At 39.5% G+C, this 229,164-nt stretch overlaps 5 protein-coding genes across 24 annotated transcripts; 3 read left to right on the forward strand and 2 right to left on the reverse strand.

Annotated features, from left to right (window-relative positions):
* The first annotated feature begins 1,430 nt into the window (after positions 1-1,430).
* JAM3 (junctional adhesion molecule 3) lies at positions 1,431-94,396 on the forward strand. Of its 2 annotated transcripts, XM_082683307.1 has the most exons (10): positions 1,652-1,756; positions 29,672-29,746; positions 80,752-80,817; positions 81,324-81,437; positions 86,870-87,022; positions 87,519-87,721; positions 88,698-88,797; positions 91,148-91,277; positions 91,373-91,427; positions 91,732-94,396. In XM_082683307.1, exons 2-10 carry the CDS (start codon positions 29,686-29,688, stop codon positions 91,765-91,767), a joined length of 918 nt encoding a protein of 305 aa, XP_082539433.1. In that variant the 5' UTR covers positions 1,652-1,756; positions 29,672-29,685; the 3' UTR covers positions 91,768-94,396. The 2 variants fall into 2 exon arrangements, with proteins under 2 accessions (XP_082539432.1, XP_082539433.1); XM_082683306.1 differs by lacking the exon at positions 29,672-29,746 and having other exon boundaries at positions 1,431-1,756.
* A 750-nt stretch (positions 94,397-95,146) lies between these two features.
* NCAPD3 (non-SMC condensin II complex subunit D3) lies at positions 95,147-164,464 on the reverse strand. Its single transcript, XM_082683308.1, has 35 exons — positions 164,326-164,464; positions 161,983-162,137; positions 160,326-160,488; positions 147,667-147,851; positions 146,385-146,549; positions 146,215-146,276; positions 145,951-146,038; positions 143,618-143,751; positions 142,016-142,088; positions 141,097-141,222; positions 140,716-140,968; positions 139,284-139,340; positions 138,947-139,036; positions 132,989-133,062; positions 131,897-132,031; positions 130,733-130,953; positions 124,786-124,977; positions 124,161-124,258; positions 123,950-124,065; positions 119,836-119,943; positions 117,815-117,929; positions 117,614-117,721; positions 115,817-116,055; positions 114,821-114,900; positions 108,935-109,072; positions 108,490-108,623; positions 108,038-108,237; positions 105,698-105,808; positions 103,635-103,772; positions 102,745-102,911; positions 102,381-102,520; positions 101,429-101,506; positions 96,124-96,195; positions 95,985-96,045; positions 95,147-95,894 (listed from the first exon to the last, which is right to left on the reverse strand). The coding sequence occupies exons 1-35, from the start codon at positions 164,387-164,389 to the stop codon at positions 95,786-95,788; spliced, it is 4,449 nt and encodes a 1,482-aa protein (XP_082539434.1). The 5' UTR covers positions 164,390-164,464; the 3' UTR covers positions 95,147-95,785.
* Positions 164,465-165,022: 558 nt separating this feature from the next.
* On the forward strand, positions 165,023-187,890 carry VPS26B (VPS26 retromer complex component B). The gene is made up of 6 exons (XM_082683314.1): positions 165,023-165,768; positions 174,839-174,995; positions 180,155-180,319; positions 183,213-183,388; positions 184,994-185,136; positions 185,545-187,890. Exons 1-6 carry the CDS (start codon positions 165,546-165,548, stop codon positions 185,689-185,691), a joined length of 1,011 nt encoding a protein of 336 aa, XP_082539440.1. The 5' UTR covers positions 165,023-165,545; the 3' UTR covers positions 185,692-187,890.
* Positions 187,891-188,331: 441 nt separating this feature from the next.
* On the reverse strand, positions 188,332-194,075 carry THYN1 (thymocyte nuclear protein 1). Of its 17 annotated transcripts, none has more exons than XM_082683316.1 (9): positions 193,919-194,075; positions 193,066-193,193; positions 191,215-191,396; positions 190,341-190,409; positions 190,126-190,185; positions 189,901-189,993; positions 189,242-189,337; positions 188,855-189,005; positions 188,332-188,526 (listed from the first exon to the last, which is right to left on the reverse strand). In XM_082683316.1, the coding sequence occupies exons 2-9, from the start codon at positions 193,106-193,108 to the stop codon at positions 188,480-188,482; spliced, it is 741 nt and encodes a 246-aa protein (XP_082539442.1). In that variant the 5' UTR covers positions 193,109-193,193; positions 193,919-194,075; the 3' UTR covers positions 188,332-188,479. The 17 variants fall into 17 exon arrangements, with proteins under 17 accessions (XP_082539442.1, XP_082539451.1, XP_082539441.1 ...); XM_082683325.1 differs by lacking the exon at positions 193,919-194,075 and adding an exon at positions 193,387-193,562 and having other exon boundaries at positions 193,066-193,115; XM_082683315.1 differs by lacking the exon at positions 193,919-194,075 and adding an exon at positions 193,387-193,562.
* ACAD8 (acyl-CoA dehydrogenase family member 8) lies at positions 193,554-214,820 on the forward strand. 3 transcript variants are annotated; one of them, XM_082683313.1, is made up of 12 exons: positions 193,639-193,785; positions 194,454-194,541; positions 199,689-199,789; positions 200,226-200,395; positions 201,148-201,257; positions 201,669-201,745; positions 202,147-202,284; positions 204,354-204,489; positions 204,585-204,682; positions 205,018-205,170; positions 205,803-205,947; positions 212,385-214,820. In XM_082683313.1, the coding sequence occupies exons 3-12, from the start codon at positions 199,757-199,759 to the stop codon at positions 212,435-212,437; spliced, it is 1,113 nt and encodes a 370-aa protein (XP_082539439.1). In that variant the 5' UTR covers positions 193,639-193,785; positions 194,454-194,541; positions 199,689-199,756; the 3' UTR covers positions 212,438-214,820. The 3 variants fall into 3 exon arrangements, with proteins under 3 accessions (XP_082539437.1, XP_082539438.1, XP_082539439.1); XM_082683311.1 differs by lacking the exon at positions 194,454-194,541 and having other exon boundaries at positions 193,554-193,785; XM_082683312.1 differs by lacking the exon at positions 194,454-194,541 and having other exon boundaries at positions 193,554-193,785; positions 205,845-205,947.
* Positions 214,821-229,164: the final 14,344 nt, after the last annotated feature.

Here is a 229,164-nt window from a genome sequence, read left to right on the forward strand (position 1 = left end):
GTTCCTTCATTTAGGCAAATAGGCCTAGCTATATATTTGGGAACCAAAGGGAATGATAAAGAAAAGAGAAAGCAAAAGGAAAAAAGTCAGTGGGCCTAAGAAGAATTTTCCCCTTTAAATTTCTGTATGTTGTGTTTGATGAAGGGAGAAAGGCTGCCACTATAATATAATTTTCACATACTTTTACTTGTGACTGGAATATAGTGAACTGGAACAGAAAGATGGGTTAAGAAAGGAAAGATAAAATAATAATAAATTGTTGAGTTATTTTAAATATTTTATTCTGTCTTTATGAGATTTTGAGAATGTAATTAATTCACAATTGCAAAGTTTTGAGCAATTATAAAAATTTATAAAGAAGATCATAAAGTGTGGCAGTTGAAGCATATCCTTGGCAACAACCTCAATCTATTTCATGTTTCCTGGCATTCGTAATTTGGTATATATGGAAACTACAACACACACTCACTGTTCTACTTTGCAAAAAATAAAAATGCTAAAAAATATGTAGGGTGACTGTATGAAAAATGAAGTCCTTAAACATAAAAAAATCAGTTGTTGGAAACTCTGGCATATTTTACTAATAACTACACTCAGAAATCCGTTTTTACCCTATTGTTTTCTGGAGCATTAGGGGTGTATTTTCTTTTTTTAATTTTTTTAAAATTTTATTTATTTATTTGACAGACAGAGAGAAAGATCACAAATAGGCAGAGAGGCAGACAGAGGGGGAGGGGGAAGCAGGCTCTCTGCAGAGCAGAGAGCCTGATGCAGGGCTCGACCCCAGGACCCCGGGGTCATGACCTAAGCTGAGGGCAGAGGCTTTAACCCACTGAGCCACACAGACACCCCAGGGGTGTATTTTCTATATTAGATATAATACAAGCTATATTTTAAGAATTTTCCACAGTATTGACACACAAAACTTCCTGCATCCTTAGAACCAGTTTCCAGTACATTCTATCCTTCATCTTATCCGGTTGTCCTCATAAGATTCTGATCCATTTTCTACCCTAGCCTTACCATTTTCTGAAATTCAGAAATCAGACAAAGAATTATCCTGCTTTTCTGCAGAGGAAGCTATCCTGGTGTTTTTGATCTACCACAGAAACTATAGATTACATTTATTTTAGGAAGACATCAGTTTTATATAGTACCTAATATATGTCTTGCTTTGTGGGGTTTTGTTTGTTTTGTTTTTGTTTTTTGGTCTTGCTTACGTTTTAAATAGATTTCAGTGCTTTTTCCTTCCATCACATTTGGAATCAGGGTTTCAAAAGAGGTTCAGGCAATAATGCTTCAAAGACAATTAGATTGTACCCTTATTTGTGAGGAAACGCTTCATTTCCAAGTTTTAATTGAGTGTTTCTTCTTTGATCTGTAGTGACGGATTCATTTTATAGCTATGGAAAATTTACCCTGCCCCAATCTCGAACAAGCTTCTTTACCTCTTCCCGTCGGATTCTTTGAATGAGACCACATGGGCGCGGGTTCAGAGCATCCCTGCATCCATAGCAACCATATTTCAGCTTCTTTTGTCACCATGGTGACGGCTGTGCCGGGGCCAGGAGGTCGCTATGGTAACTAGGGGCGGGTAGCAGGGGCCCCGGCAGGCAGGGCGCATGCGCGCGGGGAAGCCTAGCTGCGCCGCGAGCCTGCGGCCCCTCAGCTCCCCTCGTCATGGCGCTGAGGCGGCGGCCGGCGGTCCGGCTCTGCGCCCGGCTGCCCGACTTCTTCTTAGTACTGCTTTTCAAGGGTGAGTGTGTTTCTGTCCCTGGGAGGGGAGGATCTGGGGCGGATGGGAGTTGAGCGAGCCCGGAGCGGCTGGAGTCGGTCCAGGCGGGAATAGCGGTCCCGGCTCCGGGAAGGCGGGGGACTCGGCCGGAGGAGCGGCGCGCGCCCGGGTCCCGGCGGGAAGGGGTGCATGCGGGCCCTCCGGGTGGGGGTCTCAGGCGGGTGGGCGCGGGGCTGCGAAGGGCCTGTGCGAGGCCCGGGTAGCTCGCTCCGGGCGGTGGGCCGGTCCCCGGGCGGAGGGCACAGCTCTCTGGAAAGGGGATGGCAGCTTAGGCGTGGGCTCGGAACTTAGGGGAAGACTCTGCGGAGCGAGCGCCTTGCCCAGAAGTGGATAGTGAGGGGCCTGCGAAGTACCAGCGAGGCACGGCTCCGAGGCCTGTCTTCTTGGTCATAGCCTTCTGGGGATCTGCGGTTCATTTCTTCCTTGCTGTAAACAAAGGAACTGATCGGGCAAACCCAGCTTTACTTCGGGGGAAATAAAATGGCACAGATCTCAATCAAGTATCCCTTTTGTCTCCAGCCTGGCCTAGGAGACCCCGCAGACCCTTAACCTGAAATAGCATCTGGGCCATTTTGATGAGGTCACACTGATAAACTTGGGAGTCTTGGCTTTTCCACTGTCCGGAATTCTCTTCGATTTGTGTGTCCCAGAACAGTTGGACAGAATAAAGTAGATTGTATTTCGTGGAAATGAACTGTATACTGGGCACTTCGAAATCTTTATCTCATTTAGTGCTTACAAGAACTGTGTGAGCTGGATTTTATTAATCCATTTTCAGGTAAGAGAACTACGAACCAAGTCAAATCTCCTTTCCAAGACAGTGTTCTGAGTGAGGCATAAACTCACGTTTCCATAAAGCACTACCACACTTCTGTGGTGGGCATCCAGAGGCAACCAGATCCGTAGCACTATCTGCAGACCTTTTCAGTTTTTAGGTCATTTTATTGTTTGAGTTTCTGTTGTCATCCCATGATGTTTTCTAAAATATACAAATTAAAGTACGAAGTGACTGGGAGTGGGGGTGGACAGACTAGGAAGACAAAGCACTCCTGTGTTTGATGCTCATTCTTGGGGAATGTTCATAATGGTGGTAGATAAAAGTAATGGTCCTAGAAACTGTGTAAACAGGATTCTATGATGAGGGATCAGTTTCAGGGTATAGTTTTTGTCCATATACTTTGCCTGAAAGTGATCCAAAAACGTGGCTGGGAGATATAAATGATCAAAGGCTAGCCAGGGGACAAGGGTGTCAGGAATGTCCAGCTCCCAGCTTTGTTGGTCACACTGACACTGTCCTATTCACAGACTGGAACAACTCCCTATTGTTGAAAAGTTCTGTTCACATGGAAGTTTGCAGTTTTTATTGCAGACACATTTGGCAATTTAGTTTAGGAATGAATTTCAACTTGGTATCTTGTTAATAAAACTAGAAGATGCTAAGGACCTCACATATCCTTAACTTTATTTTGCTCTCCGGGAGGTGCAGGTTTTGTGACTTTATTGATATTAAGGGCTGGGATTTACTGGTAGGACATAGGAGGAAGAGTGAAATTTTGCAAAGTAGGGCTGATGACAGTCACTCTGAAGGGATGCAGCTCTCTCTCTTTTCTTTCTTTCTTTCTTTCTTTCTTTCTTTCTTTATTTTTTTAGTACGGAGCTGTTTTTCCTGTTATTTTGTATGTACTGTAAACATACTGTGATACCTTGAAATTTTATTCTTTCATAGGTCATGACACCTGTGTCTTTTTTATTTTTATGGTTATTCTTTTCAATTACTATTATTTTTCAGCATTGTCATTTGAAAAAAAATTTGTTCCCCATATAATATGTTTTTTTATTAGCCTTTGCCAGGCTCTGTTATAACAGTTTAATATTTATTCACTTGAGGTTGATAATAACTCTCAGAGGTTTTTAGTATTATTTTGCCCATTTTGTGGATGAAGAAACAAGTACAGAGAGATTCAGTAACTTGCTCAGGGTGATAAGCCCGTGTGTTCTAAATTTAGAAATCTTGAACTATTTTTGTTAATCTAATTTCTGGTTACTTGTATTGCATTTGACAGTGGATTTCTTGTTATGCATTAGTTTAACAGTTTATCAAATGTTCAAAGCTATGTGGTTTGTATATATAAAATATTCTTTTGTTGTATTGGTGACAGGTGCAATTCAACCTTACTAGTGTTACGCCACATGTCTTTTTTTGAGTGATTATATGGTAATTACTTTTTGGTTTCCAAATCTTTTGACATCCTAGAGAGAAGGGCTTCATTTAGAATTAAAACAGTAGCAGTTCGTATATTGGGATTAGACAATTTGTGTGCTGAAGTTTAGCAAAATCTGAAAATTGAAACTTCCAGGAAAATTTTTTGAAAAATATTCTGAAACATTTTTTAGAATGATGTATTTTATATTGTTTTAATTCTTTTTAAATTATTTGGCAGATATAATTACTATCAGACTTTGGTGTGTGTGTGTGTGTGTGTTCAGAAAAACAAAGAACCACCTGCCCTGTAGCATGCACTTTCTCAAATCAGCTGTTCATTCCCAAATGACTTGTTGATAGGCATTTCTTCTTGAGTGCTTCAGGCTGCCGAGACTGAATGGATAGCTATTAGAGATACTTCATCATAAGTAATTGCAGTATTACATCCAGATAAAATTATCCTACACCCAGCCTCTAAGTTCTATATAACTTGCTCTTAAGGAAGCCCAGTAAGTTAGGCTTAAACCAGTTTCTTTGAAAGAAACCAGATTTGTAATTAAGCACACTTTCTGACATGGACATATACTATAACTGAAGGAGAGATAGATTTAGTATATCCAGCTAGCAGCTGTTAGAGATGTGATATTAGCAGATCACTTCTCCATAAATTCTTTGAATTTTTCCAAAGCACAAGTGGGGTAAAAGAAAAGAAAATATGTGTGTGAATGAAGTTAGGATGTTGAATAAGACACTACTCATGAAGCTGGATTCTTTTTTTTAAGTTAGGTTTAGAATCAGGTGGTGTGTTTGTGATGGTGTTAGGGTTGAATACAGATTTAACCATATATGCAAATAGCTTCACTGGGGTATAAAGAGATCCTGAAAGAAAGTTTTGGTAAGCACATTCTTTTACACCTAGTTTAGCAAAGACAGTATCCACTATGGTACTGTATGTGGAGATCTAAAGCCTTAATTTGCTGCCTCTTTGCCACTTGTGAAATACAGAAAGCTTCCTGAGAATTAGACTTTGTTTCTGATTTAAAGGAATGCTGTAGTATTTTGTGTTGGTGTATTTTCTTTGTTTTTAGGTAGAATCTACTATGTGTTATATATTATATTTCCCATGAATAGTTGGTGTATATTCAACAGGGGTTTCAATGTTAATTGTGTAGAAACCTCAAACTGTTAAATAAATTAAGACTATAATACAAACATTTTTTCTAATGTTATCTTTCATTTTCACAGAATCCCAAAGCTTCTTTGGTTCAGCCTTCTTTCTGTAAACTATTGCCAGAGTCACATTCTGCTATATTCATGCTGCTCCTCTGCTTAACCTAACCTCAGCTCACAGTGACCTTTCTTATTTCCATATAAGCATAGCTCTTAGTTTGTAGTTCAGTTTAGTACAACAGTCATTTACTGAGTATTTGTTATATGCCCAGTACTGTTCTTCATGCTAAGGGTGCAGACATGAATGAAGTATCCCCTGCTCCTGAAGAGCCAGGACAGTTGTTCACTGGGTTTCAGTTATTGGGTATAAATACATTTTATCTTCTCAATGGTATTAAAAATTCATTGGGAACAGAGGCTGAATTTAATTTTTTTTTGTATCTTTCCAGATATGACATAGTAAATATTCTCTTTGTCACTTGCAAGTCGGTTAATTATCTTAAAAACTTCCTGTGTATCTGGGCATTTTTCATGTATCTTAGCTCTAGTGGCCCCAGGAACTTTGGAAATTCTCAGTTTTTACTAAAATACTTTCCGTGAAAGAAAGCAAGTGATATTTCTTGGTTTAATTAAAAATCTTTACCATCTATGCAGTTATACAAGGTTCAGAAAAAAAAAAGGGGGGGAAATGCTTATGGTATAACTTAAGTGACACAAGCTGCAGATGCGACGAGCATATACTATATGATTACAGTTAGGCAAAACTAATCATATGCTTAGGGGGCAGAAAACCCTGAAATATAATGAACCAAAATTTTGAGAGTTGCTTTTTTGAGTGGTAGGTCTTATGGCTGATTGTTTTCCACTCTTCTCTTTTTCTGGCTGATTCTTTTGTCTTTTTTCCAAGTTTTCTTTAGTGAGGATTTTTTAATATAATGGAAAAAATTGCATTTTGTTTTGGCCTCTAATAGATACAGTAGTGGAATTTTAAATTTGACACTAGTAAAGATTTTCTTTTAAAATGGAAAAACTGTTTAGTTCAATGTGATAGCGTGTTGCCTGTGCTTCTTAATTAATGTCAGCCACAGAGAATAAAGGAGGGGCTGACTAGATTCAGTTGCTTGATCATGCATTGTTTGTGACTCATTTGAGAAATTTGCTGTCAGTGGCTTTTGGGTTGGGGAGCCAGCTGTGGCATCCTTAGCAAATGGATAACTGGCAAACTGAAAGAAAGCTGATGAGAAAACCTGTCCCCCCCCCCTTTTTTTTGAACAAACAAACAGAATAAGCTGAGTAGTTGCTGTGGTCTGGTCTGCCTGTTCATAGTCAGCCAGCATTTATTGAACACCTCCTTCGTGCCAGCTGGGCAACTCCTGGAGGACTGTTTCCTTTGTCTTGGGTGAGAGGAACACAGGTCAAATTGACTTCCTTGGAAAATAGACTCTGAAAGATGTTTCCTGAAGTAAGCTGTCGGCTCATGTACCCTTATCACTTCTTCCAGCCCAGCATGGACTTCCTTGTTTGATGTCTTTCTCTAAGGAAAAATACATAATGTCTTTAGAATGAGGTGCAGCTGTCTGGAGGGTTACAAAGAATGCACAAATCCTAAGACAGCTGCCTTTGAGGAGGGGCATGTTTTTGCCCTAGAGTAGCTCTGTCAGGGTGCTAAAACTTAACCAGCCAATCCATATTTATTTGGCAGTCTTGGTTTTCATGGCTGTAAAGCTTTCCATGAGCAAAACAGGGAAATCTAAGAAGAATACCTCTCCAGATGAAAAGAAACATACAGTTTAGATAGTGAACAGAGTAGCATCTTGGGAAATATTTTATTTTTTTAAAGATATTATTTACTTATTTGACACACAGAGAGAGATCACAAGTAGGAAGAGAGGCAGGCAGGGGGGGAGCAGGAAGCAGGCTCCCCTCTGAGCAGAGAGCCCCATGCGGGGCTCTATCCCAGGACCCTGAGACCATGACCTGAGCCAAAGGCAGAGACCTAACCCACTGAGCCACTCAGGCACCCCTTGGGAAGTATTTTAATGTGTTTAGTTAGAAGCAAGAGCACTTACTTGTTATTAGGGGAGAATTTCAAGAAGGAGCTGGACTTTCAGGGATAATTTTGATTTTCCTAGTGCACATATGAGGGAATGGAGGTGTTGAGGGCCAGTAAAATGAATATTATGAGCAAAGGCATGGAGTTAGGAATGCATATGTTATATTTTAGGACCTATGAGTTATAATGAGAAAAATACCATCTACCATTTATTGAAAACTGTGTGCCAGGTGCTGTGCAGATAGCTTTACCTGGGCTATTTTAATTGGTCTCAGAAATCAGTTTTTATTGGTTTTATTTTGCAGATGATGAATCTGAGGTTTAGGCAGGTTAATTATCAGCTTAGGGTTACGCTTAGTAAATTGAAGAGCCAGATCATCCATTGTAAAAACAAACAAACAAACAAACAAACAAACCAACCCCTGGAGAGTAATTAGATTGTAAAGTGCTTCCAATGCCAGGCTAAGAAATTCGGACCTGATTATGTAGGTTCTAGAAATTCATGTGGCAGTTTGAAGCAGGGAAGTGATAAGATCAAAATGATTTTGGAAGTATTAGTCTGATATTAAGAAGATTGGAAAGGGAGGGTTGGTTAGGAAGTTCAAAATCATTTCCAGGGTAGGTCTCTTGATCTTCAATTCACTTAATTGACTCATCTCAATTAAGTGAATTGAAGATCAAGAGACCTACCCTGGAAATGATTAAAAAAAAATTATTTATTTATTCGACAGACAGAGATCGCAAGTAGGCAGAGAGGCAGGCAGAGAGAGACGGAGAAGCAGGCTTCCCACTGAGCAGAGAGCCCGATGTGGGGCTCGATCCCAGGACCCTGGGATCATGACCTGAGCGGAAGGCAGAGGCTTTAACCCACTGAGCCACCCAGGTGCCCCTTCAATTCTCTTTTATGTGTATCTAAAAATATATTTATTTTGTTCTTAAAATATAGATTTGCTTGATGTGGATTTGCTTTGTTAACAGTTATTTTGTCTTGGAGCCTGGAATATGTAACACAGTTGCCATTATTATTATTGTGAAGTCTGCAGTTAGTCATATCCTTAGCCTTTTCTATGTTGGCCCTCTTCTGTCCAGCTACTTTAAAGTTCTTTTCTTTGTCTTTGGTATTCTGAACTGTTACTACAATGTGTCTAGGATGTGTTTCTTTTTAGTTATTTTCCTTGTTAATTTGTTATGCTTTGTGTATCTATGACTTTATATCTTTCTTGAGAATTCTCAGGTATTATCTGTTCAAATACTGTCTACCATCTGGTTCCTTAATTGTTTCCTTCTGAGACTCCTATTTGATATGTATTCAGTCATTTTCTCTTCTAAGACTGTTAACCTTTCTGTCATAATTTTGTATTCTTCCCTCTGTGCTATTCTGGGTTATTTACTTAGCTTTGCTTTACAGCTCTTTCTTTTTTCAGCTGTGTCTAATCCGTTATTTAACCAGTACATAAAGGTTGTTTTTTTTTTTTTCTTCCCCCAGTTATATTGCTCATTTCTGAAATTTTACTTCATTCTTTTTATAATTTTATCTCTTTTCTTTGCTCATTTTTTTAAAAGTCTCTTCAAAAAACCATTTCATGCATCGTTGTTTTATGTTCTTTATCTGATACTTCAAACATCTGTCATTCTTGGATATCTTAATCTAATGTTTATTGTTTCTCATGACTCTTATGGTGATTTTTTTTTTTTTTTTTTTTTACGCAAAAGCTGATATTTGACTGATTGTAAATAGTTCAGGGTCTGACCTGAAGATGCTTTTTGTGAGAGTATGCTTCCACCAGCCAGTGGCCACCTGGGATGGCATTACTCCTTTGAGAGTCCCTGGGATTATTGGAAAATTTCAGGCTCCATTTCTCTGCCTTCCTGCTGGCTCAAGGGCACAGTCTCCCCACTGAAGTGTTAAAAATGAACATTTGTTCTCAGAGTCACATCCCTACCCATCTTTCTGGTTTCAGCCCATAGCAATTTTATTTGCCCTTTTAAAAATCTCCCCACTTTGTGGGAGCCCAGAGATGTATTAAAAACTATGGTTTACAGAGGTGCCTGGGTTACTTAGTCGGTTAAGTGTCTGCCTTTGGCTCGGGTCATGATCTCAGGGTCCTGGGTTTGAACCCTGCATTGGGCTCTCTGCTTTGTGGAGAGTCTTTTCCCTCTTCCTCTGCCTGCTACTCCCCCAGCTTATGTTCTTTCTCTCCCTCTTCATCTCTGTCAAATATATTAAATCTTCAAAACAAAACAAAACAAAAAACAAACCATAGGACCTTGTTGCAGTGGAAAGCCTTTTGTAGTATCTAATCCACTGTACTGCTGGGAAAAGGAATCTCAGTTTTTACTTAACCTATTTCCCCTTTTAATTAATTTTAAGAGTTACATGTCTTTATTTTTTTATTTTCTTAAAAGATTTATGTGTTAGAGACACAGAGAGCATACACACTTGCATGAATGGGAGGGGTAGAGGAAGAGGGAGAGAGAATCTCAAGCAGACTTCACACTGAGCTTGGAGCCTGATGCAGGGTTCTGTCTCATGACCCTGAGGTCATGACCCGAGCCAAAACCAAGAGTCAGATGCTTAACTCTCAGCACCATCCAGGCATCCCTCACATACCTTTTTTTTTTTTTTTTAAGATTTTATTTATTTATTTGATAGAGATTACAAGTAGTCAGAGAGGCAAGCAGAGAGAGAGGAGGAAGCAGGCTCCCTGCTGAGTGGAGAGTCCGATGTGGGGCCTGATCCCACGACCCTGAGACCATGACCTGAGCTGAAGGCAGAGGCTTTAACCCACTGAGCCACCCAGGCACCCTTACCTTTCTTTAAATGTCCATATTGTGAAGGTAATTTTTTGTTTCAGTTTCAAATAGAAAATAAAAGTATTATTTTTGCAGAAGCACATATACCTCCAGACAGGTTATGATATACTTGAAGGGAGGGATTGTATGATTCTTGCTAAGCTTCACTGCTTTAAGCATTGAGATTATATATATATATATATATATATATATATGACTATTTATTTATTTTAAAGAGTGAGACAGTGTGTGTAAGTGAGGGGAGGGGAAGAGGGAGAGAATCTTCTAACAGTCTCCCCACTGAGAGTGGAGCCTGGTGCCAGGCTTGATCCCACTACCCATGAGATCATGTCCTGAGCTGAACCAAAAGTGGGATGCTTAACCACCTGAGCCACCAGACATCCTTAGGGGTATATTATTTTAAAGATATACAGAATTGTACAACTATAATCTCTGTCCTTAGATTCTCTGAGAAGCAACCATCTATCATTTAAGATACAGCAACTTAAAATTTGGAGAATTACAGCTGTTCTGCACTAAACAGGCAAGGTGAAGGTGAAGACATTCAGAGGCAAAATATAAAAGTAAACTTGAGCTTTATAGCTGAAATCTGAATCTGAGATTCAGATTCCTACAGAATAAAATGTTGGTTCTCTGAAAGGCTCAGCCCATGTACAGTGAGGAAGAAAACCACCCACTGTATCTTGGGAAGGCTCCATTGTTTGTAGCCTTTCAGATACTTTTCTGGGTGAAGGAAGGAGCACAGCATCGTGGGTGTTAGGCATTCTGGATTCATTTCCCAGCATTGCATGTGATTCATTTTTGGACCTTGCAGAGATAATACTGGTTTTAATCCAAATCATTTGAAAGTAATTTAAACACCATCCCTTTCACACTACCAGCAAAACATCCACATTTCATTCCCCTTATTAGATGACTCACTTTAGCTATATAAATTTCACATCCAAAGAAGTGATTTTATGGGAATTTAAGAGAATTTTTAATTGATTAGTTGAATTAGTTTGTTTTTTAATTGAAAGTTTATTAGAAGGTTTTGAAAACCTAGTTTTTAGAAACCTCTTTTTCTTCTCAAAGTTTAGAAGTGTATTAGGGCCAGGTGAACTTTGTTTGATCTCCAAGAGGTTGGGAGCATTCATATTTCAGAGCCTCAGGTTTTTGTTTGTTTGTTTTTGTTTTTTTAAGACTACTACAGCCTTACTACATCTAATGTTTTAAGAGTTTCTGTGTTTGTTTACCCAAATTAAAAACTAAGAACTATTTGGTTGGGTTGCTGTTCTTAATTCAGTGTGATTTCTTTGTATCAGATATGAAGTCTCACTCACCAAAAGTCTACTGGTAATAAAGAACAGGTTTAGAACTTTAGTTGTGAATCTTTAGAACACTGATTCAGTAGGAACAAATATTGAAGTATCTTTAATTTACCAGGCAATTGTTTTCATACCATTAGGGTACATTGATAAAGTACCTTATGTTATGAACACTTTATAGGAACTAATGAAACCTGTAGACAGACTCTTTCCTCCAAAGAGTATTCTTAAGTACATATATAAATCTTTTATATACTATTTTTGGGGGTTTGCAGCCCCCAGAAAATTATTCATGCACCTTAGGTTGAGAAGCCTGCTCTAGGGCTCAGGATGGGGGACAAATCCTTAGAATGAATGTTTTTTGAAATAGATGCTGACTGCGAGTAGAGTTCAGGAGGATTACAAAAATATTATTTTATTCTTGTTATTTCTTCTTTCCCTTAATTCTGTTATAGCCTAACTTTTCTGTTAGACTATGTATGGATAATGACTGTTAGTGTCAAACATCTGGTTATGGGCACCTAGGTGGCTCAGTTAAGCATCTGCCTTTGGCTCCGGTCATAATCCCAGAGTCCTGCGATTGAGTCCCACATTGGGCTCCCTACTTAGCAGGGAATCTGCTTCTCCCTCTTCCTCTGCGCCTCCCCCGCTTGTGATCACTCACTCTCTCTCGCTTTCTCACTTTCTTAAATAATAAATAAAATCTTTAAAAAAACCCCATCTGGTCATATTCTTTATGTATTTTCAATTTAAATTACTTTGTAGATAAGTCAGAGAATGAAGACTTCGATGTAAATGAAAAATAATATACATGTAACTTTCAAAATGCTTAATTCTATAATTTTTACAGTGTTTTATCATGTTAGTACAGCTTTAGGAGGTGTGCAGGGTTAAGCCAATGAATAACAGAATGAAATGTCGAGATGAAATTATTGCTGGAATTCCTCTTCCATCTACCTCTGGTTTCTGTTTATAGCAACTCCCTCTCTGTGTCTGTCTTTGCCTCCCTGGCTCACTCTCTCTTTCTTTTTCTTAGGCATTAGTGATGAGAGAAGAATCCCAAAGACATTTAGTAACATTGAATTAGGAATTTGGACTTCATTGAAGCCAGAACAAATATTTTCTCCTTCTAGTACCCTGTGGCTAATATCCCACATGCTGTTTGCAAATTACAGCAAACTATTCCTTCTCAGAGTGAGTTCAGGGTCAGGTAACTTTTTTGACAAAGAGTGTGTTTTTGTGTTTTGTTCTCTCCAACTCACAGATTTTACTTTCTGTTCTCTTCTTGTCAAGTACATTTTCTACATGTAGGATAAATAAAATCTGTTAAAACTTTGGTTGCTTTTGTTCTTACATCTGAGCAGTTCTTTTAGCTTGTATTTTTTTAAAGTTACTTTTAATGAAACCTTGAGGAAGAAAATTTAATTGGAATTTAGAAGCTCCAGTTTTAAGCCTCATAACTTACCTATAGCCCGATGATAATGTGATGTGCTTGGTTGTACAACCTTAGTTTCCTATGGAAATCACTGCTTTCCCTTCAAGAGAAAAACATTAGACTTGGGTTTCCTGATGACAGAGGTAAAGCAGTTCTTTGAATGTCCACATCCACCTTTTCCATTGAGGAGTTGGATTCTAGAGAAATATTGCTTTCCTTTTTTTTTTCTTTTTTAAGATTATGGCTATATAATGGAGGAAAAATTGATAAGACTTACTTTATTCCCTTTTTATTGGGAATCATGATTTGGAGCATGGTGTTTGGCTCTGTAGAATTGTTTTTTCATTGTCTTCTGAGTAACCCTTGTTTTTTCCATTCCTATTTTCTTATCATGGTTCATTTACCCCCAAATATAGAGCATACTATTTTCTTCATTGCTACACATTTCCTAGTATCCAGCTTAGTGTACTTCTCTGTAAAGTCTTGTTTAGAGCTCTAACCTGTAGTGATCTCATCCTCTTCTGAATTCCTATTTATTACGAAGAGCACAAATTAGACCAAGATTTGGATCTCAACTCTGCTATATTACTTGCCAGTAATTTCCTGTTCTATAAAAGAGTAGTGATAATTTGTAAATTTGTAGGATTGTCTTGCAAACCAGTGACTATATATAAAGCTCCTATCAGAGTATCTAAATGGTAACAAATATAACATTAATTAAGGTAGTAAAATTAAAATTAATTACATGATTCATATAAGTGCTCTGCAGAGGGCGTGGCATAATAATAAGCTCATAGTGTTATGTTTGTTTTTTGTTTTGGGGGTTTTTTTGGTCAATAAGTAGTAAATATTTACTTTATTATTAACTGTTGTTGCTACTACTTCTATTACTACTTATCATCTGACTGCAATTCATTTGATCCTTAATTATTAAGAGGCAAATTTAAAGTGAGGTTTATCAGGCTTGGGCATTTGGACTCCTCACTTACAGAGGGATCCCTTTCAAGGCCCTGGATTTCATACTAGCAATGTGTCCTCAGATTTGCATAAGTTAGATGCGTTAGCCATAATCAACTAAGACTGTTCTTTTCTTCCACTTGCTTTCCCTTCTGTCATACTCTTCCTCATGTTGAGTACCGTTGTAATGGTCATAGGCATTTTTTCCAGCTAACAGGAGTTGAGTTGGGAACACATTCAGTTCTGGTTTTAGTGGAATTGTTTATGTGGTCCATAGTCACTGTTATGTACAGTTGTTATTGCTAACCATCTCAGTGTAGGCATGGTTTCCAGGAATATTCTATGATGTTGTTTGACTTACTAGGATGGTGATAAGAAGTTGTAGAGCCCACTGAGAATGCCAATTTTAAGTCCTCTTAATCCTGCTGTAGTGAGTATGTGGTTGAAAAAACCGGGTAATGAGTTTTCTCATGTCAAAGAGTATTTAAGATTTTTCACTGTAAAAGAAAACCTGAAATATCCTGAAGTCTTAGAGCTTAAATGTGAAAGAAACTATATAGTATGTTTTTATTTATTTTTAAATAGAGAGGAGCACCTGGGTGGCTTATTTGGTTAAGTGTCTGCCTTTGGCTCTGGTCATGATCCCAGTGTCCTGGAATTGAGCTGGGCTCCTTGCTGTCAGGCTCCCTGCTTAGTGGGGAGCTTGCTTCTCCCTCCGCCCCTGCTCATGTGCTTTTCCTCACTCAGTTTCTCAAATAAATAAATAAAATCTTTTAAAAAAATAAGTAGAACACCTGCATGAGCAGGGGTGGGGGAAGGTGCCAAGGGAGAGGGAGACAGAGAATCCTAAGCAGGGTTCACATTCAGTGTGGAGCCTGATGTGGGGCTTGATCTCACAACCATAAATCATGACCTGAGCTGATATCAAGAGTTGAACACTATTGACTGAGCCACCCAGGTGTCCCTGAAGGAAACTTTAAACAGAGATTTTCCCAAATTTAACAACAGTACCTTCACTCTTTGCATGATTGCCAATAATGAGTATTTCATTTTCCTGTGATATTACCAGTAATGAATAATGGAGCACCTTAAAGTGTTTGTTTTTTCATTAACCATGCTGAAAGTGGTTTTTTGTTTGTTTGTTTATTTGTTTTTTTGTTCTTTTTTTTTGATTCACTTATTTTTATAGAACATAGTGACATAGTGGCAGGGCTGAGGGAGAGGGATAGGAAGAGAAACTCAAGCAGACTCCCTGCTGAACACAGAGCCTGATGTGGAACTCAGGCCCATGACTCCAAGATCAAGAATTGGATGCTTAATTGACTGAGCCACCCAAGTGGCCCTGAGTTAACTGACTGAGCCAGGCATCCCAAGGCACCCCTGAATTAAAGTCTTGATTATCATTATTATTTTCATAGACAGTATTACAAAATCATTGTCATATCATGATGTGCTCTAAAAATCCTCAGATGTGGGAAAGATTTTAGAGTACCAAGGAGTTAATGAAAATATGATTATATGTCTAGGTTTTGTGATATTTGTGCAGCCATCTTTTTTTTTTTTTTTTTAAGATTTTATTTGACAGGCAGAGATCACAAGAAGGCAGAGAGGCAGGCGGAGAGAGAGGAGGAAGCAGGCTCCCTGCCGAGCAAAGAGCCCGATGTGGGGCTTGATCCCAGGACCCTGGGATCATGACCTGAGCCTAAGGCAGAGGCTTTAACCTACTGAGCCACCCAGGTACCCCAGCCATCTTTTAAAATTTGTATTTTTTTTTTGTGATTTTTGTTCTCATTCTCTTTTAAAAAAGATTTTATTTATTTGAGAGAGAAAATGAGAGAGAGAGAGAGCATGAGAAGGGAGAGGGTCAGAGGGAGAAGAAGACTCCCTGCCGAGCAGGGAGCCCAATGGGGGACTTGATCTTGGAACCTTAGGATCATGACTTGAGCCAAAGGCAGTTGCCTAACCAACTGAGCCACGCAGGCACCCTGTTCTCATTCTTAATAAATTTTCACTTATTACCTAATTTTGTATTCATAATTTTGTATTTGTTCTCCTAATGAGGAACTCAAAATTATATCCACTTTAGACTCCACAAAACTTGGTTTATCCTAATTATAGTCTAATTTGAATCATATCTTTGGTTGTTAGATTGACCTATTAATTTAAATTACCAATGACAGTGTATTTTCCTATTTGTGTGTCTTGACTCTTCAAGTAGTTTGTAGTTTGAGAGTAGACAATTTGTCTTATGCCTAGCATAATTCTTGAAATAGGTATATAGATATACACAGATATTCACTGTTGAGAGAACAATGTGGCATAAGGAAGTGTCTATTCTTTAATTGCAGGTTTGGGAGCTTCACTAGCTATTTTAGATGCGGGCTGATAAATATTTATGTTCAAACATATTATAGCCTGAATAGATGAGAAGCCATGGTCTAATTTGTATGTTTCTTAATATTTATTTTATTTTTAAAGATTTTACTTCTTTATTTGACAGAGAGAGAGAGAGATCACAAGTAGGCAGAGGGAGGGGGGGAAGTAGGCTCCCTGCTGAGCACAGAGGCTGATGTGGGGCTCTATCCCAGGACCCTGAAATCATGACCTGAGCTGAAGGCAGAGGCTTAACCCACTGAGTCATTTCCCAGGCGCCCCTAACCTTATTTTAAAGTAATTCGGAGCTAGAAGACCTGGTTTTCACTTTGATCTCTGATACTTTCAAATTTTAAAGTTATAATAGTCTCCTAATATATTTGAGAATTATTCTCTTAATCTATAGTGAGATCATTATAATACCCATTTTCTAGGACTGTTACATGGATCAGATGAGATCGTGAGTGAAAGTGGTAGTATACATTATAAAGTGCTATACAGATGTAAACAGTTACCATTCTTTGCTTTATTCCCTTTGGGTTCTAGAATTTCATTAGATCTCCAATTCTCCAAAACATTAACAGTACTAATGAGAGGAACATAATTGTATTAAAGCTTCCCTGATGGTTTATTTTGATGAGATAACCAGTTTTTAAATTTATTTTTTTTCTATGTAGGAAACATATTTCAACTAAGGTACAGATGGTGTCCTGAATTTTTCTTAAAAAAAAAAAAAAACCCAAAATAATTTTAAGTTTCAAGAGTAAAGAAGAAAAATTTCTCTTTGACATTCCAGGATTTAAAAAGTGGATCAGTGATATTTGTAGAAAAAGACCTCAGGACACCTGGGTGACTCATTTGTTAAGTGTCTGCCTTCTGCTCAGGTCATGATCTCAGGGTCCTGGGATTGAGTCCCTCATTGGGCTCCCTGCTCAGGGGGGACCCTGCTTCTCCCTCTGCCTGCTGTTCCCCCTGCTTGTGTGCACACACACACACACTCTCTCTGAAAAACAAATAAAAATCTAAAGAAAAGAAAAGAAAAGATTAGACCTCTTATTGGGGAAATTTTCATGTCTGAGCCAGCAAGCTTTGAGTAATACGAAGCGTTGGTGGGAATTTCAGCATATGTTTAAGTAAAGGGGCTGCCAATATAAATCATTCAGTTTACATTAAAAATAAACATCTTATGAGATAAATACCTGGTAAGAATGGATGAGTTTGGGATAATAAAATGCCATATGAATGAATACATGTCCATATTTCATAGGCTGTTCTACCTGAGAGTTTTAGTGTTGCCTTTTCCCCAACAATGAGATAAGGTGACAGAATTTCATGTCCTGAGATCAGTGTGCCATGTAATGTTAGCTACCCTTTACATGAAGGACATTTTTGTTGCTATTGTTGTTTTTTGGTATATGAAGAAAAAGTAGGGGGGCGCCTGGGTGGCTCAGCAGTTTAAGCCTCTGCCTTCAGCTCGGGTTATGATCTCAGGGTCCTGGAATCGAGCCCTGCATTGGGCTCTCTGCTCAGTGGGGGGCCTGCTTCCCCCTCTCTCTCTGCCTGCCTCTCTGCTCTCCGTCTATCAAATAAATAAATAAATAAATCTTTAAAAAAAAAAAAAGAAAAAGTAGGGGAGTGTGAAGAAAAGCATTCTGAAACTCACCAAAATACCTCTGTTTTAAGACCGAAAGAGTATATAGTTTTCAAAAAATGCTATAACAAAGCATATGTTGGGTATTAAACCAGAGCTTTATGGGCATTAAATTCTGGGTCTCCAACTCTCTCATAGATTATATTCATATTCATTTCAAATCATTAATTGAAGTTAGTTGAAATCTGGAAAGTCTGAAAGTGTTAACTGTTCATTCATTGGAGAGCCAAAATTTGGAATCTGTCTCATTACAGACCTATATAGGTAAGATACTTTAAAAAAATTTCCTCTTCTCTTAAATGTTCATGTTGGACTTCTCTGGAAGAGGGAACTATCTTATAGGCCAAATCTAATTGCTCAGTAACTGGACTAGTTATCAGGAGATCCAGATTTTTGTCACTGATGTACATGGTGATCTCAACAACTCATTTAATCATTTTGTATTAAGTTTTCAACCCTCCAAGGTAATATTTACCCCCTCTCAACTTATACAGAGTTGAGCTTATAGAACTTAAGAGTTGAAAGGCATTGTAAGAAATGGTTTCTTAACATTGGCACTATTGACATTTTGAGCGGGATAATCCTATATTATAGTGGGCTGTCCTGCACATTGTAGGATGTTTAGCAGCGTCCCTGGCCTCTAAATGCCAGTAGTAGCACTGCTAGTTATGACAACCAAAAATGATGCCAGAAATTTCCAAATGTTCTTTGGGTGGCAGTGTCTCTCCCAGTTGAAAACCACTGCTGTAAGAGATTATTCAAGACTGAGACAACTGAGGCCTTGAGAAGTTCAGTCACCAGCTTTAGATCACATAAATATTAAGTGATTGAGCTGGAACTAGAACCCATCTTTATTAATATACTCCCAACCCAGTTCCCTGGTTTCCCCCTTAAATTAATTTAGGGTTTTGTTCCATATCAAAAGCAGTGGCATACATTAATTATTGATGCCAAAAGAAATATTGATAAATCTTCTACATTTACCAATTACCAATTATGTTTCACCCACTGACTTCCACCCCACAACTTCCAGAGCTCTACCACACATCCTAAGGAATCCCTGCCTTTCTCCGCTCGTAAACACTTGATAAATGCTTGAGCACCACTTGAGTTCCAGCTATCCCAAAAGGGCACCCGGTCCAGAGAGCTCTGGCCTATGCCTGTTCTATCTCCAGCGATCTCACCAGGGCCTTTGGCACGGAATGCCCTAGACTGTGCCCACTCCAACTCTAGCCATCCTTGTGGGGGTGGCTCCGGTGCGGTGTGTCCTAGGACTACTGACCCATCCTGCTTCAGCTCCAGCTCCAGTTGGCCAGCCAAAACTTCTAGGCACTCACATTCTACACTGAGGATGTTTCTTCATGAAGCTGCTCCTTCAAGACTGGGAGATGTGACTGTTTTCCTTAATTCACAGAAACAAAGAAAACCAAAGAAAATGAGGAGACAAAGAAATACGCTTCAAATAAAAGAACAAGGCAAAACTTAAGGACAGGATGAAATGGAGATAAGCAGTCTTATAAAGATTTCAAAAAGTAAGAGTCATAATGTTACTCACCTGACTTGAGAGAACAGTGGATAAGCTCAGTGAAGACACCAGCAAAGAGAGAGAAAATATAAAAAGAACCAATAAGAGTTTTAGAATACAATAACTGAAGTGAAAAATTCACTAGAGGGAATCAAGCAGATTAGAAGATACAGAAGAATGGATCAGTAATCTGGAAGACAGGATAATGGAAAGCACTCAAACTGAACAGAAAAAAGATAGAGATATTACTATCTATAAACATATATATCTGTTAAAGTTTTTATATATATACAAACTTTATATATGTGTAAAATATAAATGTATATATAAATATATATATAAACATACATATATATAAACATTCTATCCAAAACCAGCAGAATACACATTCTTTTCAAGTATACATTGAACACTTTTCAGGATCACATATTAGGCCACAAAATAAGTCTCAGCAAACTTAATGAAATTGAATTCTTATTAAGCATCTTTTTCATTCACAACACTATGAAACCAGCAATCAGTTACAAGAAGAGGACTGGAAAAGGCCCATAAACATATGGAGGCTAAACAACATGCTCCTAAATAACCAATAGGTCAACAGAAACATCAAAGAAGAACTCAAAAAAATAAGTTTTTTTTTAAAGTTTTTATTTATTTATTTGTTAGAGAGATTGAGAGCACAAATAGGGGCAGCAGCAGGCAGAGGAAGAAGCAGGCTCCCCCTGAGCAAGGAGCCTAGTGTGGGATTTGATTCCAGAACCCTGGTATCATGACCTGAGCTGAAGGCAGATGGTTAACTGACTGAGCCACCCAGGAGTCACACAAAAGAAGTTTTAAGAGTGAAGTTTATAATGATACAGGCCTACGTCAAGAAACAAGGAAGATCTCAATCTAACCTTATACCTAAAGGAATTAGCAAAATAAAAGGCATAGAGTTAGTAGAAGGAAGGAAATAGTAAAGATGAGAGTGGAAATAAATGAAAATGGAAACTACAAAAACAATAGAAAAGATCAGTGGAACTAAGAGCTTGTTCTTTGGAAAGATGAATAAAATTGATAAACCTTTAGCTAAACTTATCAAGAAAAAAAGGACTCAAAAATTAGAAATGAAAGAGAAGAATTAAAACCAACACCATAGAAATACTATGATAATAGGAGACTGCTGTGACCAATTATATGCCATAATTGGACAACCTAGAAGAAATGGATAAATTGGTAGAAATATAGAGTCTTTTAAAATTGAATCAGGAGGAAAGAGAAAACCTGAATAGACCAGTTAACAGTAATGAAATTAGATTGACAATTTAAAAGCTACCAACAAAAAAAGTTTAGGACCAGATGGCTTTACAGGTGAATTGTACTAAACATTTAAAGATTAATGCCTATCCTTTAAAAAATATGACAAAAAAAAATAGAAAAGGGAAAAAATCTTTCCAAATTCATTCTGTGAGGCCAGCATTACACTGAAACCAAAACCAGACTAAGACACTATAAAAAAAGAAAATTACAGACTAATATCCCTGATGAACATAAATGCAAAAGTTTTCAACAAAATATTTGCAAACCAAATTCAACAATACATTAAACAGATTATTTACCATGATCAAGTGGGATTTATTCCAGGGTGCAAACATGGTTCAATATCTGCACATCTATCACTGTTCTAACACATTAACAAGATGAAGGATAAAAACTATATCATTTCAATAAATATAGAAAAACCATTTGACAAAATTCAACATCCATTCATGATAAACTCTAAACAGAGTAGGTTTAGAGGGAACATACCTCTATATATGAAGGCCATATATGACTGACCCATAGCTAACATCATATTGTTGAAAGGCCAAATGCATTTTCTCTAAGATCAAGAACGAACTAGGATATCCACTCTTTCCACTTTTATTCGGCATAGTGCTGAAAGATCCAGCCACAGCAGTCAGACAACAAAAAGAAATAAAAGGCATTCAGATTGGTAAGGAAGAAGTAAAACTTTCACTATTTGCAGATAACATGGTACTATATGTAGAAAACCTGAAAGACTCCACCAAAAGAGTACTAGAACTGATAAATGAATTCAGTAAAGCCATAGGATACAAAATCGATGTGCAGAAATCTTTTGCATTTCTATACACTAATAATAAAGCATCAGAAAGTGAAATTCAGAAAATAATCCCATTTACAATTGCACTGGAGATCACAAGATACCTGGGAATAACTAACTAGACTAAATAACTAACTAAAGAGGTGAAAGACCTGTACTCTGAAAACTGTAGAACATTGTTGAAAGAAATTGAAGATGACACAAAAATGTGGAATGACATTCCATGCTTATGGGTTGCAAGAGCTAATATTGTTAAAATGTCTATACTACTCAAAGCAATCTATACATTTAATGCAATCCTTTTCAAAATAGCAACAGCATTTTTTACAGAAGTAAAACAAACACTAAAATTTGTATGGAAATACAAAACACCCAGGATAGCCAAAGTAATTTTGGAAAAGAAAAGCTGGAGGTGTCATAATTCCAGACATCAAGTGCCAGACTGACAAAACTGTAGTAATCAAAACAGTATGGTACTGTCACAAAAATAGACATATAGGTCAATAGAACAGAATAGAAAACCCAGAGATAAGCCCACAAGTGTATGGTCAATTAATCGCAACAAACAAGAAAAGAATATGCAATGGGGAAAAGAGTCCAGCAAATGATGTTGGGAAAACTGGTTAGCTCTATACAGAAGAGTAAAACCAGACCACTTTCTTATACCATACACAAAAATGGATGCAAAATGGATTAAAGAACAGAGCAGAGGCAGTGATTTCTCTTACATTGGCTGTAGTAATATTTTTCTAGATGTCTCCCGAGGCAAGGGAAATAAAAAATAGATTGTTGGGACTACATCAGAAAGCTTCTGCACAGTGAAAGAAACAGCAAACTAAAAGGCAACCTACTGAATAGGAGAAGATATTTGCAAACTACATACCAATAAAGCGTTAGTACCCAAAATGTCCGAAGAACTTCTACAACTCAACACCCAAAGAACAAATGATTCAGTTTAAAAATGAGCAGAAGAAATGAATAGATATTTCTTCAAAGAAGACATACAGATGACTAACAGACACATGAAAATATGCTCAACATCACTCATCTTTAGGGAAATGCAAATCAAAACTGCAGTGGGAGTTGTCTGGGCGGCTCAGTCAGTTAAGTGTCCAACTCTTGATTTCGGCTCAGGTTCTGATCTCAGGGCCATGGGATCAAGCCCTGTGTGAGATTCCATTCTCAGTGCAAGTCAGCTTGAGATTTTCTCTCTCTCCATCTTCCTCTGTCCCTCCCTCTACTTGTTCTCTCTAAAAATAAATAAAAGCTTAAAAAAAAAACTACAGTGAGATATTATCTTACATCTATCAGAATGGCTAAAATCAAAAACACAGGAAACAACAAGTACTGACAAAGATGTGGAGAAAGGGGAACCCTTTTATACTATTGGTGGGAATGTGAACTGATGTTACCACTGTGGAAACAGTATGGAGGTTCTTCAAAAAGTTAAAAATAGAAATACCCTATGATCCAGTACTACTGAGTATTGACAGAAAAAATACAAAAATACTGATTCAAACAGATACATGCACCCCTCTGTTTATTGCAACCTTATTTATGGTATCCAAATTATGGAAGCAACCGAAGTGCCTATTGATAGATGAATGGATAAAGAAGATGTGGTGTATATTTATAATGGAATATTATTCATCCATATAATAGAAAGAAACTTTGCCATTTGCAACAACATGGATGGAGCTAGAGAGTATATTGCTAAGCAAAATGAGTCAGAGAAAGACAGATACTGTATGATTTCAATCATGTGGAATTTAAGAAATAAAACAAATGAGCAAAGGGAAAGAAAAGAGAGACACAAACCAAGAAGCAAACTCTGAACTATAGAGAATAAACTAATGGTTACCAAAGGGCAAGTGGGTTGGAGGATGGGGGAAATAGGAAATGGAGATTAGGGAGTGTGCTTATCATGATGAGCACTTGGTAATCTATGGAATTGTTGAATCACTGTAATGCACACCTGAAACAAATATAACACTATATGTTAACCATACTGGACCTAAAAATAATTTTAAAAAGCCCTAGAGACTCCATGAAAAAGTTAATTAGAACTGGTAAGTTCAGTAAATTTGTAGGATATAAAAATTAATATACAGAAATCTGTTGCATTTATTTCTCTTTTTTAAAAGATTTTATTTATTTATTTGACAGAGGGCGGGGAGAGAGAGAGAGTGAGAGTGTGTATAAGCAGGCAGAGAAGCAGGCAGAAGGAGAGGGAGAGGTGGGCTCTCCGCTGAGCGGAAAGCCTGGTATGGGGCTTGATCCCAGGACCCTGGGATCATGACGTGAGCCGAAGGCAGATGCTTAACCAACTGAGCCACCCAGATGCCCCAGTCTGTTGCATTTCTTTACAGTAATAGTGAAGTAGCAAAAAGAGGAAGTAAGAAAACAGCCGCATTAACAATTGCACCGAAAAGAGTAAAGTACGTAAGAATACATTTTACCAAGGAGGCGAAACACAAGCCATTGATGAAAGAAATTGATGACACAAATGGGAAGATATTTCATGCTCATGGGTTAGAAAAATTAATATTGTTAAAATGTCCATATTATTGCAGTCTGTAGAGTCAGTGCAATCCATATAAGAATACCATTAGTCATCTTCACAGAATTAGAACAAATAATCCTAAAACTTGTATGGAGCCAAAAAAGACCCAGCATAGCCAAAACAATCTTTTTTCTTTTTTTTTAACTTAACTTCAATTTAGTTAGCATGCAGCGTATTGTTAGTTTCAGGGGTAGTATTTAATGATTCATTACTAGTGCTCATTACATCAAGTGTCCTCCTTAATGCCCATCACCCAGTTAACATCCCTCACCCACCTCCCCTCCAGCAACTCAATTTGTTCCTTATAGTTAAAGAGTCTCTTATGGTTTGCCTTCTTCTGTTTTTATCTTAGTTTTCCTTCCCTTCCCCTATGTTTATCTGTTTTGTTTCTTAAATTCCACACATGAGTGAAATCATGTATTTGTCTTTCTCTGACTGACTTATTTCATGTAGCATAATGCCCTCTAGTTCCATCCACATCATTGCAAATGGCAAGATTTTATTCTTTTTGATGGCTGAGTAATTCCATTATATATATATATACACACACATATATATGGAATTCCATATATATTCATAAACATATAATGGAATTACTCAGCCGTCAAAAAGAATGAAATCTTGCCATATGCATACATATGTATATATGTATGTATTATATATATACAGCACATCTTCTTTACCAATCTATCTGGGTTCTTTCTATATTTTGGCTATTGTGAACATTGCTGCTATAAACACTGGGGTACATGTGCCCTTTTGAGTCACTATTTTTTGTATCCTTTGGATAAATACCCAGTAGTACATTTGCTGGGTCAAAGGCTAGTTCTATTTTTAGCTTTCTGAGGAATCTCTATACTGTTTTCCAGAGTGGCTGTACCAGTTTGCATGCCCACCAGCAGTGTAAAAGGGTTCCTCTTTCTCCACATCTTTGGCAACATCTGTTCATAGCCAAAGCAATCTTAAGAAAGAAGAACAAAAATGGAGATTTCAAACTATACTACAAAAGTATGGTAATCAAAACAGTATACTGGCACTGACACAGAAATAGACACATAGGTCAGTATAGTAGAATAGAGAATAGAATAGAATAGAATAGAATAGAATAGAGAACCCAGAAATAAATCCACTTATTTGGTCAATTAATCTCAGCAAAGAAGGCAAAAAATACACAGTCAGGAAAAGACAGTCTCTTCAATAAATGGTAATAGGAAAACTAGATAGCAAAAGGATGAAACTGGGCTTTTTTTTTTTTAAGATTATTTATTTATTTGACAGAGATCACAAGTAGGCAGAGAGGCAGAGAGAGAGGAAGGAAGCAGGGTCACTGTTGAGCAGAGAGCCTGATGCGTGGCTCGATTCCAGGACCCTGGGATCATGACCTGAGCTGAAGGCAGAGGCTTTAACCCACTGAGCCACACAGGCGCCCTGGGCTACTTTTTTATACCAAGTTTATTAATATTGAGTTCATTTAAGAATACTCAAAATCGGGGCGCCTGGGTGGCTCAGTGGATTAAGCCTCTGCCTTCGGCCCAGGTCATGATCTCAGGGTTCTGGGATCGAGCCCCGCATCGGGCTCTCTGCTTCGCAAGGGAGCCTGCTTCTCCCTCTCTCTCTGCCTGCCTCTCTGCCTACTTGTGATCTCTGCCTGTCAAATAAATAAATAAAATCTTAAAAAAAAAAAAGAATAAACTCAAAATGGATTATAGACCTAAATGTAAGACCTAAACCAAAAACTTTAAAAAAAATTGGGCAGTAAACTCTTAGATATTGGCCTTAGCAATATTTCTCTCATTCTGTCTCTTCAGGAAAGGGAGACAAGAGCAAAATAAAGTATTGGGATTACACCAATATAAAAGACTTTTGCATAGTGAAGGAAACAGTCAGGAAAACAAAAAGCAGCCTAGTAAATGAGAGAAGGTATTTGCAACTGGTATATTTGGTAAGGGATCAATATCCAAAATACATAGAGAGCTCTTAAAACTCAATATCAAAAAACAAATTATCTGATTAAAATGGGCAGAGGACCTGACTAGACATTTTTTCCGAAGAAGAAATAGAGGTGACTAGAAAACAGTTGAAAAGATGTTCAACATCACTAACCATCAGGGAAATGCAAATACTACCATGACGATAGATAACCTCACAATGGTCAGGATAGCTAGTATCAATAAGGCAAGAAATAACAAGTATTGGTAATGGTGTAGAAGAAAGGGAACCCATATGTGCTGTTTGTGGAGGTGTAAATTGGCACATCCACTATGGAGATTCCTCAAAAAATTAAAAATAGAAATGCCACATGGCCAGGGCATGTGGGTGGCTCAGTTAAGTGTCCAACTCTTTATCTCAACTTAGGTCTTGATCTCAGGGTCATGAGTTCAGGCCCCACATTGGGCTCCACACTGGGCATGGAACCTACTTTAAAAAAAATTACCACATGACCTATTAATTCCCCTTCTGGATATTTCACTGAGGAATGGGATAACATAGATGTTCATAGATGAACATCATAGATTAATGGATAAAGAAGATGTTGTGTATATATATTACTCAGCCATAAAAAGGAATGAGATCTTCCATTTGTGACAACCTGCATGGATGTCGGGGGTATTCTGCTAAGTAAAAGAAGTCAGAAAAAGACAAATACTGTATAATTTCACTTACATGCAGAATCTAAAAAAGAAATGGGCAAAACCAGAAACAGACTCTAGAGAACAAACTGCTGATTGCTGGAGTGAAGGGGGTCAGGTGATGGGTGAAATGGGTGAAGATAATAAAGAGGTGCAAATGTCTTGTTCTAAAATAAGTCACAGGTATGAAAGGTACAGCAAGGGTAATATAGTCAACAACATTGTAACAACTTTGGTGACAGATGGTTTACTATACTTATGGTGGTGAGCATTTGGCAATGTATAGAATCTTCAAATTACCATGTTGTACACCTGAACCTAACAAAATGTTGTATGTCAACTATACTTCAGTAAAAAAGTGCTTGAGCAGCATTTAATAAGAACATTTGGAATGGCTGGTATGGAAGGTTTCAGTTTGCATTATAAGTCATATAGATAAGTTTAAGTTGGATATAATGTATTGGATATTGAAAAGTAGTGAATTCTGTTGTAGTGGAGAATCTAGAAGATGTATCTTTGGAATCTAGTGCCTGTGTATCACAGTGAAATCACTGTGATATCTTATGTTTATACTAAATCATTTTGTGTCTTCCATTCTTTATGTACTTCAAAGTTACATGATTTTTAATAAACAGTAAATTTGGAAACATAGTAGCACTTAGTAAATTTTGATTATTTGTTTAAATCCATATCTGATGTTTATCATAATAACTTGGGTTTTCAGTTTATCATAATATCTTGGGGTTTCAGTATATAGAAATTCAGTTTTAGCTTGGGGACACAAGGGGAAAACAAAAGAAGGAGAACCAGATAAGAGAGAGCAAATTGGGTAAAATTCGTTGTCAGAAAAACTGTCAGGTAGGAGAACTTGTAAATATACACTTTCCTTTAAAGTTAGGGTAAATCATCTGAACATTTGAATTCTGGAATTCTCTCAAGCTCTGTGCTGAGGACATCTTTGGATTTCTTATGGTCTCATTAACAGAACCTTTTCTCTGATAGCTGTGCAGCACAGCTGTCTATCTTTTGAAAACTCCAGACCCCTGCAATGTTGAAAACCTCAGACACTAGGCTTTGAAGATGCTTTTTTAATCTATTGAAATCTTTGAACTTAGATACAATTGGGTTGTTATGTAATATTCTGAACATGCATAAATTCACAATATGAAAGTGCTTGAAGTCCAAACTCAGGGGTTTGCAGACTAAGAAACTATAGAGTAAGAGCCAGTAGGCATTAAGTGTAATTATCTGCCATGGTTATATTTACTTGCTGTTTTTCCATTCCTCCCTCTATAAGTACATTATAAACTGTCCTAAGCTAAAGTATTGATTAGATAATAAGATTTTTTAAAAAAGATTTTTATTTATTTATTTGACAGAGAGAGATCACAAGTAGGCAGAGAGGCAGGCAGAGAGAGAGGGGGAAGCAGGCTCCCCTCTGAGCAGAGAGCCCGATGTGGGACTTGATCCCAAGACCATGAGATCATGACCTGAGCCGAAGGCAGCGGCTTAACCCACTGAGCCACCCAGGCACCCCGCTAATAAGATTTTTAAAGATATCATTCTTCTCACTGGGTATCAATATTCTTAGTGGTATTTTCCACTAGAAAATGAACTAACACTAGCCAGTAGGGATTGGCCTAGCACTGAAGGACAGTTAAAAGTGGTCCTTGGGGCGCCTGAGTGGCTCAGTAGGTTAAAGCCTCTGCCTTCGGTTCAGGTCATGGTCTCAAGGTCCTGGGATAGAGCCCCACATATGGCTCTCTGCACAGCGGGTAGCCTGCTTCCTCCTCGCTCTCTGCCTGACTTTCTGCCTACTTGTGATCTCTATCAAATAAATAAATAAATAAATAATCTTAAAAAAAAAAAGTGGTCCTTAAACTTAAGCTTGGATAGTAGGATTGAGGGTCAAAGAATAGGTTTGGGGGGCAGGATGTATCCTATAAGTAAATGTGTGTAGTGATGGAAAGGTTGCATGACGCAAGGGGACAAGGGAGCCACTACCATGTAGTAGTTGGGGAAATGGCCCTTTTTTTTTTTTTTAAACTGTAAGAATGATGGTCAGTAAAACTTGGTAAGTTTAAAAAGTTTACATAAGAAAAATAATTATTCACAATCTTATCAGGGCAGTGTTGCAACAATTTAACATTTTCATATATTTGGTTTTTTTCTCTACATTTTAGAAATAATTGAGTTCATACTTTAAATATCCTTTTGTATTCTGCCCCTTTGCTCACTGTAGTTGGTTTCCTTGGCTTTTATTTTCTCACAGCTGCTCAGAGAGACTGCACATGTTTCCCAGTGCATGTAATATATTTTTGGCCACTTTTTTTGCAGGGTTGAATTTATTTACCCATCAAAGTCGATCCTAAATGTTATTTTCTTAGAGAAGCTTTCCCTAATTCTTGGGATTAGTACCTCCTGTTACATACTTTTGTAGTCCCCTGTACTTTTCTTTATAGCCTTTATTGCAATTACAATTCATAATGTATGCAGAATTAGGATGTTGTATATTAGTTAAGTATGTGTTGTTAGAATGCAAGATTCATGAGAGTAGGAACTGTTCACTCTATCTTTATCTTCTACCCAATACAGAATGTGGTAGGTGCTCAGTAACCTTCAGTATATATTGAATAAATAAATGAATGAACAAACATTATAGGCAGCAGTCTCCCTCCGTCATACATAATACCTTTGTTAAAGTGTATGTTTGGTAGTGGGTGTCTGAAAGTCTAATCCTGGATTCTTTTTTCTAGGAGCTAATAAATATATATATAGATCCCTAAATATGCTTCTTGGAAGCACTGCTCTTTTTGACCAAGGAAAATGAGTTCAGAGTCTACCTTGTTAGGCATCAGGGGTGGGAAGTGACTGCTAAGAATGGCAGTCACCAGCTGCTCCCTACTGATTTGGAATTTTGTAAGTAGAATCAGGAATCTCTTCCTCCACAGGCTCACAGACCCCTTCCCTGATCCTTTTTAGTCCATGTTCCAAGATCAGGCAACCCACAATATTGAAATTTCTGCTTTAGGATGCTCTTGGTAGCATCCTGGGTGGAAAAGGGGAGACAGTGTTCGTTTTTCTTGTCCAGGCAGCAAGATCTGAATGGAGCTTCAGCCATTTGCAGTCCCCAGTCCCACTCACAAAAATCACGATCATCATCCAGGTGGGTCTTTTCACCTGCATTTAAATTCCTGAGATAATAGAAGAGGGAGATGATTAGTGGGGTGAGATTACAAGTATCCCCAGAAAACAAAAAGTCTGACTTCATCATTGAAATGAAGGAGAAAGAAATAGGGGCACCATTGCTGTCAAAATGTTTTCCAGTAACAAAAGCAGCACCTGATAGGAGCACTGTCCTATTTTAATCCTGATTAACTATTTGGATATATGGGTTAGGGCCTTGCTGCTTAGAGTGTGTTCTATAGACCAATAGCTTACAAAAAATGGATGGGCTGGGGGCACCTGGGTGGCTCAGTGTGTTAAAGCCTCAGGTCATGATCCCAGGGTCCTGGGATCGAGCCCCACATTGGGCTCTCTGAGAGGCAGGGAGCCTGCTTCTCTTCCTCTCTCTCTGCCTGCTTGTGATCTATCTCTCTCTCTCAAATAAATAAATAAAATCTTAAAAAAAAAATGGACGGGTTTATAAAAAAAAAAATGTCAGGTTTAATTCCAGAGTAGTGAATCAGAATCTTCATTTAACCAAAGCTGGGTGGCCTGTGTGCATGTTAGCTTTTAAGGCAAGCTGGGTTAGGTTGCTGTAAAATGTACAGACTGAGTGGTTGCAAGTCAAGGACATAAGTATTTGGAAACCTGAATATCTATTTATTTTAAGATTTTATTTTTAAGTAATCTCTGTACCTAATGAGGGGCTCAAACTCACAACCCTGAGATCAAGAGTTGTGTGGTCTACTGGCTGAGCTGCCAGGCACACCAGAAACCTGATTTTTAATCTTAGACCCTGATACTCAAAATATTTGATATACGAGTTTCTTTCTGAGAGAGAAAGAGTAGCCACTCTTTAAATGTATGGCCATGCAGTAAGTTAATGGCAGTCACAACTCAGTATTTCTGTGGTGTTTTAACCTAGACTTGTTTTCTATTTAATTATTTAATTCACTTTGCCTAATATTATATTAGGGCAAAACTTTTAAAGATAGTCTTAGGGTGCCTGGGTGGCTCAGTTAGTTAAGCATCAGACTCTTGATCTCAACCCAATCTCAGGGTTGTCAGTTCAAGCCCAGCCACTGGGCTTCATCCTGGGTGTGGAGCCTACTCAATAAATAAATAAATAAATAGATAGATAGATAAAATAAATAAATAAAATAAAATAAAAATAAAAATAAAAAATAAAATTGTCTTCTTGTACCAACAGAGAAAATAGAGGTTTCCTGTGTTTGTATATACAGAGACATTTAGAAGGTATTCCAAGCAGTATATTTCTCCATTTATATTTGGACTATTTTGTTTGAAAACCTAATTTTAACAAGTGGAAAAACAGGTCAGCTTCTTTTCTCTTTTTCTGTTGGAGTTTTCATCTGTCACATTTGTTCAACATAAGTCTAAAATTTAACACACAGCAAATGAATTATCTTTTCTTTGCTAGACTCAAATGCAGCCATTAACAACATCTGCCGTTAGAAGCCATTTATTTATACAGTGAGCTGCTTTTTGCTGGAGTGAGCTCTGTGTTGAGTATAAATAGGAAAGGATCCTTATTCTCTGATCTTATGGGTCCATTCAGTTCCATCCAGAAGTTCTGGGTTTCTGGGTTGTTAACGGTGGCTTTGTATGTGGAGACAAACCTTAAATGCTTTTACTCTTCTTGTTTTACTTCATATTTCATAGTAAGTATATAGCAGTATTTGGGAATTTCCTCTATTTTAAGATTCTTCTCAAATCCATTGTTTGGTAGAGGTTTACTGGAGACTCCAATCACCTGTTCTTCCCTCTGAGGAAAGGTAGTACGTTTGAAGTCTCAGTTCTGTTATTCAAAAGCTGGCTATGCATTTACCTGCTTCTGGTCTTTCTTACTTCCAGGAGAGGCTGACTCAACATTTCCAGCTACCTTGTGCTTTGAACTGACTTCTTTGGTGTGTTGGGGTACTCAGTTTATCAGAAGTGGACATAATTGGATGCTTCTTTCCTTTGGTAGCTGCTGGCCAGAATTACTTTTTCCCTTTTACCTGCCAATAAAGGACTCTTCAGTTTATGGTTTTACATAATTCACTAAATTTAGTGTATTTAGTTAGGTTTATCATTATAATGTTTGCTGAGTGTTTACATTGTGCCTGACACTTTCCAGAACCGTTTGGGAGAACCATTACTTGGAGAGTACATCTTTGTGTCTTGGGTGTTGTGGGAGAGGGCTGGAATATAACATTGCCCTTTATGGGGTTTATTGTGATATGTAATATAGAAGAACTTTCTTCATGAGCCCCTACACATGTTTTTGCCCACTTTAGGCAGATCTTTTTGAGGTAAAGGGGAATACCTTAAAGGAGGAATAGAAAATGGTGACAATGTCTTAATTCCCCCCTACTGTCCTCTTCCCCCAATAGTTTGAATGTTACTTAGAAACAGTTTCTAAGAGGGAATTTCCTTAAATAAGTATTACGGAAGTTGGCAAATTGTGGAAACAGTTTTAGCATCTGTGGTTGATGTTCTACATTGCAGAACATTTTTGCATATAGGTTTGAGTCTTAGCTGATCACTTTGCCTTCTACATCATGCATGCAGGAACAGGGTACAATAATGACACCTTCATTTTAGACTTAGTGAAGTTTTTAACAAGGATCTCTGGAATCCTTTGATGAACCTCTTTGGAACATTTAGTGACAACATGTCTTTTGCAGAGACGTCTCTTCTTCCATCTCATGAGTCCTTAGCCTGTGCTGGTTTTCAGGAGTAGGCTGGCTTCTAGTTGTATAATCAATTAAATTTTTTCCACTAGTGGCGAAGAAAGACATTATCAGTAATGGAAAATCCAAATTACAAAGTATTAGAAGAAATTTTTTTAGAAGCAATTTAAGGGTATAGTTTAGGGGTGCCTGGATGCTTCAGTCAGTTAAGCATCTGTCTTTGGCTCAGGTCCTGATCCTAGGGTCCTGGGATTGAGCCCCATGTCAGGCTGTCTTCTTGGCGGAGAGCATGCTTCTCCCTCTCCCTCTGCCTGCCATTCCCCCCCCCTCTCTTTTTCTCTGTGTATCAAATAGATAAATAAAATCTTTAAAAAAATAAGATTATATTTTACTTTAAATAATATTTGCTGTATGTCTGACCTAACAGTGTTTATGTCAGGATAATGTTTTCTTGATTATATTATATTTTTTATATTAGAAGATGCCACCTTATCTTCCAAATTACAGAAAGTAGTTTTAAGGCATGATCTTTAGATTTTTAAAATTTTAAAATCTATTCTTAATTTCCTTTTTCAATGTATATGCTTTCTTGGTCCTGTAAGATTAATACTGCCCTCTCAGCAAATCCCTCTTAGAGGAAACATGCCTTAACATAGTAAAAACCATATATGAAAAATCCACAGTTAACATCACACTCAATGGTGAAAAACTGAGAGCTTTTCCTATAACATCAGGAACAAGACAAGGATGCCCACTCTCACCACTTCTGTTCAGCATAGTGGTGGAATTCTTAGCCACAGAATTCAGACAAGAAAAAGAAATAAAAGGCAATGGGGAGGAGCTTAGATGGTGGTAGAAGAGGAGGACCCTAAGCTTGTCTCTTCCCTCAAACACAATTAGATAGCTATCAAATCTAAATACCCCAGAAATCAACCTGAAAACTGACAGAACAAACTCCACAACTAAAGGGAGAGAAGTATCTACATCAAGGAAGCTAGGAAGTACGAAATGTGGTTTAGGGGAGAAACTGGGTGCTTTGGAGGGGAGGGAGCCATGGTTGCAGAGAAAGATAGAGAGAGAGAGAGAGAGGAGAACACCAGAGAATACACAGGGAGACTATTTTCCCAAAACCATTTCCTGGAAAATGAGATGGGCTGATTTTCATGAGTTCTTAAAACCATCGGGACATAAACACTAGAATTTTAAAAGTCAGTGGGCTCAATAGACAAACTATGGAAAGAACCTAGATGTCCATCAACAGATGAATGGATAAAGAAGATGTGGTGTGTGTGTGTGTGTGTGTGTGTGTGTGTGTATACGTACACACACACACACACACACACACACACACACACACTCTGGAATACTATGCAGCCATCAAGAGAAATGAAATCTTGCCATTTGCGACAATGTGGATGGAACTAGAGGGTACTATGCTGAGTGAAATAAGTCAATCAGATAACGACAATTATCATATGATCTCCCTGATAAGAGGAAGTGGAGAGGTAACGTGGGGGGCTTAAGGGGTAGGAAAGGAATAAATGAAACAAGATGGGATTGGGAGGGAGACAAACCATAAGAGACTCTTAATCTCACAAAACAAACTGAGGGTTGCTGGGGGAAGGGGGGTCAGGAGAGGGGGGTGGACTTTGGGGAGGGTATATGCTATGATGAGTGCTGGGAAGTGTGTAAACCTGGCGATTCACAGACCTGTACCCCTGGGGATATCTTTATAAAAAAATTAAAAAATTAAAAAAAATAAATAAAATCTTAAAAAAAGAAAAGTCAGTGGGCTTCGCAGGGTTAGAGCCATGAGAGCACTGCAGTGCTCCTGAAGAGAAGGCAGGCAAACAACCTGGAGGTGTTCAGTATGGAAACAATGATCTGGAAAATGCCTAGGTCACACATGGGGGAGATTATTCACTCCTCCCGGAGTACTCCCCTGAGAGGTGGCAATCAGGGAGATGCCTTTCCAGGGACAAAGGAGCCATCTGCACCATTTCCTCTCCCATGCCTCAGCATAAGAGCCACCTGCAATAATCAATGCAGTGCCAACACTGCCTAACCTACTTATATCAAGTTCTACACCCTTGTGCTCTGGCAGGACTGCCTGTCTTGGTCAAGATTGCCTTAATCCCTATGCAGCAGGCCCCTTCCCCAGAAGACCAGCAGAAACCCCTACCCACATAATGTCCCCCAACCAGAGAGTTCTGCAGGGCTTCAGTTCTAGTTGAAGTAGTATCAGGTCCCATTTAACAAGCAGATCAGAACACATCTAGTTAAAACTGGTGCATTCTGGCCAAGGACCAAACACTGCCCACTGTGGGCAAGGAGACCCTCTGTAAATGACTAAATTGAAAGATAGAGCAGCCAAGACACAACAGTAGAGCTCATGCAGCACATACCAGAGACCTTCCCTAAAGAGCCAGGTCCTGGACATTACATGATCTCTTCTTCATAAAATCATTACTTTCAGGAATAGTAAACATAACAGGCTTTTTTCTAAAAAATAGAAAAAGACAAGGGCTTAGACAAAATATCAAGTTGGAGGAATTAATCCCGAATGAAAGAACAGGATAAGGTCATAGCCAGAGATCTAAGTGAAACAGATCCAAGTAACATGGCCAGTGGAGAATTTAAAGAAACAAACATAAGGATACTCTCTGGGCTTGAGAACAGAATTGATGATTTCAGGGAGACCCTTAAGACAGAGATAAAAGAGATAAAGCAGCAGAAATGAAAAATGCCATAACTGAGATTTGAAATAGGCTTGCTGCAATGAACACAAAGCCAAAAGAAGCAGAAGATTAAGTGATATAGAAGATAAAGTAATGAAAAAAAAAAAAAAGAAAACAAAGTAAGGGAAAATAGTGAAAGTGAACAAAAGAGAGAAAGAAGAATTATGGAACAGGAGAGTAGACTGAGGGAATTCAGTGACTCCATCAAATGTAATAACATGTGTATTATAGGAATCCCAGAAGAGGTTGAGAGAGAAAGGGGGGCAGAAAGTTTATTTGAGGAAATAATATCTGAAAACTTCCAGAATCTGGGGAAGGAAACAAACATCCAGATCTAGGAGGCATAGACAACTCCTGTCAAAATCAACAGAAACAGGCCCACACCAAGACATTGTGATTGAATTTGTAAAATATAATGATAAACAAAAAATCTTAAAAGCAGCAAGGCAAAAGAAGTCTTAACTTACAAGGAAGGCCCATAAGGCTACCTGGAAATTTCTTAACAAAAACTTGGCAAGCCAGAGGAGAGTGGCATGATATAATCAAAGTGCTGAATGTGAAAAAAAATCTATATCCAAGAATACTGTATCCAGCAAGGCTGTTCTTCAGAATAGGAGAGGTAAAGAGTTTCCCAGACAAACAAAAACTGAAGTTTGTGACTACTAAATTAGCCTTGTAAGAAATATTAAAGGGGACTCTGAGTGGAAAGGAAGGACCAAAAGTGACAAAAATAAGAAAGGAACAATGGAAATGAACAGGAACAGCAAAAAAAAACAGGTAGTAAAATGGCAGTAGACACATATCTATCAATAATTACTCTGAATGTAAATGAACTCAATGCTCTAATAAAAATATATAGGGTGTCAGAATGCATAAAAAGATAAGACCCATCTATATACTGCCTATAAAAAACTCATTTTAGATCTAAAGACACCAGCAGATTGAACATGAAGAGCTGGAGAAACCTTTGTCATGCAAATGAATGTAAGAAAGCCACAGTAGCAACGTTTAAATTGGACAAATTAGACTTTAAACCAAAGACTGTAACAAGAGGTGAAGAAGGGCACTATATCATAATACAGGGGACAAATCCACCAAGATCTATCAATTATAAATATTTATGCAGCCAACCTGTGAGCACCCAGATGTATAAAACAATTAATAACAAATATAAAGGGGGGCACCTGAGTGGCTCAGTTAGTTAAGCATTCTGCCTTTAGCTCAGGTCATGATCCCAGGGTTCTGGGATCAAGCCTCATGTTAGGCTCCTTGCTCAGCTGGGAGCTCTCCCTCTACCCCTCCTCTGCTTGTGTTCTCTCTCTCTCAAATAAAAATAAAATAAAAGAACTCATTGATAATAATACAATAATAGTAGGGGACTCAACACTGCATTTATATCAATATACAGATCATCTAAGCAGAAAATCAACAAGGATACAATGGCTTTGAATGGCACACTGTATCAGATAGACTTAAAGATACATTCAGAATATTCCATCTTAAAGCAGCAGAATTACACATTCTTTTCAAGTGCACATGGGACTTTCTCCAGAACAGAGCACATACTAGGTCACAAATCAAGCCTCAGTAAGTACAAAAAGATTGAGATCATACCATTCATATTTTCTGACCACAATGTTATGAAACTTGAAGTCAACCATAAGAAAAAATTTAGAAAGACCACAAATACATTGAAGTTAAAGCACATTCTATTAAAGAATGAATGGGTTAGGCAGGAAATTAAAGAAGTAAAATATATGTGGCAACAAATGAGAATGAAAACACAGTAGTCCAAAACCTTTGCCATGCAGCAAAAGTGGTCCTAAGGGAGAAGTATATGGCAGTAGAGGTCTACCTTGGGAGACAAGAAAAATCTCCAAGAACCTAACCTTATACTTAAAGGATCTAGAAAAAGAACAACAATTGAAGCCTAACACCAGCAGAAAAGGGGAAGTAATAAAGATTAGAGCAGAAATAAATGATATTGAAACAAACAAACACAAAAACCCAGCAGAACAGATCAAGAAAACCAGGAGCTGGTTCTTTGAAAAAATTAATGAAATTGATAAACCCCTTGCCACACTTGTCAAAAAGAAAAGAGAAAGGACCCTAATAAATAAACCACAAGTGAGAGAGGAGAAATAATAACCCAACACCACCGAAATACAGTTATAAGAGAATATTATGGAAAACTATATGCCAACAAATTGGACAACCTGGAAGAAGTGGGTAAATTCCTAGAAACACATAAACTACCAAAACTGAAACACTAAGAAATAGAAAAATTGAACAAATGGAAACCATCAAAGAAATTGAATCAGTAATCAAAAAATCTCCCAACAAATAAAAGTTCAGGGCCAGATGGTTTCATAGGCAAATTCCACCAGACACTGAAGAGTTAATTCCTATTCTCAAACTATTCCAAAAAGTAGAAAAGGAAGGAAAACTTTCAAATTTATTCTATAAGGCCTGATACCAAAACCAGATGAAGACTCCACTAAAAAACCAAAACTACAGGGCACCTTAACCTAAGTGGGGGTTAAGCCTCTGCTTTTGGCTCAGGTCATGATCTCAGGGTCCTGGTATTGAGTCCTGCATCAGGCTTTCTGCTTGGCAGTGAGTCTGCTTCCTTCTCTCTCTCTTTGCCCTCCTCTCTGCCTACTTGTCATCTCTCTCTGTCAGATAAATAAATAAAATCTTTAAAAAAAATCAAAAAACTACAGGCCAATATCCTTGATGAACATGGATGTAAAAATCCTCAATAAAATACTAGCAAACTGAATCCCAGCAGTACATTAAAAGAAACATTCACCATGATCAAATGGGATTTATTCCTGGGCTGCACGGGTACTTTAGTATTCACAAATCCATCAGTGTGATACATCACATTAATAAATGAAAGGATAAGAACCATATGATCCTTTCAATAGACGTAGAAAAAGCATTGACAAAGTACAACATCCATTCATGATAGAAACCCTCAACAAAGTAGGTTTTGAGGGAGCATACCTTAACATATGTACAAAAAACCCGCAGCTAACATCATCCTTAATGGGGTAAAACTAAGCTTTTCCCCTACGGTCAGGAGGAAGACAGGAATGTCCACTTTCCACCACTGTTATTTAACATAGTACTGGAAGTCCTAACCTCAGGAATCAGACAACAAAAAGAAATAAAGGCATCCACATCAGTAAGGAAGAAGTCAAACTCACTATTTGTAGATGATATGATACTCAATGTAGAAAACCAGAAAGAACACCAAAAAATTGCTTGGACTCATACATGAATTCAGTAAAATTGCAGGATACAAAATCAGTGTATTTTGTTGTATTTGCAATTTGTATTTGCAGTGTATTTGTTGCATTTCTCTACACCAATAATGAAGCGGTAGAAAAATAAATCAAGGAGCCTGTCCCATTTACAATTATAGCAAAAACCATAAAATACCTGGGAATAAACCTAACCAAAGACGTGAAAGATCTGTACTCTGAAAACTATAAAATACTGATGAAAGAAGTTGAAGGTGACACAATGAAATGGAAAATCATTCCATGCTCTTGGATTGGAAGAACTAGTATTGTTAAAATGTCTCTGTTACCCAATGTAATCTAAACATTTATGCAATCCCTATCAAAGTATTAACAGCATTTTCACAGAGCTAGAACAAACAATCCTAAAATTTTTATGGAACCACAAAGTAGCTAAAGCAACTTTGAAAAAGAAAAACCTTGAAGCTTCAGAATTCCTGACTTTAAGTTATATTACAAAGTGGTAGTGATCAAGACAGTATGGTACTGTCGCAAAAATAGACATCTCGATCAGTGAAACAGAATAGAAAAAGAATAGAAAACCCAGAAATGAGCCCATAGGCAATTGATCTTTGACAAAGCAAGAAAGAATATCCAATGGAAAAAAGACAGTTTCTTCAACAATGGGTGTTGGGAATACTCAACAGCAACATGCAAAATAATAAAATTGGACCAGTTTCTTACACCATACACAAAAATAATTTCAAAATGGATGAAAGACCTAAATGTGAAACTCAAAACCATAAAAATCTAGAAGAGAACACAGGTAGTAACCTCTTTGACATTGGCTTTAGCAACTTCTTACTAGATATGACTCCTGGGGCAAGGGAAATAAATGCAAAAATGAAGTATTGGGACTACATCAAAGTAAAAGGCTTCTGCACAATGAAGGAAAAATCCACACTAAAAGCCAGCCTATGGAATGGGAGAAGATATTTGCAAATGACATAGCTCATAAGGGATTGATATCTAAAATCTATAATGAACTTTAAAAACTCAACTCCCAAAAAGCAAGTAATCCAATTAAAAAATAGGCAGAAAACACGAATAGACATTTTTTTTTTCAAATAAGACATCCAGATAGTCAACAGACACATGAAAAGATGCTCAGCATAACTCATCATCAGGGAAATGCAAATCAAAACCATAATGCAGTATTACCTCACACTGTCAGAGTAGCTAAAATCAACAACACAAGAAACAATAGGTGTTGTCAAGGAAGTGGAGAAATCTTACACTGTTTATGGAAATACAAACTGGTGCAGCCATTCTGGAAAATGTATGAATGTTCCTCAGAAGGTTCAAAATAGAACTACCTTTTGATCCAGCAATTGTACTACTAGGTTTTTACCCAAAGAATACAAAATACTAACTTGAAGGGGTACATGCTTCTTTGATGTTTATAGTAGCATTATCTACAATAGCTAAATTATGGAAAGAGCCCAAATGTGCATCAACTGATGAATTAATGGGTAACAAAGAAGTGGTATCTCTACAATGGAATATTAGCCATAAAAAGAATGAAATCTTGCTATTTGCAATGGCATGGATGGAGCTAGAGAGAATAATGTTAGGCAAAATAAGTCCGCCAGAGAGAGATAAATACCATATGATTTGACTCAAATGTGGAATTTAAGAAACAAAACAAATGATCTTGGTGGGGGAGGGGAAGAGGAAAATCAAGAAACAGACTCTTTACTATAGCGAACAAACTGATGGTTACCAGAGGGGAGATGGTATAAATTTGTGATGGGGATTAAGGAGTGTACTTGTGATGAGCTGTATATTGTATATAAATTGTACACCTGAACTAATATGACACTGTATGTTAACTAAGTAGGATTTAAATAAAAATTTTAAAAAGAGAGAGAAAAGACATCTAAATTGGTAAGGAGTAAATAAAACTTTGACTCTTTGCAGGTGATATGGTACCATGTATAGAACATTGTACAGTCTCCACCAAAAAACTTTTGAAACTGATAAATGAATTCAGTGAAATTATAGGATACAAAATTAATATACAGAATTCGATTGTATTTCTTTTTAATAATAGTGAAGTAGCAAAGAGAAATGAAGAAAATCCCATTTACAATTGCACTAAAAATAATGAAATTAATAGGAATAAACTTAACCAAGAAGATGAAAAATCTGTACTCTGAGAACTATAAAACACAAATGAAAGAAATTGACACAAACAAGTGGAAGGATATTCCATGCTCACAGATTGGAAGAACCAATATTGTTAAAATAAGTCCATAGTAAACAATCTGCAGATTGGATGCAGTCCATCACAAAATAGCAACAACATTTTCCACAGAAGTAGAACAATAACCCCCAAATTTGTATAGAACCACAAAAAACCTTGAATAGCCAATGTAATTTTGAAAAGGAAGAACAAAGCTAGAAGTACCACAATTCCAGATTTCAAGCCCTACTACAGACCTGTAGTAATGCAACTAGTAAGGTATTACACAAAAAAATAGACACATAAATCAATGGAACAGAATAGAGAGTCCAAAAATAAACCCATGCATATATGGTCAACTAACCTATGAGACTGGGGTCAATAATATACATTTGGCAATAATATACAAAGATAGCCTCTTCAACAGATGGCACTGGGAAAACTGGACAGCAACATGCAAAAATGAAACCAACCACTTGCTTGAAGCATAAACAAAAATATACTCAGAATTGGTTAAAGATTTAAATGGTGAGACATGAAACCATAAAACTCCTAGAAAATAACATAGGCAGTAATTTCTTTGACATTAGTCATAGAAACATTTTTCTAGATATGTCTCCTCAGGCAAGGGAAACAAAAGCAAAGTTAAGGTATTGGGACCACAACAAAATAAACTTTTAAACAGGGAAGGATGCCAGCAACAAAACAAAGCAACCTGTTGAATGGGAGAAGATATTTGCAAATGAGGGTTTTTTTTGGGGGGGGGGAATGCAAGATTCTAGGTTTTATTCAAATATAATATACATACAAGAAAATGCCAGTAATTTCATTGCTCAATGGATTTGTACAATTGAGTATACCGTATAACCAACATTCAACTAAGAAACAGAGTATTACCAGCACCCCAGCACCCAGAAGCTCTTCTTTTGCTCCTTCCAATCACTGTCTCCTTTCCCACTAAGGTTAACCTCTTGCAGTGTGGGTGAATTTACCTTTACTTGTATTTCATGTGAATGGAGTCATAGAGTATATACTCCCTTGTGCTTGCCCCCTTTTCTTCAACATTATGTTTGTGAAGTTCATGCAGGCTGCCTGTATTGTAGTTTCTTTATCCTCAGTGCTTTGTGATATTCTATTTTGTGACAGACCCCAATTTATTTATCCATTCTACTGCTGATGGGCCTTTGAGTAATTTTCAATTTATTTATTTATTTATTTATTTTTTAATTTTTTGTTTTTTTATAAACATATATTTTTATCCCCAGGGGTACAGGTCTGTGAATCACCAGGTTTACACACTTCACAGCACTCACCAAAGCACATACCCTCCCCAATGTCCATAATCCCACCCCCTTCTCCCAAACCCCCTCCCCCCAGCAACCCTCAGTTTGTTTTGTGAGATTAAGAGTCACTTATGGTTTGTCTCCCTCCCAATCCCATCTTGTTTCATTTATTCTTCTCCTACCCACTTAAGCCCCCATGTTGCATCACCACTTCCTCATATCAGGGAGATCATATGATAGTTGTCTTTCTCTGCTTGACTTATTTTGCTAAGCATGATACGCTCTAGTTCCATCCATGTTGTCGCAAATGGCAAGATTTCATTTCTTTTGATGGCTGCATAGTATTCCATTGTGTATATATACCACATCTTCTTGATCCATTCATCTGTTGATGGACATCTAGGTTCTTTCCATAGTTTGGCTATTGTGGACATTGCTGCTATAAACATTCGGGTGCACGTGCCCCTTTGGATCACTACGTTTGTATCTTTAGGGTAAATACCCAATAGTGCAATTGCTGGGTCATAGGGCAGTTCTATTTTCAACATTTTGAGGAACCTCCATGCTGTTTTCCAGAGTGGCTGCACCAGCTTGCATTCCCACCAACAGTGGAGGAGGGTTCCCCTTTCTCCGCATCCTCGCCAGCATCTGTCATTTCCTGACTTGTTGATTTTAGCCATTCTGACTGGTGTGAGGTGATATCTCATTGTGGTTTTGATTTGTATTTCCCTGATGCCGAGTGATATGGAGCACTTTTTCATGTGTCTGTTGGCCATCTGGATGTCTTCTTTGCAGAAATGTCTGTTCATGTCCTCTGCCCACAAATGAGGGGTTTTTATCCAATAAGGGGTTAATATCTAAAATGTATAAATGATTTATATAACTCAGCACCAGAAAGCCAAATAATCCAATTAAAAAATGGGTATAGGATCTGAATAGACACTTTTCAAAAAAAAAAAAAAAGACACAAAGAAGGCCAACAGACACATGAGAAGGTAGATGTTCTACGACACTCATCATCAGGGAAATGCAGTTCACAACCATGATGATATATCACTTCACACCAGTCAGAATGACTAAAGTCAAAGAGAAAAAATAGCAAGTATTGGCTGAGATGTGGAGGAATACAAACCTTGTGCACTGTTGTTGGGAATGTATATTGGTCAGCCACTGTGGAAAACAATATGTAGTTTCCTTGGAAAACTAAAAATAGAATTACCATATGATCCAGTAATTCCACTACTGGGTCTTTACCCAGAGAAAATGAAAACACTAATTCAAAAAGGATATGCATCCTGTGTTTATTGCAGGATTATTTACAATAGCCAAGATATGGAAGCAGCCCAAGTGTCCATGAATAGATGAATGAATAAAGAAGATGTAGTATGTATCTACAATGGAATATCAGTCACAGAAATGAATGAGATCTTGCTATTTACAGCAATATGGATAGACCCAGAAGGTATATGCTCAATTAAATAATTCAGACAGGGAAGGACAAATACAATATGGCTTCACTCATATGTGCAATTTTAGAAACAACAAATGAAGAAAACAGAGAAAACAACTCAGACTTTTAAATACAGAGAACAAACTGGTGGTTGCAAAGAGAAAGTGTGTGCAGTGGTAAGTAAAATAGATTAAAGGGGATTAAGAGTACACTTGTGATGAGCATTGAAAAACTTAGAGAATTCTTGAATACCAGAAATTGTACAACATAAACTAATATTATACAGTATACTTCAATTAAAAAATTTTTTTAAATTTTAAAAATAAAATATTAATCCTATATTTTATGTGAGAAGACAAAGTAAAGAGAATTTGGATTTTCTTAAAAACAAAGCAGTGATACCTGGTAATGATACTCACATGGGGGATGCTGTGTAAAGGCTTATGAATGAATGAGGCCCAGGCTCCTGCACCAAGGGTCAACTCCTTGCTACTGCCCTCAAATGCACTAAGAATCAAAGGTAAAGTAAGACTCAACACCCAAAGAACAAATAATCCAATCAAGAAATGGGCAGAGGACATGAACAGACATTTCTGCAAAGAAGACATCCAGATGGCCAACAGACACATGAAAAAGTGCTCCATATCACTCGGCATCAGGGAAATACAAATCAAAACCACAATGAGATATCACCTCACACCAGTCAGAATGGCTAAAATCAACAAGTCAGGAAATGACAGATGCTGGCGAGGATGCGGAGAAAGGGGAACCCTCCTCCACTGTTGGTGGGAATGCAAGCTGGTGCAGCCACTCTGGAAAACAGCATGGAGGTTCCTCAAAATGTTGAAAATAGAACTGCCCTATGACCCAGCAATTGCACTATTGGGTATTTACCCTAAAGATACAAACGTAGTGATCCAAAGGGGCACGTGCACCCGAATGTTTATAGCAGCAATGTCCACAATAGCCAAACTATGGAAAGAACCTAGATGTCCATCAACAGATGAATGGATCAAGAAGATGTGGTATATATACACAATGGAATACTATGCAGCCATCAAAAGAAATGAAATCTTGCCATTTGCGACAACATGGATGGAACTAGAGCGTATCATGCTTAGCAAAATAAGTCAAGCAGAGAAAGACAACTATCATATGATCTCCCTGATATGAGGAAGTGGTGATGCAACATGGGGGCTTAAGTGGGTAGGAGAAGAATAAATGAAACAAGATGGGATTGGGAGGGAGACAAACCATAAGTGACTCTTAATCTCACAAAACAAACTGAGGGTTGCTGGGGGGAGGGGGTTTGGGAGAAGGGGGTGGGATTATGGACATTGGGGAGGGTATGTGCTTTGGTGAGTGCTGTGAAGTGTGTAAACCTGGTGATTCACAGACCTGTACCCCTGGGGATAAAAATATATGTTTATAAAAAATAAAAAATTAAAAAAAAAAAGGTAAAGTAAGAGGTTTTCAAAAGGACTTGGGGCACAACACCTGTAAACCAGACTTAGAAAGCAGTCAGTTTAATCCCATCCTGCAAACTCTTTGACAGCCAGGTAAGCAGGACATGTATGACTCTGGAAGCCTGCTGTCCTGCCCTGCCCTTTCCTTCTGTCACTCTCTTTTCCCCAGGCTTGCAGGGTCCTTGCTGCATTCTCTAGTTGCTGCTCCCCTGGAGTGTCCTACAGGGCTCAGCCCAGGCCTGACATCCATACCTGTCCCACTTGAACTTCCCAGAATCTGTTCCTTCTGTATTTTATAAGCTGCCTAGATGAACTAACCAGATAAACTAAGTTCTGACTTGAGGTTTGTCTATGTTTCCCACGCTTGGTAAGCTCGACCTGGGAGTAATATCTGTGAGACTGGAGCTAGACATGGCATACCTTCCTATAGCAGCAATATTACTCCAGGATTTGGGAGAAAAATATTATTTGAAAACACATATATTATTGTGGCAAATAGTATAAAATTCACTTGATTTTAAGATAAAACATAAAATATAAAAACATAATACTATTAGTTAAATCACATCTCTAGACACTTCCCCTTCATCCCCATGTCCTATCCCTATTTATAAACCCATTCATTCTCTTCTAGAATTCAGGGCATCTTGAGGGGAAAAAAGATGCTCAGTTCATGCCATTATTAAGGGCTCTAGCCCTTGAGTTATGAAAATTTAGTGCTTGCTCTTTTGTGATGACTGTTAGTTTTTTCTAATCACTTCCAGTCTGTGACAAAGCTATACACCTTACGGGGCACACAGGAAACATCTTCCTCAATATTTTCCACTTCATTCCCCAAAAACCTTGATCGGGTCCATCCCCTGGGTCTAGTGAGCATTTATTGAGTACCTGCTGTACCCGCAGGGCTTAGTGCTAGAGCATGATGAAGGCCCTGTCCTCTAGGAGTAATACTGTAGCTGTAGAAAGGACCAAGCTGCCCACACCATGTATGCATAGAACATGATGCCTATGCAGAAGCTTCAGCTGCATATGGGCTACTTTTTGAGGAGTGTGTGGACACAAAAGTCCACAATTTCAAAGAGGGAAACTAGTAGCAATTCCAAGTTAACAGATTTTAATCTGTTTTGAAAGAGGTCTGTTTATGAACTGAAGCTAGTTCTTACAAAAAGTGCAGTAACCAAAGACAGATAAAACCCATTAGAAGGTTTGTTTGAAATATATGATATTTACAAAATTAGCTCTAATGGGTCAGGACAAACAGTAAACTATTTCTACCTGGGCAAGATTTTGCTTTTCCTGTGTATCTGAAGTTAGAACCAGTCGTCCCTGAGGCTGAAATGCTTCCTCACAGGTAGGCCACATAGACAGATGTGCATTCTCTTTTTAGTTGGGTCAGCCATCTTTCCTATGTGTTAGGGTTACCTCTAATAAGATAGCTAAGGTGGCAGGGAGAGATTCTTTTTTTGCCTAATACCAAGAGCATTGTCAGAATACACTGAACTATGAATTAGGCAAATAGCAACACTTTATCTTTCATTTTTCTCAGCCTGATTTTTTATTTTTATTTTTTAAAAGATTTTATTTATTTATATGAGAGCTGGGGAGAGAACATGGAGAGGGAGAGAGAGAGAGAGAGAGAGAAGCAGGCTCCCTACTGACTTGGGGCTCCGTCTCAGGACCCTGAGATCATGACCTGAGCTGAAAGCAGATGCTTAGCCTCTCAGCCTGATTTTTATGGCATACTGATCTTCCTAACTGATTCTGAGCCAACTTTCTGAGCTGACATGATGGACCTCCCTACCTACTAAAGGATAGCTCAGTAAGTAGTTTCCTTCTCCCAGAATACCTATCCCGTTGATATTTTACCATTAGAGAAATATATCTTTGGGTTCGGTCAGAGTCTCCACAAAGTCTCCAATTAAGTGCACCTATGCTCCACAGGGGAGGAATGAGATGAGGTAAATATAAGGTGTAAGATGAACGAGGCATCTGGCTGGGACAGGTAAGCGCAGGAACAGGTTTCAGAGTTTTATCAATATTTTTATGAGAGTATGTTTCCATTTTCTAGATTTTTTTTTCTTACCCATTCCCTGCTACTTAAAAGAAGATTTGAGGGTGCATACATAATGAGGAGTCTATTTGAATTCTTTTCTCTCTCAAGTTTTTATTCTCTATTCAGTGATAGTTGTGGAGGATGAGACATATTTATCGTTTGTAATGTAATATAACTGATTAAACTGTTCTCAAACTTCTATTTCTGGTTAGAAGAACACTTTGAGATGAATTCCTTTTCCCCCTTTTTCTAGTACCTTTCTCTGAATCGTTAAGGAGTTCATCACTTCTATCTAATCTAGACAAATTTCTGTGACTCTTAATTCTATAGGGCCCTTGTGTCCTCTGAAGAGTGATGCTTTCTGCATAACATCCAGTGTTTTTTGCTGCTTTCCACCCACATAGCATTTCTTGTTGAGGAGGAGGTGTGATGTAGGAAAATTATGAGTGCTTTTCAAACCCATTTGAATTGATGGCCCAGATGGTGAGGAAAATCCCTTGGGGAGCTAAAAATTGAATGGTGATAGCAGAATTTTTAAAAATCGTAATTTTAGGATCATTTTAGAGTTTCCAGTCTTTATTTATGCATCTGAGTTCCACTTCTTAATTGATAGTGATCTCCTTGAGGGCAGTCTTGGTTTGTACACCACTGAAACTCCAACACCTTAGAAAGTAGTTCTTTAATACTATCATAATAATGGCTAACATGGATTGAATGCATTTTATATGTTAAGTTCTGTACTGAGTACCTTACATATGCTACCTTATTTAATTCATACAACCTTAAGAGGGAGGTATTGTAATTTACCCCCATTTTATGGATGAGAAAACAGAAGTTGACTAAGACGCAAGTTACAAGTACCCTGGTAAGCAGCTGGAGAGTATGAACTCTTAACCACCGCATAGTACTACTTCATTATTAAATACTTAGTTTTAAAATAAGTATTTGTTGAGCAAAGGAAGAGTGAACCAAACCTAAAATTAATTTTCTGAAGTCACATAGAGATACTTTACTCTTTAGTATGTACTGCTCAGTGTAAGCAGTAAGCTAGGATGCACAGTGCTGTGCTTGGTGCTACTCAAAATTCAAGAAGATACCACCCCTTTTATAGAGACCCAACATGGAATAAGAGTGTTAACACTGAAATTTCTTCTCTTTTTATCACCTTCAAACAAAAGTTCAACAGTGATACTTGGCTTACAAACTTAACATCTGTTGTGCAACTTGGTAATGGCAAGTTAATGTGGCATTGATGAGGCGGCACTGTCATTTAAGTACAAATTAAAATGTGGGTTTTCATTCCAGTTTTGTATGTATTAAGTAGTGTGCTCTGGGAACCACAGAGTATTCTCAAGGAGGATGGCCATTTAACTCTAAGCAGAACCATTTGATTTATGAAGACCAGAATATTTGTTAAAAGAGGGTAGCAAGAAAGTGACTTGGGTAAAGATACTACTTCATAGTGGAGAGAACACTGGACTGTGAGTCAGGATATCTAGATTTTAATCCTGTCTTCATTTTAAATTTCTCTTGGGTTTAGCTAAAGCATTTCTGCTATTAATACTTTAATATCAGAGAGGTTCGTAACTACACTAGAAAATATGGTCACCTTCTTTGTGTCTTTGTAACAGTACAGTATTCTTTTGGTAGAATTTTCTGTCCACCACCAGCCTTGCTTTTTATCTTCTTAAAAACAAATCTGATCACATTACTCTCTTATTCACTCCTATTTTTATTAAGTGCTTGCTCTGTGCCAGAAATTGCTATAGGTCATTTGTATGTAGTAACTCATTTAATTATCTCAGTTACCTTATGAGGCAGGCTCTGATACCTACATTTCACAGATGAAGAAACTGAAGCACAGTAGTACCAAAAGTAGCGTAATAATTGATGGTGCTAGTATCAGACCCAGACAGTTCAATGCCCAAACTGACACTATGAATTACTACTCTTCACTTCCTGTCAGTAAGACATTTCTTTCTTGAAAATCATCAACAAAAACATTTATGAGCTCCTAATTTATGCCAGTTACTGTTCTAGGCACTGAGGATTCAGAGGTGACCAAAATGTAGGCACTGGGGGCAGGGGGAGGGGCGTGTGGGTGGCTCAGTCAATTAAGCAGCTGCCTTCTGCTCAGCTCATGATCCCAGGATACTTGGTTGAGCCCAGTGTTGGACTGTCTGCTCAGCAGGGAGCCTACTTCTTCCTCTCCCTCTGCCTGCCACTCTGCCTACTTGCGCTATATATCTCTGTTAAATAAATAAATAAAATCTTTTTTTTTTTAAAGATTTTATTTATTTATTTATTTGACAGAGAGAGAGAGAGATCACAAGTAGGCAGAGAGGCAGGCAGAGAGAGAGAGAGAGGGAAGCAAACTCCCTGCTGAGCAGAGAGCCTGATGCGGGACTCGATCCCAGGACCCCTGAGATCATGACCTGAGCCGAAGGCAGGGCCTTAACCCACCGAGCCACCCAGGTGCCCATAAATAAATAAAATCTTAAAAAAAAAAACAAAAACAGGTAGGCCCTGGGGTTCAGATAATCTGTACCTGATTAGAGTGCTTTCCTTGTAAACTTTCTGGTGATTTAATCAAAAATATGGGGCCACTCCAGCCCCCACCCTATTACACAGAAAGCAGAATATTAAACTTTCTCCAAGACTAGTGTGTGGCTTTTGGCCTCAGGCATGATAGATTTTCATCCTTCAGACTTCCCCTTTTCTTATCAAATGTCCATGTCAGCATCCCCTTATTCTATATGTAGACAGGCAAGGGAGTACAGCAGCATAAATAAGAGTAGCACATATCTAGAGCCACAAGCTGGTTCATCTCCCCTGTACCTTATTTTTTTTTAAATAAATGTTTTATTGGAGAAAAATAGAACCATCATGTACACAGGGAAAAGAGCACAAAAATTTAACTGATATAGAACAATGGAAAGTCGTCATTACCCAGTGTTGTTTGCAGTTACTTTTTAGCTTCTTAAATACCTCCCCTCAACTTATTTGTTTTTCTTAAATATTTATTTTAGAGACAGTGTGGGAGGAGGGGCAGCAGGAGAGGGAGAGAGAGAGTCTTAAGCAGACTCTGTGCTGAGTGTGGAGCCTGATGCAGGGCTCAAACTTACTACCCTGAGATCATGATCTGAGCTGAAAGCAAGAGTTGGATGCTTAACCAGCTGAGCCACCCAGGTGCCCCTCAACTTGTTTTTTAATAGTCTTGCCAATTTTTCAGTTGAAATAGCATCAAATTTTCAGAAAATTGAGAGCCTTGGGGGAAGGGACCAGCTTTCAGGATAACAAAAGTGACATCAAGAGTCTCCTCCTAACAGGGACAAATTCTACCTAAACATTCCTTAAGACTAACTATTGAAAAAGTTGTATATCTCAGAGACAATGAGGGATGAGTTAGGACACTGACCTAGATGGTCCAATGTGGAGAGAGGATTAATAGACTAGCTGCATTTCCTTATCAGATGGGCTCATGCAAAGAAGCCAGGGAGAAGCTAAGAAAATAGAGGCAATGGCTTCTCAGAAAGAATTAGAAAGGCATTCTAAATATCAAATATTGTTAACAGTGTGCAAGTTGATGCAGTTAGAAGCAGGCAACTTTTTATAATTGCTGGTCACAGGTCTTAAGAACTCAAGAAAACAAACAGTAGTAGACACAAGAGCCAAAAGTTTCTTCAGTTGACTGTTAAAACCTAAGTATTCTTCCTAATGGCTCCAGTTAGTCAGGGAAATAGAATGTTGCCAGAGGAATCAAAGCAGTTCTGATTTTAAAAAACCCAAAATTTTCTGTTTCTCCTCCAAGATCAGATCTCTTCAATGAAAAAACAAACAAAAGACAAAAACAAAACAAAAACCCACAAAAACAAATGAACAAAAACCTCACTGATGCTAAAGAGCTTTTACTCACATTATCAATCTGAATAAAGTACTTTGCTGTGAGAAGTCTTCAAGAAATTTTGAAAGGCATAAGATCAGCATAATACAGATTTTTAAAATTCCAGATTAGGGAGTATATGGGGAAAATAAAGAAGGACCTTTTTATCTAGGATTTTAGGAAGTTAGAAGATGGATGATAGGAAATGTTTATTTACCAAGAAAACTCTTGGGGTGCCTGGGTGCCTCATTAAGTTGAGTGGCTGCCTTCTGCTCAGGTCATGATCCCAGGGTACTGGGATGGAGCCCTGTATTGGGCTCCCTGCTCAGAGGAGAGCCTGCTTCTCCCTCTCCCTCTGTCTGCCACTCTGTCTGCTTTTTTTTTTTTTATTTTTTATTTTTTATAAACATATATTTTTATCCCCAGGGGTATTTTTTTTTTTTAAAGAAATAAAGAAAAAAGAAAATCCCCATGTACCTTAGTTGCTGTGTGACTTCTCTGCAAGTCTTCTCTTCTGTGATGGGGATAATCACTGGCTCTGCCTCACAGGATCATTGGGAAAAGGAAGTCCAGTGTTTTAGGAACTTGGCACATGGCCCCATTGTTCATAGTGGCAATGGCCACAATTGCCAAACGGTGGAAAGAGCCAGGATGCCCTTCAACAGACGAATGGATAAAGAAGATTTGGTCCATATATACAATGGAATATTATGCCTCCATCAGAAAGGATGAATACCCAACTTTTGTATCAACATGGAGGATATTATGCTGAGTGAAATAAGTCAAGCAGAGAGAGTCAATTATCATATGGTTTCACTTACTTGTGGAGCATAAGGAATAACATGGAGGGCATTAGGAGAAAGAAAGGAAAAGTGAGTTGGGGGAAATGGAGAGGGAGACAAACTACGAGAGACTGTGGACTCTGAGAAACAAACTGAGGGTTTTGGTGGCGGTTTAGGGGAGCCTGGTGGTGGGTACTAAGGAGGACATGTATTGCATGGAGCACTGGGTATGGTACATAAACAATGAATATTGGAAACCTGAAAAAATAAAATTAAATTGAAAAAAAAAGGGACTTGGCACATGGCATGTAGGAAATACTCCTGAAGGTGTTTGCAGAGAGGTGTGTGTGTGTGTGTGTGTGTGTGCGTGCGCACGTGCATGCGCACCCACATGCATACGTGTGTAATGACACACAAACATCTATATGAGCATGTGTAATTTATGTAATGTACATATATATATATATAGTATTCGTTTAGATTATGATTATAATTTGTGTTGAAAGCTATACTTCCATTTCTGACCTTGAATTTATAGCTCATTTTAATTTGCTTTCTTGTAATAAAAATGTTAACCATATGAGATGGTAGTTTTCACATACAAACTATTTTTTCTATTTTTAGAGGCCACTCTCCTCCTTGGTTCTAAAAATGTAATTCATGGGATTATGGAAGTTGTGGTAGGAGGGAGACGCTAGACTCCAGATCGCTGGACTATTTATTTGGGTGTTGTGAGCATTTTGGGGTTCTATAATAACTCTGAAACTTGGTATGTGGGTATCCTATTAATTTATGGATCTACAAAAGTTAAAAATGAAATCTTCCATTTATAGGAATTGTCTAAAAAGAATGTGGATATTTCTGTTTTATTACTTATCTGGATGAGAACACTTTTTTTTCCCTAAGCTTCAGTTTCTTTTTTAATGTGTGATTTTACCATTTCCCTTTTCCCATTCTCTTTCTTACACATTTTAAAGTTCAAAACCGGACCAACAACTCAATTCTGGGTTGTTTGGGGAGGATGATTACATGCTAGAAGAATAATTAAGAGCTCTTTCCTTTTAATACTATGATTTTACTGACCCTGCACCTTTCCCCCTTAGGATCATACAAAGTGAGAGATGAAATTGCTTGATTTTCATTGGTGTCTTTCTGTAGTTAAGTTAAATGATGGCTGTGTGTTGGAGTGGAGTGCAGGCATGTGGTACAGGTATAGAAAATGTATTATAGTAGGGATGAAGAATCATCTTTAAGGAACCATATTGGTCTATATTCTTATACACTATCCTTCTCACAGAAGGAAAAGGTTAGGATGCTTCCATATCTATGTTCAATTTTGGGATTGAGGAATTCTGGTTTAGAGCTACTATATTCATATTCAGCAGATTTCTGTGTCACAGGGCCACACACCAGAGACCTCTTTTACAACTGTGGATGTTTTAGAAAACAGTGAGGTGTAATTAACATACAATAGGCTGCACATATTTAGTGTACAGTTTGATAGGTTTGGCATATCTGTAAACTCTTGAAACTACCACCACAGTTAAGAATTGGACATAATCAGCACTTCCAGAAGTTTTATAGTGCCCCCTTGGAATCCTCTTTTACACCTCCATCCCACCCCATCTGCCCTTTCCCCAAGCAACCATTTATCTGCCTTCCATAATTTCATGCTACTTTGGATTTCCTAGGATTTTTATATAAATGGAGTCATACCATGTATTTTTTTATGTCTGGCTTCTTTCACTCAGCATAATTATTTTGGGATTTATCCATGTGTGAGTATGCATCAATAATTCATTCCTTTTTATTAGTGAATATTAGTATTACGTTGTATGGAAATGCCACAGTTGGTTTTTCTATTCACTGTTCATGGGCATTTGGGTTGCTTCCAGTTTTTAGTTATTACAAATAAAATTACTGTGAACATTTGTGTGCAAGTGCTTATATGATTATATGATTTTATTTTCTTTCATAGGTATCTGGGATTAGAATGATTGAACCATATGACAAGTATATGTTTAAATTTTTAAGAAACTGTTATTTTCCAAAGTGGTGATACCATTTTACATTCCTACCTGTAATAGATGAGAAATCCACTTTTTGAAATTCTTGTTAACACTTGTTATGGTCAGTTTTTAAAATTATAGGTATTATATGAGGTGTGCAGTGGTATCTTATTGGTTTCTTAAAAATTAATTTATTTAAAAGTAATCTCTACATCCAGTATGGGGCTCAAACTCAGCACCCTGAGATCAGGGGTCGCATGTTCAACCAACTGATCCAGTTAGGTCCCCCAAGTATCTTACTGTTTTAATTTGCATTTCAGTAGTGGCTGATGATGTTGAGCATCTTTTCTTGTGTTTAGATCTCTGTCACAGTTGCTCAACTCTGCCATTTTAGAGCGAAACACCTGTATGTTAATGAATGGGTGTAGCTGTGTTCCAGTGAAATTTTACTTACCAAAACAAACAATAGCACAAAAAAACAGAGCAGGGAAAAAATTTAAAAAGCAAGTTGTACATAGACTTGGATTGTAGTTTGCTGACTCCTGTTGTATGAACATGTCATCTGCAAATAAAAACAGATTTATTTCTTCTTTTCCAGTCTGGCTGTATTCAAATATTTCTTTTTCATGCCTGATTGTACTCTCTAAAACGTCCAACACAGTATTGTCTAGAGATGGTGAGAGCAGATATCCTTGTCTTATTCCAGCTCTTAGGGAAAAAACATTCAGTCTTTTATGATTAGTTATATTCTTAACTGTAAGTTTGTTGTGGATACTATTGATCAGGATTAGGAAATTCTCTCTATTGTTAATTTTGGTTTACTTGAACTAGCTTTTGGTTTATTAATTTTCTTCTATTTTTTTCTGTTGTTTATCTCTGGAGGTTCCTTTCTATTCTGAATATTTTCTATCAGGAATGGATGTTGGACTTTGTCAGATGATTTTTCTGCATTTATTAAGAATATCATATAGTTTTTAGCTTTTTATGTGATGAGTTATATTGATTAGTTTTCAAATGTGAAGCCAGTCTTGCATTCCTGGAATAAACCTTAGTTGGTCTTTTTTATATTTTTGGATTTGGTTTGCTAAGGATTTTATTTGGAATTTTTTCTTAAGTTTTTACTTATTTGAGAAGGAGACAGAGAGCACAAGCAGGGGAGAGGGAGAGGCAGAGAAGAGGGAGAAGTAGACCCCAATGTTTAGGTAGCCTGCTGTGGGACTCAGTCCCAAGACCTTGGGATGATGACCTGAGCTGATGGCACTTAACCAACTGAGCCACCTATGTGCCCATTTATTTGGAACTTTTGCATCTGTGCTTATGAGACACATTGATATGTAGTTCTCCTGTAATGGTTTTGGTGTTAAGGTAATGATGGCCTCTTAAATAAGTTGGGAAATACTTCCTTCTCTCTACCTTTTTGGAAGAGTTCAGATTTGGTATTATTTTTTCTTTAAATGTTTGGTAGAATTCACCAGTGAACCTGTCTGGGCTTGGAGGATTTTTTATTGTTGTTTTTTTGTTGTGTGTGTGTGTGTGTGTGTTTTTAATAGACATAATGATACTTCAATTAATTATTTGTTCTTGAGTGAGCTTTGGTAGTTCGCGTCTTCCAAGGAATTTATTTTCTTTAAGTTGTCAAATTTGTATAAACTTGCCTATAATACTGCCTCATTTTAAAAATACCTATACAATTGTAGTGATGTCTCCCTCTCATGCCTGATATTGTGTCTTCTCTCAGTTTTTCCTGTAGTCTAAGTAGAGTTTTATTAATTTTATTGATCTTTGCTCAAAACCACCTTTTGGTTTTATTGGTTTTTGTCTGTTTTTCTGTCTTCTATCTCAGAATTTCTGCTTTGATCTCTATCATTTTCTTTATTCTGATTACTTTGCATATAATTTGCTTCTTTCTTCCTACTTTCATAATGCAGAAGACAAGGTTATTGATTTGAGACCTTCTTTCCCATGGTAGGCCATTAGTGGTGCCAATTTTGCTTTAATTACTGTGTGAGCTGTCTACCACAAATTCTGATATGTCATTTTTCATTTTTGTTCAGTTCAAAATACTTTATTTCCCTTTAGATTTTTTCTTCGATTGAACTGTTATTGAAAAGTGTTTAGTGATTAATTTTCAAATATTAGGGCCTTTCCAGATACCTTTCTGTTACTGATTTCTAATTTAATTTCATTGTGGTTAGAGAACAGACTTTGTATTACTTGAATCTTCTAAATTTTTTGTGATTCATTTTATTGCTCAGAATGGTCTACACGGTAAATGTTCCATGTGCATTTGAGAAGAATGTATTTTGTTGTCTTTGAATGAACTGTTCTATAAATATCAACTAAATCAAGTTGATAGTGCTTTTTGAAGTCTATGTTCTTACTGATTTCATATCTCCTTGTTCAATTATTTATTGAGAGAAGAGAGTTGAAATTTAATAACTGGATTTGTGCATTATCTATTTTGCACCTTTGTTATTAGGTACATGATTGTTTAGGATTCTTATGTCCTCTTGATGAATTGACCCCTTATCATTATGCATGATGTTTTTAATCCCTGGTAATATTCTTTGCTCCAAAGTCTACTTTGTCTTATATTAATATAACCACCCCACTTTTCTTTTGACTAGTGTTAGCATAGCATATCCTTTTATTTCAAACCTATTTGTGTCAATATTTAAAGATGTCTTTCCTTTTTTTAAAAAAATGTATCTGATAGTCTCTGCTTTCTAATTGGGATATTTAGACCATTTAATTTAATGTGATTATTTATGTAGTTAGGTTTAAGTATATTCTTTTGCTGTTTGTTTTATATTTGTCTCACCATTTCTTTTCCTTTTTAAATATTTTTTTTAAATTTTGTTTATTTATTTGACAGACAGATTACATGTAGGCAGAGAGGCAGGCAGAGAGAGAGGAGGAAGCAGGCTCCCTGCTGAGCAGAGAGCCCGATTCGGGGCTCAATCCCAGGACCCTGAGATCATGACCTGAGCCGAAGGCAGAGGCTTAACCCACTGAGCCACCCAGGCGCTCCTGAAGATTTTATTTTTTATATATTTATTTATTTGACACAGAGAAAGAGAGAGAGAGAGATCACAAGTAGGCAGAGAGGCAGGCAGGGTGGGGGGAGAAGCAGGCTCCTTGCTGAGCAGAAAGCCTGATGCAGGGCTTCATCCCAGGACCCTGAGACCATGACCTTGCAAAGGCAGAGGCTTAACCCACTGAGCCACCCAGGTGCTCCATGTCTCATCATTTCTTTATTTTTTCCTCTTTTTTTTTGGCCTTCTTTCAAATTGAGTAGTTCTTATTCTAATTTATCTCCTTTGCTATTAGCTATATTTCATGACCTTGACATATTTAAATAATAGTAGTAGTTGGTTATTTTGTAGAGTGCCACTCATTTTGAGTTTGTCCAGTATTTTCTCATGATTAGACTTGGGGTGTAGTAATATCCTTCTCATCATAGATATGAAAGAGTACGTGGTATTATCATGACATGTTAACTGATGTTACCTGAATCTCTAGGTTCAGGTGGTATCTTCAAGGTGTCTTCACCCTAAAGTTAATGTTTTTCCCTTTTTGAACTCTGTTATTTATAAGAACAGTCTACACTCAATGGGAAGGAATTAGGTTTCTCTTCTTAGATGGAGGAATATCAATTACTCCTCCGCATGTAGACACATAATAAAACCATCACAATAACTAATAAATATTTTGGGGGATCAGATACTATGAAACTATGCAAATACTCAATTTCTCCTTAAAGATTTCCAACAAATTTTGGCAATCATCAGTGGATTTTGCCAAAAACAGTTATTACTCTGGTCCAAAGGTAATTTGTTTATTTAACTAGTTATTTCTACATTGACTAACTGGAATACTTTTTTTTTTTTTTTAAGATTTTATTTATTTATTTGACAGAGAGAGATCACAAGTAGGCAGAGAGGCAGGCAGGGCGGGGGGAAGCAGGCTCCTTGCCGAGCAGAGAGCCTTTTGTGGGGCTCGATCTCGGGACCCAGAGACTGTGACATGAGCCGAAGGCAGAGGCTTAACCCACTGGGCCACCCAGGCACCCTCAGAGTCACTTTTGACATGAGAAAATAGGCAGGTTAGCCAGGGCTGGAGTCATTAAGTTTTACTAGGTTGAAATCTGCAGTAGGGAAAATTAAGCTAAGTTTTGCTTTGTTTTCTTTTTGTTTTAGAATGATGATGGTCTTTGATGTGGCTTTCTGGAGAATATTTTCATCTCCAAATAGGCATCTCTAATTTTCCTATCTGTAGTAGACCAGTTGAAGATGAGTGAATTATAATTAACCAGTTTAAAAAGAAAATCAAAGGTCACTGGTTAGTGATGACTATCCAAAGCCTGCCACTATTAATATTTCAAAATTCTCTGGCACTGTAATGATATAGCTAACTGTTGTTCCATTTTTTCTCTTTTTACACCTTTGCACTTTTTCTCTTTTCCTTTTATGCTCATTCCATGTTCATTTATTCATTGAGCCTTGTATATTTAGTCCTGCCTATCATGTGTCACTAAACTCTATGTTAACCTTTGTACTACTAACTTTATATAAAATTAAAATATTTTTAGCATTAGTTGTATTTATTGAATATATTCTGGTCTTAAAATGTAAATGGATGAAATATTTTATTCTTCATTGAGGTAAAAAAGTAAATTAAGGTGCTTTTTTTTTTATATGATTTGTTTAATCTGTGTATGTATCAGTGGTCATCAAGAGAAAAAGGTATTCCTACCCTTGTATCAAAGTAGAAATACTCGATCATTTATAATCTCTTCTTCTACCTTAGGTGGGATTGCACTAAAACTAATGTGAACATAGGATTTTTTTGTGAAGACCATCCCTTCTATTTCCCCCACCCCCCAATAGCTCAGTCCTCATTGGAATATTTCATAGCATTTAAAAAAAAAAGTTAAACCTAAAGCCCATGTGTTGTAGCTTGAATATGTTTTCTCTTACTGATACATTAGCAGAATAAAACAAAAACAAAAATAACTAACTAGTTCTTGTCTTTTATCCAGTGGTTATTGGCAGGTGAAATTACCATACATGTTTAAGTTTAGAACCCCTGAGATGGCTTACCCAGTCAGCTTCTAAAGTAGGGTGGTAAGCATGTACTGCCTTTCACCTTAACAGCAAAGGCTATATCCGTGCACCTCTGAAGGATACAAAGATGGAGTGAGCTATAGAGATCACAAGTAGGATGAGAAGATTGCAGAGTTTGCAGTTGGAAAGCAGATGTAACTTTGAATTATTTCTCTAGCATGTGAGAGAACACAGTTTTCAGAATGCTCTGATACCAGAAACTGTAATCCATAGGAAACTGTATTTTAGGACTGGGCTCATGCAGAAAGTAGCATCATGCTAAAGTCTTATGCTCAGGGTATGTTTCAGGTAATTTATTCCCAGATGAGATGTTTTACTGAATGAGAGTATGTCTTGATACATATTCTGTATTTAGTTACATGTATTTGTCATGCCTCAGTACCTTTAAGATAGATCTCATTGCAACAGACAGAGAATTTTATGTGTTCATCTGTATTTTAATGCCAAGAATATTTTACAGTTGGTCTGATCGGTCTGCAGTTAGAAAAGTGATGGTGTACCTGGTTCATGTAAAATTGGTGACTGCCTCTCCACCAAGCATTTGTATAACTTCATTTCCTTATTTTAGTTTAGAGCAAAGCTCCTGGTGAGTAAAGGTTTTGTGCAGTTTTGTTTCCATTGCATATAGACTCTTTTTTTTTTTTTTTAATTTATTTTTTATTTTCAGCATAACAGTATTCATTATTTTTCACCACACCCAGTGCTCCATGCAATTCGTGCCCTTTATAATACCCACCACCTAGTACCCCAACCTCCCACCCCCCACCCCTTCAAAACCCTCAGATTGTTTTTCAGAGTCCATAGTCTCTCATGGTTCACCTCCCCTTCCAATTTCCCCCAACTCCCTTCTCCTCTCTAACTCCCCATGTCCTCCATGCTATTTGTTATGCTCCACAAATAAGTGAAACCATATGATAATTGACTCTCTCTGCTTGACTTATTTCACTCAGCATAATAATCTCTTCCAGTCCCGTCCATGTTGCTACAAAAGTTGGGTATTGGTCCTTTCTTTTTTTTTTTTTTTTTTTTTTTTATAAACATATATTTGTATCCCCAGGGGTACAGGTCTGTGAATCACCAGGTTTACACACTTCACAGCACTCACCTCTTCGACCTCTGCCGCAGCAACATCTTCCTAGGAACAACGCAAAAGGCAAGGGAAGCAAGGGAAAAAATGAACTATTGGGATTTCATCAAGATCAAAAGCTTTTGCACAGCAAAGGAAACAGTTAACAAAATCAAAAGACAACTGACAGAATGGGAGAAGATATTTGCAAACGACATATCAGATAAAGGACTAGTGTCCAGAATCTATAAAGAACTTAGCAAACTCAACACCCAAAGAACAAATAATCCAATCAAGAAATGGGCAGAGGACATGAACAGACATTTCTGCAAAGAAGACATCCAGATGGCCAACAGACACATGAAAAAGTGCTCCATATCACTCGGCATCAGGGAAATACAAATCAAAACCACAATGAGATATCACCTCACACCAGTCAGAATGGCTAAAATCAACAAGTCAGGAAATGACAGATGCTGGCGAGGATGTGGAGAAAGGGGAACCCTCCTACACTGTTGGTGGGAATGCAAGCTGGTGCATATAGACTCTTTAAACCGTCGAAAACATTGAGAAATCATTGCCTTGTTATGATAGAAGTAGTGCCATTATTCTAGATAATTCTTTCCTTTCTTCCTCTCTTTTTACTCAGCCTTCGCTCTACCTATTCCGTGCACTTCACTCTTCTCTGCAGCTCATCTTCTTACCTTCACCCTCCTCTCTTCTCCCTTTCTAAATTTTTTCCAACCACTAGTTTAGGAGATTTTATCCTTGTTTTTACTTGGTGGTTTGTTTAAAGGGCATATAAGACCTAGCCGTCTCCCTTTCCCTTTTGGTCTTCTCCCAAAGCTTCCATTCACATGACAGTAATTTCTTACCCTTGGCAATCCTGGACCTCCTACTGAAGCAGCATAAACCTGTCTATTAGACATTGAAGGGGGATGGGGAAAGTCCTTTCAAGGTACTCATTTCTTCAAACACTTCTATCTAAGGTGACTACTAGATGGATTTTCACTCTAGTGTTTATGACTTGGTTAGTCAGACTCATGGTCAAGAAATCTTTGGTTCAGCATAGAAACAACAAATAGTATACTCAAATTAAGAGCATCTCATTTCATTTCATCCTGCTGCCTTAACGTAGGAATACAACATGATACTGTTCTGACTCTGCATTTAGGATTGCCACTGAAGGAGTTCATGAACCATATGTGCAGTGAAATTACAGATTTTTCTTTTAAACTTGGGATTCAAAACAAGAAGCAACATAGCCTAGTGTATTTGTCAAGGTTCTCCAGAGAAATAGAACCAGTGTGTGTGTTTGTGTGTATAGAATAGAATAGAATTTATTTATTATATGTGTGTGTATGTGTATGTATATATATATATTTTTCTTTTTTTCTATATACAAAGAACTTTATTATGAGGAATTGGCTCATGTGATTAAGGAGTCTGGCAGGTTCAAAATTAGCAGGTACCAGCAGGCTAGAGACCCAGGAGAGCTGAAGGTGCAGATGAACTCCAAAGGCAGTCTGCTAGAGAAATTCCCTCTTGCCTGGGAAAGCTTATCTTTTTGATTTATTCATGCCTTTCAGCTGATTGGATGCAGCTCACCATGTTATAGAGGGCAGTGTGCTCACGGAAATTTTGCAAACTTAAATGTTAATCTCATCCAAAAACAGCTCCAAGTTGATATATAAAATGAAACATGACAAATCAGATGTATTTGGAATTCCATGATATTTGGTTTGGTCTTATATTTTTTATGGGTTTCTTTGTATAAACATTTGATTACCAAAGTAGCAATGGGTAGACTTTAACCCGAGATTCAACTGGCTACGTTCTTCTCACAATCCTTTTTTGCTTGATTTACTATATATTCTTAGCTATGCGTATGAGTGAGTGTGTCTGGAAAATATCATTGATTGACATGTACTTTCTTCTGCTCTTGCTCTTAAATTCCTTAAAAAATTGGCTAAGGAATTGAGACAATGTTAAAAAGATGCTATTTTATGAGATATTTTCTTCTCTAAGATGGAGTCTGCTAAGCAAGCACACAGAAGTAGTCTTGAAGAATAAACATGTAAATATCCTCCACTGGAAAGCCTGCATTGCCATTTTAAATTTAGACTTGACCCCAGTAGACCAGTGAGGTCCCACAGTGATGCATGCTGACGTGCACCCACGCTGTTCTAGTCTCAGTCAGGGAAAAGTTTCTTTTGAGCAGGGGAAAAACTGGACAGAATGCCAGAAGTCTAATTATAACTCTTTAGAGAGCCAGACATACATAAACTAGTTCTTAGTGAGCAACACATCTGACTTAAAGTGAAAGCATTTTCTAAAAGAACTTCTTTTCCTTCTTGGTATATAATAATGAGTATAAACCCAAACTAATTTTTTTGTGGTGAGCTTAGACGGCTATTGATTTTTCTCTTTTAGCTCTCTCTGCAGTTAAATGATAATAGCCATTATGAAAGATAGAAGGAAGCTCCTACATCTCCCTGTATCCCAGGCAGTATGCCTGTTCTGCTGCTCAAATTGGTTTTGTTTCCGTAAGTGGAAAAGAGAGGTAGTTTGGAGTTTGAGACGTTGATCTTCCTGGCTGTGGGTTGGATGGTCACTTTTGGAATTTAGTCTTTCCTGGACTCTTCCTCCTCCTCAGGATGCTTGCACTGGTGTGCTAAGGCAGTTTGAAGAATCAATCAAAATAAGCCAGGCTCTACTGAATCAGGGAGTTTGTGGGTTAAGAGTAACATTATCTAAACAACTGTTATGGTTTAAATGTATTTTTTATTATAATATTCTGTGTTGTTATTAGTTTCTTTGCCTGTGGATCTGGAAGCATTTTATAGCCAGTAATTCTTTAGAATAATAAAGGAAAGCAGTCATCATCCTCATGCCCAAGAAAGGGCTGTCCTGTGAACACAACCCTAGATTTCTCATTGGGCCCATTCAGAATGAATGACTTAGTTGCAAGGTTCCATAAAAGGGACTGCACATAAGAGTCACCTGGGAGGCATGGCAAAAACAAACAAACAAACAAAAACAGATCCAGGCTTTTCCCAACCCACTGAATAAGAATTCAGGGTTTGTGTGCTCTAGGGACTGAGGAGGTGTATTGGGGAATAGCATTTCAAACAAGATCCCGAGGGAATTGTCATGCAGCTTGTCTGGCATCAGATACCCAGACTCTGGCAGAATTTCCAAAAGGTCTCTCAAAACCAAAATAAGAAACTGCAGTTGTTGTCCACAGCTGCTAAAACTGTTTCAGATTAGGAAAGGGAAGGGCAAACAAAGAACACAGTAGTTTCAGAGAATAATCTGAGGAGCCTGCATGAACTGGGAAGGCCATTGTGAACCTCAGCGTCAGCATTTCCTCCCCTGCCTTATCATCCCCCCATCTGCCTGCTCCCTTCACTGCCCCTTAATTCAGTTCCACATCTTCCCTAGAAGGAAGAGATGGCTGTGTTGAAGATGCCAGTGCTATCTGCATATTATACCGGAGGCTTTTTTTTTTTTTTTTTAAGGCTACTTCCCCTGCAACCTCACCAGAGAAAGGGTTTTAGTAGAACAATGGGATATAAGTTTAGGCTTCAGGGTCTGAGTCATGTTTCCCTTTTGGTTCCAGATCCTCTTTGCATGTATTTATTGCAATCTCTTTTAGTTCTGGATAGATTTTAATAATACGTTTCTTCTTATATAGGAAAGATTATGAAATAGAGCAAGAAGTGGGGTCTCAGAGTCAGAACTCCTGGCTTCTGGTTTTTACTTTGTGCTTATAGACATTAACCTCTAGGACTTGGTCCCCTAACTGGGAAATGAGTGTAGTCATCCTTACCTACATTGATGGAATGCCGGAGGCCTGATTAGTGTTCCCAATGTGCTGTCAGACAACCTAAACAGTTTTCAGAAGAATGTACAGTTCATTGAATGCCTAACAGCACTATGTACTTACCCTTTAGTTCCCTCCTGCTTTGTTAATTATCAAAATATTGGTGGGAGGAAGTACAGTGTCTGCTCTATTCTATTATCTACTTTATCCATCATGCAGGCTAGGTTGACTCTCCTGTTCAGAGAAAAGTGCCTTAACAAGTCCAGTTTTCTTTTTTAGCAGACTAGTGAACTGAACAACAAGGAGAAGCTTACCATCACATCTGCCACAGTTCAATACAGTACTGCTTGTGAGTCTAAAGGTCTCATTTCTCTGTGTGCTCTTCTTTCTCTGAGCACTGCTGATTGGCTTTTTATAGGTAGAATTTTATGCTCTATATGACCTCCTTTCCCAGCCCACCTTTGACTTCTTAGAAGCATGTATTTTTATTGTAGACCAGTTGCCAGAGATACTTGTAGTTCTTGAGTCCAGTTGCTTAACTAGATTATTCTGGAATTTAGAAATTGACACCAAGTTCCTCTGGCTCTCTGTTCTGTATGTGCTGTGCTCCAGGTCCCTAACCAAATGAGGCAAAGGCTTATGTCAAATGTGGTGACTAATATGTAGATGAATGGCCACAGTGTGCTCCATCCCTGCCATCATCTGTTTGTTTTTCTGCGGAGCCTCGCTGCAGTGCCCTGCAGGTTCATTTATATGCATGTCTCTGGCATCTGTTTCTAAGAGCAGAGAGGGAACCTCCTGACTGGGAAGGGCCTGTGCTCTTTCTTTTAGGGCAGTCCCATATTTCTCCCTTCTCAAGGCAGGATTCCTATCTCATTTACTTCTCTCCATGTAGTGCCTTGTTCCTCTGGCTTTTTCTTCATGTAGTTTAGGCAGGGGCACACAGATGTGGGGGAAGGGACACTTAATCTGGGAACTATGTAGATGGAGATGGGTCAGAAAATCTGTGATAGATCTAGGACAGCAGTCACAGTTTCTAGAAAACTATTGCCATACAACACTATTTATGACATGGTACGTGTGTTTGGAAGTAGATCTGTCCCATGTGTAACCTTTCTTCATCTTGGTTTTGTCTCTTCCTCCTCAAGTCTTGCTGATTCTACCTAACTGTTGGACCTTAAGGATATCACCATGCCTCTAATAATGTATGGTTAGTATCAATATATTGGTGATAACCTGGTCTTCATGCATTGTAGAATAGCATTGCCTTTGGAACCATCTTAGAGCCATTTAGCATTTGGGAAATAACTGGTTAGAAGAATTCTCCAACTCTTTTTTTTTTTTTTAAATCTCTTGCCACATTTCTTGTCAAGTACACCCACAGATGAAACCAACCAAATGTTAATTTCTTCCATGGATTCCGTGGGGAAAAGAAGAGGTGTAGACAATACAGTGTAATGGAAGGAGTGTTCAACTTGGAGTCTGAGGATACAAATTGAGTACTAGCTTCATCAGTTAGCTGTAGACTAGAGGTTAGTCAGTTAGCCACTTCTTTCATAAGTTGGAAATAATTCCACTTACATCAGTATTTTAGAGAGTGATCGAAGGAATAAATTGGAATCTTATTTTCACTTTCCTCCTCACCTCTGGAACTATGACTTCTTTGATGACCTTGGTTTCAAGAATAAGAAATCAAGCCATTATCCTAAGCCACTTCAAAGCTTGATCCCTCTGGAAACCCAGAATTAGTTTCATATTTTTCAAAAAAAGTAAGCCCAGTGGAGAATGGTGTGACCACTGCTGCTCCTAGAATAACATGAAAAGCAGGGGATAAAAAGAGGAGATAAAAAGAAAGAGACAATGTAAGCCTAGGCCATTTTCAGCTGGCCTTCCCATCATCACATCTGTCCTTTCAGAGCTCCTTACTCTCCTCTCTGCCCTTGTGTCCAGGCTGACATGGACCTTATGCTGGGTATGAGGTACCTCCAGGCAGAAAGCATATATTGACTCTCATAGTGAACCAGGCAGTGGTACCTTTTGCTTATTAATAAAAAATCAGAGCCTATGGTTGTTGTTTACAAAAAAAAGAAAGAAAGGAAAAAAGTGGTTTCCTTCTTGGATTTTAGCTTTGGCTTGCCACTGAGCTGGTGTATTTTCATAATTATTATCAGCTTGAGACTAGCCTCAAGTCAAGTCTTTTCCTTAATATAGTTGGAAATGTCATATTGTGTGGCTTTGTAATTCCTTTGTCATCTCTGCTCATCTGCAAAGCAGCCCTCCAGGACTGAACCCCCGTGCCTACATTCTCAGAAATCCTCCATTACCATGCTGGGATTAAATACTTTTGGACTAAAAGACCAAGAAACTTTGCCAGCTATGAATTCAAGCATATTTTGATGCTCAGAAATTAAGATTTTCTGGATTTGGTGTAAAAGGACTTATCATTTTTATATTTTCATTTATTTTACTTCTTCTTCTTGACACCATTTAGTTCTTCTGCCACCTTTCAGTTCTTCTCACCCTCCCTTATCCTACCTCTCCTTCACCTGCCTTGGACCTCATATTGAATTTTCTTGGGATTCTCATTTTTATTATTCTACTCATGGTATTTAGGATTAATATATTTCTGGCTTCAAGTCTAAAGCCATTCAATTTAAAACTTAATGTTCTTGGGCCACTAGAAAGGCATTGATCTCTATATAGCAAATATAATAATGACAATAAGATAATAAGTGTTTCTCTTTCTCTATTTTTATTTAGTTTTATTTATTGGTGAAAGAAGGATAAAGTTTCTAATAGTATTTTATACTTGGGAAAATAGGGTCAGATTTCTTGATAGTAATTTATAGTTTTGGCATATAGAAGAACTTTGAAAATGGAATTTTAAGCACAAGACTGTTTACCTCTATATTAGCATCTGTCATCTAGTTCATCTGGTTGAAAAAACATTTGTCAGTTCTGTTTGAGGCAGTTAAGTCCTAGGAAATCATGGAATCCAAAATGCTAAAAATTTCCTAATTTATACTGAGAGCTACATTGTCAGAAGAAACACTGAAAGAGCAAAGACAGTCCTGGGTTTGAGTCCTGGCTCTTTGGTCATACCCTCCGTGTATTACTGACATGTAGAGCATCATATTTTATTGAAATTGTGTCTCTCCTCCACTTTGTAGTCAATAGCATTTCCAAAACCTTCTTGTATCTCAGGTATGATTGTTGGGAGGTACAAGGATGAATAAAAATGGCTGAGATAACAAATAAAAAATAAAAAGAGCCATAATGCTAGTTTGGAGTGACATCAGCAAGAGCTCTTGTTCTCCCATAGAAACATTGAAAAAACAAACAAACAGAAGTTGAACCAACTTTGTAGGAGCTTTGGAAACCAGTTAAAGTTTTATAGGAACCAAATAAATGCCCAGTAGAGAAAAAAATAATCTTCAAAATGGTAGGGAAGTTTTTTGACATTTTTACTCACTCTTTCCCTACCACAGTCTCTCCCTCTGTCCCCCTCCTCCACTCCCTAAATTGGAGGGAGCAGAACAAACCTTATTTTCAGATCGTTTGATACCTTTATTCTAACTTCTCTGAGCATAACTGAAGGACAGACATCAGGTGCTCATCTTTGTCTCACATAAGTTGGAATGCAGGTGGGAAAAATAGTAGGTACTGCTTGTAAAAGCTACAAGGGGACTATAAACCCACAATTGCTCTAAGTGATTCTGGGTAGAGATAAACAACAGGCCATCTGGGGCTCAGAAGAGAAGCTGTGATAAGACTAGGAAATTAGGACATTCAGAGCAATAGCATAACATCTCAGGTGATCCCTAGACTCAGAACAAACCTAAATAAGAAAGGGGAAAAGGAGTGCCGCTGTACGGAGCCAGTCTGCAAAGATTTGGGAGAGGGGGCTGTTCTCTCGTGTGTGTGTGTGTGTATGTGTGTTTCAGTTCTTGGCATTCAAGGAAGTCTTTATCAGAACAGGAAATGTCTGACAGAACACTAGCTGAAAAGAAGCTAAAGGAATCTCAGTGACCATGTTCAAAAAGGAATAGTGTTTGAGGAAAAAAAAAAAAAAACATTTGGAACTTTCAAAACAGAGAACAACAGTTTTCAACAATAATTAAACACACACACACACACACACACACACACACACACACACACAGCAAACCCTGGGGAAGGAGAATCTGATTTCCTGAATAATAATTTTGTAATAGTGAAATGCCAATTTTCAACAAAACTTGGAAAACATACAAATAAGTAGGAAATGTAGCTTATTCAAAGAAACAAAGTGAATGAAAAGAAACTGTCCCAGAGGAAGACCAGACATTGGATTTAGTAGAAAAAGACATTAAATAATTTATCTTAAATATGCTTAGAGAGCTAAGGGAAAAGGAAATCAGGGAAACATTTTTGAGCGTCAGAGTATCAACAAAGAGAAAGAAGTTGTAAAAAGGAATCAGAAAGAAATTCTGGACCTGAAAAGTACAATAACTGAAAAGAAAAATTCACTGGAGAAGATAAATAGCATATTTGAGCAGGTAAAGGAAAGCATCAGTGAACCAGAAGATAGGGCAATATAAAGTATTATTCAAGTCTGGGGAGCAAAAAGAAAAAAGAATGAAGAGTGGACATAGCTTGTATTATTTTCCTAGGCTGCCATAACAAAATGCCACAGATTGATTGACTTAAACAACCAAAATCTATTTTCTCACAGTTCTGGAGGGTAGAAGTCCAAGATCAAGGTGTCAGCTGGTTTGGTTCCTCTGGAGGCTTCTCCTTGGTGTACATATGGCTGCTGTCTTGCTATGTCCTCACACAGTTTTTCCTCTACATGTACATCATTCTATGTGTCCTAATTTCCTATTTATGTAAGACATAAGCCAGCTTGGATTAGGACTCCTAATAGCCTCAGTTTAACTTACCACCTTTTTAAGGGCTCTGTCTCCACATTTCGTCATATTCTAAGGTACTAGGTGACAGAACTTCAAAATATGAATCTTGGTCAAGGGGAGGTAGGTACACAATTCAGCACATAACAGAGCTTAAGGGACTTGTGGGACACTGTCAACCTGACCAACATGTGCTTTATGGGAGTCCCAGGAGAAGAGAGAGTAAAGGAGGCAGAATGATTATTTGAAGAAGGAAGAAATAATGGCTGAAAACATCCCCAATTTGATGGAACAAATCCAAGAAGCTCAATGAAATCCAAGGAGGATAAATCCAGGGGGACTCATTCTGAGACGCATTATAATCAAACTGTCAAAAGCCAGAGACAAAAAAAATCTTGAAAGCAGCAAGAGAGAAGTGAATTATCACTAGGAATCATCAATAAAATTATCAGCTGATGCCTCACCAGAAGTGTTGGAAGCTAGAAGACCATGGAATGGCATATTTAATGTGTTGAAAGAAAAATACTCTAAACTGAAATTTTTATATCTGGCAAAACTGACCTTCAAACTTGAGGGAGAAATTAAGACATTTTTCAGAAAAGCTGAGGGAGTTCATTATCTGCTCTATATAAAAATGTCAAAGGGAATCCATCAAGTTGAAATGAAGGAACACTAGACAGTAACTCAAATCTATATATCTTCATGGGTGCCTGGGTGGCTCAGTGAGTTAAGCCGGTGCCTTCGGCTCAGGTCATGATCTCAGGGTCCTGGGATCGAGTCCCGCTTCGGGCTCTCTGCTCAGCAGGGAGCCTGCTTCCCTCTCTCTCTCTCTGCCTGCCTCTCTGTCTACTTGTGATCTCTGTCAAATAAATAAATAAAATCTTTTAAAAAAATCTATATATCTTCAGTAGAGATAATTACAAATATAAAAACTAGTCTTATAATTGTGGTATATAAATTCTACAGAATTTAAAAGACAAATGCATAAAGTAATTATATTTTATTGACAAGGCATACAACCTGTAAAGATATACTTTGTGTCAATAATAATATAAGGGGAAGGACAGAGTAGATTTTTTTCATACAGTTGAAGTTAAGTTGGTATCAGTTCAAATTTGTTATAATTTGAGGATGTTATAAACCTTATGATAACTGCAAGGAAAGTATCTATAGAGTTTACAATGAAGAAAATGAGAAGGGAATCATAATTTGTCACTCCCAAAAAACAAAACATTAAAAAAAAGGCCATGGAGGAAATGAGGGACAAAAAATAATACATACAGAAAGCAAGTAGTAAAATAGCAGAAATAAGTTCATTATTAGTTAATTACTTTAAATGTAAGGAACTAAATTCTTCAGCAAAAGACAGAGATTGGCAGAAAGGATAAATAAATAATCCAGCTACATGCTGTCCATAAGACATTCACTTTAGATCTAAACACCAATGATTTGAAAGGATGGGAAAAGATATTCTATGCAAATAGTAACCAAAAGATAAAGCAGACTTTAAGTAAAAAACTATTAAAAAAGACGAAGAATGTCAGTAATAATAATATAATATAATATATAATAATTAGAAACGTGTGCATCAGACATCTGAGCCCCTTAATATATGAAGCAAACTTGACAGGATTAAAGAGAGAACTTGTTCTACAATAATAATTGGAGATTTTAGTGCCCACTTTCAATAATGGATAAACAAGATAGAAAGTCAATAAGGAAATACAGGACTTGAATAACATTATAAACCAATTGGACCTAAAAGACAAATATAGAGCCCTACACTCAGCAACATAGAATACACATTTTTCACAAATACACATAGAACATTCTTTAGGATTGATCATATTTTAAGCCAAATTAAAAAAATTAAACCATATAAAGTATCTTTTCTACTCACAATAGAATGAAACTAGAAATAAATAACTGAAAGAAATTAGAAAATTCACAGATGTGGAAGTCAACACACTCCTAACCAATGGGTCAAAGAAGTTACAAAGGAAATTAGAAAATACCTTGAGACAAGTGAAAACACAATATACCAAATTTATAGGATTCAGAGAAAGTAGTGCTAAGAGCTAAAACACTTAAGATTTCAATAAAGAAAGATCTAAAATCAACAGCAATGTTACGTCATAAGGAACTGGAAAAAGAAAAATAAACTAACCCCCAAACCAGCAGAAGGAAGGAAATGGAAAAGATTAGAGCAGAAATTAACAAAAAAAAAAAAAAAAAAAAGAGAGAGAGAGAGAGAGAGAGAGAGAAAATAGAAAAACAATAGAAAAAAAATCAATGAAAATAAAATTATCTTCTTTGGAAAAAGAAAAAAAAATGGACAGAGTTTAACTAGATTGACTAAGGAAGAAAGAAGGTTTGAATTACTAAAGTCAGAAAAAGAAGGGGAGGTGTAACTACTGATTTTATAGAAGTAAATGGGATTATGAAAGAATGCTGTGAAGAAATAGCCAAACTATTGGAAAGAACCTAGATGTCCATCAACAGATGAATGGATAAAGAAGATATGTGTGTGTATACACACACACACACACACAAAAGCACAATGGAATACTATGCAGCCATCAAAAGAAATGAAATCTTGCCATTTGTGATGATGTGGATGGAACTAGAGGGTATTATGCTGAGCGAAATAAGTCAGTCAGAGAAAGACAATTATCATATGATCTCCCTGATATGAGGAAGTTGAGAGGCAAAGTGGGAGGTTTGAGGGGGAGGGAAGGAAAAATGAAACAAGATGGGATTGGGAGGAAGACGAACCATAAGAGACTCTTAATCTCACAAAACAGGGTTGCTGGGGGGAGGGGGATAGGGAGAGGGTGGTTGGGTTATGGACATTGGGGAAGGTATGTGCTTTGGTGAGTGCTGTGAAGTATGTAAACCTGGCAATTCACAGACCTGTACCCCTGGGGCTAATAATACTTTATATGTTAATAAAATTTAAAAAAAATACTGTGAAGAAGCGTACATCAGCAAATTGACAAATTGCTAGAAACAAGTAATACTAAAACTTAATTGTTAAGAAATAGAAAATCTGGAGATGCCTGGGTGGCTCAGTTGGTGGTTCAGCCCAGGTCATGATCCCAGGGTCCTGGGAGTGAACCCCGCATGGGCTCCTTGCTTAGCTGGTAGCCTGCTTCACTCTCTCATCCCCACTTGTGCTCTCTTCTCGCTATCTCTTTCTCTCTCTGTGTCAAATAAATAAATATTATCTTTAAAAAAAGAGAGAGAACTGGAAAATCTGAATAGATTTTCAACCAGTAAGGAGACTGAATCCATAATCAAAAACAAAGAAAAGCTCTGACCAGATGACTTTACGGTGAATTCTGACTAACATTTAATTTTGTCAAACTTAACTGAAAAATTGAAGAGGGAATACCTTCTTTCTTTCTTTTTTTTTTTTTTTAGGGAATGCCTTCTAACTCATTACCCTGATATGAACAATAGAAAAAGACACTAGACGAAAAGAAAGCTATAGATCAGTATTCCTAATATTGATTAAAAAATGTTACAGAAAATAAAAGCAAACTGAACTACACACCCTGAACAAATGAGATTTGTTTCCAGAATGCAAGAATTATTTAACATATGAAAATTAGTTAAGGTAATAACCAGATTAATAGAATAAAGAACCACATGATCATCTTAGTTGAGGCAGTAAAAGCATTTGACAAAATTAAACTCCCTTCATAATAAAAAGACTCAATAAATTAGGAGTAGAAGGGACTTACTCAATATGATAAAAATAAAACCACATATGAAAAACTCACAGCTAATGTCATAAGTAATGGTGAAAGACTGGTTTCCTCCTAAGATCAGGAACAAGACAAGGATATCTACCTACATTCACCATTTCTGTTCTACATGTTTTTGGAATTTCTCGCCAGAGCAGTTAGGCAACAGAGGAAAAAGTAGAAGTATTCATATTGGAAAGGAAAGAGTAAAATGATACTAGAAAGAAAGAAAGAAAATTATTTCTATTCATAGATAATATGATCTTATGTGTAGGAAACCCTAAAGGTTACACCAAAAGAAGAAAGAAAGGAAGGAAGGAAGGAAGGAAGGAAGGAAGGAAGGAAGAAAGATGGAGAAAGAAAGAAAGGGAGAAAAGTATGTAAGTGTGGAGGTAGCCCAGAGCTAATAACAAGGAAAACAACAAAAAAAGAAACTCCCAACACACAAAAAGTAAGTTGCATTTCGACATATTAACAATGAACAATGAACATAGAGAAAAGGAAAATAAGAAAACAACCCCATTTATAATAGCATCAAAAAGAATAAAAAAATAGGAATAAATTTAATCCAGGAAGTAAAAGACTTGTACCCTAAAAACTGCAAAACTTTGCTGAAATTAAAGAAGACATAAATAAATGGAGTAAATTCTGGGTTTATGGACTAGAATATTTAATATTGTTAACAGTACTCAAAGGGATCTACATTTCAGTGTAGATTGGGATTTCAAAATGCCAAAGGTGTTCTTTTCTGAAATATAAAAATCCATCCTGAAATTTATATGGTATCTCAAGGGGCCCTGAATAGCTGAAGTCCTGTAGAAAAAGAACAAAGTTGGAGGACTCATATTTCCTGATTGCAAAACAAACTATGAAGCTACAGTAATCAAAACAATGTGGTAGTGGAATAATTGCAGACACATGAACCCATGGAGCAGAATAGACCACCCTGAAATAAACCCTTGCATACCTGGTCAAATAATTTTCAACAAGGGTGCTAAGACTATTGAATGAGGAAGAATAGTCTTTTCAAAAAATAATGCTGGGAAAACTAGATATGAACATTCTATATAATGAATTTGGGCTCTTATCATACACAAAAATGACTTAAAATGGATGAAAGACCTAAATATAAATATAAAGCTAAAATTCTTTGAAGAAAACATTGATATTGGATTTGGCAATGGCGTCTTGGGTAGAACACCAAAAGCACAGGCCAACAAAAGAAAAAGATATATTGGACTCCATCAAAATTGAAAACTTCTGGGGCTTCTGGGTAGCTCAGTCATTGAGTGTCTCCCTTTGGCTCAGGTTATGATCCCAGGGTCCTGGGATGAGCCCTGCACTGGGCTCTCTGCTTGACGGGGAGCCTGCTTCTCCCTCTCTCACTCTCCTTGCTTGTGTTCCCTCTCTCACTGTCAAATAAATAAGTAAAATCTTAAAAAAAAAAATTAAAACTTCTGTAAATCAAAGGACACTATCAATAGAATAAAACAGAATGGGAGGAAACACTTGTAAACATATATATATAATAAAGAACTGATATCCAGAATGTATAAGGAACCCCTACAACTCAATAACAACAACAACAACACCTACTTTTAAAAAAAGGCAAAGGACTTGAATAAACATGTCTCCAAAGAAGATATACAAATAACCAATAAGCACATGAAAAGATGTGCAACATCTTCTAGCTTAGGGAAATGCAAATCAAAATCACAATGAGATACAATGAGTAAAAAACAAAAATCAGAAAATTACATATGTTGGTGAGGATATAGAGAAATTGGATATCTCATGGGCATTGCTGATGGGGTCATAAAATGGTGTAGCCACATCAGTGAAGTTTAGCATTTCCTCAAAAAGTTGCACATAGAATTACCATATGATCCAGGAATTAAACTTCTAGGTTTGTACCCAAAATAATTAAAAGCCAGGACTCAAACAGATACGTGTACACTATAGTTCAGCATAATTCACAATAGCCAAAAGGTAGAAACAACCCATCTGTTGATGAATGATGCATGGGTAAACAAGATGTGGTAAATATATACAGTAGGATATTATTCAGCCTTAAAAAAGAGTGAAATTCTGATACATATTACACAGATATACCTTGAAAACATAATGCTGTGTGAAATAAGCCAGACATAAAAGGACAAACATTGTATGATTCCACTTATATGTGGTACCTGAAATAGGCAAATTCATAGAAGGTAGAATGGAGGTTACTGGAGGCTGGAGTTTGGTGGAAATAGGAAGTTACTGTTTAATTGGTATAGATTCTGTTTAGGATGATGAACAAGTTGTGGAAGTGGATAGTGGCAATTGTTGTACAACATCATGAATGTCCTTAATGCCACTGAATTAATTATACATGTAACAGTGGTTAAAATGGTGAATTTTCTATTACGTATGACAGAATAAGAAAAAAAAATTTTTAAATAGTAATGGTGAGAATGTGGGAAAACTGGATCAGTCATAGACTGCACGTAGAAAACACAGTAAGGACATAAGGGGTGGAGCACCATGTCTCACATTCAATTCAGATGTCTTATTGATATAAAAATACCACAGTCAGTAAAGAGAAAATCTTTGTCACTCTGACTGATTTTCTCTATTCACTAACCATCAGTTGGGTAGGAAAAGCAGATACTCTGCCTGCTGCTATGGTTTTTTAGAGAGCCCAAAAGCAAAACCTCAAAACCTTCATGTTCAATGAAATGTCAGAAACATGTAGACTACTGCCAAATTATTCATGATCACGTAAGTGTTTTCACTGCATACTTTGATCATGAATGCAGTTAAGCCAATTGATTTTTTTAACTTATATATTCACTGAAAGAATTCAGGAAAATTTATATAACATTTTTTATTAACTTTAAATAGTTCTTAAGTATCTATTTTTTAAAATATCATAAATATTAATACCTTAAAACTGTTTCTTCACTTTTTTTTACTGTATCCAGTGGATTCCAAATGCCCTGTTATTAAAACAAAACAAACTTTGATCATGGAAGTTTCGAAATTCAGATTGGAATTTTGAAAGCAATGATTTTTTGGTACAGCCAACTCTGGAAAACAGTTTATGAGTTTCTTAAAAAAAAAAAATCTAAAACAAAACTGACCATGCAACAACATACAGTGGGGCACGTGTACTTTTGGGCCTTTATTCCAGAGGAAAGGACACATGTTCATACAAAAACCTGTAAAACATGTTCACAGCAGCTTTATTCGGAATAGCCACAAACTGAGAACAACCCAGCTATCTTTTAATGAGTTAGTAGTTAAACTGTAGTACATCCGTACCATGGAATACTACTCAGCAATGGAAAGAAATGAACTATATATAGTTAAACCGAAGTTAGATGGATATAAAGGGCATTATGCTGAATGAAAAAAGTCATTCTCTGAAGGTCACCTACAGTGTATTTCCATTTATATATATATATTTTTATATGTTTCTAAGTGACAAAATTATGGAGATGGAGAGCAGATTAGTGGTTGCTAGGAGTAATGGATATTAAGGGGGTAGATGTGACTATAAGGGGTAGCATGAGGGCGATCTTTGTGTCGTGGAATAGTTCTGTATCTTTTTTTTTTTTTTTTTAGTAGTTCTTTATATTGCAGTGGTGATTACAGGAATCTTTACATGTAATAAAGTGACATAGAACCATATACATTTTTTTCTACAAAAGTGGAGACATATACATGTCAGTGTTCCAATTTTGATATTGTGCTATAATTATGTAAGGTGTGACCAATGAGGGAAACTGGATGAAAGATTTACTGAATTTTTTAAAAAGTACTTTATTTTAGGGGCATCTAGGTGACTTAGTCCATTAAGTGCCTGCCTTTGGCTCAGGTCATGATCCCAGGGTTCTGGGTTGGAGCCCTGGAGTAGGCCTTCTGATCAATGGGCAGTCTGCTGCTTCATCTCCTGCTTGTGCTCTCTCTCTCTTTCTCTTTACCTGAAAGTGATAGAGAGTGACAGAGAGCACAGAGGGGGAAGAAATGGAGAAGCAGGCTCCCCGATGCAGGGCTCAATCCCAGGACTACAACCTGAGCCGGAGGGAGACTCTCGACTGAGCCACCCAGGTGCCCCCAGGAAAAGATTTTATTTTAGAGAGAGAGAGAGCACGAACGAGCAGGAGAAAGAGCAGAGCAGAGGGAGAGGGATAAGAAGAATCCACGCTGAGCACGTGGAGGTTGATCCCACAACCCTGAGATCATGACCTAAGCCTAAACAAGAGCTGGAAGCTTAACCGACTGAGCGACCCAGGTGCCCCAGATTTACTGAATTTTAATAACTACATACTGAAACCATAATATGCTTAGGACTTAACCACACCTGCCTCTAGAGGGGAGTCTTAAATTTGGTTAAGACGTTTTGAATACAGAGAGACAACTATACGTATCTTAGATCGTTCTAAGTTCAAGACTCAATAATATATTCCTAGGCAGGATGAAGAAGGGAGTGACCACATTATAGCCCTGTGAGAAAACTGAATTCAACCAAATGATTTTTTGGAAAGCTCAAGTCAAGGAAATCCAATATAGAATACAAAAAAATGCACCTTGATTTATTCAGCAACCACTTTCCAAGTACCTACTAAATATCATTCAGTGTTAGAATTGAAGATAGAAAGATGAGTAAACCTAATAATATTTTTTCTTTTATACTAGAATGTAAGCTCGATGAGAACATAGGTCTTTATCTGTTTTATTCACGTCTGTAATGTTCAGGCCAGTATCTGGCATATAATAGGTGCTAAATAAAAATTGCTGAATGACTGGATTCTCCTAAAAAGCCTTGAGTCTGATAAGCCAAGATTGGAAATAGGGACAAGAGCATGTGATAGATGCTATCATAGATATGCTGCCTTTTTCTCCTTCCTTTTCCATCTAAAGTGGTATCTCTTCATGAGTATTCTGATAGTACTGGGTTCAGTGTGTGCACAGTTAAACTTTAGCAGTCACCACTTCAGGGCTGGCTTCTGGACGCCATTTCCCATCTGGTTCTGTCAGAATCTTACCTTCAAGCAGGGGTAGTTACTCCAAGTTCCAGTGAGTTACTTGCGATACCTTTAAGAGTTAGGTTTGTTCCAGGCCTCATAGCACCGTTCTTTTACACAAGCTATTGCTATTCAGTTGACCCTGGGACAGCATGGGGCAAATAGGTGCCGCTTCCCCCACTCCCCGCACAGTTGAAAATCTTGTAACTTTTGACTCCTCTGAAACTTAATTATTAATAATAGCCTACTGTTGACCAGAACCCTTACCTATAACATAAACAGTCGGTAAACTAATATTTTATATGTATTATATCCTGCATTCTTATAATAAAGTAGCCTGGGGGAAAGAAAAATTTTAAATCATAAGAGAAAGTACATTTACAGTACTGTATGGCTATTTATTTTTTAAAGAATCCTCCAGGAGGGGCTGGGACAAGGGGTGGTGGCAGCAGGCCTGGCCCCAGGGGGATGATGTTCTATAGCTGGTGGTCTCTGCTCAGTAGTGGTAGCAGCTGGGCGGCCTGGAAGTTCAGTACAGTTGACCCACCTGCCTGGATCTATACCGCCGGCTATAACCATCAGCAGCTTTGGAGACAGAAGGAAGAGGGACTAGAGGGACTCAGGGCAGCCCAGAGCCTGGCACACAGAGGACCCTCTGGGCATGTTCTTCCTCTTCCTCTTCAGCCCAGGCTCCTGTCTGCCAGCTGTGGGCGCTCAAACCGACCACCCTGTTGGCATATGGGCCACCTGTAGCTCTGTCTGGTACTGAGGCTTCCCTGGGGCTGCTGACGGCTCCCTGCGGGCCTCTCCTCCTGTGTTCTCAGAGGGTAGCAAGTGTGACTTCTGTGCCAGTCACCTTTGATTCTCCTGAGGAGACTGGGGTGGGCAGTTGTAAATAAATACTGTGTGGTTTTTGCTGTCAACCCTTAAAAACCCACCTGTAAGTGGACCTGTGCAACTCAAACCCGTGTTGTTCAGGGTCATCTGTATTTTAAAGTGGGATCTAGGCTATTGGGGAGGGTTAAATGAGGCGTGTAGAATGTTTATAAGTTTAAGACTTGCTTAATAATAATAATAATAATAATAATAATAAAGGCTTATTTAAGAATAGAAGGAGAACTCTGAAGTATAGGACTCTCAGCATGGGCCTCCTCAGCTCAGGCCTGGCTATGGTGAATCCTCATCTGGGCTAGAGTTTCACTTGCTTGTAGTAGTCCTCTGTTGTTTAATCTTCCTGGGACAAACCATCTTTCAGGATTGGCACAGAATTCCAGGATTGCCTATGAAACTTATCTAGGGTAATTGGGCTGGAGAGGGTCTGGCAGAGCCTTCATTAAGGAGTACAGAGCATTCACCTCTTTGCTGCAGAGTAGAGGGATTAAAAGAGGTGATCATTTCCATTATCTGAGGCTGTGTTACCTTAGCTTCTTTTAGATTGTAAGAAGCACATTAGTTTACTTCACTGTAGGGGTTTATTATAAAAAATGTGTCTCAGTTGGCCTTCGTGAAAATTCGACATTGTCGCAGTTACGAGAGTAGCTTTCCTGTTATATCCTCTTTGTTCTCCAGTTCACTTGTTACCAACTATAGTGTTTTAACCATTTTGATAAGTCAGTTAATCCTTCCCTCTACTCTTCTTCCACTCTGTTTCTCTGGTGACTATGAACTCTCTAATGCATTCTTCATTTCTCTTAGCATCATACTTCTTAAAGGAAAGTGGCAGATTGGGTTTGTCTAGTTGTTTATTATCCAGTTATTTGAAGCTCTCATGAGTTACCTCAAAGGCCCCTTAGATGGCCTCTGGGTTGGAAGGTGTTTCCTGGTCATAGTCATTTGTAACTAGAGTTTCAGTGTCTCATCATCTAAATTATAGTGATCTCACTGGAAGAACTGTTTGTGGTCATTTACTTAGAAGGAACCTGTGGGGCCTTGGTAGATACTTGAAGCATCATTTATTAATCTTTCTCAGTGGTCATTGGGAGCTTTTGGATTGAAGGAGAAGTAGAAAGTGCTGCACATACATGGGATATGTTTCTGGTTCCCAAAAGGAGTAGCTCAGGTTAATCAATACAAAATAAAATTATTTTTACTTGTCCTGGTTCACTAACCTTTTGTAGAAGTCAGTGTTCTAGAAATTAATATCAACTCAGGTATATGTATTATATTTCTGATTTTCATCCCTGTTAGTAAATTTTTATGGCTTTTGCTATAATTAATGAAGTCTTACTAAAAAAGAAACAAAGGATCAAGATGTATACTGGGATTGTACATGTCATTGAACCATTAAATAAGACTTAAAAAAGGGAAAGACTGGATTGTTGTGACATGCATCCCACCTAATATACAAGGAGTTAGCTACTCAGGAGTACATGTCTTTCTGCACTTTGTCCTTAGCTGGGATAGTAAGCTAAGATCCAGAGACCTTCATGAGGGTTTTGTATGAAGGCCCTCTTTGGGGAATGCATATTTTCCTAAAGGCCAGGTGGCTGAAGAATGAGATTTTGTGGGTGGTCATTGTACCTTCTATATCTTCTCCAAGAAAATAGGTAAGACGTTAGAGACCATGATAAACTGGTTTTAATGTTTGTTGAAACATGTGGAGAGTCAGATGCTAGTTTTGAAAGGGATTACTGTACAGTTGGCATGTCTTGATTTTATCAGTAGCTTCATTCAATTTCGCTTAATGAAAATTGTTATTATTTTTCTCATTTTACCAAAAACTAGTGAAAAAAAATTTTTTTAAGATTTTATTTATTTATTTATTTTAGAGAGACAGTGCACGTGAGCCAGTGCAGGGAGGTGCGGAGGGAGGGAGACTCCCGCTGAGTGGGTAGCCCTACATGAGACTCGATCCCAGGACTCTGAGATCATGACCTGAGCTGAAATTAAGAGTCAGACATTTAACTGACTGAGCCACCCAGGTGCCCCCAGTGAAAACTTTGTAATGGATGGGAATCACTGGGTTATATGGTTAATAGAGCGAGGTGGTCTCTTTGCTGGTTGATATCTATACCAGAGAATGTTGTGCTATCCTGAGGGGGAACGTACCAGACCATGAGTCTGGGCCATATCAAATCCACCAAGGGTGCCATTGCTGTGTTGGAAGCTTGGAGGAGAGGAGAGAATCTGCAGGATGCAGGAAAGACAAGGCCCAGGTGGGTCTGGTTGAAAGATGTTTACAGGATTAAGAATGGCTCTTCGCAAGAAGGAAATTCTTAGAGCTCTAGCTCCAGGGTGGTTATGCTCTAGATCTAAATTCTCAGAACTCTTCCACTCAGTTCATTCCAGTGAGGTTAGACTAAGAAAGAAAGTTGTCAACTTGCTTTATCTAATAGACTTTGTTTTGAAATATAGTATTTTTCTATACTCTGTGGTTAGTGATTATAGTCTACCTAGAAGGGGAAAATCTGAACTTGATTGGAGGATTCTCTGCTATTTTAGAGTTGCATTGTCTCTAATTTTACTTTATTTATTTTTTCCTTCAGGTTGCTTGATTGGAGCCGTGAATCTCAAATCCAGCAACCGAACCCCAGTGGTACAGGAATTTGAAAGTAAGTACAAGGGAGACTACTAAGAGAATGGGCACCATCTAATGGACATTTGGTAGTCTTGCAGCCTACTCAGGACAAACACAGCACATCCATACAGTGCCCAAGAGATGTTTGGGTGGGTGGCTCTGTAGCAGTGCATTTGATGTGCACATGTGTCAGTGAAGCCCTTTTCAGCAGGCCGACAGGGAACTCTGCAGGTTTTATATTGGCTAGAATCAGATTCCTGCCCTGGTTTTGTACATATATAACAAAGAACTTCCTTATATACAAGCAGAGTATTAAGGCCTTGCTAATCACCTTTAAAAATTTTTCTGGCTAAAATTCATCTTTTCTTAGAGTCATTTGGAACTTGAAGATAGATTTTTTAAATGTACATTTAAGACTTCTTTCAAATTAGAGATAGCTTGCAGGGTCCAGATATACAAGTGATCATAAAATTGTTTCCCATTCTGTAAGAGTTCTTCTTCTTCTTCTTCTCCTTCTTCTTCTTTTTTTTGGCTCATTAGGTGTGGAATTATCTTGTATCATTACGGATTCACAGACAAGTGACCCCAGGATTGAGTGGAAGAAAATTCAAGATGACCAAACCACATATGTGTTTTTTGACAACAGAATTCAGGGTATGATTCTCTAATCCCCTCCTTTGTTCACAGGGCCCAGACATATACTTGTGCCCAGAGACTTTCCTCTGACTGGTCCTGCATCTGTATCCAGGATTGGTTTGTTTTTTGTTTTGTTTTGTTTGTTTCACTTCAGAAAAATTCAAACATGGAAAAGTAATGAGAGTAGTATATTGAATCTCCCTGTCCCTGTTACTCAGCTTCAACAAGTATCACCTCATTAGTTATGATTTAAATCTATCTGTAGCCCATCCTATTGTGCAATGAGAGTGAATGCTGTCCTATGCCATCCTCTTATCATGGTCCCATTCATGATACCAGCTGCATGAGTTAATCAGAAGGATCACAGGGAACAGCAAGGAGATAAGACAGGTATTTGCTGAGCACCTACTGTGTCCCAAGCTTCCTACATTGAGAAAGCATTTGCTAGAACAGACATCAGCATAAGGTATCTCTGATCACATGAAGTAGGAGCAGGGCAGCTGGTGGGGGAAGCTTCCCAGAAGTGGCATCTAGGCTGAGCTGTGAAGCTGGTTATCCAGGCCAGATGGTGATGGGTGGGGTGGAGGAAGGTGTTGGGCAAGAAAGAATGCTCTGCATATAGACGTGGAAGCAAAAGGCAGGTTGGCTTAAGGAAACTGCAAGTTCTCTATCACAGGTGGGATTTAAGGAAGGGAGAGAGGAATATCTCCACACAGCTGGTGAGGCATGCCAAGGCCAGGCAGGAAGTACTGAACACCATGCAAGAATGGACAGCATCTTGAGTTCCGTAAAGATTTTTTTTGGAGGGAAGGGAGATGACTTCATTTTCAGTTTAGAAAGACTTGACTGGGCTGCTTTGTAGAGGAGATTGGGAATGGGGAAAACTCAGAGCAGGGGTGCTAATTTAGATTGTTTTGCAGATGCCAGAAGGGAGCTGCTGATGGCCTGAGCTAAGATTGAGGCATTGTAGAGAGCAATGGGGAGGGCTTGCTAGGAGCTGGCTGTGGCGAGTGAGGGAGGGAGAGAAATTATAGATGACATGCAATGGTACCTTACCTTCATTTTGACAGAGGGATGGGAGGAACATGAGGGACAAATGCAATAGCTTCTAAGGGCTGGCTTTGTTGTTCTCTGAGAAATTGATAGTTGAGGCTTCAGAGAAGAGGAGAGATGTCGAAACAGCTAAATCTCAGTCTTCCTGCTTTGGGTCCCCAATATCATCAGGCTCTTAAAAATCTTTTGGGGACACCTGGGTGGCTCAGTCAGTTAAGCATCTGCCTTCAACTCAGGTCTGATCCCAGGGTCCTGGGATTGAGCCCTGCTGCTCAGCGGGGAGTTTGCTTTTCCTTCTCCCTCCCCACTCCTCCTGCTTGCATGCTCTCTCTCACACACACTCAAATCTTTTTAAATATTTTGTTGTTTTTTTCCTTCACCAGTATATCTCCCACCTTTTAATTTTGAGGAGATGGAAATGTTTTTTCCAGAAAACAAGTCTGGTTTCTCTGGCAGTTTAGGCTGCTGCTGATAAAGCCTGTATGTGCATTTGTGATCATCAGAGAACCTAGGTGGGGAATTTCTTTCTTTCTTTTTTTTTTTTTAGGTGAGAATCTTCTTAAAGAACTTCCTCTTTGTAGGCATCTGGGTAGCTTGGTTGGTTAAATGACTGCCTTTGACTCAGACTATCATCTGGGAGTCACAGGATCAAGTCCCACATTGGGCTCCCTGTTTAGTGGAGAGTCTCCTTCTCTCTGTAACTCTCTCTCTCTCTCTCTCTCTCTCTCTCATTCTCTTTCTCTCTCAAATAAATAGGATCTTAAAAAAGATTCTCTTTCTGGGAATTAAACACCTTACTCTTAGCCAGAGGGATGAGGAGGATATTTATACACAAAATATGAAGGCTGCAGGAAAATTTGAATCTTTCTTGGCCTCATCTCTTGTCTCAATTCAGGACTGTGCCAAAAGCATCCTGATATATTTTTTTAATGCCCCCCCCCTTTTTTAAAGATTTTATTTATTTATTTGACACAGAGAGAGCACAAACAGGGACCAGCAGAGGGAGCTACAGAGGGAGAGGGAAAAGCAGGCTCCCCACTGAGCAGAGAGCCTGATGTGGGGCTGGATCCCAGGACCCTGGGACCCTGGGATCATGCCCTAAATTGAAGGGCATGACATTAACTGGCTGAGCCATCCAGGCACCCCAATCCTGATAGATTTTTTTAAAACTTTATTGTTGAAGTATGGGTGATATACAGTGTTATATTAGGCTCACATATATAACATAGTGATTAGACAAATCGTACTCAATGCTCCCTGCAAGAAGAGTAATCACCATACAACATTATTACAATATCATTGACTCTATTTCCTCTGTCATACTTTTTATCTCCATGACTTACTTATTTTATAACTGGAAGTTTGTTTCTCTTAATTTCCTCTTCACCTATTTTGCCCTGCCACCCACCCACTCCCCTTTGGAAACCACCAGTTTGTTCTCTATATTTAGTAATCTGTCTTTGGCTTTTTTTGTTGTTTGGTTTGTGTTTTAGATCACACATATAAGTGAAATCATATGGTACTTGTCTTTCTGTCTGATCTCTCTTCACTTAGCATATATTCTCTAGGCCTGCTGATGTTATCACAGATGAATAGATCTCATTCTTTTTTATAGTTGAGTAATATTCTCAATTATACACACACACACACACACACACCATATCTTTGATAGATTTGCTTACATGGTAAAAGTCTAATCCTCCACTAACGGCTACTGGATAGCAACCTTCTTATTAGAAAATGCCTTTGCAAGTGTTTATCTTTTGTCCTAAGCATTTTTCTATTTTTATTATATTATGGTGAATCCTTCCTGTTCTTACCACCAGTCATCAGGTTTTAGTAATAATTATTTTCTATTTTTGTGTCCTTTTTTCCCCCCTAATTCCTTCCCTTATTTGTCATTTTTTTTTTTTTTAGGATTTTATTTATTCATTTGACAGAGAGAGCACAAGCAGGGGGAACAGCAGGCAGAGGCAGAGGGAGAAGCAGGCTCCCCACTAAGCAGGGAGCCCAATGCAGGACTTGATCCCAGGACTCTGGGATCACGACCTGAGCTGAAGGCAGAAGCTCAACTGACTAAGCCACCCAGACGCTCCTTTATTTGATATTCTTTAGGTTCTTCATGCTTCTTTGAAAGAGCTACCATCTTTTTATGCTTTAAAAGTTTTAAATATGGAGATATAGTTCATACAGCATAAAACTCACATTTTTTAAAGTGTATACTTCAGCAGTTGTTAGTATATGCAACAAAGATGTGCAACCCTCACTGCTATCAAATTCCAGAACACTTTTATCAACCCCAAAAGAAACTGCATATCCTTTGGCAGTGACTTCCCTTCCCCCGTGTCCCCACCTCCAGGCAACCACTAATCTACTTTGTCTCTATGTATTTGCCTATTCTGGGTGCTTCATATAAGTAGAATCATACAATACGTGGTCCTTGGTGACTGACCTCTTCCACTTAGCATATTATTTTCAAGGTTCATCCACGGTGTGGCATGTATCAGTACTTCATCCCATTTTATATGGGTGCATAATATTTCATTGCACTTAGGCCACTTTTTTTTTAATCCATTTATCAGTTGATGTACACTTGGGTTATTTCCAGTTTTTGGCTGTTATCAATAATGTAGCTATAGATATTCATGTAAGAATAATGTTTTTTGTGTAAACATAACTTTTCATTTGGGGATGGATAAATCACCAAAAGTACAATTGCTAGGTAATATGGTAGTTATATATAAACTATATAGAACCTGTCAAACTATATTCCCAAGTGGCTGCACCATTTTACATTCTTTCAGCAGTGTTTTTTCCTATATCCTCCCTAACATTTGTAATTGTCCATCCTTTTTTTTTTTTTTTTTTTAAGATTTTATTTATTTGTTTGAGAGAGAGAAAGAGAGAGAGAGAGAGAGAGAGAGCATGAGAGTGGGGAGGGTCAGAGAGAAAAAGAGACTCACTGCTGAGCAGGGAGCCTGACTTGGGACTCAGGATCATAACCTAAGCTGAAGGTAGACGCTTAACCAACTGAGCCACCCAGGTACCCCTGTAATTGCCCACCTTTTCAATCTGGCCGTCCTAGTGGGTGTGAAGTGATATTTCATTGTGGTTTTGATTTGCATTTCACTGGTGACTAATGATGCTGAGCATATTTTCATGTTCTTGGGGGCCATTTAATATACTTTCTTTGGAGAAATGTCCACTCAAATCCTTTGTCTATTTTTAATTAGGTTATTTGTCCATTTATTGTTGAGTTGCAAATTCCTTATATACTTGGATACTAGTTCTTTTTCCCAGATACATGATTTGCAGATACTTTCTCCCATTTAGTGGATTGTCTTTTCAAAACTTGAATGTGTTCTTTGAAGCACAGAAGTTTTAAAATTTTTTATGAAAGTCCAGTGTCATTTTTTTTTATGCTTGTGGTCTTGGTGCCATTTCTAAAAAATTATTGCCTAATCCAAGGTCATGGTGATTTTTATCTGTTTTTTCCTGAGAGCCATACTGTTAACTCTTGTTTTAAGTTTTATTTTTTAGAGAGTGAGTGCTTGAGATACAGAGCACAAGCTGCAGGGAGGGACAGAAGTATAGGGACAAGCTAACTCCTCACTGAGCAGTGGGGCTTGATCCCAGGACCCTGGGATCATGGCCTGAGGCATGATGAAGGTCTTAACTGACTTAAGCCACAGCTTAACTGACTGAGCCACTAGGAGCCCCCATATTGTTAACTCTTAGAGGAAAGTCTTTGTTGTATATAGTGTGAGGTAGGAGTCCAGCCTCATTCTTTTGCATGTGGATATCCAGTTGTCCTAGCACCATTTATGAATACTGGTTGTTTTTTTCATGTTGCTTGTTTGATTTTTTTTTTTTTCTCTTTTAATGGGGAGTCCTGGCTAGGAATGAGGAGAACGAAATAAGGTCCATGCTTGCTTGCTTGCTTGCTTATTTATTTATTTATTTATTTATTTATTTATTTATTATTTTAAAAAGATTTTAATTTATTTGTCAGAGAGAAAGCATGAGCAGGTTGCAGGGGAGAAGTGGAGGTAGAAGGAGAAGCAGGCTTCCTGCTGAGCAGGCAGCCCGATGGCAGAACTCGATCCCAGGACGCTGGGATCATGACCTGAGCTGAAGGCAGATGCTTAACTGACTGAGACACCCAGGCGTCCCAAGGTCCCTGCTTTAACAACAGAGACACATGTAATGAGTCCTTTTACACACCAGGTACTATTTTGGTGCTCAGTGTCCTTAGTTTACCTCTCTTTTACAGGAGCAGAAGGAGAAGCCAGTCTGCAGTGTCCTTACTGAGGCATTAAATGCTAGCCCCAGAAGCCTCCTTCTTCACAGGTGACAAAGATGTCTTTAAAGTCTTTTTGTGTTCTTCTTTTCTGTAGGAGATTTGGCAGGTCGTGCAGAACTATTGGGGAAAACCTCTCTAAGAATCTGGAATGTGACCCGGACAGACTCAGCCCTTTATCGCTGTGAGGTAGTTGCTCGAAACGACCGGAAAGAAATTGATGAGATTGTCATTGAGTTAACTGTTCAAGGTAGGAACTCACATGAAGTTAAAAATATGTTCCCCTTTTTAGACCTCATGAATCTGTCTATAAAATAAAAAAGGTTGGGGAGGCGGAAAAATAAATAAAAATTAAAAAAAGAGATTAGCTCTTTCTTTCTTCCCAAAGGTTTATCCCTGGGGGTATTGCAGGCCTTAGGGGGCAGGCTGTTGTAGGAGCTTGGACTGCCTGAGTTGGGATAGAAGGCGAGAAGGGAGGTGGAGCTACGGCCACCCACCCCCAACCAGCTGTAGAAAGTGCTCCTCAGGAGGTGTGGGCATTAGAAATGCACTGTGGGTTATGCATGGGGGTGAGCTGCGTGTGGGGCAGATGCCATGGCAGATCCAAGCCCATGGGCGTGACATGGCTGTGGCAGTGGTGCATCCCCAGGCTGGTTTTCCTTTTTTGTGAGCAGGTTTATTATGGGCTTTCAGAAGAATCAATCCATGTGGCTGATTTGAAACCCCAACTCGAATTTCTTCCACAGTGAAGCCAGTCCCTCCTGTGTGCAGAGTCCCGAAGGCTGTACCTGTAGGCAAGACGGCCACGTTGCACTGCCAGGAGAGTGAGGGCTACCCCCGGCCGTACTACAGCTGGTACCGCAACGATGTGCCGCTGCCCACAGACTCCAGAGCCAATCCTAGATTCCGAAATTCTTCTTTTCTCTTAAACTCTGAAACAGGCACTCTGGTAAGATCTCTTCTTGGACGTGAGGATAGAAGAAAAGTCTTTGTTGAGGAAGGGATACTTATGGTGGGAAGAGCACTTACTAGGAAAAACAATGAACTTTATAAGACAGGAACTAAAAACCTATAATGTTGGGGATTCTGTGGGAAAAATGAACCCTCCTTCCTTTGTATAAGCAAGTAAGTTCTAAGAGGATTAAAATAAAGGAAGGGAAACTTGTAAAATAAAGGTGATTGTGTAGGTCTATTAAAGAAATATAATGGATGAGTGATGTTAGGGTCCTGATGTGAATAACCACCTGTAAAAATCACGAGACAGGGAAACTGGATTACTGGTGGCATATTCGATGTTAAGGAATTGTTCATTGCTTTAGGTACAATAAGGTATTATAGTTATAATCTGAAGAAGTCCTTGTCTTTCAGAGTTGCATGCTGAAGTTTTTATGGATAAAATGTGTCTAGAATTTTCTTCAAAATAACCCAGTGATGGTAGTGGAAAGTGGTTGGGGGGCAAGATGCAGTTACATTGGTCATGTATAGAAGACAGACTGCCCTCCGCAGCAGCATCTCAGCTGGGCTTTCCTACAGCCAGCCCTCCTGATCCTTGGCGTATTTAACTACAGGTAGTAACAAGTTAGGTTATATAAGATCCTCTGTATTTGTATTGCCCAAGTGTTGCTGAGAAACAATTCTTCTTATCTTCACACTGCATTCTGAATGTTGCTTTGATATCTTCAAAAATCTGAGGGGATCTCATTGTTCAGGAGCTCTTGGGCAAGACTGCTGGGGAAGAATATCAGGGAAGAACCTGACAGTGCAGGAAACTGAAAGGAAGCCAAGAGCAAATGAGATATTTTACTGAGCTCTGGACTTAGCACCTTGTTGGGAGGTGGGGGTGGCGGAGCATAGTGATGTCTTCAGTCCACAGAGGTCTGCCCTCGTGATTGGTCTCATAATTTACTTGTAATTTACTGAAATAGGTTTTCAATGCTGTTCACAAGGAGGACTCTGGGCAGTATTACTGCATCGCTTCCAATGATGCAGGCTCAGCCAGATGTGAAGAGCAGGAGATGGAAGTCTGTGAGTTACTTTTTAAAACTATTTCATCTGAAGACTGGCAAGTGGATAGAACATTTTTAATTTAATATTGGACCATCTTTAGACAACTGGTCTCCTTTCTTCTGGAGATGACTAAATTCACCAAAACCCATCCGGGTACATTGAAAGGAAAGATGAGAAAGTTCTGAGTAACAGCTAAGTGACTAATAAGTGGTTACTTGAAATATGTTTATCTCCTCAAAATAGACTTTCTGGAGTCTTCTGGTATTGGGAACATAGCTAATCATGTCACTTTAAACTGAGTTTGTTTTTTTAAAAAAATTTTAAAGATTTTATTTATTTGACAGAGAGAGCAAGCCAGAAGCACAAGTGAGGGGGAAAAGCAGAGGGAGATGGAGAAGCAGGCTCCCCACTGAGAAGGGAGCCTGATGTGGGGTTCTAGGGTACTGGGATTATGACATGAGCTGAAGGCAGCCACTTAACCAACGGAGCCTCCCAGGTGCCCCTTAACTGTGTTTAATAAACTCCACTTCTGGGATGTAAGCATCTGATTCTTGATCTTAGCTCAGGCTTCATCTCAGGGTCATGAGTTCAAGCCCTGTGTTGGGCTCCATGCTGGGCGTGGAGCCTACTTAAAATAAATAAATATATGGATAGATGGAAGAAAGAAAAAATTACTTCATTTCTTTGGTAATTGATAAGATCAAAACATAATGTCATGTAAAGTCTCTAGAAATTTATCCAGTTATAACCATTTTGTGGTAAGCTGACAGTCAGAGGTTTAGCCTCAATAACTTTACCATGCATGTTCTGTGATGATGCGATCTCTAGGGTGCTGGTTCTAAAGGAGAGGTGTTGAAGGCAGGATGGGGCAGATGGAGCATGTCACATTCAGTCACCTGCAGAGCTATCTCAGCCCCTCCCTCCTTCCTGAGCATAACTGACCCCAGAGCAGTGTTTTCCAAGCTTGCCTAATTATGAGAATCCTTTGCACAGTTTCATGTACGGATTCCAAGGCCCCACCCCAGGCTTATGGACTTAGTCCTCAGGGGAGGTCTGGAAATGTCTGTGTGTCAAACACAATTCCAGGGGATTCTTGTTATCTGTCAAATTCAGGAAACTGCTCCAGGGCAGGAGGAAGACTCTTGGACTTTGCCCCAGACCTACTGAATCTCTCTGTAGTGATAGAGCGTGGGAATTGATATTTGAAAAGTTAAAATTCCAATTTTTAAATGCACACTCGCATTTGAAACCCCTGCATTAAGATAAGGGAGAATTTAACAACTTCCAAGTTAGCTGGCTTATGTTGCTATATCGCTTGCATGTTTTCCATTGCATTTTTGTCTGTGTGGAGGAAACAACCCCAGTGCCCCACACTGATGTGGACTGGGGCACCTTTGCCCGGTATAGAGAAATGGGAAGAGAGGGTCAAGGGCCTTCCTCCAAGAGACTTGAAGATATGAGGCCATGCAGCTGAGAGTGAAAGGTCATGTTCCTACCTCATATTTTTTCTTTTCAGTCTTGTGCAACACTAGTTCTTTTCCCCCCAAATAATGCATAGCAAAGGAAATCCGTGGAAATTAGGAATTTTTTCTTTGGGATTCCTGGCTCCTTAATTCTGTCTCTATAAAGTGAAACAATTTTCTCCATTAATAATATTTTTAGGAATTTAGCCAGAAGATTGTAAAGCCTTTTAAAAATGCTAAGCCCCTTTTTTAAAGATTTTTTTAAAAATTTATTTATTTGACAGAGAGAGAGAGATCACAAGTAGGAAGAGAGACAGGCAGGGGGGTGGGAAAGCAGGCTCCCTGCTGAGCAGAGAGCCTGATGTGGGGCTTGATTCCAGGACCCTGAGATCATGACCTGAGTTGAAGGCAGAGGCTTAATCCACTGAGCCACCCAGATGCCCCCTAAGTCCTTTTTAATATCAGATTAAGTATAACAGCATTTGAACTTTGGAGGTCTCAGTACTTTTTACAAGTGAGAGCAGGGGTTTGGGGTCCTGTATGTTCCGGGCTAAAAGTGTTAAAAAGTGGGGACACCTGGATGGCTCAGTGGGTTAAATGGCTGCCTTTGGCTCAGGTCATGATCTCAGGATCCTGGGATTGAGACCACATTGGACTCCTTGCTCAGTAGGAAGGCTGCTTTTTCCCCTCCCAGTCCCCCTGCTTGTGTTCTCTCTCTCTCGCCATGTCTCTCTCTGTCAAATAAATAAATAAAATCTTAAAAAAAAAAAGTTGAAGTGGTCTCACTCTGCTCTTCTGGCTGGAGTAGGCATGACAGGGCAGATGTGGGAAGTGGAAGGATGCAAAAAAGAAGTGGGGTCAAGGACTTTTCTAAGACCAGATCCCTTAATCCCTTTTTTTTCCAGATGACCTGAACATCGGTGGCATTATTGGGGGAATTCTGGTGGTCCTTGCTGTACTGGTCCTGATCACTGTGGGCATCTGCTGTGCGTACAGACGGGGTTACTTCATCAATAATAAGCAGAATGGCGAAAAGTGAGCCTGTCTTCCGTCTTAAGTGACCAAACCAAAGTTTAAGTTGGCATTACATGAAAAATCAGTCATTGAAGCCCTCTCTCCTTCCTTTTCAGTTATAAGAGTCCGGGGAAGTCAGATGGAGTGAACTATATCAGGACAGATGAGGAGGTAAGGAAAGGAGTGAGGCAACAGAGCAGACATTGATTAGGAAACCTAGTAATTGAAGTGTTTCCAGAAAAAATGACATTCGTCCTTGTAAACCTTCCCAATGCAGAGTTTTTACACACTCCTGGCATTCAGTTTGCAGGCTCTAGTAGTAGATGTTACCTTTGAAGAAGGGTTTCATTTGATTTGTTTTGCCATAAGTTTCCTCAGGGAAATGGGGATTAGATCTGGCTTCCAATTTCTCTCTCCCACTTAGGCCCCTAGGTTTGTCAAGGATGGCCGTTTCTAACCTGTTTTGGCCTTGCAGGGCGACTTCAGACACAAATCATCATTTGTGATCTGAAATCTGATGGTGTGACTGACGGAGCACATGCAAATACCTCTACCAGAAACTCCTATCAAGAGCAGCCCAGGAGCCAAGTGCACTTGGACAGAGCTAGACACTTGCGCAAAAGCTTTTTGTTTTGGCCAAAGTTGACCGCTACTCCTTTCTTACTTTTTAACAAGCCACATGAATAAAAGAATTTTCCTCGAGGTGGGCATAGTCATCACAAGGGGGAAGAAAAACCACACAACTGTATTTCACTGAGGCAAATTCCCAGTCTGTTTCTGGCCTGGCTCCCACCTGAGCGTTAAGGTGAGCGGAAAGCTCTTGCTCACAGAGGCCGGGCTGGGCATTGTGGCCTGCGAAGCCAGTTTATTTGCCGCTCACTTACATCAGCCCAGGTGAGTCCCATGTGTGTTCCCATAGACAGCCATGTAGCACCAGCATTGCAGGGCTTGGGAGCACAACCCACTGCAACACCCTACAGCTGCAGAGTTTGAACAGTGAACCCATCTATGTGATGGTCTTGTTTCACAGCTGCCCATAGCCAGCATGGCAGATTCTTCTTGAAGGTTTTGTTGATCAGTATTTTAGTGTCCATCTTGGAAAATCTATTTGGATCAGAATTTTATAAAAACAGCCCAAATCAGGAAGGTAAATTGCTTGTCCATGGGCGGGGGGTAATATTTACATACAAACCTTCATCTTAGGCAAAATCTGAAATGGTACTGAAATAATGCTCTGCTTTTCTATCGGTGTTTATTTTATAAAATTTTACATTCTAAATTTTTGCTAAAGATGTATTTTGGTTATTGAAGGAAAATTTCTATTTAAACTGTAAATATGTTGTCATACAGTGTTAAATACCTATTTTTTTAAAAAAAAAATTTCAACTTAAGGTAGGAGTTCCAAGCTACTAGTGTTAAATTGGAAAATACCAATAATTAAAGAGTATTTTAACCCCAAAAAAATCCTCTCGAGGAAGCTTACTGGAACATTCCTTTTTCCCACATAAGTTTCAGCATTTTTCACAAGAGAACTACATTGTCTATACATCAAACCATTGTTACTTAGGAAACTTTTTTAAAAATCCAATTAAATAATGTCAAAATCTGTTTACATCTCTCCAGAAGAAAATGTAACCTCTAAGGTTGGCTTTGAACAGTGTCTTCCTGGATTACTCAGACTACCTAAGCCCAGAGACACCACCCGTAAGTGCTTGGATGTACCTGTGAAACCATGTTAGCCAACCCCCGGGCTTGAGTCCTGCATCACTCTCTAAGTCGATATTGGCTGTTAACTTTGAAGGCTAGCCAGCATGTGCACTGCCATCTTTATTGGCTTGAGAGTGGCTTTGTGTGCTGATTAGCTTTACAGTTAGTTGTAAGGTGGACATTTCAAGAAGGGTGGGTGTCTTCCCTGTGGTATCCCAGCCTTTGGATCCCCTGTGACAGAGCTCTTTGTGGATGGCTCCTGAAACAAAGCAGCCTCTGCGGTTTGGTTTTAAAATTCATTTTACTTATTTGTGTAGTTCATAAGACTGTCCAGGGCCAAAGGCCGTTCTGAAAACTACAGTAATGTTTTTTAAGAAAATGAATTCCACTCTTCCTCTTTGCCATGAAGAAAGCACAGAGACACCACAGGTTGTGTCTCACTTCACAATAAACCCATTCTGTGGTGGCGGCGAGGCCATCCCTTTGAAGAACATCAGGTATTGTAGCCAGAGCAGAAAGCCTGATGGTGAGGAAAGCGAAATGCCTGAATCAAAGGCCATATTCTGATTTTTTTATTTTAAAGTCTACCCAAGACACTGTTGCTCACTGGGTGTGGGACATTAGAAACATCATTCAAAAGCCTTTGTTCTTCAAGAGCAGATGTTCTTCACCTTAGATACATTCTGTGTTAAACTCATAATGTGAAGCTGTTTGAAGAGGGAGCTTCTCAGAAGAGCGCCTCCAGTCCCAGTGCCTCCAGTGTGCTTCAAGGATGGTTTTTATTCAGAAGGATATAGTCATCTTGAGATTAAACTTCCAGTGTCTTAATTTTTTATACTTGGAGGGTGTTTTTTAATTGAATACTTGAGACTTATGTTGACTTTTCTTTTTTAAGTTCTGTGAATACTCTGCCATGGGCTATTTGGCAGAAGTGGTGGGCAACTCTTCATAATTGCTTAATGGTACCCATCTTCTTTTGCATTTGTGTCTTGAATGCTTAGACTTAAGATATCCCTTCATCTTCACCCCATCTTGGTAGAAAGGGATAGTGTCCCTGTTCTCTAATTGATGGGGAGTAACACTCTAGCTGCCATCTTGGTTGTCCAAGTGATAGGACGGCCTTGTTGACTCCCTTCTTGTGACCACAACACCTCCTATCCTAGTGCCATGTGAACTGGGTCTGACAGAAGTGAGTATGGAGTCTGGGAAGTTGTTGCCTAATTTGTTGTTTACATTACTGTAAAAATGTAAACAGAAAAGGAACATTCATGTGTTTTTAAGATGTGAATGTGATTGAAGACTCGGAGCTTCTATAAGGCTACTGTGGCTTCTGGTGTGGCTGTTGCTGTACATAGACTTTGCAGACTTGTACTAACACACCTATAAGTTGGTATTTGTTAAACCTCATTTATAAAAGCTTTTAAAAAAATCAACTTTGTCTCATTATTTCTCCTCCTTTTGTGCTCTTATGTTGAGTTTACCTCATCTTCCTAGCATTTTGTTAGGAAGGTATACTTAAAATAGCACAATCCCAGGTTTCAAAAGAGGCTGCCATCAATTACCATCTACTTGATTTGGAGATAACTGTCCTTACTCAAGGGCAGCTTTGTGACTCTCTCTGCCAATGACATCTCCATGTGTGTCACCATTCATATATGGGAGGACTGTAGAATAGACACAATGCACAATGACATTCTACCCCTCAAATCCAACTACCACATTTATACTAAAAAAAAAAAACATATCAACACAGTAACCCTGTAATTTTGCTTCTATAGTACTGGGATTAAAAAGGGAACTGAATGAATTTTTTCCCCAGTCACTCTTGGATAAAACATGAGTGTACATGTGTTTTAAGGTTACCTAACGGTATCAGCAGAAGACACCAACACCTTCCCCCTTCATGGGAGCAATCTTTGTGGACTGTTAATACAAACCAGCATTATTGCATGCCACACATAGGTGGAACTTTCAGGAGCCAGCCCATGTTTACATTTGAAGACATATGTGTGCTATTAGGAGGCAGACAGCTTCTGTCAGGGGACAGAAGCAGAGGGACAGATGAGCTGAACCTTAAAGACAAAGGGAGTCATTTTTTTTCCTAAAAGGAAAGTTGGGTTTTATTCTTTTTCTTCCTTTTTTTTTTTTTTTTTTAAACAACACACATTTATTTCTCACAGTTCTTGAGGCAGAGAAGGTTTTATTATTCTTAAACACTTAATGTGAATCTAAATGACTACCAGTAAAAGCTCTAAAAGTAGAAATATTCTATTAAATAACCAGAAGGCTATATTTATGCTTAACCTTTATTATTCCATTTTATAAAGCTGTACACTTTAAAAACCTTCAATTTATAAATAAGAATAAAAAAAATAATTACAATGAAAATTTCATCATTAGATACAGGAAACTACTGTACTATAGGGAATTCTGACCATATAACAAACAGAGCCTTCATTTATATAAAAGAAAGCTGATCTGTTGAGTTCCTTAAAGGCCAGAGTATGCTTTATCAGAATGAACATGATACTTTCAAATGGAGTAAAATTAGAATATTAAATAGCTAAGGCAGTTCTATTATATATATACACATATATATGTATATATATATTTTTTAACCACGTATTGCATAAAGAGAAATGCAAAAGTTTGGCCAGCCACACAGATAAACAGAGTGATGGAGTCACAAGAAAAAACTCTGGTATCACACAGTAAAAGTCTCCCTCACCCTGAGAGTAAGGGAGGTGGACTCTGCCTTTCCACAGGCAGGAGACAACATCTCCTTAGAGCTCTTGCCTCCTGGATACTCCTGAATGACTGTTTCAGTTGGCTGTTTTCAGGGGTGTCTTTCTGAGTGACCTCCTGCTAGGGGCTGGGTTATCTTTATTTCTAGCCGGGGACTTCACATTCCACTGCTGAGGCTGTGGCGGCCTAGGGAAAGGAAAGAGACAATCATTCTGGAACTAAAGATAAAACCCTGACACAAACATTTACCTCAAAAGGAACTCTTGGTAAACTTACGGTTTATCAGGAAGCGATAAACATAAAATGTCATTTCCTTGACACTGGGCTTCAATTTTCTCTGAAAGGGAGTCAGACACAAATTCAGATTTCCCAGAACTCAAAAGCGGCTAATACATCTGACAGGAAAGGAACTTGCCTTTGACTGAAGGTGTCTGTGGTGTACCTATGTAGCTGACTCCTGCTCCAAATGTGACATCATTGATGGTCCCTGGGTAAATACGGGGAAAACAACACCATTAGCGAAAAGCCAGTAGGAGACAGACCTACATAAAGTCACCTGCGCAAGGTCAGTCATGGAGCTTCCGCTCCAGTTTTACTCAGTCACTTGTATCAATCCCTAAGCACTGTCAAATCTAAATCCAGGGGCCCTGTCAGGCCTCAATTTTACCTTTTTTGTGGGACTCAAATGAAGTTGGAGACTCTCATGGATACTCATCCCACCAATGGTCTCCTGGCTCCTTCCACCTCTGACTACTCCCTCAGATGGCTCTGTGGCCCCTGCATTCCCAGTGCCCACTGCCTCTGGCTTCTTGCCCACCCCACATCTCCAGTTACTGCCAACACACCAGTGACTCCATCCAGCTCTAGCCTCTCCCGGAGTCCTACATTTCCTACTGTCCCTCACTGCACTCCCTGAAAACACTTGGCCCACCTCATTACCCCCATTTCTCAGCACATTCCTTCTGAATCTCCTATCAATGGACTGCCCAAGTCAGAACTGTCAGGCATGAGAGGCTCCTTCTCCACACCTAATCAATAACTGGTTACATTTACCTTCCTCCTATCTCCTCCTCCTCCCTTGCCTCCTCTCCTCCTCACTTGATGTCTGCTCCTCTCACCCTGACTTAGCTTAGTGGTTGCTCTCCACCCATGGCCTCCTCTTCTTTCAGTTCTCCTCTAGGAGGCAGGGAGCAGAGTGTAGGAACAGACCTGAATCAGACTTGATCTGAATACTGGCTCAGGGTCTTACTGAATTACTCTAAAAACCTCAAGCTTTTTTTTTCTTAAGATTTTATTTGACACAGAGCAAGATCACAAGTAGGCAGAGAGGCAGGCAGAGAGAGAGAGGGAAGCAGGCTCCCTGCTGAGCAGAAAGCCCGATGTGAGGCTTGATCCTAGGACCCTGAGATCATGACCTGAACTGAAGGCAGAGGCTTAACCCACTGAGCCACCCAGGTGCTCCAAAACCTCAGGTTTCTTTAGCTCCAAAATGGGATACAGATGTACTCACCTCAGGGGAGTTGTAGGGATTAAAGAGATTATTTATGTTAAGTCCTTAACAGAGGAATTGGGACAAGGTAAGTGCTGAATAAAGGTTATTACTATTGTAACTTATTAGCTGTTACTCCCTATGTCACTAGAGTTAAGTTTAAAGATGTAGTGAGGTGACTGCTCCGCCTAAGGGTCTTGCCAGCTCGGTGTTCTAGGGGAAGGCCTAAAATCCAGCCTCTGAGCTGGACAGACCCACCTTTGTGTAAGTTGGCCCCCAGCCACCCTTAGGAACCCATTTGCTGCATTCCCACACTACAGGCCACCATATCCGATCATCACGGTTCTCTTCCTGACCCTGGTCTGAGCGTGCAGTTCTACCTGGAGTGCTTCCCTCATCTCATCTGACTACCATGCCAGTCCTTGGAGACCTGGGAGGCGATGCATCTCCCAGGGACTTGCTCCCTACTTTGTGACCTGTACCGCTCTACATGAGCTATCAGCACATTTGTTAGGAATAGAACAAGGCTCAACTCTGGCCGCTGACTGTTCTGTCAGAGCCCTCATGCCTTCCAAGAACACATGTGCTATGAACCTTCTCCCCTACACTGTGGCCTTGTTAAGAGTACTGATTAGATTTTTCTAGTCTGTTTTAAAGTCCACAGTGCATCTGCAGTGCTGTGTGCCCGTGAACAACTTAAGCTACATTAACTGCTAAGAGATTGTATTTTCATAATATGTGTTGGAGAGGATGTGGAGAAAGGGGAACCCTTTTACACTTTTGGTGGGAATGCAAGTTGGTGCAGCCACTTTGGAAAACAGTGTGGAGATTCCCTAAGAAATTAAAAATAGAACTTCCCTATGACCCTGCAATTGCACTACTGGGTATTTACCCCAAAGATACAGATGTAGTGAAAAGAAGGGCCACCTGTACCCCAATGTTCATAGCAGCAATGGCCACGGTCGCCAAACTGTGGAAAGAACCAAGATGCCCTTCAACAGATGAATGGGTAAGTTAGATTTGGTCCATATACACTATGGAGTATTCTGCCTCCATCAGAAAGGATGATACCCAACTTTTGTAGCAACATGGATGGGACTGGATGAGATTATGCTGAGTGAGATAAGTCAAGCAGAGAGAGTCCATTATATCATATGGTTTCACTTATTTGTGGAGCATAAGAAATAACATGGAGGACATGGAGAGAAGGGAGTTGGGGGAAATTGGAGGCGGAGATGAACCATGAGACTATGGACTCTGAAAAACAATTTGAGGGTTTTGAAGGGGCAGGGGTTGTGAGGTTGGGTAAGCCTGGTGGTGGGTATTATGGAGGGTGCGTATTGCGTGGAACACTGGGTGTGGTACATAAACAATGAAAAGAAATTAAAAACAGAGAGAGAGAGAGAGAGAGAGAGAGAGAGACCAGTATTTTCATCATGCTGCCACTCAAATAGCTCAGTTGTGCTTATTCCTGTTTCTGGGAGGTCTCTCCTTGTGCTGCAGTTCAAACTCCCCTTCCCTATGTATACATTCCTTTTCCGGTTTGGAAGCCTGAGCACATCCAGGCAATAGGTCTCCAAACTTCGCAAAGGCAGCTATGTGGTAGCTCTCAGATCCCCTGTGCACTTTGTAACCAAAGGCAGGAGCATCTCTGCTGCCTGAGTGACAGCAATAAGAGAGACTTACCTGCATGGATTTTCAGTTAAGATCTAGCTCTGAAAAGGATTAATTTACATTTCGCAAAGCCCCTCTGCTCATGCTGAATACCATTGGTGTGCCAGAACAGTGGAACTGGCTAGCATTTTTCCTCCTACCTTCTTAGAGCTGAGACCACTTCCTGACAGTCACCCCACTAAGAGTTGTCAATAGAATGTGTATTTATAAACCACACAGAAAACAGAACTGAGTGTTTTACATGATCTGATAATTCTTCCAGGAAGGAGAGCTAATAGGAGACCCTTCTTCAAGCATTCCTTCCTGGTTCAGAATAAGGAAAGATAGCCATGAATTTTATATTCAAGAGCCTAAAGAGAGAAAAAGTAGTCTGTTGACCTGGGGTCACCTGACAGTCTTATTTTCAGTGCAAACACGGCTCCATGCATGCACATTCAAGCAGTATTAATGCAGCATGCCAGACTTCACAGCTGAGGAACTCAGGCTGCTAGGAAACCAACTAAAGACTGGAATCAGGGACTCCTGGGGATGAACAAAACTAAAATGAGATGCATTCGCCCCATTTCTGCAGCATATGGTTTCTAATGCCAAAATAGAAGCACTCTGAACCAGGAACAAAGAACATACAAAAAAATTTGTCTGTTTCAAAGGGTTGAATTTTTCCACATATATAATATTACACCTATTCAATATAGAGGAACCCCAAATTACAGCTTTTAATGACAAAAGCAGTCATGATTCAGTTGTCATCTAAGGAGATGTGGGGTAGGAATTCTGTTCATCTGTTCATCTCCCTTAAAAGGAGGACTTGATGGGTGCCTGGGTGGCTCAGAGGGTTAAGCCTCTGCCTTCGGCTTAGGTCATGATTTCAGGGTCCTAGGATCAAGCCTCACATCGGGCTTTCTGCTCAGCAGGGAGCCTGCTCCCCGCCCCCCGCCACCCCTCTCTGCCTGCCTCTCTGCCTACTTGTGATCTCTCTGTCAAAAAATAAATAAAATCTTAAAAAAAAAAAAAAAAAGAGGACTTGATGGAAATTCTCTACAACCCAGTATATACTCTAACAGATCACAGCATCACAGGTCATAGAACTGCCCAGCAACTAGCCAGAACACACTAGGTGCTCAATACATTTGTTTGACTGAATGTACAACTAAATGAATGGCTTGCTCCTGGGCTGCACCATAATCAGAAGAACACCTTAACATGTTCTCATCTTGCAGTCATGCCCAAGAGCAGCACTGGGAGAGCAAAGGCTGTAGAAGGACATAGGACTTGCAGTCAGGAGACTTGACTTCAGGTCCCAGTTCTGCCATTTGTCCCATCACTTAACTCATTAACATCTGTTTCACTCCTCTCATGTTCCAGGCCCTGTGGCAGGCACAGTGGGTACAGTGAAGAGTAAAACAGCTTATGAAATGCAAGGACAGGTGAAGCAGTACAGATGACCCTGAACAACGAGGGAGCTGGAGGTGCCAACCCCACCAACAGTCGAAAATCTGTGTATAACTTTTAACTGCCCCCAAAGTTAACTACCAATAGCCTACTGGTGGCCAGAAGGAAGGCTTACCAGTAATATCAATTAATGGTGCTGCACTGTAAACAATTTATGGTGCTGCACTGTAAACAATCCGCGCATAAGTGGACCTGTGCAGTTCAAACCTGTGCTGTTCAAGGGGTCCCCTGTGTCTGGAGGTATGGTGAGTACTGCTGCTGGAGGGTAAAGCAGCGAACACCAGGAAAAGGGAAGTTGTAGATGAGGACATGGTGCATGAACGCCCCGTGGCAAGCAAGAGCAGGAGTACGCAGGCTTTGAGAACCTGGCCCAGGAGTGGTAGACAGAGGAAGGGGGAGGTTAAGAGGGAAGAGGCAGGAGGCACAGTGAGACACGCTGTGGACAGTAAGAAGGTAAAAAATAAGGTAATAGGGAAAAAATCCTCTATACTTCTAACTCACCTTGACTTTGAAATAACAGGAAATAACAGAAGATTAGAAAAACCACCCAATGGGAGTGAGAAGACAGAGAGGTTCTCGACACAGCTGGTGGGGGGGCGTCCTCAATAGGACACTGAACCCGAAGCCTCAGCCTGGCTCTGGAGCTGGCCTCAATGACGTACACGGAGCATGCCAGCATCAACATGTGACAGCTACAAAGCAGGGCTGCCCGAGGCAGGCCAGAGTGCCCAAGTGCTGGCTCTAGATTGGCAAGCATGGCGCTGCCAAGGGAAGTTGTGCCTCAGCCTCCCCGTGTGTCAAACAGGGATCCTCAAAGATGGCTGGGAGTTTAACTGAGTTCAAGGCTGGGAGTTTAACTGAGTTCATGCCTGTGAAATCACTTAGAAGAGCGCTTGACTTACATTCAGCTAGTTCCTGGGCTGTTGAGTTATAATTATCATGAGACACCATGTGACAAGGCACCACAATGTTGTTGACCACAAGAAGTGCCTTCATCTAGTACAAGACCTTTCTTTCAAGAGAAGGAGTCTTACTGCAGCTCCCGCAGACATACAGTGGCTGAGGAGAGACTTAGCAGAAGCTGGCTTGTCACAGGAGTACTTACTCTCAGGAGTACTGATGGCTCGTTTAGTTACGTGGTCCACAGCTCTACTGGACTCCTGCTCCAGGCTGTAGGAGTTTGCTAGGACAAAACAGGGAAATTTTAGCTGTCCAGAAAAACCCCCAACATGATTAGCAAGATCTATGATAAAGTTAATATCCCAAATAAAGTGTTCTTATAATGAAGTAATTCAGAAAGATATAAAAAAATGATAAATATGAGAAACAATGTCCATTTTCACTAGGATTCAAAGAAAAGGAAATTAAAACCATCACCAGTTTGACCTATAAAGCCTGGCAAAGAAGGGAAATTGTTAGACCAATGTTTTGAAGTAGGAAAACAGACACCGGTGCACCACTGGCTCCCATCAATGTACAACCACGGGGAATTACAGAAGGCAACCTGACACTAGCAAAGGCTTTAAAAATATCCACGGCCTTGGAGTGCTGGGAATCAATCCTAAAGATTATATACTTTATTGTGACATTACTTCAAAAACTTGAAAAACACCTATATTTCCAAGAAGAGGGTAACAGTAAATAGGTTTCAGTACTTTCACAAGATAGAATGCCACGAAGCCACAGGAGAAAAGTTAGGAAAGAAAAGTTCACGAGCAAATGTTCACTGTTATTGTATGTGTAGGGAAGTAGATTACAAACCAAAAGTGCGCAGTAAGATTAAAACTTTATAAATAAGGCCAAACGCATGTGTGTGGGAAGTAGAAAGATGGGAAAAATGAACACTAATGGATGAGTTTTCCACTTCACTTCTTTTCCAAATCTCTTCTTACAGAATCCCAAATGCCCAAAATTGTTTGTTTTAAAGATAAGAAAACAGAAATCACTTAGAAAAGGATGAGAGGGAGGCCTGTTCTGTATTTTCATCTGTAACCTCACTGTGTCTGAGGTACAAAACCCAGCACTTCTTTCAGCCCCCGGAGCCACTTGGGGCTTACCACGATTGCACATTTTGTCCAGGCTTTGAGAGCTTAATGGGAATGGCAACGCTCCTGTGCTCCGACTCCGGTGCCTGCTATTGGACTCCACAGCTTTCTTGACAGAATTCAGGATTGCGATGGTGCTCAGGGACATGGGCCTGTAGAGGAAAACATGCCACAGACACGCAGAGAGGAGGAGGGTGAAAATGCTGGAGTCACCACCCTCTGCCTCTCAGGTGCACCCTCAATCACACTCATTGCAAATCTGAAGGAGAGGAGCCTGGAGGAAGTGTTCATGAAACACCCAGTGGGGAAGGCACAGACATCATGGAGAATGTGGTGAGAGGCAGTCTGCCCCATTCCTGATGTACCAGCTCCATACCTGCTTTTGGGTATGAACCTCTTCAATAGCCCAGCCTCAAGGGAAGGAGACAGAGGCGGTGCTTGGCCAGCAGCCGTCCTGGGTGTTGAGGGCTGGGTATCAGTGGCAGGCACAGTGGCACCTTCCTGGCCAGCAGGAGCTGGCATTACTTCCGAACTCGGGGCAACCTGTCAGAGAACAGAAATAAAGACTATTTACCTACTGAAACTTTTTTTTTTTTTAATGGAAACTTTACATGCCCTGAGCAAGTCCAGAAGTAATTTATTTTAAAACCATATCAGCCCTGGTCAAGTAGAACTTTTTCTTCAGAAAGTTATGGCAGATGCTATGGCATTAAAGAGAAAAAGGATTAAGTTAGTTTGCCTTCATCAGTTTTCAATGCAGCAGATCTATCTGGATTTCTCAGAGAAGTGACCACACTTTGTCTGGAAGTGAACAGCAGCTTACTAGAAATAACCCAAGCAACATTTTGTCCTGAACAGGGGCACACGGGGAGCAGGACCACAAACAAACTGAGATACCTAGAGGGATCTAATTAGCGATGATCACTAGAATCACACATTAAATAACCCAACCACCAGCTTGCTTTTTGGGCATTCATACATGGCCCCCAAGTATTACTACGATGACTTTCCAGAAAAATTCACGTAGCCTGGGCATGAGGGAAGGGAAGCCTCTCTGATCAAATAATCTGTGTGGCACACGTGGCAAAGGAACACAAAGCGATCCACAACGGGCAACCCAAAAGGTCTTGTTCCAACCAACCTTGGCTCCTATGTGGGTTTCAAGAAGCACTGGGAAAGCTGGCAGTGGAAGGCAAACTGGAGAGGAGGGTCACATGCTACTGGTGCTCTTTGTGTCCCCCGGGCCCTGTAAGCCACCCCACTCACATCTGCTTGTTCTGCCAGCTCCTGCTCCTGCGCTAGCTGCTCGTTGTACTTCTTGATGTCGTATTCAAGTTCTGATGCCAGCTGCTTGTCTAATGCAAAGAAATCCTTTATTTCATCACGGTAATCCTGCATCACCTCCTAAAACAGACCCAGAGGCATCTTTTAGTGTTTTCTTGAATAAATACATAAGCTCTGCAACACAACCTGATAAATATTAACAGGAATAATAAGATGTGTTTTGTTGAGAGCAGACTTATTTCTAGTAAATCAACCAACAAGTTAAGTAACATGATGGTATTATCCTGGGAAATGCCAACTGCACTCGTATTGACCACAGAAGCCAAGAAGACTTGAGAGATTAACTATCAGTTCTGATCTCTTAGGGAGCGTCCTGTCTAACCACCACTCAACAGGCAGTTTCCCAGGATCCTGATAAGGAAGAAAGAAAACAGAATCACACAATCTGAGCCTCAAGCAGGTTTTATACAAGGGCACAGACTTGCCACTATTAAGCTACCCCCATCTATTCCTGAAAGTAGGGATGGGGATAGTGATGTAGCTAGGTGATCGGGCTTCGCTCTGGGTCACTACCAGTTTAAAGGCTTCTGTAGTGTCACTGAGGCAGGTCCTTTAGCAATTCAAGTCAGAGGTTAGATGGGCAGGTGATATATGGCACTGTCCTGGCTCTGACAGGACCTCTGAAGCAAGTTACAGGAAGCTGTGCAGTCTAAAAGTTGCTCATCTGTCTACACTAGCTTTCTCAGAGGACTGCAACTATAGCTCTAATCCCATCGTTCTGTCTTCCTCTGAAGACAGAACAGAAGAGCTTTCATCATACAAGGCTAAGAACATTCTCAGGCCTTACGGGGAGATGCCAGGGACCAGGCCTCTTTGCTAAGAGGAAGAAACCATTTCATCTAACAGTATCAGAAGGAGAAGATTTATCACAGCCCTACCTGCGAGGGAAGTCCTACAAAAGGTAGGAACTCTATAAACGCTTCCAGGTACCATGAAGAGGGGGCTGAACAGGCTGGGGGAGAGGACGGCTGGAGCTGCTTTCACAGAAGGCTGCCAATGCACGAGCACTGTGCTGCTCAAGTAAGGCAACGGTGTGGCCATCCTCTGGGTGTGTGCTCAGAAATAGGGGAAACTTACTGTTCATAAGCCTTTAAGTAGTTTATTGAAGATCTAAACTCTTTTTTTCCTCTTAGAGCTTTAAAACAGTCAGGGCAGTAAAAGCATAAGAATGACTGAAGTTCTCATTTGGTCCACACAATGAGCCTATCTTTTCTACCTTAACTTAAATTTCCTACCTTAACTCTTTAGTTTAAAGAGCTATTTGAAGAATTTACATTAAATGTAATTTGGTTGTAGCCCTTATGGAAAAAAAATTTTTTTTTAGCATTTCTTGAGGAAGAAAATAGCATCATGTAAACAGAGAAAGGAAAAAAAAAAGTTCCATTTATTTCTGATGGAAAAATTTTACCAGAAAGGTCAGGGGCCTCATTTATGTCTGCATAGCAGTTCTACATATTCTGAGGGCTTAGACCATTTTTCATGGCCTCGGATGCCACCAGTGATGGTGGCCCAGCCCCCATCAGTGTGCCCCCAAACCCACTGTTATTTCCTGATGTGGAGGCAGTGTTAAAGGCAAACATCCCCAAACTGAACATGATGCCCAATTTCACTTTATCCCTCCCCAGAATGACTAAGATTAAGTCTTTGTATTTGACCCCAGTTGAGAAAGCCTTCAAAACTGAATCTCCAAACTGGCATCAAGGACACACAGGCTCAGCACAGTGAGTCAGCCCTTCATAAACTCAACAGCCATGAAAAAGGCAAGAACCAGCTTCTGTGGAACCTATGGTCAAACACTCTCTCTGTTCTCCCAACAGTCAAAGGCCTATTTGGCTGGTCTAATTCTAAAAAAATATAAAGCTGGTTTTGTAGCATTCTGAGTTCCTGTGTTCACTGACCAACTACACCATCATAACTGTGACAGATCCTGAATAATGAACTAGCGGCAGGAGACAGAGTCCACAAAGCACAAAGTCCTCTTTTACCCTGAGATAGGTCATGAGTTCCCGCAAAGCTGGGATCTTATTTTTCTCTAGTACGGTCTTCAGGGAGATGATTATTGGAATAATATTTTCTATAAAATTCTTCTTCTGAACCTGTAGTAACACAAACAAAGGCATGTTTTAGATGGATAAAGTTCTGAGACAAAGACTTCTCCACCTAGCTCCTTCTGCATGGCCGAGCTATATAGTACTACAAAGGCTTCTTGTTTATCTTTTATCATGATGCTGGGAACTCTAGCACCTTTGTCCTAGAGACTTTATAAGCATTACCTCAAAATACTCAGAAGGCTTTGTGAAGTAGGATGGGGGCAAATGCTATTCATATTTTCTAAACAAGAAACAGGAATTAGAAATAGGATGAATAACTTGATAATAAGCTCTCAACCTCTACACAAACCCATCTCGGATCCAGTCAATTCTTCTACTCAGCATCCCCCCTTTGGAATAAAAATGAGTTCACTTCTGGCTACTCAAAAAAGACATTTTATATTCCTGCTGTGAAATGACAAATGGTTGAGAATGTCTAAGCATGAAAGAGTCAGCGTTGTATTTCTCTCTTTTTGTGTGTATAACTTCGCATACATTTAGAAAAGGTTTATGTATTTATACAGTACCTGATTTGACCATGCCTTCATATTCTTACCATGAATCATCACTAACCATAGATATTTTCTAATAAATCTCTTAGAATTAAAAACAATCATTATAGTAGCCAACATATGTAGAAAATTTCTCCTTCTGGATTTGGAAAGTATTCTTTTTCTTCTTATTTAAAGTCACTAGTATATGTTCCTTGCTTGTAAATCACCATTTCTAAAAAGGCTTATCAGTTCCTGAAATAGAAGTTCAATCGGTAGAGAAATAAGCACTTTAATAAAAATGAGTCTGAGCAGATCGTAAGTATAGGGATAGCCTTAAAATGTGGTTTAAATGCATTCAACTCAATAAATATTATCAAATGCCTTCTATGTACCAGACACAAAGTTAACCTCTGGGGATGTAAACATGAAGCCAAGAATTCTTGCCTTCAAGCTACTTCTAGACCAGGCTGTGTGCTATGATGTATGACATGGTGTGACAAGTGGCAGGATGGTGAGCAACTTACACAAGAGGGATGCCTACGTGGGCAGGTGAACCTTTTGAAAAGATGTAGGAATTTGGCAGCAGGAAATGAGGACAGCGTGGGAGAGGTCCTGCGGGGGGTTGGGGGGGGGGGCAGACAGTGTGTGGGAACACACACCTCCCACTTGAGGAACCAACAGGGACCTGGAATGGAGGGGTCAGGGAGGGGAGCATGGAGATGGGAGGCGCAGGGGCAGTATGGACACTCAAGAGTTCCATGTGCCTCGGAGAATAATAAGGATTTTATTCAGAAGGTGATAGGAAGCCACCAAACTACAGACTAAAGGTAGCAGTGGTGAAGTATAAATTATATGCAATAAAATTTACCCATGTTAAGTGAACAGTTTGACGCATCTGACAACAGTATAGAGTGAGTAACCAATACCACAATCTGCTTAATCACCCGTAATCCATCACTCTGAAAGTTCCCTGCTGCCCTCTGCAGCCAATCTTCCTCTAGTCTCTTTTAAGCAGAAGAATAAAATGATCAAATTTGTCCTTAAGAAAAACTGCTGGGGCAGCAAGGTGGTACACAGCCTGAACCAGGAAGAAACTAGCGACACAAAGGGTGTTGAGTGAGGAAACCACTGGGAAAGGCACCAGTTTAAGTAAGTGAAGAATGGGTGAGAGAGATGGGTTTGTGAGATAAAATGGACAGCAACTAGGGACACACTGGATGGCATCAAGGTCTATTATTTTAGGGTCCAAAGCTCTTAGGACTCAAGTGGGAAATACAACCTAGTGATCGAGGCTAGTTTAAGAACTGGACCCTGGTGAGGACTATGGCAATTAAGTGCCATTCTAAATTAGTCTGATCCCAATCTGGATACTCTGGTCAAAGGAAGCATGCACTTGGCATGCCAGACTCCAGACGGAGGTGGTACTGGGTTACAACTTGGTAGATAATGGTTTGTTTCCCCACAATAAAGACAGTGAGAGAAGAGACAAAGAGAAGAAAAGAGGAGTAACTCAGTTTTGACAGAGGAAGTCTGAGATGCCTGTGGCACATCCAAGCAGACAAATGGGATGGGCTCAGGCCATGAGAGAAGGTGGAGCTAGAAACAGAGGCAGAATCATCATCACTAGGGTAAGTGTTAAGGCCATGGGTGAGAATAAAAGTGAGGTAGACCACCAGGACTCAAGGGGTGGACGGAGGAACACAGGAGTATAACCAGGCCCATTTACGGAATGACAACTCACTTGCGAGATGAGCCTCTTTTGGGCTTCCTGCATGACTGCACTGGCCAAGGCTGTGTCATCTTCTTCTAAAAGAAGGTCCTTATCTGCTTTAGATCTCATGGCCAAAAGCTTGATCTCCTTTGAGCTGAGGACCTCAAATGTATCTGAGAGCAATTCACTGGCTTCCATGTCTAGGGGCAGGATGCCGTCAGCAAAGGATGCTGAGAAAAGAGCACAGAAGATCAGCTTCTGAGAAACAGTCCAGCTCCAGGGGGAAGGGTATCCCACAGAGCTAGGAGGGCCCATCTTGGCTTTGAGTGGGGGTCTGCATGGGCACAGCTGATGTCAAAGAAGGAAAAAAACGGGGTCTTCCCATAATATCAGGGTCTCATTTGCTACAGATCTGCTGAGCCATTGGCCACAAGGCATTTCATTTTTAAATATACATTTTATCCCAAACACATCAGGCCTACCCAAAATACTAAGACAGATTTTAGAAGTGATATTGAATCGCTGTTCATCTGTGAAGTGTTCCAGAAGAAATTTGTAGATTTTCATTCGTTTCTGCTTATTTGTCTTTCCCTTCAGTGAAAACAGCCGCTTCTCTCTATGGTGAAACAGGACAATTTTACCACATCACATGGACAAGGATACAAGGGTACAATTTCAACAGCAGTTTGCAGCATCCTAAAAAAATTGTCTACCCAAGGTGTAAGTGCACAGATCAGAGGACTGTGCTTCCTGGAGCACAGTCCCTCAGGACACTATCACAGGGCAAACTGTCTCGGGTCACTTTGCCCAGAGAGGGCAGGCCCGCCACACAGAGTGCTAGGGCCGGGGTCTGTGCCTCATCACCTGTACAAAGCAGATGCCCACCTCCCACTGTTTTGCCTAGCCCTTCCAGAGAGCTCCACTGACCTCTCTGACTGAGGAAATTTGTTATACTTCTCATGCTTCTCGTAGTTATTGAAGTGGAAGATACATTCAATGAAGTGCTGGAAGAACATGACAGGGTTCCTCTTCAGTAACAGATGAGCCAGGCAAAACTCCCCAAAACTATAGAGAAGAGGAGAGAAAAGAGAAAGAAAGAGACCCAATTCCTGTTTGCAGACAGCCTCTAAAATTACACCAAAAGCACGGGGGCCAGGGGAAGCTATGAATAAGGGAAAGGGATACGAAATCCATCCCAATACACAACTTCATTCAGACCAAAAGCAAGATACAAATTCAGCTTCTTTTGTCTGTCCTTGCTCAAGTGCATAAAGGCTTTTTCTACCTAGATTCCTTTCAAAATTCTAACAAGGTGTTATTATTCAGCTATATTTCAAATGCAGGAAAACAACCAACCGACCCGAAACTGCTCTTCAAGTAGAATTCTGTGGTCCTTATAGCTGATGCAACAACTGACTACCACCTGAAAATGAACACTTGGTTTCCTTCCCCCACTTCAACTTGAGGTGTGTTGTCCACAATAATGAACAAAAACCAACTTTCGTAATTGGGACTTCTTTAAGAACTGGGATTAGTTATAAGAGCCTCAAAGTTTGGGTCAGCACAGACAGTGAAGCACTCTCACTGAGCCTTGGACCCATCAGCAAGCCCCAGGCACTCTCCTTTCTCCCGTGGCCCCAAACCTAGAAGAGGCGTCTGACATGCACATACCAGGCCACCCAGTAAGACACAGATGTCACCAACACTGTGCCGATCTGAATGGCAAAACACTAGTGGTTTCCAAAGCCAAATGTATATGGACAAAAGCCAACTGCAGGCCCTAGACAGTTTATCTAGTAGGGGAGAGAAGGCCAAGGCACGAGCATTTGCTCAGAGGTCAGCATGGGGTGGTACAGGGCTGGCTCTTACTCATTTAGACTGTCTAGAGCAATGTTTTAATTTCATTTCAGAGTTAAATCCAATTTTCACCTACACAGGGGCACCAGTTAGCTCTCAAGGAGGGAGAAGCAATGATGAGGATAACCCAAAGTGATTCTTGGCTTTGGGAAGCACAGGACTTGCGGGAGAGTCACCTTCTCCTAACGGTCCTCCTGAGGATAATATTAAAATCACTTTGTATTCAAAGAATACACATTGATTATGACTCAGAGTAGGTAGTTCTGGAAACTTGACTGAAATAAACCTAGGAAAAAGCTCCACTGCAAAAAGCGGCACTCTGACCATTTATCTAGGAGATAAGGGAGCAGCCTAACACAAAACCAGCAAAACTCTAATTCCCTTAGGAGAAGTTCATATAAGGCCAGCTAGATGCCCCTGCTGATCTAGGAGCAATCGGTATGTTCTACACTAACTGCTGTTTTGTAGACCTGGCTGAAGAACAAACAAGGTCACGGCATCAGGTGAAGTTCTTTCTAAACAAGGGTTACTCTGGTAAGCTATCTGTGACCAAGAGTGGAGAAAATCATTAAGTAAACAAAAACCATTTCCCTAGAAACAAGGCTTTACCTCCCTTTATTACAGTTAACCTACAATAGCATAGCAGTTCTTACAACTACCTGCATTTTCTCCTCATATCTGAAATCATTCATGTCAAAATAAGATTAGACAGAATACAACCCTTCTACAAGAAGAGAGGCTACTGTGAGCTTCAATTTTTGAGCTTGGACTTGATCTTCAGTGTTCATCTGCTCAGAATTTAGGTCAAGAATACATACCAGTAAAGGTATCTGATGGGCAAGATACTGCAATCTACTCCCTAGTGAGTAACTGGCTTAACCAAGTATACAGATATATCCAAGAGTAACACAAATTATGCAAAGGATTCACATGCTCAGGGCTGGAAGCAGAGTTAAAGGGCTTTGCATCATGAGAAGCCAGAAACCACAGTCAATGGGTAACATTCAGCACTCGTCTTGCTATTACATTTACTGGGACTAAAAGGACACATTTCAGCATTACACTTACCAATCTTTCTAGCTTGATAAACTGGGAAGAGAGAGAATTGGGGATTTTTTTTTGTCAGCTGAAAAGTTAAAATAAGTGAACAATAGTCTAAGGAATGTTTCCTGGAGCATTCCTTTTAGAGTGGCAGAGGACAACACTTTCCAGATACATAAAACAGGAAACTTTAACTCTTCCAAAGACACCTTCCTAAGAACTCAACTTCCTTTCCCACCTCTTCTCATCCCTCAGGACAACTGAAAGGAACTGGACAATTAAAAGGAACCATACATAATCACACCACCAATTCAGGGATATTGTCTAGACATTTTACACTGCATTAATTACATTACACAGAAAACAAAGAGACGACCAGCTAAATCTGAATCATAATAATCGTTTACAAAACGGTTGTTACTCTCTTACTAAGAATCCAAATCCAGGTTTCAGATAGCCTGAGAGGACAGGAGGGCTAGATTCCTCCACCTGGCCCACATAATAGTACATAGCCTCCTCTACTGAGGATCTGGCTATCTTTTGTCCTTCACTGCTTGGTAACTGCTTCCTAGTTTTCTCCCAACAACACTTCTGTGGTCTGAATGTTTGTGTCCCCACAAACCCCATTCCTATGTTGAGAACCTAGCCCCTAAGGAAACAGTATTAGAAGACTGGGCCTTTGGGATTACTGAATGGGATTAGTGTCCTTATAAAAGATGCCCTGGAAAAATCCCTTGTCCCTTCTGCCATGTGAAGACACAATGAGAAGCCTGCTATCTGGAAGACGACCTTCATTCACCAGAACCCAATCATGCTGGCGACCTGGTTTCAGATTTCTAACTTCTAAACTGTAAGAAAGAAATTTCTGTTGTTTATAAGCTACTCAGTCTGTAGTATTTTTTTAAAAAAATATTTTATTTATTTATTCGACAGAAAAAGAGAGACCACAGCAAAGGGAGCAGGAAGCAGAGGGAGAGAAAGAAGCAGGCTTCCTGGTGAGCTGGGAGCCCGATGTGGGGCTTGATCCCAGGACCCTGGAATCCCAACCAAGCTGAAGGCAGATGCCTAACAGACTGAGCCACCTAGGTACCCCCAGTATTTTGCTATAGCTGCCTGAATGGACTTAGACAATTTCTCAGAGATTCTTCAGTGTCCATACAGATAACCTCAATTAACCCCTAACTTTCTATTTTTCTGATCTCATCAACTCTAGTGACCCTCCCATGCATGTTCTATGTAGCTACTCTGCAGCCCCATCTTGAACCATGTCACTACATCCAGAACACCCGCTTCTGATATAAGATAATCTACGTCATGACCACACACACCTAACCTTCCAGCTTCCCATCCCTTTTGTTCTACAACTTCACTAACCCCTTGACATGCTCAATTACTTCCTCTTCTTCCAACCAGTCCGTCTTCACTTTCTTTACTGACTCAATGACTACTATCTTAGTCACTCTCTTGCCTTGAACCTCTCTGGCCCTGCCTTGTGACACTTCTGTGGCATTTCCCCAGTTAAGCCCAAACAACCCACTTTTTACCTATCACCTCTTGATTGCTATACTACAAGGACACCACCTAGTGGGCAGAGGGAATTTTTTTTTCTTTCCACTGGAGACAGGTTTTATTGAGGTTAATGGTCATAGGAAAGACTCCCAAGGAACCTGGGGAAGGGGTTCCCCAGGTTCCTCAACAGGGGTTCCCTGTTGAGTCAGTCAGCGGATGCACAAGGCCAGGGCACATATGTGGGAGGTTAGGGCACATTCATCTTCTCAGGATTCTGTGGCTCCTTCTTTGGGGAAGGGGGAGAGCATCTTGAGGGAGGAGTAATTCAGAGAGAGCAAGGGAGAGGTTAGGCAAAGTTGAGAGCTCCTAACCTGAGAGAAGGCAACACAATAGGCAGCAACATCTGTGTGGAAAGCTGGATACATCATACATCATACAATTTTGCAGACCCTAAACTTTAGTGGGTGTATATGACCAATTAAAAATGTCACTCAAATTTGCTCATGCAAGAATCTTCAGGAAATCCACCTAGGCCAGAAATAAATGCATCAGGCTGTGCCACTATAGTTTTTAGAAGACTGTATTAGCACACATGTATGGAAAAATTAATGTGTTCATGCAAGCAGATAGGCCTGACCTAAAAATAAGGGAACAGACTAATTTAAATTACAGTAATCATCAGCTTATCAAAGCTGAAAATCAGGGCCCACATTTAAGCCACGTGGTTTAAACAAACACAGAATATGGAGATACAATGGAAAGATTTAAAAGGAAAGTATCAGAATACTGCATTGATAATCTACTATAAATACCTATCTATCCTTTTTTTATTTAAGATTTTATTTATTTACTTGACAGAGATCACAAGTAGGCAGAGAGAGAGGGTGGGGGGAAGCAGGCTCCCTGTTGAGCAGAGAGCCTGATGGGCTCAATCCAGGACCCTAGGACCTGAGCTGAAGGCAGAGGCTTTAACCCACTGAGCCACCCAGGCGCCCTCCTATCTATCCTTCTAATTTCTTTCTGATTCATGCTCTGATCACTTTTTTTTTTTAAGATTTCATTTACTCATTTGACTGAGACAAAGAGAGAGCACAAGCAGGGGGAGCAGCAGGCAGAGGGAGAAGCAGGCTCTCCAGTGAGCAGGGAGCCCAATGTGGGGCTCAAGTCCAGGACCCTGAGATCATGACCTGAGCCAAGGTAGCTGTTTAACCAACTGAGCCACTCAGGTACCCTCTGATCACCTCTATAATGGGTTCTGTGTATGTTACATACTGACCAATGCTCTTGTTCACATACATGTAACGAGGCTGAGAAAAGGGAGTAAACCTAGGAGGGTAGGTCTCACCTCCCCGGCTCATCACATGAAAACCTCTCAACACTTCTAATTATAGTTGCTGCTGGGCTATACATTGTAGAGAGGAGAAAGCCAGGACAGCCAGTCTTATGGTAGCACAGTAAAGGTAAGAAGGCATTACATTGTTATTTTGGTCCTTTCTCAGTTATATAAACAAAAAAAAAGTGATAGTCTCAGCTTTTTTTTTCTGACTCTAGATAGCATTAATTAGAATGTTAACCTTCTACTAGTTTACTATGTGAAATATTCCTCCTTGGAAAATTATACCCAAAGAAAACCAAACAGAAATTCTTCCATGGAAGTCAGAGTAAATCACAGGTGATCATATTTAGAACCACTATTATAAGCTACTTATAGCTAATGAACTCTATAAAGACCTTTTCCCAACTGTGGTAGCTTTTGCCATGGCATTCAACATTCTATTTTCCAGTTGTAGAACTGCTCCAAAAAGAATTATTCATGCAACATAATCAAGGTAAACAAATTCTATTAAGATCATTCCTCAACCTCCTGAAAACAATCCTCAAAAACACAGAATGACAGGAATTAACAATTCTCAAGAAACACCCATTTCCAAGAAGCCTTGTAATTTGTATACTCTCATTTCACATGTGCAATTATCTTAAAATTCCTAGAATATCTTCCTTACAAATTCTGTACTTTTAAAAAGCATGAACTCTATCAAAATTGGCATTTTATTGACCTAGAAATCAACATAAGTCAACAATTAATGGCTACAATTCCGTATAATTTACTATGACAAACTCATATACTGCTCTTCATTACTCCTTTAGGGAGAGTCAACAATGTTAGCAAGTGTAGTCAGTGCTGAGATTATTTAACGGTCAAATTGGATGAGGCATTTTTCTTTTAAACATATGCAAAATAAAGCTTTGTTATATAGCTTACAAATCTGCTAATTCTCTGGCAATTGCCAAAAGCTCACTAAATTCTAAATAACTCAGCTCTAAACCAGCTTTAAAGAAAAGAGCTAAAATACACAAGAAATTAGGTAAATCATTCAGTTTTCTGACATGTGAGGGAAGAGTTACCTGGCAATGTCCGGGTGTGAATCTATCAGAGTGCTGACAAATCTGAAGAACAGAGAGCCCTTCCATTTCACAAATTCTTCCTGTATAAAGAGAAACAGGCTTATTTAAGGATGAATTTTAATATACAAATCCTAAAATCAGTCATAAAACCAACTGTTAACTTTCTTTTGTTTAACATCACACCTGTCAGCTACTTAGTCTGTCTGTGGCACATTAGCACAGTCTGTTAGCACTCACTTCCCGACCATCTTGAAAGCATGTGTATTTGTTAATCACAAAGAGAAGTGGAGGGATATTTGGGTAGAACAGCACCACTATCTACTCTATTAGGAAAATGACTCAAAGCACATAGCTTTAAAAGGGAGAGTGCCAATGGTGCCTTCGTCAGGCATCTAACTATATGAAAAAGTAAGTATATAGAACATACAAGAATAGACATACATCTTAGTTAAATGCCTTCTTTTTAAAGATCAATTATTATTTCTCCTTCACTTTAGACTAAACATATGTTCTTGATAGCAAGAAAAATATTGAGTGCTCTGTTCACTAAGTTTAGAGTTCACCAAGTTCTTTCACATACTAAAATTTCTCATTAGACTCTCAGAGCAACTCTGAGCTAGCCAAGGCAAACATGATCCTCATTTCACAAAAGAAGTTATGTCGAGAAACACTGACTTGTTCAAAGTCAAGGAGAATGACAGAATAGGAACTAGAAGTACTCATCCACTGAGTGTGTTCTTCTCTATATGGAATTTATTCACAAAAATGAAACCTCACACTGGTTGACAAAATATCTGAACAAACACCCAAAATAAACATTAGGAAGTAATCATCTGTTTAAAAGCCTGTACAGAACATCAGAAGAGTGATATTTTAAACTAGAGCCAAGGCTGATTATTTTTGGATTCTACTACAGAGCAGCACATTTCCTATTTACTCAAATATTCCCTGAAATAGTGGAAGGAAAAATATGACAGGTCCTGTTCTAAGACATACCTGCAAGAGATTAGTAAGCAAGATGAGTGTTTGCTTTCGGATAAATGGATTTGAATCCTTTAGACACATGGAGATATTGGGAATGTACTTGTCCACCATGACAGTGTACCGGATACAAAGATCACACATGACGATGACGACATTGTTGCGAACAGCCACATCATCACACACTTCCAGCTCTCGCACAAGGGCCGGGATGCTCTTCTTTGCAAGATCCTCATGCTGTAAGCACAACTTACCTGTCACAGAAGAGATTAAGATTCTTAATTCTAATCCTATGTTTACATTTTCTCCAGATATAGCTTGCTAAAATATATATTTTACTTGATCAAAGTTAAAATATCATGCCAACAATCACAAAAGGTCAAAGGCAGGCAAACTCATACTACTAAATATAAGGAAGTTCAAAACACCTAAAAAAACAATATTCCCCTACCCCTTCCAGGGTTTTATGAGACATAGACTAAGAGATGTTCCTTCATTGGAGCAAAACTATTCTCCTGTTTTTTTTTTTTAAAGATTTTATTTATTTATTTGACACAGAGAGAGAGAGAGAGAGAGAGAGAGAGATCACAAGTAGGCAGAGAGGCAGGCAGAGAGAGAAGGAAGTAGACTCCCCACTGAGCAGAGAGCCCAATGCGGGACTCGATCCCAGGACCCTGAGATCATGACCTGAGCCGAAGGCAGAGGCTTAACCCACTGAGCCACCCAGGCACCCAAACTATTCTCCTTTTAAAGTCAACATATGAATTTCAGAATTATCTACTCATCTGGAAAATGACCAATAAAATCTAAAAGATGATACATTTTATTTTGATTATACACATATTCTACTGAAGCCAAAAAGTTTAATAATGAATTCGAAATCTGAATTAGGTAAATAGGAAAGAATGACCACCTCATTTTATTTCTTGTTCACGGTTAGGAGAAGGAAAGCTGTAAATGAGTTTTGTTTGTATATTTTTTTACAGATTTTTTTTTTTTTTATTTGAGAGAAAGAGCATAGGCAGGCAGAGGGAAAGAGGGGTAAGCAGACTCCCTGCTGAATGGGGAGGGCTCGATCCCAGGACCCTGAGATCACGACCTGGCCAAACTCAGGAGCTTAACTGACTGCACCACCCAGGTGCCCCTGTTTGTATTTTTTTTTTGCAGCCCAGAGAATGTTTTGCTCTTATTCACAATTCTTACATTTCTGAAAAATAACCATTATTACAAAAAACATTCATAAATCTTATCCAGCATAAGATAAACACGCATACTAAAACAAAATTAAAATCACAGCACAGAGGTCAGTCTTTTTGAGATTCACAACAATTTGAGTCTATAGGGAAATATGTTTATTAATTAGCTCATCTGCCAGTCCTGGAAGGTATCAAATAAACTATTTCCTTTCATGAACTGAACTGCAAATTAATTTTTTCATATCCAGCAATCAGTGTAGTACCCGGCATACAGTTCCAGATGAACAGACTTCGTAGTGCCACATTATGAGTATTAAAAAAAATAAAAACAAAAACAGGAACAGGTATAATTGTAATAAATTAACATAAAAACCAAAAGCTCCCTATAGGGGGTGTCTTGAATCTGACTGTCTTGGGCGGCTGCCAACCGAAGGCTCTCATTATCAGCTCTCTGGTATGCCTCTGAGGTGGGAGCACCTATCAAATTCACAAGAGCTAGAGTAAATACGAGTGTAGCATATGTAATACATTACTAAGGCTGCCTTATTTAGAACAAAAAGCTACTCATGGAACTAGACTGCACCAGCAATACTTTCCCCATGTTATTCTTGCTTACCCAAGGTAATGATCGCATGTGCTCTAATCACGGAAGGCATGACACAGCTTCTGACTGGGGAGAGTGGCTGAAAGACTGGGGCTTCACTGCCACCTTGAGAAGATGTTGCTATAAGGAAGGAAAAGAGATCTTACTTATAGTATCTCAGAGGCTAACCGTGCCTTAAGACAGCCATGCAGAAGATAATTTCAAGTGCCTTACGATGATCTGTATCAACAGAAGAAGCTAGAATGGACTGAATCAGAAGGAATGCTCGCTTCTCCACTCGGGCTGGACAAAGCTGGGCTATATCTCCTAAGGTAAAAATGTACTTCACCTGCAAAAAGAATTGGTTTTGCAGTAAAAATAAGGCAAAAGAAAAATTAACTGTAGCTCAAGACATGTCAATTTTTTTGTACCCCAAATTAACTATTTTTTTTCCATAGAAACATATAGCCACTGTAAAAATTCAGTCACTAAATGGCAAAATCACCCAACCATATATATATATAACATAATTATATATGTATAATAAATTTTTAATCACTATATAAGTATGTTAAGAACTACTGATATCATCATAATTTACTTCACTATTAGCAAACATTTACACTATTTCTAATCCTTTACTATTATTTGCTTTCCTTCTGAAGAATACCTTTGTACCTTTAAACACTGTTTTACTTCCTTAGAAGTACCAGAGTTAAAGGGCATAAAACTGTTTTACATTTTAAAACATATTTCCAAACTGTCTGCTTGATCGGTTTACTATTAAGACTCCTATCAAAAACTTGTAACTTCTGTCTTCCTCACAGCTGCTGTGTTTCTGAAGACATTCCACTTGATAATTAATAACACTGCTTTTTTTTCATCCTAAAAATGCAGGGGTGAGGCTAAATAGTAAAATGCAAAAGGTTTTTTTTTTTTTTTTTAAGATTTACTTACTTATTTTAGAGAAAGTGTGTGTGCAAGCAGGGCGAGGGACAGAGGGAGAGAGAGAATGTTAAGCAGACTTTGCCCAGAGCAGAGCCCAACGTGGGGCTTCATCTCATGACCCTGAGATCACGATCTGAACCAAAATCAAAAGTATGTATTTTTAATCTTAGTGATTAAAGGATATTTCAATTCTATTTAAAGAAGAGTGATGTAAACAATATGATACAGGGCAAAACATCTCCATATATATTTTGACTGAAGGGAAGATTTTGATGACATATTTAATAGTTGGAAAAAAATTTAGAGGGAAAAACTCACTGGTCATAATAAGCATTTTTCTTAGTTTGGGCAGTGACTGCTCAGACAAATTAGAAGCGTGAGACCCCCTAGAAACCCTGGGACAGGGCCATATTACACATCAATGCCCTCTGAACTGAAATGTCTAGATTCCTAATGATATTATTTTTATTACTAAAGTTGTATATTAATACCTCGGCACCAATGGTCTCTTCTCACAAATCTAAACATGGTCTTCAGTTTCTAGATACAAGTGTGAGGTGGCAAAGAGGAGAGCTCAGAGGAGAGGTGCTCTACTAATTTTCAAATAGATGAGAAAAATGGCCAATTCTGGTGAAATGCTGGCCTCTACTGAAGGGCATCAAAAAGTTTTCTTTCCCAAGTGTCAGATGTTGGCAGTCAGAATTACTACAGCATGTTTTGTTGATGGTCAGCCACTCAAATCAGGCAACTGGCTCCACATATCCTGGCCCACAGAAATTAACTGCACCAACACAATTTCTAAAGCAGCGTGCCATGTCATACAGTTTTGCTGCTCCAAGGTTACTTGTATCTTCAATTTTTAAACACTCCACTGTATTACAGACAAGGCTTCAGAACTGCTCAGCACTAGTCCCTAGTTCTACAGTCTGATACTCAAACAGCTTAGCAGACACATTATAATTTAAATACACACCAAACAAATAAGCCAAAAGAACAAAGAGCATACTCCCTTTATTACTTTCTTACCTTATTATTTCAAAGCATACTGTGTTTTCCCTGTTGGATCAGGTACCTCACAGGCTCTAGCTGGATGAAGCATATCCCAACCAGTTTTTCCCCAGATAATAAATACATGAGAGAAAAATGAAGAGGCCACCAACACAAAAATTTTTCTAAAAAAAAGTAAGGTCTAGGCTCGGAAAATCCTTTTCTTGCTAATAGGATTAGAAATGCACATTAGAAAGTCATTTTTAGAAAATCCCGCCCAATGTAAAGGAAAGTTATGTCTGAGAAAAGTAATTACTTACAAATAGGTCTTCATCCATATTCCCGGGTCCACTTTGCTTCAGAACTATGTCAGAGAGTGACTGCACACAGGTGGAGAGGATATCCCCACACACCTGTTTCAGTAGTTCCTGTGACAAGTCAAAGGTAATCTCTGAAGGATTCCATATATCTACAAGACTATCCATGAAACAATTTTCTCAGAAGAAACTCTATGGTCTCCAAAGGCATAAACCATGAGAAGTCCTAGCCATCATGCTTTCGAATCTTTGCTCTTTTTAGCAATCTGGCTAGAAGAACTAAGCAGAATTCACAAAGAATAGTATATATAGATAGATAAATAGATAGATAGATGTACACTATATATATATAGATAGATAGATACATATATAGACATCTATATATATATCTCATAGGTGTGTGTATAAACACATATAATACACATACACACACACCTTTCTTTTTCTCTGGGAAGATCTAGTGCCCTGATAAGAAATCTATAATAGCGGTGCTCTTCCATTAATAGAGAAAAACACTGGAAACCTGGGTGGTATACAACCACCCAGTGGGTAGTATACAACACTTCCACGCCAGCTGAGAGAGCTCAGTCACATTCTGTAGCTCTTTGACTACATTTTCTCTAGGCCAGTCCCAAAACACCTAAGTTTAGCTAAGAGGCTCCACTCCAAGATTTCCATGTTATTTCCATGTTTATTTATTTGACAGAGAGCAACTGCTGGTCGGGAGTGGACAGAGGGAAAGGAAGAGGGAGGAGCAGACCCTGCACTGAGTGCAGAGCCCAAGCTGGGGCTTGATCCCACAGCCCTGAGATGGTGACCTGAAATGAAATCAAAAGTTGAGATGCTCAACTGACTGAGCCACCCAGCAGCCCCAGAAATGATTATAGTACATGTTGAAATCACCTGTTTCCATGTGCATTTTCCCTGTTATGTTTTGAGTGCCTTAGGAAGGGACTCTGTTTTAACCATCACCCCAGGGCCCAGCAGCACTACCACAAAACAATGCTCAATGTTTACCAAACTGTAGCCACTATGACTGTGATCCAAATGTTTTTTAGTTTGACATGACCTATAAAACATTGCAAAATGACTGTCTTTATTACTTTTTATGGAATTACTGTACTTATTTTAATAGATTGCACTGGTTGGGCTATAATGCTGTCCAAGAGAACTTTTGAAATCTGTATGCTCTATCCTGGCAAGAAGACAAAGGTCAGCTTGTGTGAGACCTCAAGGCCTAGAACTGGGCTGGATAGTTGGACTAGAACTTCTGTAATCACAGAATCTGGGAGAGAACTGTTATGCCCATCTAATCCTGGGATTCTCTCCACATAGGGAGGGACTCATGTCAAGTTGTCTAGCTTCTCTCTGAACACATCCAATGACTTAGGATGTATTCTGAGGCAAGTCCCTCCATTTTAGGCAGACCTAGTATGTTTTATCTTTAGTTGGCCAACTATTTGTCTCCTTGCAATTTCCTACTCACTGGTCCAAATCAGTTCTCTGTGATGCCAAATAAATCTAATTTTTTTCATTTTAAGGTCCTTCATATATTTGAACTTAGGTAGGCAGTGTATCCCACATAATTCTTCTCTTCATCAGCTAAACACCCAGGTCTCTCAGCTCTTCCTTATACAATGTGCTTTGCAATTGCCTCACCGAATTGCTTTCCCACTGATATATTCAATTTTATCAACATTTCTCTAAGGAGTTGCCACTGAAGTTAAATTAGAACACCCCAACTTAGATTTTACCAATATAAAGAAGAGGACAATCACCCCTCTTACTGTAGACACTGTTTCTATTAATACAGTCCAAAATCTCACAGATTGTTTCTAGTGATAGCCACAAAACACTATAAACCGGTAACAACCTTATAGATAGCAACAATGCCCCAAGACCTATGTCTTTTCATATAGAGTGCTGTTGAGCTTTGGGCAATTTGTTTTTCTCAGTAAAATATAGAATGTTCATTTACAGAGAAAAGAGATGTATGTTTAGGGGACACACCAGATCAAATGAATTTAAAATATCCCAAGATTCTGGAAAATCTCAGGGTGCACTGTTTACTACCAAGGAAATAGTTTTGACAAAGTTACAACCATGGTGGTAGTAACCTCTCTTCTAGTTCTGTTTTTAAATGTGAAAATAACTCTGTTTTCCTCACAGACTCTAATAATGATATAACTTACTGTGCTAACAACTGTGGGCCATTAGTGAGCAGCCAGTGGCTTCATAAGGCCCCAATGCCTCCAGTATTATAGATCACTCTTCCTCCAGCCAGTGCTGGTGAAAAAAAAGTTCCAGAGGCCTTAGTTCCAGGCAGGGCTCTGCCATTAATCAATGGTATGCCATCAAGACATCACAGTTTCATAATCTAAGAAATATACATTTCCCCCCACGTTTTCCTACATCACTCTTTCTTCATGAATAGCTTTTTGTTTTGTTTTGACCTGTTTTCTGCTATTCAGATATGCTCCCTACTCAGGTAATGTTCTCCATTTAAAAGTTTTTCTTGGATGAAGAGATAAACAGTTAGAAAAATCAAACAAAACAAGTATCTCTTTCACCAGATGAGCCAAAAGGTACACTCCAGGAAAACACCAGACACTATTTACATGGAAAGAACAGGGCATTTTTAGTTAAGTACATTTCAACCTGTTTTCAGTCCTAAGGAAAAAAAAGTTATAATATACTTTCTTATTATATCTGTTGCTACAAATAGAAGATGTAACTTATCAAGGAAGGACTTTCTTTAAGGAACTTATATAAGAAAAGGAAGCATAGGAATGTAGCTGAATGAAGCAAAAATATTTTTATTCTGGGAAACTTAAAAATATTCCAGCAGTTATTTAAATTAAATTTTCACTTCTAGAATCATTATTAATAACCTTAGTCCTAAAATTTTTCATTATGATTAGCATTGTCTAGGAGTATATTTGACATATAGAGTGCTGTCATGTCATATAGAGTGCTGTTGAGCTTTGGGCAATTTGTTTTTCTCAGTAAAATATAGAATGTTCATTTACAGAGAAAAGAGATGTATGTTTAGGGGACACACCAGATCAAACGAATTTAAAATATCCCAAGATTCTGGAAAATCTCAGGGTGCACTGTCTACTACCAAGGAGATAGTTTTGACAAAGCTACAACCATGGTGGTAGTAACCTCTCTTCTAGTTCTGTGACAAAAACAGAATACATGGTAATAAAATAACTTACTAGAGAAACTGAATCAAATATTAGAGAAAGGGGCGCCAGGGTGACTCAGTGGGTTAAGCCGTTGCCTTCGGCTCAGGTCATGATCTCATGGTCCTGGGATTGGGTCCCGCATCGGGCTCTCTGCTCAGCAGGGAGCCTGCTTCCCTATCTCTCTCTCTCTCTGGCTGCCTCTCCATCTACTTGTGATTTCTCTCTGTCAAATTAATAAATAAAATCTTAAAAAAAAAAAATTAGAAAAAGTAATGGCTCTGTCTCATGCGAAACCCTGGTTTGGATTTGTGTCTATGTCTACTGAAAACATGAGCTGTAGGCTCTGACCAGCTTTGGGGATGTGACACAGGAATAGATATTACAGTAATAAGGCTTATAGTAATAGAAGAGGTATTTTCCAGGAGTATGACCTCTCAAATGATCAGAAATCATTTCCTAGAAGACACCTGTACCTAGAACCAAAATGGTGACTTCCTGGGGGAACCCTGGGTCATTAGTACCCAAGATCTTCTTGGGGAATGTCAACTGCTTGTCACATAAGAATTTGCTTGGGGGCGCCTGGGTGGCTCAGTGGATTGGACCACTGCCTTCGGCTCAGGTCGTGATCTCGAAGTCCTGGGATCGAGTCCCGAGTGGGGCTCTCTGCTCAGCGGGGGGCCTACTTCCCTTCCTCTCTCTCTGCCTACTTGTGATCTCTCTCTGTCAAATAAACAAAATCTTAAAAAAAAAATTTAAAAAAAAATAAAAAATAAAAAATAAAAAAAAGAATTTCCTTGTAGTATCAGCTGCTGGAGACTACCCATTCCTGTAGGTTCTCCAAAGAGAACACAATTCAAACTTCAAAACAGAGTAATATGTCTAAGTACAAATAAATGACGAACATCCAGGAAGAGTTTGTAGCCTACCTGTTCTTCCATAGGTGTCTCTGCAGATGCTCTACAGAGTCTTTGTAAAGTATCAACAGCTGAGCTGATCAACTCTAGAGACCACTGGAATCCATTCAGCTTACACTTGACCACATCTAAAAGGAATGTCAAAACCTTCCAAATTTAACTGCTTAAAACATATATAAAGTGAGAAGCAAAGCCTTTGCAAGATTTTCCAACAGACACTCACCGGTCACCTTGTCCCGGGTACTCTTAGGAAGATGCTTCGCAATATGCCCAATAACACACAGAATATGTCCTAAGGTGTTTGAATTGGGATTCTGTTGACTAGGAAAATGACATAAAGAACATCAATCTAGAGCCAAAATAAGCTCTGCTGCCAACAAAACAGTCTCTGGATTGTTAATACTGGAGGAACGTAGGGTAGCATAGTTTAGGAGTCAAGTTGTAGGAGCATTAAGGCATTTAAATTACCAGGACAAAGGGTAAACTGAAAGCTTAAAACTTATTCTTATGTTCCTGTTTGTTTTTATTCCAGAATATAAAGACAAGATCTATGTATAAGCATAGCTATCAAATAGCCCACTTCCTTTTTTTCTTTTTAAAGAGTTATTTTTTAGACAGAGAGAGATACAGTGACAGAGAGAATATAAGCAGGGGGCGTGGGCATGGAGAACAGGCTTCCTGCAGAGCAGGGAGCCTGATGTGGGGATCGATCCTAGGAACCCGGGATCATGACCAGAGCTGAAGGCAGACAGATGCTTAGCCACCCAGGCACCCCAAAGAGCCCACTTCCTTAAGACATGAGCTCTGTTTACAAGAACCTTCAGCAACTACAGTATAAGCATGCAAACCTGCTGATTTTCTCCCAAGACTCTATTATTTTGGTGTAGTCCAACTTGGGGGATGAGCAAGCAATCTCGGAGAGCAGCATCCAGGCTGGTGCAGAATGTTCTGTGCCAGTGTAGGATATCACATTGTTTATAAAACTGGATGAGAATTTCTCTTTCTTGGACCAGATATGAAAAGCCTTATTTAAATAGCGGCTGGAAAAAAAGATAGGAATGAACAATTGTAACTGTAAATATACAAAACTGTTCAGAGCAGCCCTCAGTGAAAGTTACCACCTTCTGTTGCTCCAGGACTCCTCTGGTACATCAAACATCTATGCAGAAGTTCCTGGCTAGTGACATATTTGATACCAAATTAGGTATCTTTAAAAAATATTTTTTTTAAATTTTATTTATTTGACAGAGAGAGAGCGAGAGAGAGAGCAAGAGCCCAAGCAGGCAGAGTAGCAGGTAGAGGGAGAGGGGAAGCAGGCTCCCCGCTGAGCAAGGAGTCTGATGTGGGGCTTGATCCCAGGACCCTTGGGATCATGACTGGAGCCAAAGGCAGTCACTTACCCAACTGAGGCACCCAGGCGCCCCTAAAATTTTTATTATACAGGATAAGATATATTTATTTCTCCCCTTATAAAGTATTTATCATTTATTTATTTATTTATTTTAAAGATTTTATTTATTTGACAGACAGAAATCACAAGTAGGCAGAGAGGCAGGCAGAGAGAGAAGGGGAGGCAGGCTCCCTGCCGAGCAGAGAGCCCGATGTGGGGCTCGATCCTAAAACCCTGGTATCATGACCTGAGCCGAAGGCAGAGGCTTTAACCCACTGAGTCATCTAGGCACCCCTGAAGTATTTATTTTTAAAGCAAAGAATAAAATTTCACAATTCATTTGAGACCCTTCTTATCCTCGTTTCCTCCAAAACTACTATACAAACATAAGAGATGAGTTACCAACAACAAGTACATGAGCTTAGAGGGTTTTAGTGACAATAAATGTAGACATTGATTTTTCAATGGAAAGACTGGAGACAAATGACATTCTCGCATTTAAATATGGTGATATTAAACAAGCTAAACTTTGCCATGACCTGCCAATACCACTCAGAAATATATATTTCTAACCCTTTAAAAATAAGACAAAAAATGCTTCTGGTGTATTAAAATGCTGGTGTTATTTTTATATCATTTATCTGACTTCTTCGCATGTACTTCACATGCATGTACTTCACAAGAACATGTGACTGATAAGACGAATGAAGTGTTACCTATCTAAGCAAAGAGAAAAATACACTTCTTCCTCCAATCAATACTTCTTAAAATTCTAGGAACACAAACACACTCACACATACTCATATACCAAGACTTTCTCACTAAATGAAAAAAATTCTCAAAGCATGCAGAAGACAACGGAAACAAAATAAACACACCTACACATAAGCATATCCATATAAATTAATGGTTTTAATAAATTAGCTACTGTTTATCTATCTATAAACACCTAGAATTTTACTGCAGGTAGCTCATACTTTATATCTGATTACAGTCCAAAAGCAACATACATGCAATCAGCAAGTATTTTAAAATTTATTAAGAATCACACAAAATATTAAGTAATATCTACTGTAAGAAATGAACAGAATGGGAAAAAAAAATCCTCTGAACCTCCCTGTTTTGAAACCTCAAATTTGACAACTCACACCCCTTCACATCAGCTGAACAGTTCCCAAAAAGCCTCCCTCAATTAGCTTACCCTTGAGTTAGCCCCACTGTTGATCACAAGTCACTCCTTATGAGGTCAGAATGTTGTCAACAGATACTAACCTGGTTCTTTTGTACAATACCACTGACCTCTATCCTAATATCAAAACCAATGGACTATGTTCAGTCCCCATTTTCCATGATCTCTGCCAGACATTACTGACTACTTTCTCTGCCCTCGTACTCTGGTCTATGGTCTACTTGTTGGATCTCTTTTCTTTTCCCTTCCCTAATCCCTTTTCTTCAAAACACTCTAATGGCTGATTTTGAAAAGTTCTATTCTTAGTTCTCTTCTCTTTCTACAACAGAACCTAGATGATCTCATTCATTACCAAAAGGTTTCCACTTAGACATAACAAAACAATGCAAGCACACATCAAGTTAGTTAACATATAGTGTAGTATTGATTTCAGAAATAAAATTTTGTGATTCATCACTCACACAGAATACCCAGTGCTCATTCCAACAAGTGTCCTTCTTAATACCCATCACCCCACCCACATCACCTCCAACAACCCTGTTTGTTCTCTATACTTGAGTCTCTTATGGTTTGCTTCCCTCTCTGTTTTCATATTTTATTTTTCCTTTCCTTCCCCTTTCCATATTCATGTTTTGTTTCTTAAATTCCACATGAGTGAAATCATATATTTGTCTTTCTCTGACTTATTTTAACATAATATAGTCTAAGTTCCATCCACTTGTTGCAAATGACAAGATTTCATTCTTTTTGATCACAGAGTAATATTCTATTAAATACATACCACCCCTCACATCTTTATCCATTCATAGTTGATGAACATTTGGGCTCTTTCCATAATTTGCCTATTGTTGATACTGCTATAAACACTGTGGTGCATGTGCCCCTTCAAATCAGTATTTTTGTACTATTCGGATAAATATCTCACAGTGCAATTCTGGGTCATAGCACAGCTCTATTTTCAACTTCTTGAGGAATCTCCATACTGTTTTCCAGAGGGGCTGTACCAGCTTGCATTCCCAACAGTGCAAGAGGGTTCCCCTTTCTCCATCATCCTCGCCAACATCTGTTGTTTCCTCACTTGTTAATTTTAGCCATTCTGACAGGTATGACGTAGTATCTCATTATGATTTTGATTTGTATTTCCCTGATGATGTGTGATGTTGAGCATCTTTTAATGTGTCTGTTAGCCCTCTGGATATCGTCTTTGGAAAAGTGTCTATTCATGTCTTCTGCCCATTTCTTAACTGGATTTTTTTTTTTTGGGTGTTGAGTTTGATAAGTTGTTTATAGATTTTAGGTACTAACCCTTTACATGACGTGTCATTTGCAAATATCTTCTCCCATTCCATAGGCTGGCTCTCAGTTTTGTCAATTGTTTGAAGTCCTTTGCTCTGCAGACATTTAAATTGAACTTCCATCTCCTGCCCTCCCTCTGTTAAGAAATCTGCCCTGATTCTGCTTGCCATACCTCAGTGAATGGAAATCCCAATGACAGTTCTTTTGGACAGAATCAGGGAGCCTTCAGGCCTCTATTGCTATTTTTTGTCTGGGAAGTCTCACTATTATGGCTGCCTGGTTAATTCTACTTAGTCTACCGCTGGGAATAATTCAGCTCTTGCCACCATCGATAGGAAGCCAACCGAAGCTAAAACAAAACAAAAAAACCACCAAACTGCTCTATGCCCTTCCTCTTTGCGCCTAAAACTCACTTTCTACCAAAGTTGTGAATTTATTTTGTCTCTTTCCACTAGACTGTGAGCAGCTTAAGAAGAGTGAAAGTGCACTGATTCCTTTCAAATCAAAACTTTACCAATTCTAAACTTCCACTTCTTAAATATACTTCATTCTCTTCACTTCTAATGCCTTCTCCTTGATGCAACCCCTCATCATCTTTAACTTACACTTCAGTGTAAGTTCACTTACATCTTTAACAACACTTCAGTGTTGGCCTGTTTTCTTAGATTCTAGTTTTCTCCTGGTCACCAAGCACAAGTCCCTTTCTGCACTTCTCTGAAACTGAAAGTGGAGCTGAGAAGCCAGCAGGGGGAGCTCTCATGCCTACCACTGGTCATCAATTTCAGACCCAACAGGAAGGGTTAGGACTTATAAGCCCAAGAGGAACAAGCTGACTTGACTATTCCAGCCAAGAGGCAGGATTCCTTCTAGCCTGGTGACAGCCCAGCTAATTGAGAGTATGTCACAATTCAGCCAGTGAGAAACAATCACTACCTTGAATTCTCACTCACTTTTAATGCTTACCTTCGAAGCAGCCCCTCCCAAAGTCCCCCTCTCTCTAAACACTAACAGTTCCTCTCCTTTGATCTCCAGACTTGCCTGTGGTTTGTCATAACTATGCTATTCCTGTATAAACCCATTTTGCTGATAAAATAATTGGGTGTTTTATTTTTAAGGTTAGTATTTCCAAAAATATAAAATCCTGTATTACCCATCCACTTTAAATTCATCAGCAGCCTCCCCCTCCCATTCTGTTTTCTATCTAAAGTCAAACTCCTTGGTATGCTATTTTAAAACTTTGCAGTATGTGGACCCTGCTTAACATCTCCTTTTATTTTATGTAGTCTGACAGGCACCATTTCTCTACCCACAGTGTAATACTATAGCTCCGAACAGGATGCACTGCTTATGCTTCCATGGCTTTACACTGGCTGTTTGTTTCCCCTTCTACCTCCTTATTAGCCTTCAATATTCAAATTCAAATATCCAATATTCATCTGTTCTGTTAAATCTCTCCTCTTGAACATGTCCTAATGTTCTAGCTATTTTCTGTTAATCAGAGAACATGCCAAAAGATTTTGTTTACAAATGTTTATAGAACTCTGTTCCTTCTACCAGCCCATACTTTCCTTAATAATCCTTTCTGAAAAACTGATTCCAAAGCTCAGTGGTTCTCACACTTTTTCATCTTTGGGCACTTTTGAGCTAAAAAAACTATGCACCACCTTGAAGAGCTTTGGTTTATGTGGGCTATATCCTGCTATGCAGAAATTAAAACTGAGAAATTTAAAAATACCTATCTATTAATCTAAAAATAACAATAAGCCAATTATAAGTTAACATAAATGCATTGTTTTACAAAAAAATAATCTTTCTCAAATAATCTTTCTCAAAAAACATAATCTTTGTTTTTAAAATAATCTTTCTCAAAACAAACTTGGTGAGAACAGTGTCATTGCTTTTTTGTAAATCTCTTTATGGTCTGGCTTAAACAGAAGATACGTGGATTATTATAATTGCCTCTGCATTCTATTTGCTTCAAATATTATCATATGGTTCCAGAAAACTCTACTGTACTGTGAAAGAAAAAAAGTGAAAAATGGCACATAACATCTTAATGTAATGATCAAAATAGTCTGAGCTCATGAATCCATCACACTTTGAGGACTGCTGCCCTAAATCATTTTCTATAATGGCTATTCCAAAACTTTTTTACACTTAAGACTCTAATTCTATACTCTCCTTCCTAATTTTGGGCAAACACATTTTTTTTCTTGTGGTAAAATACACATAATAAAATTTATCATTTTAATGATTTTTAGGTGTATAGTTCAGTGGGGTCACACGGTTGTGCCAATCATCCATCCCCAAACTCTGTTATCACCTCACAGTGAAACTTTGTACCCATTTAACAGTAAGTCCCCATTGCTTTCTCCACAGCCCCTGCTAAGCACCATTTTACTGGTGATTTGTCAGAGCTACAGAACAGCATTTTACAATACAAAATCTAGTATGTTTCTACTGTGTGATAATTCCTTCATGACTACATGTAAACAAGTTGGAAGTGTTTCTTACCCGATTAAAAAAAAGTCACTCAAGGTAGGGTAAACACAAGCTAATTGTAAGATTACTACAGGATAGGTAAAATTTAGCAATACAACAGGTGTTAACCCTCACTACAGTATTCACTGCACAGTGTATGCTCAGTAAATGTTATTAAATGGGGAAAAAAATACTGCTGTCATACTAAGTCAATCAATCCAGTAAAATGTCAGGAAAAGTTTAATTTGAAAGAACTAGAAAGTAATCTTTTATAAAAATGAGTATCTGGAAAGGTACTATTAATATATCATGTCCATCAGTACTTTCTATTACATAATAAGACATTAATTTAAACACTCAGAGAAAAGCAAAAGGAGGTAATCAAAAGCTTCACAAAAAACTGTCACTACAAAAATGCTAAGCAATTTGAATTACATACCTCAGTTCCTGGTTTTCTGTACTAAGGAGAGTAAGAAGTGTCCAAGCCAGTACCTGGCTATTGTCTCCAGTATGGAATTTATTGTAATGCTTAATGTTCTGTAATAGGAGCTGGTCAAGGCATTCCAGAGCCTTTTCCTGCACTGTGCTCTCACAGTCCATCACAGCTGGGATGGTCCCTATCAGCCAGGCTTTCTGTATCTGGACACATCCAGGTTGGGCCTTAGGAATTAAACATTATGAAGTCATAAAGAAGTCTGATGTTACCAGAAGTCTAAATACAAATCAGTGAGGCTGTGGTCAATATTGAGACAGATTAAAAATAGTCACTCATACAAGTACAAATAAACCATCAATGTGAAAAAAAAAAAAAATCAACATTTGAAATACATGTTAAAACAAAGTTCAGTCCCCAATTACTGTATTATCAGTGTGTATTGAAATTTTAAACTTAGGAAGTCATTGCAGTATTATTAGGAAATCAGCACTTTTTGGTAATTCAGGATCAAGAACAAAAGATGAATGCTTATTCCAAAGGAACAATTAGAATAGATGCTGACAGAGGAAGTAAATATATGCATTGCCTGTTGCTTTCTATCATGAAGTAAAGAAATAAACATGCTTTTAAAATTCTTCAAAAGCTAATTATTTGGCAAAAGCAAATCACATATCAGATTAGTGGATCTGTTCTTTTGACAATATCATCTAATAGGTTTTAATGTGGAAAAATTAATCTAGGTCTCCGACCTAACAAAATTCATTTTAAAATTCACATTTCTATGGGAGATTTAAGTTAAAGTAAAAAAAAGGGTAATCTGTAGCATTCTCTAGTATTAGTTCATAATTTATATTAATATGAAACATTATTATATGTAATTGAAAGACACCTCTTCCCTTACACTGTATATAGTCCTACAATACACTTGGTAGAATTTCCACTAGTCAACTTAATATTTAGCAAAAGGTAATTATTTATGCTGAATTATTTTTCACGTAAAAATACACTGTTCCTGGGGTTATGGACACTGGGGAGGGTATGTGCTATGTTGAGTGCTGTGAAGTGTGTAAACCTGGCAATTCACAGACCTGTACCCCTGGGGATAAAAATATATTATATATTTATAAAAAATAAAAAATTAAAAAAAAAAAATACACTGTTCCTCACCACAAGAAGTTCCGTAAGAGACTGCAAGGCCTGCTTTCGGACAGATACTGCAGGGTCCCGACACTGGTCTTGCAGAAGTGATAGCTCTTCTTTCATACTGGAGATGTCACAGTGTTTCAAAATACTCACTAGTACCTAGAAGGAACATATGTAACAGGGCTGATAACTTATTGGTAGTAAAAAGACACACTGTAGACAAAAATAAGATTTAAGTCTGTGGTACTTAAAACTTTTGAGGTCATAGATCCATCTCTCCACCCAGTAACATCTCACCTTTTCAGAATCTAATCAAAGCTACGGCCTCTCTCTGGAGAAAATTTGACATACATTTTACATAAACAAGTATTTACAAACAAATTCAGCGGTTACATGCACCCTAACAAAATCCATCCATGGTTCCTAGATTAAGAATCCCTAATCCGGGGCGCCTGGGTGGCTCAGTGGGTTAAGCTGCTGCCTTCGGCTCGGGTCATGATCTCAGGGTCCTGGGATCAAGTCCCGCATCGGGCTCTCTGCTCAGCAGGGAGCCTGCTTCCCTCTCTCTCTCTCTGCCTACCTCTCTGTCTACTTGTGATCTCTCTCTGTCAAATAAATAAATAAAATCTTAAAAAAAAAAAAAAAAGAATCCCTAATCCAAAAACAAAAAAAAAAAGCTAAGGCTATATATATCTGACTTTTTTTTTTTAAAGATTTTTAATTATTTATTAACAGATTGAGATCACAGGTAGGCAGAGAGGCAGGGAGAGAGAGAGAGAGAGGAGGAAGCAGGCTCCCTGCTGAGCAGAGAGCCTGATGCAGGGCTAGATCCCACGACCCTGGGATCATGATCTGAGCCGAAGGCAGAGGCTTTGACCCACTAAGCCACCCAGGAGCCCCTAAATATCTGACTCTTAAAAAGCCAACAACCCACCAGGAAACTTAAAAACAGACAAACCTTTAGATCATCTCTGTAATTTATATATACAACAGTGAACAAATGATAAGTAAAAAAGAAGTTAAATAATGACTATGGCTGGGGTTTTTACAAAATATTTCCAAGTTTTTAGTGCTAAAAAGAGAGCATATTCAAGGATATCTAGAAAAAACTCACACCTGCAGTGCAGACTTCCTGACATTTGTCTTCTCTTCCCTGATTCTCTTTCTCAGCATTGCCATGACACATCTCACTGTTGAGGAAATGCCAAAGAATCATTATGGTCTGAGAAAAACTGTATTTACAGTATCTAACACCTTACTACATAGTACTGAGAAAATACTCTAAAAGATTGACCAATTAGTCAATGTAGAAAAGAAGAAAAGTCAAATAATTAGCTAATCAAAATAACACAAAGGACAGAACAGTATAATTTTTGAAGGGCATAAATTCTGGAATATGAAAAACTCAGTTTTTAATCCTGGCTCTTATGTTTAAAATGCTGAATTATTTAGCTTTTCCATTTTGTTTAGCTATAAAAAAGGAATCTCTAAATCACAATTTTTTTTTTAAAGAATAAATAAAATATAACAGCAGCTTTAAAACTTTTTGATCACAGGCTTCTTTACCCTATTAATTCTCTGAAGACTCCTAAGGGCTTTTTTTGGTAAAAATCTCTAGTAAAAAGATTTAATAGTTCATTTTAAAATAGGAAAATGTATCACTATAAATGGTACATTTTTAAAGGAAAACTAATTTTATTTCCCCCTCAAAAATATTAGTGACAATGGCATTGTTTTACAACTTTGCAAACTCTTTAATACCAGGCTAAATAAAAAAGAGAAAGTTCTCATCTCTGCTTCAAAATCAGAATGCTTTACAGTACAGAGTCTTGGTGTTATTATGAGATCAATATTAACTTCAACGACCTGCTGAAGGAGGCTAAGGGATTCCCAACTACACTCTGAGCTGCTGATGTACAAGAAAATATATTACGAAATGAAACAGAGAATGGAAAACAATAGAAAAAAATCAATGAAATCAAAAGTAGGTTCCTTGAAAAAGATAAAATTAACAAAGTTTTAGCTAGAAAAAAAGAAAGAAGACTTAAACTCTTAAAATCAGGAAAGAAGGAGGAAACATCATTACTATCATTACAGAAATAAAAAAGACTTGCAAAGAAATACTATAAACAATTTTATGTTACAATTTACAATTTTATGTAATCTGGATGAAATGGACAAATTTCTACAAACATAAAAACTATGGAAACTGACCCAATATAACAATAACAAGTAATCAAAAACCTTCCCACAAAAAAAAAAACCAAAACCTCAAATAAAACAAAACAAAAACTTTCCCTCACATGCACAAAATCCCAGGACCAGAGGACTTCAGTGGAGAATTCCATGAAATGTTAAAGCAAAAATGAAAACCAATTCATAAACTCTTTTAAAGAAGAAAACACTTCCTGCTACATTCTAGTAAGCAGTATTACCCTGAGAGTAAAACCAGATAAAAATATCTCAAGAAAACAACAGACCAAAATCCCTTCTGAATACATACACAAAATTTTCAACAAAATATCAGCAAATCAAATCTAGCAAGATACAAAATGGATTATATACCATGCTTGGGATTTACCCCAGGAATGAAATGTAATCAATCAATGTAACTAATATACCTTTATATAATATAATATAACATAAGATATAATTATACATAAATTATATATATAAATTATATATAATTATATATTTCATTACATATATAGTATATAATTATATATAATATATATAATTATATATATAAATATAATATATAATATAATAAAGGAGAAAGACCACATGATTATCTCCACAGATAAGGAAAACATGTGCAAAATCCAACACCCCTTCATAATAAAAACACTCAATAAACTCAGAAGAGAAGGAAACTTCATCACACTGATAAAAGTCATCCTGAAAAAACTCAAAGCTAACATCACACTCAATAGTGAAAGACTGAAAACTAAGTACAAAAGAAAGACAAGGCGGTCTGCTCTCCCCACTTCTTTTCCACATTGTACTAGGGGTTCTCACCAGGGAAAGCAGGCAAGGAAAAGACGGAAAAGACAGAAAAGGCATCCAGATGGAAAAGAAAGAAAAAAAACTCTCTCTGTTCAGAGATGGCATGAGCTTATATAGATATTCTTAAAGAATACACACACACACACACACACACACACACACAGAACACACACACAGAATTAACAAATTTAGCAAGGTTGCAGGACACAACGTCAAACCATCAAATAGCAGTTGTAAAAACTAGCAATGGACATTTAGAATATGAAACTAAGGAAATACTGGAATTTATTATAGCATCAAAAAGAATAATGTATTTAGGAATCAACTTAAAGAGCAAGAGTTGTACACTGAAAACTGAAAAAATATCACTGAAACAAATTAAAGATCTAAATAAATAGAAAGGCATCCCATGTTCATGAACTCAAGGGCTCAATATTACTAAAATTGCTTTTCTCCCTAAAGTCATCTATAGATCAATCCTTACCAAAATTCAAGCTGGCTTTTTTTTTTTCTTTTCCCCAGAAATTGACAGATGATCATAAAATTCATATGGAAATATAAGAGATACAGAATAGGGGCACCTGGGTGGCTCAGTTGGTTAAGCAACTGCCTTTGGCTTAGGTCATAATCCTGGAGTCCCAGAATCAAGTCCCACATTGGGCTCCTTGCCTGGCAGGGAGTCTGTTTCTCCCTCTGACCTCTCCTCTCTCATGCTTTCTTTCTTTCTCTTTCTCTCTCTCAAACCAATTAAAAAACCTTTAAAAAGAGAGAGAGAGAAAATATTTATCTATAAAAACAAGAATTTATCTAGAAAAACAAGAGCAAGGATGCAGAAGCTATACTTCCTGATTTCAAAATTCCTATAAAGCACTAGTAATTAACAGTGTGGTACTGCCATAAAGAGAGACAATGGAATGTCAGTGGAACAGAAATGAAAGTACAGAATAAGCCCATGTGTCTATGGTCAGTTGATTTTTGACAAGGGTGCCAAGAGCATTCAAAGGAGACGAAAGTCTTTTAAACAAACAGTGCTGTGTCAAACTAGTTATCTGCATGCAAAAATTGGACCCCTACCTCAAACCATATGCAAGAATTAACTAAAATTGATTGCAGACCAAAACATAAGAGGTAAAATTACAAAACTCTGAGAGGAAAACATAAAAGCAAATCTTCATAAAAAATTAGGCAGTGGTTTCTTAGCTGTGATACCAAAAGCACAAGGAAAAAAAAGAAAAAGTGGACAGCTAGAATTTATCAAGGCTACAATGTTTTATGCTTCAATGAGCATCATCAAGAAGCTGAGAAACTAAACCCCAGAATGAGAAAAGAAATATTTGCAAATCATATATCTGGTAAGGAATTTGGATCCTGAATACATAAAAAGCTCTTTTGACTCAAAAATAAAGACAAATAACCCATTTTAAAAAATGGGAAAAGAAGCTGAACAGACATTTCTCCAAAGAAGTCATATAAAAGGCCAATAAACACAAGAATATTTGCTTAACACTGTTAGTCATTAGGGAAATATAGATCAAAACTACAGTGAGTAGATATCAATTCACATCCACTAGGATGGCTACAATAAAAATAGATATGACAAGTGTTGGTAAGGATGTGGAAAATTTAAAATTATTACACATGCTAGTGTGTAAATGTAAAAACAGTATGGTCACTCTGGAAAAAGCCCGGCAGTTCTTCAAAACGTTAAACATAGGGATACCACATGACCCAGCAGTTCCACTCCTAGGTATTCACTCCAAAAGGAGTGAATATATTTACATACAAAACTTGCACAAGAATGTTCATAGCAGCATCATTTGTAATAGCCCCAAGATGGAAATGACCCAAAAGCCCATCAACTGATAAGTGAACACACAAAACGTAGTCTTATCCACACAACGAACTATTTTGAAGCTGTAAAAAGTAATGAAATATTGACATGAATATGGATGAAAATATTATGCTAAGTGAAAGAAGCCATCCACAAAAGAACACATATTGTATGCTTGTACCTATGTGGAATAGGTAGAATAGGCAAATACAGAAATAGGCAAATCTGTAGAGACAGAAAGCAAATCAGTGGTTGGCAGAGACTGGGGGAAGGTGAGAATGGGGAGGAACTGCTAATGAGAATGGGGTTTCTTTTTTGGCAAAGGAAATATTCTGAAAATCGATCAGTTTTGTAAAAACAGTAAAAACCACTAAATCATACACTTTATTATTTTTTTAAAAAAGATTTTACTTATTTATTTGACAGAGAGAGACACAGCAAAAGAGGGAACAGAAGCAGGGGGAGTGGGAGAGGGAGAAGTAGGCTTCCTGCCAAGCAGGGAGCATGATGCAGGGCTTGATCCCAGGACTCTGGGATCACGACCTCAGCCAATGTCATATGCTTAACGACTGAGCCAACCAGGTGCTCCAAATCATACACTTTAAATGGTGAATTTTTATGGTATGTGAATTACATCTCAAAAAAAAAAAAAAAAAAAAAAGGATCCCCCTCTGCCTTTGCCAAGAAAACACTTAGCACTCACCTTGTTAAGACTGGAGTCAACACATTCAACACTTTTGGAGAATAAATTTTTTATAATATTTTAGGAAATCAGTTTATATACATATTGAGTTTTTTGCTCTGAATTTGAGTAACACATCCTAATATCTAGTCATATAAATCAAATTCCATGCTGATCTTTCAGGCTAAAATAATAAGTAATTAACTTCATGGCACTTCACATAGACCTCAGCACTTACCTGACAACATTATTCTTTTATATAAACATTTAGGTAAAATTTGTATACATATTTATTACTCCTACTACTCCTCAACACATGGAACTATGTTTTATTAAAGTCTGTATCTACAATCCCTAGCACAGATTACAAGGGGCCAGATAAATGTTAATGGAACAAATTAATAAATCTAATTATATAATTAATTCTCTACACATATAGTCTCTCACTTATCTACCTTGAAAAATCACTTCTCTAAACTTCTTTTCACAGACTTTGACAATGGCCCTCTGTGAAAGACAGGGAGGGTGTTAGACTCAGAAAGTTACAGATTAAGGTGCTGGGTTAGCGCTTAGGCAGCTATTTAGTACCAGAATTAGTACAAGAATTCAGAACACCTCTCATTTCTAAATAGTGTTCCCCATTATTTCATGCTATGTCATCTTACAGATGAAAAAGGCACCCAGAGAAGGAAAGTGACTTTTTCAAGATCACAATGGGTAGACAGACACAGAATCTGGGAGTAGGGTCCAGATCTATCTACTTACTAGTCTAGATTTGTTTTTTTCCCTCCTAAATCACATTAGCACTTAAGCCAACCCAGATTACTCTGGGTTCAGCAAGTCAATGAAAGTGATCAGGCATCACTTGTATTCAGAATCCTTTGCTGGAGGCCATGGAAGAGAGGACTCCACAACCATCCCATACAGTATGTATGGTTTATCTTACTCATCAAGAGAAATTATAATCTAAATTCTGAATTTACTTTTTCAACGTGAGCTTCAATTCACAGTTCCCCATCATTTATTAAAAGCGAATTCTGAGATGCCTGATCAGAGTCAAGATGAAATGGTGAAAAAAGTAATGAAGAATTAAAAGTAGGAACAAGATTGGGTACTTGGGTACAAAGGTATTCTTCATCTTTTCCTTTTTTTTTTTTTTTAAATGATGCCTTTTCTCCAAACACAAATTTATTATGTGCGGCACTTTTTCTAGCAGCTGGTCCCTTTTTAGGTCAGCAATCCCAAGAGTTCACAATGACTGCCTTTAATAAGGAAATAAAGTATTCGCTAATATTCTCTTATGTGTTACAGAAATACTGAGATTCAGGACATAGTCAGTGGAATGTAGCTTTTCTTTACCTTAAGATAAAAGTATAGTGTGAAGATATCAGAGATACAATAAAATAGAAATTATTCCACTTTTAAAAAGAAGAATGTTCCAATTATTAAGGGTGAATTAATCAGAAAAAAAAAATCCAAGGTTTTTAGATTCTACTTACAGTTGTCTGAAATACAATAGTTATCACTCATCTGATAGTAATAAAATCTGACATACCCCCAGATCCATCTGTTTCACCACTGTTGTCTATATTGGTCACCCCTGAGCCTCCAGAAGGGTTAAGTGTTTGCCTCTGACAGGAAAAAGCTTAAAAATAATTAAAAAAAAGATAAGTCATTAAGATAAAAATTTGTTATACCTCTTAGTAATAATAAGCATGGCATTATACACATTTAGATTACTACATCATTATTGAAATGAATTTCAATTTCCTTGATGAATAAAGTTCATTAAAAAGGTAAATATGGAAATAGAAAAAAGCATGTCAAATACCCAGCAAGTCCTTTAAACAAAAGACAATTATTCAATATTGGAAAATATATTCACCCATTACCTGATGAATTTCTCAGTAAGATACCAGGACGGCTCTCTATTCTTGAAATTGCAGTACCTAAAAATAAGCAGATTGAAAAAGAGGGAAAATGTCATAGTATCATCAGCACCAAGTAAATATTCAAAGAATCACCAAAATCAAGATAATTAGGCCTATACACAAAACAGATTCTAAACTGCTGACAATAATGTTCTCTTTGGTATGCATTTGAAATGGTTGGATATTAGGCCCAATATAGCCAATACCCAACAATGCAAAGTAGTGGTACAGGCAGCCAACAATCTTACCTCTAAAACATGAATATCTAAAATACTCTAAAAGGCCTTTCAAATTTGTCAGGCTTGTCTAACAGGTGTACCTTGTTTTATCACACTTTGTTTTACTGCGCTTCATAGATACTGCAGTTTTAACAAATTGAGAATTTGTGGTAACTGCAACAAGCAAATCTATGGGTGCCATTTTTCTAACAGTATTTGCTTGCTTTGTGTCTGCCAGGTTTTGGTAATTTTCAAATACTTCAAACTTCTTCATATTGGTGGTGATCTATGAGCAGTGATCTTTGATGTTACTATTATAATTGTTTTGGAATACTATGAACCATACCCATATAACATAGCAAACCTAATAAATGATATATGTGTTCTGACTGCAGATGTGCAAACATGAAGAGAAGCAGAATTAGAAGCAAAGCCTGGAAATATGACTGAATTGCTGCAATCTCATGACAAAACTTGAACAAATGAAGAGTAGCTTCTTACAGGTGAGCAAAGACAGTGGTTTCCTAGGATGGAATCTACTTGTGGTAAAGAAGCTGTGAGCGTTGGGAATGAACTCCAATTTTGGAAGAAAGTGTCACCTACTACAAAGAAATCATTTGTGAAAAGAAGAGTCGATTGATGTGGCAAACTTCATCACTGTTTTATTTTAAGAAGCCGCCAGAGCCACCCCATCCTTTAGCAACCACCACACTGATTGATTGGTCTGCAGCCATCAACACTGAGGCAAGACCCTCCACTGGCAGAAAGACTGCAACTTGCTGAAAGCTCACATGATACTTAACATTATTAGCAAAAAGTATTTTTTAATTATAGTAAGTACTTTTTTTAGACATAATGCTATTGACAACTAACTGACAACAGTGTATTGTAAACATAACTTTTATATGTACTGGGAAACCAAGAAATTCATTTGACTTATTTTATTGCAGTATTTGCTTTACTGTGGTGGTCTGGAACCAAACTCAAAATCTGCAAGGTATGTCTGTATTTAAAAAGTTATTGAACAAAAAAATGTACTAAAATTGGTTTATGAGGGCAAAAGTATATCATACTGTATCAATTACTTTTGCAACAGCAAAGAATGATTTTCTTTACAGTCCAATTTCTTGAAAAGCACAAGACAGGTTCCATGTCCCAATGGTTACCACACTTACTGTTACTCAGAAGTTCCAGTATGCTCTCCGATGCAGTGGTAACAGATACCTCCAGGCAATGTGCAAAACTGGACAGTGCCTTGCTGCGGACAGTCGGTGACTTGTCTACACAACGGTCAAATATAATTTCCTGTACCAAGAACTTATGCTTTAAGATCTTCTGATGCTCCATCGAGAGAGTGTTATCTACCGCTCTTTCAGGCAGTTCCAAAAGAGCTAAGACAACATCTAGAGTAAAAACCCTGTGTGGGATCTGATAAAGCAAAATCATAAGAATCTCCATCAGACAGGAATAAAAAACAAAGTATCCCTTGTGTATTCAGATCTGTCTGTTAGGAGGTTGCAAGAGCCAGGAATCAAGATTTTATGCATATCTCCTACCTTGGAACTTCGTGAATATCTGTAAAGCCAGGCAATGAATGTAGCATATTCCCTACTGGGAAGTTTGCTGAGCAGCTGGACCAAGGACTGGGCCGCATAGGTCCGATACTCTGATTTATCAGTCACCTGAAATATAAGCATTGAGAGGCTGTCCAGCCCATATCTACCTACAGGACAACTGAAATACATGTTGTGATAGAAGCAGAAAATTAGTGAATGAAACTATTCAGTGAATCTTTAAATGTTATAAAAATTACTAGCAAATTTTAGGTTCCAGACCCCTTTGAAAACTAATCTATAAGCCCTTCCCTCAGAAAGTCAACTTAGCACAAAATTTCGGGAAGTTTATGGAACCCCCCTAGAATCTACTGCATTCAAATTAGGAATCATTTGTCCAAACTGCTATAGAAACTGAAAAGATAATCATAAAAATGTGAACATTAACCAGATATTTGATGATATTGAGGAATTATTGTATATTTTCTTTGGTGTGTTAGTATTTATTGGTTATGTTTTTAGGGTTCTTATCCTCTAGAGATACATATGAAATATTTAAGCATCAATGGATATGGTGGAATTTGCTTAAAAAAAGAAAAACCCAATGTTTACATGTGTTGACGAAATTATACATTATAGGGGTATAAGTGACACAAAATTGTTGAAAGTAGGTGCTTATCACCATATTCTATTTATTCATATGTTTGAAATTTTCCAAAATAAAAAGGATCCCCCCCAAAAAGAACACTGTCAATGGGAACATGTAGTGAAAATATTAAACAAAACTACTTTCCATAATGAATAATAGATTCATTCACAAGAACAAATATACACACAAGCATACACATTTACTTTCACATCTAGTATATATTTTTATCATCATCTTTATCATTCTTACTATTACTATTAAAGCAAATGGTACCTTGGCACAGATGTGCTGGAGTAAGATGCGAAGGACTGGGAATACATTTTCCTTTAGTTCATCCACAAGTGAACTATTTAAAAAAGAAACCACACAAACTGTTTACAATACACCAATTACAAAGAATAGTAATTTTTCAATTCTGTTCTCAAACACCATGACTTCTATGTTTTAAAAGTCCTGAATATTAAAAACTATTTACCCCATATTGTAAGCATTGCTTCAGTGAAGAGAGTAAAATAGTTTCACAGCAGCAGATCATTCACTATGTCCTATGTGTGTTTTTAGAGAGCTGCTGCCAAGCAGACAGCTACAGTCAGGGAAAAGCAAATGCGAAACTTTTTATGACTTTTTGGCTATGTACTAAATTTCATATTGAGACTCTAAAATACATCTTTTTTGGGGTAAATAATAATAAATAAGACATGGCACCACCTTGTGGTAGCTGAGTGAAATGCAACATTTCAACAGCTTTGTTAATAATACGTCTCCAAACTTTAATCCAAAATTATTATTGTGTGTGTTTTTTTTAAGTTTACTTACTTATTTTAGTAACCTCTACCCCCAATGTGGACTCAACCCCATGCCCCAAGATGAAGAGTCACACACTCTTTCAATTGAGCCAGCCAGGTGCCCCAGATTATCATAGTAATGCCCAGATTTGATCCACCTTTAGTGTTTATCTGTACCATTATGTGGATACTACAGCAATTGGAGACATCATGAACTGTTATGGAAGAACCAAAACGGGTGTTTCCACTTAAAGCATCTTAGCTATTTAATGTTTTAAGAAACCCCCCACAAGAGATACTTGCTCAATGATCAGATGACAGCCTATATATATCTGGATTCTACCATCCACACCCCATATCTCCAACTACACTATATTCCATGTATACCTGCAGGCATGTACACACTCATATACTTACCACTTCATTCCACCACCTCCACAGTGCATGCCAAAAATTCAATAAAGGAGGGAAAGAAAAGCCAATGACATAGCAATATGTCTTCCCCAGTAAAGATGAGAAATGGAACTTTTTAGGGGAAGCTATATGATTCATGAAGGGAAAATTGGTCTATCAATTATTGTTAAAGAAGTAAAAATTAACTTAATTCTTCCCTTTAGGAAGTATGGTTGTAGAGGGAAAAGGATAGAAAAGAGAGAAGAAACATGGAAAAAGTGGCAAGGAACAAAAAGAAAGAGACTAAGAGAAGACAGAAATACAAAAAAGAAAAGAAGAGGCAGACTTGAAAGAGAGGCAAACACTGAGCCAAATGATAAAACAGATGAGAAGCAAACTGTCATTCCTCAGAGCCTGACTTTATAGGCTCGTGGGAATCAGGCTGGAGGCCAGTGCTAGTCCATGAATTACAGACTCTGCATCCCTTAGCAATGACCCTGTGCAGAGGCTACCAACAATGAACTCCGGGCCATGTGAACCAGAAGAGCTCGGAAGTGCTTTACTTTGACCCCCAAAACCATAACAGGCCAGAAATCTGTTAGTTTCCATAGGTGTTAGAAATCTTGGCTAGTATAGGGCCCAGGAGGTTTAAGAGAGAGTGATAAAGAGAATGAAAATCTACGCGTGTATGCCTCACCTGATGAACTGGACCGCCTGCTTTCTACCGTTGATAACTGATGTTGTAATACTAAGGGGAGCACGATGGGCTCCTTCACCTGCTTCTAACATTAATATCACATTCAGCATTTGATGGAAAACACAACCTATAACCTGGAAGAGAAGAAAATTTTATTTAAGGATTGATAAAGAATCTAAGGGCCTCAAAGAGAGTGATGCAGACCACAGTAAACCATTTCTTTTTCTTTTCTTTTTAAGAATTTATTTTTTTGAGAGAGAGAAAGAGCACACTTGCACAAGTTGGGAGGTGGGGATCAGAGGAAGAGAGAGAAGCAGGCTCCTCATTGAGACAGGAGCCTGATACAGGGTGCAATCTCGGGACCCTTGGGTCAACCTGAGCTGAAAGCAGACGCTTAACCAACTAAGCCACCCAGGTGCCCTAGAGTAAACCATTTCAAGCTGTGTGAAGATAAGTTGGGTTGACAGAGTTTTTGGATGAACACCAGAAACGTGTTTCTTGGACAATTACCAAGTACTCAATAAACACATGATGGAAACAATGTGAAAACACTGCTTACAGGTAGTGATAGGAATGCCATCTAGTTTTTCTCCCTACCCTTTCAAACTGTAGCCCTGAAATTAGAGTAAATAGAGGATTAATTGTCACTTCTAAATGGCAAAAAAATGCTACTGCTAATCCCTTATACAACAAAGGAAGAATGGTATTTTACACTTGTGTTTTACCTGAAGCTTACAACATGCCTTCCAATGTTTAACACCTCATATAACTTATTCGATTTAACCATTCATTCACCCTGTAAATAAAACATGTGCAGAAAACCACATATGTGGCAGGTATTGTGTTAAGCACATTCATATATATTACTAGATTTAATCTCAAACCTCACAACTGCATAAGTGAGGCATTTCATATATATATATGAAATTTCCACTTTATACCTGATAAAAGAGCCTCCATGACAAAAACCAACATGTCTGACATCTAGTCAACCCTCTCACAATTAAAAAATACTACATCTTGAGAAATGCTGTAGACCTAGGCATATATTTCCCCATCCAGCTAACTTTTACAAATGTTACAAAGACCACAGAAATTGAAAGCACTCAAGTGAATTCTATCCCACCCATATTTTAAACACAGAAAGGAAAATGGTATAATAAATTATAAAACATGGCATGTTTTCTAAACAGGCATGGCACTCAGCATCTGACAAGCATTCTTTCATTTCCTCCTCCTGGCAACGCTGTGGAAAGACTGAGGCTTTGGAAAGGCTGAGTACCTCATACAAGGAGGCACAGCTGTAGGGGTGGAGCCAGAATTCAACCACTGCTGTACACAATCTGGCCCAAAGTCCCGAACCTATTTCTTTTCTTTTTCTTAAGATTTTATTTATTTATAAGAAAGAGAGAGAGAGAGGAAGAGGAGAGGGAAAGGGACGACCAGACTCCATGCTGAATGCCAAGCCCAATGTGGGGCTTGATTCCAAAACCCTGAGATCACAACCTGAGCCAAAAAGAAGAGTCAGTGGAGCTACCCAGGTGCGCCTCAACCTACTTCTTCTTCTTCTTCTTTTTTTTTTGTTCCCCAAAGACTAATTGACTTTATTTTATTTTATTTTTTAAAATTTTTATTGTGTTATGTCACCATCTTTGAACCTACTTCTTAAGTAGGGACTCACTTTCCAGGGACTCACCCTGGAAATTAAGTGTAGCACAGACACCGAAAGTCATAGGACCTTGTTCTATTACATTTCTTGTAAAATCTTGTTTTATTAATCACATCCAAGTCTAGTAATACCATAATGCTTGAACAACCCTGACTCCAAAGTTTAGATAGTGATACTCTCTTAGTGAGGAAAATCCATATACAAATATTGACTAGGAATGATAACCAGTGATATTTCTATAGAATTCTCAACTGAAATGATATAAACACTAATAGAAATACTGAAGCACACATGAAACTTGCCAAGGAAAACTTGAAAATTCCACGACTCTCTGTTCTTTTGAGAACAATCTGGTGACTGTTTTTCTAAAAGTGACATTCTATTCCGTGTTCTTCCTATCTAATTCACACTGGAACCATTTTTTGTATGAAACCTAACAGTAATTTGCCATACCCTGCAAGTATTTGAATACCAGTTTGGTTATGAAAAACAGGTAGCAAACAGAAACAGTGATGCTTTTTTTGCCAAAAATGACGTAAGATCATGAAAATGACTTGGTAAATTAAAATGGCAATTACACCAAATGCTGCCAATGTTTTTCCATTATATGATTCAGATGATTTCAATTCAACTAGTAATTAAATTAAATCTTTTTCTCCTTTACCTTATCTCCTTCTCCATGAATGGGGGAGCATAGCAAATACAATCCATGATATGCTAGTTCTGGTACATATTTTACTTGGTTAAGGTTTCTAAAGAAAAAAGGCAAAAGATTAATTAATGGACACAATATTACTCTGAATCTTCTGTAACCCTGTAATAAACCACATCCAAATGAATAAATTCTTCTTATGTGCCAGTTAGGATAATATGGCATTTATACTTTTGCTAGAGCAAAATTTTAGCATTGGAAGAATTAGTGGCTCACCTGGCCTGGGTCACATGAAATTCATGATGAACTGGTTCAAAATTAGTTAATGCAACAAAGACCTGGAAAACAGATACAAAGAAGACAGCTGATTTTTCCTACTTATTAAGTATTAGCTATCATCTCTGCCCTTTGAGGTTGCCCCAAGGTTTTTTGGAATTCTCACTTACTTCTATGCAATTCTGTATGCACTGTGGCTTTTCTTTCAGAGAAAATTTAGACAGCAGCCTTAAAAAATTCTTCAAAAGGTGAAAGATGGTATTTCGAATTTGACAAAGGTCTCGAGCAGAAAAACAAATACTTTCTTCATCTTCCTGTTCTTCTATTTCATCCACCTAGATTATAAAGATATGTATAGGTGATGCCTGCTTCACCTGCTGCATAGTAATGCCTAACACTTTGTCCCATGGTTTTTAATGTACACAAATCCAAGTCCAGTTACACTCCACGTGATTGCTGAATTGCTGAGGTGATATGACCCTGATCAGGTCCCTTAACTGCTCTGTCTCCAAAGCCAGAAAAATAAATCATTGGACTAGATGACTGCAGAGTAGTTTCTAGCTCTGTATTTTTGTGTCAATGGGAATCCTTTTGTTTCTTATAAGTTTTCATGTCAAAGAACATCCACCGTCCTACCAAGTCATCACACAAGAATTTGGAATTAATATTATTCCATTACACTCTTACGGACATGAGTCCTCAGATACTTCAATCTTCCTCTTTAATGACGGTAAGATAATGTGGCAAATAAACCTGTTGGGATGTTGCCAAGCATACCTGGGAATAAAGCTGGTGAAAAATTATGGGGAGGTTGGAAAGATGACAAGGCAGAAACGTATTCTCAGTAGTATACAAAGCATGAAACAACTTAAGGTCATACTGGAATACTGGATAGCTGATGATACTTTGGGATCATTTGGTTATAATCATGATGCCCAAAACACATATATACATACATACATACATATATGTGTGTGTGTGTGTGTGTGTATATTTTTATTTGACAGAGAGAGTGAGAGCACAAGTAGGCAGAGAGAGAAAGGGAAGTAGGCTCCCTGCTGAGCAGAGAGCTCAATGAGGGGCTTGATCCCAGAAACCTGAGACCATGACCCGAGCTGAACGCAGAGGCTTAACCCTCTGAGCCACCCAGGCGCCCCCCCCAAAACCATATTTTAATATAAAGTTAATCATTGGGGTGCCTGGGTGGCTCAGTGGGTTAAGCCTCTGCGTTCTGCTCAGGTCATGGTCTCAGGGTCCTGGGATTGAGCCCCGCATCTCTGCTCAGCAGGGAGCCTACTTCCCTCCCCCCCACTCTCTGCCTGCCTCCCTGCCTACTTGTGCTCTCTCTCTCTGTCAAATAAATAAATAAAATCTTAAGAAAAAAAAAGTTAATTCTTAAATCACAATCTTGTGTTGATACAGATATGTTTTATTATTACATTTACTTCTTACCTCAATATCTTCTTTCCTAGGTGGCTTTCCTCTTTTCCTATTCCCTCTTGGATTTGCCTCAGAATTCTTAGGCTGTTCTTTCTTTCTTTTCCGATTCAAGTTAGATTCCTGAGGCCAGCTCTTCTTTAGAATCTGAATACATTTGTCAAACATCACTTGGTGGAACACTTGATTGGCTACACTGCCTATTTATAAAGAATAAAGAGTAGATGGGTTAGATTTAATTGTCTTGAGATAGGTCTATAACAACAGATGAAAAATTAATAAGTAAAAATGAACTTATCATTAACTCTAAACAAACAATGACCCTTTAGCAAATAAATACCATTCAACTTCAGCATCAGGAGATGAGAAATCGTGCTGATCAGAAATAAATAAGATATTCACACCTGACCAGGGAGTAATTGGTTTTATACCTGTCGTGCAGCCAAAAACTATGTTAACTGGACAAAAATGTATAAAATAACTATTTTACAGACATGGAGCAATAGGTAGCATAGAAACACAGTGTCTGAGGAAACAAAAACAAATTAGGTAAATCCTAAAATTGCCCCAGTTTTGTGTTTTGAGGTAATTTTTGGACAACAGCAGAAAATGGTGAACCCAAATACATTATGACAGTGTTTCTAAGTTGAGAATACAGAAATTAGAGTCAGGAAGGCAAGGGTAGCTGGAGTTTAAGGAGCAGAGTATTGGAGAAGCAGAAACTACACAGAAAAAGAGCTTCAGAGATCTCCATAGGGCTAAATATAAGCTATGTCCACAGAGGGTAAAATTTTATGAAAGTAAGCAAAGAACAATTTCCAAGGAGCTAGAAGATGAATAGCTTTTCTAACTTATACAGGGTTGAGAAATATTTGAGTTCTGGCCAGCCAGTGCTGGAAACTTAGACACCTAGAGCATTTAGTAGCCTCTTTGTAAAGAAACACACCTTAAGAGTAGGGCTAAACTAGCTCTAGAGTAAAGGCTACCTTATCTCTACTCCAACAAAACTTTAAAACAAGCCTCAAAAGGATCAAGTTAATCCAGGAATAACTGCTTATCAAAATATACTTAAACACTATTTGAAAAGAAACAATAATGTAACAATGTTTCTAAAACCGATTTTTGAATATGACTATGATACTATATACAATAAAAATTTGATAAGGATTCATTCATTAGTGTATAGGGTAGGCTACCCTGAAGTAATCTTTTTTAAAGATTTTATTTTATTCATATATGAAAGACAGAGCATGCATGTGTGCACTCATGAGCAGGAGAGAGGCAGAGAGGAGGGAGAGGGAGAGAAAGAATCTCTCAAGCAGACTCCATGCTGAGCTCAGAGACTCACATGGGGCTTGACCTCACGACCCTCAGACCATGACCTGAGCTGAAACCACAAGTCAGATGCTTAACTGACTGAGACACCCAGGTGTCCCAAGAATACATAATATAATACATAATATAATCAATAACATCAGAAGTGGGTTCTCTGAAATGACCAATACAATTAATAAACCTCTAGACTAAGGAAAACAACAAAAATATACAAATTACCAATCAGACCTGAACGCAAACAACATATCACTATAGATTTTACAAAAAAAATTTTCTCAAAGAAAACTCCAGGCCCAGATGACTTCATTATTGATTCTACCAAAAATTTAAGGCAGAAAAACAATCCTGTCTTCACAAACTTCCAAAATATAAAAAAGGCAAGAACACTACCCAACTCATTCTATGTGTGATAGTATCCTGAAACTCAAACCAGACAAAGGCTTATCAAAAAGAAGAGTATCTCTTGAGGAGGAGGCGGGAAGATGGTGGAGGAGTAGGAGACTAAAATATCATCAGTCCTAGGAGTTCAGCTAGATAGTTATCAAACCATTCTGAATACCTACACACTCAATAGGAGATAGAAGAGAAGAGCAGCAATTCTAGTAACAGAACATAGACCACTTTCCAGAAGGCAGGACACGTGGAGAAGTGAATCCAAAGCAACAAGAAGACAGGTCGCAGGGGGAGGGGCTGGCTCCCAGCAGTGGTAGAGCAGCAGAACACAAAATTGGAACTTTTAGAAGTCTGCTCCACTGAGGGATATTGCTCCAGACGCTAAGTGGGGGGTGGAGCCCTCACTGGGATAGTGTGGTCTCAGGACCCAAGGGGTTACAGAAAGACCAGGGGTGTCTGAGTGTGGCAGAGTTCCTAGGTATTGGAGCAGGAAAGCCAGCTACAGGGACGGAGCTAAGGAGTGCGCTCTCACCTCAGGGTTACCTAAAACCGTGATCCAAGCACAGTTGGGACACTGCTCTTCAAGCAGTGACCCCACAAGTGGCAGACCTGGAGAGACCCCCGCCCCCGCCCTGTTTCCTCCTCCGGGAGGAGCAGTGCAGGAGCACGATGTAGGAACCTGGTGTGTTTGGAAACTCCAAAGGGGGCCGTGTACCAGAGACAGAAACACATGGCCACAGGCTGGGTAAGACAGGAGTGCAGCCAGAGACCAGGGAGACAGGAGGGATTGAATGCTTTTCTGAGGGCACACTGAGGAGTGGGGCCCTGAGCTCTCAGCTCCTACAGGCTGGAGATTTGGAGGACGCCATCCTCATTCCCCTCCTCCAGAGTTGTATGGCAATCATTCAGGAAATAAAAGATACCAACAGTGAACCCAATCAGATTACTTAGCCTGGCCCCTGGCAAGGGTGTTGCAATTCTGCCTCAGGCAAAGACATTTGAGAATCACTGCAACAGGTCCCTCCCCCAGAAGATCAGCAAGAACAACCAACTCAGACCAAGTTCACCAATCAATGAGAACTCTGGAACTCCAGAGCTAGGGGAAAGCAACACATAGAACTCGTGGCTTTTTCCCCATGACCCTTTAGTCTTGCAAAGTTCAACTTTTCAAATGTTATTTTTTTCTTACTCAATTTTTTAAATTTTCCTCTTTCCTGTTTTAACATTTTTAACTATTTTATCAATACTTTTAAAAAAAGCTTTAAAATTGGGACGCCTGGGTGGCTCAGTTGGTTAAGCAGCTGCCTTCGGCTCAGGTCATGATCCCAGTGTCCTGGGATCGAGTCCCATATCGGGCTCCTTGCTCCGCAGGGAGCCTGCTTCCCCGTCTGACTCTGCCTTCCACTCTGTCTGCCTGTGCTCGCTCTCGCTCACTCTCTCTGACAAATAAATAGAATCTTTAAAAAAAAAAAAGCTTTAAAATTTTCATTATTATAGTCATATATTATCCCTTCATTGTATTTAACCTTATTTTTTGTACACATATAGGTTTTTTTTCTTTTTTAAAATTTGGGATACGATTTCTTCTAACAGATGGAAATATACCCTAGAATCTAGCACATGCCTTTGTTCTATTCTCCAGCCTGATCACATTCTCTGCACTTTTTTTTTCCAACCAACTTCTTATCTTATCAATTCTTTTTAGAATCTTTTTAAATTTTCATCTTTACAGTCATATTCCATCCCTTCATCATGTTCACCTTTATTTTTGTATATATATGTTTTTCCTTGTCTAAAATTTGGGGAGGTAGATTCTTCTAAGAGATGAGAATACACCCAAAATCAAGTGGGTGGCTCTGTTCTATTCACCAGTCTAACATATATATATTTTCTTATTATTTATTTTTTCTCCCTTTCTTCTCCCCCCGGTTTTGGGTCTCTTCTGATTTGGTTGGCATATATTTTTCTGGGTCTTTGCCACGCTTTTAGTATTTTGTTCTCTCATTCATTTATTCTTATCTGGATAAAATGACAAGGCAGAAAAACTCAACAGAAGAAAAAGAACAAGAGGCGGTACCAATGGCTAGAGACCTAATCAATATGGACATTAATAATATGTCAGAACTAGAGTTCAGAATGATGATTATCAAGGCTGGGCTTGAAAAAAAGCATGGAAGATATTAGAAAATCCCTTTCTAGAGAAAAAAAAAATCCCTTTCTGGAGAAATAAAAGAACTAAAATGACCAAGTTGAAATAAAAAAAGCTATTAATGATGTGAAACTCAAGAAAGGTCTTAAGTACACAACCTAAAAAATGGAGGCTTTTACTGTTAGGATAAATGAGGCAGAAGAGAGAATTAGTGATATAGAAGACCAAAAGACGAATAAAGAAGCTGAGCAATAGAGAGACAAACAACTACTGGACCACAAGAGGAGAATTTGAGAGATAAGTGATACCATAAGACGAAACAATATTAGAATAACTGGGATTCCAGAAGAAGAAAGAGAGGGGGGCGATGGTATATTGGAGTAAATTATTATATAGAGAATTTCCCAAATATGGCAAAGGGAACAAACATCAAAATCCAAGAGGTGCAGAGAACCCCTCTCCAAACCAGTAAGAATAGGTGCACACCCCATCACCTAATAGTAAAACTTACAAGCATTAGTGACAAAGAGAAAAATCCTGAAAGCAGCTCGGGACAAGAGGTCTGTAACATACAACTGTAGAAATATTAGATTGGCAGCAGACTTATCCTCAGAGACCTGGCAGGCCAGAAAGGACTGGCAGGATATACTCAGAGCACTAAATGAGAAAAATATGCAGCCAAGAATACTATATCCAGTTAGGCTGTAATTTAAATAGAAGGAGGGATAAAAAGCTTGTAAGAGAAACAATAACTAAAATAATTTGCAAACCCCAAACCAGTTCTATAGGAAATATTGAAAGGGGTCCTCTAAGCAAAGAGTCTAAAAGTAACAGACCACAAAGGAACAGAGACAATATACAGTAACAGCCACCTTACAGGCAATACAATGGCACCAAATTCATATCTTTCAATAGCTACCCTGCATGTAAATAGGCTAAATCCCCCAATCAAAAGACACAGGGTATCAGAATGGGGGAAAAAAAAAAAAAAAGACTCACTGATATGCTGTCTCTGAGAAACTAGAGATTTTATTTATTTGATAGCCAGAGATCACAAGTAGGCAGAGAGGCAGGCAGAGAGAGAGGGGGAAGCAGACTCCCTGCTGAGCAGAAAGCCCTATGCGGGGCTCGATCCCAGAACCCTGGGATCATCACCTGAACCAAAGGCAGAGGCTTTAACCCACTGAGCCACCCAGGCACCCCTGAGAAACTCATTTTAGACCCAAAGACACCTCCAAATTTAAAGTGAAGAGGTGGAAAACAATTTACCATGCTAATGCACATCAAAAGAAAGCTGGGCTGGCAATCCTTTTATCAGATAAATTAGATTTTAAGCCAAAGACTATATCAAAGACACTGTATCATACTCAAAGGGTCTGTCCAACAAGAAGATCTAACAATTTTATATATCTATGCCCCTGACATAGGAGCAGCCAACTATATAAACCATTTAAAAACAACATGAAAGAAACACATCAACAATAATGCAATAATAGTAGTGGACTTTAATACTCCCTTCACTGAAATGGACAGATCATCTAAGCAAAAGATCAACAAGGAAATAAAGGCTTTCAATGATACATGGACCAGATGGACATCACAGATATACTTAGAACACTCCATTCCAAAGCAATAGAATACACATTCTTCTCTAGTGCACATGGAACATTCTCCAGAATAGATCACATCCTGGGTCACAAATCAGGTCTCAACCCATACCAAAACACTAGGATTATTCCCTGCATATTTTGAAACTACAATGCTCTGAATGAAACTAGAATTCAATCACAAGAGGAAAGCTGGAAATAATTCAAATACATGGAGGTTAAAGGGCATCCTACTAAAGAATGAATGGGTAAACTAGGAAATTAAAGAAGAATTTTAAAAATTCATGGAACAAATGAAAATGAAAACACAACTGTTCAAAATCCTTGGGACACAGCAAAGGCAGTCCTGAGAAGAAATAATAGAGCAATACAAGACTTTCTCAAGAAACAAGAAAGGTCTCAAGTACACAACTTACCCTACACCTAAAGGAGCTAGAGAAAGAAGAGCAAAGAAAGCCTAAACCCAGCAAGAGAAGAGAAATCACAAAGATCAGAGCAGAAATCAATGAAATAGAAACCAAAAGAACAGTAGTACAAATTAATGAAACTAGAAGCTGGTTCTTTGAAAGAATTAATAAGATTGATAAACCCCTGACCAGACTTATCAAAAAGAAAAAAGAAAGGGCCCAAATTAATATAATCATGAATGAAAGAGGAGAGGTCATAACCAATACCAAAGAAATACAAACAATTATAAGAACATATTACGAGCAACTACACGCCAGCAAATTTGACAATCTGGAAGAAATGGATGCAATCCTAGAGACATATAAACTATCAAAACTGAACCAGGAAGAAATAGAAAACATGAACACACACATAACCAGTAAGGAAATTGAAGGAGTCATCAAAAATGTCCCAACAAGCAAGAGCCCAGGGCCAGATGGCTTCCTGGGAGAATTCTACCAAACATTTAAGGAACGATTAATACCTATTCTCCTGAAACTATTCCAAAAAATAGAAATGGAAGGAAAACTTCCAAACTCATTTTATGAAGCCAGCATTACCTTGATCCCAAAACCAGACACACCATCAAAAAGGAGAATTACAGACCAATATCCCTGATGAACATGGATGCAAAAATTAACACCAAAATACTAGCCAATAGGATCCAACAGTACATTAAAAGTATTATTCAGCACGACCAAGTGGGATTTATTCCTGGGCTGCAAAGTTGGTTCAACATCTGCAAATCAATGAATGTGATACATTAATAAAAGAAAGAAAAAGAACCATATGATACTCAATATATGCTGAAAAGCATTTGACAAAGTACAGCATCTTTTCTTGATCAAAACTCTTCACAGTGTAGGGATAGAGAGTGCATACCTCAATATCATCAAGGCCATCTATGAAAAACCCACAGCAAATATCATGTTCAGTGGGAAAAAACTGAGAGCTTTGCCCCTACGGTCAAGAACATGGCAGGGATGTCTACTATCAGCACTGCTATTCAACATAATACTAGAAGTCCTAGGCTCAGCAATCAGACAAAAAAAAGAAATAAAGGCATCTGAATCGGCAAAGGAGAAGTCAAACTCTCACTCTCTGCAGATGATATGATACTTTATGTGGGAAACCCAAAAGACTCTACTCCAAATCTGCTAGAACCCATACATGAAGTCAGTAAAGTGTCAGGATATAAAATCAATGCACAGAAATCAGTTGCTTTTCTTTACACCAACAATAAGAGAGAAGAAAGAGAAATAAAGGAGTTGATCCCACTTACAATTGTACCCAAAACCATAAGATACCTAGGAATAAACCTAACCAAAGAGGCAAAGTATCTGTACTCAGAAAACTATAAAGTACTCATGAAAGAAACTGAGGAAGACACAAAGAAATGGAAAAATGTTCCATGCTTATGGATTAGAAGAACAAATATTGTGAAAAAACCTATATTACCTAAAGCAATCTACACACTTAATGCAATACCTACCAAAATACCATCAATATTTTTCAGAAAAGGAACAAATAATCTTAAAATCTACATGGAAACAGAAAAGACTCTCCGAATAGCCAGAGGAATGTTGAAAAAGAAAAACAAAACTGGTAGCCTCACAATTCCAGACTTTAAGCTCTATTACAAAGCTGTAATCATCAAGACAGTATGGTACTGGCACAAAAACAGACACATAGATCAGTGGAACAGAACAGAGCCCAGAATCCATCAACTAATCTTCGACAAAGCAGGAAAATTCTTTCTAATTTTTTCCAAAATTTTCTCCAATGGAAAAAAGACAGTCTTTTCAACATGGTGTTGGGAAAACTTGATAGCCACACGCAGAAAAATGAAACTTGACCATTTCTTTACACCATACACAAAAATAGACTCAAAATAGATGAAAGACCTCAATGTGAGAAAGGATTCCATCAAAATCCTGGAGAAGAACACAGGCAGCAACCTCTTCGATGTCAGCTACAGCAACTTCTTCCTAAAAACGTTGCCAAAGGCAAGGGAAGCAAGGGCAAAAATGAACTATTGGAACTGCTTCTAGATCAAAAGTTTTTGCACAGCAAAGGAAACACTCAACAAAACCAAAAGACAACTGACAGAATGGGAGAAGATATTTGCAAATGACATATCAGATAAAGGGCAAGTATCCAACTATCTATAAAGAACTTATCAAACTCAACACCCAAAGATCAAATAATCCAATCAAGAAATGGGCAGAAGACATGAATAGATATTTCTGCAAAGAAGACATCCAGATGGCCAAGAGACACATGAAAAAGTGCTCAACATCACTCGGCATCAGGGAAATACAAACCAAAACCAATTTATACCACCTCACACCAGTCAAAATGGCTAAAATTAACAAGTTAGGAAACTACAGATGTTGGCAAGGATGCAGAAAAAGAGGAACCCTCCTAGACTACTGGCAGGAATGCAAACTGGTGCAACCACTCTGGAAAACAGTAAGGAGGTTCCTCAAAGAATTGAAAATAGAACTACCCTATGACCCAGCTGTTGCACTACTGGATATTTACCCTAAAGATACAAATGTAGTGATCCAAGTGATCCAAAGACACAAATGTAGTGATCGGGCACTTGCACCCAAATGTTTATAGCAGCAATGTCCACAATAGCCAAACTATGGAAAGAACCTAGATGTCCATCAATAGATGAATGGATAAAGATGTGATATACACACACACACACAGATGAATGGATAAAGATGTGATACACACACACACACACACACACACAGAGAAATACTATGCAGCCATCAAAAGAAACAAAATCCTGCCATTTGCAATGACACAGATGGAACTAAAGGGTATTATACTGAGCGAAGTAAGTCAGTCAGAGAATTATGATATGAGGTACTTGAGAGGCAGAGTTGGGGGACTGTGGGCAGTAGGGAAGGAAAAAAATGAAACAAGATGGGATTAGGAGGGAGAAAAACCATAAGAGACTCTTAATCTCACAATACAAACTGAGGGCTGCTGGGGGGGGGGGGGTAGGATAGGGTGGCTGGGTTATGGACATTGGCAGGGTATGTGCTATGATGAGTGCTATGAAATGTGTAGTCTGATGATTCACAGACCTGTACCCCCGGGGCAAATAATACATTATATTTAAAAAAAAAAAAAAAAAGAATATCTCTTATGAATACAGATGCAAAAATCTTCAGTAAAATATTAGTTGTGCCTGCTTCAGCAGCACATATACTAAAATTAGAACAATACAGAGAAGATTAGCATAGCTCTGGGCAAGGATAACACACAAATTCACAAAGTGTTCCATATTTCTAATAAATAAATAAATAAATAAATAAAGCATTAGCTAGCAGAATCTGGCAATACATAAAAAGGAGTATACACTATGATCAAGGAAATGCAAAACTAGTTTAACACGAAAATCAATCATCATAATACCATACTCTATAATTGGAATAAGGATCAAAAATCAGATGAACATCTCATAGATACAGAAAAGCAAATAGTAAGATTCAATACCCTTTCAAAATAAAACACACAACAAAGTAGGAGTAACAATGTCTTAAAGGTGATCCTCAAAACACCCACAGCAAATATCATCCTTAAGAACAAAAGACAAAGTTTTCCTCCTGAGATCAGAAACAAGACAAGATGTGCACCTCCTGCTCAGCACTATACTGGAGGTCCTCATCAGGACAACTAGACAAATTAAAAAAAAAAAAAAAAAAAGAAAAGAAAAGAAATACAAGGAACCTAAACTGAAAAAAAGAAGTAAAATTATGTCTATTCACATAAGATATAATCCTATTAGATAAAGATAAAATAGTAATTGTAGAAATAGAAACAGTAATTAAATTCAGTGAGGTTTCATAGTATAAGATTGGTAATAAAAAAGTCAATTGTAGTCCTTTAATTAAAAAAAGGGCAGAGGACACGAATAGTTTTCCAAAAAAGACATAAACTGTCAACAGGTACTTGAAAAGATGCTCAACATTACTAATCATCAGGGAAACACAAATCAAAACCACAATGATATTACTTCATACCTATCACAATGGCTAAAATTAAAAGACAAGAGGGGCACCTGGGTGGCTCAGTTAAGCATCTGCCTTTGGCTCAAGTCATGGTCCCAGTGTCCATGATGGAGCCCCAAGTCAGGCTCCCTGCTCAGTGGGGAGTCTCCTTCTCCCTTTGTCTCTGCCCCATCCCCTGCTCATGCTCTCTCTCTCTCACAAATAAATAAAGTCTTAAAAGAAAAAGACAAGAAATGACAAATCCAAGGATATGAAGAAAAAGGAACTCTCATGCACTGTTGGTGGGAATGTTGGTACAGCCACTGTGGAAAGAAAATAGCATGGAAGTTCCTAAAAAAATTAAAAACTAAAATACTGTAAGATCCAATAATTCCACTACTGAGTATTTAACCAAAGAAAGCACTAATTAAAAAATTTACATGCACCCCTATGTTTACTGCAGTATTATTTACAATAGTCAATAGATGGACGCAGCCCAAGTGTGCATTGATAGATAAATGGATAAAGATGGGGTACATATATATAAAATGGATTACTCAGGTACAAAACAGAATGAGATCTTGCCATTTGCAACAATACAGACTGACCTAGAGGGTAGTGTGCTAAGTGAAATAAATCAGACAGAGAAAGACAAATATATGATTTCACATATATGTGAAAACTAAAAAAGTAAAACAAACAAAAAAAGCTGAAACAAACCAGTAAATACAAAGAACAAATTGGTAGTTGCTTGAGGGATTGGAGATGGGCAAAATGGGGGAGGGGAAATAGAAGGCTTCCAGTTACAGAATGAATAAGTCATGGGAATGAAAGGCACAGCACAGAAAATATACCCAATGGTACTGTAATAGCATAGAATGGTGACATGATAGCCTCACTTGGAGTGAACATAGCATAAGGTATAGGCTTTTCATATATAGACTTGTTCCATCACTATATTGTATGACTGAAATTAATGTGACATTGTACATCAACTACACTTAAATATTAAGTAAATAAATGTAACTTGTACCTCTACACACTACCAGTAAACAATCTGAAAATGAAACTGAGAAAACAATTTCATCTACAATAGCAAGGAAAAGAATAAAATACTTAGGAATAAATTTTACTGAGTAAGCGCAAGAGTTGTACATTGGAAAGTATAAAATATTGAAACAGATGAGGGAAAACCAAAATAAATGGAAAGATAGCCCATGTTCATGGATTGGAAGACTTAATGTTGTTAAGATGGCAACACTCCCTAAACTGATCTACGGATTCAGTGCACTGTCAAAATCCCAGAAGCCTTTTTTGGGAGAAATTGACATCCACCTCCTCTAATTCACATGGAAATGCAAGGGACCTAGAATAACCAAAACAATCTTGAAAAAGAGCACACTGTGATTAAAAATTGAATAGCAAAAGCATTGCAACCATAATGCAGAAACAATTAAAAACAGAAGATAATTGGCAAGAACACCACTTGCTGGAAAGCTGCAAGTAGCCTATAATGAACAACACTCTTCACTTTGGCATACATTTCCACCTTAATCAGAAGGAATTGGATCTAACAAGTGAAGAAAAGAACAAAAGTGGGTTCCTAAAACCACCACTTTTCTGTAAGACAGCTCAGTTACAACTGAGATACTGTTTAGCAAGAAGAAAGTCTTTAGAAACTCACTTCAGAAGTCATTATTGGGAGCTTTTTTTTTTTTTTTTAAAGATTTTATTTATTTGACAGAGAGAGAGATCACAAGTAGGCAGAGAGGCAGGCAAAAAAAGAAAGGGGGAAGCAGATTCCCTGCTCAGCAGAGAGCCCGATGCGGGGCTCAATCCCAGGGCCCTGAGATCATGACCTGAGCCGAAGGCAGAGGCTTAACCCACTAAACCACCCAGGCGCCCCTTTGAGCTTTAATAATAATACAAATTAATGTCCAAGGCTTTATATGTCTTTTTACCATCCCCCAAATCATATGGGATAATCATCATCCTTTAACAGTTATTATAAATGACAATAAATATAAATAAATATAAACATACAAATGACAATAAATATAAAAAATGACAAGCAGTAACTTTAGGTTCTCCAGCTATATCCCCCTCTATGTACCATCCTCTCTTGCCTTGGGTTTGAGATGGGTAGAAGAGATTCTTACTGCTCACAGGAGGAACAGCCACCTAAGTGTTCTAACAATAAAGGAAGTAAAACAATGCTCATAGACTACTTTCCTGTGCTTTCCTTCATCAAGCATTACTAGCTATTCTCATGCTTTCTTTATTAGAATGGTTTTAAAGTATTTTTTCATATATGCATAGGAAAGAGATTATATATAACACAATGACTCCCCAGTCTTTCTTAGTCTGGACAGGGAGTCAGAAGATGAGCAGGCAGTATCAGTTTTTTATACTAGGTGGGGGTGGGTGGGAATGGAGCTCTTGTATCTTAGAAATAATTCCCCTCCTCAAGCCTTTAACTCTCTCAGATTAATTGCATTAGGTTATAGACACAACATATTAAAAAAAAAAAAAAAAACAAGGGAAAGGTATTTCTTGAACACCTGTAACATGCCATATATTTTATAGACATACTCTCATTTAACCCTCAGAACAACTGTGAGATGGGTTACTATTACTCCGTTTTAGAAGTGAGAAGACAAAATGTAAGGGCTCGAAACAATGTAAAAATTTAAAACAGAATTATATTTATTCTATCATATCAAATATACATACCTGGTACTTCCAGCAGCAGAAAATAAAGCCCAGCAGCATGAAGGCCATATTGTCGATACTGCACGCTGACACTTTTCTTATGAACTGTTTGAACAAAGTGATAGAACAATGCCACCAGTGCCCTGTGAGAAATACTGTTCTCAATGAAGAAGGTCCATATGCTCTGGGGAGAGGGAGAGACATAAAAGCCAAGAATTACAGAAATGGGAAAATCTCTTGTTATTTTTGATTTTACCAAGTATTTAGTATCTCATTAAAAAAAAAAAAGAACAGACCAACCTGGCTCCTAATTATAAATCTTCCAAGGGACTGAAGCAAAAAATTAAAATGTAGTATTCAAAACTACAAAAATAAATTAGTATATAAGAAACATAAATAATCAAATTTTCAAAAATAATTTGGGGATAGGTTTGAAGCATATATATTTCTGAAATTATCATAGTTAAAAATTATACTAAGACCTTTGGGGCACCTTATATTAGTGTTTACTCAAACAAGTTACCCCCTATATTAAAAGTATTCAAAACCATTTATCACTCTAATTACTAACTGAAGAAATCAGAGCCATTTACTTAAAATTTAAATGCTCTATGGGCAGTGGGAACAGGAAAAGAAATACCTGAAAACTTCTCCCTCAGCATATTTCAGAAGTGACCTAGGTTAGAAAAGTAATACACTTGCAACTATAAATCACAATTTTATTAACTGTATCATTCCTCCATGTTTAGCCAATTAAACACATGAAGAGGAACACTTGAGGGTTATTTCTATAAACCAAACACAGCAGCAACTAAATATGGTTTATCCTGGAATACCTTTAAAAAACCTTGGGCCCACGAAAGTTCAAGAAACAGACCTTGTACTTCCTGATTTCCTGAAGACAGGGAAAGTGGGAGGTAATGTCTTGGCTTAGCCACACTGCTTAGCACGTGCCACTTTATAGAAGAGCACATTTAGAATCCTATGAGCAGTCTGCATTTTTTTCACCTGAAACTTTCAGAAGAAATCACCTCCTACTTTTATAGCAGTCACCTCCTCAATCCTAATACCACTTCAGCTGTACTCCACTCACCTGTAACTATGACCCTTCAGGTCACCAATGATGATCCAATCATTTCTGCCCCAACTTCCTTGTGTCAGAACTCTGCCTGCCCATGACTCTACAGCACTTGATGCCTGACTACTCCCTAGTCTTCATATTAACACTCACCACATTCTGACTGCTTGCCTGCACATCACTTTGAACCAGCTTTCTCAGTCCTGTCCTGTCTCTTTTCTTCCCCACTGACCTCATGCATCACTGCACTTCACCTATCCCCTTGATTCAGATGGCTCTTCCTATCTATGTGGCTGAATTTTTACTTCTTTCCTAGTCTTCCAATTCACATTGCCAGTGACCTATTACATCTCCCTAAGAATTTCCTAACAGAATTTCACGTTCAAAAGCCTAAACTTTCTTCCCACTTGACTTAGCTATTAGCCATTACAATTTTATAACAAATGAATCACATTCTCTATGCTATTCTTATCATACTCCATATAAACTGTATACTAAAAAGGCTAAGCCTCAGATTATAATGACTTTCATCTTTCACTTCTGACACCTAAAGACAGCTCGCTTAATTTTTAATTTTATTTATTTATTTATTTACTTTACCTCTGTAGATCCATGTTCTTCAGTAGCAAAGGGGAAAACACTTTCATATAGTTTTGTGAATGCATTCAACCCAGTCTCTAGGATTTCTGCTTCTATGCTGGGATCCAAAGGCTCAGTCTCTGTGAAATCCAGTTCCCATACTGTGTCCACCCATTCTAGTAGGAAAATGCAATTAAATAAAACGTTTTTATAATAAGTAAAACATCAATAACCTTTAGATTTTAAGTATATTTAAAAAGTGAAAACTTGGGTGCCTGGGTGGCTCAGTTGTTAAGGGTCTGCCTTCAGCTCAGGTCATGATCCCAGGTCCTGGGTTTAAGCCCCACATCGGCACCCTGCTCAGTGGGAAGCCTGCTTCTCTGTCTCCCACTCCCTCTGTTTGTGTTCCCTCTCTTGCTGCCTCTCTCTCTCTCTCTCTCTCTCTCTCTGTCAAATAAATACAATCTTTAAAAAAAAAAAAAATGGAGAACTTACTAGTCACAACTCACATTTAAACATACAATACAGGTGGAGCATAATTAAAAGAAAGCAAGAAATGTTAAAAATCTTTTTTAAAATCAGAACTGGCAGCTGGTTATTAGATTGATCATCGCCTAAAAATACCAAGAAAGAAAACACTTTTTAGATATGAATGACACTTCAAAACACTGAACGATATGGCTTTCCCAGAATTCAATCTGGCGAAAAAAGAGAGATTAATAAAAGATTGCCTCAGATGTCCCTTTGTGAAAATCTTACAATCAAGTTAATAAACCCAAAGAAAGTATGCAGCACAAAGGGACATCTGAGGCAATGGTTTAACATGCTTAATTATTCACTCACTCTTTCCTAATCATTCTCCTAACAAATACAATCCTCTTCCTAAAAATATTCTTGCATCTTTTCCTGCTTCTTTTTCTCTCATATTCTCCCATTTAACTAATATGCATATTTTTAAACACATACCAATATTTCAGATCTCATTTCTGGATCACAACTACTCAAGCCCCCACTGAAGAGAAAAGATCTGGTCAGGAAATTAATAAATTGAATAAATGATAGGCACTATCTTTTTTTTACGTTTATTATTTTTTCAGTAGACCAGTGTTAAAACAGTAATTGGTATGTAAAATACAGAGAGCATAGAAGAAAATATTATGGAGGAGGTGGGAAGGATAAAAGAAGTGGGAAAGATGATTCTGCTTCAACTGGACCTAAATGTAGGAGTTTATCAGGGAAAGAAATGCAAAAAAAGTATTCCAGACAGAGAGAATAAAGAGAAAGTAAGAATAGCCTGTTTAAAAATAAACAAAATAGTTATAACACTGAGCCTTTGTGTAAAGGGTGAGAGTCATTATTAGTATTTATTTATGCTATAAGTAAATAGTATTTATTCGGCAGCTACTATGTGCCAGGTACTAAATTAATCTTCACAAAACTCCTGTGAGGTAGATATTATTATAATCCCCATCTGACATGTAAGAAAACTATGGCTTAGCAAGGTTAAGCAACTCACTCCGTGATACAGAGATGCTAAACTCAAGAGCCAACCCACAGTTCTGACTCCAAAGGATCTGCTCTTGGAAAAGAAGTGAGTGGTGAACCCTCCTACAGGGCATGCCAAAGACTTGGTCATTTATTTAAGAAATAAAGGAGAAACATCAAAGGCTTGAAGACTTGATAGGGTCACGTTTGTGTTTTCAAAACTGATCCTGGTAGAGGTGTAGGGAACAGGCTGAAAGAGTTGGCATGAGAAAACGGCTAGGATACAGGCTGGCTATCATGAGGGCTTGCTGCTCGATAGCAGCATCAGGAAAAGGAGCAAGGACGACCTCAGAGACATCTCTGAGGGGAGGACAACCCTGTGGCTGTGAGCAGTAAGGATGAAGAAGGAATGCCATGACTCCCAGGTCTGTGGATTGGCTGGTACCAACAACTGGCTTTGGGAACCCCAGTTTCACGCATGTAACGTCTGAAGTCCCTGTGAGACATCCATTTAAACCAACGAACACGAAGTTCAGGAAATAAGTCTGAACGAAGAACCAAATTTACTATTTTAAAACCAAAGAACTCGATGAGACAGCCAGTGAGGATTTACAGAATAAACAAGGGAAGGCCGAGAAAACATGCAAAAGAACTAAAAGAGATCGGATCATAAAAGCTCTCTTTTTCCTGATCCTTCACTAGGTTGACCCCCTCTTCCACACCCGGCTCGCCACTGTCCTGGAATGCACAGACCTGGAGACCCCAGCTTCTGCTGGGAGCCGAGCGCCCCACCCCCACTCCAGGCCCGGGCAGAGGAACACCGCATTCGCAAAGCACCACAGCCTGGCCTCCCCGAGACTCACGGCCTCGTTTTCTCACCAGGGCTGAGATCCAGCGGACACCAGGGCTGCAGACCGCTCCCAAGGCCCGGCAGCGCCACCATTATCGCTCAGGAACCGGTTAGCCTCCCCGGTGGTCAACTTTCAAAGCTCGCTCCCGCGCGCGCTCCGAGACGTTCCTGTGGACCAATCACAATGTGGGGAATTTCCCACCGACTAATCGTCGCACCCAGCAGTTTTCCCTATATTAACCAATCAGCAGGGACTTCTGCCGCATGCGCAAAGAATGGGGCGGGCCAAGGATTGCTATTGAGCCAACGTTCCACGGGGTGATTTTTTTTAGGTTTCCGTTTAAAGTGGGGTTCAACTATTAAATAAAAGCTTAATAGTCTTTCTTGCCTTATTTTGGGAGGACACTGTAAAGAGAACTCGAGACAGGATCTTTCCTCTTGCTTCCCCGCACCCATCTCTCAAGCGGCATTTCCCGTGCGTGTCAAAGGGCTACCCTTACCCCATCATGCAGCACTCGAACGTTGTATATATTCGAATGTGGATAGTAGTCTAATGTTTACCGAACTAAAACAATAAAGGAAAACAAAGCACCCAGAAAGGATATTTGTAGTTCTTTTAATTTTATGGGACGTCTTGCCCGGGATCCTGGCAAAAGGCTGTAACGGCCATGTCAACTAAGGGAAAGATAGGCCGCGCAGTCTACCAGTGCACATGCGCAATGAGCACACCTCGGTGGGGGGTGGCGAGTGGCGAAAGCTACAGCGGCAGAGGCGAACGCATGCGCGTGGCGTCTCCGAAGCGTTCCGGCTGGAGACTGAGCACCCCCCCCCCCCGCCCCTCCTCACCCCCGCTTAAAGCCGCGGAAGCACCTCCGTGCGTTTCACCGCCAGAGGCCGGGGCTGGCTCGCTGTGCTGCTCGGCGCCGCACCCCACCCGGTGGCCCGGCAGCGGCCACGCATGCCCGGGCTGTGTACTGCCCCCCTCTAATTGCATTGCCGGCCCTAGTCCCTCACTGCAGCCGACGGCTCAGACTCGCCCAGGACTGGCGAGTCGCGGTGCACTGGTACCCACGGCGCTGCAGCGGGCCCTGCCCCCTCCCCGTGGAGCCGGGAGTCGTGCCGTCGCCCCCCGTCTGGCCGAGAGCTGGGTCCGGCGTCCAGCCCTCCGGCCTTCGCTTAGGGCTCCTCCCCCGCAGAGAGGAGAGGTTCTACCCGAGACCGGCCCGGCCTGACCCGGCCCGGCGGTGAAATGAGCTTCTTCGGCTTCGGGCAGAGCGTGGAGGTGGAAATCTTGCTGAACGATGCCGAGAGTAGGAAGCGGGCCGAGCACAAGACGGAGGACGGGAAGAAGGAGAAATATTTCCTCTTCTACGACGGAGAGACGGTGTCCGGGAAGGTTAGCCTCGCACTCAAGAACCCCAATAAGCGGCTGGAGCACCAGGGCATCAAGATCGAGTTCATCGGGCAGATCGGTGAGTAGGCACCCGGGGCCTCCCTCCCCGGCCGCCTCCCCCCGGCCAGAGACCGACTTGGGGACGGGGGAGCGGGCTGGTTCCGGGCCCAGCTCCGGTGAGGCCTGTCGGAACCCCTTGGCCACTGCAGTGTGAGGCCCGCCGGCCGGCGACTGCCCCTGTGTTGACGGCTTCCCTGCCAAAAGTGACAAGCGCATCGCGAGGACGGTGGGGGTGGCCGAGGGCGACGGGGAGCATCCCTGCCACAGCATCATTGTTGTGGGCACCTTGCCCTGGGATACCCTAGTTGTCCCTTAAACATGTTCTCAGCTTTGCTTCCTGCCTCCAGGATTTCCAAGTGAAACGCTCCTGCGGTAGCCTGCAGGTGGATTGGTTAGGGGAAGACCTTTCTCCAGTACTGCTTTTGCCATTGTCTGGACACCCACAGCTGTCGGACCCAAGTTAAGCTGGTCCTCTGAGCCTCACTTAGTTTACTCCCATCCACCCCCTTTTTCTTTCACATGTGATGTGGGAGAGAGCTCACCACCTTTCTGGCCTTAGCTCTGATCTCCTATCCTTGGACCTGTTTTGAGAAAGAAGCCCTGCAGCCTTCTGTCTTTCTGTCTACTTAGCCTGTGTTTCAAGACTTCTTCATTAGAATGCTAGTTTTCAGTTGACTAATTTCCTCCTTACAGACAAAAAAAAAAAAAAAAAATACTTCTCAGTCCAAAATTAAATGATCAAAATTTCTCAATGCTCTAACAATCTTCCAACATAACTGTTAATAATTAAAACTAGACAGTAAAAGGCAGTAAGAATCAGAAAATTTGGGAGCTGCCAGTCAAAATGGAGTTGTCTCTAATTCTAAGACTATTTAAAGTCTTGTGTTTTTAAAAACTCTCAGGTACTTCTGAAATAAATGGTCTTTATCACTGGGTCACACTGTGGATTCAGAGTAAATATTCATGTGGGCTGAAAAAAACTTCTGGCTAAAGATTCATTCCTGTAGCACAGGCTGCCTGTATGACCCTGTTCTTACAGACTTTTTGGGAAAACTAGTTAAATACTCTCATATTCTGAGAGCACAGCAAAGAATCTGTACTCCTCTGTTTTACAGGGGCAGGAAACACTGGCACAGGTAGGAGGAATCCTGGAAAAAGGAGTCTGTGTGGCCAGTGCTCTGGCTGAAGTATTTGCTTCTGATATTTGAGAAAATAAAATTAGGTCAAAGACTGGCTGATCATATAGGAAACTTTTTTGCTATTTTAAATCCAGAATTTGAGTGGCCTTTTATGTATCAGAAAAGGGCTAAAGAGTGAGTTTCATACCCTCTACTCTCCTGCCTGTAGCTTGGATAGGGTTTCTTAACAGCAGTACTGTTTACATTTTGGGCCTTAATAATTCTTTGTTGCCTCAGGATATTTAGCAGGATATTAACATGAGCTGGACCCACCATGTACCAGAAACACCCCCAAATAGCACCCCCAAAGATGTCTTGGGATATTTCCTTATGTCCCTGGAGAGTAAAATCACCCGTAGTAAAGGACTACTGGTAGACGGGATGAATCCGAAGCATTTTGCGCTAAGCATGAGGTATGAGATAGTCGAGAAGTGCTTGCCTGCTTAGCAATGCCATTTTTCAAGAAGTAGTTTTAAAGTTATTGCATGGATTCTTTGGCTCTGTAATATGAATGTAAATAGGCACATTTAATCCATGTCTTATACCATCACTCCAGGGAGTGGTGATACCACATCAGTACGTGAAAGATAACCAGAATGTCTCCTACCCAGCACTGTGAAATGAGCTGTTGGGGGGAATGGAGTCAAAGCCTCCCTCTAGTCTAAGTGAAAGGGAAGCTGAAGGAGCTGCTTGCTGTACCTGCCCTGCCCGGTTTCTTGTCTAACTCCTTGAATCATCATCCCTGCTGGGTTTTCTCCCAGCCTTTTAGCTTCCATAGATAACTCTTCCTGAGCCTCTGAGCACTGTGGGCTATTGTTGACCCTGTGACTTTGAGCAAGCTGTGTGCCTCTCTGAGCCTCAGCTTTCTCACCTGTAATGCAGGGATGGCAAAATCTTGTGAGAAGAATGTTGAGCTGTCAAGGCCTAATGCTTCATGCAGAGTATGGTCTATCTGTGTCAACAGTCTACTGATCTCAGGGCACCAGAGCGAGGCTAGCATTCGCTTTGCCGAGGTTGTGGTTGTGTGGTTTTCTCCTTCGTTGCATTCCTTGACTGTGAATGAAGTGGGTGGAGCTTTGGTCAGGCTCCTAGGTCTGGCTCTGCGAGTGATGATGTACAGTATAGGTCTTGCTATATGAGAGTAAGAAAGTTGATATCATCAGTCTCTGTCCACCTTCCTCACTGAATTCCATTTTAACTTTAAAATGTTCTTATAAACTATCGTCTCTTGGATTTGATTTCTTTTTTCCTTCCCACCTTCCTTCCTTCTGTGGAACAGTTCCACAGCTTGAAAATCAAGTTCTTTATGTAATTAACCTTCTTATCCTTATGATTAATTTCTTTTTCCTCCTGATGAAAGTATATTTGTCCCACTTGTGTATTCATTAGAAAGACAGCCTGGTACATGATTGAGGGTCATGCAGACAGGGTGACTTAAATTAGATAGGGCTCCGTTTATAATAGAACAGTCTTTGCTAGGGTCTTGTGAGGACTAGAGCTAATATATGTGATGTGCAGGTCTTAGCACATATAATAAGGTACTCAGTAAAAGGAAGTTAAGATGATTATTGTCATTTTCTCTTTTCCTATTAAGCTTGACCCATCAAGAGGTTTCCAGGCACTAGACGTTTAAAATATGTCACTGTGTAGTCACCCTGATTCCTGTGCAGGCGGTCCATGGGGAATGTTTGGACCTGGTTAGCCTTCCCTTTGGTCTACTTGTCTGCCTCCCCCCATTGCCTTCCATTGTCAAACGGCATGTTGGCCTAAGTGGAAACCTGTGAAAGGGACTGACTCTACAGAGTCCTTGCAGAGACAACCGTTTAGCTTTTTGTTGCATTGGACCTCTCTGGACCCTTCTCAGAAAAGCTCCTGTTCCAATCTTGGTTTTAGAGGTAGGCAGGAACACGCATAACTTTTGTTTCTTGTCTTTTCTCTGCAAGTTGCTCTGACAGTCTCATCTGCACCCGGAACTTCTGTGTCTTTTTATATTCTGATGACTTCCAACCTCTTTCTTTGTCCTGACCTGAACTCTCTATGGAGTTCCATGCCTGTGTCTCCAACTGCCTCCTAGGCACCTCTCCACCCGAATACCCCACAGATCCCTCAGAAACACATCCAAAACAGAAACCTCTTTCTCTGCTCCAGGTCCAGCCCTGCTTCTTGTCCTGTGTGCTCCATTGTGGCCTATGTCACACTCAGCCTCAAAGATCTAGAAGTCATCTTAGACTAATTCCTCCTCCCACACTCCCAGTCTGCTCTCCCAACAGCTCTCGAATACATCTTCAGTCTGTGCTTCCTCCTCTTGCCAGTGCTGCTGCCTTTATTTTCTCTTTTTTGTGGCTCCCTCCTAACTGGTCTTCCTGCCTTTGCTCTCCTCATCTTTCAGCTCACCTTCTGTAAGAGTGGACGTTCTAAAAAACGGTTCTGACATTGTCAGTTCTCCCCTTAAAATTCTGCTCAACTTCCTATTGGCTACAGGGCGAAATTGTACCTGGCTCCTTCCTGAGCAGCCCTGCTTTTCTCCCCAGCCTCATCTCTCCCTTACCCTGTAACCTTCACCTCTTATAGTTTCATCAAAATATGTTCTTTCTAGAATCTTAGGCATCTTCCCTTTGTATGTGAACATCTTTCTACAAGGTCTGCACTTCCACTCAGGCATTTACCCATTCTTAAAGTGCCTAGCAAACATGTTTGGGGAAGCAAACATGACAGCCTCCCGCAAGTTCCCCAGGCTGACTGAAGCCCTCCCTCCACTCTTCTTCCACAGGTCTCATTAATACCTCTTTTCAAACAGGATATGACAAACTTGAGACTTTTTTTTTTTTTCCTGGTCTGCCTTCCTCACTAAATTCTGAGTCCCTGAAAACCAGGGACTACCTTCAGTCCATCATCAGTAGGTGCTTGATAAATATTTGCTAAGTGGATACCTGGTCAGATCTAGGAATTTACAGAAGCTGTTCTCGATTTTTTTCTCAACTCCTCCTAGATAAACCAAAGTTACTTGAATGAAAAGGGGGAGTATAGGTTTGCTTTGCGGCTTGCTGTGATGAGGGAGGGCTTCCTCTGGCGCTTGTGGTAGAGGCATTGGTAAGCTAGGTGTGGCCATTACTCTAGGCCACTGAGAACTAAGATGACTCACCTACCAGCAGGCACCCGTGCAGCCTCTTCCCTAAGGGAACTAGGGCACAGAAACATTAAAGCTGATGTCAGTTCATTTGCTGTTGCACATTGCTTTGATCACACTTTCTTAGGCCAACCTGAGGCTGATTTCTCCCTGTATATAAGAAAATAAGAGTCATCGGACCATGATTCAGTCAGTTCTACACCAACTACTTGGATGTTGCAGTTTGAATGTTGCTTCTGAGAGTATAGGAAGGTCTTATCTATTCACCTGTATTGTCTATGTTTTCTCTTATCCTTAGTAAGTTTGTGAGCCACCTTGGGTTTCTTCATCTAGTGTGCTTTTTCCCATGGCTTGGTCTGTTGTAACAAAGCTAACAAATGTGTGGGGAGGGCTTCTCCCATGTCACTCTAGCATGGGATGGCCCACATTTTAGAAAAATGCAATGTGGTATATAAGAAGCATGGGGGGGGAATTTTTTAATTGTTAGAAGAGACCATTTTTCAGCTGCACTCATTTGGGGAACTGTAATGCATGATATAAGGCAGAGCTGGGCCATCTTAGAGAGTAATGGGATTAAATAAACCAAAGGTAACTAGAAGGTCAGAGTTACAAAAGAGGGCAGATACTCCTGTCCTCCAAAACCAAATAGATAATATCTGGATTTTTTTTAAAGAAAAAAACTTTTTTAAAGTAATGCCACTGGGGGCGCCTTGGTGGCTCAGTTAGCTAAGCATCTGCCTTTCCCTCATGTCATGATCTTGGAGTCCTGGGATCTGGCCCCATGTCCAGGGCTTCCTGCCCAGCTGGGAGTCTGCTGCTTCTCTCCCTTTGCTCCTCCCCGCCACCACCCGTGCTGGTGCTCGCTTTCTCTCTCAAATGCATAAATAAAATCTTAAGAAAAAAAAAAGTAATGCCATTGTGTGGATCTGAACCCATCAGTACCAATCAAGCCTGTACTTCTAAAGATTTTATTTATTTATTTGAGAGAGAGAGAGCGCACACAAGCTGGGGGGAGAGGGAGAAGCAGACGCCCCACTGATCAGGGAGCCCGATGTAGGGCTTAACCCCAGGACCCTAGGATCATGACTTGAACTGAAGGCAGGTGCTTAACCGACTAAGCCACCCAGGCGCTGCACGCCTGTACTTCTAAAAATTCCAGAGGTTTTCTGTATTTTATTTCATTAACCCATGAAAAGCTATGTAAAAGACACATCGAAATTAAGTGAATTGATTCTGGCCTGTTAGTGAGTTGTTGCAGGGCCTGAGCTGAGCTGTGTCTTGCTGGAGATGGGCAGCCCAGAGGTGTTACTGCTCTAGCAAGTATACTAGGGTACAAGAGATTGGAGTGGATGTGGCCAGCATGGTCTTGATTGGGTTGCCAGTTAGCTGATAGTGGCTGGGAAAATCAGAATGGGGCTCTTTGGAGGTCTTTTTGGCCTTGCTCACTTAATGTTTCTTCTAAGACCTGCATGAAGCTTGGATCAAACATGGTCCCGGCCCAGTAGCAGGTTTCAGGTTGCCTCAAATGATGACCCTGTGATGCAGAGTTGGCTCAATTTCCTTACAAAGTGGCAAATTCATCCCTCAGCCGTTGGTGGCAAGTTTCATCATGAAAACATCCTGACTACAAAATCACTTCTTCCTGTTGGATCAAAAGAGAGGCTCAAGACAGGGAAGTTACCTTAATAAGAAACATGGTCAGTTCCTACTTCTAACTTGAGATGCCTGGTTGCTGAGGGCTTTGGAGGTTGGGGAGAACCAGGGATAACTTGTCATTGCATCTTTGGGATAAAATACAGGCAATTTATAGCCTCTTGATGGCCCAGCCTCTTGCTAAAACAGCCTTGTAGTTTCTGTTCTAATTTATATGAGAGGAAACCAAACTTTCTGGCAAATAGCAAAGTATGGCTGTTATTTCTTCCCCTTTCCACCACAATGTTTGCAAGAGCATTGGAAAGGGCTTATAAATTATAAATTAAAAAGCCCGGTCCAGCTCCACTCAGACTACACACTGCCACTCTTATGTGACATTTAGTGCAGGACCTGATATTAACATGTGTCCAGGAGGAAAAGCACTGGGGAGAACGTGACACTATGCAGGGAAGGACCTCTCGTGCCAAAGGTGGCCACAGCCAGGTGCCCCTGCTAGGTCAGGCATAACATTACTAGGTTTCTCAGGTGCTGGCCATCTGTTCTCTGGGCGCTCTTGGGTCCTTCTCGGTTTTGTTTCTCTTATTGCCTTTGGTATGTGTGATCACAGTTGTATATTTTTCCAACCTTCTCTCTCCCTCTTTTACTCAACTCTGGATTTCTCATTTAAAGTTAATGGACACTGGGGCTCTGCTCTGCCTGCTTCTGTCCCCTGAATCTATGGCCAGAACCCAGTGCTTGGGAGCTAAGATACCAGGCCTACCAGTTAAGGTGTCACTTCCCACACAGGTGTCAGGACCATCAACAAGGACTTCGGTAGCAATGGACCAGTGAGAGTAAGTGAGAGAGCCCTTGTTGCAGTGGTTCTGTTCCTACCTGATCACTGCACTTCCTTACATTACTGGGGGCCACAGTTTTTGGATTTCAAAATAGAAGCAATGGATTGTTCACCTTTTCCTATCCTTTCCCTCTATAGGTTGTAAGTGTGATCTCCCATTTAGTGACTTTGTAGATTATTACTCACTACCCAGAATGTTTCCTGCCACTGATTCCATTAAGTATTTGAAGAGAAGGTGGTTTTTTGCAATATAAAGTGGATTAAAGTGTAACTATATAGGAAATCAGCAATAATTAGAGAATATAGTGTAAGTTCATACTTAAGTGGCCGCACTAGTTTGGGATTAAACCACACTAATGCCGCCTTCCTGACTTGGAAGAATCTTAGCACAGAGCCCACTCTGCTTTGAATGCTTCCCTTTGGGGGTTTAAAAAAAAAAAAAAAAAAAGGGACCCCTGGGTGGCTCAGTTGGTTAAGCAGCTGCCTTCGGCTTAGGTCATGATCCCAGCGTCCTGGGATCGAGTCCCACATCGGGCTCCTTGCTCAGCAGGGAGCCTGCTTCTCCCTCTGCCTCTGCCTGCCATTCTGTCTGCCTGTGCTTGCTCTCTCTCCCTCTCTCTCTCTGATAAATAAAAAAAAAATAAATAAAATAAAGGCTCCCTATGGAATAGGCTTGTCAGGACCAGCTGCTAGGGCAGCAAGGGGTTGATTTTCCACTCAGACTGAAAGCACTATCTGAAACCATTTTCTTGACATGGTTCTCCCCTGGGGCAGGACTGGACACTTCATTTCTTGGGCCTGAAGATGCAGTCCTAATCAGGGTTCAGCCCTTATGCTACCTGAGGCGGACCCACACAAATGCAGCTCTGTCGCACTGCCAGGATGCTCAGTTTGTCCCTGAGAGGGATCGCCTGCTGTGCTCTGGAGATATGGGAACTGGCCTAGTAGGCCATTGTCTCCAGCATTCCTCTCTGTGGACCTGTTTCTTTGTCCCCAAGCAGCCGACAGCAGTAGTACTGAGTGCACTCTACTGGATCTAGTTCTGATCTACCCTGTCGAAGGTTGTACACTCCCATAGGACTGGAGCCCAGAAATGCCCGAGAGGTAGTGCCTTGACTGTTATGTGGCCTTGTATACTCAGAGTCAGTACTAAGTGTTTTCTCTGGACGGCTAGGTACTGAGGGGGTGCCAGGAACTAGGCCTTAACTCTAAAGACCATGCATATAGAAGAGTTAACACTTAAATAGCAGAGTACAAATAGGCATAAAATAATAGAGGATAAATTGATGGCATGAACTTATAATTAAGATTCGAATGCCAGAACTATTTCCAGAGGAGGATAAATTTAGAGCAGTGCTTCTCAAAGTGTGGTCCCTGGGCCAGCAGGACCAACATCACCTGGAGCTTATTAGAAATGCAGAATCTCAGGCCTCACCCCATACAGCAGGACTGAGTAATCTGGTTTTAACAAACCCTCCAATTGATTTTGGTGCTCACTGAAGTTGAGGATCACCCCCCCCTTATTTAGTTGGAGGAAATAACACTAAAATTTCTGCATCATGTAGATTTCTCTTTGAAGGATCACAACAGCTAGCAGCTAATATGTTTTGAGTATTTGCTGTCAACTGGGTACTATTCTGAGTCATTTACCTGCATTACTTCCTCTAATTCTTACAGAACCTTACAAAGTGTAATGTTATTACTCCCTTTGCACCAGGTCATAGAAATAGATTCATTCTAGCAGTAAATCTGCTTTAATCTGAGCCCTGCAGTCAGCAATGATATTCTAAGCCAATCATTTGACCATGGTATGCCTCAGTTTCTTTCTGTTAAATGGGTGCAAGGCCTGTCCTAGCTACTTCAGCTTATTATAAGGATGATATGATTAAAGAACTACGAACATGCATTCAGAAGTTAGAAATATTTTTAGAAATGTTTTTAAAGCAATGTAGTATTTTTGATAGCAGTTCCCCTGATACAGCTCTCACTAAGGCACTGCCGTGATAGGCTGAAGCAGGGTTGTATTGGGTTTTTACTGTGCCACTGGATTTCTCTGGGTAAAACTGGAGTGTTTAGAAAGTGGGGAGGAAAAGAGATCAGTATATGGAGAATGCAGTGAAGAAGCGCAATTAGGTAAATAAAGGGAATCGAAAATAAGGGCTAAGGGGAGTTTGTTTTGCGGGCGGGAGTGGTGGGGGGATGTCTCTCAGAAGAGGGGATCCTGTATCCTGGAGCCTCCTTGCTAAGCCTCATGTAGGTTGGGGTCTGATAGTAGAGGTTGATGCTTTCTCCCCAGAGCTCTACTACGACCGTGGGAACCACCATGAGTTTGTGTCCCTGGTGAAGGATTTGGCCCGGCCCGGAGAAATTAGCCAATCACAGGCCTTCGACTTTGAATTCACCCACGTGGAGAAGCCGTATGAGTCCTATACAGGCCAGAATGTAAAGCTACGGTGAGTTGTGCCTGCTTTTTCCCCCACCTTCCCCTGAAGCTGTCCATGTTTCTGAGGCTTTTTAATGTGGGTCTCAAGAAGAAAGAGAACTGAGTTGTGATGTGCTGGTAAATGGTTAACAATGGGCTCTCTGGGAGGAAAAGCCCTGGTTTGTAGCATTTGTCTCTGTAGTGTAAATATTGCCACCATGGCCAATTTCAAGCTCCCAGCCAGATGTCCCTAATTACAGAGTTGGGGAGAGATGTTCAGTAGCCACCTTGACACAGCTAGATGTAAATTCCCCCAAGAGCAGAGAGAATTGTGAAAGGTAGCAAAATTATTAGGAAGCAGTGAGTTTGTAGTAAGTATTACTTTTGTTTTTCATATAATCTTAATTATAAATTTTTATAATTTAATTTTAAATAATCACTATGTTTAACAACCAGTTTTTGAAAGTCCTGAAGAGTCAACAGTTAGCTTTCATACTGTGATACATGCTGTCCCCAGCATACCCTGTGCTGCACATCAGGACATACAGATCCTCAGTCCAGCTTTGCCATACAACAGCAATGTGATCCTGAGCTCTGTCACTCAGCTTTCTCACTTGAAAAGTAGAATAGATTTGGATTCTAGATCGGTCCTCCATCGTTCGGGGTAATGGGAGTATAAAACATAGCACAGGGTGACGAGCTTTTAAAAAATTAATAAACGCAGTTTAAGTACATTGGACTGTTTTTAGTGTTCCAGGTTCTGCGGATGGAGACTGATTCCAGGGGCTGCTGAGGTTAAAAAAAAATCCAGAGATGTTCTAGACTCTTGGATGTAACCTGAGATTAGGTGATGTCACTGAGATAAAGCAGACTTCTCTGTTACTTTAGACACCTGGTTCGAGATCTTGATGCTATCTTATAAGATCAGCTCGTCTTCATCACCTTAAGGCCTGGTAGTGCAAACTACAGGAAGACATTTCCTCCCCTTCCCTCCCCTTCTCTCCCTTTCTCTTCTCTCCTTGGTCTCTCCTCTTCCATCAGAAGCGTGACTATAGGGGCGCCTGGGTGGCACAGTGGGTTAAGCCGCTGCCTTCAGCTCAGGTCATGATCTCAGGGTCCTGGGATCGAGTCCCACATCGGGCTCTCTGCTCAGCAGGGAGCCTGCTTCCCTGTCTCTCTCTCTGCCTGCCTCTCTATCTACTTGTGATCTCTGTCTGTCAAATAAATAAATAAAATTAAAAAAAAAAAAAAAAAGAAGCGTGACTATAGGCTCTCTTTTTTCAGTCTGTGCAAAGAGGTCTAATCACTAACATCACTCAAACTAGAGACATTGCATTCAGAAAAAGCTTCACAACCATGAGGATTATCTAGTTGTCACCAAAGCTTGGCTGTGGGATTTATTGTTATTTTATTTAATTTTTTTTGAAGATTTTATTTATTTATTTGACAGAGAGAGGCACGAGGAGGCAGAGTGGCAGTCAGAGGGAGAGGTAGAAGCATACACCCTGTTGAGGAGGGAGCCTGGCCTGGGGCCTGACCCAGGACCCTGGGAGCATGACTGGAGCCAAAGGCAGCCGCTTAACCAACTGAGCCACCCAGATGCCCCTATTTAATTTTATTTTTTACAGTGGATTGCTCTTAAATGTTTTTAAGACAGAGAGAAAGGTGTTGAAAAGAGTGCAGTGATTCCCCGGAATAATAAAAATAGAATTACCATATGATCCAGGAATTCTGCTTTTGGGTACAAAGCCAAAAGACGTGAAAGCAAGGAATCAAACACAGGCATATACACTCACACTCATAGCTGCTTATTCACAACAGCCAAAAGGTAGACCAATCTGAGTTCCATCAGCAGATGAAAGGGTGAACAAATGTGGTATATACATAAGTGGGATATTATTCAGCCTTAAAAAGGGAAGGAAATCCTGTGATATGCTACAACATGGATGAACACTGAAAGCGTTATGCCAAGTGAAATTAGCCAGTCATAAAAAGACGACTGCTATTGGTTTCACAACAGCATGAATGTACCTAATGCCACTGAACTGTACACTTAAAAGTAGTTAAAATGTTAAATTCTTATGTGTTGTAGAGAGGAGAAAACTTTTCCTCTATCCATCTTGGGTTTGTAGACTGAGGCCCTACTAATCAGACCGACAGAAGACATGCTAGCAAGAGAAAGGCAGACTGGTTGATTCACATGTATGTTGTGCATATGCATGGAACTCAGGGATTGGTAACAGAAAGGGGTGGTTAGGACTAGGAGCTTATACAAGCATCTTAACAGAAGAATGATAATTTTGCAGAGAAGCAACAGGACATAGGGAAGGGACTTTGAGCTTCTAGGGATAGCAAGTTGTGGGAAGGTAAATATATGGGAGAAACAAATGGAAGGTAAGAATCCTTTAAGCAAGATTTGTTCTGTGGATTTCTCTAGTGCAGTCCCTGGGCTGGTAACAGTTGTCTCTGGTGATTAAGAAGGTCTTGCTCTTCTGGTAGAGAGTGGGGAGGGCAGAGAGTTTTCTTTCCTGTGTCTGCTTCTTGCCTGTTGCTTTATAATATCAGCTTAATAAAACTGTCATGCCAGGGTGGTGTATTTTGGGGTGGTGTACCCTGAACTCCTTTTGTGTTTTACTACAAAGTACATAAATGAATAAAAGAGAAAAAGGTGTTGCTGTCCACGTAGATGAAGACATTAGGATTCATGCTGAGAAAGTGAGGAGGTCAAGAAGGGAAAATTAGTTAAGGGCAGCTTATAGATGTGATTCCAGATGAAGGGCTTGTATATTATTACTTACACAGCGGTGGGGGGAATGAAAAGATCACTCTGAACACCTCTTTCTTTGTTTTTAGGTGGGGCATTGGTTCTTTGGATGGTTAATATAAAGTCAACATGTGCTATTTGATGAAGAGTAGAGTGCAGAGACAAAATTGTTGGAAGGCTAGTACAAGGGCCTGAGCATCTTACCTTAGTGGACACAGCTGGAGCGGGCAGTAAATGAGGAATTTAATGGACAACCACAGAAATGACCAGTGAATGTAGGTGCAGGTAGATGGCTATTAGGAGGAAGGGATGACTCGTAGTGAAGATGGTTCATCCAAATTTAAAGTCTAAGGCACTGACAAAATACAGAGGTATGAAAGTTCACTAGACAATTAGAAATGCAAGCCTGGCACTCAGGACAGAGAAATACATTGTTGGGAGTCCTCTGCTCAGTGCTAAAAGCTGGTATATTTTTCAAGGGTGTGAGTTGAGGAAGAGAAGAGCCCAGGCAGGACCTGTTAGAGGGATAGGAAAGTGGGGTTGGGGGAGGGCAGGAGGTAAAGCAGGTAAAGCCCTCCTGTGGAACCACAGGAAGAGCATTTCAAAGAGAAGGAAATGTTTTACTCTCCAGTGTCAAAACTGAGGCTGAAAAGCAAGGCCACTGGGTTTGGCAATAGGGAAGAAGCTGCAATAGTTAGAACAGGACCCATCTGTGACCACTGTCCTGATGAATGGGCAGGAGCACAAAGCCTGGAGATTGTTTGGGGGATTGAGGAGTTTGGACCTTTGTATAAACTCAAAAGAGGAAGTCTTTACTGGAGAGATTCGATAGATTGAGAAAATTGGAAAACTTGAGGGATCGTGATGCCAGGTAGTAGTTCTCTACCAAAGCTCCCATATTAGAATCACTTGGGAGGCTTCAAAAAATGTTGATGCCTGTGTGCCTCTGCAGAACAGTTAAATGTCAGCTCTGCCTAGGCATCTGGATTTTGGAAGCCCCTCCTCCCCAGGGTGGTTGTAATGTACACACAGATCAAAAGTCTTTCTACCAGATGGAGAAGGAGAGGGGTCTTGAGAGACAGAGGTGCTGTTAGAAGGAGGAAAGTTTGGGCAAAGATACAGACATGTGTTTAGGACGGAAGTAAGAGACAGTGCAAAGCAGAGAAGTGAGAGAATTATCAATCTTAAATTGGAAGGCTTTCCTCTTCTCAGTAGAGTTAAAGCTGTGTCTTCCACAGATCAGGGGGAGAGGAGACTGGAGAGCCTGAGCAGTTAGAGAAGGGTTAGGAACAAATATGTGTCTTGGAGAATGTGGCAGAAGTTACTGAGATGTATAATGGGTTGCTGAGCATGGTTCAGGTCTACACAGAGGAGAGGAGCCTAAGTGTGTCATTGATCTGGTTGGCAGCATTCTGCAGGCACAGTTGACAGGTGATACAGATCATCTAAGTTTGGGTTAGAAGAAAATATCATTAACGGGTTGTTTTTCTCCCACTGGGTACGAGCATAGAGTAGGTCAAGGGGACAGGGACGCCATGATCGAGCAGCTGACCAGACGGTCAGGCTTGGCATGCTAAGCTCTTCAGGTTCTGTGTCTCTGTGTTCTTCACCACTTGTCCTCTACCACAGCAACATCTCCCAAGGATCCAAGATTTAGCCAGAGACTTCCTTTGTTTAAACCGGGACCTCTCCCATCTCTGCTGCTTTACTTACAAGGTCTGCTCTGCCTGAATGCCCTTTTTGCTCTCCCCATAGACTTGATTCCTCTACCTGAATTAGCACTTGCTGTGTGTTCTAATTTTTCTGTTTATTGACCCACCTTCCCTAGTGGACTGTGAGCTTCCCATGAGACTGTATCTTATTCATCCCATGCCTAGCAGTAAATGTTTGCTGAATGAAGAGCTGACTTACTTTCTCCATTCCCATTTAACTTGAAGGACTTGGAAATTGCTTAATTTATTGAATATTGTTAAGTAGAGACATGGAAATATAAGAGTTTAAGACAGATCCCTGTGCCTGAAGACCCAGGAGTTAGTTGAGGAAAAACCCATACACAAATACATGGTAGGCAATGGTGAGGGGCTTGAAAGTTATTAGGACAACCTGTTGTGGGAGTATAGAGCAGTGAAATCAGTTTTATTTAGGACAGTGCTCTGAGCCCAGAGGATGGGCTCAAAAAGCCATTTGTAGGGAAGGCCTTTGAATTCCATTGTACCAAAATTGCAAAATTTTGTGCGTTAAGTACGTTCATTTTTTTTTTTTTTTTCTGAGAAGAGGGTCCACAGAGGTAAATTTTCGAAGGAATACAAAGCCACAAAGGCTAACCACTATTAGAGCTTCTCTCCAGTGGGTCTGTTTGGTGCATGGATTGAGGCAGCATTGTGGAGGCTGGGAATATTCCTTTATGACACATCCATCTCCTACAGGTATTTCCTTCGAGCCACCATCAGCCGCCGCCTCAATGATGTCGTCAAAGAGATGGACATTGTAGTCCACACACTCAGCACATACCCAGAGCTGAACTCTTCCATCAAGATGGAGGTTGGGATCGAGGACTGCCTGCACATTGAGTTTGAGTATAATAAATCCAAGTAAGTATCTGGGACCCACCGTCGTGGAGAACTATTGAGGGAGGTCAAGAAGGGACCCGATGAGAATCCAAGAGGTTGGTGCCCTGGCCTTGGCTGGCTCATAATGCCGTGCTGGAGGGGAGGCCACTGACCTGGTACTATGAATATTTGTGCCAGGCTGCTGAAAGGTGGACCAGGAAATTAAGCTTCATTTTACTTAAATGGAAATTAAGAAGGTACATTTAAGTTAAATATCCTACATTTTCTTTTAAGGTCAAGCCAAATTAACTTTAAGGCCATTTGTTTTGGGTGTAGATACAGCTCTTTCCTTCTATTGATGAAAATAATCTCAGAATACAATTCCCATTAGCATTTGTATCCTATATACAGTATGTCTCTAGAAATCAATGTGAAGAAGCCACGCAATGGCCGTAGTTTGCTGCTTCCTTCTGAATTAAATGAATTATAGCAAAGAATACCTGATGCCTTTTTATAAAGGTCTTTAAATAATTCTAGCTAGCAAGTTGGGAAGCCATGTATGTTTTATACTGTTTGCTGTCTGAACATGAAGATACTTAAGTGTGGAGCACTGGGGTATCTCAGTTGGTTAAGCAGCTGCCTTTTGCTCGGGTCATGATCCCAGGGTTCTGGGATCAAGCCCTGCATTCTCCATCTACCCCTGCTTCTTCCCCTGCTTGTGCTCTCTCTCTCTCTCTCTCTCCCAAATAAATGAATTTTGAATATCTTTAAAAAAATATCCAAGTGATTATAAATCACAAAACTTACTGACACTTCAAAAATATACCACAAACATATTTCTTTTCAGTATAATGCCTTCCTGAAAATGTTTGAAAATCAGATATGCAAAAGTAAAAGTGTATTCTATTCACAGAAAGCAAAAAAAAGAAATTAGAGTCTCTAGGGTTCTTATTGGGGAGACCCCTATTATCCAGGTAGTGCGGGTTTGGAAGGGCTTTTTTAAAAATTAACAACATATGTGCTTCCTAGAACAGGGGTGAGGGAAAGGCATATATTTCCCTCTGCCCCTGGCCTAGAACCCCTCATGACCCAGAAGAGGCCCTGCTTGGCAAAGCCTAGCCTATGAGACAGGGAGGGGCAAGCTGGGAGGGAGGTTGATCTGGGCTAGGCAGGGACATGTAAGGGAACAGCCTTCCCCTTTCTCTTCAGCCTCAGGGCTCTGTGGGCTTTCTGGAAAGGAGCCACCAAATAGTGCCTACCCACCAGCACTCCAGCTACCTAGTAAAAGAGGTAGCTGGCAGGCAGTACTGCCTTGTAGATCTCAAAATAACTGTCAGTCAGCAAGGTTCAAGACCAAGTGTGGTATGTGAAGGGCACTGTAGAGAGTCTATCCCATGACCTTGGGAACTGGATGTTCACACCTGTCCTGCTTCCTCAGAGTAGGCTGCTGTGTAAGAGCACACTGTCTATATCATGTAGTGCTATTCTGCCATTAGGGATTGCTCTTGGGGTAAGGTAGCTCATACTACCATGTTTGTACCTTGGGAATCTCCTCCGAGAAGTGGAGACAGGTTAGTGGGTTTCAAACACATAAGAAGTGATAAAGTAAAAGAAGAGTGGGGTCCAGGGTTCTAGGCCCTCCACAGGAGTTTCTCGTATATTCATGCTTCTGCATAGGATTTCATTTAGAATAAAGGAATGTTCTGTTTACCAAAGTTTGAAAACCCCTAGAATCTATGATCTCTTAGCATTCCTTCTGAAATGCTGTGAGCAGCCTCCATTCTGACTTTGTAAGTGTCCTTACAAAGTCTACCTTGTAAGACTTTATCTACTGAGAGTATCTACAGTTTTCCCAGTTAGACTGTAAGCAGAAAGGCAGCCTGAAATAGTGGGGAGAACACAAGCCTAGGAATTAGGCACTTGAGTTCACACCCTGTGTCTGTCCCCTACTCAAATCCTTGTTCAAGTATCTGTCTTTGAACTTCCTTTTCTCCACATGTCATATAAGGAGATTAAATTCCTATTTTTTAAGATTTATTTATTTATTTATTTGACAGAGAGAGATCGCAAGTAGGCAGGCAGAGAGAGGTAAGGAAGCAGACTCCCCACTGAGCAGAGAGCCTGATGCGGGGCTCAATCCTGGACCCTGAAATCATGACCTGAGCCAAGGGCAGAGGCTTAAGCCACTGAGCCACCCAGGTGCCCCAAGGAGGTTAAATTCTAAAATCCCTGCCAACACTCCTATTCCATGATTCTGAGCTTCAGGTTTGAAGATTTTCCTTTCTTCCTGTATGCCTGTTACAGGGCAGTGCACACGCAGACGACTGGTATTCCATACTGACTCAAAGAGAAATGCTGGGAAGGGCAGAAAGTGTAATACAGCATGGCCAAGCTCATAACAGCCCACAGAGCACGAGCCATGTGAGTAGGGCCCAGAGAGAAGGTGCTGATGGAGCATAATGCATCGTCTTGCTCCACTGTTCCTGCCTGAGCTGTCACGTCCAGCAGACAAAACTCTTTGCTGCAGGCAATTGAGGTCCAGTTTCCAAAAGACGTTTTGTGAGCTCAGATAGCGAGCAAATCCTGTTTCCTGCATTTGTGGGGTTTGCCTCCCACTCGTCAGGACATCTAAAACAACATAAACACAAAAGGTATAAAAGAAATTAAAGTGCTGAGAAGATAGATCAGATAGGTAAGCATAATACCTATGCAAGAACATCCTGTGAGTTGCTTATGGAAAAATGGGACAGATTCCAATAAAGCACATACTGGGAAATCATTCTGCAAGGGCAGTGGTGGTAAGAACATGGGTGCGTGTGTACTGTGACTCCATCTTCAGCCAACCTGCTTGGCAGTGTCCCCTCCCCTGAAACCCAGGAGACCTGGAAGTATGCAGTTTGGCTGCCATATTCACATCTTGTTTTCTGTTCCCCAGATACCACTTGAAAGATGTCATTGTAGGGAAGATCTACTTCCTCTTGGTGAGAATCAAAATCAAGCACATGGAGATAGATATCATCAAGCGGGAAACAACGGGCACAGGCCCCAATGTGTACCATGAGAACGACACGATAGCCAAGTATGAGATCATGGATGGGGCTCCTGTGAGAGGTGAGCATCCTGGCACCCAGCCCGCAGCTGCCTCACGCATTCGCCTAGGCCCTGCAGAGTTTTAGAGGGGATCAAGAGATTATACTGCTAAATTAAGATTTCCTATTCACCTATAATTTCTCATCTCTAATTGCTCACTGTGGATCCCAATAAAGAGGAAAAGGAGGGCTGGGTATGTGAAACTCCAAGCTCCTTCCCCACCTTCACCCAGAAAAGCCCCACTTTTGGCCTCGTCTACATACCGAGCTTGTACTGGAGATTGCATCTCAAGAGTTATGCCTCTTAAATAACAACAACAACAAAAGCTTGAAAGTACTGGCTTAGCAGATAAAATTATACATTTTGCTACTTTTTCCTATTGGTGTTCTTTGCTGCTCGGAAGCCAGAGATTCATGCAGAATAATCATTTATGTTCCTTAGCTCTAGCTCTGGCAAAATGATTCATTCTCTGAATTCCTTCACCAAGGGTAGATACTTTGGGCAGCACTACCAGGTGCCACAGACCACACTGGGAATGGGACAGAAAACGATACTGCCCTCATCTACCCCCAGAGCGGACATTACATCTGGAATGAATGGAGTTGAAAGCTTTACTTGGGGAATCTGTGATTATTTGGGAGTAGCAATCTTTATGTTCTTCTGGCCCTGCAGCCGCTGATCAGGAAGAATGTACTTTTTCCTTTAGAAGTGCTTGGTTATGCCAAGGTTCTGTTCAGTTTATTCTCACGTGTGTGTTCTGTGGGGAAGGTAGGGACAATGACAGCAGATTCTTGAGTGTCATCATGCTGGGTCCTTAGGGGGATAGGACTGAGCTCTTGACTCTGTATATGCCCTTTTGTTCACCAGCTGTGGAAGTAGAGCCACTTCTCTGAGAAGTAAAACAAAACAGCAGATAATTAATGGTGCATTTTATATTTAGCTTCAGACTACATTATAGGTTTGGCCTTTCTCAGTAGAATTACTGCCCTAATTTCATTTCACTTAAATTAGGAAAGGCAGGGTGTTAGAGCTGGAAGATATAAAAAATACCACGTAGTCTGATTCCACAGTTTTCCACAAGAGAAAATTAAGGTCCAGAGAAAGCAATAGATTAACTCAGAAGTCATACAACTAGTTAATGGATAACTAAGACCAGAATTAGGATTTTCTCTTTTCCAGGCCACTATACCACTGCCAATCCATCTCAAAGTAGAGATGTATTTTGGGGGGCATACACTATGTAGGATGGAGGAAGGTGGCATTGAGATTGCTGGGTGACATGATGAGTTAGCTGAGGTTTGACAGTTGCCTTGTGAAAAACCAACAACTAGACACAATACATATAATCAAAAGATGCTTAATAGTATTGTCCTGTGCTGTTCATACTCATGGGTCTCTGTATTGGGGTGGTTAGAGAAGACACAATGGGACCTGGAGTGGAGCTGCAGTCATGTTTTTGCTTCAGCAGATCACTGAGCCACAGAATGCGAATTCCCACCAGGCAGAAGCATTCCCTTGAGTGTTCCATGACATGCTCAGGTGGCATCTCATGGGCGGAGTGTGACTTGGTGTCAGGTAGGATGGGTCACTTTGCCCTTCACTCTGATACCTGCTTGGCCGTTACAGGAGAGTCCATCCCTATCCGGCTCTTCCTGGCGGGCTACGAGCTCACCCCTACCATGCGGGACATCAACAAGAAGTTCTCCGTGCGCTATTACCTCAACCTGGTGCTGATAGACGAGGAGGAACGGCGCTACTTCAAACAGCAGGTGAGGCCTGGGTACCTCCCCAAGACCCCGGGTGGCCCTAGAGCCACATTAGGAATGGCATCATTCCTGTGAAGATCAGGCTCCATTTCAGACAGATTAAGCAGAACAGTACAGGGGAGAGAGTTCACTAGTCTCTGTGCCACTTGTTGGTTCACCGAGAGGGAGTCGCACAGCAAAAATGAGGGTTCCCAGTTGACACGTGAGTCTGCTTCCTGTGACTGCTCTATGCTTCCTGCCCACACCATCAGAAGAAGCCCTAAGGTAGTACGGATAACTGTTGTCATTGGAGAGAGAGAAGCAGAGGAGGTTTTACTAAGGTGCCTGGGAGAGAGTTGGAGCCTTTGGGAACCCCCACCCCCATGCCTCCCTCTCAAGGTAGCATGTTGCCCCCCTCCCCCAATTCTACAGGAAGTGGTGTTGTGGCGGAAAGGTGACATCGTACGGAAGAGCATGTCCCACCAGGCAGCCATCGCCTCACAGCGCTTCGAGGGCACAACCTCCCTGGGTGAGGTGCGGACCCCCAGCCAGCTGTCTGACAACAACAGCAGGCAGTAGGCCCCCAGGGCCAAGAAGCTGCTGGGCTTCCAACCCAGCACCCCCGTCTACCAAACACCAGCGGCTGGGGGAGGGGGAAGACAGTGTGATGCTCAACTGACCCGTTACTTGCAACCTGAAAACAAATCGTGTTTTGACTTTAATTCTTTTTTCTGAAGAACCTAAGGGGCTTGGGTCGGGAGGCAGTCTCCTTGAGATTCTGCGGCTGACGTGGGAATAGGGATAGGTAGCAGCCCGGTAGCTAGTCTCTGTGGGGTAAGAGCCTTCTGTTGAGGCCTTCCATGTGGGGGTGCCTTGCATTTTACAGGAGAGCAGAGAGCGGGCATCCTTGATTCCTGGGTCTCTGAGCTTCCTGATACAGGATCTGAGCATGTGCCTGGGATTCTGAGCTGCCAGTGGGGCCCGGGGTAGTCACATCTTATTCTCCCCTCTACTATCCCTGCCCTATCCTAAATGGCAGGGGGGAGACTCAAGATCAGGAAGCTACCTCTTTGGGAGTATTGGATGTGGTGCTTTGACGTTTCCACAAGCCAACTCCTTTTGGCCTTTATGTCACTGCTGTGAACGAGACACCTCCCTTCTCCATCTTCTACGGACTCTTATCAGTAACGTCCTGGAACAGAAGCTTGTGGAAGGGCCTTTGGCTGTTGTCCCCTCACCTTGAGAAATTCTGGGCACGGAAACACCCTGGGGTCAGTGCCATGCATGGATGGCAGCATGTTGAACGCAGGAGGCCAAGCAGGCCCACTGAGGAAGAAGCATGGTGACTGTGCGTAGCAGCTGCCTGCCTTCACCCCATGACTGTGCTCCCCAGCCCCTGGGGCTGGATGGTTCTAGGGTATTGCTGTGTGCTACAGCAAGCCTAAACAAGGGCATCTGTTTCCTTTAAGAGATCCCGGGAAGGGGCCTTGATCTCTTTGCTTTCCTACAAATGGATCTTCATCACTCCTTACTCTCCCTCCACTTACTTTGTGGGAATTGGGGCTTGGGAGTTTCTTACTGATGCCCATGTCCCCTCATTCTCTGAGTTTCAGAAGAGAGATGAGAGCTTCAGCAGAAGACCCTGCTACACAACTTCAGAATAATTCTGCTTGCCAAATTATGTTTTCACCTTCACCAGTTGACTGACCAGAGTTTAGGACCATTGATGTTTTGTTTAAAAACTCTCATGGGTATTCTTGTTATCCTAAAGGAGAGGGGGACTTCCCTCTGTTGCACTGTGTGTGGGCCTACTGGAGTAAAGATGTTGACATCCTTTTCTGCCTCATCTGGAAATGATCTAATGGCCTCCCTTCCCTTCAAGCAGACCCCACTGGCCAATAAGTACAGTATTTGGTGGTCTAACTTCTCCATAATTTGGGAAGCAGAGAGGTTGGTTCCTGTGTCATCTTTTAGTGTGGAAAATTCAGACTCTTCTTTTCCTCAGAAATCAGTGCAGTCATGGGCCTCTGGCTGGGCAGGCTCATGGGTCAGGACTGAAACTGGAGGAAAGGATACTAGGATGATACTTGAGGTTGACTGGGGACAGCAGAACCAAGGAAGGTAAGGTGGTTCCCCTTCCCCATCCCCCATGCTAGACCCCAGGTACAGGTGCGACGGACAATCCCGTGGGATCAGGATTACCCATCCAGCTGCCCCTGGATTATCAAAGTTAGGGGCTCAAGTGTATGGGGGAGGCAGGTTCTGTGCTCCTTGCCTTTTCCACAACATGAGATTAGGCTCTGGTGTGCCTCCCATTATAGCTGGTATTCTAACTAGAAAGGACCTGTCAATTCCTCTGCCTCCCAGCTGACAACCCAAATTCATTTTCCAACTTTCCTAACATCTTAGACGTTTCTTCTGGGAGAACTAGAAGGTAGAATTTGATTTTATTCTCTCAGGAGCTGTGCATAAGCCAGGTCTTCTGTTTTCCCTCACTCTGCCCCCATTCACTCCTTGTCCGTGCAACTGTGCAGGTGAGGGGAGGCCCCACCCCCACCTTCACAGGTTCCCATACCTGGGAATGCATAGGTACTAAACCAAGCAGTGCAACTTGTAATTAAGCAGCTGCAGTGTTTACATGTTTCTTAATGTGTCGTCTTTTCAATGGCTGTATTTTAAAAAAAAAAAAAAAAAAAAAAAAAAAGAGCACTTGTTTCAGTTGTCTCTCTCTGATTAAAGGAAGCCCCTGTGGCTTGGGGGCATTGTGCCCATGGTCCACCAGGGTCTGTGATTTCTTGTCTTACACTGTCCCCACTCACACCCAAGGGGAGATAGACTCCCACCTTGATCCAACACAACCCCTGCCCTCACTGTGGCTGTACCCCCTGGTGAACAGTGATGTTTTATGAATGCCCATTTTAGACCAGCACAGGCTGAGAAAGGAATGCCAGCTGTACCCTCATCTGGCAAGCTGTGCTGAAACTGCTGATGGTTTTACCCCCCTGTGGAGCCCAGATGACTTCAGGGGCAGGTGTGGGGCTGGTGTAGAAAAATGAAATTTTGTTTCAGTAGGTGGTAACAGACTGAACCCTGCACCCTGGTATTTGCTACAGTAAAGGAAGATGGTGGAGGTCAGCCTGCATCTTACAGAGGGGCAGAAAGATCTGCAGGGGAGTAGTCTAGTCCAGTGCCATTTTAAAAGAAAAGCTTTCCATCTTTGATATTAATGTTTTATTGGAAAAGGTACATAAAACCATCTACGTACACAACTCCAGGTGAACGTAACACGCAAGCCACCTTCTTTTGTCTTAGAAAAACTTGACTTCTTTGGAGTAATGTCTTGCCCATTCCAGCAACAGTGTCCCAGTTAACTTGGCTCCTTTTCCTCCAGGCTCAAAATAAAATAAAACTCCTCTACCAAAGAAGGGGAAAAAAAAAGAAATGCATTAGGTATGTCTCCTCTTGAATAGAAAAGTTGTGCCAGGCACTTCACATTGTTACTGAGGCAGGTAGTCATTCATTCAAAAACTATTTATGGAGGGTTTTACTGTGTGCCAAGCACTGCTGGGTAATAGGTACGGAGTATTGGGTAACTCCAGACATAGTTCCTCCCTGGGTGTGACAGGTAAGGAGACAGACTCAGAAAAGTTTAATACTGTGCCCAAGTTAAATCACTAGTAAATGTGAGTTCATGGAGTCCTCCTGGTGTGTGGATAATATAAAGCAAAGGGCCTGCTCTTACCTGGGGTCAGGGGTTGAACTGAGAGTCTCTGGCGAGTGAAAAGAGCCATATCTTTTAAGGGGCCTCCAGTGGTTTTGTGAGCTTGGTAATGGGTTTTGAGCTCAGCCAGAGTAATGTAACGCTTCATCATCCGAACAAACTGTACATCCACCTATATAACAGAAAGGAATGTTTAGGCAGTTCCTGTCTACTGTGTTATTTGCTTCTTGTGGGAGGTTCTTAGGGGCAGAGCTGCCAGTGTTCTGTTCTTATCCCCAAAGCCAGGTAACCTCTTTTGGGTGTAAAAGCTGGACTGTACCTTGACCTAAAGACAGCACACACCTTCTTCCTCCCTCTCTTTGTCCATCCTTTTCCTCTCATGAAATAGGAAAAATAAGTACTCTTTACCATGGACCATTTAGGGTTGTCTTCTTTGCTGGATGGGTCATAATAGGGACTGTTTTTCTCAAACTGTGTGTGATCTGGGTAAGCCTCCTTCACAATCTGAAACCAAAACCAAATCTCTAATCATTTGCCTGTACAGTCAACTCCATGGCCAATTTTTAACTCAAGTGCAACTTTCTCTTCTGACCCTGTACATACTCAGCTCTTCTGCCTTGCTATAGAGCCATTATATCTGGAAATAATAATACAGTCTAGAGCAAGCATAGGAAATCAAACCTGTTTTGACAAAAATCTTGAAAGTAGGTTTTAAAACCACGTATTAAAGGTTATTATTGGTACCACTGTTTTTCCACCTATAGTTAATATTATTCTAATAACTTCTGGTTTGAAAGAGCCATCATCAGGCCTGTGTTTGAGTGAAAGACTGAGGCAGAGAATGAAGAGAAGTCTGTACCCGTGGGACTGAACTGAGGCTTCTCTTGTTACAGTCCTTGCTGTACTGGAAAAGGCCAAGGTGGTTTTACCATATTCTTGTGACATCAGGGATGGGAAGGAGAGTATTTCTTTTTTGTTACAGATCTAAGCTGTGTTCCTTTATATCGATATGAGTAAGTCTCCTTGAAGGAAGAGGGATTAAGATTAATGCTTATTGTACAACTAACCTTCACAAGTCCTGCGATGCCTGGCTCTTTGCAGTTGCTATGGTAGAAGAAGGCTTCTTGCTCCAGCTTCATGGCTCGAAGGAAGTTCCGGGCCTATCCCAGGAGAGAATAAACAATAACTATCCTCCTCACCCAGTGGAAAGCACCAATTAGTGGAATCAAGTCTGCTTTATTGGATGAGTTTTTCTCTTTTACAGTTTCTTCCCCATTCAATTCAATACTTGCCTTTGCTGAGACACCCAGACTGGTATGCAGACACTGGCCAGAACACAGGCCATTTGTAAACTGTATGCAGAGGAATTAAGATAGTTTTGAATATACAGTTTGGGATCTTGGAAAAAAACAATGCTGGCCAAGAGATTTTGCTACTGAATAAGTCCTAAAAGGGATTCAGGCATTTCTTTGACCCTGAGTCTCAGGGCTTGCTCTTACCCTCTTACCTGGTAGTTGCGAACACCATCCCAGCATGCTGTCTGCTTGGGCTCTGCTTTAAGATCCTCAATGCTGAACTAGGCAACAGGAAATGAATTCATTCATTAAGCAGTCTTGGGGCCAGTTGGTAGCATATGGAAGTAGAAAGGTTTTTCCCCTATGTTGAGGGTACCACTTGCTGTAGTGGAAGTCTGTAGTTTACTGGGAAGTAGTTACACGAAGCCACTTCTATTGGGCAAATGTAGAGTTAGCATTGCATTATCTTGTTATCCTTGCTAATTCAAAGGATTAGTGGAATAGATAATTTAAATGATAAAATAACCTATTGGTTATTCGTATTTCACTCATTAAACTATTATATATTTCTATTTTCTCCAGGTTGTTACTAAAGCTGATTTATATTAATTCAATGAATATATACTAATTGTTGGCAGAGAGATACATAGGAGTATGGTAAGTGTCAAGAGTAATGCAACTTAAGTTTGAAACGTTGCCCAGATCAGGGGTTGGCAAACTACAGCTTTGTGCCCAGGCCTGACTTTGTAAATAGTTTTATTGGAGCACAGCCACACCATCTGATTACCTATTGCCCATAGCCATTTTCTTGCAACAACAACAGAGCTGAAACAGGAACCATTAGACCCAAAAACCTAAAATATTTATTATCTGGCCTTCTACAGAAAAAAGTCTGCCACCCCTTGCCCTAGATAAAGGATTCACAAAAGAGTTGATGGTAGTAAGTCCTGCTGATTTTATTCCTTATAATCTATTCCCTAACCCTACCCTTCTAAGAAGTTGGTGATAGAACCCTGTGGTGTCCCATATTCACTTCTCACCTAAAAAGAAATAGCTTGAAGGGATTAGAGAGGTATCTAGTCTCACCTTCACATCGACACCTTTCTCTAGTCGGCTTTCTGGCTCAGACTTCATCAGCCAGTAACTGCTTAGATTCTTCCCACAGTTTTTAGAGGCTGAAGTCTTCTCAGGGCTGGAGTTACCCATTGCAGCTAATACCCCTGCTGGGTTCTTAGTCTTGGTACGTTTTCCTGCTGGCCCCTTACTGTCTGCAGTAGAAGCAAAAAGAAGAGACTGGTGAGAAGTAATGCTCTGTGTGGGGAAAGCACATTCTTTGGAGTCAGACCTGAATCCAAATCCTGCCTCTGTCAGTTACTGGCAGTAGCAACTGAATTGCTGTACTTCAGTTTATCTATAAAAATGGGGCAGGAATGCCCACCTTACAGGGTATCTCCTGGATTATCCATTCAGTGGGATAAAAATAGTGTTCATGGTTTTGGGTTAGGACTAACAGAGTCCCTGGTTTCTACTAAGTAGAAAGTGCCTTTGCTGAGGCTCTCTCTCCAATAAGGAAACCGAACACCTCCTCCACAGACTTATTTTGAAGATTAAACAAGGTAGTGCAAACAATGGGATTAAATAATGGTTGACACTATAATAAATACTCAGTACTAAGATTATTATCACCAACTCGTGGTTCTTTTTTGCTTGCTCACTGTACTTTGTGGCCTGCCTCCTGCTCCTTGAGGGTGCCAAGAAATGTTGGATAAGACAGCTCATTCTGGACTTCGAAGACGTGGCAAAGATGATTTTTTCCAAAGAGAATTAGAGCAAGAGTGCCTGGAACGTCGTAGGCACTCAATAGCTAAGTTGTTCAATTCTTACTATATAAACTCTATTTGTTATCCTAACAATAACTCAGTTAATCTACATAATGTATGAGATGTTCTGTTCATCTGCTAAATGTGTCCAGATTACACATTTCAGTAAACGGTATAATCAGGAACTGTCCCCTGGTCTATCTGAATCCACACTTCATGACCATATCTTACTACCTCTGAAGGTAGTATCATACTACCCAGGTCCTGCATTAGCTCTCATTAAGTATCATTCACAGAGGTCAAGTAGTTTGATCCTCCGTAGCCTAGTTTTTAGGTGGTCCCTTTGGAGTTAAGCACACCGCAAACACCATTCTGTGTTGTTAATAACGCAATGTACTATAGTCAGTCCTAAAGCACTTTCTCTACCGTCAGTTGTTTTTTTTCCTGTTCATCTTCCATTCATCCTCATGAATATAAAAATGGCATCACACTTTCTTTGCCTTTGGAAAGCCTTCCCATTTTTTTAAGGATGGACTCAAGTTCCACTTCCTTCTTAAGGTGTTCCTCTCTGCTCTCATACCCTTAGCCATTGTTTCCTAAGACCCTTTTCACTTATGTCTGTTTGCATTTTCCATGAGAGCACAACTGTATTTTCTTTGCCTTTGTACAAGCCACCCTGTATCTACACCAAACAACTACTGCTTCAGTGAACAGAAGCAGCTCTGGGTATAAGCTTGGTGGGAAGAGGAAAGGAGAAGATGGAGGGCAGTTAAGGATAAAACAACAATCCACAAAGGATTCTCCCCACAGGCAGGGATTTGAAAGTGAACAGTATTTTTTTTTTTTTTTGAAGATTTATTTATTTGAGAGAAAAGAAGAGTGTGTGTGAGAGCCTGGGTATGAGCAGAGGGAGAGGGAGGAAAGAAGCACCCTCCCCGCTGAGCACGGGGCCAAGTGGGGCTCCATCTCACCCTAAGCTCATGACCTGAGCCGAAAACAGGAGTCCCACGCTCAACTGACTGAGCCACCCAGGTGTCCTGAAAGTGAACAGTATTATACAGATCCTAGAGAAACTTTCTTTACAGAGCTACCTTTTTGCAGCTCAGGGGCAGCTCACCTGGCCCCGCAGCCCCGCCGAGCCTCTTCCGGGGTTTCGGCATGGTTTCCCTGCGGGGGTCCAAGAGCAGAGGATTCCAAATCAACCGAGAAAAACAAGACGCAGCTCTGTTATCTGCCCCCAGAAACCTGCGCAAAGCAAGATGGAGACAACGAGAGAAATCTGAGTCTCAGCCCCGAGGGATTTTTGCGGAGCACCGATGCAACTGGCCTTGAGCCCCCTCAAATCCTTCCCAGTTATCTACGACCCCATTTCCATCTTACAAAACCTGCTGCTAAAGTCTCATCGGTTCTCTCCCTGATCTTTCTCTCATTCATTCACCATTCTTCCGAGCCACTGATCCCACAACTCCGCCGAAGAACCCCAACCAGGCTCCAGAAGGCCGGCACCGAGTCCCCCGCCAATACCCGAGCTAAGTACCACAAGGCACTTTTGCGCCGCGGCCCTGGGGATCTCTGGGAGTTGTAGTCCTGCTCTGGCATAGACCCGGCTGAGTCTGAGCCATGAGGGCGCTGGGTGCACTACAGCGCCCAGGGTACACTGCGGGGCCTGGTCTGTGCCCTGCCCCAGGTCACTGCGTGCAGGTTCTGGCTGGAGAAGGAGCTACTACTATGTTGCGGAGCGGCTGCGGGCGGCTGAGAGGGTGCTTCTACTACCTGCACGGCGCTCTGCGGGCCCCCGCCAAGAGCGGTCGCCGGAGCTTGGTCTCCTGCATAGATCGTAAGACTCACTCCTCTGGTGCAAGTGTCCGGTCCCTGGGCGGGGAGGGGGTGCCGTGGTCTGAGCGCCCACAGAGCGCTTGTCACCCTCGGTTCGCTCTGGCGGTCACCTGGGCCACCACCCCCAGGCTCACCTGCCGGTTCCCTAATGGACTTTCCCCGCCGGCTGGTCTCTCCATTTTGTTCACCGGATTGCTTCTCTGACCGCCCTCGCTCTCTGCGGTCTCCATCTGTGGCGCCCATGGGCCTCGTTTGCTACTCTTTCACCCACCTCCAAACTTGTGGGTGGGAAGCCTGGCGTTGGAAACACGTGCTGCAGGCGGTCCTCTGGCTTTTTAACCCTATCTTCCCTCCTGCCTACGTCATGGGGGCCCTCTGAAGACCAATGAAGATAGGAGAATACAACTTGGTCTTGGTTGCTGATGATATTTGTTAATTGTTCAGGTCTTCCACAAACATACTTGGTAGTATCAACCTCTTGATAACAAGTTTAATACGTTGATATCAGGCTTAATAAATAAATAAATTCATTTCCTTATGAATACAATAACTAAGGGTTTTATGATGAACCTCACAACTCTGAGGGAGATTCTGTTACTATCCCTACTTTCAAATAAGTGGTGGGTGCACAGAAACTCCTGGTGGTGTTTTGTCTTGTCTTCATCCTAGGTGGTAAAGGATAGTACAGATGTAAATAGCTGGGGCTGGTTGTGGTGGATGAAGCGAAGCTCCTTTAAGTGATGCAACATTTGTTCAGGTAAATTTTGTGACTTAGTACCTATAGTTACAAAACACTTTTAGTGTTGAAATTCCCGTTGAAAAATAATTACTACTGAAAATGGGAAACTACCCAGAGTTGACAGACCTGAATGTCTTCAGACACCAGGCAAATAATTTGGATGCGAGTATCGGGCAGTGATGGTGAGCCTAGCCCCACCAGGAATAACCGGCGACTTTGTGACTCTGACCATTACATAATCGTGTTTTTTTCTTCTGGAAAAAAAATCTTTTTAATAAGTGTCACTTTTCTTTATAACAGATTTGGTATGAATCCCTTTGATTGACACCCAGATCTATGACATACACTAGGATAGAATACCGTTTTCCTCTCCCTGTCCTAAAACTCCTTCACACGGTGCTGCCTGTTCTAGCAATTGGACTTAGTTAGGTAAACAAGGTCACCCTTGCTGATAACAAAGCAAATAAGGAGTTGTTTTGGTAACAAATACATTAAATATTTGATAGGTTAATATTAAATACTAAATAACAAATAGGTTACATAGGCTACAGTATTTCTAGCAGCTGCTTGTGTAGGTTGAGCCCATGAGGTACCTTTACACCTTTTTATTTTATTTTATTTTTTTAAAGATTTTATTTATTTATTTGACAGACCGAAATCACAAGTAGGCAGAGAGAGGAGGAAGCATGCTCCCTGCTGAGCAGAGAGCCTGATGCGCAGCCGGATCCCAGGACTCCGGGATCATGACCTGGGCCGAAGGCAGAGCCTTTAACCCACTGAGCCACCCAGGTGCCCCACCTTTACACCTTTTTAAAATAAAGTACCTCTTAATTAGTAAAATGAAAGGAAACTACCCTTTCAGTGTATCATTCTACATACTAGAATATAAAATTAATGGGAGTGATTGACAAACATTTGTTTCATTGCATATTTTAATAAGTGAAAAATGATTTTTAAGAGAATTATGATTTGTATTTTACTTATTATGTGGTGTACATATTCATTATGTATACTTCCCTCATCCTACAGATGAGGAAATTTACTCAGTGTCTAATGCAGCCGCCTCATTTTACAATGGGATAACTGAAGCGGACTGAGGTACTTGACTTACTGAAAGTTGTACATTTAATACATTTAATAACTTCAGAACCAGAGCTCAAACACCTGATGGCTTGTCTAGTGTTCTTCCACTACACTTTGCTGCAGTGTCACAAGCATTCTTTGAAACACCAAGGTTCTCAAATAGAACTGTTGATTCTCTAGTGAGGTTTCTACTTTGGATGCATTTAAGATTCTTATGTTCTTTAGTTATTTGTTTTTGCCTGTTGCTTACACTTGGGTTGTTATACAATCAGGGGTTTCCTCATCTCATTTGGGCCCACTTTCCTTCCTTTTTTTTTCCCTCCCTGAGATAGTGAGTGTGTGTGTGCATGTACAGGCATGTGGCAGTGGGGGAGGGGCAGCGGAGAAGGGCAAAAAAAAATTTTAACTTAAATTTAATTAATTAACAAATAATGTATTATTAGTTTCATAGGTAGAGGTCAGTCTTACATACATAACACCCAATGCTTATTGCATCACATGCCTCCTTAATCCATCACCCAGTTACCCCATTCCCCCATGTCCCTCCCATGGAGCAACCCTCAGTTGATTTCCTATGATTAAGAGTTTCTTATAGTTTGTCTCCCTCTCTGATTTCCTCTGGTTTTATTTTTTTCCTGTCTTCCCTATGATCCTTTGGTTCTTAAATTCCACATATCAGAAGATATGATAATTGTCTTTCTCTGATTGACTTATTTCACTTTGCATAATACCCTTTAGTTCCACCCACATTGTTGCAAATAGCAAGATTTTGTGTGTGTGTGTAGGTGAGTAGCGTTGCATTGTATATGTGTATACACCACATCTATCTGTGGATGGACATCTGGGCTCTCTCCATAGTTTAGCTATTGCAGACATTGCTGCTATAAACATTGGGGTACAGGTTCCCTTTTGAATCACTACATTTGTATTTTTGGGGTAAATACCCAGTAGTGGAATTGCTGGGCCATAGGGTAGCTCTATTTTCAACTTTTTGAGGAATCTCTATACTGTTTACCAGAGTGGCTGCACCAGCTTGCATTCCAGGCAACAGTGTAAGAGGGTTCCCCTTTATCTGCATCTGGGAAAGTGAAAATCTTAAGCAAACTCCGCTCCAAGGGCAGAGCTCAACCCAGGCTGGATCTCATGACCCTGAGACCATGACCTGAGTCGAAATCAAGAGTCACATGCTTAATGGACTGAGCCACTCAGGAGCTCCAGGCCCTTTTTCTATTTAGCTTTGCCATTTTACATTTTACTATGTGTTGGCTTCTCGAACTCTGCTAGTAACTCTGTCCAACTTCCTTAAGTCTGGTTTTTATTTTGTTTTTAATGTATTCTGGGAACTGAGATATTTTTACTTAGTTACCATGCTTTCTTATGTATAATTTGCTTTTTAACTTGCCTTTTCCGCTTTTTTCTGCCAAGTAGTGCTCTCATTTTATTGGCATTCCTTTATCAAAAAGTGGGTTGGATATTGTATTTCAAAAATGTGTAATTACGTTGTATATACTTGCACACAAGATTTTCATACAGTTAATCCCTAATATTTATTTAGGATACAATTCAAACTTATTTCTTAAAACATTTTGTTTCTTGACCTACTTGTTTTACTCTAATAAAAGTAATAGTAAATGTTTATTGAACTCTTTGCTGGGACTGAAATCCTGTAGCACTTCTCTTTATACTATAAGATTTACATTATCACCATTTATGTTATGCTTTGTGTAAATGGACTATATTCATTTTTGTAACCCCAGTACTGTTCCGTATAGACATTCAATAAATATTCTTTTGTGAATGGTCTTTAAGCTATGATCTACAAGAGCATTTCTGCAAGACTTCTGCAAACAAATGAATGACCTCTCAGTCAGGAACCATGAATTGTTTATTCCTAACCATATTCCTGTGAGTAACAACCAACATAAATTTCTGCTCTATCCAGGTTTCTCAAAGTAGCCTAATCTCTAATCCTTATAAGTATTCCTTTCTGAGATTCTCCAATACAGACCAACTGCTTTTTCCTGGCTCACATAGCCAGCCACTACTGCTGCCTATGTCTGCCCTAAAGAAACTGACTCTGCAGCCTGCTCTTCTTTAATGGAAGGATTATGCATCACTATTAGGCACTGAAATAAATTCTTATTAATTGTGGCTCCATAGTCTTACTTTAATGCTCTTTAGCATCACCTCATAATGACCACATATTTAGCACTAAAGGATGAAACCTCAGTAGGTAATACAGAGCCTTGCACTTCTTCTTTCCGCCCTATATTGTACCTCAAGGCTTCGCTTGGAAAAGTATAGGCATACACTCTATTTTTTCTTACACACCTGCGGCAGGTTGTCCTTTCAAAGTGACAATAGTAAGAGACAACAAAAGAGACATAAATATGAACAACATAAGTCTGAGTCACTCTGTGTAGGTTGCTGATCCTGATGCAGATTCCCTAGATTTGTGGTCCCATCTTTTCTGAATTGGCTACACTATTGCCAAAAGGTGGTTTTCACGGGAGATTTGCCTAGGCTGTTTACTTTCAGCTCTGGCCTGCTGCTAACTGGAAGTCTGCATCACTGCAGAATAAGAAAAATATTTTATACCTTACTTAATTAGCTAGTTGACTTTGATGTCTGCTTTCTAATTCAGTGTGATCTTACTCTCTGCAGTTTTTTTTTTTTTAAATCTGTAAAAAATAGTGTTCGTTTCATTTGGGGAACTGGCTATTTAAAGAAAATGTATGAAGTAATGATACTGTGAATTGGTAGTCATTCGGTTTATGTTAGTAGAAATAGTTCTCTTTCTCCTGAAGAACATCACCTCTGATAAAGGACTACTTTGGTGTAGTCTTTTTTTTTTTTTTTTTAAGATTTTTTATTTATTTATTTGACAGAAAGATCACAAGTAGGCAGAGAGGCAGGCAGAGAGGGAGGAAGGGAAGCAGGCCCCCCGCTGAGCAGAGAACCCGACACGGGACTCGATCCCAGGACCCTGAGATCATGACCTGAGCCGAAGGCAGCGGCTTAACCCACTGAGCCACCCAGGCGCCCTGGTGTAGTCTTTTTTATTAGGTGTTTAAAGTTCTAAAGAAACTTCTCCTAATGAGGCCACACTGTGTTATTTGTTGATGTCAATTCTCTGTCCTTAGCTTTTAAGTATCTTAAGCCCCAAAGTGAAGGAATTACCCAAAGTCACATCACTGATAGTTTATGATAGAAAATGTTCTGAGAATGCTAAATCCATTGGCTAAAAACAGATATAGTAGGGCCTTAACCCTGTTTTCAACACTGAAGACTTTTTTTTTCATCATCAATGTTATCAGTGAATGTCTGGGATTTGCCAAATGCATAGCCTTATTAGAAGATCTTTCCCTTAATTTGAAGATAAACCAAAGTACACATATCTTCCTTTTCCTATTGACTTTTTTTTTTTAATTTGTTTATTTGAGAGAGAGAGAGAGAACAGAAATAGGGAGAGAGAGCATAAGCCAGGAGGAGAGGGAGAAACAGGCTCCCACTGAGCAGGGAGCCTGACATGGGGCTCGATCCCAGGACCCTGGGAACATGACCTGAGCCAAAGGCAGATGCTTAACCAACCGAGCCACCCAGGTGCCCCCTCTTGATCTTTTAAAATGAATATGTTGAAACAGACAGCTATCCAGATTCACAGATAGGACAGATTTTCCCAGGATACTAATACAGAAAAGGTAGGACATTCTAAAGGAAAAAAAAATGTTTACTATAATTTGAGGGTCAGTGTATGTTTACTATTTTTTTTTAATGTGGACTTATGAAGAGGAAGAGATAAATAAGAGTACTGAAAGAATAAGCAATTGGGAGGTAAATGAAGCCAGCCGATCCACTGGGGAGGAAAGAAGAAGGGAAAAGAGATAGTATATCAGATATTATCAACAGATAATATATAATATATTAATGGTGGGCAAGGCCATTCTATGGATGTTAAAGGTTATACTGCATAAGAGAAATGCTATAGCATGTCCCCTGTCTCAACTTCACGCCCCTTGATATTGGCACTACTCTTCCCTGACCCCTGTCCTGACACTGAGTATATGCAATCTTACCCACAGCTTCCGTGGGACTGAATGAAGAGCAGAAAGAATTTCAGAAAGTGGCCTTTGACTTTGCTACCCGGGAGATGGCTCCAAATATGGCAGAGTGGGACCAGAAGGTGGGAGTTTTCCTTGTGGCTAGACATTCCAGCAAATGCCCCCTGTAGTGACCCTGTCTTCGTCCCCTTGTAGTCCTGACTGTTCTGTGTTTATTCCCCTTGCACAGCTCTTAATGCAAATGAGTGTAGTGGTAATGTGATTCTTTCCCTCATCTTGTAGGGACTAGTTTTTTGTTTATTTTTTTAATTGTACATAGATTTGTATACTCTTAAAACCAAGGCAGTTCTGTTGATGATTAAAAGGAACTTTAATGCTAGAAAACCAGTGCTTATAGAATGCATTTTCACTGCTACTATAGATAACAAATAGCCTGTTGAGTTAAGGTAGGATATACATACTCCCAAATGCAAACCTCTTAATCCCTCATTGTGCCTTTTGAAGAAAAGTTCGTCTATGAACCCCTTACTGATGACCCTGTTCTCTTTTTGTATGTAGGAGTTGTTCCCAGTGGATGCAATGCGGAAAGCTGCTCAGCTCGGCTTTGGGGGAGTCTATGTACGAACAGATGTAGGTGGGTCTGGACTGTCACGGCTCGATGCATCTGTCATCTTTGAGGCCTTGGCGACAGGCTGCACCAGCACCACAGCCTATATAAGCATCCACAAGTGAGTGCCACAGCTTGATGAGCACAATGAAGTACTCATCAGGTTGACTGGGAAATTTCAGATAAATAGGGAAAAGTTCATCTTTTCAAGTTGATTGCTGTTGAGGAACCAGACTATAAAAGGCCATGATCTCAGGGTTGTGGGATTGAGCCCCGTGTCGGACTCCACACTGTGCATGGAGCCTGTTTGGGATTCTCTCGCTCTCCCTCTATCTCTACTCCCCACCCCCCCCCCTTACTCCTGAGCACATGCACTCACTCACTCTCTGTTTCAAAAAAAGAAAAAGTTCATTCTAGGTCTGCTGCTGCCTCTCAGACTTGAATCTGTCATCTTATTTGTATGTTGCTTAGCAAATAAGGTCTGTCTGCTTTCTAACAAATCCTAGATTGAGCTGGAAGCAAACAGACTTCTCCAGGAGAGTGGTCAGGGCCCTGTTCCCATCTTTCTCAACCCAGAGATGAATCCCCCCAGGAATTTATCTAAGAACATATAACTCTTTGGTTTTTAGGGAACTCATGGACATCCAAGTGAGAAATACTTTGGCCCTGCTTATCTCTGGGTAGTACAGGTTCCATGAATATGTTTTAACCAGGGCCTTTCCTTTAAAGTTGAATCTTCTCGGTGGTGGCTTTCCTCTTCCCACTCTCTCTTCCTGCTTGGCTGCTTGTCTTCTCTTGCCCCTTCCCTTCCCCCCTCAGATTTCCTTTTCTCCATATTAGCTCTATCATTGTCTTTTCTTCTTGGTATATCAGCATGTGTGCCTGGATGATTGATACCTTTGGAAATGAGGAACAGAGGCACAAATTTTGCCCACCGCTCTGTACCATGGAGAAGTTTGCTTCCTATTGCCTCACTGAACCAGGTGGGTTTGCCATACCACCAGCAAGACGTAGTGGGGGTGCTCCTCAGGTGAAATCACGGAGCACTCTCTCATCCCACTGACCCACATCTGCCACGACGCTGGGTTGCAGAGTAACACATTCCCATGGCCTGATCTCACAAGCCTAAGAGTGCTCTAGGGCAGAGTCTCTCCAGGCTGCACATGGGAGCCTCCTTGTATTCAGTGTGTTGGGAGATGGAAAATGGTCTAATTGCTGTCCACAGTTTTCACCAAATACAGAGAGTTCCTCTGGCTATCTGCATGTTGAAGTATGAAACACTGAGCTGTTGGTTATAAGGGAAGATTTCCTTGGAAGTGGAACTGTGCTGGGGCCCCCTTACGTCACTGACTTTCTCCCCCACCTTCTCTGCTTCCTTTTGATCCCTGCCTCAGGAAGTGGCAGTGATGCTGCCTCCCTTTTGACCTCAGCGAAACGACAAGGAGATCATTACATCCTCAATGGCTCCAAGGTACCAGCATGCCCCCCTTACAGAACACCTTGGAGATTGTTTCCATCTTTCTGCTGACATCACCTGGATCCTTGCTATCTACAAATTAGTATTTCCTAGGAGTTTTACACATTGGGTAGAGAACCTCTGACCTGTTTCCCTTTATTTACCTTTACTTTCTCAATTTTCTGATCTGAGTCCAGATAATCCTGCTCATTTTTGTCTGTCCTTTTTATAGTCTCATCAGCTAGATTCCCAATTCCCCAGTCAGCACAGGTTCTTTTTACTCCTCCTTTACCCCTCTGTACCATCATGCCTCTTGGTGTCTTACTGTCAGGAGAATTCTGATTGTTTTCCCGGGTGTTAGGCCCCAGGGGCGGATGTGTTTCCTTAACCCTGTACACCCCCTCTCCAACCCCCAGGCCTTCATCAGTGGTGGAGGTGAATCAGACATCTATGTGGTCATATGCCGAACAGGAGGACCAGGCCCCAAAGGCATCTCCTGTATAATTGTGGAGAAAGGAACCCCTGGCCTCAGCTTTGGCAAGAAGGAAAAAAAGGTGAGTGGCTCTTGGACACAAAATAAGGCAAGTTCAAACAATTCAAGAGTCTGGCACCTGCCAGACCAACCTCTGTTCTGTTTTAGGGTATAGGTAACATATTTGCTAACTTGACTTGGACACAGTTGCTTCTATTAGGATTTCAACAGGAGCATATAGAATAGACTAGGGCATGGCTGAAGGATCACACCTCTGGCACCATGGCAGAGTGCCTCAGTAAGCTGATCAGCGTGAGAGATTTCTCGGACATCTGTCCCACCTTCACTTTTGGCCTGTATTTCTTATCCAGCTTCTTATTTTGGCACATTCTTTTATCCCAGGAAGAAATACTTACAGATCTGGTGGTGACTATAAGTCTTAGGGATGAAAAGCGTATGGGCTACTTTTCATCTTTAAATAAAAATAAAAGAAAACTCATTGGAGATAATTGTGTTTCAGTAATAAAAAGGGAGAGTATTTCCACAGGTGCTTTGAAAAGACAGTACTAGGACCTAGCAATCCCATAGCCAGACCATGAATAGTAGATGTATGATTCCATAGCTGTAGCTTGTGGGAAGATGAGAAGATGAGACCCATTCAGACTTGTTAGGTCAGGGGACCAGAATACTCATCTCCCCCTACTATGTACTGTTATAGTTAGGATTCTAGGGGAGAAGTCAGGTAATGAAATGACCCCTAACTATACTTCTCCTTTTTAAAAAAAAAAAAAAGATTTTATTTGACAGAGACAGAGAGAGAGATCACAAGCAGGCAGAGAGCAGGCAGAGACACAGAGGGAAGCAGGCTCCCTGCTGAGCAGAGAGCCTGATGCAGGGCTCCATCCCAGGACCCTGAGACCATGACCTGAGCCGAAGGTAGGGGCTTAACCCACTGAGCCACCCAGGTGCCCCTATACTTCTCCTTTTTAGTTCCTAGGGTTTCCATGTTTCCCCTCATGAGCTTTCCTGATATTTTATAAACTGCCAAAGAGTTAGAGGTTGTAGTGCCTCTTTTCATTTATAGTATAGTAGGTTTTTACTAGATTCCTACTATGTGCAAAGCATGATGCTGGCTCTTGGGGTGAGGAAGGATACAAAAGTCACCCCTAGCCTTATTTGAATTCATAAGACATATGTTGTCTTACCTGTGTAAGATGTATAAGCTGTGATTGTGGTATGTAAGTTGTGTATGTGTTATGTAAGATACATAGCTGTAGAATGTCTTAATTCTAGAAATGTCTGCTTTGGGTCATAGAACAGGGACAGACTTACATAGTCTGACACATAATTTTACAGGATCAAGTTACACTGATTTAGGTTGTTGGAACTTACAAAGGCAGTGATGATTATTTCAACACACATAGGTAGTATCCACCACAGTATCTGTGACATCTGTTGACGGAACACCAAAGCTGTCACGTTTCATGCCTAGAGAAAAATTACAAATAAGTTCCAGAAACAAAGTGTATCATTCCTTCCTTTCAGTTTCTGTTTTCTCTCACTTTTAAGTGTATACTTTTATCTTTCTTTTTTAATTCTTGGTTTTGCTTTATATATTTTTTTATGTAAGGGAAATTTGGAAGGATACCTGTATACTCATTCGACAGCTGGTGAGTGCCCACTATATGCCAAGCATTTGTAAACAGTAGGGGTAGGATAGTGAACAAAGACAAAGCTCTGTCCTCATAGAGATTACCTGTCAGCAAGTAGGGACAGGCAATAGACACATACATAAGCAGGTTACCTTCTGGTTGTGCTCTGGCTATAGAAGGGATAAAACAGGTTGATAAAATAGTGAAGAGATCTTGAAACTTCTGTGATAGGTCTGGGCTCTCAGAAGTCATGACTTTTGAGATGAGATCCAGAGTATTAGAAGAAACAACATAAGAATTCTGGGCAGAAACAATAGTAGATGGCCTGTTTGGGAAACCAAAAAAAAAAAGTTCAGTTTGGCCCTAAGGTAATGAGCAAAGAAGAGAACAGAGTGGGATGAAATTGGACAGGCAGGCAAGGGCTTATAAGCTGAAGGGAAGAGTCACTGCCCTGAATGCCACCCTGTTGGGCAGCCATGTAGCCCCTGATTTTTGCCAGGTGGGGTGGAATTCACAGCCCACCCGCGCCGTGATCTTTGAAGATTGTGCAGTGCCCGTTGCCAACAGAATTGGAAATGAAGGACAGGGCTTCGTCATTGCCATGAAAGGACTGAATGGAGGGAGGATCAATGTTGGTGAGAATACAGCAGGATGGGGCAGGGAGGCGGCCAGGGTGGGGCAGGCAGCACTGTCCTGGCTCAGTTGAAATGTTCACATTCTTCCTTTCCAGCTTCCTGCTCTCTAGGAGCTGCTCATGCCTCAGTCATCCTCACCCGAGACCACCTCAGTGTTCGGAAGCAGTTTGGAGAACCTCTGGCCAATAACCAGGTAATTTCCCAGAGGCCCCTGAATCTGCTTTCCATGCTGCAAGAGACCTGCTCTGTGGCCGATATTCTCTTGGAGGGTGAGGCTATGAGTTTTCACTGAAGTTCTGCCCCCATCTTAGAACTTGTGTTCTGATTTTATCAGTAATCTTTTTCAGGAGGAAAGTAGGCTTGGAACTCACAAGGCAGTACATTTTCTTTGTAGAAGAGGCAGGGTCTTTGAAGCTTGGGGTCAGTTAGAAAAGGTACCTCATGAGAGATGTCTTATAGAGGGTCCCGGATCAGTGCTGGTCTAAGCCTGTGTATCTTGTCCGGTTCTCTTCTCCCCTGTTGCTGTAGTACCTGCAATTCAAACTGGCTGATATGGCAACAAGACTGGTGGCCTCACGGCTGATAATCCGCAACGCAGCAGTGGCTCTCCAAGAGGAGCGGGAAGATGCAGTGGCCCTGTGCTCCATGGCCAAGCTCTTCGCTACGGATGAATGCTTTGCTGTGCGTGCTGATGCCCTCTGGCTGTCTTGGGTGGACAAGGGGCCACTACTAGGTCCAGGGATATTAAGAGCCATTAGTCTACTCCTGGGGTGCTGCAAAGATCACCTTGGGGCTTAAGGATATAAATGAACTCATGAGAAGCCTGCTTGGGAGCTCTCAGAACTGACTTTTTACCTGCTCTGTGCCATTACACACTCAATCCAGTCACTGTCATTCTGTTGTGTTCTAGACGAGACACTACCTTCGGAAGAAGGTTTGGGGCAGCCCCATGCCTCTTGCTCAAATTTAGCACTAGGCTGTGCTTAAAATGTCAAGGGCAGAACTATTTCCACATGAGGCTACATTGTCACTAGATGGCATCATAGGAAGTTCACATGATCCCATTCAAAGTGCTTGTGGGAGGCTTGTCCCCTACAGATAATAAAGCAAGAAAGGCAGAGCTCTCTAAGTTGCTTGCCTGGTGGGAACTGACAAGTTTAGTAGGTAAACTTTCCATGTCATCTAACCACACAGAATATGGAGCCCCTCTTTGGGCTTGGCTCGTTATCTGTAGGTTGTTCTTCCTCATATTAGTTTACAGCAGACTGCCAGATTGGGGGCTGGGGTAGAAAGAAAAGCCTTATGTTCCACAGTCTTCCCCCAGTCAAAGATGTCTAATCCCTGTCTCCCTGAAGATCTGCAACCAGGCTTTACAGATGCATGGAGGCTATGGCTACCTGAAGGACTATGCTGTTCAGCAGTATGTGCGGGACTCCAGGGTCCATCAAATCCTAGAAGGTAAAAATTGCCAGAGCTGTTCTCCAGAATGCTTATAGGATCACCACTTTTCCCAGCCTGTCTGTCCCCATGCTGACTGGTTTTGAGGGTTCCATCAGGCCCTGTTGTCTTTTGCCTTTCTCCTTCCTCTTTCTCCTGACCCCGCTCTGGAGGTGTTTGTGGATGCCATACAGAGCACTAGCTTGGGAGTCCGGAGGCTCTGCTTTGTCACCATGAGTAAGCTATCAAATCACTCCATTTCTGCTTTTTTTCCTCTGCAAATTTTAGAGAACACTCAAATTCAGATAATATGTAGGAAAGCATTTTGAAAACTTCAACAATAACTCTTTTATAAAGTACTTGGTTCTCAGGGATCTCAAAACTTCTGTACAGGGCAGATGTGAGCTGATTGGATCACAGGCAACCTCTATAAATTGACAATACTCTATCAATATTGCTAATGGATTTTTCAGTTAACTAAATCATATGGGTATTTTTCTTGGCAATCATAGACTGGAATGGGCTAGAAAATGTGTGAACTGCTGGAGGCTGGTTCAGAGCATTGGCCTTTTCCTCTCTCCACACAAAGTGGGGATGTTTTAAAACTGCATGACTCCTCTCTCAGTTGGCGTAGGCAGCCAGAAGTGGTTATGTGGTTAGGGTTAGTTACGTGGTAGGAGCCAGGTGGGGCAAAAGCTTATCTAAGTGACCTTCCGTGATGCAGTGTGGGGCTGCTTCCAAAGAGGCACAGGAAAGACCTGAGGGCATTGGTGTCTCTGTCATTTTCAAAGCATTCTTGAACCTGAGGAGGTGCCAGAATCTTTCAGAGGGCTTGTGAAAACAGATTGCTGGGCTCCACACCCAGAGGTACTGAGCCAGTGGGTCTTAGGCCTGAGCATTTTGCATCCCTAATAAGTTTTTCAAGTCAGACGGCTGCTGGGTATCTGGGAACCACATTCTGAGACATGTTACGTCCGAATCACAGGCTTCTAAAAGTTAGACTTGCTTTGTTCTACAGATCTCATCCCTGGAATAATGTCAGTGAGCTCAGTCACTGGTGCTCAAGTTCCCCATAGGCTTTTTTGTGTTTACTTGTAAAGTTATTTCCCTACCCTGCATTTAGGAATGACAAGTTTAGTAGGTAAAGAAGAAATGGTGAAAGCCAGGTACATTTATTTGAGACCATGCCATCATCCGCTTACAGAAAATTTGGGGCTCTAGTCTCACTTTGTTTCATTGTGGACTTTGTAATAGGATAAATCTGCAGTTTTAGATTTGATTTTATTTGAGATATGTGATTACTTATTTTTCATGGAGGTTCATATCTCTCTTTGCATTAAAAGCCACTATAAAATGAAGCAAGAAAGGGGCACCTGAGTGCTCAGTGGGTTAAAGCCTCTGCCTTTGGCTCAGGTCATGATCTCAGGGTCCTGGGATAGAGCCCAGCGTCTCTACTCAGCAGGGAGCCTGCTTCCTGCTCTCTCTCTCCCTGCGACTCTGCCTACTTGTGATCTCTGTCAAATAAATAAAATCTTAAAAAAAAAAAATGAAGCAAGAAGTTGATCTTTCAGGGAAAATATTTTTGTCCTCTTAAAATTTACTTTTCTGATTACAGAAGAAATTGATATATTTATGTTGAAAGCTTATAAAATATAGGAAAAGTAAAATAAAATTCATGTTTCTATATTCAGAATTAATATTTTGGATTCCTTTTATATGTAAATCCAGAAAATGTCCTTTGGGGCTTTTTCTGTGTTTTTGTAGGTACATATTTTTTAATGTGAAATATAGTTGCCATACAATATTATATTAGTTTCAGGAGGGCAACACAGTAATTAAACAGTTGAAATAGTTTGAGAAGGAAATATATTAACTCTTCTTTAAATGTTTGGTAGAATTCCCCTCTGTGGCTGTCCAGTCCTGGTCTTTTCCTGGTTCAGAGTTTTTTGATTGCCAGTTTAACTTTGTACTCATAATCAGTCTGTTCAGATTTTCTGTTTCAGTCTCGGAAAAGTGTATGTTTCTAAGGATTTATCTGTTTCTTTCTTCTAGGCTGTCCATTTCTCATTTGGGTATATCATTTTTCATGGTGGCCTCTTATAATCCTTTATGTTTTTGTGGTATTGGTTGTAACTTCTCTTTCATTTCTGATTTTACTCATTTGACTTCTCTCTCTCTCTCTCTTTTTTTTTTAAGTCTGGCTAAAGATTTATCAATTTTGTGTATCTTTCCAAAGAACCTGCTCTTGGTTTCACTGAACTTTCTGTTGTTTTTTTAGTCTCTGTTTCATTTATTTCACCCTGAGCTTTATTATTTCCTCCTTCTGCGAACTTTGAGTTTGTTTGTTCTTTTTTTCTAATTCCTTCAGGTGTATAGTTAGATTGTATATTTGAGATTTTTCTTGTTTTTTTCTTTTTTTTAAGTAGGCTCCACCCCCAATATGGGGCTTGAACTCATGTCCCTAACTTTACCGACTGTACTACTCAGTTGCCCCAGTTTTTATTTCTTGAAGAACGCCTATATCACTATAAACTTGCTTGTTAGACTGCTTTTGCTATGTCCCAGAGATTTGGAACTTGTCTTTCCACTTTCATTTCTCTCATGGTATCTTTTTATTTCCTGTTTGATTTCTTTTTGGACCCATTTGCTATTTAATAGCATGTTGTTTAGCTTCCTTGTGTTTTTACCATTTTTTTCCTGTAATTGATTTCAAGTTTTATACCATTGTGGTTGAAAAAAACACTTAATATGATTTCAGTCTTCTTAAATGTATTGAGAGTTGTTCTGTGGTCTCCTTACATATGACCTTAGAGAATGTGCACTTCCAAGTGCACCTGAACAGGATGTGTATTCTGACATTTTTGGATATGTTCTGTATATATCTGTGAAGTCCTAATGTCCTGTCTGTTCTAACATGCCATTCAAAGCCACTGTTTGCTTACTGATTTTCTGTCTGGGTGATCTGTCCATTGATGTAAGTGGGGTGTTAAAGTTTCCTACTATTATTGTATTACTGTAAGTTTCTCTCTTTATATCTGTTAGTATTTGCTCTATATACTTAGGGCTTTGGATTGGGTGTGCAGATATTTATAATCATTATATCCTCTTGTTGGATCAATCCTTTTATCATTATGTAATTACCTTCTTTATGTTTTGTTATAGTCTTTGTTTTAAAATCTGTTTTGCCTGATATAAATATTGCTACCTTAGCTTTTTAAAAATTTTTCCTTCACTTAGAATATCTTTTTCTGGGGCACCTGGGTGGCTCAATGGGTTAGGCCTCTACCTTTGGCTCAGGTCATGATCACAGGGTCCTGGGATCAAGCCCCACATTGGGCTCTCTGCTCAGCTGGGCCGGGGGTGGGGGGGGGTGCTTCCCTCTCCCCCTCTGCCTGCCTCTCTGCCTACTTGTGATCTCTCTCTCTGTCAAATAAATTAAAAAAAATTTTTTTTTTAAATATCTTTTTCCATCCCCTCCCCTTCAGTTTGTATTTGTTTTTAGGTCTGGAGTAAGTCTCTTGTAGGTAACACATATCTGGGCCTTGTGTTTTGTTTTGTTTGTTTTTTACCCATTCAGTCACCCTTTGTCTTTTGATTGAAGTATTTACATTTAAAGAAAAGGTGATACTGTTAGATGCGTACTTACTGCCATTTTGTTAATTGTTGTCTGGTGGTTTTTATTCAGTTTCTTTTTTCTTTTCTTGCTGTCTTCCCTTGTGATTGATGACTTACCTTAGTGTTACGCTTGGGTTCCTTTCTCTTTATTTTTTGTACATCTCTTACAGGTTTTTCATATGTGGTTACCATGAAGTTCATATATAACACCCTATTATATAGCAGTCTATTTTAAGTGATGGTTGCTTAAATTCAAACACGTAATAGGACCACATTTTTAGGACCCTCCCATTTTATGTATTTGACATCATATTTTATGAGCCTCTTAACTAATTTTCTATAAATAAGTGATTTTTAAATTACTTTTTCTTTTCTTTTGACCTTCATACTAGCTTTATAAGTGATTGATCCACTACCTATGTTAAATGTTGCTTTTCCTGTGAAATTTTTTTTTAATAAGTTGCTTACTCCTAGTTATTGCCTTTTCTTTTCAACTTAAAATAAGTCCCTTAACACTTCTTGTGAAGTTGGTATAGTGATGATGAGCTCCATTAACTTTTGTTTGCCTGGGAAACTTTTTTTAAAGATTTTATTTATTTATTTATTTATTTAAGAGAAAGAGAGAGAGCACCCAAACGGGGAAGGAGCAGAAGGAGAGGGACAAGCAGACTCTGTGCTGAGCACAGAGCCTATTGTAAGACTCAATCTTACAACCCTGCGATCATGACCTGAGTCGAAATCAAGAGTTGGACGTTTAACAGATGAGCCACCTAGGTACCCCTGTCTGGAAAACTCTTTATCTATCCTTCTAAGGTAGACTATTCTTGATTATAGGGTTTTTTCCTTTCAGCATTTTGAATAACATCATGTTGCTTTCTTCTGGCCACAAAATTTCTGCTGAAAAGAATCAGCTCATAGCTTTATGGGTGTTTTCCCTTGTACATAACTATTTGCTTATAAGAGTTCTCTTTATATGTAATTTTACCATACACACACACACACACACACACACAAACATATCGTGGTATGGCTCTCCTAGTTTATCTTGTCTGAGACTCTCTCTGCTTCTAGAAATGAGATGTCTCTTTTTTCCCCCAGAGTAGGGAAGTTTTCAGCCATGATTTCTTTAAATAAGTTTTCTGCCTCTTTCTCTCTTCTCCTTCAGGGACCCCAATAGTGCAAATGTTAGTATAATTCATGTTGTCCCAGAGGTCCCTTAACCTATCCTTTTTTTAAAATTCTTTTTTTTCTTTTTGCTGCTCAGCGTGGTGCTTTATTCTACTCTGTCTTCCAGATTGCTGATCCATTCTGCATCCTGTAATCTGCTGTTGATTCCCTATAGTGTATTTTTTCATTTTAGTTACTATACTCTGCAACTGTTTTTTGTTTTATGTTTTGTGTCTCTTTGCTGAAATTTTCACTAAATTAGACTACTCCTCTCTCAAGGCCTCTGAGCATCTTTATGACCATTATTTTGAAACTTTATCAAGTAAATTCCATATCTCTATTTTGTTCATTTCTTTTTTTCTGAGGTGTTGTTCTTTCATATGGAGAATATTCTTTTCTCCTCATTTTTGTTTTTGTGTATCAGGTAAGTCAGACTCTCCTGGTCCTGAAAGTAATGCCCTGTATGGAAGGCATCTATCTTGGAGGCTCGGTAGTGCAATCCCTCCTGGTCTCTAGAACCAGGCACTCCCAGGGTGTCCCCTATGTGGTCTGCATGTGTTGTCCTGTTGTGTCTGGGCTGTGACTACTGTGGGCATGCTGGTAGCTGGCTACAAGGCCTACCTGTGAGTCTTGGGGGTGTGTTAGTGGGCAGCAGTGACTTTGGGTGGGGGCGGGCAGTGGTCCCCACTGAGGTTGCCTGCCAGGTATGGTGGTTAGTACCTGATTGGAGGGAAGTGTGCTAAGTTGAGTGTGTTGAGCCCAAAAGATCTGCAGGCAAATGCCAGGGTGGGACAAGCAGTGCTAGCAAGGTAGAGTGGGTGTCAAGATCTTGCTTCCAAAGCATCTGGCTAACTAAGCTGTAGGAGTACAAGAAAAATAGCACCTGCTAACATTTCCATTCCCAGAGAAAGTTCCTACAGATCCCTGCCCCTCTGGCACACAGCTGAAAATTAGTCATTAAACCTCCCTCCTGTGTGACCCAAGAGCTTTTCAAACTGCTACCTCTGTGCTGGATGACTGACTGATACTGTGTGTGGGCCCTTTATGAGTAGTGTCTCAGTTTCCTGTAGCCCTCTGGCTCTCCTAAGTTAAGCTCCACTGATTTTCAAAGCCAGACAGTATGGGGCCTCCTTTTCCCAGTGAAGATCTCCAGGGCAGGGGCTGTCTGCTGTGGGACTTGAACTTCTCACTCCTCAGGAAGGACCTCCACATACTAGCTTGTGGATCTTGTGCTCCTGCTTGTGGGTCACTGTGCTGTGGGTTTGGTTCCCAATCGTCTCTACCCCTTCAGCCTTCTCATGTGACTTTTTCTTTATATCTTTAGCTATGGAATAGCTGTTCTGCTAGAGTTTAGGTTCACAGAGTGAGTTGTGCCGTACATAGTGGGAGCCTTAGTGTATCCATGGGAGGAGGTGAGCTCAGCATTTTCCTACTTGGCTGTCTTCCCCTGTCCCAGGAGAGGTGTTTCTAAAGGGTAGATTCATTCCTTACTTCCCGACATTTTTCTGTACTTTGCAGAGAAGTCTGTGATAATCCCATCCCACTCAGGGCTCAAGCAACAGTTGTGGTTAGAGCTGCTACTGCCCTGAATGAGGCTTGGAACACCTTGGTTTAAGCTTTACCAAGCTCTCAGACTTTGCTGCAACTAAATCCTTCATTCTTCCTCCCTCTTGCAGGTAGCAATGAAGTGATGAGGATGCTGATCTCTCGAAGCCTGTTTCAGAAGTAGTACCCAGACTTGATGTTCGCACGTGATGGTTAATGCACAACCCGAATGTTTCATGTGGACTGTTAAGTTACAGATGAATCATGGATGAGACTGAAGGGCTGAGCTTTTCTAGGTGGACCCAAAGTGGTGGAAGCAGCAGCAGCTATAGGAATGGGACAGAGTCCTCAGCAGACCTAGAGGAGTTGCCCTGATTGAGAATGTTACAAGAAGACACTCCAACAACAAGAGGACTCCTAATGAAAAAAGGTGACCAGTGAAGACTCATCACCAAGTCAGAGTCCTATTTTGGATCCATGTTGTCCTGATTTGTCTGCATTTGGTGAATCCCTCTTCCAGGGATCTGAGCACTTCCACTGAGGGTTTTTCCTGATGATAAAGCAAAGGTGTGGGAAAGGAGAAATGGACAAAAAATGTCCTCCTATCTTTTCTTATGCTCTACTAAAGATGCAGAAGGTTTCTGTGGGTTGCATTTCCTTTGTAGTACTCCTGTGAATGAAAGTAATGATAAAGTGAGTATTTGGGAAACCTTACTCCTAGGTGTGATTTAGGGTATATCTGCACTTGTACACTTTCTGAATATCAAGGGCTGAAGTTATTTGAAACTCTGAATATTTGTTGTTTTCTTTTTTAGAAACATGTGGTCTGAGAATAGTATTTAAGTTTCTGTAACCCTTTCTGATAAGTACTTTGAGCATAATTTCTTTCTATGTGAGTTTAAGGAAATGATAGGCTTATAGAAGAGAGAGTGACCTGGCAAAAGTGATAAAGTTGGAAGGGATTCATAAACAAGGTAGAAATTAAAATCAAACTTTTATGAAAATGTGTAATACATAAAGAGAACCAAGAAAGTCAGTTTTAGACAGGAAGGAACCAGGAGCAGGAAAAGTGCAGAATTTGTATGGGACCTGTTTGCAACTTTGTTTTGTTGTGCTTTGGGCTTGGCTTGGGATGGAAAGAAAATGTAAGTTGAATCTGGATGGAGAGTTATGAAAACCAAAGTGTGGGTTTTATCTCCTAATTGGAGAAACTGAGAAGGTTTTTAATGAAGATATGTTGAGATAATTTGTCGGTAAAAACGTTCTTGGAATGCACATGTAGAATGAACATGAGTAGGGAAAGACAAGATAAGGCATGTCCAGTCTGTAGGTTCTGGAAGTAATTAAGGTCTGAGGAAATTGAGCTCAAGCTTGAAAGGTAAAGAAAAGAGGAGAAGTGAGCAGATACAGACCCATGCTTAGAATGTTTGCTGTGGAACATGGAACATGAGGGTCTCCCTGGTAATTGGGCTGCTTTCTGGCATTTACTTCTAAGGCTTCTGTTCAGATTTGAAGCAAAAATAGGTGTTGTATTAATGTCTTTCTATTTGTGTCCCTCATAAGAGAATGATGAGATGCTCTTACTACAAATGCAACCCACACTGTCACACCCATCATTACTATTCAGAGTTCAGTTTCCCGGCAGCCTAGCAAGGGACTTGACCTCTGTGACAAGAAGTTAGGGACATTTCAAGCTAATTTCTATCACTGTTTATTTTGCTGTTCCATAGATGAAGCCAAAAGGAGCAGAACAAATATGTCTTAAGGAACAACCTGTGCCAGGTGCTATGTTAGGTGCAGGATATACACGGATAAGCAAACACAACTTAACTTGGATGGACTTACAGGCCTGGAAGGCTAGAAATTAGATAACATAAATTCAGTATGTGGTAGCAAAAACAAACACATTTACTAAGTACACAGGGGCACAAGTAGTGTTGTGGCTCTATATGATGGCCTCAATGAAAATTGGATTTCCAAGTTGGCTTCATAATTTCTTTAAACTATCTCCCCTTGTAATAACTCATACAGTTACTATACAGGGGGAAATCTGATTGCTCTGATTATATGTCCATTTAAACAGAAGAATGTTTAGGTCACCCATTAAAATTTTCATCTTTTATAGATTCAGTAAATTAGAAGTATCTTATTTACTTATTTGCTTTAGTGCTTATCTGGTTATACTTTATTTTAAAAACACTTCTCCAAAGTACTTTTCTGCAGATTATCTCCTATATCTCATGATTTTCACAAGGAGCTCCTTGCATGAGTATTTACTTAAGATAATTGTGTTAAATTGATCTGAGTTGAATTGAGTAACAACCGTGATGAAAACAGCAACGAACAATGTTTCTGTTCAGTTAAGATACTGAACTATGGATTCAGGCTCCCATATCTGGATTTGATTGCTAGCTTTGCTCACTAACCATGTGACTTTAAGAAAAAAACACCTAAACTCTCTGTGCCTGTTCCCTTATGTATAAAATGGAGATAATAAGGATCTCTGCCTCATAGGGTGGTTGGTGAATCAAGCGAAAGAATCCAAATAAATGGCTTTGAATAGAGTACATTAAGCACTCAAATATTAGTATTATCAATCTCATTTTATAGGTGAGCATAGTGAACTGTAAAGAGATTAAGTGACTTTCTCAAATGTATACAGGTAGCATACTGAAGTGTTAAGACACATCTCTGCCAAGAACCTTTAAAAAGTTAGAATCGTGACTAGTAGTCATTTAGTGCTGAATATCAAATATTTCTGGTCTGCCTCTCTTCTAGGTAGGTAAGTAGCAGGATTACATCTTCCTTCTGCCAACTTTACAGAAACATATATATATATATATATACCTAAACAGATTTCTAAGGTTTCTCCCAGGATCTTAGGAGGGACCCAGAGCTTAACTTTCCTTAATTTCACAGTAAATTTCTTATGGTCTGTCCTCTTTCCTTTATCTGAACATCTCCATATATATTCTTCTACCCAAAATTTGTTTTACATTTGAAACTCAGGCTGTTATCCCTAGGAATTATGATCAGCCAAACACCATATGAATGAATGCTCTCCTTTTGAGTGTGGATGGGTGAGGAGTTCCTGCCACAGCGTCACAACAAACCCTGAAACAGCATGGGTCCCTGTGTGCCCACTTCAACAATTCCCAATTAATGACTTCCATGGGAAGAAGAGAGGAGGATCTGCAGAAGCCAGGGTCAAGTGGGAGCCCAATGGACAAGTTTTTCCAACTAAAATCCAATCTCATGCTTCATGACCTATATGGCAAGTTCTACCTGAGAAGTAAAAAAATAAGCAAGGATAGAACATTCTTTCATTGCTTTGAATGGAGCAAAATCCAGCACCACTAGCAGGACCCCAAAAGCTTTTCCTTCCTGCTCCAGGAGGACTCAGATTTCTCTCTGTTATTTGTAACTGAGGGTAGGGGTAAGTGTGTACCCAGGTCTTTTTACTTTTTCCTCCTGGCTACTTGTCTTTTCACCCAGTTTCTTGATCCAAAGTCCAGGACATTCTGGATCAGTCAGGAAGACTAAATACTCACTTCCTGTCACCACAAACAGAAAGGAATCTTAGCTCTCTCTGGTCAGGAATTCTTAATCCCCATTGAACAAAATGAGGAGTTGCCAGTTCTCTTCACACCAACAGAGAAGGATGGATATTTTGAGCCATCATGCTCAGGAAAAGTGGGGCCTGTGATTTATTTCTAGGGCAATTCTACTTAGTGTTGGTTTGGTTCTGCCCACCCTACCCCAACTTTAATATGGGCATTACAGTTTCCTCAAGAACTATATAAAAAATATTCCAGGGTAGTCCACTGTTCCCTTCCCCAGCTGTCATCCAGATTAGGGCCCTGAACTGCTACAGTACTTGGTCCTTTCTACAGAAAATCTGTATTGCTGGTTTCCGCTTTCTCTTCAAACCAGTCTGTAGTCTTAATGAGCCATAAGATTCGTCCACCAAACTCAGGTTGAAAGTCCGAAATACATTTGATTCATCTCTTTATTCTGGTGCATTCCTCACATAGTAGGAGTTCAATGTGTTTTGAGCAGATAAAGACTTTAAAAAGCCAGCACCACCAATGTGATACTAACTCTAGCTGCTCGCAAATACTTTTTAGGAATAGGCAATACACACCATCAAAAGTCAGCTAACTAGACACAAGAACTTGGATGGACCTCTAGGGAAGTTGGGTGAGTGAAAACCAAACTCAGAAGGCTGTATACTGCAAGATCCCATTCATATGACAGACTTGAAATCATTCTATTATAGAGGTGGAAAACGGGATAATGGTTGCCAGGGACTTGCCTGGGGAGAGGGAAACAGGGTCTATAAAAGGCAAGCATGAGGATGGGAGGGGCCTGTGGTGGTGGCCACAGTAGGTTTGCAACTCTCTTAGTTTCCCAATTGTAATCTGAACATAGGCTTTGTATTGGGCTAGGACAGGCCAAAGAAAGAGGCAGTCCACTCCAGAATGGTAGGTTGCAGGTTTTTGTTTTTGTTTTTTAATATTTTATGACAGAGAAGCACAAGTAGGCAGAGCAGTAGGGGAAGAGAGAAGCAGGCTCCCCGCTGAGCAGGGAGCCCAACATAGGGCTCAATCCCAGAACCCAAGGATCATGACCTGAGCCGAAGGCAGATAACTTAACCAATTGAGCCGTCCAGGTGCCCTGGTAGTTTGTTTTAATAAGCAAAGGCAACTTACATATGAGTCTTGTCTTGGGCAGCAGCAAGACAGGTGGATCCCTGCACCAGCCTGTTAAATCTTAAAACTTTTTAAAAAGGGAGCCTCTCCAGTCCTCAGGTCCAACTCTCAGATTGTCACATCTTTTTGATCAGGTTCCCCAACACCACACAAAACCACAGGTGCCCTGGTAGCTTGTTTTAATAAGCAAAGGCAACTTACATATGAGTCTTGTCTTGGGCAGCATCTAGGAGAAAATAAATATATTAGACCAACAGAAATAAATTTAATTATTAGGGAAAGAAATTCTGAGAGAAATTAAGGGACTTAGCTAAAGTCATCCAATTAAGTGAGAAATTGCTATTAGAAATTAGGATTTCTCGGGGCGCCTGGGTGGCTCAGTGGGTTAAGCCACTGCCTTCGGCTCAGGTCATGATCTCAGGGTCCTGGGATCGAGTCCCGCATTGGGCTCTCTGCTCAGCGGGGAGCCTTCTTCCTTCTCTCTCTCTCTCTGTCTGCCTCTCTGCCTACTTGTGATCTCTCTCTGTCAAATAAATGAATAAAAAAAAATCTTAAAAAAAAAAAAAAGAAAGAAATTATGATTTCTCAGTAAAATACTAGTAACTGAATCCAATAGTACATTAAAAGAATCATTCACCAGAATCAAGTGGAACTTAGTTCTAGGCTGCAGGCTTGGTTCAATATTCACTAATCAATCCACATGATATACCACATTAATTAAAGGATAAAAACCATATGATCCTTGCAATAGATGAAGAAAAAGCATTTGACAAAGTACAACATCCACTCATGATAGAAACCCTCAAAAAAGTAGGATTAGAGGGAACATATCTCCATATAAAAAAGGCCATATATGAAGGAGCCACAGCTAGTCTCATTTTCAATGAGGAAAAACTTGTTCCCTCTATGGTCTAGAACAAGACAGGAATGTCCACTCTCACCACTGTTGTTTAACATAGTATTGGAAGTCCTAGACTCCGCAATCAGACAACAAAAAGAAAAGGCATCCAAATCGGTAAGGAAGAAGTCAAACTTTCATTATTTGCAGATGACATGATACTCTATATAGAAAGTCCAGAAACCACCCCAAAATTGCCAGAACTGATACATGAATTCAGTAAAGTCACAGGATACAAAATCAACATACAAAAATCTTTTGCATTTCTATTTACTAATAATGAAGCGGCAGAAAGAGATATCAGGGAATCAGTCCCATTTACAACCGCACCAAAACCCATGAGATACCTATGAATAAACCTAACCAAAGAGGTGAAAAGATCTGTATTCTGAAAACTATAAAACACTGATGAAAGATTGATGATAACACAAAGAAATGGAAAAATATTCCATGCTCAGGGATTGGAAGAACAAATATTATTAAAATGTCTGTATACCCAAAGCAATCTACACATTTAATGAAATCCCTATCAAAATAACAACAGAATTTTTACAGAGCTAAAACAAACAACCCTACATTTGTATGGAACTACAAAAGACCCCAAATAACCAAAGCAATCTTGAAAAAGAAAAAGCAAAGCTGGAGGCATCTCAATTCTGGACTTCAAGTTTATTACTAAGCTATAGCCATCAAGACAGTATGGCACTGGCACAAAAATAGACACCTAGTTCAATGGAACAGAATTAAAAAACTCAGAAATGACCCCACAACAATATGATAAACTAGTCTTTGACAAAGCTGGAAAGAATAGCCAAAGGAAAAGAGTCTCTTCAACAAATGGTGTTATGAAAACTGGACTGCAGCATACAAAAGAATGAAAGTGGACCACTTTCTTACACCTTACGTAAAAGTACATTTTATTTTTTTTTTAATTTTATTTGAAATCTTAGTATTTATTTTTTTATTTTTTTTAAAGATTTTATTTATTTATTTGACAGAGATCACAAGTAGGTAGAGAGGCAGGCAGAGAGAGAGGGGGAAGCAGGCTCCCTGCTGAGCAGGGAGTCTGATATGGGGCTCGATCACAGGACCTTTGAATCATGACCTGAGCTGAAGGCAGAGACTTTAACCCACTGAGCAACCCAGGTGCCCCTAAAAGTACATTTTAAATGGACAAAAGACCTAGGTGTGAGACAGGAAACCATCAAAATCCTAGAGAACACAGCAATAACCTCTTTGGCATTGACCATAGCAACTTATATGTCAAAGGAAACAAAGGCAAAAATAAACTATTGGGACACCATCAAGATAAAAAGCTTTTGCATAGTAAACAATCACTAAAACTAAGAGGCAACCTATGGAATGAGAGAAGATATTTGCAATGATGTACCGATAAAGGGTTAATATCCAAAATCTATAAAGAACTTATCAAATTCAATACCCCACTATAAATAACCAATTAAAAAATGAGAATACCTAAACAAATATTTTTTTAAAGAAGACTTACAGATGGCCAACAGACACATGAAAAGATGCTCAACATCACTCATCATTGGGAAGTATAAATCAAAAATACAATAAAATATCATCTCACACCAGTGCAAATGGCTGAAATTAGCAAGATAGGAAACAACAGAGGTTGACGAGGATATGGAGAAAGGGGAATGCTTTACACTCTTGGTAGGAATGCAAACTTGTGCAGCCACTCTGGAAAACAGTATGGAGGTTCTTCATAAAGTTAAAAATAGAGCAACTCTATGACCCATAAATTGTACCACTAGCTACTTATCCAAAGGAGAAAAACAATTATTTGAAGGCCACCTCTACCTCAATGTTTATAGCAGCAATGTCCACAATAACCAAAATATGAAAAAAGCCCAGATGTTCAGTGACAGATGAATGGATAAAGAAGAGGTGGTATATACACACAATGGACTATTACTCAGCCATCAAAAAGAATGAAATCTTGCCATTTGCAACAATGGATGGAACTAAAGGGTATTATGGTAAGCAAAATAAGTCAATCAGAGAAAGACAATTATCATATGATCTCACTGATATGTGGAATTTAAGAAACAAACCAGAGGATCATAGGGAAAGAGAGGAAAAATATAGCAAGATGAAATCAGAGAGAAACACCATAAGAGACTCATAATCATAGGAAACAAATTGAGGGTTGCTGGAGTTGGGGGAGATGTGGGGATGGGATAATTGGGGGAGGAGGTAATGGGCATTAAGGAGGGCACATGATAGAACAAGCACTGGGTGTTACATAATACTGATAATCACTGATCTCTACCTCTGAAACCAATAATACATTATATGTTAACTGAATTTAAACAAAAAATAAAAACAATCTTTGATATTTGTGTTAATTAATACATTATATTTGATTAATTCTTGGAAACAACAACTTAAAAAATCCTCCTGTAACAAATGTGAACTATTAAAATATATAGGCCTCTTCTTTATTGTTAGGAATTTGACAAATTTAGTAAGTTGGGAAATTAATAGAAATCAATTTGAAATTTTGATTAGAAGACAAGGATATTTGCATAAGATCCTCCTAACATAACAATTACTTCATTACAAGCACTTATTTTCACTGCGATGGGAAAAGTTGATTGGAAATAGAGTATTTTCTGTGACATGTGAACTGGTGTTCTGAGGGACTAACACCTGCATTTTCAACTGAAAGCACCCTTGTTTATTCGTTGAATAAGTTCTGTATGAAGGTAATGCTTGCCCTTATCATGGTGTGGGGAGAGAACCTAGGGATACAAAAATGCTTAAAATGTGGTTCTTGGCATGAAAGAACTTATCACATCACTTGCCATCACTAAGGATTAGCTCCTTGGGCCAGAATCAGAGCCCCCTGGTCTTGGGTGCCTCACGCTGCCCCCAGGGAGCCTGGCTGGCTGAGGTCCACACAGAGCCACTTTTGAAGGAGAGACCTCTTCTGGGAGCTTGCAGGAGAGAGAGCCATGTGGAAAGCCTTCCTAGAGTTGAGACATCTTGTTTCTGCATCAGCCGTCTGCATCCTGTCTCTGGTGCCTGACCTTTCTGAATGAGAGCTAATGACCCAACCAGCTATCCCCAACCCCTGCAGCTTCTTGGAACCTCTTTCTCTGCCTTGAAATAAGCATTCTGACTCTTCAAATGTTAGCATGTCAATCTCAGAAATAATTGTCTCCTTTCCCCCCATAAAAATGGATGCAAGTTGTTTAAGGTCTTATAGTTTATCTATAGATAAATCAGATCTAAATGGCCAGTTCTTTTCCAATGCCACTGATTCTTGGATGGGTGACCTGATACTACATATAAACCTGACATCAACCCTACTCATGTGGAGAGCTCCTGGTATCAGTTTCCACACATTCCTGAGCATGTAGGATCTAACTAGTAAGTGATGTCCAAACTCACCAGAAGATAGCTGTTATTTCTTCCACACATGCTTGCTTACAGGTGGATTCACTGAGGCATGGGAGCGTGCAGTGTTCTTTGGTCTGGTGACCACTTTTATTTTTCAGTCCATTGCCCTTAGAAAAAACTCAAGTAGCCATTGTTCTTAACATCAATGGTCCAATATCAGAAGACAGCATGACATGATGCAGAACTGCCTTTGGCAACTTGTTTTCTTTTTTAAAAAATTATGTTATCAAAGTTACATATGTAAATGACTATAAAAGTCAAATAATTTCTCAATTATTAGTTTTTAATAAAAACTCAATATAGTTTTTAATAAAAACTATAGCCTTCTTTCCCATCTCTCTCCATTGTTCTACATTGTTCTCCACAGTCATTTTCAAAACTTTCACCTGTTTCTTCAAGTTATTTTCTCCAGATTTCTAAATAATATGCTTAAATTCCTACATATTGATTTTCAATTTTGAATCAATTTATTATTCCTTGATATAAAAATTAGAACTTATGGCTCCTGGACTCCTTTTACTCATCTACATAGTCTTTCTCTCTACTTATCGTCCTAGTACAATTAAACCATGATTTTTGGTTAAATCAATATTCATATTTGGTTAAATATTTAATCATATTTGATCAAATTAATATGCATATTTTCTTTTCAGAAATCTTAAGTCTTGTTCCAGTTGACAATTGAGATACCAAATAAGATAGAATTGATAGATATTTGTCTATATTACAGTCTTTGAAATAATAAATTTTCATCCCACAATGTACCTATAATGTTGATATCAAATAATATTATATAAAATATAACTGGTAATACTAATGCAAACACTAATATAATAATTAGTATTGATAATATTATTATTAATACTAATATAAAAACTAACATAAAAACAAATATTAAGAGAGATGTTGCAAAATGCAAACACTAAAATATCTAGTTTGAACTGACTTTCTGTTCTGGAACAGTAGGGACGATGTAAAAATTTGGGATAGGCTTTAGGCAGGATGCCAGACTCCAAATTAATTACTGAATTAAATATTAAACATAAAACTATAAAACTTTTGGTAATAAGAATAGAAGAAAAATTTCAGGATGTGGGACTAGGCAAAAAATTCTTAGACTTAACACCAAAGCATAATCCATAAGAGGAAAAATAGATAAATTAGAGTTCATAAAAATGACAAGTTTTTGCTCTGTGAAAGCCATTTAAATATATGTAATATCTTAATTCCAATATAGTTAACATACAGTCTTATATTAGTTTCAGGTGTACTAATATATACACCTGATATATACACCTGTATAGTGATTCAGCAATTCTGTTAAACATCCATTGCTCATCACAAGTGGACTCCTACATTCCCATCACCTATTTCACCCCCCACCCCCGCCAACTCACCTCTCCTCTGGTAACCATCAGTTTGTTCTCCATATTTAAGAGTCTGTTTTGAAAGACCCTATTAAGCTAAGGCTATGATAAACTATAGACTAGGAAAAAGAATCTGTAAACCACATTTCCAGTGAACTGCTAGTATCTGGAATATATAATGAACTCTAAAAATCAAAATAAGAAGCAATGCAATTAGATAAAATACATTTCACAGAAGATATATATGGCAAAGCTGCACATAAAAAATGTTCAACATCATAGTTATTAGGAAATGAAAGCTAAAACTACAATGAGATATCACTACACAATTAACCAAATGACTAATATTTAAAAAATAAAGACAATAGCAAATCCTGGTGAGGATCGGAGAAATTGGATTGCTCATACATTGCTGGTGGATTATCAGTGGAAGACAATTTGGTAGTTTCTTTAAAAACTAAAGGTGGATTTACCACATGACCCAGTAATTTGTCAGAGAAATAAAGTCTTACATTCACACAAACACCTGTACATGACTATTTTTTTTCATAGTAGTCCACAGTTGGAAGCAACCCAGATGCCTTTAATGGGTGAATGATTAAGGAGACTGTGGTACAACCACACATGGAATACTACTCAGTAGAAAAAGGAACGAACTATGGATATACTTAAAAACCCAGATGAATATCCAGATAACTATGCTGAGTGAAAAAAGACCAACCCCAAAAGATTACATACCATATGATTCCATTTATATAACAGTCTTGAAGTGACAAAATTATAGAAATGGTGAACAGATTGGTGGTTGCCAGAGGTAATGAATAGATAGGAAGTAGAGGGGATGGGTGTGGCTATCAAAGTTCAGTAAGAGAGCTCCTTGTGGTGATGAATTCTTTGTATCTTGATACCATTAGTGAAACTAGGCAAAGGGCACAAGGATCTCTCCCTATTGTATCTTAAAATTGCATATGAATCTATAATTATCTCATAACATAAACTTTAATTAAAAAGACATTAACTGGAATAGGAGTTAGATGAAATGATAAATAATAACCCACTAAGAAAATAACATAAATTCAAATATAAGTAAAGGAAAAATTAAATTTTAAGTAGAAATTGACATATCCACCATAATAGTGGGGGACTTTTAACATTTCTGCCTTAAGCTCATAGATCCAATAATAAAATTTAGTGAGAACATAGATTTAAACAACACAATTACACTAGCTAGACCTAGTGGACATATATAGAACCCATCACCCATCAAATAGAGACTAAAAATACTTCTGAAATAGCTATAAAAATTGATCATGTTGGGCAAAAGTTTTATTTTTAAAAAATCTTATTGAGAATCTTTATCAATCAATAAAAGACTAAAACCCAATGGAAAATTAGTTATAGTCACAATAAAGGAAATCATAAAATATGAGACACAAAAATTTAATACATTTATAAAATTTTGTTCAATCTCACTAAGATTTAAAATAACTTATGTTCATTTGAAGATATTCTAGATTCCAGTATGCCAAAATGGCTGATTCAGTGTTATCATTCTTTGTTGCTGGGTATGAGACTTTCTAGAAAGCATGATGCCAATATATTAACAGTTACCTAAACAGTCCTATAGAAAACAAAATCACAATGAGATACCACCTCACACCTGTCAGAATAACTAAAATTAACAACACAAGAAATGATAGGTGTTGGTGAGGATGCAGAGAAAGAGGAACAAGCTTGCTCTATTGGTAGGAATGCAAATTGATGCAGCTACTCTGGAGAACTGTATGGAGGTTCCTCAAAAAGTTAAAAATAGAACTACTCTATGTTCCAGCAATTGCACTACTAGGTATTTACCCAAAGGATACAAAAATACTCATTCAAAGGTGCACATGACCCCCTATGTTTACAGCAGGATTATCAACAATAGCCAAAATATGGAGAAAGCCCAAATGTCCGTATTTCCATTGACTGATGAATGGATAAAGAAGATTTATATCTATCTATCTATAGCTCCACATCTATAATGGAATATTACTCAACCTTCAAAAAGAATGAATCCTGCCATTTGCAACAGCATGAATGGAGCTACAGTGCATTTCTCCAGTCAGAGAAAGAAAAATACTATTGGTTTCAATCATATGTGGAATTTAAGTAACAAAACAGATGAAAACCTAGGAAGAAGGGGATATAGAAAAAAAAGAGAAAGAAGCAAACCATAAGAGACTTTTAATGACAGAGAACAAACTGAAGGTTGATGGGGAGAGGTGGGTGGGGGGTGAGCTAGACTGGTGATGGACATTTCAGAGGATACTTGTTGCCATGAACAATTGATGTTGGATGAAAGTGATGCATCAGCGAATGCTACTCCTGAAACCAATATTGCACTGTACATTAACTCACTAGAATTTAAATAAAAATTAAAACACTTCAAAAAAATTAAAACAAAACATGCTTATAAACTTTTCATCAACAATTCAACTTCTACAAAAAAATTTTAACATCTAATAGTAAGCTTTGGAAGAGATGTGACAAATTTCGAAAGTCAACATCATATAAGTTGCATTCCTTGAGTCTGATCATAATGCAATAGCATTAGAATTTTGGAAAAGACAAACAAACACATGCACATACGCATAAAAAATCACACATCAAAGAAAATCATAATAGGTTTTGAAACATATTTATAACAAAGTGGAAAAATCACATGACATTTTTATGATGAGCTTAAAAAATAATTAAAAATGTAAAGCTTTTACAGTTGTATCGAAATAATAAAATATCTAAGAAGAAATTTAACTAAAGACATTAAAGACTTGTAGACTGAAAACTATGACAGAGATTAAAAAAATTGAAGAAGACAAATAAATGAAAAGATATCACATGCTTATGGATCAGAAGAATTAGTACTGTTACAATTCCATACTACCCAAAGCAAACTACAGATTCAATAATGTTGTATGGTGACTACAATTATCATGATGAGCATTGAGTAATGTATAGAATTGTTGAATCAATACTGTATAGTAATCAAAACAGTATGGCAGTGGCATTAAAACAGACACAGAGATCAGTGAAACACAAAATAAAGAGGTCAAGAAAAAATGCATACATTTACAGTCAATTAATTTAAGAGAAAGGAGCCAAGAATACACAATGTGAAAGGATTGTCTCTTCAGTAAACAGTGTAGAAAATACTGGAGAGGTACATGTAAAAGAATGAAACTGGACCACTTTCATACACCATTTGTAATAATTAATTTAAAATGAAATAAAGACTTGAATGTAAGATCTGAAATCATAAATCTTCTAGAAGAAAACATAAGTAATAAGCTCCTTGACATCTGTCTTGGTGATGAGTTTTTGAATTTGACACCAAAAACAAAAACAGCAAAAGCAAAAATCAACAAATGAGACTACATTAATCCAAAATGTTTCTGCATAGAAAAGAAAACATTTATCAAAATGAAAAGGCAACCTAGAAAATATCTTCAAATCATATATTTAATAAAGGGTTAATATCCAAAAAATATTTAAAAATTCACAGAACTCAATAGCAAGAAAAAAAAATCCAATTAAAAAATGGGCAGAAGATCTCAACAGACATTTTCCCCAAGAAAACATACAGATAGTTGATAAGTACATTAAATCATGGTCAGCAGGACTAATCAACAGGGAAATAAAAATCAAAACCACAATAAGATATCACTTCACATTTGTGAGAATGGCTATTGCCAGAAAGACAAGAAATATGTGTTATCAAGGGCGCAGAGAAAAGGGGACCCTTGTATATTGTTGTAGGAATGTAAATTGATGTAGCCACAATGGAAAACAGTATGGAGTTTCCTCAAAAAAGTTAAAAATTGAAGTACTGTGTGGTCCAGCAATATCACTTGTGGGTATTTATTCAAGGGAAACAAAAACACTAATTTAAAAAGATATCTCCTTCCCCATGTTTACAGCAACATCATTTACAGTAGCCAAAATATAAAAGCAAACCAAGTGTCCATCCATGGATAAATGGTTAAAGAAGATGTGGTGTATATATACAGGAATAAAATTCAGCCATTAAAAAGAAAGAAATTTTGCCATTTGTGACAACATGGATGGCCCCTGAGGGAATTATGCTAAGTGAAAGAAGAATAACAAATATTGTCTGATCTCACTTATATGTGGAATCAAGGGAAAAATCATAAGAGAACAGAGTAGTGGATGCAAGAAGCAAGGGGCTATGGAGGTGGAAGAAATGGGTGAATGGGGTAAAAAGGTACACAGTTCCAGTTGAATAAGTCAATGGACAGCATGGTGACCATAATTAATAATACAGTATTGCATGTTTGAAAGTTACTAAGAGAGTAGATCTTAAAAGTTCTCAACACAGAAAAAAAATGTGTTATAATATTTATAGACATTAATTATACTTATTGTGGTAATCACTTTTCAATATGAACAAATATTAAATTGTTATGTTGTATACCTGAAACTAATATAATGTATGTCAATCATACCTCAATTAAAAAAAGAGAGAGAAGGGAGGCTGGGACTAAAACACATTTATCTTGTGGCGCCTGGGTGGCTCAGTGCTTTAGGGCCTCTGCCTTCAGCTTGGGTCATGATCCCAGGGTCCTGGGATCGAGCCCCGCATCGGGCTCTCTGCTCAGCAGGGACCCTGCTTCCCCCTCTCTATCTGCCTGCCTCTCTGCCTGCTTGTGATCTGTGTCTGTCAGGTAAATGAATGGAATCTTAAAAAAAAAAAAAAAAGAAAACACAATTATCTTATTTATTTATTTTTTACTAAAGCATAACTAATATGCAATCTTATATTAAGTTTAAGATGTACCACAAATGATAAACTAATAAGTCTAGTTACCATCTGTTTTTAAGATTTTATTTTTATTCATTTATTTATTTATTCATTTATTTATTTGTTACAGAGTGAGGGAGAGAGATCACAATTAGGCAGAGAGGTGGGGGGAGGTGAAACTGGCTCCCTGCTGAGCAGAGAGTCCGATGTGGGCCTCGATCCCAGGACCCTGAGATCATGACCCAAGCTGAAGACAGAGGCTTGACCCAAGCTGAAGACAGAGGCTTAACCCACTGAGCCTCCCAGGCACCCTATTTTTAACTCTTTGAGGAACCTCCAAGCTGTTTTCCAGAGTGGCTGCACCAGCTTGCATTCCCACCAACAGAGTAGGAGGGTTCCCCTTTCTCTGCATCCTCGCCAACATCTGTCATTTCCTGACTTGTTAATTTTAGCCCTTCTGACTGGTGTGAGGTTATCTCCTTGTGGTTTTGATTTGTGAAATGCTCTTGGTTTTTTATTTTTGTTTTCATTTTTTTCTTTCAGGCTTGTGAGTATATCATGTCACTCCCTTCTGGCCTGCAATGTTTTTGCAGAAAAAATCTCCTGATCATCTTATGGTAGTTCCCTTATACATAATTGGTTTTCTTTTGCTGCTTTTCATTTTTTTAAAAGTTTTTAAAGATTTTATTTATTTATTTGACAGAGAGGGAGAGAGAGCACAAGCAAGGGGAGCAGCAGATAGAGAGAAAGGGAGAAGCAGCCTCCGTACTCAGCAGGGAGCCCAATATGGGGCTCAGTCTCAGGACCCTGGGATCATGACCCGAGCCGGAGGCAGACACTTAGCCAACTGAGCCACCCAGGTGCCCCTTTCTTGCTGCTCTTTACTTCGCTGTTTCTTTTTAATTTCTGACACTATAATTAAAATGTGTCTTGGTGGAGAACCATTAGGGTTTATCTTTTTGGAATTTTCTGGGATTCCTGCATCTGGGTGTCTGTTTCCTTCCCCATGGTAGGAAGGGCTTCTGCCATAAATTTGGGAGTTCTTACTATTTTCTCGTTCTCAGACACTCAGACACTTTTAATGCAAATGTTGGCCAGCTTAAAATTGTCATATAAGTCCCTTTAGATATCTTTGGGTTTTTTTTGTTTTTTGTTTTTCACAAAAGTAGTAAGATATTCAGCCATTGTCTCCTCAAATAAATTTTCTGCCCCTTTCTCTCCCTCTTCTCTTTCTGGGACCACTATAATGCTAATGTTGGTCCACCTAAAGTTGTCACATAGCCCCTTGAGGTATCTTCACTCTTTTGTGTTCTTTTTTCTTTTTGCTACTCCTATTAGATGGGTTCTAATGCTCTGTCTTCAAATTTGTTGATCTTTTGTGGTTCAACAAAACTCAACTGCATTTTTTTTCAGTTCAGTTTTTTAATTTTTTTAGCTTTATTACTTCTATTTAGTACTTCCTTTTACTTTGTATTTCTGTTGAGATTTTTACTCTTTTACATTCTTTCTTCTCCTGACCTTGGTGAGCATCTTTATAAATTTTATTTGAACTATCTATTAGGTAAATCATCTATCTCTCTATTTCATTAAGATCTATTTCTGGTGTTATCTTATTTTGTTTGAAACACATTTCTCTGTTTCTTCACTTTCTTCAACCCTCTGTGTTAGTTTCTTTTCATTAGATAAAACAGCTCCTCTCCC

This window comes from Mustela nivalis (genome assembly GCF_964662115.1).
Source record: "Mustela nivalis genome assembly, chromosome: 9".
In the NCBI taxonomy this organism is placed as follows: Eukaryota; Metazoa; Chordata; class Mammalia; order Carnivora; family Mustelidae; genus Mustela; species Mustela nivalis.

Coding starts and splice junctions, on each gene's coding strand:
- JAM3 (XM_082683306.1), top strand. CDS start 1,681: ATGGCGCTGAGGCGGCGGCCGGCGGTCCGGCTCTGCGCCCGGCTGCCC. Junction 1,757..80,751: donor CTTAGTACTGCTTTTCAAGG/GTGAGTGTGTTT, acceptor TTTTTCCTTCAG/GTTGCTTGATTGGAGCCGTG. Junction 91,278..91,372: donor AATAAGCAGAATGGCGAAAA/GTGAGCCTGTCT, acceptor CTTCCTTTTCAG/TTATAAGAGTCCGGGGAAGT.
- NCAPD3 (XM_082683308.1), bottom strand. CDS start 164,389: ATGGTGGCGCTGCCGGGCCTTGGGAGCGGTCTGCAGCCCTGGTGTCCG. Junction 140,969..141,096: donor GATATTCACGAAGTTCCAAG/GTAGGAGATATG, acceptor TTGCTTTATCAG/ATCCCACACAGGGTTTTTAC. Junction 108,624..108,934: donor AAATTTCCTCAGTCAGAGAG/GTCAGTGGAGCT, acceptor GTTTCACCATAG/AGAGAAGCGGCTGTTTTCAC.
- VPS26B (XM_082683314.1), top strand. CDS start 165,546: ATGAGCTTCTTCGGCTTCGGGCAGAGCGTGGAGGTGGAAATCTTGCTG. Junction 165,769..174,838: donor CGAGTTCATCGGGCAGATCG/GTGAGTAGGCAC, acceptor CTTTCTCCCCAG/AGCTCTACTACGACCGTGGG. Junction 174,996..180,154: donor GGCCAGAATGTAAAGCTACG/GTGAGTTGTGCC, acceptor CATCTCCTACAG/GTATTTCCTTCGAGCCACCA.
- THYN1 (XM_082683315.1), bottom strand. CDS start 193,547: ATGCCAGAGCAGGACTACAACTCCCAGAGATCCCCAGGGCCGCGGCGC. Junction 191,397..193,065: donor CGGCGGGGCTGCGGGGCCAG/GTGAGCTGCCCC, acceptor CTTCTACTGCAG/ACAGTAAGGGGCCAGCAGGA. Junction 190,186..190,340: donor ATGGTGTTCGCAACTACCAG/GTAAGAGGGTAA, acceptor CTCTGCATACAG/TTTACAAATGGCCTGTGTTC.
- ACAD8 (XM_082683311.1), top strand. CDS start 193,569: ATGAGGGCGCTGGGTGCACTACAGCGCCCAGGGTACACTGCGGGGCCT. Junction 200,396..201,147: donor GCCTATATAAGCATCCACAA/GTGAGTGCCACA, acceptor TTGGTATATCAG/CATGTGTGCCTGGATGATTG. Junction 201,258..201,668: donor CTATTGCCTCACTGAACCAG/GTGGGTTTGCCA, acceptor TCCCTGCCTCAG/GAAGTGGCAGTGATGCTGCC.